This window comes from Prinia subflava, chromosome 2 (genome assembly GCF_021018805.1).
Source record: "Prinia subflava isolate CZ2003 ecotype Zambia chromosome 2, Cam_Psub_1.2, whole genome shotgun sequence".
Lineage (NCBI taxonomy): Eukaryota > Metazoa > Chordata > Aves > Passeriformes > Cisticolidae > Prinia > Prinia subflava.
Genome location: NC_086248.1, coordinates 9,561,204 through 9,849,561, shown reverse-complemented (window position 1 = coordinate 9,849,561; position 288,358 = coordinate 9,561,204). Strand labels below are relative to the sequence as shown.

The 288,358-nt window shown below is 43.2% G+C and overlaps 5 protein-coding genes across 15 annotated transcripts; 1 reads left to right on the top strand and 4 right to left on the bottom strand.

Moving 5' to 3' along the window:
- Window positions 1-232: 232 nt before the first annotated feature.
- Window positions 233-13,706, bottom strand: LAPTM4A (lysosomal protein transmembrane 4 alpha). Of its 2 annotated transcripts, none has more exons than XM_063424461.1 (7): window positions 13,521-13,706; window positions 6,660-6,780; window positions 4,454-4,530; window positions 4,231-4,353; window positions 3,006-3,101; window positions 1,528-1,626; window positions 233-1,005 (listed from the first exon to the last, which is right to left on the bottom strand). In XM_063424461.1, the coding sequence occupies exons 1-7, from the start codon at window positions 13,617-13,619 to the stop codon at window positions 931-933; spliced, it is 690 nt and encodes a 229-aa protein (XP_063280531.1). In that variant the 5' UTR covers window positions 13,620-13,706; the 3' UTR covers window positions 233-930. The 2 variants fall into 2 exon arrangements, with proteins under 2 accessions (XP_063280531.1, XP_063280532.1); XM_063424462.1 differs by lacking the exon at window positions 13,521-13,706 and adding an exon at window positions 11,550-11,680.
- Window positions 13,707-21,462: 7,756 nt separating this feature from the next.
- On the bottom strand, window positions 21,463-52,344 carry LOC134565077 (protein LYRIC-like). The gene is made up of 11 exons (XM_063424456.1): window positions 51,916-52,344; window positions 41,440-41,505; window positions 40,166-40,256; window positions 37,812-37,880; window positions 35,813-36,028; window positions 34,817-34,891; window positions 33,126-33,224; window positions 26,534-26,637; window positions 25,714-25,833; window positions 24,116-24,245; window positions 21,463-23,650 (listed from the first exon to the last, which is right to left on the bottom strand). The coding sequence occupies exons 1-11, from the start codon at window positions 52,222-52,224 to the stop codon at window positions 23,595-23,597; spliced, it is 1,335 nt and encodes a 444-aa protein (XP_063280526.1). The 5' UTR covers window positions 52,225-52,344; the 3' UTR covers window positions 21,463-23,594.
- A 92,970-nt stretch (window positions 52,345-145,314) lies between these two features.
- SDC1 (syndecan 1) lies at window positions 145,315-171,034 on the bottom strand. The gene is made up of 5 exons (XM_063424454.1): window positions 170,680-171,034; window positions 149,983-150,064; window positions 148,482-148,966; window positions 148,135-148,264; window positions 145,315-147,601 (listed from the first exon to the last, which is right to left on the bottom strand). The coding sequence occupies exons 1-5, from the start codon at window positions 170,734-170,736 to the stop codon at window positions 147,435-147,437; spliced, it is 921 nt and encodes a 306-aa protein (XP_063280524.1). The 5' UTR covers window positions 170,737-171,034; the 3' UTR covers window positions 145,315-147,434.
- An 11,674-nt stretch (window positions 171,035-182,708) lies between these two features.
- PUM2 (pumilio RNA binding family member 2) lies at window positions 182,709-248,652 on the bottom strand. 9 transcript variants are annotated; one of them, XM_063424415.1, is made up of 21 exons: window positions 248,473-248,652; window positions 227,156-227,224; window positions 221,254-221,359; window positions 220,784-220,971; window positions 219,975-220,147; window positions 216,723-216,993; window positions 216,342-216,435; window positions 214,337-214,462; window positions 213,031-213,170; window positions 211,207-211,345; window positions 205,777-205,920; window positions 204,467-204,748; window positions 199,547-199,783; window positions 193,090-193,357; window positions 192,408-192,537; window positions 190,696-190,830; window positions 190,304-190,441; window positions 188,474-188,599; window positions 187,809-187,930; window positions 186,326-186,518; window positions 182,709-185,635 (listed from the first exon to the last, which is right to left on the bottom strand). In XM_063424415.1, the coding sequence occupies exons 2-21, from the start codon at window positions 227,204-227,206 to the stop codon at window positions 185,504-185,506; spliced, it is 3,195 nt and encodes a 1,064-aa protein (XP_063280485.1). In that variant the 5' UTR covers window positions 227,207-227,224; window positions 248,473-248,652; the 3' UTR covers window positions 182,709-185,503. The 9 variants fall into 9 exon arrangements, with proteins under 9 accessions (XP_063280485.1, XP_063280460.1, XP_063280480.1 ...); XM_063424390.1 differs by lacking the exon at window positions 248,473-248,652 and adding an exon at window positions 248,234-248,316 and having other exon boundaries at window positions 214,337-214,459; XM_063424410.1 differs by lacking the exon at window positions 248,473-248,652 and adding an exon at window positions 248,234-248,316 and having other exon boundaries at window positions 214,337-214,444.
- Window positions 248,653-248,778: 126 nt separating this feature from the next.
- Window positions 248,779-274,699, top strand: LOC134565060 (b(0,+)-type amino acid transporter 1-like). 2 transcript variants are annotated; one of them, XM_063424438.1, is made up of 8 exons: window positions 248,779-248,989; window positions 260,062-260,157; window positions 262,847-263,625; window positions 265,252-265,385; window positions 268,125-268,254; window positions 270,463-270,587; window positions 271,005-271,092; window positions 272,149-274,699. In XM_063424438.1, the coding sequence occupies exons 2-8, from the start codon at window positions 260,130-260,132 to the stop codon at window positions 272,380-272,382; spliced, it is 1,518 nt and encodes a 505-aa protein (XP_063280508.1). In that variant the 5' UTR covers window positions 248,779-248,989; window positions 260,062-260,129; the 3' UTR covers window positions 272,383-274,699. The 2 variants fall into 2 exon arrangements, with proteins under 2 accessions (XP_063280508.1, XP_063280515.1); XM_063424445.1 differs by lacking the exon at window positions 270,463-270,587 and having other exon boundaries at window positions 272,149-272,362.
- The last annotated feature ends 13,659 nt before the right edge of the window (window positions 274,700-288,358 follow it).

The window sequence follows — 288,358 nt, the reverse complement described above, 5'->3', positions numbered from 1 at the left end:
CACGGGTAAGAACCAATGAGACAAGCAGGAGTCAACCACGTACTTGAATGGCAAAGGCTTTAACACAGGACTGTGTGTTTGAGAGAATCCATGTTCTCCAGCCACAGAAGGACTTCTGCTGAAGAATGGATCAATGACTAAACCTGTAACTAAGAGTATATTGGACTGTCTGCAGCACACTGAAGCACTTAAACAAAAAAGCCACCAAAAAGATCAACCAACACTCCTGGTAAACATTTTGTAAAAGATTTATTTAAGTATCATTTATCACAAAGAGGAAAATACACAGAAGATTAGAAGCATGCAACCATCTTCCACATTTCTATTTATTTTTCTTGCATTCCCAGCTTGTTGTAAGAGAACTCCTGTGCCACCCTCACTTGTTCCTCAAAAATACTGTTTCAAGACATAGGATAACCAAAAAAAACCACAATAAAAGGTAAGATAACATATGAGAAAAGTGCAAAGTAAAAAAGTCACATATATATACCACATTCAAACCCTTCCCCCTCCAAAAAATGGATAAAGGCAAACTGTCATTTTGCTGCACGATCAGATTGTCTTTATGAACTACTTTACAAAAAATTAATATAAATTAGGGGCATAATCCTGCAGACACTTATAATCACAGCTAACTTCAATCAGAGTGGCTCAATTGGTATTATTAAAAGCCACAAGTTAGTCACATGCATAAGTTCTTGCAGGTGTAAGGCCCTAAGGCAATAAAATGTTTAAGAGCATTAGGGAAAACAAAAAGCAAATGAAATCACTCTCAGATGTGTTTTGCTTAGTAAGTTTATATCAAACATTTTAAACAGAACAGTTTGCTCCTAAAGCCCTGAATATTTCTATTACTTAAGCAGTTTTGAAAGAGTAAAAGACAAAACCCCCAGGAAGCTGGTACAGATGTTAATGAACATAAAAATTGCTTCAGGCAGGTATGTAGGGAGGTGGAGGTTCCTTCTCAGGCATCTTCACTGCCATTTCATAGGTTGGCAGAACATACTACAGAGAAGACATTTGAAGTGATTAATTCAAAAGGCTTCAAACAAAAAAAACCACCACACACAAAAGCATACATGCCCCATTAACAACTTCATCCTCTGTTACAGGCAAAGTTATTTTAAAAATTTACTGCTGTTCCTAGTAAGTAAATGAGGAAGTGACACAAGGTACAGGAGCAGTTTACTGCTCTGCTGAGCCTAACCCTGGGTCATTCACTCCATACCCCACTGCATCTTGACTTTGCAAAGCAGCAAGGAAGGTTTAGACTGGTGTAATCAAACCTTCCTTCTACCACAAAAAAACCCAACACATTCAAAAACTTTTCTCCAAAGACCCTTTTTTTAGGCACTGTCAGAATTTAGCTAAGAAATAACTCACCACAAAATTAGCTGCTTTAAAATTTTTAATCTTTCCAGTCTTTTTTTTAGAAAGCTGGACAAGGTTTGGAAACACATGGACATGGTGATTTTCTACTCAAAAATTAATGATACTGCTTCCTTTTATCTCAAAAAGAGGTTTTACCTGTGGAGGGGCTTCAAAAGCAGGGTACACAGCAATCTCTGGCAAATTTCTGCTGCTGATGTATTTATAGCAGTTCCATACACAGTTAATTAGATATGCCTGAAAGAAGAAATATTTCTCTTTTTAAACACCTCATAAGCATTGGTTGATTCAGAAATTAGATGTTGGATTACATTCCTATGATAAAAAGGAGCATAAATCAACTCAGGCAATACATCTCTGAGGAATGGTTGCTATTTCACAGACCTGGCCACATACCTGTGCTGATCTCCATTTAGCTTTGCTGTCACCATGACTCAGAGAGGATGCACCACACAGGTTTTAGCAAAAGAATTCATAGATCCATTAAACTAATCTCTCTGTCTGCCTCAGCAGTGCTAATCAAATTAATCCCTGACTGGCTTATGCTTCTGTGGATCTCAGTCCAAACCTGCCAGGAGGAGGAGGAGAGGGCAGCAGTACAATCCCACTCATCCCCCAGTTGGCATTATTTCTCCAGCTAACTGCCAGGGGGAAGGAGAGGGCTCAAACACACAACCCAGGCCGCAGGGACAGGGTAGAGCAATGAACCTGGAACTTCCAGTCAACACTGACTGCTGCAGAAAGAAGCAATATCATGATATGATGAGAATTAGGGTTTTTTATTAATAATTTTTATAATAATAACCTCTCCAAATCTCTCACTGGCAAGTTAGCACTGTTGTAACAAAAGGTACCAAATTTCCCAATCAATACACAAGTGTTATCTACTGTATTAGGTTTCCATGCCCCCTAGTTAAACATTCCTCTTGGAAGAAGTACAGAAAATCAGTAAAATTATTTTTTATCGTTTCATTTTCTCTTAAATGCAACCTGAATGTAATAAAGGAATAATATCGTGGCCAATGTATATTACCAATTAATTTCTCTAATATGCTTTGTCTACACAAAAGTTTTTATAATTCACATGAATGCCTCATTATTTAGACCTCCAGAAAGAAAGTAACTGGTAATATCACCCTTCAGTAGGGAAGAAGATGCAGGTCTAGAATTAACTTATATATTTCCTCATTCCATCATCTTTCTTCCAAAACTTGTATCCTGGTTTCTCAGGCACAGTGAGAGATTTTAAACATTTTGTTTAGAAACTTGTATGCATTAACTCAATATTATTTCACTACAAGCTTAATTACAAATACGAAAATTATTTCCACATAGACAAAAAGTCTTTTTGCATTCCTCTTTCCTACTCAGGAAGGGCAGAGCTGCATAAGCACACCCCACTGCACACACACAGGTCAGCTGAAGACACCAGTACACAACATGTTAGACTTCAGTCATACCAGAACTGAACATCCTGACAATTGTGCTCAAAGAAGTTCTTACTTCTGCATTAAGAAAGCAGCTGGGTTCTAAATTCAGCATTGAGAATTAACTCATATTGACAGCATCTTAATAGTTAACTCTTACAACAGACATATGATTGTGTTTTAACTTACCTTTAAAATGATAACTAAAACGAAGAACACCAGAACAATAAACAAGAGACAGCTGGAGTCCAAAGAAAGGAGATCTTCTTTGTAAGGGAAATTCGGCTAGTGAAAAAAAAAAGGGGGGAGGGAGAGAAAGGGAAGAGATAAGAGTGAACACTGCACAATCAAATATGATAGAAAAACATCTGAGCTTCACACCAAATGAAACAAACCTTTGTGTAAACTACTCCTCTGAAACAAAAAGTTCCATTTCCAACAAGTTTCCTCTTTATCATCCCACAAAGCACAGTATTTATCCTGCCTCTGTCCCACAAGAACAGGTCACTACAGTACAGTCTGTGTCCCTAGTCATTTCATCAGTCTCATGCCAACACAGATTCTTCTTCACAGCTACAGGACAGTATTTGTACTTATGGTCCTCTACAACTCATTAATGACTTACTGTTAATTACATCCTGTCAGTCCAACCTGTAACACACACATGTGCAGCATAACAAGTCACCCTCAAACTTGGACGAGCCAAAACAGAGCTTCTGCAAACCTGTCTCTTTTCCTCCCCTGACCACAGTATCAAAGCCTCTCTCAAACACCAATCTAACATTTTATCTGTTTTAAAAAGCAATTGCTTTTAAACATCTACTTGAACAGATCAAAACAGCAGCCAGCAGAGCTTGTGGTCTCTGCTGACGGTACATTGTACACATTGACTCTTCTTGCAGTTCAAACACAGGCAGTGTTAGTGAGAACCCTACTGCAGTTTCCTTAGGAAGTGTTGTTGCAACTTGAGAACGCACAGAATGTAAAAAGGAAAGCTTGGAATCTCAGATTCCATGTGTAATGCCTATAGGAATCCTTACCTACACTTCTCTTCCCCTTCCCTACCAAACAAGGGTCAACATATTTTTAATCTGCAGCAGCAAAATTGCCACTGAGCCCCATTGCTCAAAGGGCTGCAAACACATTTCCAAGTCCAGTTGTAGTCCACAGTTGAAACCAGTAGTTCCCAGCACAATTCCTTCCTTACTCCCCCTGGCTTTCCTTTTAGGGAGCAATGACACCTCTAACTCTTCCACCTCTGGTAAGCTACCATTCCCATCATAACCACCTTTGCCTTCTGCAGGCTGAATTCCTTTTTCTTATGCAGAGGAAGGGAAGTGTAGCTCAATCACTGATCCAGTTAAAACAAACTTCAATTTCAAATATAAAATATCAACTTGAGCTGAATACTTACCAACTGATCCAGATAATCCTTGATTCTGGGCAAGTAGGTTAGAGAGCTGATGGCAACCAAACAACTGAGTACAAAGTCAAAGAGTTGGTAACAGAAAAATGGAATCAGCCAGCCTACACGATGCTAAGAAGAAACAGAAAAAAGGGGCAGCCTGTAAATCATTCAGCTAAAAAAAAAAAAATCAAGTAGCAACTTTAAAACCATGGATTGTAAATATACTTACAGCAATGGCACCATACACCATCATTGCACTGATTGTGAACATGAGGAGGGAGATAGCAAACAGAACACAGGCATTTTCTGCATTAAAAGAAAAACAGTAAGAATGGGTCATTTCCTGGAGTTGTCACACTGCAGCTGACAGGTACCCAAGCTTTGTCCATTACTATGATCTGTTCTCAATTCACTCATCTATGCCAACTACCAGCAGCAGAATAGAGTAGTTCAGATCCTTTCTAACAAAAAAGATCTGGTTCAAGAAAACCTACAACTACTTGGAAAAATCCCTCTGCCTTAATCAAAAGCCTGACTAAAGCCCAGGAACACCAATTAGAAGCTTGACATGGTTTGACAGTAATGCACCATAATGATGCTAATTTGCAATATGTGTCAGTGCTGAAAGTATGTGAGTGATTAACTTTACAACTGGACAGAATCTTAAGTGAACCTAACACAGTATCAACCTTTACACTTGGAAATGGTTTGGTTACGTAATTTGGTCATTGGCAGTGGGAGCAGCACTGCTCCTTCAGTAACACTAAGGAAAACAGGAAATCACTGGGTGGAAGGTATCCCACTATTTACAAGAAAAAGCAGTTGAACAGAAACCAATTTGTAGCAAAATCCAGGACACTCATGGAAGCTGCATGATAAAGATTCTCCTTGTGCATCAGTTATTGATGACAGAAGCACAGCTGCTTTCCACGAGTTAGATTATACTTGTTCTTTTTAAACACAAAGAAACCAGCTCGAGAGTCTATAGGTGTGGTAAACTAAAGGTTTTTAGCAATATTAAACCCAAAATTTTGTGGTTCCCCTGCTTGAAAAAGAGATTATCAGAGAACCCTTTATACTGTGCAATTAATTTGCAAAGATACACTGGGGAAGCACTTACACATCCAATTCAGTGCAAGGTAATAATATCTAGATACACAGATGGCCTCAAGAAAGAGGCCCCCCCATGTCTGAAATGCACTGTGTTGATCACACCTAATACTCAGCAATCACCAGTAAGTGTGGCCGTCTTCTGAGGAGTTATTACAATATACACAAGTACAATAATACCTGTAACATTCTTTCATGCACTCAAAACCCTCTACCCCAGATCTCAACATAAGGAGTGAGAATTTTTAAGTCAAAATCCTGTGATAGATTTTACACTAAAGACTGAAGAAAGCACCTTCAGCTTCAGCAGCATCTTTCACTCATATAAGCTTAAGGCTACTAAGTACACCAACAGCCTTTGCAGCTCACTAAGTTTTACAGACATCTGCTGTGATTTTATTTAATATCTTAGCCTCAAGTAATTGGTCCTTGCTCCCACTCTTATTTCTTTACTGGTAAATCTGAGTTACAGTTACAGGTCAGAACTAACAGATCCTCAACTGAGGTCATGAAAAATGAATCCAAAATGCTCAAAACCCGGTTTGGTACTGTACTTGTACTATTTGACTTCACTGAATTTGACCCTCCCTGTGTTTTCATGTAATACAACAGACTGAGGCAGATTAGAAGTGCCACACAACACATATTTCTGCACATTTAAAACCAAGAGAAGCAAAGCATATGTACAAGTTCACAGACAATAGTTAAAAAGCTTGACACCAATTATAGCTGTATACATCATACACTCAGTAAGAGAGTGAAAAGTAGGTTTAATTCTGCTCATGGTGCTTTCTCTTTCATTTATTTTGCATGTGAAACTTAGAGAAACACTTCAGTTTCACTCTTCAAGTACTTGGCATCCCAATTCTTCCACTTTTCTTCAAAAGAGATCATAGTTTTCTTCTTAGTAAATTCAGGAGCTCTAAGGTATTTCCCGATCTAGGAAGATGATCAAAAAATCTGAAGAAAAGTTTCTAAACTTGTTTTCTGCTGCTTGTTTTGCTGAGACAGCAAAGATAGGTAATGTTTATGGAGAAAGCGAATCAGAGATGTCCCACGCACACTTCAACACTTGAAGCATCAGAAGTCAAGAAATCTCATTACTAAAGATACTTGGGCATAAAATAAAGTTAAAATAAGAGTCCATAAAGTTTTCTTTTTATTCTTGTAGAAGAATTCAATCCCAGAATAATGGAAGAGAAATTCAGAAAACAGGATAACCATAGCTATTAAAAGGCATATGCATATATTACAATCTAGTGTAAGACAAATCCATGATACTGTATGCTTTATATTCCAGTCAGCCAGCAGAGCTCTAGACCTACCAGCCATTCTCTCAGAAGCATAGTAATTTCCAATGACTTCATACTGGATATCAACACTTGGCACCACATTTGGATGAGTCACTTCTACTGTCAACAAGATGCCCATCAGCAAGTTCACCACCTGAGAGAGATCACAGTTACCTCAAGGTTAATTACATTGCAACAGCTAAGTTCTTTTTAATGACCACTAATAACCCTTTATTTCAGTTAAAAATAAACTCTTCCCTTTGCCTGTATGAGGAAGAAAAAAAAAAGCCCAACTTACAGTTAAATTTCAAGCTGATTTAGTTAAACCACTACCAAAACAACCCAAAGAGCATGGAGCACTTGCTAGGTTCAATGAATCACAACGAAATAACTTTGCAAACTGAGGGGATGGTAAGGTTCCTAGGGATTCAAATAACATAATTAAACTGATGCTGCTTGATGAATGTATAGATTTGTGAACTGGAAAACTGGAAACAGTTAAAAAAAGCCAGGAAGGTAAAGGTACAGAATGAGGAGTATTTGGAAAGAATTTCTGCTTTCTACAACAAATTGAGTTAATTTAACACACAAATAAATTACTGGGTTTCTGCCTTGTTTCAGCTTTAATAAGCTAGAAAGAACATCTCCCTCGGCTTCCCAGATCACTTATTAAAACCTCACCAGTCCTTTTCAGAAAGGTCTACGTGACCACAGGGGAAGTTAAAAAGCTTCACACAAAGATCAATCCCCAAAACGTGTACACATTCAGCACAGGCTGCGTGCTCACCAGTCCTTCTCCTCCCTCACGCTGCCACTTAGGGCTCCTTCTGTTGCTCCATTTTGGTACACACCAGAAATGTCTTCAGTAAGACCTCAAAGAACAAAAAGTAGCTCAAGCCTCTGTAAAATTGCCTTGACAGCATTTGTAGTGTATTCAAGGCTTACAGGGACACAGTTTCTGTTACTAATATCTGGAGACACATGCCAAAAGTTGCGTAACACAAAAAACCTCACGATGGTATTTTCAAGCTGCAGACATTTTCCTATCAGTATTCAGTACTGTCACCACCACCAGCAGGATCCCTTCCAATTAGCCTCAAAAAAAAAACCCTGGTTTGCAGTTTTACCCAACTTAATATTTGCCAGGTATTTCTTCTTCTACTGGCATGGTTCCAGGAGTCACCAATGGTAGCAAGTCTGTGTATAATTACTGAAGATTTCACTAAGGAAAAAATAATTTTGAACCTTTTAAAATTTTTGAGACTCATAGTTCCTATAACATTTTCCCCCTCACCGTTTTTACTGGTTTTTCCTCAGGAGTTTAGGGATACATGTTGATAAGCTTGCTTGCACTTTCTTCTAAAAAGAACCAAAGTTGGTCACTTTGTAGAAATGCAATCATCTAATCACATATCGCACAAATTTACTAGAATTTCAAGCCACTTGTACTTTTATAAGGCACTTTATGCCTTGGAATATAAAACATAGTAGGCAAAACAGCTGGCACTGAAGAACTCTGTTTAATCACCAGTATCTTTAGCCTCAAAACGCATTTATTTTCACTCTCACAGGACTCGTCCTAAAGGGCAAACTGTTAAGTTGCTCACCTGCCTCTTATCTTTAAATCTTTTGCTTCACCACTGGTCACACACATAGAACTCTTTCATCTCCCACCTGGCTCATCCTTCTGTACTCTGGCTTCTGCTCTCAATGCATTTTCAGCCCTTCCAGTTCCTCCTCTCTCTGAGTGAACTGGGGGTATTGGAAAAGACCTTTCTGCACTGCACTTGTTTCAAAAAGCCCATGTCAAGGTTCAGGTCTCTGGCTGTTGAAACATTGATCTCTACTTTATAAAGCACAAAAGTACATGTTCAATTACAACTAAATCATTTATTCTTTATACACAGTCATGAGTCTGACTGCCATGATAGGCTATCTGCCTCAGGATAAAGAGCAAGCAGCACCTGAATTACTATAGAAGTACTGAAGAACTTGAATGCCTCAGAATTTTGAGATTGTAATTCCCCATCTATCACTTTCTTTCATTTTCATCCTATCCGTGGTCCTAATTCAGCATACGAAAGTCCTTAGTAATTTCAGTAGTTACTGAGTGCAGTTTCAAGTATTAAAGGTTTATTTTCTCAACCTGAAATAGTGTGCAAGTAAAACAGAAAATAGTCATTCAAAATCCAATCTATTGGAATCAATGAGACCAAATAAAAATAGTAACAAACCAAAACAAGTCTAAACAAACACAAAAAACAAACCCAAATCTCTGCCAATTAACACCTCAGGGTTTCCAGCCCTCCATTACTAATGTTTACAAGTCCATCACAACACTGAGCAATTCATCACATTTAACATATTGATTTCAGTTATGAGCTACAGAGACAGAGCTTCTATTTTAACTACTTCCATTCTTTCCCAGATGCTTGATAACAGCAAGACCACGAGGCTTGTTTCAAAATAATCAGTGTAACAGGCAGAAGTATGGTTTGGACCACAGAACATCAGAGCTTTTAACTATTTATGCACTGCAAATCAAGTGTACATTCACAAATGTCTACATAGAGAAGTCAGAAAAAAATGTAACTCACGCATGCCTCAGTGTAATATGAGATTTAAACCCATCACCATCTCCTCCTCAAAAAAAAGCAAACTCAAAAAAGAACCCCAAACCTGACAAGACAGCACTCAGTGGATACTGCAGCACCCTAAAATAACCTGTCAGAAATCTCAGCAGACTCCTTCTGGTCTTTCTTGCTAGGGAATCAAAAATAGTAACAAAAAAAAGTGCAAAATGCATGTTCAAGTCTTTATTCAAAAAACTATTCCATTAAGATGAAAATAACTTTAATTTAGTTTTGTAGTAGTTTCAGGAATGTATTTTATATTTTCATACCTGGGATATCTAAGTTTAACAGCCTGGTGTAGCTTGTAGCAAAATTCAAATGGCTGAAATTTCAAATTCTCAAGTAGAAAGTCAGCATTTACTACACACTGGTAACAGAAATATTAGCTCCCCATATGATTAGAACTCAAAAGACTGTGGAACTATTAACAATTGTTAGCTTTTTAATTAGTGAGTTTTATCTCCACTGTGTACACTTTATGCCTCATCATGTAAGTGCTTCATCTCTCTGGAGGCCTGAACATGAAGTCTATTTTTCCCCAAGCACTCTGAGTGACTTTGGGCAAAACCAAGAATTCCTACTTATACTTTGCTTATATCTTTTCATGAGGGGAAGGAGGGAAATTGCCTTGCACTACTACACTCATTTTCCTTTCACTTTTCCAGTATTTTTCCCATGGACATGTTCTCAAAGGAGAGGAGAACAAACAAACCAAACCACCTACAAAGCAAGATGGAAATTCTAATTTGGTCTGGTTTATTAATATATTGAAATAATAAAAACTGAAGAACAATAATTCTAAATAGGGTACTTCAGAGCCTTTAGCACTACCAGTATTAGACTGAGACCAGTTATACTGGCTCACTTCTGTCCATCTGGTTCAGGGAACAAACAATTGCAGCGATCCCCCCTGAGCTCCTGCTAACCAGCAGCAATTGCAGCACTGACTCCAGTCCTGAAGTTGGCTGCCAGAATGCAGCAGCCCCTCCCTCCAAGACAATGCTATTGGCTTTCAGGCTGTTTACTGAACCCTGATCCCGTTTTTGCCAGGGCAGTGTTCGGGCTTCCGGTGTCTGGAAAGCGCAGAGCCCAGTATGAAAGTTTACAGGAAGAAACAAACTTCAAAGGAACACGATTGCAGCTATGGAGAGAGGAACAGGAGGTTTCTTTTTCCTTCCTACATAGAACACCAGTGGGTGTTGCAGAGCTAACCAAGACTTATCAGCCCTGGAACTTAAGTACAGTTCTGCCAGGAATGTTCTTAACTTGTCTTTTGGTAAATACTTTTATTTATTGATCACAAATAGGAGCAGCACACCGACAGAACCATGCTTGAGACACACTCTGTTCACACAGCATCAGCAGCAGACATTTTAGAAGGTAGCCTTCGTTCTCTCTGGACTTGCAGAAGCACACAGCAAAGACAGTGATAAATAAAACTGTTCTAGTGAGGAGCAGAGTTAATTATATGCACGATTTAAGAGTATACAAATAAGCAAGGAATAGGAAAATGCCTAAAGAAACGGTTACATAAGAATAACACATGTATTAAGTAGACAGAAATCTTTATCTTACAAAAACATCTGGAGTAGATTTCTATGAGACTCCATTTTAAGTCTAATAGCAAATTCTTTCAGGACTGCACTGCACACAGTTTACATAGTAAATAGCAAGATTTTCAGTAACAATAAACTATTGTTGAAATAGATATTGTCCCTCTCCAAAAAACTATGTCCTTAAAAAAACCCAACAAAACCAAAACACACAAAATACAAACAAAAAATCCCACCAAACCCACAAACCAAAAAACACCACCCTACACAGAAAGTTATTACTATTTGTCCCACTGTAACTTAAAAGCAGAGATTATTTGATTTGGAAATACTTCTCATAAGAACTTGAAAGACTAAGAGCTATACTTCAATGGTGCATTAATTAACATGCTTAAAAAAACCTGACATATTCTGGACCATTTTTTTTTTAAGTTTGGTAGCAGGCAATTAAATTTAACTTTCACTATCCAAACTGTATTTTACCTTCAAAAAAGTATAATTTATAACTGAATTCTGATTTAAAGCACTAGGCAGGACCACCTAAAGCTTCATGTTATAACCTTATTTCAGCTCGAACAGCCAACTGTTGCCAGACTTAAAAGTTCTCATCCTTTCCCAGGTGACAGCTAAGAACTGGATAAAAAATATTCAACGCACGGTTTAACAAAGTGTTGAGTATATAGGGGTTTTTTAATAAAAACCTGCGCCTCTGAAGCACTTTGCATGCCCCCTGCTACCTTGAACTCGGCTCTGCTTTTCGCTCTGGCAGAGCGAGCGGCTGCGGTTCCCCGGGATCACCGCCGCGCTCCGCCCCGGGAGCCGCAGCCTCACGGGGACCCCGGCACCCATTCACAAAGCAGCGAGAGGTGTCCAGGCAACAAGAGGAAACATAAGCACTGCAGGAGAGGCACATACTGAAGTGCTAGCAGGTCCGTGGCCACGGAAACATCTCCCTGTCCCCCGCCCCCAGCAAGTTCCTGCGTTTACGGACACTCCCGCGAACAGGAATCGCAGCGCGGAAGGCAACGAGGCGCTTTTGTTCTGGAACAAGGATCCCTGGCCCCCTGACTGATAACCATTTGTGCTTTTACTTGAGGGACCAGAAGCACATTCTTGAACTCCATCCATCAGCACAGGGCGGTCTGCAGGTTTTCAAAAGAACTTTGATTCTCAGTACTACAATGGACCTTTTCCTTTGAAATGAACTAATAACAGAACTTAATCAGCATCAAGACTTTTGTCCAATTTCTTTCTGAAAAGAGATACCTTCTCCCTAAAAGTTCTGTTACATTTCCAACCCCCTACCTTGACTTTTCTTCAAGTCCTCTCTCTCCAGCGACTTTGCCTGTACTTTTTTTTTTTTTGCCAACTGAGAGACCAAGACGCATAGAAACAAGGATCTCTGCATACTCGTTGAAAATAAATCATGAACTCTCCAAAATCAAATCCCCAAGCCTCTAAAGGCAGTTTCTGTGCATAGTTGTTTCATGTCAGCACAAAACTTCAGCATTCTTTGTTTCCTACATTCCGAAGAAGGGCAAAGGAGAATACAGGCTTTGATTACAACTTCAGGAGAACAGAAAAGCTGTGATACAACTTTTGTAACCTATGCTCTCATTTTTACTGCGCACGAGGGGAAGGAAAGATGAGGACATTATTTCAACATGGGAGCTCAGGCCCCCTTTAAGGGAACCAAGGGAAGTTACGTCTCCAGGCCTTTAACTTGCTGGTACTGTTTTCACATTTCTATTTCACCCTAGTTCAGACCTTTACCTCTAATATTTCATCTTCACTACCATAGCTCTTTCTCAGAGAGAGCACTCACCAGTCAGAAAAAAGCAAGTGTTTTGGGAGACAAATTTGTTTCCACTGCTCTTCAACCACTGTGTCGAGAACGGACTATGGAATAACCAGGAACTTCCCTTGCCACAAAGCTCTTGCTCATTCACACTCATCTTCCTCTCAGAGGCTACACACCACTCACGGTGTTACACACCATTCATTATTATTATATACCACAAAGTCCAGTCTCCCCGAACTCTCCTCCCTTACCAAGGACACGTTCAGTATTGTATTGAAGGCTCAATCCCTCCAAACCAAAAAAGAGAAGAGTAACACAGTCTCTCTGAGACGCAGATTAAAACGCTACGAACTTTCTCTTCACTTTCTTTTTCCAGCCACAACAAGGGAGGCTGCCGAGGGACGGCAGGGCTTGGTTAGCCCGAAGGAGACCACGGGATAGAAGAGGGATCCGCTGGGTGACCCCAGGAAATGCCCTCGTGCAGCTTCCCCCGACCGCCTCAGGGAAAGGAGCAACTGCCCGGGCCAGGGGAGCGGGACCCCGCGGCCCCTCGGGAAAAGGGGACGGCCGCCCGGGCCAGGGGAGCGGGACCCCGCGGGAAAAGGGGAGAGCTGCCCGGGCCAGGGGAGCGGGACCCCTCGGGAAAAGGGGACGGCCGCCCGGGCCAGGGGAGCGGGACCCCGCGGCCCCTCGGGAAAAGGGGAGAGCCGCCCGGGCCAGGGGAGCAGGACCCCGCGGCCCCTCGGGAAAAGGGGAGAGCCGCCCGGGCCAGGGGAGCGGGACCCCGCGGCTCCTCAGAGCGGCCGCGCGGGCGCTGCTCCCCCGCCCCACCGAACACCCCGCGCACGCGCTCTGAGCACGGCCCCCACCGCCAACCCTTCAGCCGCCGGCCGCCCCCGCCTCTCACCATGTACCAGGTGCCCAGGATGATGGTGCCGGTGCGCACATGGCAGCAGCCGCAGCAGCGGGTGCTGTAGAAGCGGTCACGACTGCGCTTGAACGTCATGGCGGCAGCGCGCAGTTCCGACCGCCAGACCCACCACCCGCCTTCTCTAGGCAGTTCCCGACACCGAGGGCCGTAAAACCCCCGGCGCGCGCGTCACCGCCGCACTGACCAATCAACGGGCGGGAGAGTGTCTCGGGGCGGGTCCCTGTTGCCGCGGCGACGTGTGATTGACAGCATCACGGACTAATCACAAGAGCCCCGGGGCTGACGCCCCGCGTTCACCTGCGGCTGCGGGGGCCGCACCTGAGGTGGGGGTGGTGCTCTTTCCGCCATGTTGGGCTTTGCTCGCGTCTGTCGCCGGCCCTCAGGCGGCTCTGGCGGGGAAAGGTCCTGGCGTGCTCGCCTGTAGTAGCTCGCTGGAGGTTTGAGGAGCCGGAACTTGGCAGCCGGGGAGACAGCGAAAACCTATGGGGAAATCTGCGTCGTCTAGAGACGTTTCCCTGTACTTGGCGCGGGTGAGGGGCGGCTCCAGTTTCTGCGGCCAGTTCTGGGCCCCTCAGTTCAGGAAGGACATGGAAGTTCTAGAGAATGTCCAGGGAAGGGCAGCAGAGGTGGTGAAGCGTCTGGAGCAGAAGTCTGATGAGGAGCGGCTGAGGGTGTTTTGCCCGGAGAAAGGAAAGCTCAGAGAGAATCTTATCGCTCTCTACAGCTCCCTGAAAGGAGGTTGTAGCCATATGGGGATCGGCCTCTTCTCCCAGGCAGCTGGTAACAGCTTGAGAGGACATGGCCTCAGGCTGTGTCAGGGAGGTTTAGGCTGGACGTCAGGAGGAATTTCTTCATTGAAAGGGTGATTAGACATTGGAACAGAAGTCAATATCTCTGGAGGTGTTCAAAGAAAGACTGGACATGGCACTTAGTGCCGTGGTCTGGTTAACATGGTGTTAGGTCATGGTTTGGACTCGATGATCTCACAGGTCTTTTCCAACCTAATTGATTTTGTGATTAGGGACAGTCTTTAACTTCAAAACAGTAGTGAGTAAGTAATGTATCCTGATGTCCTGAGTCCAGCTGGGCAGTGTTAATTTTTGCAGGTGCCAGGAGGGAGCATGGCTCAGATGTGGAGGTTATTCTGTCCTACCTCACATCATTGGTCATTGCCTGGAGCAGGGGAAAAGGGGTTTCTTCCTATGGAGAAAAGATGGAGGAGGGAGCCGACTGCTATTGTGTATTGGGAGGGGGGGCAGGTTTCTTACCTCATTGATGTTTCCAGTGTATTGTTGTGCCTCCAATTCTCAACTCCATCCCAATGTAGCAGGAAAGATGAGGGGAAGGGGAAGTGAGAGAGAGCAGTCTGTGGTTTCAGAGTGTCTCAGTGAGGGCCCTGAACTGGGGAGTCCCATTCCTAAACCACGACACCTGGGCAGAGCCTGAAGAGATCTGCTTTGAGGTATTGCCAATGTGTCCCGGCTTTTGCTGAAGTTCACCAGAGCTGTAGAAGGTTTAGTTCATATGAAGCGTTTTGCTGTTCTTTTGAGTTAATTCCTTGGATTAAAGAATAATATTGAGATTGTGTTACATGCTAAGAGGATATGCCATCAGAGGGAAAACAGAGGAGGTGAAATTTAGTCCACAGAAGGGCTTTACTTTGTTGGTGAGTCCAAGCCCCACTCAAGCCCCTGTTGGTGAGTGCATAATGGAAATGCTTCATTAGCTGCACAGCAACCTTCGAGTGCTGCACTTTTAAATATGTTAATTAGAAATAACGTGTGTAAATCCAAGTGCTGTCTTCATTTGTGTATAAATTTCACCACCACTTAGACACACAGTCTCCTGCTCCCACATGGAGCAGGACCTGTAAACTTCCCCTGACCCGATGGTTTCTGGAGACCTGAGCTGCTGATGCAGAAATGCACACAGTTTATTTTAACCTTCTACTTTCAGCTGCAAGTATTTCCTTCTTGGCAGTGCACAATCAGAGACACAGAGCCATAAATATTTGCTGTGCATATATACACCAAGATATATGTCAGTATTGAGTTCTTTCACTTTGAACAATGAGAAGGTAATGAGGGTGACAGTGCTTGTCTTTTTGATACGTTCCAGGTTGTACACATTTTATCGTTTTAGCTGCTTAGTCTGTTTTTAATGTGAACTGTTGCTGAGTTGTTTGAAATTATTTACTTAAGGGCTTTAAAAGTGACCTTTTTATTTTAAATCCCCAGAGTTCCATAGTTGGTGTTTTTTCTTCCTTAGGGCATATTTCATTTTTGAATAAACATGTTGTAAGTGCTGCTAAGATGGCTGTAATGATCCTATTATAAACTATTGTTTGCTTCTTTAGTACTCCTAATGTTCTGAGCCCTCTGCACAGATGCCGGATTATCAACACTCTGATTTAATGTAGCAATGAGGGACTAATTTTAATCAATACACACGTGTCCACATTAAAAAAAAAAAAAGTAAGAAAAAAGAATGTGCAATTTATTGTAATCGGTCATTTAAAAAATCGGTTTTCTCACAGATGCCACTTTGGGAAGCCTAAGCCAACTATTCCTGCTTCATGCATGCCTGAATTGATTACATTGTTCTGCGGAGCTGAGAGATTCTCCTTCCTGTTGGTTTGTCCCTGCGTGAATTCGGGAATCCACAGGATTAGAATGAGGCAGAAATGAAAGCAGGAGTCCCTCTCTCAAAGTCTGGACATCCACTTGGAAACCTCGAGATCTCACTCCCAGTTCAAATGATTCGTGAGGGCAAATGTTCCAGCTAAGATCTTGCAGTTGGACACTGCCTTCGCTAAGATCAAGCTCTCATCAGGCTCAGATTTTCAGGGCTATTTCCATGAGATGAAAGAAATCTTAATTAAGTGTTCATATCTTTGTTAGCCAGACTCAGAATAAAAATTGATACGATTCCCTTGAGCTTCACTGCTTGTTGTACTCCTCAAACAACAAAGATACTGGGAAGAATAATGTGAATCTCATTTAACATCACAAAGAAGCTTTCAACAGCAGGATAGGCTGATGAGGTACTATTGAATTTGCATAAAAAAACCCTCTCCACTTTCTCCTCCCTTGAGAAAAAAAAAAAGGAAAAGGAAGATTTAAAGAGTATTTTGAGAATGATTGCATTGTTTCCTGTACTTAGGGGAAGAGGTAATAGGTTAATGATTTTAGTCCTACCCTCTGTGAAAAATTCCAGTTCTTCCATGCCACAAGCAGCCCAGATGACCTCAGGCAAGACACTTCCTTCTTGCTGAGCCTTAATTCTCTCCTTTTTGCTAGTTCAAAGAGGATTTGTGAGGCTAAAAGTATTAAAAACTCTGGGCTCAGCTTATAGTCATGACAGGCCGAGCAAAATCTCAGAGCCAGCGAGTACTAGTGATAAAACTTCCTTACAAATAGCAGAAACACCAAGGCATGCAGGCCCAAAGCATCCACAACAGTACAGCAGGAAGCTGCACACGGATCTGAGAGTCAGAAGCAGCTGCAAAGGAATGATTGGGATTCCTTTATCAGCATGACATTTTAACTCCTTCCCTCTCAGCAGGTAGAGAGGGTTTGATAGTGAGGTGTTCCTCATCAGCCATACTCGTCAGGGCTTTCAAAAGCCATGTCTAGACAGGAGATTTGCACTTTGTCTTGAGTGACCCTGCCAGTGTTTTACCAAACACAAATTAGTTTTGGATAATCATATTTTAAGGAGGTAACAGCAAAACAGCCAGGATCAGGTAAATGAGAGACCAGGCTTCAACATCTTTAAAAATTTAAAGTCCTACACTTGCAAGATGTCAAAACCATGCAGCATTAAAACTATTTTCTGCTAACTTTTGTAATACCATGGTTTTTTCCTTTTGTGTTGTTCTTCACTTGGCTAGAGGATGCTGGTTTAATGCTGTAACCACACACTGGAGCTACTGCCAGGATGGCAGTATTTGGAAGAATAAGGTGCAGTTCTGCATTTGCTGTGTTGTGTGCAGGGAAACCTACAGACTGAACTGATAACCACAGGTAACCTCAGGCAGAGTTCTTATCACTTTATAGTGAAAATATTTTCCTGATGGGGGTTGAGAGACAAAGGCACAGTGAGATGAACTGATCTGACCAACACTACTACAGGTCAGTCAGAGTTCTAGGAACATCGTGTCCATTGGTGTCTTTGCCAGGAAATAAAAGATACAGTGCAGGACAGGTTGAAACTCCTCCATCCCAAATGGAAGGCACTTGAGTATGAGAGCAGGAACAAGCTGCTGCTGGTTTTTTTCTCTATAACTTTATGCATGTGCCTGCTACTCTGCATTCCAAAATTAAAAACAACAACAAAAAAAAACCCACCCCAAAACAAAATCAAAAAAAGAGAAAAGGTTAGTTAGCTCTGCAGACTCAGTTTTTTTCCATGCTGAACAAACATTTTTAGATTAAAAAAACCAAACATTGCAGAGAAAGTAATATCTTTACATAGAAATTGCAGTATATGACACTGAATCCCCTTATCAGAATTTAGAAAAATCCACAGAACTGGTGCAGAAGGTGTGAAAAATACCCAGGCTGAAAGCATGGATTGACTTTTTGCTTCCTTAAAAAAGATAAGAATGTACTAGAGTAACAGCAAGGCATTAACATATCAATGAGGGGAAAAAAGCCCTCATATAAATTAGTCAGGGGGAAACTTTCCTGTTGGTGACTCATACAGCAAAATCATAGATATCCTGAAGTCAGCATTAACAAATTTTACCATCCTTTTTCTCCAAGATGAATTTTGTAGGAAAACAATCTAATTTAAAGAATCAGTGGGTTCTTGTAAAAAGGGTTAGAAAGTAGTAAGAATGTATCACAATGAATTTTGTGATTATTGAATTTTACTCTTGTTTATTGAATTAATCAACTTCATTTTGGGATTCCTAATGTAATGTTCCAAGCTTCTGTACAATTTGTTCTAGTTGGTTGCTGTTAACAATATGAATTATCTTTTTCCAGTATGAGTCAGTTTAAGTCAGTTCCAAAACTTATAAACTCATAACAAATGGGTCAGAAAGTCAGGGTTAGAAAATAAGCTAAAATATGACAGCATGATATAAAATTTCTCTAAGCCCAGGACTGTTTCTGGGTTACTGTTTGTATGCTCAGATTTTCTAAATCTCAAACACTGAATAAAAATTCTTTTCTTCATTTAAGAGAATCAAAATCTGCTAAACTAAAAGAGCTGTGGTTCATTTACAGCAGCCTCCACACAGCTGAGCAGCTATGAAAATGTCTAAAAATAACATGATCTAAAATGGTGCTTGCAATTTCAGATATCTCAGTGCTTTCACATGAACAACAGTGAGCACTGGAAATGGAAAAGCTCCTGTACTCATTGGCAGCCTCCTCCTTCCAGGCCTCAGCCTGGACTTGCCCCTCCATGAATCTTGGCAGGGTGAACAGGAGGAGCCTGAGAACCTGAGCACTGCCTCCTCAGGGAAGCAGGGACTCACCTTCTGCTGGTTATTTCCTTATTGGCTCATTGACTGGTTTGGAGTTCAGCACACCAGCGGGTTTCCATGAGCAGCACTGTGGCAAGCAGCTGTTGCTGCCAGAAGAGCTCGATAAAGCCATTTATGGTGAGTCCCTGTGATGTGCACTGCACAGAAACACCACCAAAGGAAAATTTTGCACCCAAAGGGAAATCAAAGTTTGATGGAAAATAACGTTTACCAATTTTCTGAAACTCTCTTGGTGGGATGACAGAATTACTCTTACAGTGGCCTTCTCCCCAGAAGACACGGGGAGTTTGTTTCTGAGATCAATGTATTACAGTGTCTGTTCAGTCAGTACAGGAGGACCTTTCCTTTGCAGGAACACCTGCAGGGCTGCATGTCAGAGATAGCACATACTGGAAAGTTCATTTGACCTTGAAAAGATCCCTGGGTCTGGTTCAGTACAATCAAAGGATGTTTCTATATTTGATTTGTGTGACCCATGACTTGAAAACCGTCTCTCACAACATCCAGCTACCCTTAGAAAGTACTCAGCATTACAGAGTAGACCCATGTTGTAAGCATAGTAAAGCAATTACTTCCTGCTAGGCAATTAGCATGTCTACCTGCTAGTCAGCTTGTGCCAATATTGGCTGTGCTGCCAATCTGCACATTGGGTGGGACCTTGATAATCATAGACAATTACAGAGATCAGTTATGGATATTTATGGAACAGCAGGCCAAATTCCTCTCTATGGTTGCCTGTCTTTACCCTTGTGGTGTTGCACTGTGGTTTGAATGTGAAGCAAAGCTTCAGCCTCTGCATCTGCATCCTGCTGTCTGCCTGCAAGTAAACACAGCTTTGTAGGTCAGGAGTTTGTCTGTTAGATAATCAGCCACATCTTAGTGCCTGTGATACTATGGATTCATCACATGTGGATATGGCCCTTTCATTAGGGATATAGCCTATCTTCCACCTTCAAGAGGCTGCCCACAAGAAAGAGCATCATTACAAAAATAGAGCAGATTGAGTTTAAGAGAAAGTGGGAACCTAAACCTGTGTATTTCATCATTTGCATCATTACAGCTGCTGCTGTAACGATGAATTGCTTGTCCCTAACCAGATCGTACATGTTTGCCAGCCACACTTTATCCCACCTCCCACACTGTGGCTGCACCAGAGGCTTGATTTGCAGCCACTGGGCCATTTGCAGGCATGTGGAGAGCTTTTGGCTGTCCTAAGGCAAGTGCCTCTCAAGCAGCTAATAAATTGCTTAGAGAAAAGGCAGGGGCTGCCAGCTGGACCTGGCCCATGAACTGGCACTTAGACTACACTGGGTTATTGAATGACCAGAGAGAACTACTCTCCATGTACTCTTCTAAGGGATAACACTCAGTTATAGCTCAAGCAATGCCTCAGCATGTTAGGGGGATGTTGAATCTTCTGTCTCAGGATTTACAGTAGCAAAGATCAGGGACTGAGACAATGCACACATCCAGCACACCCATTTAACCCCTCCACAGCCAGGAGCAGCAGAGCAGGCTGATGAGCTGCACAGCCTCAGTCCTAAAAGCACAGAAATCAGGGAATAACCTGAACATGTGGTGATGAAGGGGAGTTTCTTAAGGAACTCAAAGGTCTGATTTTCAAAGAATCTGCAGAGACCCTTTATTAAGCTGTGTGATGGCTTTTCAGCCTCTGACAGCTGGGAAGTGAAAGAATGTAAACTGACAGAGTTGCTTAGAGGTCTGTGTTCTGGTTTGGTGTGTTCTCTCACTGAAGAACACTTCTGCATCCCTGGGAGCCTGTGCAGCAGCACTGCTGGGGGACAGGGTACAGGAAGGCTCCAGGCACTGCCACAGCCATATCAAACAAGCAACAACCAACATACCCTTTCCTAACTGCTGGCAAAACAGTTGAATCACACAAGCTGTACATTGCCACCCCATTTACCCTGAAAAGTGCTTCTTAATTATTTAGGAAAGCCTATGATCAAGAATATTTAGTTGTAGAAGTATTTTTTTCCTACATTAGAATGTGGCATTCAGTAATATGCTGCTGCAAACTATTGAGCCCATCTGTATTACTGTGATGACTTCCTAGAGGTGAAACAGTGCAGCCAGAAGGAAAATGCAGGCCTCAGACACCACTGAAGTCAGGAAGAGGGGTACTGAAGAATTTGACAGAAAAACAGTAATATAATTTGTTGCTGCTTGTCATCAGCACCTCAGCTTGTCAGTGTTATAAGTCTGGATTGTTCTTTCATCACAACAACAAACAAAAGTCACAAGGATTTCCTAAATATAGAAGAATTCAGATGAAGGGAAACTCTTAAAAAATCTATAGTACCTCGAAAAAGCTTGGAAATGGAGTGGTTCTAGCAAAAAACACATGCTCTTACTCACACACATACAAATTAAATAAAACAGCTCATAAGTGTTGGGCTTTGGACAAAAGTTTTAATTTTTAATTATAAAAACAGTGACATTTGAAATACTGAGAAATATTGAAATGAAGCATAATTACAAAGACACCAAAACGTTTACAAGCAGATATAGAGAAAAAAGCAGACATCTGTAGTCCACCAATTTTGTGAGCTTCTCTTTATCTCTTTTTGTTTTCCTTCTTTCTTTTTTGGATGACAGAGGTTATCTCCAATGCTAAGCAAAGGCCATGGGCAACATCCTGGCCCCAATGAGGTCGATGAATGTTTTCCACTGGCTTCAGAGATAGCAGAACTTTGTTCATTACCCACATACTCATTAGCACATCTTCTAAATCCTTGAACTTGCTGTACCTGTTCCTCCAGTGAGGCCATGTATTTTCTTGTTCTGCATCTATTCCAAACCAGTTACTTTTCCCATAAAATCTCTTTGGTCTGTTCAGTCCATTCACAAACTGTCAGTATTTCTCCTACACTGAGACACAAACACCAAGATGTGCAGATCCTAACAGGGGGCTGCTAAGTGGTGTCAGGTAAGATTACCCCTCCCCTGCCTGTTTGAAACAAGCCTACTGTGCTAAATTTCAGGGCACACAGTACAGCTAACTACCCCAAAAATCACAGCACGAGAGAACTGCCCTTCAACATCTAGTAGCTAAACTCTAAACACAAATACACTGCTGCAGTTAATTGCTTCTCTGAAGGGTACAGCTGGTTTGACAGCTGTGCAACAGATGAAGGCCATCAGGGAAAAGTGTTGAGCTGCAGGTAAAGCTTAGACAAGCTGGGATCAGGGATGCAATGGCAGAAGCACAGAGCTCTCTCTGGCTCTGTGATGCAAACACGAGTACAGCTGTGGCAGTGTAAAGCCACGGACATCCCTGGTTATTCACTGCCCTAGTGAAGAGTTTCACAACATCAGCCCAAAGCCTACAGATGTGCACACATTTAACATGCATTGGTAACTGTCCCCACCATCTCCAAAGGCACAGAGTCGAATGCAGATGGAGACTGGAGAAACACTATCTCATCCTTCGAGGCAGCACTTCTGAGATTGGTCAGGCACAGTCTCGGGACCATCTGAAGACCCCTCCCCTCCCCAGCTACCACCAAAGCTGCAGCTCCTCTGGGACAAAGGGCTTCTGCTTCTAGTGGTGTCAGTTCAGCATTGTTTATAAACCACAGTATTATATTGTAACACATTCTCTCCTCCATACTATGAGCCCTCCGACAGGAGAAATACACACCCTTCAGTAAATACTAAATTGACTCATAAACTTCATTCACAAATTTAGTTTCTATTAGAATATTCAAGTGACAAAATGATAAAAAACTTCCAAACATCAGATTAAGAAAAATGATTTTTAAAAGTTACCTCAGTCTACTATAAGTACAAATGCAACATGCTTTGGACATACAGACTTTAAAATTTAGCCCACCATGAAATCCAAGGAGAAAAATGCGTTTAGACCATCTTTCCAAACAATTTTAAAACTTTTTAGAAATATTCCTTGAGGAGCAAACTAGTCTGATGCGAGATAAAAAGTATAAATATAGCAAGGTAAGAGTCAAAAGTCTGACAACAGCAGCCACCAAGGATTTAAAAGAGTTAGGAGGCTGGAGAATGATCCATGTTATTCTCCCTTTGTTTCTGAACAGTGCTTCCTTCTGTACATTACTAGCCTGTCAATGAGCACCTCTGCAAAAATGCCAGAAGAGACCAGACTAGCTGGTGGATCCTCCATGGACCAAAGCACAATCACAGTCAGGAACAGCCCGACTATTTCTACAATGGCATAGAACACTACAAGTTGACAAACAACATGACAGCAAAAAAACTGACAGGACTTAATGCAACCATTCAAACCCCATTCAACAGCTTTTGATCTAGGGCAGCAGCTTGCCATGAACAGCCACTCTGTTTCCAAGCCACCTCCTGTGCACAGCCTGCTCCCTCTCTCTGCTCTCACACACTCACGCTCTCTGGCTCACTGCTCCTCTCCTCTTCCCCTCGCTGGGAGGTCCCTGGAGCCTCTCTCTGCCTGGGGCTCAGCGGCATCGCAGAAAGCAGAATCCTTGCAGCTCACTGGCATGTCTGCCCCATCGGGTTGGCACTCTGGCAGCTACCCAGCTCCCTCAAGTCTCTTTCTTCATTTTCTTCCTCTTCCTCCTCTCCTTTTTTCCAGGTATGCCTGCCATACAAACAACAGGGATAGTGCACAAACCTTCCACAGGTAATTGCATCCCTGAGAACTGTTGGTTTTTTGCCCAATGAAGAGGATTTAAGGGTTCTTAGATGTGTTTTACAAGGCCACCTACTTTCAAGGGTAATTCAAAGTCATGGGGAGGACTCAATGTTTTTAGTGCACTCTGACTCACATTTGCTTCTGTTTCATGTTGAAAAGAGCTGTGCAGAAATTACTGTCACTAAATGCAACAGTAGCTTTATTTTTTTTTTTGCTCAGTAACTGGGAAAGGAACAGGAACAGCTATTTGTCACAGAAAAGTCTCTGAGTAATACAGAGCCTCTCAAAGAATTAAAATATACAGCTAAAGGAGAAGCATTTCACATATTCACTTATAAATGCATTTGTGAATACTTCTTAGATTACACATTACTCTGAAAATTCACCAGACGTGTAAAAACAATCACTTACCTTTATTGGGTGAATTATTAACGATGTCCAAGGATTTTTCGAAGGAAGCACCGACTGCATCACTGCTCTGTTTTGTAGATATCAAGTCCCTGGGGCCTTCTTCCATTCTTGTTTGCAAACCGTGCTGGGGCTTAATTGAAACAATATGCTTCACTAAGCATATGAGTTAAACGAAGCATATGCAAGTACAAAATACGAGAGAAAATGTCATTATTGTGGGGCATTTTAAGAAACTGCAGGACAAATTAATTTTTACATTATTAGAATATTTTGCCATGTTACCTACCTACCTCTTATTTATTTGTTTTAGAAGGGATTACAGTGTTGAAATTGTCTTTCAGTGTTATTTTTCCCCTTGCTTCCCTCAGTGAACAGAAGAGCAGCAAGAAGTACTGAGATGAAAGTACTGGTATTGTGTAGTGACATTGAAGAGTAAGATGTGTCCAGTGACTGCTAAATGACGTGAGTCCACAGAAACACTGGAGGTAGCACAAGGAGTGTGATGAGCAACTTTGTGGATCTGGCTTCATAAGTAATTTCAAGTTTTATGTCTCTCTGAAGGCTGAGCTTGCACAGCAGCATTTGAGGCACTAGACACTAGCATTTGGGGCTGACGTGCAACTTCTTCTGGCCCATCACAAACACGTCAGAAGAAGCAATGCTGTCCTGAGGAGTCTGACCAGCACTGCTAGGATTATACATTATGAATGAACTTACAAAGCTAAACCAACTAATTGGATGTGCAAGAGAGAGAATGGTATGGCAGCACTCTGGGAACTGATGGGATATCCTAATGATTATGTGGATTGTGGTCAGTGAGGTAGTTAAAACCTTTCCCTTAAAATGGGAGCATCAGGAGATCCGGGAGCAAAATCGTCTCAAGGATCATGAGAAACCACAGTGGGTGTGAGGGGAAGACAAATGATTAAAAAAAAATCAGCTGTACATGTCCAGAAAAACAAATTCAGTGAAAAGTGACTGAAATACAATTTGGACATTTTGGGCATTCCCCCCACAATTTCTCATTTCACTGAGCACCAATCATAGGCAAGGACTGGTGCAAAAGCCAGTCAACACTCTGTTCCTTTGCACTTCCTATCCCAAATGAACTGACATTCTCCACAGCCTTTCTCTGTTGCACTCTGAGACATTTTTCTCTCAATAAGCTTTTTAGTGGTATAACAGTGGCCTTGTTTTATCTTCACTGACTTTTGGGAACCACCTTTTCATTACTGTTGGTATCTCTGGTGACCCTCAGCTACAAATGGAACACAGGCCAATTGTACACTAAATTTAGAGTACATCTGGTTTTAATCATGGATGAAAAAATGTTTAGGCAGATGCATTCCAAGTTTAGTGTACAGTATTCTGTACTGCAAAATCAAAATGTTCTGAAAATATGTTAGGGATTACTGTGTTGCAAAACTCCTTTGTTCACTGTGCTCATAACTTCTTTTTATGGGAAGATAGGGAGAAAAGAGAAGAGAAAGCCAGAAGACAGAGAGGAAGAAAAGTGTCCCTTAGGTCATCCTGACAGAGAAGAATCCCCCTCTGCTTATAGAAAACCAAACACTACTCTTGGAATACAAAATACTCACATGCCTCAGTCCAGCTCCACCCCTTGCTTCTTTCACTTCCATTTTCTTTTTCTTCCGTTGTGTTTTGCTTTCGGGTCCAGAAAGGCAGAAACGAATGCCTGCTTTGCCTTTTGGCAAATCCTGAAAGCATCAGAAATTCTGTAAGAGGAGGCCTGGGACAGCTAATTTTGGTTTTTTTTTTCAGGAAAACTGATTATCTCCAGAAATGTGTGCTGACAGTGTACAAGCAAGGCTGTCTCTCTGGATAGGGTGCACACGTCAGCTTAACACATCTCTTTGCAAAAAGCTTAGCATGCTCTTCCCACTACTGCCCAAAGGGAACATTTCCCTGGGCTTCTAGAAATCATTTAAGCAGCAAGACTTCTGCGTGTACATCTCCACCCAAGATACCACTGTATCACTGTCACCAAACCCTCTTATCAGCAAACTTAAATAAATATGTCCTGGGTGCCCGAGATGCTGTGAAGGCTGTGTCAGCTCTGGACTCCACACCTCTTTTAAGGTCTGGGTATTTGAGAAGGTTAGCAGCAGTAGGGTGCCAACACCCAGGGGTTGCTGCTTAGGACAGCGATACCAGAGGCATGATGAACTCCCAGAACCAGCCAGCTCCCCCCAGCCCATCTCATGTCTCCTGCAAGTGTGTTTCCCAGCTCCAGGGGAACAGGTCAGGCAGGGACCATGCCAAACACTTCCTCTCAGTATGAGAAAAGCTCCCACAACCAAAGGAGCCTGGCTCCAGGACTGGACTGGAGACCCCGCTGTGGATGAGACTGAGCCCAGTGGACCAGGTCTCCCTTGGCCATCACCAGCACGGCCTCACCTTCTTCTCATCCCTCGGCTGATGCTCGTCCTCTCCAGTCCAGTTTCCCCACTCCTCCGTGGGAGCCTTCCAGTCAGAGTCCAGGTCAATCGCTGAAGGGTCACCTGTTAGGACAAGCAGACAAATGAGTCATGTTCATCCCCATCCTACTTCCCAGCCTCACATGAGCAGCACAAATGCTGCAAAAATACCTGACGTCTTCTTGCTTGCCCATGTGATATTTGGATGTGCATGTATGCATGTCTTAAATGTGTTAAAACGTCTATAAATGTATTTTAAAATTTATTAAGACATAGACATTGACTGCCAATTCACAATTAGTGACAGCACTCTTCAGAACAGGAGAAAAATGAGAGAAGGGAAGAGAAGCACATACAAAACCAAAAGCCCTTCCAGCCTGCACTTCAAGAAAACAAGCTTTACAAAACTAATAGTGTGGCTTGTCAAATATTTCCTTTTAATTTTATGAAGAAGGATTAAGGCATATCCAGAAACACTGGCAGACACAACAGGCACTTTCATTCACTTCAATACACCATCCTCTGGGCAATTACTCATATGGAAGAATAATATTAACAAAGGATTTGTGCATTCATTATTGCTCTCACTGGTGTTTTCTTTCTTACAAGAAATAGAACCAAGTACATTCTCAACTTCATCTTCCTCTTCTATTTTCTTTTCTTGAATGTAAAGGAGAAAAGCACCATCCCAACACTGATTTCCAAACCTGGTTAAGATACAACTCTAAATAGGCACAAAATAGATAACACCCGCCCTTGCATAAATTCTGATCATTTCATAGGAACTGGGCAAAAAACTTTTCAAAATCTTTTAGGTTTCTCTATCTTTCAGCATCTGGTACCTTTGAAAATCTGGCTGCAAGCCCTTGGCTGCCTCTCCACAAAGCACTGGCAAACTATCCTCAGTCAAGAAGGCAAAACAGACCAGTTTAATTCCTTCACCCAAACTGAATGAGGTGTAAAAAAGCAGATAAATCAGCATAAGGTGTTGAAAGGACTACTTGATTATTTTTTAACAATTTGAATGTAACAATCTTAAGTCTTATCCTAACAGGAAGAACAACTTAAAAACACAACATACAATGATAACTCTTAGCTCATTACTTCTCTTAAAAAAAAAAAAAATCCCAAGCTGGATGGAAAAACTTCTACTTGAAGCAGGGCCAAAACCAAAAGCATGCTGGAAATGATAAAAGAAAACTGTTTTCAAAAAGTTGCTCTGACCAGTTTGCTGCCAAATGTTATAAACATGATTATAAACATTGTACAAGTTTCTCAGTTTCAAATCCATGCCCTCTACGTAGACAATATGTCTTTCCTTCTTTAAAAGGGAAAGGAACAGTTAATTTTGAATGCATTCCCCAATAAAATTCCAGTCCAAAGTAGAATTCAGTCTCCTGACCTGCAAGGCAGGAACTCTGCTGATGGATGCTTTTGTGGGTGTGCAAGCAAAACATAACACATGGAAAGCCACAACTGTTGTTTTCACATTTTTAACTTCTGGTATCTCAAAAAGTGCATTTATTTCTCATTTAGAAGCATATACTTCTAAACATGAAAATAGTTTTGATGGCAAACTGCCTGCAATGGGTTTACATTAATGCTTCACCCTTGTCACATGTGGGCATGAAACTTGGCCAGACAGCGGTACCTCTGCCTCATCTCAGAATTACTCTTCCCAAATATTGTGTCCCAGGGGTGTTTAAAATCAACTCAGACTAAAATTAAGGGCAATATAAGATTCTTTACAATTTGCTGGATTTGATGGGGAAATCGGATTAAATGTACTTATCCCAAAGCTCTGATTAAATGTACTTATCCCAAAGCTCTGACTTAAAATCTCTTCTGTTGTGTAGCATATTTCCCTTCTACAGTGACATCTCCCACAGTGTCTTTAAACTTTGAATACTCTCTAGTATTTTTAAATCTGATTCTCCTTGGGTCATCAATTGCCTCACAGGCTAAAACTGATCAGTAATTCCTAGGAACATAAACACTAAGAGGAATGTGCTGTGCAGCAGGATGTCCTCCTGCTCGCCTTGTGGGTTTAGCCCTGACAGAGGTGATACCTCTCTCAGCACCAACAGAGACCAACATCTTGGCAATTCCTGCTGTTTGTTTTTACAAGAGCAATGCTGATAAACGTCATTTTCCAACTCAGTTCTTGCTTGCAACCCACCCCAGCCCTCCAGCAAACTCCACCAAGACAAAGCTGTACTTTTCTGTTTGCAGCAAACATTTGCAGAGTGCATTTCAAGGCCAAGGTGGTTTCCATGTACCCCATGCAATGAAAACACTTTTAGATCCTGAAAGGCACAACATTGAAAGTGTCTTCAGAAATCAGGGAAGCTGCCAGCACCTCTGCAGGCAGAAAGTCCATCCCAGCACCAACTGTGTGAACACCCTTGGTCTCCAATCTCTCTCCTGTGTACAAGGAGCAGACAGGAGCAGATGGCTGCGCCCTGGGGGGTGTTGGGGAGTCAAACAGCAGCAGGGTCTGGTCAAAGGGGACAGTCAGCAGGTTCTGTGCCTGCTGATAACTAGGGTGGAGTACAGGACTTTACAGGCTGAACCTCATTATCTGGCCTGGAAAATGAAACTGGAAAGTACTGCAGCAAAACTCAGCCCGTGTCACAAAGAAGGGGATTAAAATTTTTCTGATCTGGAGTTGTACATCTGGATTCTAATCTATCAGCATCTCTCTTGGCATGCTGTCCCAAAATATGGGCAGCAGAAACTTAAGGGGGGTTCATCTGGCAGGGCAAACCCCTCAGTAGGCTGCATGCTGTCCATGGCACTGAGCTTTACTGTGGCTGCTGTAGAAAACCCATCCCTTTGTAAAGGGCAGTTTACTGTGTTATGAACACAGGCCTAACCCAAATCCTTGCCAAGATATCACTTGTAGACTACATTTAATACATTCAGTTGAAATGGGTAAATAATTTCAGTCTAAAGCTTGAATTTCTGTGTTACAGGTCAGTAGCTGGGTGAAGAAATCCCTTATTTGGCACCTTCCTTCAGCATAACTCAGTAGAGGCAAAATATCAAATAAACCTCAGACTGAAGACTTCTTTTAGTAGGAAAAAGCTACTGATTCACATAAAACAAAGGAATTAAAGTTGACTTTAACTCTGGAACAGAAGGAAGGTCGGAAGTCAGGAGACATAGGGTCAGGAGATCTGGGAGTTTTCTTAAGGTTATGGAGAAAATTTTCTTTGGCAATCAAGAAGGATTCATTGGGAGGGTGCCAAGACAGATAAAAAGTGACTCTCATGGTCATGAGATGTTGCATTTGCAAAGCAGAATGTGGATTTTCTGAGATTGCACTGCACTGTTGCCAAAGCACAGGTCTGCTGCACTTGGAAGCAGATGCATGGGATAAAATTTGTATTCCCTTGCTTTGGAACCAGACACCAGTGCTCTAAAACAGCCCAGCAGGCTGCACTGTGTGGGTTACATGTTTTATACCAGCAAAACCAGCCACAGCTTGCAATGCATTCTGTGGGACAGCAAAGCCAAAGTACGTAAATGTCACCAAAGGGGCAGTGGCAGTTGTGTGGCATAGGTACACAAAGGGAGTATTAGGAAACACATGCAAGTAAAGCTTCCAAGGCAGAGGCAGGAGGATCAAGAACAACCCTGCAGAAGAAGCAAGAAAGGCACCTGGCTAAAGCAGAACACTTCCTGAGTTCAAAAATAAAGTGAATTATGTCAGGACCCAAAGTGGTTCTGCCCCATTTCTTTCTCTTTGTGACAGGAGTGAAAAGTATGCAAACACTAATGATGAGTAGGGGAAAATGATGGACAAAGCTTCCCACTTTGGGGCCCCTTTCCCTCATGGCAGAGTCCTGGCCACCTCAGCCTGCTGCTGGGACTGCTGGGACTGCAGCTATCAGTGCTGACTAGGTCACTTAGACTCCAAGACACTGAATGCCCCCAGATACAAAGGCTTAGATTGCTAAGGACTAATTGTTTGAATATGCAGAGACAATGACTGATGACAGAATGAGAATTTCAGAATCAATGAGGTTGGAAGTGGCCTCTGGAGATTGTCTAGTCCCGCCTCATGGCTCACAGAGGGCTCAGCTACAGCAGATTTCTCAGGAATGCAGCAGAGTTTTGAATATTTTGAAGGGTGGAGAGTCTGCAACCTCTCTGGGAAAACTGTTCTGTTGCCTGACCACTCTTACCATAAAAAAGAAGCTTTCACTTATGAATAAGAGGAAATTCACTTCTTCCCCACTCTCCAGGCCGGCCATAGGCAATGACCCTATCAGGTGCTCATACACAGGCATGGCTGGATCTTCTCCAGTATATCCCTTACTGTCTCGTACTGGGGAGCCCAGAAATGGACACAGGACTCCAGATATGACAATAATTAAGAACTAACCACCAGCTATGACAGTAATTAAGAATTAACCAACAGCAGCGTGTATCATTAATGAATGTCAACACAGGAGTGTGTTGTTTGGAAACCAGCCTGATTGAGAGTCTTAAATATTCCAGAACTGACTGCCCAGTTCCCTTTACCACTAACTCCCTCTCTCCCCCTATGTATATATGCTTTCAGTTGTGCCAACACTGAAACCTCAAGCCTTTTGTAAGTGAGGGTGTTATTATTGCTGGTACTTCACAAAAAGATAACCCCCTGTGGAGCAGGGAACAGGCCAAGGCAGCTCCACCAGCTGGGACAGAGGCAGGAGTCCAGAATCCAGCTCCTTCGGCTGTACCAGCCCAGCACAGAACAAAGAGACTCATTACATGTACTGCTCTGGATTTGATAAAGTGACCCCAGCTCATATTTAGGCTATGAACAGCATTTGTTTTTTTTTAGTTCCCAAGCCTGCAAGAGCTAACAGGCCGTGTTTAACTGTCTAAGAGCTCATTTTGCCTGCAGCGCCGACCTTAATGCCAACCATTACCTCATCTAAATTCAGGGAATACATGATGCACCCCTCCCCTGCATCAATATCAAGGCTGATGATTCAAAGGAAAAAAAACACCGGGACAAAAAAGCAAGCTGTAAGACAGACAGAATCCTCTAAACACTCCTGCTCTGATGTTTGCAGAAGCAAGCTGCTGAATTTGTTCCTATCGTTCTACTCTCAGACAGACGTGGAACTCCAAAAGCAGAGCTCTGCTCGGTTTTGCAAGTGCAGATCAAGCCCAGAGTGTGCCAAGTCTGACATGTGCTAAATGTGGTGCAAGGGAATGCTGCTGAAGAGCTGCCCACTCTGCCTCCCTCCATCCCATGTGGGCGTGACGGGCTCCAAAGATGGAAAGGGCCAGGCACCCATTGCAGCAACGCAGGGGTGAAGAAACACAGCACCAAGGGGAGGGAAGGCTCAGGGCTGGGGATTTTGTTTTTATTCTTTTTAAAGCAAACTGTGCTATTTATAAAGTCATGGCCAAAATGATGCGTCTGCTGCAGAGCTTCAGTTACCGCTGGGCAGAGAAGCAAGATAACCACAGTCTGTTCTCCGTAATGCATTCCACCCCTCTGGGTTCTCCTGCAGTTAAGCAATCAGGGCAGCTAGGACACAAAGAGGATTGCTCAGCTCATCAGCCATCATTCCTGCAAGAGCAGGGAAAGGCCTCCCAACAACCGGGGTGTATATAAATACTTCACTCGATCCTGACCAAAAGGTCAAGAGAAAAGGCCATCTAATACCCACACTGTTCATGCCAAATTATTCCAGCCACTCAGGACCCATGCTTGTCTTTCTTCTAAAACTAAAAAAAACACCCATTACCAGTCATAAAAGACTGAAATCCTGATTGCCACAGTGCACTGGATTTGTATTCTACATCTGGGTTCAGGGCATTTCCAAGGAAATTTAAAATTTTGGCAAAGACAGATGGAGCTTGAAAAGTACCCTGTCCTCCCAGGGCTCTCCCTCAGCCACCCCACTGAGCCCGGGCTGCAGCTGCCTGGAAAGGCTCACTCAGCTCCACCTTCCCACACAAGGATGGGAGGGAGGAAAACACAGTGCTGCAGTTATGAGAACCAAACACAGCTTGGAACTCGTTTCACAAATTCACTAATCTGAGTTGGCTTTCAGAAATACAGAGCCCATCCTGCTGCCCCTAGCTCAGGAAGTCCCTGCTGCTCTGGGCAGGGTGTGGGGAGGGATCGCCCTGTGCTTGCCCTGTTCCTGTGCTTATCTGCTGCAGCTGATAGCAGTGCAACTGCTGGGGTGAGACAGGGCAGCCTGCAGACAGCCCCCTCCAGCTGCTGCTGCTGCCCAGGAGCTCTAATTACACTTTGCACCAGCATGTACGCACCAAAACAGACTGTACCTACTGCATTGTTTGTTTTTCTTCTGAGGGAGAACAAATGAAATGCACTTTCTTGCCCTCCTCAAGGGTTCCACGTGGACAGCTGCTGGCCTGACCGAGCTCACGGCAGCTCTGGGCACCTGCTCAAACCAGACCACATGAGAGTTCTCCCTGACCAGCAAATGAGCCACATGGGAAGTAGACCCTCATGCCTGAGGCTTAGGGAATGGACTGAAGTGAGTTCCTGCATTGGTGCTCTTGTTTGTCTACAGAAAAAGGGCAGAGAGACGTACCCTGCCCCTGCCACGCATCATCTGCTGGGAGGAAAGTCGAGCTGCCATGCCAACAGCATCTGGAAGGACTGTCCTCAGATGATTTGCTCTTCACGTTATCTGCAGATAAGAAAGCATCTTCATTAAAAAATTAAACTAAAAAAAAGCCCAAATCGCAAGCCTAAAAGATAATGACATAGGTATATTCACATTATTAAAATCAATTAATCATGCCTCTGTCTGCTCACTATGTCATGATGCCTGGATGTTATGTAATTTAAGCCACATGTTAATCTATTCTTCTCATCACAGTGGATTTATTAACAAAGGCTGGACGAGGACACTACATGCATAAGTTATTAAAAACAACTCACTCATGAGTGGCTACACTAACAAGGTTCAGAGATGTAATCTTCTGGCACATCTCTGTTGGGGACCTAAGGAGGGAGCTGTAGTTCCTGGAGAACAAAAGCTGCATCCAGAGTATCCAGCTCCAACTCCCACCACCTTCAGTGGGAAGGCTTCTGCTCAAGCTAACAGAAATCCGTAATTACCAAATTGCTCCATAAAAGAGCACAGGTGAGAGAACTGCTGGAGGAAAAAGTTGTTTTGATGGTTACTTTCAGTAACTAAAGCAACCAGTAGGATTCACATGCCTCCCTGAATGACTCCCCTTAGCCCCTTGCTAAGGCCTGGACATAACAGACTAGGGTATTTTTCACATGTTTCATCTATCAGGGTTGGGGTTCTTTTCACATCTCTAGCTTTTCCTTTCTTCCTTTCACCTAATGAACTCTGAGGTTTATGCAGTTGTGTATGTTTGATTTTTTGCTGCATAAATGCAGATGTTAAAAAATATTTCTCCTTGTTGAGTACTTATACATTAGGAACTGCTTGAATCCACTGACAAAGTGCTGGAGAAGAGATGGTTAAATATGGCATCTGTTCTATTAATTGTCTTATCTGGCTTTAGAAGCTGATTTCAGCATTCTGGCTAACATCACACATACTGTTTTGTGCACAGATATCTATATGTATCTATGCTTGTCTTTGGTATCTCTGACAGATTCAGGACTAGACTTTGCATTCATCATCCAGCTAAACTTTCAGTCAAAGGTGAATTTCTGGTAGGGAGGGAATGTATGAACCAGGGGTGCTTGCCATCAATCAGTGAAGATTGACAGTTGCAAAGATGCAAAGTGAGAGCCAGAAATGAGGCTTAACTCAGTGCAGAACGAGGAGATGCTCCATCCTTCTCAAGGCCACGCATGGAGAGGCTCAAGCAGAAAATCCCTCACTGTGCTGGATGAGAAGCTGCTGGCTAGGCAGCCTCTGACACAGCCTTTCCAAGCTGCACATTCACTCCCTCCCTCGGCCTGAAATTCTCTGAATTTGTTAGCTATCAGAGCACAACAGAAACCTTCTGTGTGAGTCAACCTAACAGAAAGAATCTGCGAAGCAGGCAATATTTTAAATTTATTTATTCCAAGATGAGTACACGAGTTTGGAAAGCACTCAATAAAAGGTTCTGGTGTTGTTCCCTAAAACACTGGAGTGCTGGATTGCAGATGCAAGCAAGCTCTGCAAGGGAGAGTGACTAACGAGCTGTGGAGGGAGAAGACCTATGTGTGATCAGTGAGAGCCCTTTTCAGCCAAGCAGCTAAGAAAGTGATACAAGAATTCAGATAGAAGTACAATGAGAGGACACTCACCTAAATCCCTGGAGAGATCTGACAATGTCCCAAAGGTCACAGGACAGGATTTTACATCTGCAATATCCCAAGTTCCTGCATTTAAAATGCAAACAAACAATAACCCAAAATCTGATGTCATGTTCAGTTTCTACCTCGTGCTCCCAAGCTCATTACAGCCCTTTCATGTTCTCTTCATTCCAAGCCTGCATCCACTGCAGTTGCTGGACAAACATGAAGCAAGGAGAAATCACCTTTATGGACAGAGAATGTCCAGCCCCATCACCATGTACACCTTCTCAGATTTTCAACGTGCATGTCACACCAGCATGGCACTTCTCTGGACCTGGATTCCTCATTCATCTGAACTGGTGCCCCCTTTATGCACTGCTGGCAGAAGTTGTCATGTATTGGAATTTGGCCTTTTGAAAGCATTAGATTAAAAATGGTACTAATGTGCTTCCCCATCAACCCTGTACTTTGCAAGAAAAGGACTCTAGCAGAGAAAGCAACTCACATGAGGACAACCTAAAAGCATTTTCTGAATCATCAGAGTACTGGATTACTGCTGATGCTGAAGGTGAATCATTATGTGGCCTTATATACCATTCAATTCGGCCATCATGCTCAATTAATCACTGAGAATGAAGTCAAAATCAAATGCTTTTGATTTAGGAATACCCTGCCTTTTCCTGTTTTGAAATACACAGATATACCCTGCAGCCTAACTCTGACCAAGTGTGAGCATCCTCAGAAGGCAAGGCTTTGGTTGTAAAGGACACAAATAATACCTGTGGGTAGAAAACAACTTGCACGCAGCAGGTAGTCTACAACACAAGGAATTCCTGCCACAAGGACCCCTTTTTCACACTGCTGAGAAATGAATGACACCTAGCAGGGTCGAGGGAGGTGGACAACACTGTGTGTGCAGGATGAATGTCAGTGGGGCTACACTCTGATGAAGACACAGCAATTTGAGAAGCTTCCCCTCAGCGGTACTGGAAGGTCAACACTCACCTACATTGGAGAAAACATCATCTTCTGACCTGGAGGGTGCCGGTTCTTCCCGCAGGGCTCCTGAGCCCTTCAGCACACTCCCACACTCTGCCTTGGCAAAGAAAGAGCCTTTTCCACCACCACCAGTGTCCTCTGTCAGTGGCCACACCGCTCCCTTCTCATCCCAGTCAAAGGCTGGCTCAACCACCGAGCTACCCAGGGAGGCTCTGCTGGGGTCTGCTCGGGAATAAACATCACCACAGGATCATCATTAATTACAAGGAAGAGTTTGTACAGGAGAGACAACAGAACAAAGCCTGATCTAAACCCATCAGACTATTTCCAACTGAAATTATTTACAGATATGATTTCAGTGAAGCAGAGCTCCTGGGATGGGACACTGAAATGGAAAACAGGAAGGGCAATGTGAGGATGGTGCCATGGCGGCCTTGGGCATCTCTCCCTGGAGGGGAGGTTCAGGGCTTCCACTGCTGGGGGCCCAGAGCAGTGAAGGGAGAGAAAGACAACAGCTGGACCTCCAACAAAAAAGAAAGCAAACCACTCGGATGCTAGTAGTTCAAGGCTGCTAGAGAAACCAGTGCAGGCATACGAATATTTTAAAAAATGAGTGTTGTATGACTCCAGCCTTCAGAATAGCAAAGCATTTTCTGGAGCTCTGGTGAGGAGGAGACCACTGCTGACATCAACTCCACCTTCACACACCTTAATGGTGAGGCTGCTGTTTCTCCCTTGCCAGGGAACAGTGGCCAGCCCTTGCCAGGGTTAGGGCTCCTTCCTAGAAGATCACATCTCACTGCTCTGTAAATGCCCATGCTAACATGACCACAGGGCTCAGCACTGTGCACAGCCCAGGCTGCAGGATTGCACCAAAGACTTCTGGTGCTTCCAATGAGACTTGGTGAACTGAGCTCCCTTTCCTGAGTCAGCAAAGCCCTTAACACCTGCATGACCTTAGGGTTAAACCCTGTGGGGATCTGCACGTGGAGCTGGCACCTCTGATGACAACAGGTCAACTTACATGAAGAAAGAAATGTGGACGCATTCACTTTGCAGGAGAGAAAGTGGAGACCTCAGCACCTCAAGCACCTTGATAAACCAAGAGTTAAAAATCTAAACTCTTGATATTTAACTCTATGTAATCCAAATTATAAAGTGGTCCCACAGTGTCTGTATATTTTTCTATTGAAATTTCCTCTTCCCTTACCCTTTAATTTTAATAGAGCATCTGAGAGCACTTTAAGAGCATTATTGCAGGTAGTGCACTAACTCACACATATATCCAGCTACATCTCCCAATCCAGCTACATCTCTCCAATATCCAAACTCCTATCTTGGCTTCTAAATTACTCTGTTATAAACCTAAAGGTTATTTTGATCATTTTATCATAATGAAAAATAATGAAGATAATGAAAATACTTCCAAATGTCTTAATTCCATGACCTGCTTTCATATAGTGGTTATTACATATAACATGATTAACAGAAATGTATGTAGGCATAAGTGCACGGTAGACACCTTGAAATCCCCAGAAGAAAAATGTGGAGTGAGCACAAAGTGTTGCTTCATTTTATCTCATTAGGATAAGAGTATATTCCTGTTACAGTTCTTTAGTCTGGGCAATCCTGGACTAAAGAACCTGTTTGGAACTGAGCAAATTGTGTTTTTATACATCCATTATCAGAAAACTTGTCAAGCCACGCAAAAGGAGCAAGCCCACGTGACAACAAGCCTTTGGCAAATCTACAATTTAACAGACATCTGCTTTCAAAGTCCTAGGGGAAATGCTGTGTGCTCTGCTGTGTATTTTAATGACAGCATGGAATAAAAGGCAAGCTACCAAGTAAAAGTTCCCAGAGCTGTTTTTTAAGTAAATAGCCTCAGTAAGTGCATGGATTTTGCTGCTAAATGATAAACAGAGCAAACAGAAAGATGCTGGGGTGTGGGGAGGGGTAACAAACCCAGCCAGACCAGGTGTGTGAGTTGAGCCTGTACAATTACCTTTTTGTTTCAGCCTTTCCTTCCTTAAGTGTCTCTTTTCGCGGCTGCTGATCTTGGTCTGCCAAACTCCTACAACACAGAGCAAAGTTCATTTTTAAAGAACTTTATCAAAGAACTTTCTTCATTGACTTTATGGCTTAGCACCAAGGCAAACAGCATCTGAACATCTGAAAGTTTCTGATGCTGGCTGTAAAAGAGCACCAGACCTCGTGCAGCATGTCCCCTGTGTGCAGCCCTTGCTTGCTCTGCAGAGATGTGTTACATAAGAAATCCCCATCACAGCCCTGTCTGGTGTGTCCTGACCCAGTAACTGCACATATTCTTCTGTCCTCTGTGTCAGCCTGATGTGACACCCGTTCCCTGGGGGGAGATGTCACAGCAGAGCATCCTGACAGTGGGGAGAAGTTAATGAAAATCTTAACCATTAAATAAGGCTTTGGTTTACTGAGTTCCTCTAGGCCTGAACATACCCTAAGGCTTGTTCTGCCGTGGGGACAGCCTCTCCCACTCAGCTGGTTTACACCCACATTCATTCACACCCGTGGGGCCACATCCTGTCTCCATCCATGCTCTCCACGACCCAAGAATTCAGAGGAGGTGCTGGCAAAAATGGTCAATGAAGGAAAAAGCACAGCCCCTGGAGCTGACCAAGACGCTTCCCTTCTCTGAAGCATCCCTGAACACATGAAGTTCAGCTGGCTCATCCATTCAAAAAATTACAGATCCATTTGAAGAAAGCCTCCGCTGTGTCCCCTTCTCCCCCAGCAGCCCCAGGGGCCCCAGGAAGGACTCTGGTCCAGCAGCAGGGAGGGCTTCTCTTGCCCTCCCCACCACACTAATCACATTGTAATCTTTTAAGCCCAGAAAAGCTTAGAATTTGTTGTTTTCAGTGTAACCCTTGGTGGGGGGAGGCAGAGAGGTGCTCATGGGATGCAATCTATTTTCCAGTGACATTCTAGCTGCCTGAGATTTCTCTGCAGATCTGCTTGCAAACAAAGGTCTTGGCTCTGCTCACAGGCATGCTACAAGCTGGCTGTGAATTTCCCCAGCACTTTTACCAGCCTCAGTCATGGGCACAATAATGTGCTGCTTCATCCGTGTATGAGCATGGCAGAGGCCATAGGATTAGGGGAAGGGCATGGAGAAGGACCTCTGACCACTTCAGAGATCCAAAACCTGCAGATTTGCCCTCCCTGTGTGCACAGGCGGGGCCTGGGGAGCGTGGCAGGAAAGAACATGGCCCCTGTCAGAGACTGAAATGTTATGGTCTATGGCTTGAACATCTTTATGAAGGACTTTTGCCCGTTCTGGAAAAAGTCATAATGAAGCTGCACCACTGAAGCCCACCCTGGATGGGCCTCCTGACTGAAACCCTGAACTGAGAGGTAAACCACCCAAGGCAACTTGAGACAGCTACTGTTCAAAGCATCTGGAAGAGCACCCACAGCCCAGCCCAGCACCCTGTTCAGGTGGAGGCCACAGCCTCAGGTTTATCTGCTGCCAGGCTGGCACAGACCCTGCACCAAATGAGGAGGAGGAGAGCTCCTGGCTGCAGGCAGGGCTGCTGGCCAGAGGCAGTGAGTGCCCCTCCTCTGCTGTGCAGCCCAGCCCAGCCCTGGGGCCCCGTCACCCCGGGAGAGCCACACCTCAGGGACATCCCTGAGGGACAGCAGGGGTGTCATGGCCCATCAAAGATCCCTCCCAAAGGAGTCCCAGACCCTGCACCAGGGCACTGCACGTGATGCAAGAGATCCACTGTGTCAAACCTGCCCCCTCAGGGGAGGCACATGGGCATTCCCACCTGCCCAAATGTGTACTAATCCACAGGATTCTGCATTTTTAGGCAGGGGACCCTCACCACCAAGAAGACCAGATGGAGGGAAACAGCGAGGCCTCATTGGAACCCATGGAGGGGTGATACATTGCTAATCTTTGTCACTCTCCCTGTCCCCCCACATCTCTTTTTCTATTTTTCTTTCTTTCTTTTCTCTTTCTTTCTTTCTCATTGCTTCTTTTACTATTAAATAAAATATATCGATTTTTTGATATCAACATCTAAGCTCGTTTGGTTTGAACCACATTTTCTGGGTGCATTCAAATCTTTCAGAATTTGATCAGTTTTATTCACAGTTAGTTCTCTATGCTTCTGTAATTAAACCAGATCACAACAGCACCTGTCCATGTATTTACACATAGGAAGGAGCAGGTGATAGAAATAACTCTCAAACTGGCAGCTTTCCCCACTAACACAGAACTCTAGAACAGTAGAGAAGGTCTCCATGTTGACATATTTCATTCCATGTTATTATTTGGTAATATGCATCAGATAACAGAAGAATCAGATCTTTTGTTACCTTCTTCCTCTTGTAGTTTGTCTTTTTCCAGAGAAAGCAGATCTTTTGGCACTTCCTTGTCTGAGCACTGGGTTTTCCTCTTCTTCTTAGGCTGCAGTATAGAGGAGATAGAGAGCAGAAAGATAAAACAAGTATTTGTTATTTTTCACCCAGAAGAAAATAAAAGGGCAGTAGTTGCAAAATGGAGACAACCCATGATATTCAGAGAGAGTAGGGGGTTGCTGGAGTCTTTTAAGTGTGTGCAAAAGTCTTCCTGAGCAGATTTTATTGCAAATTCCAAACCAAGAAATGCTATTGCTTTGGACCTACAAATTTTATTTGCTAGATTAGAAGGTTCACATTTTAATTCAGCTGTAAAGTAAGATTTGCATTCACTGTTCCTAAGTTCTAATGTTCTTGTTCTGAAGGAAACAAGTCTTAAGTATTTACCTCCTTTAAAATCAGGAATTCTATAATCAAGAGTGAGGACCCTGCCAATGCTTAACAAAAAAACCCAGTCCCTCCTCCCCTTCTAACCATGGAACAGCCTATGTTTTATGAAGGTATCTGTAGTTTACACTGCTCTGAAAGGGCACAGGAGTAGCTGAGGCCATTTTCATACAGCTTGATGAAACAGTAGCACTAACCTTAAATTATAAATTTTGAATGTTCTAGATTAAACAGTGGTTCTTGGCTTTTCCAAGGTGGGAAACCCCTGCCAGAAATATAGTTCCCTGCTTAGGGCATCTCCTCACTTAGAATCACAAAATCACAGAATGGTTTGGAAGGGACCTTAAAGATCATCCAGTTCAAACCCCCCTGCCATGGGCAGGGACACCTTCCACTGGGCCAGGCTGCCCAAAGCTCCACCCAGCCTGGCCTAGAACACTTTCAGGGATGGGGCAGACACAAAGTTGCTTCTCTGAGCAACTTCTGTAAAGACTCGTAAGCTCTTTAAAGCGTCTATTAGCTTCTTTCTCCAGAACACCAGTACAAGCACTCAATACTCAAGGTAAAACCCTTAAACAGACCCAAGGAAATGTCCCTATCAGAGCTGGAATGGAAATACAGGAAATTCCAGCACCCACTTCTGGGCTTGAATGATGAGACCATCCCCCTTGTGGTGGCAGTGACAAACACTACAGCGTGGCTGTGCCAGAAAATTCCATGGTCTTATATTCCTGCATCATCTCTTAAGTGCAGCAAACCAAGGAAGAACAAACTACCTTAAAAAAAGGAACATTTTTAGAACAACTGTCTCTTGAAAGATAATAGGTAAACTCTAAAACACTCACTGGTACCTTGAGGAGCTTTTTCTCTCTGATGTTGACTGATGTGATAAGATGGCCATTCACTGGAACCTAGGAAATGGACAATAAAAATGCATTATAGTACATATACATGCATGTGGGTGTATGTGTAAATATATGTATTTATTTATATACCTTCCTATAATAAATATAATAGTCTGAAAGATACAGCTAAGTAACCCCCTGTACAAATCTGGGCTAGAATTTTTGGCCTTGTTCCAACTGGATTAATTTATTCCAAATTAATTAGTGTATGCTAAGCCTTTATGAATGTAAATCCAGAAACTCCACAAAGATTTATTCCAAAGCAGACATATTTGTGGTTTATCATAAGATTTGTCTAGGATCAAAGTTGTTTTTCAGATAGGGTAAGCCTGTCTTAAAAAAACAGCATAGACATGAGAAGGCTTATTTTAATTCTTGTTTACCAGTTGGGGTGGACCTTATGTTCCCTCTCAAGTCTATCTGACCAACTAAAAGAATAGATTTTATCCTATCTAGATCCGGTAAAGTAAACAATAAATGTTTAAGGACTTTCCAGGTTCTAGTTTAATTAATGTCTCAGCTGTCTCAAAATTCCCTGGCAATTGCCAGCCACCAGCTCCAGGGATGGGAGGGTGGAAATCTGCAGCTGAGCCTGCAAGGGCTGTGCCAGCAAGGGCCACTGCTGAGGCAGTGCCACTGCACACTGCAGAGGCAGCAGCACCCAAGGCAAGGCTGAAGCTCCCTCCACAGGTGCCTCAGCTTCCCCCTGGTGCACACAGCAGCTCCTTGCTGGATGTATGGCACTTCTCTGACTTATCCAGGCTGCTCTCCTTGGGCTATGCAGCTGCTGTTCAGCACTGTCCAAGTTTCCTTCAGCCCATCAGACCTGTTGGACTGCCCAGCTGAACCCACATGTCCCAGAAGGCAGCCTGACTCAGGCTGTGACCCTAATCCCTGATCCACCCTCCTCCTCTTCTGCCTGGGCAAGGGGATCCCTGGCAGGTGAACGAAGCCCTGCCTGGAGCAAAACCCATCTGATCCCTGTTGAATTCAGGTGCCCAGTCGTCCTGGGGAAGGGAAGCCAGCTGATGTTTCCTCCTGCCTCCTCCCTCTCCCCACTCTCACAGGTCACCTCTGTCCCTGGGACATTGTGGCAGGGATTAGTTACCAGCAGATAAAATCCTGTGGGTGACTGCCCACATCTCTTCCCAGCAGACACAATGGGGCTGCAGTCCTTACTCTTAATAGTCATCTCTCTGGTATTTTGGGGATTTTAGAGCTATCTTTCACAAGTCTCAGGAAGGTCTGAAGTGCTTGACAGGCACCTGTATGCTGGCAAACGCTTCGTCCCTGGAGGTGTTTGCTTGGAAGTCCAGACCAGTTACCAGCCCATGGTGGACATGGACCCACAGCAGGCTGGTGTTCATCCCAAGTTCCACAGTTATTAGGAGAGGAAGCCGAAAATTGTGGACTTGGCACACAGCAAATACTGATTCTGGGTGTTCCAGTAAAACACCACAGTAGCAGGAGGCAAAACTCTTGCCTGTTATATCAATAATTCCACCAGCTTCACATTATAAGCTTAAGCCAAAATCTCTGTCCCCCTCTGTTGTCAAATGCAAACAATATGATTGTTTACAATTATGTTATTCTGAACATTAGTAAAATAATTACTTCTCTGTTAAAACCCAGCACCATTTGTTAGTAGTTAGCAAGGTTGTCTTGTTTTTTCTCATGGGCACTCTCTTCCAAGACTCTCAAGGTTCATTTTCTAGAGGCACTGCACAAACCCCACCACAAAACAAACTATTTTCCATCTCTTCCTCTGCTCAAGAGAAAAATCCCACTCTGCCTGCAGCAGGGAGGGGAACAGCCTCTCACATCAAATGTGGGATATAAAATACAAAACCAGGGGCATTTTGGAGAAAAATTGAACCACATCAATATGGAAAATCTTGAGCTTATTCCTTCTTTCTCAGCATATGTTTCTGTCCATTTAAATGTGTGAAAATTCAGATAGATCTTGTCTTAGTGGACAACAATTCCTGTGCAACATAGAATCTTGGAGAGTGATTTTCCATTATATGACAGAGAACTTCAGGAAAACTGAATTTTATTGGATGAATGCAAGAAGAGATGATTGGGGGAAGCCAAACAACATATAAGTGGAATATTCCTTCCTGATGTCATCAAATCCTGGTGATTTCCCAGTTTTCATAATGAAATCTTCACTGTTTTCTAAAGGCTTTGCAAATGGACCTCCCAAGTGAAGGCACTTTGAGCAAGACTGCCACCATGGGCACAGAAACAGCAACACCAGCTTCGGAGGCAAAGAGGAGGATGCTTTTTTTGCCTTCTTTCAGACACACACAGATAGGAGGATAAGAGACATCCCACCTCCTGCTAGCCTCTCTTTATGTCAAGATGCTTCTGCAAGCATGAGGGACTACAGGCAGAGACAAGGAAATGTCAGGATTAAGGACACGAAGCTGCCTTCCTCCCCCAGGCTGGAGTAAGCGAGCACAGCCTGAGGCTGTACAGAGCCCTCACACAGGCAAGGAGAACTCCAGAAGGAAAATGTTGAGTGCAATAGAGGATTAGAGAAGATGCAAACTATATTGGCTCTGACAGACTTGTCTAAGCAGGGGCAGGATCACATTCCTGGACCTTCTCTCCCTATAAACGACAGTAAGCAAGGAGCTGGAAAAACTGCAGCACTTTGTTTTAATGCTTTGCCAACCTGACTGCTGCATGCTTTTACCAGACAAGCACAACATTTGCTACTTAAATGGTATTTCACCTGCCAGTCAAACATCCCCCTCTCTCTCCATCGCTGACTAGGAGGTTAAATATATCCTGTTGACAATCATTTACTATGTCCCAGGGGTCTTCATGATGACTGAGTGGCTATTCAACCCTAAGTGCCCACCTGGGACTCCTGAACTCAGTTCCATCCTTCCTAATGAGCTGCTGAGTGCAAAAAAATACCAGTCCTGACCACTGACTGATGCTCAGCAAATGTCCCACCACTGTGCTGATGCTCTTCTTTCAAACTTGAAATATCCCTTGCTTCTCTGCCATCCTCCAGCAACACCAGCAACTCCCTCCCTTTCATCACCAAGAATTTTCACTGAGTTCTACTTCCTTTCAGTGGAAATGCATTATCTTGGCCTGACCTTTTGTATTAAATGCTGCCCTTATCCAACCCTTTTTCAGGCAGTAAGCTGGCTGTGTGGCTGAGGGACCCCACCCTACCCTATTCTTCCCTTTTGAAGCCCTTGGGGTAGGGGATTAGTCATGCCTCTCTATCATGCCATTTGGCCACTATGAAAAGGAAAAAGGACTTTTCATTATTTTATTTCGTTTAACCTAATAGAATCATTAAAGAGAAATTAATATTGTCAGGGGATTTTTTTTTCCTAATAAAAAATGTAGTTTTGTACAGGAAAAACATATCTAAATCCACCACATTAAATGACTATATTAAGTCTTGAGTGCAATTTCAAATACATCAAATATATGCAGAGAAACAGAATCAGGACTTTTAGTGGAATCAGACTTAGCATATTAATTTCTACTCACATTCTGTGGAACAATAGAAAGATTATTTTTAGTTCATGGCCATTTGATTCGTGACCCAGTGGAACAGGATTTCCCCCCCACCCCCTCCCTTTTTTTCCCTTTTTTATGTAACTTAAGGTTATATTTCTGATGATTGTTCTGAAACTAGCAATTTCTGATTCTCTTGAGCTGGTATTTAATTTATTTTATGCTGTTAATATAGTTCTACATCAAGTGACAAAGAAAGGAAGCAAAGTGATACATCTCCAAGTGCTAAAAAATACTGGGTTTAGTATATAAACCTTATATTCAAAGCCATAAAGCTGTATGCCTAGACACTTACCTTTATGCAATTCAATAGTTTTGTTAGACTAGCCATTTTTATAAAACCCAACACCTTTGTATGTGTCTATCAGATCAGGCAGCCTGCTTTCACATCTCAGTGCCACCAACTGGTTAGAGGATTAATTAAAAATTATGTGACTATCAGCTTTAGGTTCACAAACTGCCCTTTGTCCCTCTTGGGGAAGGTGCTTAAAATTGCCTTCCTTAGGAAGGCACGGAAAGGTTTGCCCAGTAGAGGGATACTAGGACAAAATAAACTCAGCCTGTGAAACCCAAAGGGAATTATTATATGCTTCACACATTGGAAATCAGGGAATTCACTTAAGAACATGCATAAATATTCAGAAAATTGTTCTCAGCTACCACTTTCAGAAAACTCAAATTAAGTGGGTTGGACACTGGAAATGAAAGGAAGCAAAACTACCCTGTTCTGGCAGGGGGTCTGTGAACACAAAACTATTTCCAGATTTAAGAAATACTTCAATTAAATTGTTTCTTAGTGCTCATTTCCAGTGGAAAAAAAACCCGAAAAAAACAAAAAACTGGAGTTTTTTTCACTTTATGTTACAACACAAGAAAAATGTGGTGGATTTAGGCCAAAAGGCAATAGTGGTATGACAAAAGTAACACCAACATGCACTAAATTAAAATTGTAAGGGAAGGGGTGGGAGAAAAGAACAAAAAGAAAAGGACTTCCTAAGCAGGGCAGTAAATAACCTCCCTTAAACACGCTCTGTTTCAACTGAACAAGGTAGGACTGCATTTTTCAGCTTTCTCAGTAGATCTTCAACATGCTGAAAAGTGAGCAGGAGGTCGTCACCCCTCTCAGCATCCTCTGGAAGATCGGGTCCTTGCTCCCTACACTCCAAGCTCTGAGTCAGATTATTTGCAGCACCACTTGCAGTTCACTGGTGGCTCTCTGCAGATGTCTCTTGTCTCCCGTGCACAGGAGAAGCAGGGGCTGGGTGAGCAAACCCAAGTGCTGCTGCTGCAGCCACACTCACATTTCTCCAGCCACAGACAGTGAGCAATCAGCAAGACAAACGTGCTGGGAAATAAAGCAGTGCTGGGGGTCATTAATTCTGAGTCAGAGATAGCAGACATCCTGGCCAGTCTGGCTTTGCCACATGGTCTTGTCCTGGACTTTGCTCTGGGAGACCTATTCCCTAAACCAATGGGAACTAGGTGAATGGGAAAAGACAAGCCTGCATTTGTCAGAGGAGAAAGGATGGGCTTTAGGCAGAGGCCATCAGAGAAACAGGAAAGTACCAGCTTCAAAGAAAATTGCTCATTCAGTTCTAACAGCTAGAGAAAGGATAACATAATGGCAATTTTTGCTCAGGTGACAATGGAAAGCCAAAAAACAAATTGGGGTTGTTAGCAAAGGAAACTGAGTGGCTCTCTATGCATGGCAGAAGAACATAAAGGAACTGCTTTGGGACATGGCTGCTCACAACACTACAGAGACACAGCTGAAAATGGGAGGGAAAAGAGAGCAGAATCCTACTAGGATTGTGTACTACACACTAGAAATATGTGAAATCTCCCCCTTCCCTTAAGGCACCTAACATAGAAAAGAAAGGGGCAGTTCTCCCTTCAAATGGATGCTCCAAGAACCTTGTGGGAAAGGATCTGGGCCATCAGCACAGAAAACCTGTTTGTCTGCACATATTCCCAGGGATGAAGTTGCCCATAGGGAGCCCTTGAGCATAAACACAGGAGTGGGAGCCAGGTCTGCATATGTAGCCATTCATATCCAAAAGCAATTGCAGGAGAAAATTTAGGGAAACATCCTGAAGATGATGCTGCCTATACTAGGTGTCCTCCTGCTGGCCAGCCTTCCCTGGACACATGAGAAGCCACACAGCAGCCATAAACACGAGGACCTGGCACGTACCTGCCTCGGTTCAGCTGCTCTCATCATCAGGGGAAAAAACATTTCTGGGAAAAGAGTTTGCAGTGTGAGTAGATTAAAATTACTGTTGTCAGGAGGGACAAAGAAATCAGTTTCCTGGGATCTTCTATTCTGATTAATTAGAGCACCATCTATCTCAACAAGGGATAAAGGCTCCATTTTAAGGAGGCAATTACCAAACTCCAACACCTTCCAGGATACTTTAAAAATCAATTCTCATCCAAGATAGCTGTAAAAATGATTGTGCAACTGTGTTGCATTGGCATGAAAAATACTGTGTAATCTGAAAAGGTAAAAGAAAAAGTCTATTTGCAAAATTCTGGAGCTGAAGGGATGGATCTGTAGTTCTGGTACTGTTAAGCAATCCTGAAAGAAGCAAAAAGTATCTCCAGTTTATAAAGACACTTGAGAAAAACAGAAAGCTTTCTTTTGGAATGTTTCAGCACATATTTTTAGAAGCTGCTTAAGGAAGATGACATCACTGCACTTGTAAAAAATGCTCTTCTTTACAACTGACCAATTTGCAAAACAGCCAAAGAAATCTGAATAAACATAAACCCCCCAACTCAACAGCTGTCCCATTCAGATCAGTCAGCTTCCAGCAAGTCTCATTATCAATTTCCCAAAATTAGTGAAAAGGCAATTCTGAAAAAGACTAATCATTCCCAGCATAATTTCTGGAGGTATTTTTTGTGTGTGTGGCTGTGTAACAACAGCCAGAATGTAACTTGTTTTGTTCTATGCATAATGAGATCCCATTCAAAATGTGCTTGTATGATTGTGTGGAGGCCATGTACCCATTGGAACAAAGTGGTGGGGGAGAGGCTGGACATGACCCAGCTCACACAGCCCAGAAAGCCAAACGTGTCCAGGGCTGCATCAGGTGAGGAGGGATTCAGCCCCTCTGCTCTGCTCTGCCCTGGTGAGACCCCGCCTGCAGGGCTGCAGCCAGCCCTGGGCCCCCAGCACAGGAGGGACAGGGACCTGCTGGAGCCCAGAGAAGGCACCAAACTGATCAAAGGGATGGAGCACCACTGTGTTGTGGTGCAGATTAAAATGCAATTCCATATCACTGCTGTGAGGAAAGTCTGAGAGAATTGGGGTTGTTCAGCCTGCAAATGAGAAGACTTCAGGGTGACTGTCTTGGTTCTGGACAGGACAGGGTTAATTTTTAGCAAAAAAACTGTGAGGGGGCCTGGCCAGGACCTGGAGCTTATTCTATCCCACCCTACAGTCATTGCCAGGGGTGCCAGGGGAAGGGACTCTCTTCTGGGGAGAAGGGGTTCCTTGCAGTCTGGTACTGTCTATTCTCAAGGGGTTTCTGTGTGAATCATTTCTTGTACCCTCTGTCATTAGTGTTATTCCTGTTCCTGTTTGTTTTCTTATCTCGTTGCTGTTTCCAGTGAATTGATCTTATCTCAGTTTGATCTCAGGTTCTTTACCCTTTGTGCCTCCAAGTCCCAACTCCATCCCACTGCAGGTGGGAGGGGAGAAGCTGGGGGGCAGGAGGGAGGAGGAGCCTGGGGTTTTGGAGAATCTTGGTGGATGCACTAAACTGGGGACTACCATTCCTAAACCACGACAGTGATCCAGCTGAGGCCTTCCAGTACCTGAAGGGAACTTCAAGGAAAGATAGGGCAAAACTATTTACATAGCAAGAGGACAAGGGGGAAAGAGTTCAAATTGAAAGAGGGAGGTCTAGAGTAGATATTAGGAAGAAGCTCTTTACCACGAGGGTGGTGAGGCACTGGAACAGGTTGCCTAAGGAAGTGATGGGTGCCCCATCCCTGGAGGTATTCAAGGACAGACTGGATGGAGCTCTGAGCAGTCTGGTCTAGTGGAAAGTGCCTCTGCCCACAGCAAAGGGAGTTGGAACTGGATGATCTTCAAGGTCCCCTTCCAACCCAGACCATTCTATGATTCTATGAAAGTTTGTTCACCAGGCTTATCTCTCATGGGCTGTTGAAGCCACTCAGTCTGGGTCCAACAGGGCACTGTGGCTCCTGGACAGTTTCTGGCTGCCTACTGCTATGGGGAGTAGGGACACACAAAGGGAAGAAGATCAGTCCTACATCATCCTGCACCTAGGTAAGAGCAGATTTCATGGGAAGGCAACCTGACAGCCCACCCATGGTGCAGCAACTGGGAATCGCTGGCAAACATGCATTCCCAAACTGAAAAAATAATTAGCCACCTAGGTTCTTTTAATTAAGATCTTGACTTATCCCCCACTCCAGGATATGCAGATGTTTGGCTGCTGGGATGTATCAACACACCTGTGCACTGGAGGCAATTTGTGTCTTGTTTTTTCCATACCTCAGCAGGCAGCAGAGAGGGGTTCCCATCTGTAAGACCTGCACACCCCATCTTAAACACTGGCCATGTCTATGAATGGGAGACTGTTATTCATGATTCCTCTGCTGCTGCTTTGGTGGAGATTTTCATAAGCAAATTTCAGCATGTCAGAGGTGTTTGGCTGTTCTGGTCTCCTAGCATCAGCTAAGTGCCAAAGCAGTGCAGCATCTTACATTTAAGTAAGCAAATATAGTTTTTGCCTGTAGGATATGATGTTCCAAAGACAGAGAGAACCTGATGGGAAATGACAAGGAGCAGTGGAAAAGGCAGGGTGGGGAAAAGAAAACAAAAGAGACAAATAGAGAAGGGAAAGGGCACAGGACTGTCATGGGAAGACAAGCCTTTGTTTTTCATTTCGGAATGCAAGATGTTTTCTCTGGGCTATCTATCTTTAGGATCTTTTAAGTTATTTTTCTTTATCATCCTCTTCTCATCCTCCACCTCCTCAGGACCATGTTTTCTATACTCTGCATGATAATCAGTGGGTCTCATACAGAGGATGATGCTACTGTGTAAATGCAACTGCTAGAGACCAGCCCCTAAAGAGCAGGAATTGCTCAGCAATGGAAAAGATGAGATTAATGGCAGAAAATGCACATGACTGTAAACAAATTTATCCCTTCAGTTTATCCCTCCTCTTCTTTGGTTTCTGTTACTTAGGCCTGTGAGATGCAGCATCTCTGACTAGAAGACACCTATTCAATTCAATCATATCTTCAGCTTGAACTGATAACCCTGCCACCATCACAGCACCTGGACTGTCTCTGACACATTTCTCTTCACAAAGAACAAAACAACTTATTTTATGGCACACATTAAAAAAATCCCTGCAAATTCATTTTGTTTGTCTTTCTCAGATATGAGACCTAGGAGATAATAGTAACAGATTAAACAATAAAGTGGGTGTCTCCCCTTTCTGTCCCACGCTGCCTCTGGTATTGGTGGCTCTAGAAAAATTTCATTCGTTCTGCAGAAAACTCAAGTTATCTAGTATTGATGATTATAAAGGTATGGTAAAATTGTTACTGAAATTCCTCTTCATCCCTTGACACTGGCAGCTCTGTTCAGATTGCTTTTGGATTTAATTGTTCTTTACTAAATCAGGGGTGCTTGTGCTGCCAGGTCAAGATTCTACTCTGACTGATGAAAGAAAAAATGCCCTAAAATGGAATCGTTTATTAAAAGATAACTAAAATACAAATAAAAGCTAAAGCTTCCATGACAAAATAATAAATCCTTGAAAACTAGTGTTACAATGGAAAGCCTGACACATTTCTGTTCCTGAGAAACAAAACCATTTATTTTATAGCACACTTTAAAAAAAATCCTGCAAATTCATTTTGTTTGTCTTGCTCAGAAATGAGACCTAGGAGACAATGGTAACAGATTAAAATGTTTAAAAAAGCTCGATGTATTAATTTTAAGTACATACTTATATTTGGTGGGTTATTCTGAGAGCTTTACTTTCCATACTGCAGTGTCTGGGTGAAATTGTTTTCTGCAATTTACGCTGAGATTTTCTGCTACAGACAGCTTACAGTGTGTCAAAGCAACAGCCATGGCAATGCCACGCAGAAACTTCACCACTGTGCGTCAAATCAAACTCACAGCGTGGATTCAACAGGGTGGCCATGGTCACCAGCCCGCAGCCATGCATTAATGCAATAACAACAGAGCTTTGGAGGAAAGACAGATAATTAGCACATTGTATTAACACCGTAGTATGGATACTATTCTTGTATATTCCTTCTTAATATGATGGACATTAACTGGAGTTTTCTTAATTTCATGCAAAGAGGATCAATCTCATACGGAGTCATGCTGTCAGAGAAAACGGTGATGAAAGGCCAGTGCCAGCAAGCTCCAGCCAGGTGCTCGGGCACCCTGCTGCCCTGCACTGTCATCCTGATGTCCCCACAGGGTTCGGGGGCAATGCTGACACCCTCACGCCTAAATCACACCGAGGGCTTCGGGACGCTGTGGGCGGGACGGGATGAGATGGGATGAGACAGGGTGAGATGGGATGAGACAGGGTGAGATGGGATGAGATAGGGTGAGATGGGATGAGATAGGGTGAGATGGGATGAGACAGGGTGAGATGGGATGAGATAGGGTGAGATGGGATGAGACACGGTGAGATGGGATGAGACACGGTGAGATGGGATGGCAGCAGCCCGGCGGGGCCGGACGCAGAGGGTGCACGGCAGTTCTCTGCCCTGGAAAGGTGCCGGGGAGCAGGGAGGGAAGGATGCTCGTCCCGTCCCGGGAGCAGGACAGGCGCGGCCCCCCGCTAACCTTACCTGTGCCGTGCGCCTTTGTTCCTCCGGCTGCCGCGCCGGCAGCGCCCCGGCCGCCCGGCCGCCGGCCCCCGCGGGGCCACCTTCCTCCTCCTCATCCTCATCCTCCTCCTCCTCCTCCTCTTCCTCCCGCGCCTCCCCGGCGGCGCGGCGGCGGGGGGGTCCCGGGACGGCCCCTCGGTGCCGCAGCCCCCGCAGGACGAGCAGCGCGGCCGCGGCGGCCGCCAGCACCAGCGCGGGCCAGAGCAGCGCCAGCAGCCGCGCCGGCAGCTCCCCCGCGCCCAGCGCCAGCCGCGCCGCCGGCCCCAGCATGGCCGCGCCGGCCCCGCCGGGCTGCCCCGCTCGCCCCGCTCGCCCCGCGCCCGGAGCTGGTGCCGGAGCCGCGCTCGCCGCCGCCCCGGGCGGCACCAGCGCGGCTGCGGGCGGGGGACCGGCCGGCCGGGCGGGGGACGCGGGGGGGCCCGGGCGCGGACGCGGCGGTGCTTACGGGAGCCTCGTGGCGAAGGGCGGGGGCGCCGGCAGCGGGGGCGGGAGGGGACCCCGGGCGCGCCGATCGCGGGTGCGGGGGGAGGAAGGGGTTAATGCACGGAATGGGTCTTCCCTGTGGGAAGGATGAGAGTGGAACGCGATGAAAGGTGGAGGCGATGCCATTCGAAGCAGCGGAGCTGCGTTGGTTTGACAACAGATGTTTGGCCGTGGATTGGGGGATGCAGGGATGCTCACAAGTGACGCTCTTCTGCAAAATTCCCCTGTCTAGACAGAACAGTCTTTAGGGATGTACCTCTGTTGTCAGGCAGCGCTACGAACGTGTCGTTGTGGAGCACCATGGCTGTGATGATGACAAGCGCTGCCATGGAACGCAGACGCGCTCTCATCTCGGGCTGAGGCTCGGAGAGGCAGCGGCAGAACGCGGGGCAGGCAGAGCGCCGCGAACCGCGCACCTCTGCCGTGCAGGGCGGAAAATTTCTCCAGCCACCTGATGAATAAGCGCAGATGATGCTCTCAGAAAGTATTTTTTCAAAGTCTCCGAGTTTCTTTTAAAGCTGAGTTTTGCCTTGGTCGGTCTAGGGGGACAACCTCTGAGCAATAAATAAATATTGAATAGCAGTGAAGGGAAGGAGTGAGCTGCTCTTTCTCTCAGCATGGTTGTGTCTTCCACCTGGCAGAAACACAGCGCGACTTACCAGCAGCCATAACTTAAAAAAAAAAAAAAAAAAAAAAAAAAAAAAAAAAAAAAAAAAAAAAACACAAAAAACCCCCCACCAACCAAAAAAGCTTATTTAACTAAAACAGCATTAAAAGTCATGTTTGTAGTAAAACCAGCACAGAGAAAAGGCTGGTAAGGGAATGACTTTTATCTGTCATGGCTTTATTTCACACCCAGCAGGGACTGCTCTCCCTGTGGATGCAAGTGCTGGAGCTCAAACTCAAAGCCACTGAAAAAATAGCAATGGGGAAGGCTCATTATCCATCCTTCCATTGGATTACCAACTCTTCAGGGATGAAAGATTTATTATTCCCATGTCCTGGGCCTAATTACAATTAATCCTAAATAAGTCTAGGTTATGAAAGCACAATAAGGTGTTTATAGCACTCTGGAAATTTCCAGACAAAATACAGGAGAATTGTGGATAAAATTATGTGCTGAATGGCCTTATGGGGAGAAGAAGGTTTTGGGAGGGAGGGAGAAATCCTTCATACATGAGAGAGAGCTGTGGGGTTATGCTGGTGCTTCAAATACTGTTGTTGGGGTAGGAAGCTTCTGCTTAAACATGGGTCGCACAAGTTATCATTTTCTGTCTGTGTCTCATACAGGCCTGTCTTCTAAAATTCAGCACTGAATAATCTTGTGGTCTAAAACCTCAGGAATTGGAGTGTTTCTGTTCCTAGGCCTGATACTGATGTCTTGTGAGAACATGTCTATCTTGCCACCATCTGGAGCCCTGAGCTGATAACAGAGTAGGTCATGTGCAAATGTCAGAGACCAGGGGACTTTTTCCGTAGTTAAAAATGGCAGTTATGTGGTTAGTTTAGATACTTGTCTTTTATTTTTTTTCTTATCTTGATTTTTTTTACTCTTATTTATTTCTGTTTGTAAAACAAAGATGCATATCTTCAGGTCTGAGCTCTTGAAATGCATACAATCTATACCTCAGCTCACACATAAATTCACTACTTTCAGCTCATCTAAATGAGTTTGTTTTTCTTTTCCTGGAGAAACATAAGCTGAAAGACATTTCAGGAGTCAGCATTGCTTAATTGAGTATGAGATTACTGCTTTGCACCATTCCTTTCTATTTCTTTTTTCTTCATTAGAGGCAATTACTGAGGCTGGCCTCTAATGGCATTTATTTTAAAAGATAAGCATCATCATATTAGACCTTTTTTTTTCTAGTGTTATTACTGGCTCATTTGGCAGCATATCTCTTACACTATTGCTCTATGAAAATAGCACAAATTATTATCATGTCATGTTATATGGAAAGACTGAAATTTTATTGCAAACATGAGGAGATATTTTTCCATTTATGTGTGACATGAGCTAATTGCAAATGTCAGATGGGGAGTTGTTCTCCCTTCATACCTGGACAGAAAGTCCAATAATTAGGAGCTGGAACCACCTATCTGTTGTAGATCAAAATGTGGTGGATTTTCACTGACAAAATAGTGCAGACACTAATGCCTGATGGGTTCTGGTCAAACCTGTCTGCTTCTGTGCAGAGTTTGTCATTCAGGGTGCTGGAAATATGAAGGTAGGCTTTGGGAAGTTTTCTGGAGGAAAATCCAGTCTTACTAATGTTTAAATTAAGAAAGCTGTTTGATAGTAACAAAATAATATGGCAACTTAAAAAAAAAAAGGCAAAATCTTGATTTGGGCAGTTTTCATGGTAAAGGCAAAGCAGAGTTTTCTAGCTGAAATTAAAGCATTATTTTTATTTCCATTTTCTATTGAATCATTAAAAAACAAAATTTTCTAAAAAAGGAAGGAATGAAATTCTTGCTTTAATAACATTTCACAGAAATTATAAGCTTCTGGCCTGATGTATTAACAGTAGACTTAAGGATCCTCCCATAAAAGCGAAGAGAAATGCCCAACCCTGACACTGCTCCTGTTTAATCAACAGCAACAGACATGATAGAAAAATTAGTGATAAATTAGTGTTTTCAAACAAGTCAGAGATATAGAGAGGAAGCGTTTAAACTGCCCCAGCAAAACCATCTTTTGAGGTCCCGTCACAACCACATTTTGAGGGGCAGTGAGGAGACCTCTTTAATCAGACTCCCTTAAGGGGTTCAGAAAGCTTCATCTGAAGGAAGGCAGGCAAGTTTTGTTTCTAAGCAGCTGCTCAAAAATCCCTGAGTAGGGGCAGAGATTGAGCTGTGCATTCCTTGGAGGAGCCATTGGTGCTGACCAGGCTGTCCAGAACAGACCCTTCTAGGAGATCACAAGGCTTCGCCTTCCCCTCTCTGAGCCTCGGGGATTTGGGGTAACTGGAAGGAAAACTGGGGGTTTGCACCTGTTTAAGTAACATGGAGCAGTCTCTGTGTTTCTGAGGCCACAGCTGGGAAAGGTTTTGGGGGAGCACTGTGCAGACGTGGGCAGGAGGATGTTTGGACGTGGCTGAGATCAGAGCACAGGTCTCTGTTTCAGGCATTTGAGGGGGGTGAAATGCTGGGTGAGGATGTGTCCCCAGCAAGGCTCCTGCTGCAGGGCCCTGCCGTGGGCTGGGACCCTGCTGCTCTGCTTTAGTGAAGCTCCTTTACAGGCTGAGATGGTCTCACAACCTGCTTCTTTACAGGCTTGAGCAGGACATTTGCACCAAGTTCTGAGGTTCATCTGCTCATGTGCAGGACACGTATGCATCACATATTTGTGTAATTTGCAATATTCTCCCATTTCTCCTCCTGTCTGAAGCCCTGATGCAGCAGTGACTCTCCACAGAAATGCCTAAAGCTGGTGAAGTGCTGAGCTTGCTCAGCCTGTCCAGGAGGAAGCTGAGGAAGGTGGAAGCTGCACGCCTGGCAGCAGTGTGACAATAACCAATAATGAGAGAGGAGTGCTCCATCTGTTCAGACTATTCAGCTCTTTTGCACGGCTGCCCACGTGGCCAGGTATTGGCCATTAAATAAGATGATTAATTCCTTGACAAGTTGGTATCTGGCCTAGCAGTCCTGCATTTCCTTTTGGCATCTGTGGCTGCTTTGAGGAATGCAGCTTTATAGAATTTTACTAATTATCTAATAGCTTTTCAATCTCTTGTTTCAGTACAGGGAACTGCTGTTAATTAATTGCAGATCTTGGGCATACCATTCTTAACTGATTCCCCTAGTAAATATGTTTAACACTTGCCTTGGTTTCCTGTACATGATTCATTCAGTTGGTAAGTGATCCGTCTTTGTTTGCTGTCAAAGTCTTTGAGTTGGAAGAAGACTTTAATCATGTTACTTGGCTTTCTTGAATAGAGGGAAGAAAAGGAGTCAAAAAAGCACGCAATGGTAACACAGTCAAAGAAAGACCATGGCCTGGGTTCCTTTCACCAATAAAAAAGTTGTGTAAGCTTCAATTTCCCTTTCATTTTCATAAAGAACATACTGGAAACATCTATTCAGCCAAAGACATGAAAATAAAACAAAGAAACAAAAAACATCTTGAAAGGAGAAAAGAAGGCACTTTCCCAGCTTATGCATTAATTAAGACCAGTCAAAGAAAGCGGCTTCAAAGGAAGGAGGAAGCCAGTGGTAAGCACGGCTGCGACTGCTTTTAATGGGCTAGAGCAATGACATGCATGGCAGGCACAGCCAGAGCAGGCATCAATGCAGCAGTGGCAGTTCAAAGGCGACAGAGAAAAAGTTGGAGGCAGAACTGAGGTTGCTGAATAGTAAAATTGTTTCGCTAGCAGATTTGTCAGCCGTGCTGTGGGACAAAGGAACTTGTTTAGCAGAACACGATCGTCTTGAGAACCGTAAACACGGCTGGTTTAAAGATAAAATCAAAGGCCTTGAGAGCAAAGCAGAAGTAGACATAAAAGTATGCGTAACTGGCTTTCCTGGAGGTGAAGAGGTTTGCATCCCTGTCAAACAATTCAGAGAGAAGCTGTTAAGTGCCCCAGGTCACTCGCACCCTTAGCACCCTCTCTTCCCCTGGGTGGAAACCTGTGCAGAGCTGCATGAATATACAGCAGGATTGATAGGTTTTCTGCACATCTCCTCAGTGGTGATTTGGGAGTCTGACAGGAAAATTCATTCCCTTCCCCTCTACAAAAGAAAAACCAAAAAACCAAACCCACCAAAACAAACAAACAAAAACACAAAAAAAGCCAGAAAACCCCCCCACACACAAAAAACCCCACCCTGAATGCAATCTATAACAACTACTATAAATACTTTATACAAGTAATAAATGTATTTGTTTTGCAGCAAAAGACAGGGCTTTATTATGTTCTTTCCATGCACATTTATTCTCAGTGCTTTTCAGCCTGTGTCCCACATCCAGCTGTCTGGGAAACCAGCTGGTAATTTGCTGTTTCTTTTGACAAACACTTCAAGCTCATGCTTTAAAGACTTTCTAGGTCCCTTCATCAGCAACCAGCAGCACGTGTGCAATTTTGCAGGATCATGATGTCTACAGAGAAGTCTCCTAAAATTAAGATGTCTCTCCTTGCTTTGTTCCAAACCGGCACATGACACAGTGAGCATGGAATAAAAGCGTGATGACACACAGTTTATTGCTATCAAAACCAGCATTCAGAGAGATGCAGCTGACACACTGGAGGGAAAGCATCACCACCCTCAGGGATGCTTTAGTGTCAAAAGTGTCTGGATACACATCCACTGGTAAAAGTGTGGCTACAATGCAGTGTTCAGGCAGTGTCACAGTCTCATGCACTCCGGGTACCAAAGGCATGGCTGGCCCTAGATGTGCTCAGATAAGCTTCACATCTGAAGATCTTCCACTTTGATCTGGGGATGTGGAGGTTTGAAAAATGTACCACATCCGTCACATCCTCCATGGTTTCTTCTCATGTTTAGTCATCTTCCACGTGAAAAAACCCTACATCTTGTTGCTAATTTAATGTTATCTAGCTCTGGTTTTCCACCACTGATTTCTGTGACTTGCTCCGACAGCGATACCATTCTCGTGTTCCTCCTGAGAAAGTGCTTCAGTGTCACATGTATGTTACCTCTTAGACTCACTACTGATAAATAAAAGATATTTCTCACCAAAAGGCAGTTCCAACAGGTCTCATGCTGGTTTTGGAGTCTCTTATTTTGCACATTCCCTAGACATCCTTTTTCTGCATTGTCTTATGGAGAGGTAACATTCAGCCTTTGTAACGTATTAATGTGATCCTAGACACAGGGTGTGGGATCATTTTATCTCTCTTTTCCTCATCAATGTATGAGGGGCACCAGTGGAGCTGGCTGCTCATGTTTTTACTGCTCCCTAGCCAGTTTACTAATTTCAGTTAAATAGAATGTGACCCTGGTTCCTTCCAAGGAGGTGTCACAGCAAAGGGCTGTCTCCTCCATGGCTGCCTGGGGATTGACTGCACATAGGTTTGCTCTAATAAGGGCTCTGTCCCATGAGCAGCCAGGCCAAAGGACTACAGTAATCACAAAGAAGATTCTGGATCAGGCTTTTTAGCAAAAAACTCTTTTAGCAACTAAGTCCTAAGGTTTTTCAACCTACCATTTTGTCCGGATCCCAAGATTGTGTTCCTGAGTTGTGCCCCAAGGATACAGACAGTCAGGATTTGTTAGGGCTGTTGCTCTTCTGCTCAGGCTACACAAAACCCTCTCAGCTACCTGGGATAAACCCCACATTTATTGTCTCCTTCCAGAACCCAGGGCACCAAGATTTCACCATAAGGCATGTGACAATGAAATAAATTACACCAAAGCTTTCCCATTTTATAATTACCATGGCAACTATATTGTAACTTAGACTGATAACATTTCATTTCTGGGGCTGTATTTCTCAAAACATGGCATAATTTAGCACTCAGAGCCATCCCACCAGCCTGCCAGCCACACCATACAGCAACATGTTGTTGTAGCAGCACTGCTGGAGACTCCCATGCACAGGGTTACTTGTTCTTCTGCATTTCTTCCCAAATAATGCAGCATTTCAGAAGGAAAGACTGCATATTTGGTACCTGTTTTTCAGAAGGGAGTACCTTGCTATTTTCTGAGTGTCTGTAGGAGTGTGTGTTTAAGCCAAGTTCAAGTCCTTTAGCAGTTCCCTACGCTTCAGGTTCCTTTCATGTAAAGTTGTTCTAAATTTAGGGTATTGAGCTTAAATTCACTGTATGAGACATCTCCAGAGATGAGACATGTCTTTTCTCAGCCTCCAAAAAGTGTGCTGCCTGCAGCTTACCGTGGTCATTAGATCCCGTGCAACACATGCTATTCAAACATACAAACCAGGAAAATAAGATCTGTTTACCTGGCATGGATCAGAGGCAGTGCTATTTTTAAATCTACCTGGGGAATGTGGGAAGCAAAGCATCTCAGGAGGCAATTCAGGCTGGAAAACATCATACCAAGGTAGTCATATCAAGGCTCAGTTTCTTTATCTGAGTTGTGCTGCTGCTGGGCAGAGCTGTGCTGGCCTCGGGGCAGCCAGGAGCAGGTGGCTCCATGCCCAGCTCTCTCTGCCAGGTCTCTCCAGTGGTGCCTGGATCCCAAGGGCTCCCTCCAGGAGGAGCTCACGTCCCTTCATGTCTTGCTCTTACTGAAGCCCTCTTGGTCAAAAACTCACAGCTACTTTTGCCTCCTGCTTTCAGCCCTCCTGTTTCATTTGGAGTCCTGTAATCCCAAGGCTCACTCTGAAACCTCCTGAAGCCAGGAAAACTGGGAAAGGTCTTCAGCATCTTGACCTCTTTACAGTTCTCCTCTAATTAGCCTCAGGCTGCAGGCAGTATTGGGGGAAGGCAGCTCCCATTGAAAAAGGGCTTGGTGTGGATGGTATGTCCTGTGGGAAAAACTCAGATCCTGGAAGGAAATGCTGGCCATCATTATGTCAAGGGGCTCTGCTGACACTTCATCATGTTTCTATCTGAAATTTAATCATTTGTTGTTATAAACAAATTCTAAGATGATTAAATGAAGCAGAGGAGGAACACAAATATTAGCCACATTCTCAGCCTGCAAAAGGGATTTTTTTACTTGTGTTTTTGATATTTCCCATTTTATTTCTCAACTGGAAAACAAACCATGGCTTACATGACCTTTGAGGCCATGTTCACTTCCCAGATCTGCTGGTGACACTAGCCAAGTCATTTCAGCTCAGGAGCTAATGGCTTTGCTTTCACATCCTTTCACTGCTTGTATTCTCAGATCAGCATTCCCCAAACTCCACCAGCCCATGGTCTTCACAAGGCAACACCACCCCTTGCTCTCCCTCTGAGCCTCAGTTTTAACTTTGGAATGTCCTGCGCCTGTGAACAGCACTGGGGCAGGTTCCATGAGCCATGGGCTGGTGTGGCCAGTGGGGTCAGCTGGTGTGGCCAGCGGGATGGGCTGGTGTGGCCAGCGGGGTCAGCTGGTGTGGCCAGCGGGGTCAGCTGGTGTGGCCAGTGGGGTCAGCTGGTGTGGCCAGCGGGGTGGGCTGGTGTGGCCAGCGGGGTCAGCTGATGTGGCCAGTGGGGTGGGCTGGTGTGGCCAGCGGGGTCAGCTGATGTGGCCAGTGGGGTGGGCTGGTGTGGCCAGCGGGGTCAGCTGGTGTGGCCAGTGGGGTCAGCTGGTGTGGCCAGTGGGGTCAGCTGGTGTGGCCAGCGGGGTGGGCTGGTGTGGCCAGTGGGGTCAGCTGGTGTGGCCAGCGGGGTGGGCTGGTGTGGCCAGCGGGGTCAGCTGATGTGGCCAGTGGGGTGGGCTGGTGTGGCCAGCGGGGTCAGCTGGTGTGGCCAGTGGGGTCAGCTGGTGTGGCCAGTGGGGTCAGCTGGTGTGGCCAGCGGGGTCAGCTGGTGTGGCCAGTGGGGTCAGCTGGTGTGGCCAGTGGGGTCAGCTGGTGTGGCCAGTGGGGTCAGCTGGTGTGGCCAGCGGGGTCAGCTGGTGTGGCCAGTGGGGTCAGCTGGTGTGGCCAGCGGGGTGGGCTGGTGTGGCCAGCGGGGTGGGCTGGAACCAGGGGGTGATGTTTTGGTGCAGGAGCTGTCGATGGAAGGATGGACACCTAAAGCCTTGGGGACAGGTACTTGGAGAAGGAGCACTGGTGTCATGCCAGCTGCGAGTATTAATGATGCTTGTTGAGCTGGGAGTTCTTCATGCTGTTGAGAGAAAAACAAGCCTTAAAAACTGCCTAAATCCTGAAGCAGAACAGGGTTTAAGGTGTATGCCTCAGTATTTCTAATGAGCTTGTTTAAACAGCTTATTGTGTGGTGTGCTGGCCAATCTCAGTTTGATCCCCAGACATATACATCCCCCTCATTAGAAAGGTGCCAAAGGTGCCAGGTCCTATAGCTCTCAGTAACAAAATCCCATCAACTAACCACTCACATAATTCTGTGTCTAAAATGTAAGACATTTCCTTTTCTAATTGTGTCAGTAGATAGGCATATTGGTGATGTGAGACAGTCAGATGTAGTTATAACAGGAATCAGGAGTGGGATTAAGACGTTCCAGGTCAGTTGTGTCTCTCAAAATATGGCATTGTTCCCTTGGAGAGCTCATCCATATACCAGCTGCCTCATTTTTTGAGTTGCCATAGACAGGCATGGAGCACAGCATGCCTGTCTTGCAGTGGCTGCCAGGAAGATGCCCCGTGCTGAAATGTTAAAATTGAAAATACATTTGGGTGTATTTCCCTGCCAGTCTTTCCTGGTAGACCTTTGAGCTCAGAAATGCTTCTGCAGAGGATGTGGGTTACCCTTCTGAGGAATCTGAGTACCCAGTGCACAGTCATTTTCAGTTTTCCCAAAGCGGTACTGCTTTCATGTTGGCACACAGGAGATGCTTGTGGTTAAGAGTGTAATCCAGTTTCAGTAGCAGAATAATATCTCTATTTTTCACTCTAGTTTTTAATAGCTCTGTCATCCCACAAGTGTATAAACAATGGAACTAAAGTGTGAGCCTAGGAAGGTGAAATTGCCCATTCCTTAGTTGTCTGTGCACCTTCTCTGTTCATGGAACTGAAGAGCAGAAGGAGGTTCTATTTTCTGTTAAAATTTAATATTGCAGGATATGACTCTGCATCCCAGGTGTGTCATACCACCTTTGATACTTCTGAGCAGGAGGGGAAAATGGAAGCCCTTCCATGTCTGTGCCAAAGCAGAGCCCTTCAAAGCACAGAAATAAATGATCCTGGGAAGGCTGAATCCCCTGATGGGGATGGCAGTCACTCCACAACACATCCCTCACCTGGGACAAGTCACAGTCACGGCCAGGCCGTCGGAGCTGACTACTGCACTGTGCAGAGCCAGGGAAATCTGCAATTCCAACAGCAGATGGCACAGTCCTAAAACGAAAATCAGCCTGCAAGGGGAAATAGTGCCTGGGCTGCGAGTCTGAGCGCTCCTCCAAGGCGATCCTGTGCATTTGTGAGCATAGTGGTTTTGAAAATTATGTGTTTTCTCTTTAGGAGAAATAATTATAAAAGAAACTGCATATATGAGACAATCTGATAGCAGCGGAGTTTTGTTTAAGATTCTCAAGTACAGCTGACAGCTTAAGTGTAAGTATAAGCTTTTTGCATCCATGCCTGATAAATCACTCTTTTGATCATCCTTGTATGATCTAGAAACCATTTACAGTGGTCATGGATACAAATAAATCCTATTTACTGGAAAGAAACTGAAACCTCAGAATGATTTAATTGAACACTAATGTCTTAAATTTGCCTTTATGTGGACATAATCTTTTTTGTGTTTCTTGAACATCATCCAGAATCTTACTGAATTAGGCACAAAAAATACCTTCTGTTATGTTTGGAATTTCATGAACTGAGTGAGATATGGGTAAATCAACCCCTTAGTCCCCAACCCTCCACATATGAGGAAAGCAGTACAGCAGACGTGGCACTTTGGTTCCATCAGCAATTAGCCTTTGGACAGGCAAATACACTTAGTTTGGCACTTTTTCTACAAACTCACAGAATAAAACCTAGAGATCTTCCTCCAGTAGACAATTTGGTAAGCCTAGATGTATAATACTGGAAAACCATTTCATGATGTTTAAGGAATTAAGAAACTATTCCATCCTTTTGATGCACTAAGGAATTGCTAGAGGAATTGTCTAGTGGTTAGAGCAGGAAACTGAGTCAAGGCATCTGTTCCCCCCTTCGTCAGTGAATCATTTCCTCCTCTTTGGGTCCCACAAAACACCCAGACAGAATCTGCTCCCCAGTAAAATACACTCTTTACTAGATCTGGCCCCCATATAGCTCCCGGGCTTGTAGTAGAAGCTTTCACATTAGGATCAGAAAGTTCTAGATGTCAAAATAGAAAGATGTCTTGTACTCCTGTACATGAATTTTCCCTCTGTGGGCTTCACAGAGCCCAGAGCTCTGTTATCAGTTGCCCTGGGAGAGCACATGGAAGCAGCAATCTCAGCATGGTGTTCATTTTAGTAGATGTTAAAGTGCAGAAAAAAGGAATTTTCCAGGGGTAAGATTCTATATCAGCAGTGTTTGTATTAGCAATGTTTAAGGAGTGAACTATCCACCACTGTTAAGTATCTCATGACTTTTCTGCATTTAGAAAGAGAGACCGTTGTATTCAGAGAGAGATTCAATGCACAAATTTTAAATTATTTCCTCAGGATAGGATGAATGATTTTCTGGAGCTGCCTGTCCCCACTGTAGGAGGAAATGTCAAGCAATTTTACTCCTAACTTACTGCCTCAATTCAGTGCTTAAATGGGCATTCCAAACTCCTGTCATAGGAGTCAGACCACATTAATTAGATATTTTTCCTAATTAGACATTATGAAGAAATTATTTACTGTGGGGGTGGTGAGACAGTGGAACAGGTTGCCCAGAGAAGCTGTGGGTGTCCCATCCCTGGAAGTGTTCAAGGCCAGGTTGGATGGGGTGTTGAGCAACCTGTTCTAGTGGAAGGTGGCCCTGATCATGGCAGAGGGTTGGAACTCCAAGCCAAGCCATGCTGTGGTTCTGTGATTCTGTGATTCTGTGATTCTGTGGTTCTGAAGCACCAACTAAAGTCTAACAGTGCTGGTCACTGTGTTGTACTTCCAACAGCTGCAGTTGTTGCTGCTGTTTCTGTATTTGCCACACATTCCCTGCCTCCCACCACTTCACACCAAGCCCAGCTGCTGCTCTCTGCCCAGGGGTGTTTGCCCAGGAACCAGCATCTTTCCTGAGGCAGCAGCAGAGAAACAGCACAAGGCTTTACTGCCCAACCCACCAATCGCTCATCCTCTCCCACTGCTAATCAAGCAAACAAAAATATGTGCTCTCAGAGATAACAGGGATTAAAGGTTTTGCAGTTGTTTCCCAGAGGGATTCCAGGCATTCCCATGTTTTCAATGATTCCCAGAAGTTTACATCGCAGCTGCTTACGCAGGGAAAGTGCTGGTTTTCAGTGTTCAGAGAAACATGAGTTCTAAATCAAACAACTTGGCAAAAATGTCTCAAATATTTGAGATTCCTCCTTCAAAAATATCTGTCTGACACAAGAGGAGATTAACCACACCTAACTACAGCTTTCTGAAAGCTAAGCGGGTGAGCAGGGACCCCCAGTAACTGATGGAGGCAGGGAAGCAATCTCAGACAATGCAAGTAAGAAAGAAATAATGCCTTAAACAAGGGAATAACAATGGCCTATTCTGTTCTTCCTCTGTTTGTCTTAAAAACAATTCCAACTGTAACTTTCTCAGGGAGAAAATAATTTTCAGTTTCCGTTCTCTGTTAAAATTCAGTTTGCATTTTCCTGATTTCTCCCAATTGGTATGTTTTTTTCCTGCTCATCCGTCATCAGAGGCTGTTGTGGTTCAGGTGCGTGACTGTAGGTACACAGATTGTATTGTTTACATCTGATTTAGCTATTTTGAGCTCTGATTGCAGATACTTCTATAAGTGCTATTTCCTGTTCTAATGAACAGCACCCCAGAGATGCTGATTTTTCCTCATTCATAGTGGGTCGAGCCTGGGGACACTAGCTCTGGTGTAAATATCTGCACTGCAAACGTCTAAAATTAGGTGGGATAAATCTCATGCAAGGAGCTTGATACTTTAAGCCCCTGTTCAGCAAAGCACTTACTGACAGCCTAAAATGAAGCCTGAGCTTTAATGCTTTGCTGAGCTGAAGCCTCAATTACTTAAGGAATGAGAAGACAGTTGTGGAGATCACAGCAGTCAGGCTTGTGCAAGGTTTATGTTGGATTTCCACCGAGCAGACCTACATACCACTCTACTCCCCTACAGAAAACACTCTTCTTCCTTCAATTTCCTCCTCCAAACACATTTATTTCCAACCCCTCCCGGGCTCCCTCTCCCTGGCTGAGTCACCCAGACTGTGTAACCCAAAACAGGGGCGGGCGAGCCAGGGCACTGCGGGCTGCCGGCAGCTCTGTGCCGCTGCCTCTCACTGCTTCCTAGCCTTTGGGGGTTTTGGCTTCAGTGTTTAGCATCAAATTCTTCACCACCCGGCTGAAGAGTTTGCCTGAGAGTGGCAAGGCTAAATAAATATCTGTTGGTGGGCTGTGTGAGCTTCATGTAATTTGGGGCTTGTTTTGTAAGTACCCCAGGCAGGTGGCTGCAGTCTGACCCTGCCGGGTGTGTTGGCTCCAGCAAACTCCAGGCTTGCAGGGCACAGCTCCAGGCACAGCCACCAGTCCCTGTCAGGATGTTGGCCTGGGTCACTGGGCTGTCCTGTGCAGCACTTGGGCACATCCAGCCCCAAAACACTCTCCACGTCCTGCCATCTCCTTCTGGCTACCAGGAAAACCTGGCTGTGGGAATAAACCTTGAAATTATGCTAATTCACAGAATCATAGAATCCTTCAGGGTGGAAAAGACCCCTAAGGTCATAGAGTCCACCCATTAACCAGCACTGCTAAGTCATCCACTAAGCCACATCCCTGAGTGCCACATCTGCATGTCTTTCTTTTAAATACCTCCATGGGTGGTGACTCAATTAATTTATAGCCACCTTGAACCTTTAGGGCAAAAATCTAATCATCACTTTTGTGTATAAATAAGTTACATTCATCTTCTGAGCTTGGCCAGGGATTTTGGGTGCAAAAAATAAATAGTGGCAAAGATTTATTATTGTTGTGCTTATGCTGTAAAGATGGCAGAGGAGAAGTCAAAATACTCAAATCAAATTGACATGCTTTGTTTATATGTGCCATCACTCTGCTACATGAGAAACAAAAAAATTAAATTACTAAACAGATACCAGCCACCAGAATGAATTGCTGCTACCCTGAGGTTGTGCAGAGCACAGGATAAGTGGAAAGTGATAACTATAAAAATACAGGGACACCAATGTGATACTTTTCCCCCTCCATTACCACAATTTAGGCTTTGTACTTCCTGCTGGTTAATAAAATCAATGGAGACTCAATGCTGAATATTGAGCAATATTGATAATCACAGACACTTGAATTCACACAAGTCATTAACTACCTAATCAACCAAATAAGTAAGTTAAAGCCAGTAGTAGCAACAGAAATGTAACTGATAACTCAGTTAAGTCCAGTGACTGTCACTGCCACAGGCATGGGGACTATGCCAAGGGACAAGGGAGACCGAGGTCAGCATTATTTGAAATAATCATATTTTTCTGGCCTACTGTACACTATGTTTCTTTCTATAACTCTGCAGAACTGATGTCCATTTCCTTGTGTGGAGTGCTTATGCCATGTTTACAAGTGCAAGTATGAATCATTACCAAATGCATTTTTGCTTGTTTTTCTTCTGATATTTTCTGTAAGAATGATTGCAGATGTCCTTGCTAAAAAAATATAGTAATTCAAAACATTCTGTCTTTTACTCCATTAGCACTCAAAAACTTTGGAAGATAATCAGGCATACTTAAGTTTCTGGTTTTCCTTCCTGATGATGCTTTTACAATTTTTAAATGAGAAATAAATAGTTTTTTCTTCCAATTAATTGTGTCAAGTTTTTATTATTAGACTTTCATTTAGCAATAAATATTGTATTTTTTCCTTTTTTACACCTTTTGTTTGTAAGAAACTATGTCAATATTCCCAGTAAGCTGCAGGCCAGAAAATAGATGTGTTATAACTTCCAGAAATGTTTTTTGGTAACATAAATAAATGGTTTTGTAGTCTTTCCAGGTGGGAAAACCTTTCTAGTAGAAGTCAAAACACTCTTAATGAGAAATGTTTAATCTCTTTGACGAGTTCTTAGGGAGAAATAAGTGAATAAGATTTTTATTAGCTTTTCTTTTTCATTATATCATGCATGAATTAAAATATCTCTGTAAAATAATTTTTATGGATAGGTTTAACTTTCCATTACTCTAAAAGCAGTATCAAGAACAAATTTGCCTGCAGTTTTTATTTCTAATTGTCAAGTGCTCAAAATGTAATGAGTAATTAAAAGCTACTAGCAGTGCAAAAAATGTACAAATTCAATGATAGTTATTAAACTCCCTCCTTGCATAACTCACAAGATTTCACAATTCTGTAGCATTTCTCTTTTATATAAGACACCGACTGAGTCAGAGACTTCAACACATTTTTACAAGCTCAGTTGGTGCACCAACCATGGTCATGAGATGATCTACATCCAATTAAGGCTCACAGGCTGCAGGTTAGATATTCATTACACAACCCTGATGACTGTGTGCTGCAAAATTGCATAATGTCTTTGTAAATCTTATTTGAATGAATGAGCCATTGAATTAAAAAGTGATGTAAAACTCAGTCCTGCCCTTTCAGATGTTGCATTTCACTGCTCACTTTCGAGAATCAGCAGGTGGCAAGATGAGCCTTTGCTTTCCCCAGGACAGCCTGGAGGCAATGGCTGGCACTAAGGGCCATACCTGGACTTGGTGGTTCTTATAAAAGCAAGGTATCCACTGAGGAGTCAGAGTTTAGGCAGTTTATATTGCAGCCCTTACTCCCTTGGTATTTACTTTGGTTTAATTATATTAATCTGGGGGGCTCCAAGGTTTCTGCCCACAGGAGGACACTGTCATAAAATCTATGGATGTAATCATATGCATGGCAGCATCTTGGTCCTACAAATACAGGGGAAGCCGAAACTTTTTGGTGTTAATTTGTGGCATGTTTTTGGCTGTGAAACTGGAGTTTCCACGTGCATCAGTGCACCACACTGCCATTGAAAACCAGCATGCCTGAAGCTGAGGTCACGTAAAACCTTTTGTTTAGATGATACTGTAGAGGCAGGAGTGAGCATTTACTGAAGTAACCCTGCCTCTTCCTGCTGCTCTGGATCCCAAGGCCCCTAAATTGCCCGCAGAATGCCGGACCACACCACTGTATTACATAAAACTGCATCTCTGGCATTGCTCAGTACATTTCCAAGGGAAGAAAGAATAATGCTCGCTGACCTGCCTTTGGGTGTGAGCTGTGCTGAAAGCACTTACAGCTGTTGACAATGAGCCCTCAAAAACCTGTCCCACTTGAAAACCAGTCCCCAGCCTTTTAACAAGAGCAAACAGGCAGAGCAGATCAAGGCAGCGATTTCAGTTTGCCGTCCTCTGACTCTGCAGGAGTGGCAAAATCGCCGTAATCCTGCTGATATTACTCATAATAGTGTAACTGATAGCCAGCTCAAGAAATTAAACACGCTTTTACCTACATGTAGCTCACCGAAAGTAAGGCATTAGTGTTTTGTTCTCTTCCTTGGACTGGAAGAGCCTCAGAGCTCTTTTTCTTGCTTCCCTCAGGAATTAGTTGCCAAGAGACTGTGCCACCGCCTGAGATAATTCCTCTGCCATCTCTTTCTCTGTCTGCAGCATGGTGAAATGCCAGAGGAAAGTGCACAGGGGGTTTCTGACAGTCTTCCTGTTCAAAACTGCTCCTATGCCTTGGCCAGGCATTAAGTGAGAAAGGTTTGCAGTGGAGTTCATCCCCCTGGGAGACAGGTCACAGCCTGGCAAGAAATCCAACTAGAAAACTGATTACTTGTTTCACCACAGGAGGAAACCACTATTTTTAGGGATTGAAAAATAATAGGAGTGAGGGAGAAGCCTCTTACCTACTTCAGCATAACTAAATGGTCACAATCCTTATTCCAGATGTGGTGAAAGGACATGGAAGCTTTCTAAATTTAGTTTTACAAACAGTATGTTTTTTCCGAAAAAAAAAAAAGAAAACCCACCAAAACCCAAAAAAACCAAACAAGACCCCAACCAAAATCAAAACACCTTTAGAAAGAATAAATGTACTTATAAATCTGGGTTAAGTATGGCCAAAAATATTGACCCTCAAAATGTAGGTATATTTTTTAAAAAAATTACTTTGGTATCCCTTCCTGGCTTTTGCTAAACAAAAGCTTTTACTTTTCACTGCAAAAGGCATCTTGAATTTCAAAATTATCCTAAATTTACCAAAAAAAGCCTTTGAAGCTTTAAGTTCTATCTCCTCCAAAAGACAAGTTGGTTTAGATCAAAAATATCTTAGATGTTAACAAAAGTATTTCTCATCTCCAGAAACCCCAAACTTCTGTTCCTTGGTTCAACCTAAGGCAAAATTTCTCCTCTGTTTACTCAATCTCTGCCTAAGCAGGAAATGTTGTTTTCATACTCAGATATAGATTGTAGAGGAAAAGTCGAGTCCCTATTCTCATGTCCAGCTATTTGTAGAGAGAACATTTGAATTCTGGTCTAGGCAAAGATAATTTGTAATAATTTTCTCCTGTGTTAAACAAAAAATCACTCCCTTTTCGCCCCCACCCCCCTTCCAACACAGATACACATAGTCTAAAAATAATTTTGGTCCATATTAAGCAAAATTTTGAGATAGAGAAGGTTTCTGTGGGAAACATTTAACCCTGTCTACTTTGCTGGGGTATTTGTGGGGTGATTTCCTTTCCCATTTCAAGAATGGAAACAGCTGTTGCAGAGGTGATAAATGAAGAAATTGGTCCAAAAAAGCAGTGTTGCTAAAGGAGGCAGGGATTCAAACCACCTACACCCCATGGGAAGGGAGCAGAGGGGCAGCCTCAGCCCTGTCTGTCCTCAGCAATGCAATCAGGGCTGGCATGGAGAAGGATTGCTTAAAGCCCCTTTAATTTTTAAAAAGTTTGACTTAATAGGTATTCCTATGGGAGCATATTCCTGCACAATGTGGGAGTCAATGAGCCCATGAAGCAATAACACATTACATATTTTAAAGGTTTTGAGAAGTAGTGGGAGAAGCAGAAGACAACCTGGGTAGAAGCGAAACCACATTTATGGAAAAACACCCTCATAATTAAAAAGAGGAATTAATTGTCTCACAGGCAGAAAGGCTTTCACTTTTTTCTCCTATGTAGATAAGAAAGAGAACTCAGGAAATGAGAATCTGAGAAAGAAATGGTGAAAATGCTAATTTTATTTCTCTACATTGTTGCTAACTTTAAGCCATGCAGATCCAGCGCAGGCGAGTGAGATCATCACAGCCATTTACGGGAGGGAGAGAGGTGGGATTTATCCAGGGCGGTTCTTCTGGGGATGGAGAAGCAGATTTCAGTGAGATTTATTTCATGAAGACACTCCATTGAAACAGGAGCCCAAACCACCAGATTGATATTGCAAGGTCCCAAAATCTCCACCTGAGGGAGGAAGGGGGGGAGAACAGAGGCAGGGTGGGGGGGTTGTGGTTTTGTTGTTTGGGTTTTTTTAAAACGTACTCTTTAATGCAATACAAGTGAATTCTTGGGTGTTTTGCCCTTTCTTGTAAAGTAAAGATTTATAAAGATCAGCTGTGTGAGACACAGAGAGGACAGACGATGGGAAAACAAAGATAAGACATCCTTTAATTTGTACTTAAGCACAAAATGGCTGATGCCTGCCCCAGCCACGGGCAGGGCTGCTCAAAAATCGCATACGAATTATAACAGGGCCAAGCTAGGCATGTGGCAGCAGACTGCTTTTCTTCTTATTACTATTATTATTTTTTCAATGTGAACCAGGACCCTTCCACATGGAAAGTCTCCATTTCATCTCACAACTCTTCATTGTTGGCTGCGAGAAGCTTGGAGCTGCCATTCCATCGTGATGCCCCCGGGGCTGCCAGCGCAAGGAAGGCCTGGCCCAGCCCCGGGTGCTGAGGGCTCTCCTCCTCCTTCTCCTCTTTCTCCTCCTTCTCCTCCTTCTCCTCCTTCTCCTCCTTCTCCTCCTCCTCCTCCTCCTCCTCCTCCTCCTCGCCCACCGTCCTTGGCACGGCTCGGGCGTTTCCCTTTTGCCCTGGAACACCCCGGACATTCGGGAGCGGGGTGCTGCAGGGCATGAAACCCAGCGCATTTCTTGCTGTGACAGGGTGTGGGGAATGTCAAATATTTCACATTTCCCTTGATTACTGTATTTTTTTTTTTTCCGCTGTGAGGGGTGTGAGGAATGTCAAATATTTCACGTTTCCCTTGATTAGTGTATCTCCATGAGTCAGCTCCTGGGGAGCGCGGCAGCCCGGCTCGGGGCGCTGGGAGAGGATGCTCGCTCTGCTGGCTCGGTCCCACATCTCTGGCACGCCCTTGTCAAACCCAGCAGCAGCGTGTCCCCGCTCCCGGGACAGACCAGCAGCACTGCCCACAGCCCAGCTGCACTCCGGGGGAGCCAGAGCAGCCTGAGCTTCGCACCGTGTCCCTCACCTCGTGTCTGTCCCTCACCCCGTGTCTGTCGCTCACCCCATATCCCTCACCCCATCTGTCCCTCACCCCGTGTCACTCAGACCATGTCCCTCACCCCGTGTCCCTCACCCTGTGTCACTCATCCCGTGTCTGTCCCTCACCCCATGTACCTCACCCCATGTCTGTCGCTTACCCCGTGTTGCTCACCCTGTGTTCCTCACCCTGTGTCCCTCACCCCGTGTCTATCTCTCACCCCGTGTCTGTCCCTCTCCTCGTGTCCCTCGCCCCATGTCCCTCACCCCGTGTCTGTCCCTTACCCCGTGTCCCTCACCCCGTGTCCCTCTCCCCGTGTCCCTCACCCCGTGTCCCTCTCCCCGTGTCCCTCACCCCGTGTCCCTCTCCCCTGCCACCCTCGGCGCGCTCCGGCTCCGCACCCCACACGGGTGGGAGCACACTGAAAGGAACAATGCCCACGGCCTGTTTTCCAAAAACCTGAGAGCTGTGAAGAGCTCAGCCAACCCCGTACCGGGCTGTGTGTGCAGGGAGGGGAGACAACACAAAGGGACAGTTTCTGTAACACGTAATAAGAGGGAGAATATATCCTGGGACGCGGTAGGGAGGTTTTGGAGAAATACAAATATAGATTGTAATAGCACTTGGCAAACCTGAACCAAGTGGGCTTCATTCTTTATATAAGAATTTCAAGGCTAATATCAGTGCTAAACATGCTGAGGGTGGAAACAAGTATTTCCAGGCTCTTTTGGATGTCACTAGCACTGGGGCCATCGTGGCTGCCCAGGCAGGAGGAGTCCTGGCCTGCAGCCCCGTGGTCACACAGTGTGCCAGCAGTGAGGACTTGTAGGGGGAGAAGGAAAAGTGCTGTGGTATCCTTGGGAAAATGAAACACAAATAGGAAATAGCTGCACCATGCCTCAGATGGACTGTTTGTCTACCTCATCCTGCTCTGTTGACCTGTTTCATATCATGGGTTCTGCCACTCTTTTTTCCCCTTGTTCTCTGTGTTTTCTTTCCTCACCTCCTTTTGTGTCATTCGTCCTCCTGTATCTGAGCTCACATCCCTCTTCTGGGGCATCACGGGGCTGAGGAATATCATCCCTCCTGGCACTCCCATCACCTCTGGCCATTAGGTAGAGTTACAATCCCCTCACAGACCATGTACTGTTGTATCATGGAAACCATCGTTGTCACTTGCAATAGTAATTGCTAGAAACTTTACATTTTTTGGCCTTGGTACAGAGAAAACACATGGTAGGAAACAACCTTCAAGAAGGCTTATAAACATGGTCCTGGGTGTCTCAAAGTGTAGAGTTCACCAGCCCCGGTGGGGAGCCTGGAGAAGAGGCATCCCCACCTTCTCAGGGGAGCTGTGGTGGGTGGCCCAGAGGTGACCTAAGCAAGTGGTGACTGCAGAGGGGAGCAGGCCCTGGCTGTAAGCAAGAGCTGGTACTGCATGAGCTGCAGCACCCTGTGGCAAAACCTGTGGCTTGGAGGCTACTGGGCACCAGTCCTGGGCAACTGGGAGCACCTGCCTGGCATGATGATTCCATGGGGACACCAGCAGCAGGGCTGGGAACATTGTCCATGGGATCCTCAGAGCCCTGGCAATGGCCTGAGCAGTCACTCACCCCACTGAAACACCCTGAGCTTGCTCCAAGGCATGTTTCAAGGTGAATGGGACCAGGCAGGAGGACAGTGCTGTCCCTTTGGCAGTGTCACAGCTGCAAAGCAGAGAGTCCAGATTAATTCCTTTATAACTTTCTGAGGGGCAAGCCTGGGGCTGGGTGGATATTAATTCAGATTTTCCCAACTGCTGCTTCCTTCTGTTTCCTTCCCTCCCTTCCCTCCCTTCCCTGTAATGAAGTTCTGTTCATTTAAAACACTTTGTTAAAGCTTGTCTGCTGTGACTGGTGAAACACTGCCTAATCCAAGGTGCATGGAGTCATTTAGTGTCCCAATTTTCTGAATATATGGTTGAGACAGGGTTGCTCCAGTTTCCAAGGACATGTGGTTCAAAACTGGACCCAGCTTACCAGCAGGTGCTGGAAGTGTTACAGAAGTAAGAAGACAAAACCCAAAAAATGAGATTACAAGGATGAGGTGAGGGATGCTCCCAGGATCTCTCATCACCTCAAGACATTCTTTAACCCAGCTGTGGGTCCCTGCCAGCTTGGGATACTCTGTGATCCTGTCATACAGCAGACCATCAAGAGCAGAGTGGAGATCTCTGAGCCAGGCTCGCCCTGCCTGACCTGTCCCTCACCACACTGGACATGGGCACGAGCATGTCCTCACAGATGCCAGGTCATGTGTTCAGGCTCAGTTTGGCAACTCTGAATGTGCCCAGTAAAGTCTCTTACTCATTTATTTGCCAAACCACTCTGTTCTTGCTATTGTTCCTTTGTTCTGTTGGAAGTTCTCACACTGCAGAGCCTCAGGCTGAGAAACTCACTGTCACTGTCACAGAGGGGGCACCAGCAGCATAGATATGTCCTGGGAATTTATCCCCACATTTGCTTTCTATGCTGTATAAAAATACTAAAAAGCACTGGAGACCAGTGCTGCATCCAGAGACACGACCCACCCATGACCTTCTCTGAAAACACAATGCCATTGCACACAGCCAAAACTGCAGTACCTAGAACTGCAGAGTGAAGAGGTAATGTAAAGTATGGAAATCCACACTGGTAGCCCTTGATATCTATGAAACCTCTCTATGCTTTGAATAAAACAACTAAGAGTAGTATTCAATCTTTTAAATTACCTTAATTAAAATATCAACATATTATTTTATTTGTCTGTCTTTTTAAATTAATGACATTAATTTCAATTTACAAATTAATCCTTTAGAAGTTTGGGGTAGGTTTCAGCTCTGTTTTAAGAGGGGCTGTAGGCTCAGCTCTGTTGTCCAGACACATATCCTGGGATGCACAAGACTTATATGTGGTGCTGTGGGAGTTGACAGTCCCACAGCCCCAAAGATGTTTGCACCGTTGTCTGGAAGCCAGGGAGAGTGCCAAGAAGGTCTCAGGTGATAAAAACAACTCCTCCTTTATCTCATGTGTTGACACTTAGATGTAGACATCTAAACTTAATGTAATAAATTTTGCAATTACTTTTCCTGCTAAGTCCTGATGTCTGAATTGCTTCAGAGAATTTCATTTGCTCCTTTCCGATCATGTCCTGGCAAGACATATCCTAATATGGTCCCACTGTGAATCTTCCTGCCCCATGGCCTAGAGCTGTAGCATTCCTCATGGCCACACAGGTAAGCAACCTTCTCCCCAGAACTGAGTGGCCCCATCCTAAATGCCTAAATGTTGGCAGGGGTTCAGCTCCTGAACCGTGCCTGGGCTGTGACTGCAGGAGTGTAAGCTGGCCTGGGAGGAGTGATGGCCAAACCATGGGCCTCCCTACACCTCACTCATGTATTTGTATCATTTTTTCAGAGCTGCTTGTCACTGTTATATCCACCTTTTATGACAACATAATATTTTAAGGCCAGCATGAAATGTGAATGAAATTTTCTAAAATAAGTGTGTTCCATATAATGAAGTGAAAAACACAACCACAGTGTTGCTTCACTTAATCCAGAAGCTTTTCATGGATATCCTGCAAATGGCAACTTTACTCAGCTAAGGCAAACTTGCAAAGCCCAGGAATGCCAGATTTTCTGAGAATTGACTGGGTTTTGCCCTTTCATCCCACCTTGGCTTCACATTGTAAAAATGCAGATGCTTAGGAAATTGCCTCCAGGTGTTGAGTGATCTGAGTTTCACAAAAATAATAAACCTTGATCTGAAATAGATGACCTTGTTGTCAGCATAGGATCTTCAGGCTTGCAGAAGAGAACTGAAAAGGGTCTTTTTGCATTCCCTTGGTGCAGCTGTGGAGCTCTTTTGGAGAGTCTCAGAGAGATTCAGAATTGCCCTGTTTTCTCGGGCAAGAGTTTTTTGATGCACGCCATGCAAAAGGCTGATTTGGGGAGATATGGGAACTAGTGCTGAAGTCCCTCATTCAGGTACTATCTGCTAAGTTAGATGTGGCACTTCAGCACTCAGCATGGAGCAAGACATCTGTTTTGGAGGTATCCAGGACCCTGAAACCACGTGGTGTCTCTGCACAAGGCCTGCAGTGGAGACCTGCCCTTCAGTTCTCTTTGTACATCTCATGGACTGAAAGCACCCCGTCTTTCTGCCTTCATTTCTTACACTAGAAAGGAGTGGCAGTACTGTTTTGTTTTCTCTTAGGGGTTCTGTGTTGGTTAATTTATAAACAGGGATGAAATCTGGAAGTCTTTACATAGGAGCTTGCTATAACTCCAGTTCTTTGTCACACGTCTCCCAGTGGACAAACTAATGCATTAGGGGCCTCTGATGTGCACAGTGGTAGCCCAGCAACTACTGCCCAACTGTCTTTATGGCCCAGGCAGTATTTACTGTGCTGTCAGGTTCAACAGTGCTGGAAAAAAATTAATTATAGATACAATTTCACTGTAGAAATTGTTTAGAGCCTGCTAAAGCTTTAGCCAGAGTAGAGGGGATTTTTTTCTCCTATAAAAAGCTTCAGGGTTACTGTCTGTTTAATATTCAGGAGGCAAGAAATGCTTCTAGCACTCAGAAACAGTGAAGAGCATCCTTGTGGGATCCCTGAGACACTAAATCTTGAACTTGCACTCCTTGCTCTCCTATTACAGCAGATATTGAGGGGTAGCACTCGTGTCTCTGCACATCATCACCAGCAGCAGCAAACACATTAACTCAATGCTGCTAATGAGTGCCGGGTGAGCACTGGGATAGGAAGCTGTGGTGACATTTAAAAGATCCCAGTCACCAGGCTCCATGCTGCCTAATTGCCAGGGCTGTGTGGGAAGCACTGCTTCGATGTCTTCATCTAGTATGGACATGACGGGCAGGAATACACTACTCCTGTGGAATGTCAGTTACTTCAGGAAACAATTAGCCTTTCTGAATATTCAAAATATGTCAAAACATTCTTCCTTTTTCCCTTTTAGAGCTCTTCAAAGCTGGGAGTGTGTCAACATCAGTCCGCCTACTCGGAGGCGGCCCTGGAATATTTGATTCACAGATATTTCTCGTGGTTGGTGTTGAACCTGGAGCTGCTGTAGCCAAATCAAATCTTTGCAAGTAACACAGGTGAAAATGGATTTTGCCAAAGGGTGGTCTGGTCAGCATGTACCACTATTATATTCATTTTCTCTCCAAAATACGGTGCCCATGTCCAAATTTCCTGTAACCTTGGACTATGCTTGTTCCAAAACTGTGCTCAGTGTGTCTGGGAGAGGGCCAGTTGACCCTGGTCAACAACAGGTGAAGGATTGTGCTAACAATACAATAGCATAGGTGATCATCATCTGGAGTCTGGGCCTGGGTCCTGACACTTCAGTGTACTGGCAGAGACAGAGCCAGTGAGCAGTAGGAACAGGATCATCTTCTCAACCGGTCTGATGGTGTATCATGGACTAGTATGTCTCACCTTGCTTCCCTTCCATAAGGGTTTGCCTGGGGCATCTCCACTAGGAAGACATCCAATCTTGATCTGAAAACATCAAGAGACAGAGAATCCAGCCTTACTTTTCGTAAGTAGTTCCCAGGATTAATTGCTCTTACTATTAATAATGCATGCCTGGGTTTCTTTGTGTGAATTTGTTTGGCTTCAGCTTCCAGCCGTTGATTCCTGCTATGCTCTCTCCACTGGATGAAGAGGATCTTTTGCATATAGTATTATCTTGTTGTGGTGGTACGTGTATGCTTTAATCAAGTAATGTCTCCTTCTTTTTGATAAGGTAAGCAGAGCCCTTCCAGGCTTTCACTAGAGAGAGACATTTTTCTCTCATCCTCTCTCTGACCTGTCTCCAGCTTTTACAATTAAAATACAAGGCACCAGAACTTTATGCACTTCACCAGTATTAGTCTTACCAGAGCAGTGGGGAGAGATAAGATCAGCTCCCCACTCCTACTCACTACTTCCTTGTTCATATATCCATGAATCACATTATCCTCTCCTGCTCTACAGTAGGAACTCACTTAAATTCAGTCTGCGGTCCTTGATTTCCATGGCTGCCTGCTGTCTTCACAATAGGCTCATTCCCTGGTCTTACAGCAGTGTCTGTACTAAGAGATATCTTTAAAATCAGGTTTTCTGCACTGTCTGTGTTATAATGTCCCACGAGCATGTTATGAAATTAAATCCTTGTGCTGCTCAGTTAGCAGTCTTGTGTATGGAATAAAGAGAAATACCAAAAGTTGTTCCTTAGAATATGAATGAAAAAATTCCCCTTAATGTCAACAGGAGTGAGAAGAGCTCATGGCATTTGTTCTTCAATATGAATCTGTAACTAAATTTTCCACCCCATAAAATGTAAAAGCCATGCTGTTCTAATCCTTTTTCATATACAAGAGCTTATAACTGCTGTAACCAGTGAACACACGTTGACTCCTTCCCACTGCTACTGACAATATTTTCTCTTCTTAAGAAAAAAAAAAAAAAAATCAAGTCTAACCTGTCTTTCCAACAAAGATTTTCTGTTCATTAAAATCTGAGCACTGCTGCATGGATTTCAGCTCGATAGGCAGAACGTATCCCATTCATCCCAAAGGCAAGTGTAGTCTGTGTGGCAAAGCCAGCATTATGAAGCTTTTTTTAAGTCAAATCAGAGCTATTCTTTGAAGGACTGTGATTGTGCAATCATCAAGGCATTTTTCAAGTTGGCAAGAAAAGACACAAAGCTGATCTGATGCATTTTAACAGGTATTTTTTGGATATGTAGATTTAAAGAACAGCCCTGAAACTCTTACATGAGCAATTCTTACATCTTTGGCCCTACTGATTTTGATGAGGTTTCTGGTTGGGAAAGGATTTCAGGATTTGACTTGTGCCACTACTTTCAGCCACTGATTTTTCCATGTAAAAATGAGGTCACATTGATGTCATAACACCAAGAAATCAGGTCTTGTGGGCTCATTAACAGGGGTCAAGCATATAGAAGTCTAGAGAGTTTTGTGGCTAGCCAAGGAGGTTTTACGTTGTAAAACCAACATATTAATGCATGAAAGAAGAAAGTACATCTAAGTTCATGAACAGCTGCCAGTTCCTGTGTGCAATACAATTTATATTAAAGCTCAAGAGTTCACAAACTCTGCCATTAAAACAGGAGCTGGTAATTCTAAGGAACACTACAATTTGTGTCTGAAGCTACTGTCAGAGGCTACCTGTGATTAATGTTCATGGAACTGTCTTTGTCAGATGGTCACATGAAATTGAAGGGTTATTATTCCTGAAGAGCTGGGATGCTCCCTGCAGCACTCAGGAGGGGGACTCTTCCCCACCAGGCCATGGCTCTCTTTGAGGGCTGAGCACGAGTTTGGGATGTTTGTGGAGATTTGTACCTCTGCAGTAAGCATCTCACTGTTCTGCTTGTGCTCCCCCGGGTCCCTGTAGCACACCCGTGTGTGAATGCCTCCCAGTGATGTATTAAACTAATCACCTGCCCATCACATGCAATCCAGACTCAGCTTTGCAGTCAGAGGAGAGAACTCACCCAGCTTTGGGCCAGGCCAGTGTGTTCCATGTTCAGTCCAGCTTTGGGCAGTTCCAGTATAATGTGTTTGCTGGTGATGGTGATGATGTACAGGGGCACAAGTGCTACCCCTTGATGTCTGCTGTAATAGGAGAGCAAGGAGAGCAAGTTCAAGATTTAGTGATTCATCTCAGGGATCCCACAAGGATGCTCTTCACTGTTCCTGAGTGCTAGAAGCATTTCTTGCCTCCTGAATATTAAACAGACAGTAACCCTCAGGCTTTTTATAGGAGAAAAAAAATCCCCTCTACTCTGGCTAAAGCTTTAGCAGGCTCTAAACAATTTCTACAGTGAAATTGCATCTACAATTAATGTTCTCATGCAGTCACATTCTCTCTGCACTTCCTAAAAGTTTAAAACGAGCAAGGAAAGTCAATTACATTTTATATAAACACAGCAAGGTCTTGAGCATGGAAATCCTTGTTAATAGCAGTCTGACCACAAAGCATTCTTCGAGCAAGGGGTGGGATTTTAGTGCCATCAGAGTCGTAGCTGTCGCAGTGGCTGGGTGGCAGGGAAGGTGTGCTGGCCCGTGGGAAACCTGACCCGGGCAGTTCCCAGGCAGGCAGCGGAACGGGGATGTGGGGAGAGCAGCCACACGCCTCACCCCGCGGAATGCCATCTGCCCAGGCTGCTGCCTGCCCAGCCCTTGGGAACAGGCACAAACTGTGGCCCAAAAACTCTGCTGAGAGAAGAACCAAAATAGCCGTATGTAAAACATCGCCTCCCAGCCTCGGCCGCTCCCGGGAGTGGGACACGTGGTGTTCTGTAAAGGCACCATGGAGAAACCTGGCCAGCAGAGGTCAGATAGGGATTTGAACAGTTGGAGAGAGAAAACTCTGAGATATTAATTTGGCTTGATATTGTCTCTTGATATTTGAGGATGGCAAGGTGTTTGGTGCTAGGGTGCAGAGCTGGTGTGTCTTGATCCATTTTAGTTTATTTTTGTGGTTGTATTTCCATCCTTGTTACTCTCCTTAAGTATATTTTTAATGGTAAATTTCATTGACTCAGTAATGAAAATTAGACTATGAGTAAACTTATAATTTTTAAACAAGATGTATGACTTTCCCTCTCTTTCTTCCTTCCTTCCTTCCTTCCTTCCTTCCTTCCTTCCTTCCTTCCTTCCTTCCTTCCTTCCTTCCTTCCTTCCTTCCTTCCTTCCTTCCTTCCTTCCTTCCTTCCTTCCTTCCTTCCTTCCTTCCTTCCTTCCTTCCTTCCTTCCTTCCTTCCTTCCTTCCTTCCTTCCTTCCTTCCTTCCTTCCTTCCTTCCTTCCTTCCTTCCTTCCTTCCTTCCTTCCTTCCTTCCTTCCTTCCTTCCTTCCTTCCTTCCTTCCTTCCTTCCTTCCTTCCTTCCTTCCTTCCTTCCTTCCTTCCTTCCTTCCTTCCTTCCTTCCTTCCTTCCTTCCTTCCTTCCTTCCTTCCTTCCTTCCTTCCTTCCTTCCTTCCTTCCTTCCTTCCTTCCTTCCTTCCTTCCTTCCTTCCTTCCTTCCTTCCTTCCTTCCTTCCTTCCTTCCTTCCTTCCTTCCTTCCTTCCTTCCTTCCTTCCTTCCTTCCTCCCTCCCTCCCTCCCTCCCTCCCTCCCTTCCTCCCTTCCTCCCTTCCTCCCTTCCTCCCTTCCTCCCTTCCTCCCTCCCTTCCTCCCTTCCTTCCTCCCTTCCTTCCTCCCTTCCTTCCTCCCTTCCTCCCTCCCTTCCTCCCTTCCTCCCTTCCTTCCTCCCTTCCTTCCCTTCCTTCCCTTCCTTCCCTTCCTTCCTCCCTTCTCTCTCTTTCCCTCCTCACTCTCTTCCCTCTGTCTTCTATTCCCTTTTTTCTCTCTGTCTCTCTATTTCCATGCCCTTTTTTCTCAGGCTCACAGGCCTGTTTTGTGAACCTGAGTGCACTGGATGATAGAGTTACGCCCACAGATTCACCCTCCCTACAAACATTCACAGTCAGACTTGCCACTGCATGTTTCCCTCCTTTCTGAAGCTGAACAAATTGCACAGAAAGAGTTGAAACAACTTAGATTTCCTTTCTAGCTTCTTTAGATGCCACATTAACTGAGATTGAGTTACTCTTGATTTACATGCTCTGCAGATACAGAGAGCAGCACTCATTGCACAGAGGGGAAAACTGGGGTGGGTTAGTCACCAGTGATAAACACCCTGTGGCTGTTCCAGAGGGGCTGGACTCCAAACTGAGGGATGCTGGCATCCTGGCCAGGGCTGGACTCCAAACTGAGTGATTCTGGCATCCTGGCCAGGGCTGGGGCAGGGCCTGGACACCCACCAGCAGTGCCCACGGCTGCTCAGCCTCTGGGCTCGTGGTGCTGACAGTGCTCCTCAAAGGCTTGCTTGAAAGGAGCCTTGAAGAAAACAAAGACAATGTGCTAGGATAAACACCCACTTTTATACATGTAAGTGTCAGCTATTGGTAAGCATCATAGCTGGAAGCCAAAACCATTTACTACTTGTACCCTGATGACAGAAATGAAATGCTTCTGGTCCGCAGGTGGTTTCCTTTACATTAACTTTAATCAAATTTCCGGTTCTTTGTACAAATATCTACCAGCAATAGTTTTAAAAGTTACATTTCTACTGCAGCTATTTCCTTCTTTCTTCACACTTAGCATCTGTTGTAAGATGGCAGGTAAGCTCTTTTTTAGGGGAAAAGTACTCAGGCCAGGAAAGAAAGCACAGCCCTGGCTGAAGGGCAGCCCTTGACAGACATTTGCAGTTCTCATCATGAGCATCCTAACAGGAAAAATATTTGTTCAGTCTAATTTTGCCCTTTCCCCTTTAAACCATGTTTTGTTTCTATTATATAATTTCCTGATATAATTTCCTGAGGTCAAGAATGAGAAGAATTAAGAGGAATTATTCTGGAAGGGTAGACCTCCTGTGAGGTTTCTTTCCAGCTGTGAGTCACCTTCAGAGGGAGAGAACCCAGATTTTTGTCTCTCAGGAAGTGAGGTTCAACAATAGTAGGAATACTGTATCTTGGTATATTAGAGCTGTTCCAAGGTCGGGGTGAGAGGGGAAAAAGGGACGACACGAGCTGTTGGCTCCTGGTAGATTGGTAAGCATCTCCCATTATAAGGGAGCTCAAAAAGGAAAAGCAAGTAATTCCCACTTCCAAATGTCCTGTTATTCCTCTGAAAATGTTTTATAAGTGTATGTTAGAGAAATGCTCACAGACCTTGGTCTGCATTGGGACTACTTGATATGAGCAAGGGAGAGAACCCCCCTGGGGAGAGGTTGCAGTCCAGAGAGACAAGAGGGATGAAGGCTGGGGGAGGAAGGAAGTCTTCAGCAAAGCAATGTCTGCCAGGAGAGCCCTGCTCCTCTGCACTTCCAGGATGGATTTCTGTAGGCAATACCTGAAAATCATGTAAGGTGAAATGGACCTGGTTCGTAATAAACAGCTCCTGTTTCCATGCAAAGGTCTGAAAATGGATTTCTAATAAATGCTGGAATTTATGGATTTACTAACCCAGCATTAAAAGTAGGTTGAATGTTTCAATGGGACTTATGATGGTACCTTTTGTCTCTGCTAACAAAGGCTGTTAGCAAGTGTGAAGACAGGTAATACAATTTACACAAGAAACATCTCAGTAAATGCCTAATTACATCATTTAAACTGTGCTTGCTGAAGCCCTGGGCTATACTCTGCTGCTTGAATTTTTGTAAATCCTTGACATTACAGCTGCTTAAATCCATGCCAGGAGCAATATTGGATTTGTCAAGCAGAGATAGAGGCTTCATTGTCCAAAATTAAAGACGTGTGAAGCCTCGGATAGCTTTTCACCTTTAGCTGCTGTGCTCTGGTGCTGGAGAGGCTGTGACAGAGAGCCAAAGTCCAGCTGAAGGATCAAACCCTCACCTCTGTAACGTGGACTATGAGTATCACTAGCACAGTGTGTCTGGATCACGAAGATACAGCAGAGCTACCTTGTTTCTGATTTTCTTTGTGCTTTGAGGGCTCTGGAGCCACTCCTGCACCCCGAACAAAGCAGAGAAGCCCTGCCAGCCCAGCCCCGTGTCTGAGTTTTAACTAAATTAACTGCAATCCTTCCCAGTACAATGCTAGATGTGTTACCTGTGTGATCATGTACATCTCCTTTGTAGTGCACTTCTCAGCATAATTTGTTAACACAGTTAGAAAAACATGATTAGATAAATATGCCTACGGTATCATCAGGTTGGGATTATTTTCCTGAGAATAATCACATGGGAACAACTCTTCCACCTCCTTTTGGGAGATCAAAAAATATGTTGCAGAGAAGAGGATCAAGTGATGTGTTAACAGGAGAGTCAGAAATGGCCATAAGCAAAAGGAGTTTTGCTCAGATTTCTACATAAACCCTTTTGCATTCTCTGCATTTTCAGAGAGATTAGGAAAAATATGATTCAGAGCATGTGAATTTCAATACTCCCATTAAACAAAGCTTTCTCAGTCGTAACACTCACTTCTCCACTTATCAAAACTGAGGTGAAAATTAAATCTTGCTTCTTCCATTAGACTTTCAGCAGTGGGTCCTTCCTTTGGTGGGTACAAAATAAAGAAGTCAAATGTGCTGGCACACTGAAGATACCTTGGCATACTTTTGTCAGAAGAGACATGATATACTTGGGGTGAAAAGTAATTTCCACCATCTTCCAAGAATTCCTTGGAGATGAAGAGTAATGATAAATCTCTCCACTTCCTTGCATGGTTTAGGGTTGCTGCATGGTGTTTGAACAGCTGTTCTTGTCCCATCCCTGAAGGTGGGTGCGAGTCAGTGGAAGAGGAAGAAATCTGAGTATGTATCATTCTAAATGGCAGACAGGATGAGTTATTGGGGTTTTTACACAGATAAATCCCTTGTTTCTGTTAGTGATACTGAACATGCTGTGCTGTCATGACTGGGGAGTTTCAGCAACTAACACAGTGCTCAGTGTGCCTGTCATGTAACAGAAAGGTTTATCTCAGTGTCCTGGCTCAAATTTCCTAATATAAAAATCTCTCTAAACTCCCTTTAAAGCCCCCTAAAGATACATCTCACAGAGCAGACTCCACTGTCCTGTGGCTTGGGTGACTTAATAGTTACAGCTGTCCTGCAGTTTCCTAAGAACAGAGAATTTTACAGAGAATTCCTGTAAAATAATGCCATAAATATTCAATGTGTAGCCCCTTCTTAGAGGGTTTGCATCGAGTAGAGGCTGCATATATGTAATTTCCCCCATATTTAGTAGGCTTAAAGGCATAATGGTCAAAGCCATTATTTATTGCCAAATTCCCCAACTGATCCAAGAAAGCATGATTTCTTACAAAATGGGGAAATGTCTTCAGTCTACCAGTGTGTTGCTACAAGACTGAAGTCTGGATAATACCCACACAGTGAGCACACCTTCATGCTGGATACTCCAGCAGAGGAACCTCTAAAACACACTGCTTCTTTACTCCAGGGGACCTTAGTGAGTGGCATCTCTGTGGGGCTGCATTTGGTTCTGTCACTGGCATCTGACAGTGAATTTAAGCAACTTTTGTTGTGTCTGTGGTGCTGCCACTGATCTGGTCAACATCTCCATGGACGCTTCCCAGTCTGCTGTGCTCAGTCTCAGCTCACTGCTTGCCAGCTTTCAGCTTTGCTGTGTCTCCACAGGCTCCTCCTGGTACACACCAGGCACAGACTCCAGGTGGAATCAGCTTCACTTAAATTGTAAAAGTTGTTTTTAGCTTCCCTCTGCCTTCTGTGGCATCAAAGGAGATTGCTGAGGGGGTATTTGTCTCATTCAAAGGGACCTGTCAAAGTTAGATGAGAAGAAAATTTTCCTCCAACTTTTTATTTTTAATTACTTATTTATTTTCTAATTACTTAAAAGAAGCCTCAGAAGAGCCGAGACCTAAGTGACAAAATTTACATATCTGAATTGAAGTGTTATGAGACCCACTTCAATTCTGAGTCTCTCAGTCCACCCTGGAAGCAGGGCCCACAAGCTCACTGCTGCTGGCCCTTGGGACAGTCACAGTTCCTAGGCAGGACATCCTGATCACTTAAACAGCAAGAGCTGTCCAGGGAAGGGCTGGGTTTGTGGAGCCACAATACAGGAGCAGGTGGCAAGTTAGCACACACAGAAACAGGCTCTGTGTGAGTGTTGAGGGTTTTCTTCTGAAAGACTAAAAAAAGAGTTTGGATGGTTTAGGAGTGCATAAAGGTTATGAATTCTGTGCTATTTCCAGCAACTCATCTGCTGGAGGCCAGCAGACACAACAGTCCTCAATAAAAGCAGATCCTGTCATTCCCTATCTGCTTTTCCTTGCTCAGCTCCAAGAAGAAACCTCAGCCTCTTCCCTCCCAGTTTCCCCACAAAAGTTCACTGAAGAGCATTTTGCACCAGGCAATGAACACCTTTTCTCTTGTCCCTTTTATAACTGCAGAGGATCAGCAATTTCCTGTGGCTGGTCTCATGCCATCACATTTTCCCTCTTTGTGGAAAATAGCTCAAAACTGAGGTTAGCATATGGAAGAGCTCCACTGTCCCTTACATTTATAAAATAAAAACACTTATAAAGACATGGGTGATGCAGAGAGTTTGCAGACTCCAGAATCATTCCCACCAGCTGAGGGAACAGAGGGAGCTGCACAGACCCCGGGGGGAAGGGGAGCTGGAGGGATGGACATTGCATCCCAGATCTGCTGTCTTCTGAAGGCACTACAGACTGTGGAACCCTGGCTTTACTACAGTCACCTGAAAATCTGCAGAAGAGTATTTTTTCTGTAAAACCCCATTGGTCGGATAGAATTTGAATTTTCTGTATGTACAGTGATTATTTCTTCAGTTTTAGAGAAACAGTGAATGAATAGTTTGCGCAGGAAAATGTGCCCAGGCTTGCCCTAAAAATTGTCTGAGGGTCACCTGAAAAAAATAAAGAACAGAGTTATAGTTTTAAGAAAAGAGTTAAAATAAGATAACAACACAATTGTGCAGTCTGTTTTACAGCATATTTCACATATTTCCAAAGTCCATATCAACCTAATGAGTCACCAAAGACTTCAATACCATCTATGGAGCATCCTGTTAAGGACTGGCAGTATAAATATTACATTTATATGTAATACAAATGGCCCATTAATTTGAGTATTGGATCTTACATTAACGAAAATTCTAAATCTAAACCTTAATTCAGTTAGACTTGCATTTCAAAAGTGTTTAAAACTCTCAATCTGGATTTGAATCTGAAGTACACCACCACACCACCAGAGGGGACTTGCCTCAACTCCCAGCATAAATGCCCCATACACTTTGGAACACATTGTGATTTAAGCCAGCAACTAGAAAGCAAAGCAATGGGTATTTCTCAAATGACTACTGTAAAAAAAAATGATGCATTTTATATGTAAAGATAAATAATTTAAGTCTTTTTGGCAAGATTTTATTTATTTAACAAGTAAAAAGCTATTTTGCATCATAAAAGAAAGCCAAAAAGACAAAACTGACCAAAGCAGAAAAACAGGAAAGCCATGGGGGAAGGAGAAAAAAGGAATTCTAGTTATTTTACATAACAGATGGCAGCATAACAGAGAACAGCTGATGCTGGTAGCCTAAGGGAATTTTCCTGTGTCAGAAGAAAAATAAAATTTAGGATATACAGAACCCCCCTTTAAATGAGTTTCATAAAAAGTGTCATACTTAATGTACGACCTCTGGTGTCTGTATGTCTTGCCTGGGCAATAAATCCATTTTATGGCTCCCTCTCAGTGACCTTTCTTCCTCATGAATGGTGAATGAAACATTCCCAGCAGTGACATGCCTCTCCCACTCTGCATCTTCCCAACTGGCTTGTCCATTACCCCACACACCCCCATCACACCAGGCTTAAGTTTTATGACAGGGATAAACGAAACCACTAAGGCTTGGTTTGCCTTACCAGAGGGTTTTGTGGAGCTAAATACCATGGAAGCTGACTAAGATATCCAAATGTGAATACCTTATCTAAACAAGGTATACAGTGTGCAAAGGAAAAGAAGCTGCAGTGAGGAAGCCCTGAGAAAGGACAACACATGAGACAAAAAGAAAACATAAATTAACTCATGCAACAGATACAATCAAAATAATTTCATGCAGCCACATGGAGCAGTGCTACTGGTGAGTGATGGGCTCAAGTAATTTTGGGTTATTTGAATATGAATGTCTGTCTGTCCCTGTGTGCAAGGGGTGTGTGCACTGCCTTTTGGAGAGCAGAGGACAAATAGATCCAGTGCCACTTGAGCTAGCACTGAACATACCTGTTATAGCTGTTACTGTAACGAGCAGCAATCATTTAACCAGGGTACACCATTGCACCAAAAGAGAAAATTGATTATTGTTAATTAGAGTCATTATTCACTAAAAGCAGCATGGAATTTTCCATGTACCAACCTAACTCAGGTTCTTCTGAATTAATGTGTTAATTTTTTCCTGTGGATTCAACCAGAAGCAAGTCAAGGCCTGAGATTTTTGGAAACACCCATCCAAAGAAGGAACTTTGCTTTGTTGAGTATAATTTTTCTAAGACTTTGAAAAATGATGAAGTTTTACTACCCTTATACAATATCTTGAATAAAAGGAACCCTCAAGGATCATCAAAATCCAACTTCCTTAGAAGATAGTAGATGTGATCAGCATAAAATTCCTGATGGTAGCACTTTTGGAGGGGAACTACTTCCATCCATCCCAGTCCTAAGAAGTGGTCTGATGAATGGTGTGCTCAGCACCATTTTATTCCCAAGACAGGTTCAGCCATGTAACTCTCGTCCCAGATCTTACCCATTACTGAGCTAAGGAAGGGCACAGGTCACTTTGTAGCTGGCCCTTTCCAGGTAGAAATGCTCTGTTGTGATGAAGCCTGGCTGCAATTCTTTCCCTTTACAATTACAAGGCAACACTGGCTCAGAGCTGACTCAAAGGATCTGATCCTAACCCAGATTTCCCATGTTGTTTAAGGCTGTCTCACAGAATTATTGGTGATAGAAGGGATCTCTGGAGACCATCTGGTTCAACATCCCTGCTCAGAGCAGGGCCAGGTTTCCTCACTGGAGATGCACGTTCAACATTTATTCACTTCAGTTGTTCATGGATGTCTACAAAGGTCCCTGAGATCCTTGAGAGGGAAATGCTACAGAAGTAAAATTGATGTGACAATTATCTGTATATTTATCTATGCAACTTTGGTACCTGCAGGCTCAAGAGTGTGCTTGTGTTTGTGTGTGTATATATTTATGTATCCTGAGGATGCTGGCACGAATCAACACTTTTGTCCTGGTCACAGCTTTTATTGTGGTTGCTGTTATTATTTATTTTTGCTATAACAGTAGAGCTCTATGCTCTTGAGGTAAGCTCTCTTTAACTCCTGTCTGGATCCTCAGCACTTGTCACCCTATATTACCTTTGGGTTTCTCAAGGTCTCTAAGCAAAAGGAACTCCTACTCCACCAGCACTCCCTCACATTTACTGGAGAAGGATGCCATGAGTCCTCAGTGCAGCCTAAGTGAATTAGGTGTAGCCTGAGAACCCTGCTGGTTTGGGCAAACAATTAGCCACCGATGACAGACCTTAATGAAAACGAGCTTAGGCAACAGCACAGGTCCTGTCACCTCACAGCAGGGAGTGGCCCAGCAGATGGAGGACCCTTTGCTCAGGGAGCTCAGGGCTGTGGGGCTCTAGCACTTTGTTGGGCTTCCTGAGCAACTGAATTGCTCAATAATCCACAGGAACCATCCCTTGGAACAGAGATAACAAAAGGTGTCCTAAGCTTGGACCCAGCTTTTGTAGGTTTAGTACCTAGAGAGAATGAGGTCCAGATTTTTATACATGTCATTTTGTTCACCAGGCAGGCAGGGACAGGTCCTTAAGCTTGGCCATAGGGTGCTCTTATATGAGGCACAGTGATGTTGGGGTCACATTTTTATTTTCCTCCCACTTCTAAAAAGATCATGGGAACCAGACTTCTGTATAGGAAGGGATGAGATGCTGATCATTTCAACAGCAATCACACTTGGAAATGACACCCACAGGCAGATCTGCAGATTTGCACACTCTGGTCTGCCAAAACAAACCCTGGAGAAGAGCACAGGCCTTTGCAGAATGCAGCAATAAGATAGGATGTACTTTTCTTTTTCTATTTACTTTTTTTTTCCCCATGGAAAAAAGCTTGAAACATACAAACATGCCCTTATGCATATGTGACCAGAGTGAATTAGGCCAGCTGAACAAGTTTAGTACAGCAAACACCACTCGATGTGGATCCTAAAGAAAATCTGTAAAGTATCTCAGAGAGCTGCAGAAATAAATGTACAGGCGGCCATCTGGCCACAGTGTCCACACACATGTATTTGAATGGAATGGGAGGCAAATGAATATTATTTTCCTGGGTTAATGCAGAAGCTTTAAACAGAATTTGAGTTCTCACATTGTGTGCTCCAGCTGCCATCACAGCTCCAGTGCAACATCTGTAACACTATCAGTCACAAGAAATCACAAGTAATCCTCGAAACGAGGAGCACTGTAAATAAAACCAGCACCAGAAAGTGTTCAAAACATCCTACTCCTGCCTACTCTGCACAGATATTAGTGATCCCCTTGGGACAGCACTCTGTGCAACTGAGAGGAGCTGCTGCCTCTGACACCGATGGATATATGGGTGAAAACAGGGCAAGAATCCAAGGAAAAGGAAAACCTCACAGCCTGGAAGGTGAGGGTGATGGCTTGCAAATCCAGTCAGCACATTGCTGGCAGTTAACAGAGCTATCACAAATGGTTTTGATTTCGTTTCTAGTGGAAGACTTGATGAGAAGTAGTTGTGAAACAGAATGGCTGACTCTGCTAAGTCAATGCACTACAGCTGGAGTCTGTTCTAGGGGTAATGAGCTAAGAAATGGCAAAGACAGGAACCATGTCTGATTCTGAAGGAGCAACAGCTCATTCTCTTCTTCTGTGGTATCATCTTCCTGACTTCTCAGTTTCCTTTCTCTCTGCTCAGCTTTAATGGGTGGGGTTGAATTATTTCCACTATGTCACAACTGTCACAGGTGGTGTCTTCCAGTTTGCTTTGCATTTCTGTTATTACACCCCAAATTAACATGCATTAGAATGTCTGCTCCAATAAATCTCTTACAATCTTCTGTATAAATTGGATATGAAAATTCTTGCTTTATTATACATGTTTAGACATATCATAATTTAACACAGTTCCTTAAATATATTTTATCTGCTTCCTGATGAATCATGCTACAACATTTTAATTTCCTAATAAAAGATCTGTTCCATCAGATTAAGCAAATAACACTGAAAACATTGAAAATTTGAGGGAATTAATTTGTCCTGCATAGAAAGTGGAGAGGTGAGCTAACTGTCATTCCTAATTTCTGATTCTAATGTGAAATCTGAGTTCTCATTTCACATCTCATTTCCAGTGCTCCCCATCTGGGGACTGTTCTCAGAAACAGAAGCTGCACTGGCAGAAAAAGGGAGAAGAGAGAAACTTCTTGATTTCAAAATTTTATAAACAGCTAAAACATCACCCAGCACAGATGAGAAAAAATAGCCATTGTTCCCCCTGTGACCACAATTTCTCTGCTCTGATGTTGCCATAATAGAGCCTGGGCATCAACAGCCACTAGCGATGCCAAAATCCCTCGGGAACGGCCAACTCCATCTGGCAGCTTTTTCTGCTGTCATTTGGGGTTATCTACTTGGTCATCCCATGCTGGCCCTCCCTGTGGACAATGACTTATTGCCAAAATCCACAAACTGATAGTTTAAGTGTCTATTTCAGCCCCCACTTCAGTCACTTGAGACATCCTGTGAGGTTTAAGCCAGGATGAGTAACTTGCGTGTCTCTGCATCCTGCCTCTGCTCTGGCACAGGCTCTGTGAAAACATCCCTGCTCTCAGAAGATGTGGCCCGGGGCAGCACAGCCCGAGGGCAGCATGCTGGCAGGGTGGCTGGAGCTCCTCCTGCTGAGTCACGTTCCCCCTCTCCAAAGAGCAGGGCACTGCTCTGTTCCCAGCCAGGAGCACAGGGCAGGCACTTACAGCTCTGAACACATCCGCTCTGTACTGGGATGCAAACACATGCAGGCATTCTGCTACCAGGCAGGTAAACAGTGCTGCATTTTAGCTTTCCCCAGAGATTCCAGATTAGCAGAGCTCCTCTTGTCAAGCATCTCCATTCCTCTCCTCTGCTCCTCCTTGTTTCTCATTCAGTGCTCTGCTATTCCAAGGCCTCGTGTGCAGGTTTGCTTTTGGGCAGCTGTGCTTTGTTACTGGTTTTGTCGTGAGAGCACCCAAAGCCCTGGCCACAGACAAGGTCTGTGTGGTCACAGACTGCTTCACAGGGCTTTCATTTCCAGGACTCATCTGGGTAATGGGGGGCTGAGTGATCTGCAGGGTTTTGGAAAGAAACACAATCATAAACCCCAGGACAACCCCAGCCTTTTCTGTGTTTTACACAAGCTTCACAAAAGCTGTGTCAGATGAAACTGTTTATAGTCCTGGGCATTGCTCACTTCTGGTTTGGACCTGGTCCTTCCCATTTTCCTCTGCCCTGATGTTTGGTGGTTTGAGCACAGTTTAAGAGCCAGAGCTTCCTGATCCAACTGTGCCACTCACCCCTTGTGTGGCCCTGTGCAAAGCCACAGACCTCTCCTGTGTCAGCCTCCTCATCTGCACAAGGAGTGTAGCCCCTGCTCACCTCCGTCCTCTGAGAGTGAAAAATCAATAATTTACATTTGTGAGACACTTTTGATGCTTCACAGAGCACAGAGCATGGAGCCTCATAAGTGCTAAATGTGACTGGGATGATTAGGAGCATCTACAGAGCTTGTGCATGGGGCTGTTACTTAAAAGTCTTTGGGAAAGAGGAGAGGGTGATAAACACACAGGAAAAAGAAACCTCTTCTTGGAAGGAAAACAGTGGACTGAGTGAAGGACAGCTTCCCCAGGGCAGCAACTAAGCTGCAAGTGCTATTTTTGGGCCTTTTAGCCAAAAAACTCAGACTGTGGGCATAAGCAGGGAGCTTGCACGGGTACAAATTACTCCTGTGTTCGAAGGCCTGAGGAGGAACTGAAGAGGCTCTGGGGCTGACCCAGGAGATTCTGAGTGTACCTGGAATGGGGACAGGGTCACTCCTCACCCACGGCAGAGCAGCAGACACAGATTTTATGCAGGCTATAGTTGTGCCTGCTGCTGCTGCTGCTAGATCCTAACAACCAAACCAAGAAGGGAATTTTTACGCCATCTGAGGCACTCCCAATCCCCCTCTGCATCTAGTGAAAACTTAATAGCGTGAGAAAATGCCTTCCTGTAGTGTATTGTAAACCTCATGCAGAACAGGAGCAGATGGAGGGGCTCTGTCAGGATGCTCCCTGCCAAGGAATGGGAGCAGCAAGGAATGGCACCTTTGCAGGGTGCAGTATTCAATCAACGAGGGTGAAGCCAGCAGAAATTGCAGAGGCTGTGGGATAATAACTCTTGCTGCTTGGAGGAATGTAAGTAAAAGGAGAGAGAGAGAGCTGCTTTTCCGAAATCTTTCCCCCATACAGATGGAAGCAGTTAAGATTCCTGCAGGAGCCAGGAGCGGCAAAGTTAACACATCTGGAAGTTTCCTGATGCCTGAAGTCAGGCCATGGTGAACAATGCTCACTGGGCTGAGCAGGCTCTGCTCGGCTGCTTTTATTGCACTTGGACTCATTTCAACCTCTGCTCCGTGATTAATTGCACTTTTAAAAATAAAGTTCCAAACGCTTCCCAGGAAGTTTGGGGAAGGCAGAGCACTTCAGTGGCACCAGGAGCTCAGCACTCAGTGCAGTGTCAGTACAGCAGCCCCAGACACAGCTTGCATTAGCCATGGGAATGGCTTCATGTGACATGGGATCTTGTAACCCCATTCCATCATGGAGAGGGTGTCTGGCCTCCCAAGCCTCTCCAACACCTGCCAGACGTGGTAGGGTTGCAGCAGGTGTTGGCCAGGCCCTCCGCCCATCTTGTTTTAGCCCCTAGCCTGGGGCCAGTCTAGGACTGTAGATCTCCTCAGCCCCATGAAAATTATGGAAAGGAAGATCCTTGCCCCTTCCCAGGGTGTTTCTGCCTGTCTGTTCCAGGGTCTCACTCTTAACTCACAATTAAAAAAAAAAAAGTTTTGGGGATGGGGGGAAGGGCATAATTAGAAAAGCACATTCTTGGGATGCAAAAGACATTTCAGAGGACTGAGGTCCTTATTGCCATATAATGATGGTGGAGAGGCAAGACTAAGAGAAGAAGAGTGGGAACTTTTCATTTCATACTAGGATGAAAGTAGGCTCGACCTCTTTGCTATGAAAACAGGTGTATATTTGTGACAGAGAAGTGACCAGCTGCTCCAGTGAGTGTTAATGGTGGTGGAGGTGCAGAACTCACACTGCCTGAGAGGAACTGGTATGAATTGAATGGAGACCTGGAAGCCAGAGTCCTGGTAACTCATTAATACCTAACCAAAGGGTCTTGAAGGGCTGTCCTGCAGCCCCTCCTGGACACCTGTATGAGATAGTGTGAACTAAAACTCACACATCCACAAAAAGATTACCTTGGAGCCAGTCACTCACAGGCACAAGGGATGCTCAAGGCTGTTTAGCACTGTTAGCACCCAAAGCTGCTCCAGAAGCCAGTGAATACCTGCAAGCTCTTTGCAAAAGACAGAGGTTGTTTTTTGTACAAAGGTCAGCAGAACAAACAACAAAAGATGTGCTGAACTGCAGGAAAATTTTGCAGGCAGGCAGCAAGAAGGGGAGCAGGGAGCTGCAGGCACCATGGGCTTGCCTTGGCAGTCTCTGCCAGCAACACAGCTCTGCACACTTGGACTGTCAGGTTGGATTGTGCCCCAGAACACAAATGCCACAGAGCCCTGCAGCCATGAGGCACTGAGGGGAGCAGAGGCTGCAGAGGTTTGTGAAACACACAGGAGCTGGGTCATCCTGTGGTAGGTTCTGGCATTTACCTTCCATTATCAGCTGTGTCTGAAGAAGCACCAGTTTGGTGGCCATCACGGTGGGTGCGCTGTTGGTTTAAATTACAGCACGTCTGGAGTGCTCCTCCCTTTCTCCTCCGCCCCCTTCGTTTCCTCTATTAAACTGTCTTTGCATCTTGTCTCATGTTAGGACCTGATTTGGAAAATGATTTAACTGCTTGCTTAATTTTAATACACTGCAAGTCATTGTGTTGCAATCACAGCTGGCTGCATGGAGAGCTCACCCCTGTGCCAGTACTGGCAGAAGGATCTGGAATGATGGATCTGCCCTGGAATGATGGGCTGGGGGCTGAGCCTTCCCCGCAGGAGCTGGGCCAGGGTGGTCTCTCTTCTCCAGGCTGCTGCCCCCAGTGCTTTGTGGCTGCATCAACACTCAGAGAGTGGTTTGGCTGGGGAAGCTCTGGGCCACTGTTTGCCTTGCTGCTGCAGTGATTCGGGGTTCCTTTGCACCTCAGGTCTCCTTTGTGACCCCAGTGTGGCTCGTCCTGGAGCTCTGCTCATGGTTACAGGGCACGGAGCACCCGGGGCTGGTGTGGGGTCAGTGTCCAGCAGGTGCCTCCATGTCAGTGCAGCTGACTGAAATACCTGGGGAGCACATGGCAGGCTGTGAGGGCACTGCCTGGAACAGTACCTTCCTCATTACAGAGCAGGGTTTTTTCACCTATTTACCCATCAGGCACAGATGCCTTCTGCAGTGAGTTCTGGAGTGCATGGGCCCTTAGACAGCATCACTCCTTCAGAAATGCTCTTCTGCTGCAAAGGGGTCAGATGCAGGCACTCACAGGGGGACTTCTGGAATCACAGAACTGCAGAATATTTTGGGCTGTGAGGAACCTTAAAGATCATTCAGTTCCAGGTCCCCTACCATGGGCAGGGACACCTGCCACTGCAGCGGTTTGCTCAAAGCCCTCTTCAACCTGACCTTGCACATTTCCAGTTAAAAGACTTACCCAGTACAGCACCACCAAAGAGCTGGTCTCCCATTACCCCAAAAATCCCTAGGGTGGGTTATTTGTGTTTGTCCAGCATCAGGGCTGCACTGCTGAGGGATGCCCCCTGACAGGTACCTGCTGTGTGTATCTACAGCACCACACACTGCTCTGGGTGCTACCACAGTGCTGGTAATCATGACTAAAAGAACACCAGGGGCTGCCCTGAACCCAGGGAGATCAGCTGTTAGCTTAGTTCTCTCTCTGGTTTATCTCTTGTGTACTCTTTCCTTTGCCCACAGCCCTGAAGGCATGAGTCTCTGTGGACTGAGGCTATATTGTACACTGTTTTACATATATATCAAATAATAAATTAACAAGAAAGGGATTTTCCTGAGACAGATCAAGCTTCTTACCAGAGGCATGTATCAGAAATCACTGTACACATGTAAAATTGCAGGTGGAGCAAGCCCGCACATGGAAATACCGCTCTTCACAAGCAAGAAATTACCATGCTGCTTTGTTTTTCTGTTTCGTTTTCCTCCTAGGAATTTCTTTCTGCTTCCATGCCTTATCTTCTGACCGAATTTCATAGTGCACGGAGCAGAGGAATGTGCGTGGGAAACACTTGGCTGGCCGGGCTGTGCCTGCACCTCACACCCTCGGCTCGCTCACCCAAGTCATTGTCACACACTTCACCCGTGACTCACTAATGTGCCTGATGTTCGTGCTGCGGCTTGCAAGCCATTAGTGCTTGTTCACAGAACTTTTTTTCTTTTTTTTTTTTCTCCTCCTGCTCCTTCTGATTCAGCTGGTTTGGATGGCCGATGGCCCTGCCCTTAGCCACAGAGCGGCTGTGGGCTCACCAGCCTCCAGGGCTGGGGAAAGGACAGAGGATGGAGGCCGGTGTTTGGGAATGAGGGATGGGCAGGTGACTTCATGGCACCCCAAAAGAAAGCTTAAGCCTTGCTGGTACCATCTGCCGAAGCATTTCACGCAGGAGGTGCTAAAAAGGGATCCTGGAGCTTTAGGGCTAAGTGTGAGCTGGAAGTGAGCACCAATAAACCAGAGAAACAGGCTCTGCTGCCTGTGTTGGCAGGTGAGCAGCTACTGAGCAGATGTTCCTGCAACTCTTTGGGAAATAAAGTTCTGCTGCTTAGGCTGACTGGAGAGAGCTGCTACCTCTTCAGTTACACTGTGGCCATCAGATGTACGGGGCTGGCATGATTGGGTATCCATGGCATGGAAATACACCATTCCAGATCTGTGTTCTGTGGGCTGCCTGCTGCAGCGGAGAGAAGACAGGCAGCAGAGTTTGTTTGGTGTCTCACTGGGGCAGAAATGGTATTGTATGGCTGCATAGGGCAAGGTGGCATCCCCTTCTCCAGCAGGCCCCTAATGGCCCAGGGGAGAGTCCTGGAATGGATGGAGCAAACTGGCAGCAGTGCCCTTTGCAATGGTTTGTACCTCTGGGACTCACTGTTCCACGGGGGAGTTTGTCTGTATTTAACCAAGCTCAGGACATCTGGGAACCCTCAGTCAGCAGCAGGGACTGCCTGCATGCACACAAGGCCATGCTGGGAGGGCTCCATGTTGGCCACTGATGACCTTAAAATCCCTCCCTGACATCTGCTAAAGTTTTCTCTTGTTTTCAGGAAGGCCTGCAGCCTTCTTACCGACAGCAGTGAGAGCCCTTCCACCGCAGCACACAGAAACGAGATACCCTGACCACACGCTTGCTTTTTTTCTTTCCTCATGTTTACCTGGGATTGCAGCCAGATGGGCACTGGAAACTGGTTTCTGGGAGCAGAATTTTGGACAGTGATAATCTAATCTGACCTCCTGTGTAACCCAGGTCAGGGAGTTTAACATGGTAATTCCTGCATGGGAAGGAATTAGTCTTCCTGGCTGTGCCATGAACCCTGCTCAGCCCAACAATTTGTGGTTGAATTAGGTATATCCACTCTTGGGTCTGAGAAAACAATGAGTTTTCAAGTTTTCATCTCCCTTGGTGGATAAAGATCTGGTTTATTCCATTAGATTTTCTTCCCACACCCATTCAAGAGATGTTTGACAACTGAATGAGATTAGAGGAATGGGACCCCCCTCCATGACAGAAGTATAATTTGGGTATGTACTAATACATTCTGCCACCAATACTTTAACCTTGAAAATTCTGGAGTAAAAAGGGTGATGATTACAATTGTGGTGACCTCCTGCAGATGACTGTGATTTATTTGTGCACATAGTTGTGATTCAGAGGCTGTAGGATCTGGGTGCAAATAATACAGAAGGAAGTTTATGACTTCCTCCTCCGCTTTACCCCTCTGACCCTGCTTCTCTCCTGCCTCCACTTCTGATATTATTTTTGTTATATGAAGACTTGTGAGGGAAGGATGGCTATGTTTCATGGGGTATCCACTTGTGAAAACTGAGTCATGTTTCTCACAAGAGGAGTTTTTATCAGAGCGTCTCATCTCTTGCATAATACAAGAAAGAAAGACAAATAGGTTGGAGAAAGAAGGTTAAATGTTGAAAGCCTCAGAGATCTTAATCTGCCCCCACCACTCATTAAATGACCAAAGGGAGATCACTCTTAGTCAGTTTTTCCAGCAGAAAGCTGCTCCAGAAACTGCTCCTTGCCTGCCTCTTGAGATAAATGAGTTCCTATGGAAATACATCCCTTGAAGTATGCAGCCATATGTGCATTTTTTGTATATATCTACATACATACTTATTTGAGTAATAGATACAAACAGATCCCTACATATACCTGAGCTACTTCAGTTTGAGCTGTCAGTGCTCATGACTTCCAGAAGAAGTGAGATATATATACATATATATATATATGTTTACACACACACATGCATCAGCTTTCCCTGTTTTCCCTGCCAAAGACAGGAATCCCTGTGCCTTTGAGCAGCATGGAACAGGCATTTCCATCATGTTGGGGCTGGCTAGACCAGAGAGAGGTGCAGACATAAAACAAAGCAATCCTGGTTGGGAAGGAAGAAAAATATCATATTAACCAAATACACACCCAGGGCCCCATGCTGCCCTTAGTACAGCTGTGCTCCCTTTTTGTGCCATGGGCAGAATTTAATCCATAGAGTGATTTATTTTCTTCTGATCTTTTCTAGCAGCAAATTCAGTCACTTACCCGCATAAAACTACTTTTTTTCCATAAAACTCTGTCTTCATTTTACTTTGTGGATTAGCAATGCACAGTCTGTGGCCTTTTGCATCTGTGCAGCCACCTGAGAAAAACACCTTTTGCCAAATAGCTTAAATTAATAAAGCTGAAATTTTCCTTCCACCAAGGCCAGTAAGCTGAAAAGGCAGAAGCCCTCCAGAGTAGTTTTAAACATACAGGTCAAAGGGAGACAAAGACAGAGGAGAAAGAGCCTGTACAAAAGTCAGGTGAGGAACGAATGGCAAATGTGTTTGCATTCATTATCTTGTTCCTTCTTCTAATTCTTCATCCCATTTCCTTTTCCATGGGTGAACAGGGTAAGTGGGTCTCAGGTTGTCTGTGTTTAGTGGAGTACAAGGAAATCCTGTTGCCATGCACATCACTTATGGCACAGTTTGGTGGTGTAGGTTTTGCAACATTCAGGAAAGGAAGATCTTTTCATTGGCAGCTGAAACATCCTACATAAAACTAGGCTGTGCTTTCTACCTGCAGTCACTGCTTGTGGCTCACTGAATGAGTTCTTTTTAAAAAGATAAGCTCAGCCTGGAGAGCAGGGATCAGCTGGAATGGGTGGAAATCAAAACAAGGCTGTCAGGTTTTTCTTTTTCTCTTGGCACCTGATGAATTTTCCCCATGTAGAATAATTTGGAGCCAAGATTTTTTTCCAGAGCTCCAAGATTGTTACTTTGCCTGTTCACACGCTTTCTTTCTCTAACAGGGTTGTATTTTTCAAACCAATTTTTCATCAGACCAATAAGTGAGGAGCTTGTGGAGACCTGCTCACATGTGAACCTGGAGAGTGGAGGGGAAAACCCAAACCAGTATTGCTGCACCACTAATGGTGCAGAGGCTCAGATAACAATTATGGCTGCTGGATATTTAGGCTCTGCATTTAACCCACCTTTCCTGGCTACTTTTGCAGCTCACGTTTAAACAACAAGCACTTTCTCTTTCCCAAGGCTTTTCCTTAATTGGATTTTTGTTATGCTTTTTTTTCCTTCTCATCTGTGGCTTAAGAAACTGTAAAAAAATTAGCTTGGAGTAACCAAAAAGAACCAGCACTTTCATTTCAGGCAGGAATTACACAGCTTTCCTAAAAAGTCATTTTGCCTCTTGTTTACAGGATAGGAAGGGAAGGCATTTAGTTCTGCACAAGTTGGTGATGATCCTGAGATGCAAGTTTAAATCAGCAATTGCATTTAAATCAGCATTTATGGTAAAGGGAAGGGCTTTGGGAAAGTGATGACTTTTATTCTCTCTTTGCCCTGCACGTTGTCCTGTGGTCTCACTGGTCCCACAGGGTAGCAGAGTTGGGAATGGCACAGAGGCTGCTTAACTCCTGTTCCAGTTCCCAGTGGCTGAACCACCCCTGTCCACAATAACTCCACTGCTGCAGGTTAAACTGAGGTCTTCACACCAGTCTGTGTGTGCTTCATCTCCTGCAGCCGTGTCCCCTGGGGCAGAGGCCACAGCCCTGCCCAGGAGAGGAGGGGAACACACCAGTGACTGAAACCCCCTTACCCACAGCATCACTGAAAGCATCCCACTGGAAATAAAAACCTTCCCTTCTGCCCCAGCACACTGAGGGGGTGGTGAGCTGCAGCAGAAGGTGAGACAAACAGGGAAGGATGCCCACCAAGGGCCCTTCAAAAGCCAAACAAGCAGTGCAGAGGTGCTCACTGCTTTTTCAGTAGATCCCTGCAATAACCTTTCAGTCAGGAAATATATTTCCAATATTATGGTGGGCAACTGGATATTGGCAAAGAGGGAATAAGAAGATACTTTGCACCTCACTGCATAGCAAGATTTCTCAGTACAGAGCTATAAAATGCCCACGCTGTGCTCTGGAGTTATGAATCTCCACAGCAGTATTTCCTGCAGAGGAAATACTTTAATAAAGTTAAGGATTCAACCTTCTTCAAGAGAACTACTGACACCTTTATGCCTCTCCAAGATTTTCATGATCCTGTGTCCCATAGACTCACAAATGTGTACAAACATTGATCCTCAGAGCACAAATGCTTCTAAAAATTCAAAAGCAATGCTTGTTCTGCCATCATACAGTTTTGCCGGTTTTCAAAATGCACTGGACACCAATTACCAGCTTTTTTGAAGATGCATTCACTCACAGGCCTTGGGTCAGAAACCCTGCAGATTTGGTGATAAGGGGATGGTGAGATTTTCCTGAAGCCACACCAGTCACTCTGATGGCAGCTGAATTCAGGCCTGAACTCCTGATTTGGGGGATGCAGCAGTGCCCCTCTGAATAAATAACAGCACTCAGTGGGCATCCTGAAGTCACTGAGTGCTAGAGAGCTTTCTTCTTCTCTCCAGAAGATTGCAGCATCAGGTTGTGTCAGAGCTGCAGCTGCTGCCAGGGATAGGACTGCTGCCAGAGATCTGGAGACCTGCTGATTTCCATTCTACTTTTCTGGACTTTGTTGCCTTATAAAAAAAGCAATCAGCTGTCTTTCATAAGGACAGGGCTTTGCATTGTTGCAGTGTTTTTCACTTCCAAATCACTTTACAAGCATTCAGTGGTGCATCTCTCAACACACCTCCAGTGGGCTGTGGATATGTTTTATCTTAATTTTATAGTTGTATTTAATCAAGCAAACAGGAAACTAGTTTCTTGTCAAATCTTCATTTTGTGGCCCTCAGGCTAGACCCACAGCCACAGTCCTGTCCTCTGTCTGGCTTGGGGTTGGTCTATAATCAGCCTGGGATGACATTGCTACAGAAAAACAGCCCAGAGAACGATCTCAGGGCAAGGTGCCAATGCCAACACCAGGCCCAGAGTGACTGAGTGTCATTGTTTTACCTCCAAGTGTAAATGTTTAAGCTCTTGGGCATTTGCAATCTTCTCTTCTCAGCCTGTTCTAGACAGTGAATGGCATTTTGCAGCCACAGTTCATCCTCTCTGACCAAAGGGCTTATTTTAAAGTAATCTATTCCCTCCAGTTTATAGCCACACAGGCCAACAGAAAATGACCTAGCGATAAAATGTGGTTGTATAAATCTCTCCCAAAGCATATTTTCATTATCCATTAACTCTATGGAGTCAACAGTGAAGGACAGGTAATAGACATCAGGGAAGCAGCAGCAGGATGGTTGAACACTGATCCTGGAGGAGACCAAAACATCCCATGAGCTGCCAGGCTGCTGCTGGGAGCCTCATGCTCCTGTCCCTTCAGCCAGGACAGATTTTACACTCCCCAGAGGACCTAAATAGTTTTTAGTGATTACACTGTGTGTCCTTATTTTCCTGTCCTGCATCAGTGTATTCACCCATCCATACGATAAGCTTTTCAAATTTTAGTTCTTTTAATTTTAGTGAATAAAATATATACAAATATCTATACAATATATACAGGCTGCCCAGAGAAGTTGTGGATGCCCCATCCCTGGAAGTGTTCAAGGCTAGGTTGGATGGGTCTTTGAGCAACCTGGTCGAGTGGAAGTTGTTCCTGCCTCTGGCAGGGATGTTGGAACTGGAGGGTCTTTACAGCCCCTTTCAGCCCAAACCATTTCAGAATTCTGTGATTCTGTGACAACCATCAGACCACTGTCTGAAGCTTCCAAATAACTTTATTTTTGATCAAGTGCACTCTCTTTTTACATGATGATGCACTGAGATTTTAATTGTGGTTAGAAACCTAAATAAGTCACCAAGGATACAGCTTTGAGTCCCATCTCCGTTGCTCAGACCTCCCGGTCAGGATACAGTTCAGCAAACCATGCCAGGCTCATTTCCACACTTCATTTTCCAGAGGCTCACTGTAAATAAAAAGGCTGCAAACCCCCCCCGACTGTTCAATGAGGGCAGACTCCAGGAAGCTGGAGTACTTGGGCACTGTGCTTCACACGTTGATAGCCTTTTAACACCAGAGGCTGGCAAAGGCCAATGACTCACTTGAGAGGAAAATCCCACCAGGGGATGGTAGTTCCTCATCCCCAGAGACTTTAATCTGAGTATCAGGATGCATCTGCTGAGAGGTTAAATCCATGAATACACTCAGGTTTCTATTTAACATTTTGAGGCCAACCACCACATCTGAAAATGTGACACTGCTCTTGTCCTTGCCCCTGTACCAGACTCCACAATTAAACCATCCATATGTGTTTGTGAAGCACAGTAAGACAAATAAAGCCTGGATTTCCCAAATTTGTGGCCACAGCATATGAACTTATAGACATAAGCAGAAAACTTCTCCACATCAATGGATTTCTTGCTTGTCTGGATCACTTGCATGTCTTTATTTCCTGCTGCTATTAAGAATTATGGCTGTAATCCTACAGGAATGGTTGTTCAGTTTTTAAAGTGCAGCTAACCATCAGGCGGGCAAGATAGCACAAGCCACGCGGGCTGAGCTCGTCTGTGATCTCACCCCATTACACAATTCTGTGAGGAGCCCCAGTGGTGTAACATTGCACAGAACAAGCTCCCAGGGGTTTGGGGGTTATAACAGTTCTGAGGAATTATTTTATGTCATGGGAGAGAGGAATGGGAATGAACGGGATTTCAAAGTCCGGATTACCATTAGGACAGCAAAACACATTCCTATAGTCTGCAAGTATACAAAGACATCATAGTTGGCTCATTTCCTTTCCTCTTGCCTGTAGCAGCCACAGCTCCAGCCCTACTTTATTTGCACTACATCAACGTGTCAATAAAATGTGGCTGTGGGGCCTCATCCTCACCCAGTAGGTGTGAGGTAGCTCTGTGTGAATGCCAGCCAGGGCTCAGGCTGGCAGCTCTGTCCTGGGCAGGGAAACATTATTTCCATTACATTATCTCTTTTGTTTATTGGCTTTTCTTTTTCCCCTTAAAGGGATTTATATTTAAACTATAAAATATGATCAGATTCAAACTTGTTCTGGACTAGATCTCCTCAAAAGGGTTTGTATTTTAAGTTTCTTTTTAATTTTCCCATAACATTGATATGTCTGCTTGTAGGGAAGCTCAGTGATAGGCAGGCTGGGCTTAAATCAACCAAATTAAGTTTGGATTTATATTATCACTGAACTCCTGCCAGGGGCTGAGGCAATGGCAGGCTGAAGGCTGAGGGAAGAGCTGAGGACCATGGGGAGATGGGATCACTCTGGAAGAGCAAGAGAGAAAACAGAGATCTGCAAAATAAGGGTCCCACCCTAAAACTCAGAAAGTGCAGAAAGAAAAAAAACCTGTTAACCTACCCCTAATGCCAACCTACCCCTTGCAGAGATTGCTGCCAAAGGTCCACAGGAGATATTTTGCTCTCCAAGCCTTTGCTGGTCCATGTGTTTTATAGCATCTCTGCTTTTTCAGGGCTGAACTCTAGATCTCTCCCTGCTGCTGAGGGTGGAGCAAACTTGGATGCCCTGAATGTCTGCACACTTGCTTCTGCTGCCCCTGTGTATCATGGCAGGGGAGGGGGGTTATGCCATTTTGCTGGATTTTTGATGATACCTTATATGTTTATTGGGCTTTGCCCTCAGCTGTGGTGAACACAGTCTTTAAAATAAACCTCAGACCCATCTGTGTGCTCAGTGCTATTGCAGAGCTTTCACGTTTCCCAAAACGCATCCCAGTGTCCTTCTGTTCCTTCCTGGGAGCCTTCATGCAGCAACCTCTTGTGGTTGTTTTAGTTATCTGTATACTTTTCTCCTTGAATCAGATGACTTCTCCCTTCCTAGACAGATTACACAAAGTATTCCTCACCCAGACACTGTGACTTTTCCGCCCCCAGCAATTGCCAAACAGCTCCTTGCTGAGCCTCTCTTTCCATAAATAATACATGCCCAGATTTCTTAAATTCTTGGTCATCTTCCTTGATTCAGCTACATGTCAATGACCTCTCCTATGACAAACAAGTATATCTGCAGCTGGAATCCCATTTAATAACTTATTTCCCTTATTATATAAATAGAAATATATACTGTAGTCCTTAGTGTGTGGAGCAGCATGGAAATTACCATGATGGTTTCTGCATCCTGTTAGCAGCTCTGACCTGATTTAACATAGGCTGGCTCACATCACCTCTTACTCAATGTTTTCCATGGATGAGGTGCAGACAAGTCACATACGAGGAGCTCGTAGATCTGTGTCACGTGTGATGAAACAGGGGAGGATGGAAGGAACTCATGCCAGCTAACTGAGATGCTGTAGCTAAACTCTGAATTACCCAGTCTCTCTCTCTCTGTCCACTTGGTTTAATCCAATCCCCTTATCTCTGTCAGAGTGACATGTTTTTTACAGGAACAGCTTCACCATAAATGTGGTGAGTGGAGCAAAGGCATCATCTTCCCAGCATGGATCATCTTTATGGGTGTGGTAACAGAAGTGAGATTCCCACACTCAGCCCAAAGAAATCCAGTGGAAACAATGAGATCAGAAGCAGGAACATATGAGATTCATTCCAGTTTAACCAGTAAAGCATCCGTTATCAAGTTAACAGTTTGGTTTTCTCTACAGAACTTTTTCCTGCAGAAGAGGATCTCCTTTATGTTCATATTGACTTTATCTCCAAAACGTCTCTCTCCTCATGGAAAGGCGACCTGTCTCATGCTGCTTTTTATGGCCAGTAATACACACCATCCTTAAGAAGGAATGGATGCTCTCCACACCTTTTTTACCGTTACAGCATCTGAGGCCTGAGCTCCTCCCTGAGCTGTCACATTTGCCGTGCAGTACTGCTGTGTTGCTAAACAGAGGGGCTGCTTTCCCAAATTTCTCCATTCCAGAGTTCTGCTGGTGTCTCATGCCCTGACCTGCTCTGTTTCCACACACATGAGCATCCTCCTTCCCCCACCTCTCTGTGTGGATAACCCTGCCACACTCCTGTGTTTCTCCTCTGAGGAGACTCTCCACCTCTTTAAAGCCACCCCACAACTACTGCAACACTGCTGTGAGATTTCCCCTGGGCCTTCTCTTCTCCAAGGAGAAGGGACCTGACTCCTGCAGTCTTTCTGCCAAAGCCCTGAGCTGAGGCATGTCCTGCCAGCCATGTTCCTGCAGGATCTCCCTGCTCAGCCCGTGTTCACTGCTGTGACCCTGCCATTCTCCTGTGTTTATGTTCCCTGCCCGTATTTACACACGGTGACATCTGAGGCCCTGCTGCCTGTCCTTGTTTTAGTCTCCCAACATCTGTCGCTCACTGCACCTTTGCTCTTGGGTTCAAAGCTCAAAATGAAATCAGTCATAAGCAGAAGATTTAAAAAACACAAGTGAAACAAGACACCTAAATCCTTGTGTACTTCTGCTGATGTCCTTGATTGGAATTGATCCTTCCACCCCCCTTGATATGCAGCCAGTGGACCCTTTGTACTGTGTGGGATGCAGAGATCAAAACAGGCACATTTAATGAGCTCATTTCTAACAATATTTTGAAGTTGTCTTTTTCTAGTCTGTCTCCTAAATTCTCTCTGGCTATACTTTGCATTTCCCTCATTAGAAACATGCTCTTCCAGTCAGGCTGCTGACATTGCAGAGAAAGTTTCTGCTCTCCACTGGAAGCTGAAACATAATTTGAGATGCCTAAACTCACATTAACACACACACACACACACAGAGGAACATACAGAGAGAGTTAAAACTCTCAAACATCCATTGAACCTTTTAACCCAAGTAGCTCACTAAAATTCAGGATTTTGTAAAAGAAATCCAGTTACAAAGAGAAAGCTGAAGATGGGCTCAAACATTTTTATACAGCTGCTTTGTCAAAAAAATACAAAGTCCTACTTCCCTGCAGACAAGAGCAGCAAGTTATTATTCATGCAGAACTGGCTTTCTTTGAATCACAGTTCCCAAACTATGTGAGTTTTTCCCAGGTTTTCTCTCCTGCCCACTCTGCCCAGCAACACATGTCTTTGATTTCACAGGCTGTCTGCCTGGCCCTCTTGCAGCTTCAGAGCTGGCTGTCTCTGCTCCCAGCCACAGGCTCACCCACTGCTCTGTTTGCACATCCAGACTCCATATGATCCACAGAAAAATGTCCTCACTGGGATCTATCAAATTCCTACGTTATCAGTGCCTTTCTCTGTGCTTACTTAGGGCTTTTGAGACTTCTGGTTTCCTAAAAGCCAGTGAAGTTAAACAAAGGCTGGGGAAGACACACTGGCCAGGAGCTTTTGCTCAACTTCCATCACAGCTTTCTGGTTTTGCAGCCAGGCTGACATCCCTTCCCTGTGCTGGAGAGGCTTCAGCCAAGTGTCCTCTTGCATCCTGTCATGCTGTGGTCAGTGCCAACCCTTCCAGAGCTGCCAGAGCAGGCTCTCCCATACCTGCTTCAGCCTGACTATTCTGGGGCTACTCAGCCACTCACACAAGAGGCAGATCTGACACAAGCCTCCCATGAAAGGGCTGGACCAGGACGGCACCAAACAGTTTCTGTGCCAGTGTGGTGGCTGGGAGGATGCCCACAGCCCCAAGCACTCCAGGAGCACAAAATGTCAGATTTCAATCAGCACCAAGCTCTGGCTGTAATGAGGATGTTGGCCTGCACTTTAAAAAGCTTGAACTCATCAGCATTGGAGTCAATTATTATGGTTATGCATTGTCCTGCTATGGGACCCAACTCATAAAAGGTTTCTTTCCACCCCACAATGGATTGCAGACAGAAATAAGCCCAATTTCATGAGTGTATGAAGGACATGTGCCCAGTGGCTTCATGCACACCATGGGTCACACACATCCCATGCTGTCTATCAGCAGGCCAGTGAAAGCTCCTGTCCCATTATACACAGCAACAGCACTCTCCAAACTGCAGTAGGGATTAGAATTTAATGTAACTACACATTTCCCCTCCTCAGAGCCCTGCAGCTCACCTGTGGCTGCTGAGGTGTGCAGTGCTCCCTGGGTACACACAACAGGTTGTGGTTTCTGATACTGCAGCACATGTGCTGTTAGAAAGGTGCCTTATTTTCCTCAAAATTCACCTGGTTACAGAGTGCAGTCATGGCTTTTACTAACCCTTTATATTTTTGAGGTTTCAGTTTTGCAAAAGAAATGCATATACTGTAGTCAAACTCAGTTTAATTGTTTTTGTCAAACTTCCCTCTTGTTTTTGATAATTTGAGGAAGCTGAGTTTGTATTTCTCATTAGAATTGTTTTGCTCAACTAATTCCCATGACAGTTTTCTTGACTTCTCCTGTTCGCCAGAGTATTTTAAAAAGGGCACCAGAACTGCAAGAATTTTTTTTTTCAGGATCAGCTTTAGACAATTAGAGAGACAAAATATGTTCTCTGCTGCTACTAAACTTCCTTGCTTGTACAGACAGAAATTGCTTTATCCTCTTCTGTCACTGTGGGAGTTTGTATTGTGTTGCTTGACAGATAAGATCCCTCAATCCTTCCAGTGTAATGGCTTTTCAGAGGCAGCCTCACTCTGCAGATGGTCACCTGTCTTTGCTATGAAATCTGTCATTTTCCAGCTCTCTAATTTGAAATACAGGTTGTTCAAATCAGCTCAATTTAGCTCTCTCTCCAGGTGATTCTGGATGACAACCTTATCTTCATCATTATTTATCATCCTGTCAAACTTTGTGTCACCTACAGCAAGTTATCTCAGCAGTGTTCGTTCATTTGCTCCCAGAACAGTACAGAAAATGTTGAGCAGCATTGATTATACACTGATCCCTGCAGTTCATCACTAGATGATTCCCCATTGACAGTCACTGTTTGAGACCTATCAATTAGCATGTTCACAGTCCAATTAATGTGTGCTTTACTGGCAGTGTGTGCTGCTCTTTGTAATTGCAATGCTACAGGAGCACCAAGCTCTGAGAAGCCCTATTTACCACTCAGATGTTCAGTCCCCCCAATAATTAAATCAAACTAGTCTGAATAAGACAGTGAACCATGAATTATGTTCTTATTGGTGCCTTCTTTGTGCAATGAATCTTACCAATGGAATTATTCCCACTACCTTGTCTGAGAGCAGTGGGATACCTGGCCTGTAGTTATGCAAATAATCTTGATTTCCACGTGTGACTGCCTTAACATGAAACCATTTCTTCCCTCTCAAGCTTTCCAGCTTTTCCAATGTTCATTATCAGTGCACCAAGTCTCCCTCCCCCAAATCCTCTGTGGCTCTGGAGTTCAAGTTACCTGGACCTGCTGACTCTCCAACATACTCACCTTTGTGCTGTTAATGGACTGGGAAGCCATAGAAACCCACTGTTCTCTTTCTTGCCAGTACAGAAATACTTACTGAATGGTTTTGCTTTCTTCAGTGGATCTCCCAAAAGGAGGTTTCTGATTGCAGTTTTACAAGGAAGTTTTGCAGTCTGGTCCCTGTGCCAAGTTCCCTCATTCATGTTGTTTTTGTCTGGCTCAGCTCTATCTGGGTATGAGGATGTTGGCAAATAGGACTGGCAGAGACTTGCTGTGATATAATCTTGTGGCCTTATGATATAATCCCTTTCACAAACTGTTTAAGCTTAGATGTGACTTGATTGTTTTTTTCTCTGGGACAGGCTCAGAGAGTGACATTCTTCTGGAAGAAACTTTTTCCCAATTTCCAGCCTAACCTTATTCATGGCTAGCTTATAAGTAATTTGCTGGACCAGCATTTTCCTTTTCCTTAAGCATCTTTTCCATGTCTCACAGGTACCCTCATATTGTATAACAGCCATATTATCCCACACAGTCTTGGATGGGATTGGCTAAGGAGCCAAGGTGGTTTTGTTTCTCCATGTCTAATAGAATCCCAGTTCTTCCAGCCATTCAAGCTACCCTTCTCTGAGCTTGCTCCAGTTTGAATCCTTCTTTCCTTACCTTGGGATGACTAAATGAGGTCTTATTGAGGCTTTGCTCAATACTGATATTTCTGGGTTTTTTCTTTTTTTCTGGCGATACTTCACTTGATGTGTCCCTCTCTCTTGGATGCCTTATTTCATGCATTTTTGAGTTTTCTTATGAGATGGAGGCACTGAGGAAATGGAAAGAAAAGTGAAAGTAAAAATACCAATAAAATAAATCATAGACTGTGATTTCCAGATTCTCCACAGTATCTTAGGGTTGTAATGTGACTTTCATGGATATTTCAGCTCTAGTGCAGTTTTCTGTAGTGCTTAGGTGTGTGGTGTACATGTGGCCCTTACATTCAAATTCTGGTAAACCCCTGCCTGCACATTTAGGTCCTTAAAACATCTGACCTTAAGCACATGGAGTACTTCTTTAAAAGGATTCACTTAAATACATTTTAAACAGTTCTCTTAGAGGTCCCACAGTGGGCATGGTGTGCAGCTCTGAGGGCAGTATAGATGGGATGTGTCAGCAGTGACTAATCATGACTCTATGGAAAGTCTTCAAAGTATTTGTTTAATAAAAGGAACAGTAGAGTTTTCCTTAAATAGTCTTATACCAGGAAAAAGCTAATAGTAGTTTTTCCTAGAAGACTGAAGGGTAGCTCACCGAGAGACCTTGATACTGAAAAGGAACACGTATAGGATCCCTGGCCTTCTCACTTTTATCTCCTCTGGGAGCTGAGTGACCAATATTTTTATTATACTGGCTCTCCTCTTTTATATCCTGCTTGTCACCTTACACCTTCAGAATATTCTCCTTTGTCCCATCCATCAAGAATCCAGCTTCCCACACACGGAAAGGGAATACCCAAGAAGGCCAGCAGGGAGGAGAGGAGGCAGAGGATGGTCACTACATGAGGAAGATCCATGTGTGCCTTGATTCCTCTGCCACAGGAGGCAACTGAGGACTTTGAGATACATGTCTGTAAAATCATGAAGAGGGCCAGCTGAGAAGAACTGTCTGCTTTTACTGTCACTACAAGACAACAACAAAGAGATGCAAATTCAAAACCCACAGAATGAAATGCTTCTTTACACAGTGCCTGAGCCCATAAGCTATGGGCATTTGTAGGCTGACAGAGTACATGGGACAAGTGTCATGCTACATTTCCATTTTCTGTATATATTTCTGTAGGTGCCCATATTTGATTGCTCTTGGCAACACAATTATGGGCTGCCTAAGCCTTTGGTTGGAGCTGGCACGGATGTTTTCTGTCTCTTTGTGCAGAGTAGGTGCAGGCCTGCTCAGTTGTGTCAGCACTGCACCATCAGACACAGTCTGTCGACCCACTTTGTGTTACTGCATGGATGGGGAAGCAGCAGAGAGGTTTCTGTGGAACTGTTCTTGCTCCTGGCTCCCATCCTTGACAAATCCATGTTGCAGCAGGCCTGAGATCAGCTGCCTCTCTGATCACACTGTATTAATATTTTTCTCCTTGCTTGGCAGTAGTGTGCCAGGGTGGCTGCCCCTCATGCCAACAGCGTGGCTTTGTTGCAAATAAAAACATTCTGGAAGGAGCTGGTGTTTATAACAATGCTACTGCTTTGCTTTCTCCTCCATCCTTGGCTGCACAGTCTCCTGCCACCTCTCCTCTCCTCTGCCACTTGCCTTACTCTACAGTAAGCTGATTCAGGGATTCGATCCCCCAGAATTTGTTTTGTATATTGTGGGGTTATGGTTGCCAAGGGGTAGCACCACAACGTGGTTCCCAGTGGGGTCAGAGTGCTCTTACTGCTGCAAGGGCACAGTGGCAGGGGTGGGAAAGGGGAACAGGAGTTCCTTCATGAGCCACTGTTAGTTTGACTCTGTGTAATGAACTTTTTATCCCAGAAAACTCTGAATCTGCCTGGGTGGAGAGTTCAGCGAGTTCAGAGACACCTCTGTCCATAGCACTTCACTGTGGAGCTAGATTTGCATAAGATAGTCCTTCCAAACATGCTTTGGAAAAAAAAAAGAAATGATGGCTCTTTTCCTGTGTTTTCAGCTCAGGCATTAATTTCTTAGAAACAAAACCCATTGTTAGTCACATCTGCATGAAGACATAGAGAAGCCAACATTATTTTAACATATGACTATTGTTAATGGGGATAAAATAATTAACCAGACCGTAATTAAATTTATGGCAGTATTTTTCAAAACAGAAAATCAAAACTATGCTTGCATTACATTATTGTTATAAAGCCCCTGCTCTAATAATGTTAGGTATCTATTAGCAATTTCAAGCATTTAATTAGACTAATTCTTCACATTAATACATCATCTTGCACTTCAAATTATCTTTGTGCTCTTTACAAATAGGTACTAATTAGGCTTTATGCTACTCTTGCCAAGTCAGTTAATAGTATTATGCCAGGGATGTGAGGTCCAAAGGGGTTTGACTCTTTCCCCTCCTGTCATGCCTCCCAGAGGAGGCAGAGGTTTGCTCCAACCTTATGCTCCTCTGCCGGGTGCTGAAGTCAGATGACAGGGACCTGGGCCCTGGAGAAAAGTGACCAAATTATGCTAAAAGAGTCAATGGAGACAAGCTGGGAGTGCTTGGACTCAAGTGAGAAATAGTTTGGAGCAGTTTATATTGGGAATTCTGGTCACCTGGAGGTGGACACTGCTGGGACTCAATGCACTTCAGAAACACTTGGGTACTTACTTTTGGGTGGTGTAAGACAGAGAAAGGGAGAGGGAGGAAGAGCAAAGAGCACAGAGCAAGATCAGGACTGCTGGTGAGGGTGTCTGTGATGGACACAGACAGAACCAGGGTGTGATGTACTGGCAGGTGGCAGCCAATTCTGCCAGCTTGGCATAGACACCAGCTTGGTGACACGCTCCAGGACATACCTGTTCCCCGGCTAGCCAGGAAAAGCTTTACATGGGACTGTGAATATGGTTCCCTACACAGGTTGTTTCTTATCATCAACAGTTTCTCACATTTCTCCTGGTTTCCCTCTTCTTGCCCAGTAGCCTCCTCTCAAGCCCCTCTCTGCTTGAGGGGTGCTCATTTTCCTGCCCCTAACACAGGGCACAAGAGCCAGAGAGGCCCAGAGGAGCCACAGTGGCTTCCTCAACACCTGAGTGCATGCAGAAACACCACAGCTTTGGGAGCATTCCCAGCACGGGGTAACCAGTCCAGGTCTGACCTTGTCCTCACCACGGGCACATGGAAACTCATGTCTTCCCCTTGCCAGGAGCACTTTGTGTCATTGCAGCATTAGCAAAACATAAAGTTAGACCAGGAGAGAGGAGGGTTGAGCCCCAGTGTTTTGGCTTGCTGCAGCCAAACAAAATGCCTCTCACTCCTGTTTCACCAACACCCACATTTTAAGCAGCATTAACCCTTTTCTGCTACTCATGCCTGTCCAGGGAAGTGCCCTGCTCTGAAACCTGAATGCACAAAGGTTTTTGAACGCCAAAGCCCAATATCTTCCTCTCTCCCAGCTCTACATTGGTTTGGGATAGGGCTAAAGGAGTCTGAATTATGCAGTTTTGGGGCTCCCCAAAACAATCTTGATCTCTTCCAGCACCTGCAGGTGTTCAACTCTGCACTGCCAAATCAATTTGACTGTGGCACTGCTGCCATACCTTGCTGGACTGGCACGGGATATAATGAATGCTTACCAAAAGTACAAAGATTATTTGATGGAGGGCACTTGTGAAGTATAAAGTGATATGTAACCTGCAAAACAAGTTTAATGAAAATCTTTTAATTGCCGTAAGTTATGTAACCACATTAAAACAGTGGCATGAACACCAAAACACTGAAGATAAGCTTCCGGCTTTTCAAGCTGGGATAGTCAAAAAGTGCTAAGAATTCAACTTACATTACTGCATATGCAGACAATTAATCAATTGCTGATTTTTATGGTAAAACAGTCACTACAGTTTGATAATTACTCTGTGTGTTGTTATTTAGAACACAATTCTCCACTTTTTCTGCATCACAGAGAGGAAAAGGATGGAGTAAAGTACTGTCCTCAATTCTACCAACCTGTCTGAGCCAGAGCTTCCCCTCTTGCCATGAATGAGGGACTGAATGACCCCATATTGTATTGACTGACTCTAAACAGCAATCCCTGATGACCTACACTTAGAAATCCTCACATTTAGACAAGTATTTTTGCAAGCTGTTCATCTCAATGGTAAAATTTTTCCATATTTGGATTAGATTGATTTGCATTGATGAGATATGAGATGATGGGGGTGGGGGGTTAAAATTTCTTTTGGGGAAGTAACTTTATCAGACCAAATTTTGGTCTCATTGTCTAAGTCCACATTCTTTAGTCTGTTCAAAGCTTAACACTGTGTTGGTTACACGGACATCTTCTAATAGAAGGCTGCTGATCTTCATTATTACTACCAATGGCCACAAAAAATCACTTTGCCATCTAGTGAGATATGGAAGGAGTCCTCATGTGCTGAAGCTGTGGTTAGAGATGAGCCCTCTCTGCCCTGTGACAGTCTAATTTAAAAGCAGGAAATTCCTCAGAATAACCAGCTCCTAGTCCCAGCTAAGAGCTGGCTGATAAAACGACAGTGAAATATTTAACTGTGCATAGTAGCAGAAGATTAAGAACAGATGTGATCTAGAAAATCAGCTACACCTAGAGCAAACCCAAACCTCTGCCCAGCATCCCTGGCTCCAGCAACATCTGGCACACGGTGCCTGGCTGGCAAGGGCTCTGCCTGGCAGCTCTGCACCTTGTCCTGCTGCTGCTCTCTCCCTGCTGGCACATGGGAAGAGCTGATTTTTCCCTTTTCTCAGGAGCTGCCTTTATATCTGATTGACTCATGTAACCATGGAATGGTTTGTGTTGGAAGGGGCCTTAGAGATCACCCAGTTCCAGCCCCCTCCCCACGCCAGGGAGAGCTCCCACTGTGGTGGAAATAAATATATATAAATACCCCAGCCAAGTGCTGGTGCCTGAGGACACAGAGGTCACAGTGCTGCTGTTGTCACCCAGGGAGAGCTGATGGTGAAGGGAGTGGTAACACACCTTCTTAGGCAAACTGAGAGAGCTGGGGACAGCAGACAGACAGTGCAGTCCAAGACCCCCTTTGCTACACATCTCAAGGACATTCTGAGACCAAAATTTGCCTCTCTCCATGAGGAGTTGGACTCGATAACCCTTCCAACTCAGCATATTATGTGGTTCTATGATTAAAAGGGGTTATTTAAAAGGCAGTGACCACAGAATGGCTTAGCTGACAGGTACAGTGAGACATTTGCAAAGTGGCAAGGCATGTTTGGGCTCCAGACTTAGCTTGGGTATTTGCTGCCCACAGCTGAGCATTTGGATTATCCTTCTTTCCATGTGGCCTACAGCACTGCAAAGCAAAAATTTTTTTATTTGGCCCATTTTGGTGCTAACTGGAGCTGCTGGGGGACTTCCAGGAATGTATTTCATGTGTGCAAAGGTGACCTGGGCTGCTGCATCCCAGGCTGGGTGTGGGTTGGGGCAGGGTGGGGGACAGCCAGCCCTCTGGGTCAGACCGTGGCTGGCTGCAGGACAGAGGTGTGGGATCCACTGAAGAGCAGCCTCGGTCAGATGTGAATGTGAACTGCCTCAAAACAGGGAAGGGTTTGGAATTGAAACATCATTTTAGGATCATTACAGGAACTGGGCAGAATGTGGACGCACAAACTCACATTTCAGTTTCTCAAAAGACATGACTGTACTTTCCCAGTGGCCAATTACCAGAGTTCTCCAGGTACTAACAACTCAGAGCTTTCAATGACTCCAGCTGTAACATTTCTGACAGTAGAATTTTCTTCTACCTGGGTGCCTTGTAAAGGGGTTCAGGAGTGTGAATTTTGGTCCTAGGCTTTGAAGCTTCATCCAGTCACAATATTTCTCTGCTCCCTGGCTCTAATTCCATGGCCTTGTGCTTTGGATTTACATTACTTACCTTCTCTACGTTTTGTTATCTTTTTGGTGTTACCCAACAGATATTTTCATATTTACTTGTAAGTGTCAAGTGTTTTCACAATAAATTCAAGGGGAAAAAAGTGAGAGTAATTCCTTTGCACGGAGACTACAGTCACTCAGGCAATTCTTTCCCTCCTTAGGACCAAGTGAATGAGACTGGGATGTTTTTGGTTGCTGTCCAGAGGTGGCTGGCTGGCTCTGACTCACTGCATGCAGTTTTACCTGCAGCCACTGACACACTCTGAGTCACAAGGAGAGGCACAGCAGCTGACAGTGAAAGGCAATCACACAAAGGATATTACAGCCATGAAGGCACTTCAGGCACTGCTCCTGGTGGACAGCAGCAGCGGGGCACAAATACATCTATGTAGTTCTTAATTAACTACAAAAAGTGCCTGGGTCCCTTTTCCCCCCCTCTCTCTCTTATTTCCCAGACCATAAACCAAATCTTCAGCAGGTATAAACTGGCACAGGCTTTCTGACTTCAAAGGAACTGCTTCGGTTTGAACCAACAAAGATTCTGGTGCCATATGGCCCCAATTATGTTAATGTGAGGCCCAAAGGATGCAGTGCAATAATAAAAAGGAAATACTGTGTGATCCATCATCACTTTGGCACTCAAGGCAGGACTTTCAAAGGTATTTAGGCACCAAAAGAAGCAGACAGGTGCGTCGAAGATTTTCTGTGTTCCATTTCCCCATGATAAAAATTTATTTCCTTTCTATCCCAAGCCAGGCTTGAGAGCCCCTGAAAAGAGGGCAGGAACATTTTATTTTTATCACCACGGAAATAAGAGGGGTCTTTCCAAGGTGGACCTCTAACTACCTTGCTTCTAGAGCTCTCTGAGTGCCTGGCAGGGTCCCAGTGCTGGCAGTGCCTGCAGACACTCCAAGGTCCAGGTGAGGCGGCTGCCAGGGATTGCTGGAGCAAAACTTTGGCACCAGGTAGGGATCTCCAGAGGAGGACTGATTCCAACCAGGCCCACTCTCCCCCAGGGAGTGCCAGCCAAGCCCCACTGCCCCAGCAGCACAGCTCCTTGCAGTGCTACCCTGGCACATGGGGCTGCAGGAGGACATGGGGAGGACATGTGCAACTTAGCCCTGTCCTGGGCAGATGGAAGCCTACTGCACCCTGAGCTCCCCCAGGCCCATGGGTATGGAAACCTTCAACAGCACGGGAACTGCCTTTGATTTTAAATCCAAACAACTAACCGCTGCTATTCTTGGACATTTATATTACATTTTCCTCATATTTTCCATCTCACGGATGATTAAAAACAAATTATTGCATTAAGGTGTTTGAAGTTAGGATGCTCTGTGCAGCAGTTGTTTGTTTCTAAGCCCTTGACAAGAATTTCCTGTTGATCTGGTTTTACGTTGTCTTTACCTAAAACAAATTTTCTCCGGGGACTGAACTAGTCCTTAAATAGTTTTAAAAGGGTTCTCCCATCTCAGGCTCTTTTCTAAAAGCCTTGTAATCTTTCTTCTGCCAGGGAATGAAGCAAGATTGCTGAAAGCATATTCAGGTTGCCCTAAGGGAGTGGGAAACAGATTGCTTAATAAGGCAAGAGCTACATCCCACATAATAATTGTCCCAGTCATCTTTCATTGTTCTGATGCCTTTATGTTGGTGCTGTCTGTAGTGTACTTGGGAGTGAGGCAATGCTGATGCTGTAATGACCTGGTAAGTAGTTGGATACATTCCCTTCAGAAAACAAAAGGTCACCATTTCACAGAGTTCCCATATGAAAATGTGTTTATTGATGGCTTGCAGTTTGTATAATTTTGTTCTTTACCTATCTTACTGTTCAGCTTACTCCATCCCAGGGAATGGATGTACTCATGGTGTGGTGCTGCTGCCCTTCTAAAGAGCTTGCAGTAGTGGGTGCTTTTGCTGTAATTCCCAGGACTGGCCAGGAAACGTGGAAAGTGAAGAGTAAGGTAAACCAAACACCAGGCTGCCTAAGTGTGGGGACAAGGTAGAGGTTTCTACTCTGCCTGACCCAAACCAGTTAATTGATATAGGGCTCCTGAAAGCTTGTAGATGCTTCTCTGCTCTGTTAGTCTGCAATGGGCCTCTCTAAATTTAATCAGATTTTTTTTAAACTCTTAAAAGCAACTCTCAAAGTGGATTTGATCAAACCCAACGTATTTCTGGGAAAAAAAACCCCTGGATTTTGTGTTTTGACATTTCCTGGTGAAAAGACTTTTGCTGCTGAGATCCCAGATCAGTTCTGGGCAGCTGCAGTGAAACACGAGGGACACTGAGTCACAGGGGTAATCCTGTATTCCTGCATGTAGAAGGTGCAAACAGTCCCAGCACCTGGTTGCAGTAGAGCCATTCCACTAATAAACTAATAAATTATGGATGGTGCCCTATGAGATAAAATATCCAAGAGATATTGTCAAAATGTATGCTGCTTAAAATAAAATGACCCCTTTTGATTTTAATTTCAGCAAATGAAGGTTTACAAGATGAAACCCCAGTCTTGCACATTTTTGTGATTGTAACTAATGTCACACATGTAAGAAATGTTTCCCCTTTGACTCAAGTTATTTATTGGCATAAATATTTGCAAGATCAGAACATTAACACCTAACTAACGTGTTTTAGCATAAAATTGCAACAGCTTATATACAAGTCTTGATAGTTTCTGTATTTTTCTATAAAATACCTGGAGTTGCTATATACTGTGCAGCAGGGAGCAACAAAAATCTGCTGTTAAAAATTCACAGGGCTTGTTGATTCATACGCAACTGAGAAAAAATGTGGAAAAAAATATTTATTGCAAATTCCTCAAATATTTACCAGGTGAAACATCAATAACAAGACCTTAAATAGACTTAATTCTGCAGTGAGGTATTCAAACAGTGTTCTGAATTTCAAACATGCTGGGAAACAACACTGCTTATTGACACCTTTTCTGAAGAACAAACAACAGACTTTCACTCTGCTGTAGAAAAAACCCTATATTTAGGCATTCATTTGCAACATTTTCATTGCTACTTCTCTTATGTGACATTTCACCCTTGTGTTTGGGTAAAGGATGTTCATATAATTAGTGCAAATGCTTGCAGCGCCCAGGTATTGTATTCTCATTAACTCACAAGCCTTGTGTTTATAAAAGGCTCTGAATATTTACTGGGGACCTGGACAACCCTGGTTCATTGTTACAGAGCATAAGTGTATGCAAAAGTCTCTTTTGTGTTTCCCATATTTTGCAACCATTTTCCTCTTCTTAAGTCATAATCTCTGCAGAGAGCTCTGTGATGAAATCCTGAGTACAATTAGGATAAAGGATTTACTATGATTCATTCAGAATAGGGTAACTGTGTGAACTTAAACTCAAACATGAAGGTTTTCCCCCAGCATATACTTTTGTCAAAAATCTGACACTGCTTTCCCATTTCCCTCAGAGCTCCTGAGATTTTTAAACCATGTGGACCAAATTCCAGGTGTCTCTAATATCAGCAAGAAACGGGGGTTGAATCCAGACAAAATACAGGATTTTCACTTCTAGCCCTGCTCCTGGAAAAACAAGGGATTTGATCTTTCATTTGATATAACATGGATCAGGCCTTCAAATCAGACACTTGGAAATGGCTGTGACTGAAGTGAAGAGGAAAAGGCTGGAAGAGTTTAATAGATGAGGAGTCTTCACTATAGCCACCACATTGTGCAATTTCCCTTACAAATGTATTAATTATCGTGTAAAATCAGCTGAAATTTTTGCCTCTGCAGTCTTACTGCTCACTACAAGAGGGCACAGGGATGGTTGCACATAACCAGGTGGGATCAGACACCTACCCAGCCCCGGGTCCCATCCCTGGCCCTGTCCCATCTGGTCCTGGCAGGTCACAGGGATGGGGCAAACAGATGTCAGCCTGCCCACAGTGCTCTCCCCTCCTCTCTCACTCAAAGCACAGGGCTTTCTGCACCAGAGGGAGGGACTCTGCATTTCATACCTACATGGGCTTTTCTCTGGTATGAATTCATCCATTTGTTGGAAATCATGTGAAGTCTTACCATTCACACTGTCACATGGAAATGGTGGGGGTTTTTGGCTTAAAGGCACCTTGTTCTAGTACCTGCTGAATAGCCCCTTCCACTTCTACAGCATTCTTAAAAGAAATTGGCAATGCTCCTCTTTGTAGATACCAAATGTGAGCTTTTAAAGCATCAAGACATGATTTCTGCATTTACAAGCCCAAAGGAAAAAGTAAAAATAACCCAAGGAGTGTTGAAGGGACGCTGCAGAGCACTGAGAGGAGCCCACTTGATGCCACCACATGGAACTGCCAGGAGCCCATGGAAGGGCTGAGTTCACTTCTCCAGGTAAACCTGGTGTGGGCAGAGGTGCAGCCCCAGCCCCAGCAGCTGCACAGAGACAGAGGTGAGACCTGCCAGGGGGGACAGCAGCAGCAGAGCTCCTCCAACAGAGCAAATCAAAGGCCTGGAGAAGTCAGGAGGAGTTATTTATGTGGAGGGGTAATGTTAGCTGCACTGTAATTGCTTTCGGGCTGCTCTTAAACCGTTGCTTTCAGGTTGACCTCTCCTGGTTCATATGGAGCTGCTCTGCTGCTTTATTAGTTGCTATTAGTAATTGTAGCCTGCAGCTATGGGGCAAAGGAGCATGGGGGAGAAATAAAACCCGGGAAGAGGCAGGGATGGGAGGGCTCTGCTCGGGAGGGGCTGTTGCAGTGAGGCCTCTGCTGGAGCGTGGCTCGTCCCTCTGCAGAGCAGAGCCATTGCAGACTGACTGTGGTTGTGCCCAGAGCTGAGGTGGAGGGGATGCAGGCTCACCATAAGCCACCAAGTGTGAATGGGAGTGGTGGAGGTAGTTTAGGAGAGTAAATGGCAATTCTGGAGGGCTCAGAGGGCTCAGAGCTGTGAGAGCAGCAGCTGGGACCTTTCAGTGGTTGTTTCCTCTGTGGCAGAGGTAAAGCCCTGGTACCCCACTGGGGCCAGGCAGAGGGGTGAACACTCCTCAGCAAATTGCAGCTTGTTCAGGATCATGGATGATGGTGAGTGCCAGTTGCCACCAAGATGGAGATGTCATTTGGTTTCCCAGGTGTCTGAATGTTTGTGTGAAGAACCTCCAGCAGCTGAGTCTGGCCTGGCTGGATTGAGGAACAGCTCTTCCAGGAGGATTTCATCATTCTGAGTTACTCTGATGTGCTGATGTGCCACGTGGCTTTATGGAGAGGTTTGAAAGAGAGCTTTGCTGAACAGACTCAGAAAATCCCTGATTTTGGAGTAGCTGGAGGCTGGGAAAGTACTTGGAGACACAGTGTGTACACTCAGTGAGTTTTTGCTCTTCCCTGAGTGTCTGCTTAATACAACTATTGGAATTTTTAATTTAAGAGAACAGAGAAGGGAGGAGGGAGGAAGGATGGGCTGATATCCACCCCCGAAGTTCTCTGCCATGAACCACACAGTGATGTGTGATGGAACCAGCAGGCAGCCTTGGCCCCAGTGCCCTTGGGCAGGCTGAGGTGGGAGGGACAGGGTGACACCACCTCAGTGACAGCACAGGAGGTGTAAGAGCAGCAGCACTGGTGGTGGTGCCAAGGCAGTGGTGTCAAGTCCTAGATGGACATAGAAAGCCTCTGTGATCAATTGAAAGGTGATAAGGATGTCCCAGCATGCTCCTTCATTGCCAGCTGGAGGGGGAAGTGGATTCGCCTCTGGATGGGAAAAAGAAATGCATTGAAATTCCCAAGGAGGATTCTCTTCCCATTACTTCTGCAAGTTACCTAAAAAACCCAGAGTCTCTTTAATGCAAGCAGCAAGCACTGCCATTATAAATAAAGTGGCCTTAGCACTAGATTTCTCCAGCATGCAACTTAGATGTTCTTTAACACTTTCCCAAAGTGTTTCCCATATCTCTTAAGCAAAACAGACTCTCCAATTTCCAAATGCATTTCCCTATAGCTAAAGAAGTAGCAATTTAATTGGGAAATGTGAGCATGTGTGTGTTCCTGTGCATGTATATGTGACCCTCTAATATTTATTTTTAAATCTTCTTATATGACAAAAAAATATTTTGTGCCTGGAAAAGGGGGCAAAAAAGAAAGTGATTTATTTACTGAACTTGTAAAGCTGTAGTTCCCAGGGAGGGGAGCACATAGTCTTCAGAGGCTTCTGAAATCAAATTGTTAGGCTTTTTAAAATTTTCATGCCTGCTAATTGCTCTGTGCAGCTGGTTTTATTTTGAAAGTTAGTATTTTAAAGTTGAAATGAGGATATATTGCAAATTTCACCCCTGTGTTCACTATGCTATGTACTCTGCACAGCAGCTCAAACTGTTAATCATGAGTGAGGGTTAACAAAGCCAAACTGATGCAACTGCAGGGAGACATGGGGATACAGCCAGACAGAGAAGTTTAGAGCTGTAAACAAAGACACTGTCCCAGTGAAGGACATGCATATTGCAAAATGTTAGCTCAGGGCATCCCTTTGCACTGCAGTGTGAGGAACACATGCAGAGGTCCTGCTGCAGGTAAGGAAACCCTCCAGTGCCATCAGGAGCACTTGCCTGACTTACTTGCTCTGTCTGGGGGAAGATCTGGACAGGCTCTTCAGGCAGGGTCAGGGGTCTCCACTCACAGGTCTGGTTTGGTGCCACAGGAGCGTGAGTGGGGCAGACACTGAACACACAGCCCTCGACCTCTCGAGGCTGTTCCCAGGCACTGATCCTGCCCCCAGTCCATGTCCTGTGTGTGCAGGTGCTCCCTGCAGGACTGAGGTGTCTGAACAGCTTGGTGTCAGCCAGAGCTGCTCTGTGCTTCCCAGATGAGATGCTCAATAATCCAAATATTATTATCCAAACAACTCAAACATGTACACCACCTTGAGAGAAAACTAGGGAAGTGCCTTTTCACCTTCATCTCATGCATCAGGTGGCACCAAATGTCAGCTAGTTTGGCTTTTGTTTTCATATGACTCCTGTAATTTCTGGTAAATAGATTCAACAAACAACCCAGTCAGCAGCAGCAAAGTTCACACACAGCTTTCCCTTCATCCAGTCCCTCCTTCCCACCCTTTGCTTGAAGTTGTGCAAATACATAAACCGATTACAGGGTTAAAACAAAAATAAACGATTTGTCCTTCATCAAGACAGTTCATATTGCACATGACCTAGGTGTGGCATAATGAGGCTGCTGCAAGGCAACCCAAACCCAAAACCATTTCACCAGTCCAGCCAGTTGTGCTTGCTCAGGTTGACGGTGGCAGTGCCGCTACTGCTTCCAACAGGCTGCTTCTCCCTTGGGAAAATGTTAGAGCAGGAGGACCAAGGGTGTGGAGCAGCATTCCCAGCTCTGTTTAGCATTGTCCAAGGAATGGGTAATGTAAAAGGAATGAAAGGAATCGTGTCTTCTGATAGAATTAATCCCTTGAGGATTTGAGTCTGTAAGCAAGGTCTGGCTGGGCCATAGAGAAGGCAAAAGCAAGTATTTAGCTGGTAGCTGAAGCTTTCCATTTTAAAAAAAAGTTTCTTTCATTCTATTTGCTTGCAAACAGGGGAAAATAAAAGAAGAAAAAAAATAACCCCAAAACCAAAGGTTACCTTGGGAATATAGAAGAGGAAACAGCTATCAATTTTTTTCCAAGCCTCAAGGACCTGAAAGACTAAGTATTTTCAGTATCTAGACCCCCTTCACTGAATACGTCTCCCACTGTTTTCAGGGCAAATGTAATGTAATCAATTCTGGGTTTAAAAAAAAAAAAAACAACCGAGAAAAATTGTGTTAAAAATCCAAATTTCTACCTGAGGGGAAGTGTTTTCAAGGGTAGTTTGTTGCTCTTGAACTAGCTAGTAAATTACATTGTCCATTGTCTAAAAAGGTTGTTAGCAGCCACTGGGTAGGTGGATTACATATCTTTAGTATCTGGCCTGTAAAATAATTTTTTATTAAAAAGGCTGATATTTTTCTCTCCTGCCCAAAGCTGCACAGAGAAATGAATCATGGTTGCTGTTGCCCACAGCAGGGACATGGAAGAAGGGACCCTGGAAAGGCTCTTGCTGCCCTGTCAGCTGGGAAATGAACTTCCCAATTCTGAGACAGGTTAAGGGACAGCCAAGGAAGAGCTGTTGCCTCTTAACCTTTTCTTGTATTAAAAATATCTTTTTGACCTAACACCATTATCATCTTCCCCTGGGGGCCACTTGACACATGCCTCTGGAGAAAAAGCTGGCTTCTGCTGACAGCTTGTGCCCTGTGGAGAATACCAGGAAATGACTGAACCTTGCATCTAGACCTTCTTGGAGTTTTCCCACTGTGCTGCCCGCCTTGCTGACACCAACAATCCCAGCAGAGACAATCCTGCACCGCCTGTTGGGGTGGCAGTACCACCCCACCCTCACAAAGTGATGACGGGAGAAAAGCTCTGGTTTTTGATTGTACCAGTGTGACAGCTAGAGGTGATGTCTGAGAGGCTGGAGGGAGCTGACAGAGAGAGTTGGGGTCATGTTATTAGTAATTCCCCCCTGGGCCATGTGCAGAACTTGGAGCGATTTCGGCTCCACCCTTCGCTTACTTTCCTTGAACGCTCACTAATCTCTCATTAACCTGCCTCTGTACAGTGCCTTGCCGTGGGGATTTTCCCACTCTGGATATCCACAAAGACCATTAATAAATTGTCATATCTGGGAGGCTGGCTCCAGACTCCAGTACAGGCTCAATGTGATTTATGCTCATGACCAGTAAAAAGAAAAAAGCCATCATAGGCATTACATTTTCTTCAATATCAATTTCTTTCCAATATTTCAAAGTGTAATAAGTGTTAGATCATCTGCAGGATTGCTCTCTTCCTCCAGTGAAAACTCTTCTAGTAAAACATTAATTTGAGAAATCAAAAGCAAGGGTTCAAACAGAGCCCGCTTCCTGGTTCAAAGCCTGGTTCAGACCTTGACCTATAAACCTCCAGAATTTGTTACAAGGGAAGACCTAAATTTTTTAGTTATGCCTGGATGTTACAGTAAAGAAAATGTTAGTGGAACAATTTAAATAAATAGTGAGCATTTCCAGGAAGTGAAAGTGTTTGTTGCTAAACTGCAGTGATCTCTCTAACATACACCAGAAGATTATCTAATCAAAGTACAAACTTGAGCAAGGAAAATACTGCTTCTTTATAATATATAATTTATCTTGGTGAAGATTAAAAAAACCCAACAAATCTGCTACAGAATATGACTGGCAAGGGTTAATTTCTCTTCTCAGATATATCAGTGCAATTCTGATTAAAACACTACTGCTGGTAACATTGCTCCAAATTTGGACTGGTACAATTTGAGACTGATGTCTCAAAATAAACATGTCCCTGTGATTTTAAATACCCTTTACCACTCACTGAGGCATGCAAACTACCATCAGCAGAACACAGACATGCTTCTTTGGAATGAGAAAAGGCCTACTATATGAAAATAATAAAACCAAGATATATGTGAAAAGGAATTTAATTGGAGAGCAGGTAAAGATTCTTAGTGTCCCCCCCAATGAGCAGATACAAATCTCTTCCTGTACCTCAGACTTCATGTACTCCAAGCTTTCTTCTGAGAAGCAAGGAGAGTTTTCTATCATTATACTCATTAGTAGCTGTCGTAAAAAAATGTTTCCATTTTTTTAGATGAAAAACATAAGCCATGAGTTGTATTATGCAATTTCTATCATAAAATCTCCATTAATAACCTGTCTAATCAAGTAATCAGTTATTTAGTAAACAACTGTTTGAATGGTGATGACTTCATGGTTTATACAGATGTTTAGCAGAAAAAGGCATAATTACTATAAATATTAATATAATATAATAATGTAATGTAATGTAATATAATATAATGTAATATAATGTAATATATCATAATATGATATGATTAATATAATATAATATAATATAATATAATATAATATAATATAATATAATATAATATAATATAATATAATATAATATAATATAATATACATAAGAGAAAGGTCTGTCCACACCCTGGTGTCAGTAATGAAAACGAACGGGTTCTGCAGATGGGTCAGTGTTTCTGGGGTTTATGGGCAGAAGGCATTTTAAGCTGGCTGGGCAAGGGGATGATGTGTCAGATAAATGAACTAAGCGATTAGCTTTGTGAAAAAGCTAAGCAGAAAGAGCAAAGTCTCTGCCCTTACCCTGGTGTAAGTTGCAAACTTGGCCAGTCGCTACTTCAGAGCAACAGTAGAGCTCTTTGTCTGCCTCAGCTGAGTCACACAATTATCTCAATAACAGTAAGTACCTAGCAACAGCCTCAATAAACACCCATTTATTTGATTAATCAGCCATTTTGAAACAGGTTTGGTAAACATCACCCTTTCACTTTTGGCTTTATTAAAAAGCTGCCCACTGAAGCTGCGCCCCACGCTATGAATAACCACGCGAAACCACCACTGTCCTGCCCAGCTCGGGCAGGTGGGCTGAGCTCAACCTGACACTTCTCACCCGTGTCAAAGCACAGAAGGCAGTGGGGATCAGTGTTGGATTTATCGCGGGTTTTCTAGCCCTGGGCTCAAAATAAAACTGCTGATGTTAATGAAAGCTATCAAAAACTGCTCAAGAATTTGGTCCTTGTGAGACCAAGATAGGTAGAAAGAAAAAGCAGAAACTTAGGTTTCCTTAAATGCAAACATTTGCATGTGATATTTGAGGATAACTTACAGTGGCTGGAATGTACTTTAAGTACCAAAAAGGTTTTGAGTACTCAGAGATTGTGAGAAGTGTTTGCAGCGGATTGGCATCTGGTAACAAATGGAATTTTTTGTTATCATGGAAAATATCAAGATTATTTCCAACCCCTAGCAGACTCCTCTGAAAGGGAGGCTGTGAAGTCTGGGTACAGAGCACACAAATATTTATGTAAATATATACTTCTATTTATATATTTATATATATATATATGGATATATGGATTAGAGGTGCACTTTTCACAGGAATGCTGAGGTGGCAGCCCTTTATTGCATTTCCCAAGATCTCCAAACAGTGCTGTGCCTGCCTCTTGTGCAGATGAGGGAAGTTTTCCTCTTCAAGGAACAGGGAAGCTTATTTCACAGGTAAATGGCTTTGTTCAGCTGAACTCCTATTCTCTTCCCCTCAGGTAAATGCACCATCAGTCTGTACGGCTGGAATGACATTCCCTTAACCTTTCTGGCTAAAACTATTCTCTTGACCATGGAATAATTAAGTGTACATATCTGCTTGCATTGCTACAATAAATAATTATAAATCTGCATTCTCACCCAGCATTTCTTTTCATAATGCTGCCATAATGCCATTTACATTTCGATTGTTTTTCATCAATATACCAGCATTATCCCCAGTATTAAATGGTCATGTAGCAGCAGAGGTTACTCTCATTCCTGCTGACTTTTAATGCACAAAGAAATAAATCTTTTTGTAATTGTGCTGAGAACCCAGTGTCATTAAAACCATACAGAGCCTGCACTTAGGTAAGACCTAAGTCTAACCTTGCTCAGCAGAGAGGAAAGGAAGAAGAAACAGAGATCTCTCCTGCAAAACATCCCCCATCCTCCGGGTGGGGGTGAAGTTCACAGGTGCCCCTGTTCTCCCATCTTATCTCAACCACACATCACACCTCTTCAGGTTTTTTCATGCATTTACCATTATGAGCACCATCAGACTGTAATTCAACACATTTCTGTAAAAAACTAGACATTATGCCATAGATAATATGCAGTACACATGAGAGTTAATTAATTACATATTTTTCCAAATATTTCTCTGGGGTAATCTCAGGATTTTTTTGTCTCCAGAACTTTAAACCTGGCTAATGTGAAGGTTCTGTGTAGTCTGTATTCTTAGAGACTTTTGAAAACCTGTCTGGAAAAATCCTGTAGGCAATCTCATCTAGCTCTGAAGCTGGCCCTGCTTTTTGCAGGCTCCAGGCTGAAATCTCCAGTGCTTGTTACCAAGTGGTTTTTCCAATAATTCTCTGGAACTCTGATTCCAAAATCGACATCTGAAGACAACAATTGTGCCTCAATATAAAGTGTGTTATACCACAAAGGCCCTGGAATACCTTTGATTGGTTTATTTCTTCAAAAAGGGGGGGAAAGCCCCTTGGAATGTGAATTGTGGCCTTTGCATCCGTATTCTTGCCAAGCCCATTGTAATACATGAGGAAGGACAGACAGTAGCATTTTACCAGATGTGATTACACACAGAGTTTTATTATTTGCTTTTAAGTTTATGGGAAGCACAAATGTAATTATTTATCCCTTATGAGGTTTCTTTTGCTTTTTATATTTTCTTGCACATAATGTCTGGCAAGTTGTAAGTAGCACCAGTTTTCCAACCTCTTCCATGCCTCCAAGTTAAGGTCCTTCACCCCTCCATTCTCAGAGGATTCAAGGCATGTTACTCAAGATTGACTGCCACAGAAAGGGAGAAGAAATGCAACAGCTTTTACAGATGCACACAGATAATCCAAGTGCTGTTTTCCCCTGAAGAATGAAAAATTTCCCCTGGGAAGAGTGTTTCTGTGGATGACATACCACTACCTGAATAAACACACAGAGTACCACAGCACATGCAGGAAAAGAAATGTGGTGGACATACTCTGGATGGGAAAAACCTCTAACCAAAAGTGACCATGGTGCAGGAATCTACCTGTTTCTTTTCTTTCCTCCCTACAGATGTTTGTAAACAGGCAGTCATAGGGATGTATGGAAATAAAATGACAGGGATTGGGCATGTGAGCTGTTTTCCTAAAAGCAGCCAAAGTAATTTATTATATGAAATTAAAAAAAAAAAAAAAGACAGTAAGTCAAAGGAAGCCAGAGTTCTCCTAATGGCAATTGAAAATCTTTTCTTTCCTTGTCCACGTCTTGGTACAGAACAGAGCACATTTTAACAGCTCCCTCATTAAAGGTGGTGGTTGAATGCAGAGAGAAGGTTATGCAAGTCAGGGCAGATGTGAAGCACTGTGCAGCTCTGAGAAGTAATACTTTGGAGCTACACTTTCATTGTGTGATTTCTTCATGAAAAAATCCCAAAAGCAAAACTTCAGAACATACAAATAAAACATCTGATTTTGTTCTACCTGAAAAAAACGATAATAGAGAGTCAGATTTTAAATGAAATTCTCCCAGGGAGCTTGGAAACAAAACATCAAAATTGGAAGGTGAAAAGTTTCTAAACCACAGGAGCTAGCCAGAACTTGTTACGTTCCTGAGTGATAAACACAAAGTTCAGCTGATCTTTCATGGAAAAAAATACAGTAAATTTCCCTTCTGGGGGTTATATTTGCCCAGCCTTTTCAGGCTGCATTATCACCTACTGTAATCTATTTAACTTCCATTCCTGAGTCACCCTGACACTACACTGCTTTCAGCTCTACAAACAATACAAAAACTGAGCTCCTAGCTACAAATAAGGAAGGAATTTTGAACATAATGATTTTATCAATGAAACATATTGACACTTGACTATACTGTTGTCAGTCATGCTTTCACTGAAGTTAAAAGGAATAAGAGCAAGCCAATATTTGATAATCATTTCTCAAATGTACTGCATAATCTCTGAAGACTAAGTCCTGACAGATACTGAACACAAGTGATTCCACCAATTAGTGGCAACTATGGTTTTGCAGCACCTTTAATAATTTGCTATGATAAAATTTCCAATGAAAAAATGTGTATAGTAACATAAAAACACACTTTGAAGGTAAGCATAGTGTATATAATCTATGGGAATGTAATATATACTTTATTAAAAATGTTTCACCGTTATTTAAAGTTAGAAAGAAAACAGGCATGTAACACTCATTCATGTTGCAGATTCAGTATTATTATAAGCAATAAATGCGTTATTAAAGTGAGGCAACAAGGAAGCACAACACATTAAACTGAGAATTAAACGGAGCCACATTTATGTACTATAAAGTTGGAATGTGCATTTGAGAGTGGCAAGCTCCCATCATTGAGTTCCTACCCTAGAAGGCAGGCAGTGAAGTCTTTTTAAAAGATGTAGTTCAGATCCCCAGTCCTGGGGCGTGAGACTTCCAGAGATAAACTAAACTATCCAAAAGTAGATTTGGTCTGAATTCAGAGCCTGATCTCCAGGTCTGAGACATGGTGTGACCTGTGCTCCTGCAAGAGACCCCAGCCTCCCCTGCACTCCAAAAGGCAAGCAGGCACACACATCATGTGGCTCCTTCCTCACCTGGACTCTGCACAGCTCTTCTTGGTGCACAATTCCTGGGAAAATACCTGCTTGATTGGAAAATACCTGCTGGACTCCAGCAAAACTTACCCAAGTAACCCTGGCTTCACAGAATGCTTAGGGATAGATGAATGGGTGTGATTTGGCTTAGAATGCTTTGTCTCTATCAGTAACAAAGTGACAAATCATGAAAGTGTATTGTTTTGCCAAAAGGAAAGGTTTAGGAAAAAACCATGAAAATTTTGCCCCGTTGTTGTGTCCATAGGAGCACCTAAGCCTATTTTTTGCAACAGAACTCACCTGAGCTTCCTTCCTGGTGCCCAGATAGGTCCTTGCATGCAATTTGCTGGGTTCCTCCTGCAGTTCCAGGTTGGCAAGTTATTTATTACTTCCTCTCCTGAACTACTGGGAGCCTGATTATACACTGCTGATGTTTGCTTTCTCAGTTCAGGACTTGGCTGCATTTCCAAAAGAGGTGCTGTTTGTGAATGGTCAAAATGATCTCTGGTGTCAACCTCTATACACAGCTGGAAACAATGCAGCACTGGGATAGAGATTTCTTGATGTGAAAACGTGTCAGAGAGCTTGGAAGTCCAGCCTCAATCCTGCTCCACACATACCATAAAATGCAGTACCCTTCATATTCTGTTACACCATATATAAAGTAATGCAGTCTATACATTGTCAGAACACTATTAATGATAAAAACACCACTGTGCAAACCTGTGCTAAGTGAGTATCACAGACCAAGCCCATCAGCAGCTGATTATCCCACTAACCCAGACAAACAGCAGGTTAGCAATAAATAATAAATAATAGGCTGTTGTTTGCTGTTTTGACAGCAGATGTCATTTCTAGAGGAGTTCACCCTTGCCATGCTCAGTGTGTTAGATGAAATGAGGAGGAGAAGGTGGAGGACAAAGAGCTCCCAGCTCTGCTTCCAGTGCTGAGGCAAGGAGCCCTCCAGGGAACCAAGAGGCTCCTTCAGGCTGCAGGAACATCTGGGCCATATAATAACAGCTCATAGGCCATGAAATTTTACACACAGGGTGTGTGTGATCCACTCCTAGGTATTGCCATTCCCTCAGTGAAATCCCACCAGTGACTGCAAAAGGAGAAGGCTCAGGGATGAAGATGGGCACTTCATAAAATCCCATGTGTGACAACACATGGATCAGTTCCAGAAGCCTTTTAAGGAAGCACTGGGGCTGCCTGGAGTCTGATTACTTGCCTGTCTTCCCAGGCAGGTTTTGCAACTTCCTGGGAACAAAGTTCCGCCAAGGCTGGATGGTTACTGACATCCACTCTGGGAGCCCTTTGGGCTGTGTTTTTGCAAACTGGCCTGGCTGCAGCACAAGCACCCCAGGGGCCTGAACCCCACTGGGATTAGACAAAGATTCATGATTTGGCCCAGGAAATAGCATGAGATGTGATCTCAGGTCTGCCATCTCCCTCCTTTCCTCTGCATGGTGGTTTGGAACCCAGGCTGGACTGATGCTTATGTGTATTTATACCCTTCTGTCCCAAATCCCACAGCTTCACATGCAGCAACCCACAGGGCCCGTTGCCTGCCCAAGCCTTCCTGTTGCTCACTTCTTGGAGCACAGAAACTCTGCTGGGGAACCAGCTCCTGCCCTGGGGCTCTACCCGTCCTCATGGCTGAGATCCCAGCGGGAGGAGGGGTGGAGCACTGGTCCCAGTTAACTGTACCTCACTGACACATGCCTCAAGCTGGGAATTAGAGAGCAGAGAGGGAATTAGAATCATAGAATAATCTGAGTTGGAAAGCAGCCACGAGGGTTATGTAGTCCAACTCCTGGTCCTGCACAGGACCATCACAAGAGTCACACCATGTGCCTCTTGAGAGAGTTGAGAGAGTTGTCCAAACACTTCTTGAACTCTTGAAGTTCAGATCCCTCTGAATTGTGGAGGGATGGAAGTGTATAAAAGAGAATAAATTATTTTCTGTCCTCTTTGCTGCCTTACTAAAAGTGTCTGGGCAAACATTTTACCCCTCAGGCTTGTTGCCACTCTTTTCTGGAGTTCTGAGCCTTCTCACCTGCTTCCTACTCATCTATCTTCTGGCACATCACAGACTGAAGGAACATCTTTTTCTACTTGCACATATTGAGGGGAAAAACTCTGTTTGTTGAAAGTTGTTGAAAGACATTCAACTGAATTCTGTGAAAGAAAAACCTCTCCCAAATAATGCTGCTGGAAAGGTGAGGCTTGCATTTATTATGAAAGATACAAGAGCAGATAAGCAAGCCCAGCATGTGTTTTGCAGTGTGGCTGCTGGAGTAAAGTACAAATAAAAAGTCCCTCAACAGCCACCACAGAAGGCAGTGAACTGCCTTTTTAAGAAAGGAAAATCTATCTTTGCTTTAAAAATTCACTGAATTTTTGTTCGCTCTGGCTTCAGGTAGCTGGCAATGCTCCTGAACTCCTGGGCCAAGATGGATGTGTCCTGGCTCCTGGTGGAAGGAAGAGCAGTGGGGACTCCAGTGGGAAACTGAGCCACCACCCAGCTGCTGCCCCATCATCACAGCAAGGGACAGGACACTGCAGTGCTCCATGACCTGCTCTGCCATGGACTCAGCCTTCACGAGCCCAGGCACTCAATGAAAGGATGGCTCCAGAGCTTTGTGTTCTCAACATTTATCCCTGGTGTGCCTGTCCTCTGCCAAAACAGGGTACAAGTGTGCTCACCCCAGTTTCTTCATCGTGTCTATAGGCTGGAACTAATTTACACTGAATATTTTTTAGATTCCAAATTTCACATTGTTCCAGTTTTGGCCAAGGCTGTGAGGAAGGTGGAGCCTGGAGCTGTGTGGGCATGTCTGGGTTGTTATCCTACCCCACTCACATCACTGACTGGGGTAGAACTGTGGAATTCTCACTTCCAACGAGAAAGGGGGATGTCTTGCAGTCAGGAGGCACAAGGTGCACTCAGAGGGTCCGGGGGACTATTTTTGTTCTTGTTTCAGGAGCTGTGCAGCACCGGTTCAGATCTGTGAGACAGTGAGAATATTTTTTGTATGTAAATCGCCCTCTTTTTGTATACTCTTGTTATTAATATTATTGCTAATGCTGTCACTGTTTGTTTTCTAATCTTATTGCTGTTTCTAGTAAACTCACCTCATCTCAGCTCAGGATTTCTGCCTTTTGTCTCTCATGACACGGGATAGGGGGAAGGGAGTGGTTCTGCAGGGCTCAATTTCCAGCTTAAACCGTGACGTACATCTACAAGTTACTTCCATTTTAATATCACTTATCAGAGTGTATCCAGGTTTTGCTTCTCTCTTCGGTCTTTATTGATAAATAAAATGGGCCAGGGACCATTTGCTTGCTCTGGGGCAGCACAGTGCAGCTCCCCATCCACATGGCTGAGCTCTGTTCCTGCCCCTGTGCACTCTGGCTGAGGGAAAACCAACCTTAGGGATAAATCATCATCCTTTGGTGTTCCCTGGCTGGCTCAGGGTGCTGTTGGAGCAGTGCTAGGCACTTCAGGCCAGCAGTGATGAGGTCCATGTTAGCAGATGGACATGCTTGTCATGTGTGCCTGTGGCTGAACCACCACTCCAGCCTCATTTTATGGACCAGTATAGATGTACCTGGGGAGAATCAATTCATCCCAGTTTAGTTCTCTAAATCCTGATGCCTTCTAGATATATGCTCCTAAACAGCATGGAAGGAAAAAAATTGACAATTTTATTTCATTTATGTCATGATTTATCTCATTGATCTTCAGCTCAGGAACTTCATGGCTATGGCCAAGCAGGGCGTCAAGCTGTGCAAACGTGGCTGGTAAAAGCTTAAGAGCTGCATCTGCAAAGGTGAGAAAGTCAGAAGAAATACACAGGCAGATGTCTCAGGGTACAGAGCACACTCAGAGAACAAGGTCTAGGAAAACCTGACAAAACAAAATTCATTCTGAAATGTAACACCCACACAGACACTTATGCTTTCACCGAAGAGAATCGTAGACCTTTTTTTTTTTAATTTTCCTAAGTGATCCTATCAAAATCCTGGAGAAAAAGAAAGTTAATCTGCATCCTCCAATGGTCAAGGACCACAGAGGTTTCTTTAACATGACTAGATAAACTTGATACATTTTCAGGAAGAAATAAAGCCCACAAAGACCATTACTTTGCTATTCATTCTTCACTAAACACCTTCATGTCTTGGATAGCTTCAGCCACGGTGTGAATGGGAGTGTGGGTAGGTGGTTTTCCAGGCAACCCCTGCCCAGCCAAAGCCCAAGGGCAGGTTCCTATGGTGACTGAGCACTGTAAAGCTTTTTGCCGTGCTCTTAGGAAGCTTTGCAAAGCAGGGATGAAACAGAACTGCTTAAAACCTTTTCCACAGGATTTATTCACCTGTGGCCTGACAAGCAATTAACCAGCTGCATTGCTCCTGAGGCAAGTGATAGCACTTGGAGCCTTGAGTGTGTCTCTATTAGTTCTTAGGTGTAACCATTTTTAGGACTCAGGAATTGCTAGAGCTGAGAGCTTGGAATTGTATTATCTGCCATTACCTGCATAATTCTTTTTCACAGAAAAAATGGCCTTACTGAACTTACACAGTTCTGTTATGGATGGCATCTCACATGGCAAATACATTGTACACTGGTGGCAAAGAGGGTATTAATGCAGTTTATTTCATTTTCTAGTAAAAACAATGAAGAGTCAGATTACACTTCATGTAATTCATAGTGTATGCCATTGAATTCTGACATGTCAATTTTTTAGCCCCAGAATTCAACTTAAACGTTTTCATTTGTTATCTCAAATGAGGCCTACCACACCTGCCAGGGGAGGTGGGAGATGGCTGCCCCTGTTTCCCGTGTGGGTTCCCCAGGAATCCCATACCCCGTCAAACTCCTGCGCTCCAGGCAGACGGTCAGGAAATACCTGGAGACTCCTGGAGCTCCATGTGCTGCCATAACCTGCCAGAAGCACATCACTTGCTGGTGACATGTCACCATGTCACCATGTCACCTCTGGGCTGCGGAACAGGGCCAGGGCTCCCCTGGGGCCTGGGCATGGCCCTGCCCCTCAGGGCCTGCAGCAGGGCCGGGTCTGTGGCTGCAGCCCGCGGGTTCCATCTGACCTTTACAAATCGCTCCTGTCACTCCCTGTTAGGAGTCCCCCAGCACTGACAGGAAAAACAAGTCACCCTGAGAGCAGCGGGACTAATTGGTGGTTTCCTGTGCTCGAAGCATTCATTACAAAGCTCTTTCTCTCTTCATTCAGTTATCTAACATGGGCTGAACTCTGCAGTCTCTCCCTCAGTCAGGCACTAATGGAGTCTGCTTTCTCTTCCTATTTCTGTGAAACCCGTGGAAAATAAAGGCCTTTGCAAGGGCTTCCCACTATCCTGGCTGTCCTGTGAGTGCAGGGGTTTGTGTAGGTGTTGTACTTGACTCAGCTTATCAACACTGGGTTAGCACGAATGTCAGGGTCTCTTCCCTAGGAAGGGAGTATTGCTTAATCACGTTAATTTAATCCATTTTACCATACTTCTAATCTCGGTCAGTGTAGGAGGACCTCTCAAAGTGCTTCTGTACCTAACAAGCACACACAGTATTCATCTGATGTCAGCAGCCAGGAGTGCATAGAGGAGCTGCTAAATGTACTAGAATCCTGAAATGGGTACAGATGTTCTGTAAATTATTGATTATTGCTGCTGAAATTTGGTTGTATGTAAACCTGTTTTGCACACAGAATCACAGAATGGTTTGGGTTGGAGGGGGCCTTAAAGATATTTAGCTACATACAATGACTCCCCTGTCATGAGCAGGGACACCTTCCACTATCTCAGGTTGCTCAGAGCCCCATCCAGCCTGGCCTTGAGCACTTCCAGGGATGGGGCATCCACAGGTTCTCTGCACAGCCTGTTCCAGTGTTTCACCATCCTCACAGGAAAGAATTTCTTCTCAACATCTAACCTAAACCTACCTTCTCTCAGTTTAAAGCCATTTTCCCTTGTCCTATCACTCCACACCCTTGTAAAATGTCCCTCTTCAGATCTCTTGAAGCCCTTTTTGGTACCAGAAGGTGCCAAAGGATCCTTCCAGAATGATCACTCCAGGGCCTTCTCTTTCCCAGTTATTTTGACATGCTTCCAGTCCAGCTTGCTTTTCCCCCTGGACTGGCTTTCCATCAGGAAGGCAGGCACACATGAAGCTCCATGAGCTGGCTTTTGCCTCCTAAATTCTGTTCCCTGGGAGGAATACAAAGGCCCAGGTTTCCCCAGTTAAGACATTCAGAGCTGGTATTGTATTTCACCAGGATTCTTTCTCCTGAAGGACTTTGGGCAACCCTTTGGCCTTTCTCCTTGCATAAGCAGAACCATGCAAGAGCAACAGGAACATGAGAACCTGCACAGGACAGGCTCCTTCAGTCTGAGCTCTCTGGACTCAAAAGCCACACGGTGACATTGACCACAGGCCAGACAGACAGACAGGAAATGCCACCAGCCACAGTGGCTGCTGGCATGAGGCTGCACTCCTGCCTCCTCAGTGGATCCTTCCTGCCTGTTTCTGATTCTCTGCCACCAGCTGCTCACATCTTCATGCACTATCCTGCCTGGTGGCCCTGGTAAGCTATTCCAGAGGAGGAGCTCTATCCTGAACTTCAGTTATTGTTTTAAATTTTTCCTTTAGTCAGATACACTTTGTTTTGCAAAGATTATTGTAAAACTACTTCATTGTTTAGCAACAAAGTCAGCAAATACCGGCAGATCCTGGTGGTATGTGATGTTTCCCAACAAGTGAGCATTAGCTACCTCTGAATGGGGTCTGACCTCGCAGCACAAGTGATGCTCACTGGGCATGTGAAACAAGCACAAGGCTTCAACCAAAGAAGCCAAAGGAAAAGCACTGCAAGCAGAGTATGACTCATCTCAGGTGTTGTATTTCTGTCCTCTTGGTTATGGCCTATCACAACTGATATTTGGTAATTTCTCAACAAAGTTACATTTGGTTCCATGAAACTTTTGTCCTGGTGTGTACCCCCAAATCGGTGTGTTTATAAGATCTTCCTTGTTAACTGTGTGCCTCGTGTAAGCACCAGTTAGGGTTTAGCTGAACTTCTTTTTCAACATAAATATGATTTTCAAGCCCCTCACAAACTTTCACAGTCTGAGGTGACACAGACGGGGCACCTGAGAGATGCCTCATTCTGGTCATCCCTAGGGATGACCAAGCACCTCAGCAGTGCTGTAGGTAGGAGGCAGGGCAGGAAGATAACAAGATAAGTCCACCAAAACCCAGCTGTTGGCTTCACACTGACTACAGACATGGGACTGGTAACTGAGGAATAATCCCTGGAGAAACAGGCACTCATGCCCTACAGCTGCTGAGACTGTATTTAGGATTGAGCACAGATTCTTTCAAACAAATTTATTTTATCAATTATATGCATATATACAGACTTTTGCTGTAGGATCGTAAAAACTTCGGCCTTCTCTCTACTAACTTTTCAGTCAGTACTTTAAGGCAACATTTTTTTCTCTTAATAGAGAAAGCTATTAAAACACAGATGATGAACTTGGTGGAGAACAGCATTACCACATACAAGATCCAAAGTGGATTAGTTGTGTATCAGAGAATCAGGTTGGGAGGGACCTCAAGGTTCATCTGGTCCAACCTTTCTTGGCAAAAGCCTGGTCTAGGCAAGTTGGCCCTCTACCATGATGAGCCGAATCTCAGAAGTGTCCAGTGCTGAGGAATTCACCACTTCCCTGCAGAGATTATTCCAATGGCTTGTCTAGACTGTAACACATCAGCTTCTCTAGGAGGAGACTGTGGGAAGCTGTATGAAAAGCCTCTGTGAAATCTAGGTAAACAATGTCCACTGCTCGCCCTACATCAACCAAGCAGGTTACTTTATTGTAGAAGGCAATCAGGTTTGTCAAGCACAGTCTGCCTGTGGTGAGTCTGTGCTGGCTTTTCCCAATAGTATGTTTCATCTGACTTGTGAGAGCCCCCAGGAGGATTCACTCCATAACTTTCCCAGGGACTGAGGTAAGACTGATGGGCCTGTAATTTCCTAGGTCCTTCTTTAAGCCTTTCTTGAAGATGGGGGTGACCTTAAAATTTTTCCAGTCTTATGGGATGTCCTTCAATCTTCATGACTTCTCTAAAATTATGGACAGTGACCTCAACCATGACATCAGCCAGTCCTCTTGACACCCTTGGGTGGATGTTGTCAGAGCCCATCAATGTGCAGGGGCCAAGCTCCTGTAATAATTCACAGATCAACTCTTCCTTCACCGACTCTGGGTCTGTGTTTGCCTCAGCCTGGACTTTTGTTCCAAAGGCATGGAGGTCCAGCAGTGCTGGTAAAGACAGAAGTGAACAAAGTGTTGAGAACCTCTGCCTTTCCAGTGTTATTGGTGACTAATTCAGCTCTCCTGTTGGACAGCAGGCCAACATTTTCATTCTGTTTCCTCTTGTTGTTCAGATACCTGGAGAACCATTCCTTGCAGGTTTTGACAGCAGCTTCTCTTGCCCATGGTAGTCTGTCCCCATGCTGCTAGCTGGGAGTGCAAAGAGCAGCCCAGCCTCAGAACGTGACCATGCTCTTCCTCCCACAGAGGCAAGAGGGGCACGTGGTTTAGAGACCCCCAGCTCTGCCACCACCTCCACACTGCAGGGACCAGCCTTCAGATGCTTTCTTTACTATGCAGTGCAAGCAATTCTGAAAACATGTATTTGTTCTCTGTAATAAAAAAGAGAATATTTGGGTCCAATACTGTCATTAGCATTAAAGTGGGTGAGGGAAGGCAGGGGGACAGGAAAAAGTTTAAACACTTATTCCTGAAACTTCAGCATACTTTTCAGCCCCCCTTCAGTCCTTGTGTTCCTGAAGAAGAACCACAGCACAGAAGGCTGTGTAGCTGCCTCTGGAGGGGAAATGCCAGCAGTGCCCTGTGAAGATTGTACCATGGTGTTTCTCATTGCTCATACCTGTTTAACATGGATGAATGCAATGGAAAGGAGCTCGAGGATTGATGGGGAGACAAACAAACTTCCCAAGAAGCAGTGCTGAAATAACATCCAAAGTGCCCTGACTGGCCAGAGGATTGTGTTGTGCAGGATTTATTTTCCCATTTATGAAACTGGGGATCAGTGTAGGAATCTTCTGCATGGAGTAACTTCAGCTGGTTTTTTCTGTCCTGGATCAATAGTAATGCCTCCATGCTCAAGGCAAAACTGGAGTTTGTGCTGCCTCATTCAGAGAAAATGTGAGGAGCCCCAGGTAACCTTCTATTACTGCAGGTAGGGAAGGGGAGGCCTGGTCTGAAATGTGCTACTGGGGTAACAGCAAAACAAGCTGGAGAAGGCATTAAAGGCAGTGGTGCTTGGTAAGGAGGGAAATGAGCTCAATACATAGAAAACATGCACTTTCTCAGAACAATACAACTGCTCACATTATGGTATTATGTAAGTTCATACACCGGCCTAAATTCCCTTTCCAGGCAGGAGCCAGGGTAAGGACATGGCTTCAGAAATCCTGATGGAACCACAGAAACAGGCTGAGGAGTCTCAGCTTCAGTGCCCAAACACAGGGACATCACTTTCAGAAACAAGGAAGCTGGACTGCCTTGTTCCCAGTGCCCAGTTCTCCTTGATGTACTCAACAGGAATGTAAAGGAACCTCATTTATTTATGTGAAAGGGACTTTGTTGGTTGCTGACTTGCAATGGGACATGTGACACAGGCCTGAAGCAAATCAGTAAATACAGAAATTTTCTTTTGAGAAGGCAAGGGTGGGGCAGAGGACATGGTAATTACATGTTCTCCATGAGTGCTGCTTTTCTTTGTTTGCCTAAAGCACTTTGGAGAGAGCATTCCTAATTGTGTATTTCTCATTTGCACTGCCTTTTTTGTTCCCCTGAAAAATATTCCCATTAAGAAGGTTTGTCATTCTTTCCATGGAATCCAAGAGCAGTGTGGGGATAACAGAACCCATGGTTGCTGGATGATGATCTGGGATGCCCTTCTGGAAACCTTGACTTGTGTGCTGTGACACCAGCAGCATTCAGAGGCCAAAGCTCAACGCAGAGTGGAACACATCACATGTTCCTAGGGGGTATCCTGCTGTCCTCTTCCTCCTTTTTCTCTAAGCTCTCCAGCTTTACTACCTCTGAGAAGATGTGAAGAGGAGGACTTGGAAACTGAGTGCAGGATCTATACTTTGCTGAGAACTGTGCAGAATGGGATGTGTTGAGAGAAGGACAACAGTGATGAATGGGGATTTCCTGTTGAGCAAAAAGCAAGAGAACTTGCCACAGTGTTTAGTTGTCATCTTGGGCAACAAGCAACGGTGTCCTTGCTCCTCCAAGAACAAAAATTTCTAGCACTAAGTAATCTTTTGACATCATCTGCTTTGCCTCAGGTAACACTGGAATCATGTGGCTTAACCCTGGATGAGTGTGAGTACCCCTTCCCCTGCCAGGACCTGCTGGTTGAGAGACCCTGGCTGACTTGGCTCTGCCTGTAAGACCTCTGTCCACCATGGCCCATGGAAGTGGAGAAGGTTGAGGAGTGCCAGAGGAAAAGCTGCAATGCACCTCGACAGGGAAGTGAACATGCCAGTGAACATTCTGTTGCACAATGCTGGAGCGAAATGGAACAGAAACCCACCTCTTTGGAAAGGAGCAGCAGCCTCAAAGGCCTCAGTGTTTGGCTGTGATTTTCCCATGGATGTGTTTTTACAGCTGTGGTTAATGTGTGACTAATCCTCACTGTGCAGTAACCACACAACCACTCCTTAGAGCGGTGCGAGCGCACGGCGGGTTTGGGTTGGAAGCAGAGATGGTAACATCTGAAAAGAATACTTAAAACTGACAACACTTCTGAGCAGGGCTCTGATCATTTATGTCATGCCTGAGAAACTTGCAGCCAGGCTCCAGTGTATATATATATATGTATAACAAAAAAAAGACAAACCACCTCTGAGAACAATAAGCAGTTCAAAGGCTTGTGTTCTCAGACAGCTGCTATCAAACATTAACAGCACTGTTTGAGCAGGAAGAGCAGACTCAACCAGCACTTTTAAGAGCATTTGCAAACTCTCTTTTCCTCCAGTAGTACACTAATAGCAATAATAATAATAAAGCCACATTTTCAGTCTGAATAAAAGGCAGGTAATGTTGCTCCAAAACAGCCATATTTTTCTCTGTGCCATCCTGAGAACAATAAAACTCCGAGGAGTTCTTGAACTGTGTTATGAAGACTGAACAATCAACTCTTTCTTCAAGTTATTCATAAAGGCAACTTCAGGCCTGGATGTACTGAATGAGAAGTGACACCAGGGCTGTGTGCTGCATGTAGCTGAAGGTCCAGCCCTACTCTCAGTGGGACAGTCCCTGAAGGGCTGGCCAGGCCCTGATGTCCATTCAGAGGTGGGCTTTGAAGGCCTCTGACCATGACTGAGATGATTTTTGATTGCCAGAAAAGCCAGCTTTTCAGATCTTCTCCAGATAAACAATTAGATAGGCCATCTGCTCCCTTGTTTAGATACATGCCAACTCTTTCTTTTTTTGCTTTATTTTGAGGGGTTCTAGTATGGTTGGGGGTGCGGGTGTTAAAATACAACAATATTCTTTAATGACCTTTTGAAATTATTTCAGCCTCAGTTCCAATTGGTTTGATTTTGGTCTGCACAGACATCCTAGGCTTCAACACCTTGACACTTTCCTCAGCTAAGGTTTTGTGTCAGGCAGTTTGTGTGTGCCTGTTGGAATAACAAACTGTGTGATTGATTCCTTGTGGTCACACACTGGCACCCAGCACATCCCCCAAGCACAGCAGCAGGTTCATGAGCAGCCTGTGCTCATGTTTAGGGAGCATCCCCTTGCTGTCAGCATATACCACTTCCAAATCTGATGGGAGTCAGGTGCCAGAAAAGAGAGGTGTCTTGTGTAGAACCTGCATTCCTCAGCTCCTGCTGAGTTTCTCCTGCCACTCAAGCCCTCTCCTTTCAGAAGAGATGGAACCTGGTTTGCCACACGTAGGAAACAGCTGTCCAGTCTCCCAAGGCACAGGTTCTCAGGCTTTGTTTAGAGGGAGAAATGCACAGGTGGCATCAGCAAAAGTTTCTTCCAGGCTGCCCCACTCCTTTCCTCAATGTCCCTGCCCTCACCTCAATCACCTAGAGCAGCCCCAGCTCTGTGTACAAGAGGAATCCAGCTGGCTCCTGCCTGTGACATCCAGAGGTAAGGCAGGTGAGATAGGTTTTTGTGGTGGATTTTTTGAGGCTTGGGGGTTTGTGATTGTTTTGCTCTGCACACAATTTTCAAATGCATTGCATATCAGAGGGGTACCACAGTTTGGGGACCCCTGGCCTTGTGGCACATGTTAAGCATACCACTGTCTCCCACACAGGTTCTCAGGGGCCAGGAATGCTTTGATGGTTGGCTCAGACAAGTAGGGGTTCATGCTGAGGACATTTTTATACAACAGTGTCATGTGGCTTTGGTTAAACTGGAACAGCTGTGTGCTGGGGTCCAGGATCTATCCAAATCCTAATCTTTATTTTTAAATCACACCTATTTAGACCTTGTTCCATGCCATTTTGAAGTAGGACTTTCTACTTTTAAAAGCACTTAATATTTTCTGACTTTTTAAAAGTTTAGTGATTTAGTGATTGCCCTTCCCTTGTTCCTCTTTTAATTTCTCATTAGCACATAGTTGTGTGTCCATGCAGATGCATATACATAATCACATGTCCATGTATCCATGTGTGTCTGCACAAAGCAGAGTACATTGGTCCAAATCACCTTTTGTTATCACCTCAAAGAATGCTCCAGAAGGCTGCTCATCTGCTTTTCCATGCTAAAGAAAGAGAGTAATAAACTAGAGCAAATTAAAAAAAAACAACAAACAAATCAACCAGCCAACCAAAAACAGCAACTGGATAAGAAAGAGGAAGGGTTTTTAACTGGCCCCTGCATTCTTTGCCCAGACTATTGGCTGCAAGACATCCCTCTGGCTCAGGAACATTTTATACTGTAATCTTCCTTAGCATCCAGCTTTGTATTCAGTGCATTTGGATCTTTTCCCTTCACCATTAGTGGAATGACTCTCAAAGTTTTAATTTTTTAATGTTTATACTTGCCAATTTCTTTTTTCCTTGTTCCCATATTATTCTTTTGCCTAAATTGCTCATCTCCATCCTGTACCACAACAAGGATGCAGACAGCGACTGTAGGACCCATCAGTCTGTGTTTTCCTGAGCAGGACAAACAGAGTATCATTAGTTTACTGTGGGAAAAGACTCTGTTCTCCCATAATTTTAATCTTTTTCCTCTGTTCCTGCCCAACATGAGTTAACCCTAGACTATGTAGGTGATGGTAGGCAAAGAGCTCACTAGTTCTTTGTGTAATGACACCCATGATGCCAACATTTCCCTCTACTTGCTGGAAATATTTGCTGGCTACTACATCCTGTACTGACTTGTTTTTTCCTTTCTTACAGCTACATCAGACATAATTATTCTAAAATTGACTAATTCACCTAGCCTTTTCTTCCCCTTTTATTCCCAGATTAGAGCAGAAATTCCTTTTGTTACCCCCTTCAAGCCTGACTTTGTTGGGTTGAAGCTGACCCTAAATGTTAGTTGTCAGAATATTAATGTGTCCTTCACACTCTAAGATGTCTAAGATGCCCGAATTCTCAACAGCAAATGTAATTCTGTGTATTTCCTTCTATGTCAGACAGTATTTAGAAAAATGTCCCCAAAATGAGGTATTTTCTCCCTACTGCCTTGCAGAGCCTGCTGCTCCTTAGCTCACCCCTCACCACTATACAATTCTTCCACTAATCCCTAGCTTCCTCCTTTTGACTATTCATTTTCTGTGTGGCACTGATAACTTGTTTTAGTGAAGTTCAATAAGAAAAGATTGCCTTTGACTGAAAAAAACCCTGCTATTAAAAAGCAAGATATCTGATTAGCCAGGCACAGTCTAATTTTGGTGAATCTATTTTGTCCTGTATTATAATCATCCTACCTTTTTAATTTCTCTGTCCATCAGATCCTTTTGTAAGACCCTGGATACTGCTGAGGCTGCACCTTTTCTTTTCCCCCTTCCTTAGTGAAGACACTGCATTTCATTTTCTGCAGTAAAATTGCTGTCCTCTAACTTGACAAACTTATTAGAAATTCTGTCCATCAGGCCTGCAATTTTATGACCTAAACACTACCCCAGAATGCTAAGTAACTATTTGATTTTGAGCCTCTACCTCACCTCTTGCATTTTTGAAAGCTTGGGGTTTTTTTGTTTTGTTTGTTTGTTTTGTAGCTATCTCAAATGGAGCAAATTTCACCCTGCACCTTCATTCCACTACTCACTCATCAATATACATACTAGTCCTGATGAAGACTCAGATAAGGCATTTATGAAATGCCTGACATAGTTTTTCTTCTCAGCACCCCTGCAGAGTGGCCCTCTTTTTTTTTCCTGTTCTCTATTTCAATTACAAGATTATACAGCCTTTTAGATTTGCTTCAGCTTCCTTTATAAGCTCTAATACAACCTGACAAAGTGAGAATTGTGAAAAGTCTTCCTTCTCTCATAGTTTGCCTTCTGTGACATTCAGTGCATTTACACCCTCCAGCTCATTTTTCCAGAACAAAGAAGGGGTCAAATTTTTCTGCCAGCCACATTCTTTGCATCTCACTTGTGAACAAGAGCAAATGTGATAATTGCTCCAGCATGGATGAAGAAGAAAGTCAGGAAGCACAGTGAACAGACTCAGGAAAACCCAGGCCAACCTGTGCCAAAGTACAGAGGCAGAGCAGCCCTCCTGTAAATAATTCTCTCTTGGTAGAACAAAATTTCTCTCAAGTGCACACTGAGGATAAGACAAGTGTTGCACTTGCAAGGATTTTCACACAGGAATTTCCCACTTCCCTTAGCACTTCATTTTATTCCCTCTCTGCTGCCTTAACTTCACACATTATCACTGACTGGAAAAGGGGAAGCAAAAGTCTTGGTAGCCCCCAAGGAAGTGAATTCACAGGTGGTAAGGCCTTGCAATGCCAACTCTGATCTTACACAAGCCTTTACCCAGTTTAACGGACTGGCAAAGCTGGCATGGAGTTAAAAAGCACTTTTCAGCTCTATTTAGCTATGGAAACAAGTCTTCTGAATTCAATCCTTCAGTCCTTTTGCCTCATCTCAAAACTTTCTGATTACCAAGATCCCTCCAAATGTTTGTAGTTTTTTGTAAACACAGCCTCCCATGGTTCTGGTGTAAGTAAACTCAAAATACAGTGGCTAGTTCACAGAACAAAAAATAAATTCCTGCAGTTCAAAACCTTACAAAAGAAAATAATTGTAAAGCTGCAGCAAGACCCACCCAGACAGACGGCAGCTCCTGACTTCCCTGTTTTGTGAAGGGTATTTTCCTCTACTTCTGTATTGCTCCATCTCCTCCCACACAAGCCGTAGCACACAGAGTAATTGATGTTGCACAGCAGAATACTGAGGACAGGCCTGCTCTGTTCTCCTTCCTTGGAGGTACAATCTCCAATTCATCTTGGAAAGCAGGTTTTAATAGAAGGCTTGGGGCTGCCCTCCTACAGTCCTCTCTGCTCTCAAACTCCTGAGGGCAGAAGACGAGGAGCGAGAGGAAGCCCTGCAGGAGATTTGCAACTTTTATCACCATTTTGGGGATGGTGACACTCTGCACAAGGAGAGGTCTCAAAACCAGCATGAAATGTTGCAGGGCTCTAACAAAGCTGTTTCATTCAATCCTCCACCAGAGCCCATTTGTATCCCACACCAGTGCCTCCAGCAAGAGCAGCTCACTGCAACCAGCACACCCAAGGCAGGGTGGGAGGGAAGGCAGGCCACACTCTTACCCTTCAATGCTGAACTGAATCTCAGTGTCTTTAGCCCCAAAACTCACAGTTCTGTAACCAAATTCCTAGGCAGTATTAAAAACAACATCTACTTTTTGAAGTATTATATACATCAGTGTTCACAGACAGATTGTGTCGGACACATTCTTGCCAAAATGCCATTTATTGCAGTATACCTTTACATGGCATACAAATAACCCAATGTTGCATCTTCTGTCAGAATTCATATTTCATTTGTACCACTTAAATAACACAGAATGTCATGTTTGTTTCACAAACTGTCAGTTAAGACTACCAAAATATACAGTTTTTTTCCTTTCCCCTAACAAGGTTGTGAGGTACAACTGAATTTTACTACTTTATCTTCCTGTGCTTTACAAGAATCTTTTCATAGATAGACCTATCAAACATTTCTACATTCCTATACAAAGCAAAGAATTACAGCTGAAATTAACACCATCTGGTCATTGCATTAACCTATAAAAATTCATTCAGTTAAAAAAAACCCAAAACAAAAAAACAACTGAAAACAGAACAATCCTAACAAAAAAACATAATGGTTGTTGCAGCTTTACTTAAAAAAAAACCAGCCAGCTACACATATGCACAAGTTCTCCATGTGCATAAAGAAGAGTTTGGAATTGAGACATTTTGGGGGTTTTTTCTTGCGTTTGCAGAGAAGGCACCAATTTTAGCTGCATGGCAGCTCAGGAGTGTTTCATACTTCATTTAAATTACACAGGTTTTTAAGTTTGTCTGTTAACGTGCAACATTTGTACCAACTGTTGCAATATTGTCCAATATCCTCCGATCATTCCCTCTGGCTCGACAGTACAAATATTTACATCAGTTGTAAACACTCCTCCACCCACCCCATACCTTCTGCACTGAGTGACGAGGAACTGAAGTGGCAAGAAGCTACCCAAAGGCAGAGCAGAAGAAAGGCTCACACAGAGCACCACGCTTGTGTTCGCTCAGTTTGAGAGGGCCTGGAGAGCTCCAGACCCCCAGTGAGGCCCCAGTGCCTGACACCTGACAGCACAATGACCACACACAGCTCCAGGCATCCCCACTTTGCCCAGGAGTGCTTTTCTGCCCTTGCTACACTGACATCCCTGGAGTGGCTCCTCTCCAAAGTGCAGGAACAGCTTCCAAGGAGCCGCTCCAGAGCAGCGAGAGTCCAGCACACCAACTGTTGTATCTGATTAAGGCCACCTACACTCAGCCTTCCCCAGGCTCATTTCAGATGCTTCTCTACTCCTTAGCTGCAGTCATGCCGTGCTGCTTCCCACCTCCCACCCCTGTGTGCCCTGTGGCACAGAGGGCAGAGCGTGTTCCGAGGCGACCACGGTGACCGGAGGTGCCACAACACGGCCCCGGTCACCTGGCACTGCACCGGGCAAGATCATCACAGCAGGGCAGCCAACCTCCCCCTCAGCACCTAGGAAAGGGAATGTCTGAGATGAGACTGCTCGGAAAAACCTACTTCTTACCTAAGAGAGAGAGAAAGAGAGAGAGAGAGATGATAGTGGGACAGCCCAACGCTATTGGTAAAATTAATTCTGCTTAGCTCTGGGGTTCTTGGGGTTTGTTTTTTGCTAGTGTATGTACCAACTGCTTAGGAGCTGGTTCTGAGTATGGGATAATGCTTCCAAAATATAAGTTATTTTAAACCACAGGACAGTCATTTTTTAAACCTGCCTCTCACATCTCGCTTTGGCAGAGATCAAGTTCAGCTTGATGTTTCATAGGCATTAAGTGCTCCAAATACAGCTGTCAGAAAGAGCTAGAGGATAGCGGTGTACCAAATGTCTGCCCAGCACAGCCACTTGTTACACTCAAAACACATCTATGAGTTAAATAGGAAGGATCCCTGCTATACAGAATTTGAGCACTGAAAATTTGTTATTCTTGCTAGCCCTTTCCCTAAATATCAAGAGTTTTATACATACAGTGCTCCCTTATCTTCTCCCCACTGCCTGTCCCAGCAGTCTTTAGATAAACCAAAGTGAGTTTAGGAACTTGCAGTTCCAATTCTGTTAAAAAAAAAAAAAAACACAAAAAAAGTTGTGCAAGAAAGCAGGGAATGTTCAATGAATCCAGATCTACTTTGTAGTTATAAAATTTCCAATGGCAAAGTGGTAAGGGCAAATAACCCAATGATCATATGGCTTAAGTTTAATGCAAAGCACACTAGGAGGTCCACGTGCAGGGAGAGAAGAGTCCAAGAAAGATGGAATGAGAAGTGTCCTGAAAGTCAGTGTTTATGCATAGAATTCCTCTTGTTTGTGTGGTTTTTGGTATCCTCCGTTAGACTGTTTTGGTTCATCCAGTGAATAGCTGCCTTCATCTTTTTTCTTCATTCTGTACAGCATAAATGCAACTAGAAACACTGCAAACACCAAGCCTACGAGTCCTCCAGCAATAACACCTGGAAGGGGAGAAAAGAGACATAGATTACTCTAGATGCCATACCAGATAGTGCTACTATCATTATAAGTTCCAGATTGTTCCTTACCTGTCCCTGGCTTAATGCCTTAAATTAATTTCTCCTTCTGTCCCCTCCCAAACCAAGCACCATTACCAAGCACCTGCTCAAGGACAGCAGCCAGTCCCAGGGACATGGATCTCCCACTGGGCCATGCTGCAAAGCACACAAGGCTCTGGTGTTCAACTAATTTGACTGAGGCAGCAGCAAAGAAATTTTACTGCCATTTTTCAGAGTGAAGGAAGAGGTTTAAACAAAGTTGCAGATAAAACAGCCACTGCTAGCTGCTATTAGCAAACTAATATTTGCCCCGTTAGGGTTTTGACAACGCAGAATCATCACCCTCATTTCAGAGGTCTAACATAAAAGGTTAGCTTCCTTGCTCAGAGATGTACTGGCACAACTGCAGCTTCTGCTGCCTGGAGACTCCTACAGGAATCTGCTTTTACCAACTAGAAATCCAAAATATCAGGTACCTCCAAGAACTTCTTTTCTGTCCATAATTCCCGAGGCTCCTGCTGCTTTGGCATTCCTCTCAGAGTCAGGCAGTACTTCTGAGTTCTGGGTGGGGACCAAATCCTCGTCTTTAGTCAAGATGAAGTCTCCCTGTTGGGACATACAAGGCAGGTTATTCATGTTTCTCATCATGTCTGTTTCTGGAGACTTTCCAGCGCATTGTTTCTCTCATCTAAAACCCTCCACCAACATAACCTATTAAACCCATCACTGTCTTTGACAAATTAACACCGTTCTCACCAAACCAACTTACTACATGCTACTAAATCATCCCCCTGGAAAGGGTGTGATAACTGTCAGTCCTCACCGGGTCTCCAGAGCCATCTTCAGCCACCTCCTCGTGTGTGGGAACGACCTCCTTGGGAGCTGTGGCCGCAGGGGTGGCGGCGATGCCTCCCTCAGGAGGGACAGTGGAGCGGGGCTCGGTGCCCTCCGTGTCTGGCACCTCAGAGCTGGGCACGTGGGGCTCAACGTGGACCACAGCAGGGCCTTCTGAAGGAGTCACGTGAACCACGGAAGGCAAGTGAGCAGTGGGGCTTCTCACTGTCGTTGTGACCACGTGGCTTGTTGGCTTGCCATCAGATGAGCCCAGGACGGGCACTTCGTCCTTTACAGCTACAACTGATTCCTCTGTCACCACATTAGTGGTTGCAGAAGGAGATATTACTTCCTTTTCAGTTCTGCTCTCAACCCCAGGAAATGGCTGTTCACTGAAATCCACTGGTGCTGCCAGGACTGAGGAATTTGTTGATTCTGGCATTCTCCAGGTGCGAGACTGGTCAGTCAGGGGACCTGCAACACAAATAAACAAGTAAGCAAATATCCTTGGCCACTTTAGAAGCTTATTAATCATATCTTCAGGACACTGGTCTAAAGAGAATGCTTAACCTTCACAGTCAATTTTCATAATAACAGCAGTTCAGTTTGTAATTCCTCATCCTTTTCAGTGTAATAAGGAAGGGACAGACCAGTGTGCTATTCAGCAATATTTTGTTAGTCATCTGCTCCTCCCCAAGGCAAAAGTGCCTGTCTGACTGTGGTGAGGTTGACAAGAGAAATCTGCTTGCAGTACACTGGTTCCTCAGGGTGGTTATCTGAGTCTTTTTCCATAAACACTTTGATTTTGAGCAGTCACACCTTCAGACTCTCTGCATTTGGCACTGATTTCAGGGTCTAAATTTCTGCAGAGTTTAATCTAAAATACAAGGTTGTGGCCAGGAGGAAGCAGAAGGATAGCATGCCTCAGCTTTCAGTAGCTTGCTCTTTTCTACTAGCATCCACTCCAGTACTGAACACCAAGAGTCTCCTGCAGTTTAGCCAACATTTTTATAGACTTTTCCCCCTACTCTAAATCCCCTTTATCACTTACAAAAAACTATGGTCCATGGGAACATGGCACATCTGATGACAGATAAAGTTTGTACTTGATACATATTGGTAGGCTGGGGTTTACACACCCTCAAATATTACCTCCTACCCGCTCATAAAGGGCCTTGTTTTGATCTCCCCTCCCCATGAGTGAAGAATCAGAACATTCTGTACACATCTCACATTAGCAGCCACATGGTACCTCTGCCTCAGCTCCCTTTCAAGTCTCCTACAGCTCATTTTCTACTAATTGTTAGTCTCTCATGGAATACAAGATGAATAGATTAGGCCCCTTCTCTGCTCCCAGCTCTCATATTCTGGGGCAGGGGTGTGTGTGTGGATTCCTGCCTCTACCCCCCTTTACCTGGGTGCTTACTGAGATCTCAGTTGCCACATCCTAGAAGGATCAAGCACTGCCAGCACAAGTGCTGATAACTCACCTGCACCCGAACCTGAGAACGCATCCTCTTCATCACCAGATGAATCAAGGTCTTCAGGGGGAAGGTTCAGATTTGTAGTTTGCTTTAAAGAGAAGAGCAAAAAGATGTGTCAGTGATGAGATTGAAGTGATCAGGTTGCTTGCATGGACTCCTCTAGGGGTTCCTAGAGGTCATACAAACTTTTTTGTTCAGAGTGCATTTTTTCATCTTCCCTCATTCCAGCTCCCCCTGCCAAAAGAGTAACTCTGGTTAGTATGTTTGGTGTGGCAAAGGTCAGTCCTGCTGTCTCCCTTCTCTGCACTGCTTCCAGGGTGCAGCTGCTTTGGGAAAGAAGAAAGCAAGGAATCCATTCAGTGCTGCATCCTGGTAGCAGGCAATGCTCACTCTTTACCAGCCTGTTTCAGGTGCTGACTGTTTGTGTCTTCCCTATCTACCCAACCACTCCATCTGCAAATCACTGCATTAATTCTGAGGAGCAGAAGGGAAGGGGAGGCAAAGGAGTTTGTCATCTTTCCCTTTCTGACTCAAGTAATGTTCACATATGTGAAACCACTGCACCTAGCTGGAAGGAGATTCAAAGCCCCTCTTCATTAAGTGTGGGCTCTCAAAGTAACTCCAGAGATAGAAGCCAGCCTTCACTGTTGGAGAATAAGCCCTGAGCTTTCTCCATTCCCACCCCAAGGAGTGCACTAATCAGCACTGAAATTCAGTGGCTGAAACGAGAGGCTAAATCCCTGTTCCACAGCACTTGTTTGTCAGAGCATACACTCAAAATCAACACTCAGGATCTCCAAAGATGACAAGACTCTTTTAGTGTTTACTAATTTACTAATTACAGTATGATTACTTTGTGCATCTCATTGGCCCGTGCTGTATACACTTACTGCTCCTATCACTACAACATGACTCTCAGCTCATGACTAGCCTCAGGTTTATTTCTGCAGGGCTACCATTACCTAACCAATCATTTTCCCTTCTCAGATTTCAAACCAAAGCCCTGTAAGTCACTTCTTCCAAATTTCATCTTTTTGACATCCAACTACATTCCCGGTTTTCACAAATTTTGACTTCTGTCCCATCCTCAAGTCACCTTTGTCACCCCTTTTCAGCACTGCCACCTGCAAGTTTAGAGGTCGCATTGAATCATCCAAGCTGTGGGATCCCCATGATCCCAAGAAATGCAAAGTCTCATTTTATCATGTTAAAAAAAGGACATATATTCTTGCCAGCTTTGCAGCCAGGCCCACTGTATTTCTCTAGCTTGCATTAACATAGTGTCACTTAAAAATGAATATAACATTCATCCTCATCCCAGCAAGAAGTTAGCCAGCACCAGTATGTACTGTCAAAACAATCCAGCCCTGTAGTTATCACTTTATTACCTACAATGGATGTGTTTATTTGTCCTATCTCCTTCTTATTCTTAAGATACCAGGTTTATCTAGTTTCTCTTCTATCTTTAATACCTTATACATTCCTCACATTTCCACAGAACTAGTTTCCAAGGTGGTTAACTAGCCCAATAAATTCCCTCTCTCTGAAGACAAGCAACCAAGTTGCCACCAGCCTATTCAGCCCCAAGATCTTACCCCTTCTAGGCAATTATTGTAGTTATGATTTTTTTTTAAATAACAAGAAACTAGGATCAAAACCTCCTCATATAGACATAATTTTTTTAGCTCTTTTCTTCCCTACTGAAAATAAACCCCAAAGCACTATTGTTAAGCTTCTGCAAGCATGTTTCTATAGTGACTTGCCCTTCGATCTCTTGCTTAACTGCAAGTCATGAGGTAATTTTGATTTTTAGATTTGTCCCTGCTTGTTTGCACTGTGCTTTTGCACCCTTCCACGGAAAGTAGGTCAGATAAGTACTTCCCATGTGTTTTCCTTCTTGTGTGGAAGGGTGGTGACTCACACAGGCTGATCTCACTACACTTCAAATATTAAAGAGTATGAACTGTTGGTGCATAAAGAATAAAGAAAGAACTGTCAGGCTGCCCAAACTCTGCTCCCTCATGTGCCCTTTCCAGTACATTCAGAAGATAAGTGAGGCCTTAGAAATTGCACTGTTTTTGTTGATGGGGGGTTTGGGACCATTTTTCTCCCCCACTTCTCACACCAGCAGTGGCAAGCACAACCCTTTGTTCTTTCACTCATCCTGGCTGAGTGGAAAAGGGGAACGTGTTGTTAAAGGTGGGGGTTGCTTTCTCCCCCCAGTGGGAAGGCCTCCTTGAAGCAGCTAGAAAGCAAACTCTCCAGCTTTTTATTAAAGTAAGGGACTGTCAGTACAGCTTAAGATTGTATCACCATACACCTTCAGCTAGGATCCAGGCTACATTCCCCCTCTATCTGAATATTCATAGGTAGCTCATACACATTTCCAACAACACATGGACAGACTGGTCCTCTGCAGACCTCAACAATCCTCCTGGAAGGATCACAGACTGTCAAGAAATAAAATGGCAACTCTTGATCTTGACTGTTGAACCTGCACCCCTTCCCCTTGAGGGGTTAATAGGTGAGGCTTGTTCAATTGTACCACACTTCCTTTGCTCTTACAGAGTGTGTCCAGCCTCCCTGCCCTCCCACCTGAGCTCTGAGCCTCTTCCCAGGCTGCTGCAAGCTCTGCTTCTCCACAGCCTTTGTTATCTACCCCTTTGATTCCTAGTTTGATTTCTGTATCTGAGCAGGGACTGGGAGGTTCTCCTCAGAGGAGAGCAGCCCAGTGCAGCCCAGTCCAAACCCATGGACACCCACTGGCGTTCCAGTGCAGAGCTGTCCAGCAGCTGCTCAGAACCACCCTCCAAACACAGACCAGTCCCAGCCCCCTGAGGTTTGGCTGCTGCATTGAAGAGAATAGAAAACACGAATCAAGATCAGTAAAGCCTGCTTTCCACAGTTTTAGATGAGAACTTAGTGAAGTTATGTGTCCCAAAGGGTCCTGTCCCCAGCTGCTCCTCTGGGCATTGTGGCACCTCCCTTTGCCCAGGCTTGGGATCTGAGAGGGACTTTCTTTGGCCCCAATACTCAAGGGACATACAGGATTATGCACATGTGGATAGCAGTCAGAATAGCCACAAAGTGCTGTAATTTCATGACACCATACAATTTCATGACACAGGAGCATTAAGGAACATTTGCCCAATTTATGTAACTGCATGGTTATATAAAGACTACATTTTTTGCTCCATAAATTACAGCTTCAATGGGCATAAAAGATGGTAACCTCCTCACAAATACAAGTACTGCAGAAAGGCCATGCTTCTATAATGAACTGTTGCTGAGGGATTTCAGGCACAGCAAGGTTAGAAAACACTGACTCAGGACAGCATTGGAAGGGACTGAACTAATTTGGGTTTGCATCAGGAAAGACAGATCATGCTGTTCAAACAACAAACACCTCACGGTCAAGGTTTTTCCCTGACCTTTTACTGAAGCTGACTTACACCAATGGGAAAGGTTTTGATTAGCCAAGAGGATTAGGGGCACAAAACATTGGGTTATGTTATCATACAAAAGAGCTGAAAATAATTCCAGATTAAAACCAGCTTATTCTACCCTTCAGACAGTGGATCCTTTGAAGGATCTCTGGTGGTATCTCATGTACTCTAGTAAAAAAATCTTTACATTCTTATCAAGCCCCTACAACATGTTGCTTTTTTACCATTTAACAAGCTTGAATGGTTTTGTTGGGGTTTTTTTAGCAGTTCAGACAACTGTTTGGAAATCCTTGTCCAGTCCTTTTGATTTGCTGTCACTGAATTCAGTTGCATGGGAGGGGTAAAATTTTTAACTGTATTTTTGATATGCTTTAACCAACACTTATTAACCAGTGGAAGACCCTCTTCCGAAGGGATCAAAGCAGCCTGGTCAGGGGAAACCCTGGGGTGACTGTAAGCTTCTGCTCTTGCTGAGCACTGTATTGTTGCAGAACAATAGTTATTGAGTTCTGCTGGGACAACCAGAAAGCTGCTTAGCTGCATCTTCAATTTAATCAACAATGGGCCAGGCTTTCACAACTCATTAGCAATATTATTGGATGCAGAAGGCTGACATCCTCCAGACTTTTTTTCTTTTTTAAAGTATCATTTTTAACTATTCTTCAGTCTTCATCTTGGTCAGAGACTCAAAACATGAGTCTTTTCTGGGCTTATCCCCTCAGCTACTACAGAGCTCCCCCCTGCTACAGCAGAGATCTGAAGCACTCTCTCATGATGAGGGGGAGATTTGGAGTTGATTAGTTGATCTAACCCTGCCCCAACTGGGAACCACATTTATTTAATTTGATACATGCAAAAGGAAAGAGCTTTTTTCAAATTGCTCTTTGAGGTAAGCAAAACCACTGGCTTTGCCACAAGCTGCTACAAGCCCTTAACTAGATTAAGGATGATTTGTATCCAACTCTTATTAATCCAGTTAGTGATCTGCAGTGTCAAAAACACTTGAAATCCTCCATTATCTGAACAAAGCTGTTAAATTTGCACATTTATTTCTCCTAATAAATCCTTCTTACTCAGCTGAAAAATCATGAACTGTAATGAGCTCTTCCACCTCAAACACCTCCCAAACCATCCTGCGAGAGTGTTCCAACTGCATGGGAAGGAAAGCCAACAGTTTGCTCTTGTTTAAGATGTACACAAGAGCAAGACAAGCATTTCCCATGTAATTTGGCTACAATACAGCATCTAGAAGAATACTTTCACAAGGATTTGAACAATCAATTCTTAAACTCAAACAGAAAGGTTTGTCTTTTCATATACACTGAAGAGAAGAAATGCTATCTGAGGCAGAGCACCCTGAAGAGCTTCTAACCTCAATATTGGTATTAGTGTGGGGGGAAGACAAAACCACCTGCTGAAGGAAACTTTAGCTTTGTTAAGCCTTGATATTCTGAAGTTAATAGCCCATGCACAATTAACTCCAATCTCAGATGTTCATGGTTGGGAGACAGCTTAAATGGTTAAGGGAAAAAAATTAAAAAGAAAACCACCCCAAGAAAACCTGAAAAACACCACAAAAAACCCCACATCATATAAAAATCACCACCATCCTCACTTGTCCCCCTTCTTTTATGGGCATACAGACCCTGGAATTAAGTTGACCATGCAGACTTTCTCTTTTAACCATCAGCCATAAATTCTGGAATAGCAAAAAGAGAGCTGATGTTTTTACATGGCAAGTCAAGAATGAGGCTTGCATGCAAGCCTGTTACATCAGAACTCAGCAGCAGTGTGGCACCACCTCACCTAAATTCTCTTGCTGTTGTTTCTCCTGCTACTGGGTCAAAATAAATCCTGGTGCTCCCTAGTGATCATGTAGGTTAATGACATATTTCTCTTCCTAGAGGAGCCAAAGATGCAGACTTAACAGCACAGGCCAAAGACAGCCACAAACCACCCACAAACAGTCCAGGGGCTTGACAGTCTAGATTTAAGCAGTATTTTATCCCTGGCTAGAGTTCCAATCAAAGACTGCCTTGATGACAGGGGTGATGGAACTAGATGATCTTTATGGTCCCTTCCAACCTAAACCCTTCTATGATTCTACAGACTAAGTCACCAGCACCTCTTAATTCCTAGTGCTCTCCCTGTTTCAGATGCTGGTGTTCCCCCAACAACCTTTTGATGTGTATGAACAACTTTCAGCATCCCCACCCTTCCATCCATCAATCTGTGGCACCTAAGCAAGGCTGGTTAGTGGCTCAGAGGGTGCTCCTTCCAAAGAGAAGCAAGTAGAAACCAAGGGGAGCTCTTTTGCTCATCAAGGCAAGCACCATTTTAACAGAAAGGAGTAACCAAGCCAGTTAACCTGGCTGCTTGTCTATCAGATCGTTATTAGTGTAAAAAAATACGGAAAATCTTGGTTAACTGCGTTCTTACTGGCCTCCTATTTTTGCCTGGTGACTTGAGAGAGGAACTATCTTTGAAGGAGAAGTCCTGGTTGTGTTTGAACTCCCTGATCACCACACAGTAATTTCCCCTTGGCACCCAGCTCTCAAAGACAGCAAAACACCTTCCAGTAGCTGCTCAAAATAGGATGAGAGCTCTTAGGATCTATTCCACTATGGGCAGAACAAAACAGACTGTAGACTGCCCACTGTTCACTAGGCTCTGATCCTCCTTTTCTTCCAGCTGATCCTTTGCACAAGATGCAAGGAAGAGCACCTAGCTACTCCACAGGCAGAGCAGCCAGTGTCCCAATGATTCTAGAGGCTCCACACTATTGCCCAATCAGCTTTACATTTTCTCCTTAGAGTGACAGGGCAACTTTTTTAATTAAGCAGGGCAGAAATACAGCAATCAACATGCCAAGAGCAAAAATGAACCAGCCTGTCGCCATCAGGTTAAGTTTCACATTGTACAGCAGGGCTCTCAACTCCCACCTCCCACAAGAGCATGTCCCTTCATGCTTCCTGGACCATCCTCTGCACGTCTGTTTGTGCACTCTCATGGTGAACCCGATCAGGGAACTGGTCTTGTGAAACTAAACAAATAGGAAAAAAAGCAAAGACAAAACCCAAAACTTAACATCGCCCCCCACAAAAAAAAAAAAAAAAAAAAGCCAACAACAAAAGTAAAAAGAAGATAAAATATCATGCAAAGAATTTTCCAGTAGGACCAGTTTCCCAATCCTACTCAGTGCATGAATGCACAAGTGTTTGTGTTGGCACAGGGCAGAGCGTGGCAGCCAGGGCTGCTTAAGCATTCACAGACTCTCAGCCTGCGTTCTGGGTGCTGACACTCATTCCCCAGCCCGCCATGCATTATGGAAATGCACAGCACCAGACTGCAGGCAACACACAGCTCAGAGAATGACTCACAGGGCCACACAGGTTCATACAGAATCAGCAAGGACAGGGGCTGCAGGGAGAGTTCTCTCTGCAGTGTTTGCTCACCATGGATGCTTGTTCCAAGGTCTGACAGCAGTGCTGCTGAGCCCTCCCAGCCTTCCTGGGAGTAGGAATACACAGCAGCAAAGGCCAGACAGAAGTTAAAACAGGAGCAGTTCTACTTTCATCCTGGGCCACCTGAACTTCACAGGAGGCCCATTGCAATTGCCTTTTATTCCTGGACGAAGAGCACATGGAATCCTCCACCAGAGAGGGCTGAGCGAAGCTGGAGCCCCGAGGGCTGTGGTTCCTCAGCAGGGGAAGCTCAGGGCCATGGCCGCAGGGACAGCACAGCAGCTGTGCACAGAGCACCGTGCCACTTGTGATGCACAAGAGCTCAGCTGCCTCTCAGCCAGCCCCACCAGAAGCCTGCTCAGTCCCTCAGCAATACAGAGAAGCGAGTTACAGCCTGTGCTCCTGCTTTTTAACCTGGATAATATAGCAAACAAGTAAGTTACTCCACACTGCCTGCACTCACACCAACCTGCTCCTCCCAATCAAGCCATGCAGCCCAGGCCAAAGGCTGAATCTCACCACAGATCAACACATGCACAGACGTGGCACACAACAGGCACACAGCTCTGTATCACAGACAGGCTGTCACAGCACGGCCAAAAGTGGGGTCCCTTTTGTCTCCCACGTTCAAGGCAGCCCCTGCTTTGAAGATGCAGTCTAATGAGAAAGCTCATTTCCCTGCAGCTAATCTCATGAGAAGCAACCATTTCAATTTGATGTTATAAACCACTTTCCTTTAAAGATCCTTCCCTGCAGCTCTTTAACATACTTGATAGTTCAGGCATTTGTTTCTTGAGCTAGCACAAGAAAGCCAATGTATAAGCTCAAAGGGTTGTGCAAAGTAGGTGCAGCTCACTGAGGCCATTCATCCTGGGAAATTAATTTCCATCTACTTAAGCTGTCTTGAGAGATGAGCAGTGAGCTGCCTAAGTCAAGACTAGGTAAACCTAGCTTGTCTTAAAACCCTCTGACTGAAAGTCACCAGCATTTCTTACTACCTAGTGTAGCAAAACCAGCAGAGATTTGTTCTTACAGCAACAGCCACTTCACCTGCTTGTTTAGAAAGGAACAGACCAGGAATTGCTTGGTTTCAGCAGAGGCTAGAGGTGAGCCACCAGTCCCTGAAACCTGACAAAGCAAGGCTAAAGAAGGGAGTATGCTGGCAGGCAGAAAACCTTTATGAAATGGAAACCTATCCAGCAGAGGACTTCAGCAGCCCAAACCACATTACCATGCAGCAACAGCAGAGATAAATGTGGGCCTCTTGCCAGCAGAAGAAATTAGAAGTGACGGTATCTAAATACCTGCTGCCTCTTCCTCCTGCACACATTCAGCCCCTGCTGTGGAGTTGAGGTGAGAAGGAGCAACTCATCTCACACAAGGTATCAGCAACCACAGCCACTTTAAATAAGAGACTGGACTTTGCAGTGTTGCCTCCAGCACATGCAAACACAATGAGCTTATGTCTCCAGCATTCTATGCCAATTATTCCCAACCAGCAGACCTGTGGCAGACGCAAATCCCTTTCCTTGCCCCATCTCCTGACACCCCCTCACCCTGTCTAGTGATCAGCACTGAGGACTGTCATTGCAGTTAAACTTGCTACAGAACCAGAGCTTCTGACAGGGGCAACAGAGGGCTTCAGACTGCCTGACTGCTCCTTCCCAGCATGTGTGGGCTGCAGAAGCCAGTCTCCTCTCTCCACACACCTCAGAAACCAGGCAGCTCCCAGGGAAGCAGACCAGTCGGTGTTACAGCCCTGAGGCTGCTGAATGGAGTCCAAGGCTGGGTCTGAGGGAAGAGCTGCAGGCAGGCAGTGCCCCCATTTGCCCCCTTTGGGACTGGCTCCTGCCAGCGGCCCTGTGAGCCCCAGATGGCCACCGTGGGGCTGTGGCCACGTGCCAGGACACAGAGGCTCAGCCCTGCACGCTCCTCTTGCCCAGGCTGTGACTGCAGGGCACAGCACAGGCCTGCAGCTCACCAGGACACTGCAGAGGCAGCTCAGGGACCCTGGTCCCACAGGAGCACAACCTGCTCTTGTCATCTTCAGCTCAGGAAGTCCCAGCTCAGAAACCAGAGGTGGGGCTATAGGAGAGGAAGATGTGGTCTGCAGCATCTCAAGTCCTCCAATTAGGGTGGTGGCACTCTGTGCATCGCTGACGCCTCTCAGCAGCACCAGGACACGTGTGCCTCTGGCCCAGGGAAGCCTGTTTCCTGGGGACAAATGCTGGAGGAACTACTACCCGTTCCAAATGAGCTCCATGCCAGCTTTCATGCTATCAGCAAACTACCACAATCAGTGCTGCAGCTGCACAAGTGCTCTGACCTGAGCAGATGTGCTCCCAGAAGTCAAAAACCACCTCATCACTATGCTACACAGTATTCTGAGGGGGAAATAAGCTGTTCTGCTGCTTCACCTGAGGAAGAAAAGCCAATATGCAGCCAGGAACAACTGTCAGACGAGTAAATGCAACAGCCTTCAGTGTCCAGACACACGGACAGGAAAAGACTCAGGTTCTTATCTCCAGAGTTCCCCTCTTCTCCACCCTGAAGTCCAGCAATTACCCAATATGAGATACTGCAAGAGATTTCTTTAAGGATCACAGAAGCATTTTTCAGTCTATGACTGATACGTACACCTTTCTAATTTGAGCAAACTGTTTGCAGTGTTGTATTGAATTAGTGAAATCCAAGTTTTAGATAAAAATCCCTAGTGTACCAAACTAAGAGCTTGTACTTAGGGCAGGACTTGTGGCTTCTAGCAGCTAGGATGTTGTTTAAACCTCAGCAGAAAGATGAACTTGCAACCCTGGAGTACCAAAAGTCTCAGCTAAAGCCATTGGTAAACTTAATTGAGACTACTCAAATGTAGAAATACTTGGCCTTACAACAACAAATAAGCTGACCAGGTGTTCCAAATAGTTACACAGACTTACAGTGGAACTGCCCAGATAATGTTTTATAAGAGGATATATCCTACAGCAACCGGATATGCACAAGACAACAAAAGTTACCTTCTATTTGCTTACACTTGAGTGACAGAAACACCTGCCAGCTGCAAGGCCTGTTGCTATCAAACTCTGCTTTATCTTCCCAGCTGATCTGCTCCCAGTCTAACTTACAGAACTAACATCAGCTCCTTCCTATCATGACAACAGCTCAAGCCTCAACAACCCAAGACAAGGCCTTCTTGATTGCTTTTGTGACAATTCCACATTTTCTTCAGAGGAATGTATAGTGAAGTCTCCAATGCTTGTGAAATTATTTTTTGCTAACAATCTGTATTTTCCATACACACACGTGTTCCCTTGGAATGCTGTATTTCACTATAAATCTCACACTCAACTTCCCAGCTGCAGCATCACCACCAGCCCTTTCAACCACAACTCCCACGGAAGAGGATGGATCGGGGGACTGGAGGCACCCAGGAGCTGCCTGGCTTGAACAATGCAATGTCTCTCTCTCACATGTGCACAGCAGATGGCAGGACCAGGGACACCCCTTGGTGCTGTTACTTGTCAGTCTGGTACAGAGGACCTTGACTATTTGCAAGGGAGCTAGAGAAGCAAAACTTGGGCAGCAAAATGAGCCAAGAGCTGGCATTTCACAGCACCCTTCTGATTTGGTCATAGCTAAGCTCCAACCAGTTCTAAGGGACTCTGTTCTTGCACAGCAGGGCTCACAGCAGTCAGCACCAGTTTGTTAAGAATGAACTCATGAGTCTCCATCAACAGCCACTGGCTGAACTCACACAGACCATGCAGGCAGCTTTACATTTTGGGTTTGACCCAATGCAAGGCAGTTCCTGCATCTTGGCAAGACTTACACTAGCACACAGTGGACTCCATGATGCTTGTGGGGCTCCAACTCAGTATATTCCACAATTCTTGGTGTTCTTTTTGTTTCTATGGCTCACCATTGCCAGCTTAGATCTGATGAAATCAAGTCTCTCCCTACATTATGAGACATGCAATCACATTTGTTTTATCCACAGGATCTCAGTATTGACTAAGCCAAGGTTGTTTATAATGCAGAAGTCATCCCTGCTAACAGATGCAGTTATACCACCATGACTAAGCCATTCACTAAAGGACTGAGACATTTCCACCACATGCAGGAGGCACATCTCAGATAGGACTACCCTGCTCCCCTGTCCCAGGAGTCTTCTCAAAGAGGCACTATCACCTTATCCTCTCATTCCTCAACAGTCCTAGCAGCTCCTGAAGAAAAGCATCGTGCAAGTGTTTTGGGTGCTACTGGTCTTCTTGAATAAGCAGCAGTAGCTCAGATGGTCTTTGGGCACAGGCTGGACCACATTTCACTGAGTTATTCTAAGGTAGAGCACGGTTCAGACTACATGGATTCCCTCTGAGAAACACACAAGCTCACAACCACTGGAGCACAGGGCCAGGGATCTACCCCATGAAATGGCACAGATCAAGCTCACAGCTTGATCCTAGTTCCTCCTAGGACACGAATGGTCTCAGTGCTCAGGTTTACAGAGACATTGCTAATCCTGTACATACTACGAACTTCCAACAGCAGCTACTTACTGACAGCAGTTGCCCCATTCACAGTTAAATTAAGCAACACCTCAGTGAGACTATGGGAGCTGACTGGTGCACTTCCATGCTGAGTCATGAGGGTGTTAAAGGATCATTTCAGTGATGAAGCACCACATGAAATCCTCCCATCAGAAACAGTCTTAAAAAAACCTGCTGCTGCAATTGCGCTCCAGTCACCTATCGTTCCACTCATCTAATTAATGGACATTAGGCATTTCTTGACCAAACACCTACTGGGTTCAACCAACTCTGACCCAGTCCCAGTTACACTGTTTCGTACCACATCTGTACAGCAGAGCCTTGAATAAGGGACTGTTACCAAGGCAAGACAAACCAGAGCCTCCTTTTGATCTCAGCTGTTATGCAAGTCTCACCTCATGCTGTCATTTTGGGGTATACAGCTTGTTCACCTGTCTTCCCATGGCCTTCTTTCAGAGCAGCCATCAAATCAGGTGGGGAGGTTTGAGTTTAGTGGGAGATGCTACCACGTTTGTGCACTCTGGATGCTCCCCCGCCTTATGGGCAACTGTAAGATTTTAATCTGTGATTTGGACATCCCTGAGTTTTACACATCTATACCGTGAAGAGACAGCAGACACCACTAATGCCACCACTGACAGATTGACAGGCACCACGACAGGCAATTAAACAGTGCTACACTTGCAAGGCAAGGTGAATGCCTTACTATCAAGTTACTCCTAGCACAGCATGTCCCCTAGTTCAGACCAGTTTCTGTCAAGGAGCACCATCAGCACAGCCAAGATGTGACGTAAGAACAGATCAAACTTGTAAGACACTGTTCAAACATCACTAAGTTGAAGATATTTCATACATATGAATAAACTTCAGTGAGTCAGGGTCTACTCACTGCCTACCAACTCTACCCAGCACGTTATCCCTCTAAGTAAAGCAGAGCACAAAATGCTGAAGGACCACTTTATTGGCCAAGTCTAAAAGCACAGGCTGAACCACTGGCATGCACCAGCACCATCACAACAACACTGAAGGCTGTCTCAGGTGTGCAGTATTCACCTCACAATCCTCAGCTGATGGATTACACAGGACTTCTCACACAACTGTACTTGCTCATCTCTCCGAAGTATCCAAAACAGGTTCAGTTTCCAACAGAAGAGTTGTGATTCCTCTGTTGTGAACTTTCACTTTCTTTTACTGGATACTGCAGTTTTCTTAACTTCATAACATTCTGGGCCTGCAGCCAGAGACCCACTGGCTACATCATACTAGTAAATTAAATAATATCAGAGAACATCTCCAGGCACTAGAACACGACCAATACCATCATACTATTAGAATGATTTATGGCACAGTTTTGAGCCTTGCCAACCAGTATGCCCCCAAATAGGCACAGGAAGGTGCTCAGCAGGCAGTCTGGTGGGGTGGTGCATTACAGAATAGGCCAGAAAATTAGACTTCCTACACAATTGTGATTCTAGTATTTAAGCTGGTCACAAGACACCTTGTGTCTAATGTGCTTTACTGTCCTGGGTTTGTGTGGTAAGATTTTGGTAGTAGTGAGACTACAGGGTGGCTTCTCTAACAAGACAGAACTTCCCCCACACCCGACAGAGCCAGTGCCACCAGCCAGGACAGACCCACTGCTGGCCAAGGCTGAGACCATCCATGACAGCAGCAGTGCCCCTGGGATAACACAGTCAAGAGGGGAAAGAGGAGACTGCACAGGAGTGGCTGCAGCCAGAGAAGAGAGGAGTGAGAACCCAAGCTCAGTGAAGAAGGAAGGATAGGAGGGGCTCCAGGCCCCAGAGCAGACATTCCCCTGCAGCCCACGGAGATCCACTGTGGAGCAGAGATCCACCTGCAGCCCATGGAGGATCCCACAACAGAGCAGGGGGATGCCCAGAGGAGGCTGTGACCCCATGAGAAGCCCATGCTGGAAGAAGCTCCTGGCAGGACCTGTAGCCCCCTCGAGAGAGAAGCCCACAGCAGACCGAGTTTGCTGACAGGACCTGTGACCCTGTGGAGCAGCCTGTTCCTGAAGGACTGCACCCCATGGAAGGGATCCAGCCTGAGGCAGTTGGTTTAGATCTCCAGCCCATGGGAAGGACTCACATTGGAAAAGCTTGTGGAGGCTGTCTCTTGTGCAAGGGACTCCACACTGGAGCAGGGGAAGACTGTGAGGAGTCCTCCCCATGCGGAGGAAGGAGCCGCAGAGACATGTGATGAACTGACCACACCCCTATTCCCCATCCCCTTGAACTCCTGGGGAGAAAAGCTGGAGAATTTGAATTAAAGTTAAGCCAGAAAAGGAGGGGAAAATGGGGACAAGGTGTTTTTAAGATTTGGGTTTACTTCTCATTATCCTACTCTGTGTTGATTGGTAATAAATTCATTTCCCCAAGCCGAGTGCATTTTGCCTGTGATGGTCACTGCTGAGGGATCTCTCCCTGTCCTTACCTTGACCCACAAGTCTTTTGTTATATTTTCTCTCCCTCCCCAGCTGAGAAGGGTAGTAACAGAGCGACTTTGGTGGGCACTTGGTGCCCTGCCAGGGTCAACCCACCACAAGCACCAGTGTAGGAACATTTGGTGAATCTTTTTAACCCCTCTGGCTGCATGCTGGGTGGGGAGAGGGCACACTGAGCATGCAGCACTTTTGAGCTACTAGAGTAATAACTTTTAATTATTCATAATCGCATCTTCCAGCTTGTGTAGAAAGAAGCTCACCAGTGTTTCACAGCTCAGTGCAACTACAGATGCAGACTGGGGAACTTTTTGCAGGTTGAACACACTTCAGAGGGAGCCAGTGCTGCTGCAGGATTAAGCCAGCAGCCCTCTTCTGCAGGCCGTGAGTCAGTCGATGTGAGAGCACGATAGCACAGCACTCCTTGCCACTGCCCAGACATGCCAGAGTCAGCCTCTTTTGTTCCCTGCTTTGTTCACTGATGGGAAAGTAGTCATGATCTAGATGATTCCTCCATTAGGACAGAAAGAGATTTAGAAGTCAAAGCTGTCTAGCTGCAGGCTGTTAGGCAAGTTTCAATTGCAAGCCCCACCACCACTTTTCCACTGCTTGTGGGTGCCACTCACACACTGCTAGAGCCAGTGAAGTGGACAAATCTCATCTGTCCATCAAATCTGCTGGTGTGAGAGCCTCTATCACAGTTTCAGAAGCAACAGAGCACAGCAAGTGACTGAAGAATATCACATACATTAGCATCTGTGTTAGATACGAATTCAAGCAAGCTTTGTGGTTCCCCTAGTCTGGGCTTTTACCCATCAGCTTCCTGACTGAAGAAAGCCTGGACTCTGTCCCTAAAGAAGACCCCTATTAGCTGGTCAATGGGATAACAGGTTCTCTCCTCTGCAGATGCTTTACCAGAGACTGATGTTTTGGTAGATCAACAGGCTGCTCTGAGCTCCTGGGGTTGTGCAGAGCATCAGTATCAAATCTCCCAGATCACCATGCTGGAGCCAGGGCACACAGCCTCCAAACTCTGCACTCAGCTGGATAACAAGTAGCACATGACAGGTATAGCTGTCTCTCTCTATAAATATGTACATACCTATATTTGTATTTCTCCACTCTTCTGATCTCAAAGCACAGAAAAAGGCAGCATGGGATCTTGTTCTGGGACAGGAAAGAGCCATGTAGTCTCTTCCTACAGCACTGCAGCTGCCAGCTCTGATCCCCAGAGAATACTCAAAGGCTTCCTACCAGCACAGCCACAGCAGCACCACTGCTAGGACACGGAGCTTCACAAGAGCCCTCATCTGGAACTCGTTACATTAATCACCACTTCTAGAAAGCAGACTGGCTCCATTCACCCCTGCCCACCTCTGGCTTCAATCTACAGTCTGCTCCTCCACTAATCCCTGGATGCAAGGGGCTGGACTGGAGCTGCTGCCTGCCTCTGCCCAGGATGTGTACAGCCACCAGCATTAGAAACTAATTAGCAAGAGCTTTCCCGTGTACAGCACAGGACAATCACGGTCTGCAGTGCTGCCCAGAAAGCATTCAGCACGCTCCCCTTCCAAGTGGAATGGAGTTCAAGTTTCCTTCCATTTAAAAGAGGCAATAAGCTCCTCATCACGTGGCAGAGGCAGACAAAGAGCAGCCCCCAGTCTCCAGCTATGGTTTGTGCGTGCTCAGGTGACGGAGCCAGTGCACTCTGAGGAGTCCTTGTGTGAATTAGCTGTACTCTGCAGAAGGCTGGCTGGCTGACAGGAGTGTGTGCTGGGACTGTCCACAGTCAGAAATGAAGACTGTCAGTCTTTGCTTCTATGACTGCCAATCAAGACATTGACATTACTGCACAGGCAGTGTAGAAAAGCTACACAGTGGAGTATAACAACACAGAGCCCCCATGCAAGGCAGGATACCCATGGGTATTTTAAGCTGGTTGGCAGGCAGTTTCCTATATCGTATCAGCACCCTTGATTTAGTCAGGAGTCATTCTGCAAGAGCAACCCAGAAGACTTTCAGTCAGAAAAGCCTGAACACCGAGACACAAAATGAGTGGACAATAAAGAGAACCCTGTTGCAAAAACATGGGCTATGCAGAAGATAGTTCTGCCAGAGAGCAGAGCAGCAAGACACAGGGGTGAAGCAGCAAGAGTTCTTCAACTGATAATACCCCAAGGAGACTCTAACCAGGAGCCTAGCAGGGAAAGCCATGACTTACAACATCTCCATGACTCAGTTGTTACTGCAGCTCCAGTGACTCAACGGGAAGTTCTATTGCCAACTCCATCCAAATCCCACTAACACACTGGTTCCCATCCAGCAAAGCAAGCCTCACTGGTGGGACTGGTCTCAGCAGCAAGACAAACATTACAGTCGAGCATGGCAAGGAGCCCGAGCTAACAGACTCCATTGGAACCATGCCGGTTCCACAAGACCCAGAACGCCGACTGCAGCCAAGCTCTGCTTGAGAAACAGAGCTTGGGAAACCACCACATTAGCAGATGTTGCCCCACAAGAGTTGCTTGTAGGAGGTCCAAATGTTATCTCACGTCGAGGTGAGGCTTCAGAGAGCAGTAACTCTTCCATTAGCATCCCCCACAGCAGAAAGTGCTCTATCCCAGGTTTCCAGCCAGGCCAGATAGGGCTCGGTGCTGCGGTGCACCAGGAGCCAGCAGAGCAGTTCAAGTGAAGTACACTCATCAGCCTAACTTAGAGACCTGTTAACAAAGCTGCACTCCAAAGGAGGCACCACCTGCCTTCTGCACTGAAGAGTATCTTCTCAGCTCAGAAGTGAACCTATAAGAAAGATCAGATGTCCTTGCACTGTTGGTCCAAACAACTTCCCCACAGTAAGTTCACTGCCTATATCAAAGTCTAGAGAGTAACGAAAGCTCCTCATGTCTAATCCACAAAGAAAGTGTCTTTAAATATTACAACCATCTGATGCCTACTCAACAGCTCACAACCATCCCTCCAAATACAACCACTTATGTTTCTGCTCATCTCAGAATGCTGAGACAGGACCCAGCTATAATCCCTAATTTCTTCTACAACTTTTAGCAGAGCAAGACTACAGTTACACTAGAACAGGAAAGAGCTGCTGTTCTAGCTAGCTGCTGTTCTCCACTGCTTTGCTAGTTCTCTTGGCAGGAACAACACCTGTCCTATCTGTTTGTTTATGGAGAGAGTTACCATAAATTTCCACAGATAAGAAGTCCATCACTTTGAGCTAAATCGCTCTCAGATAAAGGCACCAGAGTAAAGGTGTCTGTGCTCCTCTTATAGGCAACTTGAGATCTAGCCAATAAAGCCCTGACAAAGCAACTCACCTTGGAGTAGACGTGCAGGGGCTGGTCAGATAATCGCTCTCTTTGGCTCCACTGATTACATTGCCTCGACTCTAATGAGGGCTCAAGCACCCAGCACACACAGACACCTACATTTAGGTGCCTCAGTTGAACGCTGTCCCGAGGGACTAGTGTCATTTGAACACAGCAAGCCCATCAATCTTCAGCTGTCGTGGAGTGCTGTATTAGGCATCTTCTACTCTTTATTATCTCAAAGCTATTAGGATGAAACACTAACGCTGCAATGCTGAAGCACTGCAATTTCATAATTGGCAGCACCTACTCAGAAAAAGCCCTATCTTCTCTCTCCCAAGAAGCTCCCTCCTCCCTGTATGGAGGGCCTAAATTTCCAACTCCTCAGAGTCCAGAAACAACTGTGGAATGTCCCTCTCAGAGGTATTAGTACAGTTCTTGGACACAGGAAGCACTTCAAACAAGGTCAGGACAAAGTGCTGGTGTACAGGCCACCTGGAGACATCTGAGTACAGCCCATGCAAAACACATACTTAAAATGGACTGATTTTGCTGCTAAAACAACAGCCTACATTTCAGGTTTGTGCACTAACTTAATTTTAGAAGGCTTACAGGTTTCTTGCACTTGCTGTAACTTGTCCAGGTTGTTAGAGACGATTGTTTGTTTCCAGAAATTTCAGAGTGCTGCCATTAAAAATGTTAGCTCTTCCCACCTCTTGGAACTGGGAGAAACCTGGAACAAAGACTACAAAACTGCACCAGAGCCCCCTTACACCATACAAACTCCAGCCCATTTGCCCCTTTGCAGCTCAGAGCTGACCAGATACAGCAATCACCATTCCACTGGGATGTGGCCACCATTAAGTCAGTGTTCAGATGGAGAAGCTCTGCTTCTTACAGTGCTAGATGAATATTGTGACACTGCTCTGTGCATGCTGTAGAAGAAAGTGTTTCCTCCTTATCCACTGCCTGCATACATAACAAGCAAGCTGGACTATCTAATTTCTTCTAATTAGTTTACGTTCAGATAGGAATGACATCACCCTTGGAAAAAGTTTCAGCCTGCTCTGTTAAGCTTGTGTCAGCCACCAGCATGCACCTACACCAGACAAAACAATCAGAACCCTCCTTCTCCCACCATATGGGCTGGATTGCCCACTGCCCTCCTGCAGCAGGATGTGCATCTTGGCTCAGCTGGCTTCCTGGCAGCGTTACACTGTGTTATACCATTTGAGAGAATTACAAGGTAAGATGTGTCAACCTTCTTACTTCAAGCAAGTCCATGCCCCCATCATAACAACAGAGGGCAATTACTCTCATAAAGAGTGTTTTAGGCAATAAAGTGTCACCTTGAAAGAGACGAGGAACCTCCCCAGTCATTCCTGCAGGTAAGAGTACTTAGCAAGAAAACAACTATTGTTTGGCTACTTTCTTGCCCCTGTTTATTATTCCAGTGACAATATGCACAGATGAGTCAAGTTACACAGCAAGAGCCAAGCCATGTGCCAGCAGCAGTGGCATCCATCCCAACAATCAGACCACAGAGAACCCAACACAACCATGGCAATGCCCACAGCACTGCAGTCTGGCAGATTCACAGGACCGTGCAAGGTCACTCTGCTTCTGTGTCCAACACAAGAGGTTTTAAGCCACTCAACTAAGCAAAATCATAATTATGAATATTAGATGGGTGGGAAAGGCAGATTGTCACTGACATTTTGACATGGGGAAAAAAGCCATGTGATCACCAGAAGGGAAGGAGCCTCAGTGCTGAGTCACCCTGGAGAGCCCCGAGGACCTCTGCTGCTCCATGTGCTCATCCTTGAAACCCCTCCATCTGCAGTGCCACCCAGGCCTGGGTGTCTCATAGGCTCAGGAGAACTCCAGACAGGCATTTACTTCATGCCCTTACGATTTCTAGTAAGGAATATATATCACAGGGGAATTTTATCCAAATACAGTACAGAGGCTGCAAATTAACTGCAGTTTTCCCACTTCATTAAGCAGAAGCTTACTCAGACCTCGCGAGCAGAGCCCTCCTCCCATGGAACAGTGCTGCCTACACTCACATGTTTGTGATTTTTAGCCTTCTCATAACGACCCACTGCCATGTGGGCTAGCAGGGTCCACGTCCAGAGCTACAGGCAAAGTTCACAGACAGAATGGTACAGCAAAACCAGAGGTATTTCCAGCAGCTCGGATCCAGCTGCGCACTTTGTTTTGCCACTCCTTATTCGACTGGTGCTGCAGTTCATCCCTAGGCAAGTTTTAAATCAATCATTTCAGAAAGAAAAAACCCGCCAGTTTTGCTTTGATGGCCCTGCCTGCTCGAACTGCCTCACGCTCCACTTTTTCCTCCTAACTCATCCGAAGGGGGAGACTCCACAATCGGTGCACACTGAGGTCTGCTGGGGGGCACATGGGAAGCAAAGAATCGCGTTCCTCATCTCAGAAGAAAGGGATGGGACCGGGGCTTTGTGCCCCTCGAGGAGCGGCCACAAGGCCTCCTGCCCCGCACCCTCCGACCGCACACGGGGCTGGCCGGCGCCCAGGCTGCCAGCACAGCCCTGAAGCAGCGAGCACAGCCCTTCGCGGAGCTGCGGAGCCAGGTTTCCGCGGAACGGCGCTGGCAGGCGGGGCGGGAGAGGAGCAGAGCCATGCCCTGGCCGCGGATGACACCTGGCGGCTGCTGCCCTGCGAGCCCAGCGCGGCTCCGGGCTGGCCCGGGAGCAGCTCCCGGCACACGGCGGCCGGGACGGGCCTCGCTGCCGGGGTCACCGCGCTCCGGGGAGCGCTCCGAGCACCGGCACCGGGCGGCCGTGCCCGCAGCCGGGCAGCACCGGGGCCTTCTGTGTCAGTGAGCAGAAGGCAGAGCGCGGGGTACCCCGCACTGGGCTGGGGCTCTCGGGCACAAAGGCGGCGGCAGCCGCCGACCCGCGCTCCCCGGGGCTGTGCGGGGCACGGCAGGAGCGGCCCCGCTTCAGGAGTCACCCGTGACTCCGGCCACAGCCGGACCACAAAGGGCCGCATGCCAGCGACCGCCCGGACCCGCCGCTCAGCACCGGAGGCAAGGCGGGAGTATCCGCTCCCCCCGGCGCTCCCGGGCGCTCCGAGGGGTCCCGCGGCCGGCGGGGGGTGCGGGGAGCGCCGCCCGCCCGCCCCGCGGCGCCCGGGGCGGAGCCGCCGGCAGGTCGGGAGCCGCCGCGGCGGGTCTGGTTTGAATTAAGGCTGCCGGGGCAGCCGGGCTGGAGCCCGCCGCCAGCACAAAGGCCACCGCAGCCCTCCACCCCGGGCAGGGCTGCGCTCCCCTGCGGGAGCCCGTGGAAGCGGGAGCCGGGCGGTGCCCCCAGCCCAGCCCGCCCGGCCCACCCAGCCCCGCCGCGCCGGCCCCGGCCCCGGCCCCGCTCCGCGCCCGGGCCCCGCCGCCCCACGTGCGCCGCGCCCGCCCCGCTCCGCTCGGCTCACCGGGACAGCAGCCTGGAAGCAAAGGGCCACCAGCCACACGGACACCACGTTTATCATCCTTCCTCCTCGCCGGGCCTCTGGAGCGCGCTGCCTGCCCCTGCTTCCCGCCGTCTCCAAAGCCGCTCTTGCTCCGCTCCTCTTAGAATTGTCTTAAGTAGCTGCGGGTTTGCTCCCTTTTCTGGTTTCCTTTATTCTGTGTTTGGTTGGGGTTTTTTTCTTAATTTCCCTCCTTTTCCCCGTTCGCACGCAGCCAACCCAGCCTCCCAGCAGCGCTCTGCGATGGCGAGGAGTTGAACTCTGTCTTTTAATGAACCCACTGCAACAACCTTCACCTTACGGCCACCCCCCGGCCGGCCCCGCCTCCGCTCCCCTCCCCTCGGCTGGGCTCAGCTCAGCCGGGCTCGCAGCCCCGGCCCGGCCGGCACGCCCTGCCCTGCCCCGCCGCCCGCCCCCGCTTCCTGCGCCGCGGTACCTGCGCCGGTGCCCCCTCCCCGGCCGCTCCCCCGACAGCCGCCGCTTCCCTTCCACCGCATTCTCAGATTTCCTCTCTGGCAGAGGCATTGCTCCCGCCGAGCTTCCTTCCCTCTCGCTAAAAATAATAATTCAAAATAATAACAATAATAATGATACTGTTAAAAGCCCTCCCTTCCCGTTTCACTGTGGGAAAAGCCCGGGGGCGCTGGGCCGTCTGCCCCCGGCGCCGTTCCGGAGAGAGGGGCGGGAGCGCTCCCCGCCGGCCCCGCACCCGGGACAGCCCTCCTGGCTCCCGGTCACCTCCAGCGGGGCCTTCTCCCCCAGGAAATACGTGTTTAGGGAAAGGAGGTATCTTCCCTCCTGCCCGCGGGTCCCTGGTGCCGGCCCCATAGCCTCTGCCCGTGCCTTCGTGCACACGTTTTTCTGCCTCTCGGAACAGGATTTCTGGCAGTGTAAAATGCTGCGAGAGGTTTGCGGCAAAACACGCCGCTTTGAAAGAAGCGCCCTCCTGCAACTCGCCTTTTTTTTTTTTTTTTTTTTTTTTTTTTTTTTTTTTTTTTTTTTGAGTTAAAAGCGACTTCAGTGCTGTTGTGGCTTGGGTTTTGCACGTCCCACCGAGGATGGCAAAAATGAGGCAACAGCCATCCAGCAAAAACACACCGCGGGACGAATTGTATCACCCTGCCACAGGGTCAGGGCTGGAGTTCCTGTTCCAGTCCATTCATTTGTCTTGTTTTATTTTCTCCGCTTGTGCCAGCACATGTTGAAATATTTGCTATAAACAATGCAGCTGAATGAGTGTGCAAATGTTATTAAAAAAAAAAAAAAGGCAGTTTTTAGGAATTTTTACAGCTGCTGGAAGTGGGCACAGCATGGCCATGGGGCAGCTGGATGAGGATGGATGAGGAATGTGGTTAAAGCTGTAGCTGTTGGGATCTACTGCCCTGGAGCTGCTTTGGGAGAGGGATCACCAAAAAAGAGCCTTGACTGGTGTTTCTTGGTTGCTCTGGAGGCTCTCAGTGGGTGTTGGTCAATCTGTCCCAGACCCAGGATCCCTTCCCACACCTGTGGCCCAAAGCCTTTATAGACCTAATTGGATACTCAGTGTGGCTAAAACTGTTAAGATTTTATCACATCTGTAATTAGCTTGCTTTCTTTCCCTCTCTCTTAAATTACTCATGCAGCTCCTACCACCCCGCCTTTCCCTCACATGGGCCGTGGCCACCATGTCCTTCTTCCTGTCTTGAACCTGGCACAACCAGAACATCTGACATGAGACTTTTGGGATGGGGCTTGGGTCAGAGGTGCTTGGTGCTGGGGCCTGCAGACCACGAAGCTGGAAACGTCACCCAGCCTTGGTGGGCGGGTGGTGACATCCATCTGCATGCTCATCACTGGGAATCGGGAAATGCACGCCGGGCACAGCCAGCTTCTCAGCAGAGTTTGGTGGAGCAGGGCTCAGTGGGGCCAAGGCTGCATCTGGTGGACCCTGGCAGCACGGAGGAGGGAGGGAGGGAACACTTCCACAGCACGCCTGGGAGCAGTGGCAGGGCACTGCTGGGGTTGAGTGGCACATGGGTTTCATGCCAGCCTGGGCCTGTGTGCATCTTCAGTCAAATAGAGCTGTGGTGCTGCTTGTTGGGTTGGCCAGAAAACATTGAGAGCCTGATCAGGATGTTCTGGTCGGGATCTGGGAATGGGGCGAGAGGAGAACAATACAGTGTTTGGAAGCCAAGTGTTTGCAGTGACATTCCCGTGCCCTCCGCTTGATCATTGAAGCATGTTAAGGATTGTGGTTTCAGTCAAAAGAGCTCCATGCTGAAAAGCCAGATGAGACTTGCATGGAGAGGAGATTCTTGGCAGCCTGGAGCTCAGGGGATCATAGGAGCTGGTTGCCTCTGCCCAGTACAGCGGAGCTGTGGGGATTTCCCAGAATTGGATCAAGGGCTTCCAGCAGTGTAGCCCAATTGAACTCAGTCTCCTTGGGGAAAAGGAGCTGTTCTGGACTGCGTGCTGCCATGGGAGGGGGGAAACACAGCTGTGGGAGGAGCCCAGCCCACTGCTCCCGCTGCCACCAGAGGCCAGCCGGGAGCAGGGATGGCAACTGTGGCTTTTGGGCAACAGCACCCTTCTGCTCTGGGTTCTGGAGCAGAAGCCATGGCCCTACCCCTGAGGAATGTATCACACAGCAGCAGGAGCTTTGGCTTTGCGGGTGTCAGACCCACCCACAGTACTGTGTGAGGACGTGCCACTGTCACTCGGTGTCCTCACCTCGCCGCTGCCCCTCAGCAGCAGTGCAGCCTGCAGAGCAGATGACTGAGCACTCCTGAAGCCTGGTGCCATGTGTCCTTAAATGGTTTATTAATGGACTGTGACCAAGTGGGGTAGGGTTAGAAAAAGGGTTAGATACTGCTTTGAGTTCCTTAACAAGGTCTGGATTGTACCTGTGGCATCAAGCTGGACAGACTCACACATCACATCTCAATGATTCAGCTGACAATGTCATCAATTCAATGTCATCAGCTGACAAACTTAAGTATGCCACAGCCTGACATCCTGAGATGGAGAAGAGAAATATATTGCCTAAAACACAGTGGGAGATTAGAGTGCAAATATTGAGAGTGGGAGGTTATGTGCAAATATTGAGGTTGCTCTAAGTGTCCAGGCTGCCCACCCACTGCGGCTGACAGCTCACTGCTCACGTGCTATTTCTGGCTGGCTTCAGGTAGCTGGCCTCTGAGGTGATGATTGCCATTTTCTCTGTTGTTGCTTTTGTGACAGAGAAAGAAATCTGTTTTCCCCCCTATGTAGTAGCTCAGTTGGCTAAAGGGGATTTGTAAGAACAGGAAACCCACAGCTCTTGTGTTTCACTTCTCAGGTATAGCATGTAGGCAAGGCTTTAGGTAAAACTGAATTTGTGTGGTGATTGCTTAACAGGACAGAAAGAGGGTGCCTCTGGACATGTGGGGCAGTAACAGGATGTTAAATAGATTTAGTTGAATCCATTCAGATACAGTCTGCCCTAGAAACTTTTTGGAGTGAGGTGGGAGATGCACCCAAAAAAGGGGATGTTGTCTGGGAAGGGTGAAGCACTGTCACTTGACAGACCCTTCGACATCAGGGTTTTTCCCATGGATGGTGCCTCAGAATGGTGAGTGGGCAAAAAGAAGCTTTGATCAGTGAGCTAAAACCTGCAGATGGAAGAGGAAGGATCGTCCTGACAGGAGCAGGTTAGGACAGTGTGGCTGGTAGCCTATTTGGAGACTGTGTAGACCAGGAAGGTTTGCAAAGTTTCATTTGCTGCTAGCCTGGAGCTTCTCTTCTTCTTCCCTTTTCAAGTTCCTCAGGCCTCTGCCTCTATTATCCATGGCCCACACCACATCCTTCTCTTTCTAACTCCATGCAAAGGAACAATCTGCCCAGTCATTAAACTAATACAAGCATTAAGAACCAATCTGAAGAGGAAGCAAGCTGGACCTTCAGCCTCAGATCACCAAGAGCTCATCTGCCAGTGTGCAGCATTTGGCATCCAGCCTTTGTGCTGCTCATCCTCTGGGTCCCCAGACACAGGCTCCCCTCTTCACCAGGCCATTTCTCTTCCTTCAGGCTGGTGGCACCAAGCACACTTAACTCTTCCTAACTCCCTGCATGCCTTGGCAAATCCCGTGCGGTTTGGTTTGGAGGTCCTTTTGCACTGATGTAGAAATGATTGATTCTGACCCTTTCCCGTGCAGCTGTGACTTGCAGCAGGATCACCTGTACGCACCCAGATTGCTTGCACAGTGATATCTGATTTTGCCTGTTCTGTCCGGCCGCTTTTGCAGTGAGTCACACATCTCTGAGCAACTCCATCTGCCTCCTGGCTTTCACTGCCAGGAAGTGAGACCCAGGGAGACTCCCCTGTGGCCCACCCTAAGGTGTGGAGTGTGAAGTTAGCCTGAGGCAATGTCTGCTCTGATCTCCTTCCTTCTCCCTGTAATGCTCCATGGAAAGGACGGCCTTGCCTACTTGGACAAGAAGAAGCCTTCTTGTAAAAAATCGGAGGTTGGGGTTTTTTTCCACTTAAACAATGCAAAGAGTAATGGTCCAAGTGTCAGAGTATCTGTAGTGTTGGCTTTAGAGTTGCTAACTGAATCCACTTGGCTGCCTCTCTCAAGAGTTTGGTGACCTTCTTTCTCCTCTATCCCCTTTCCCTGTGTTCTGCTAGTGAGAACTTCTGTGTGGACACTGAAAACTATATATAAATATGTCTGTGCCACTAACCAAATTATTCTTGACCTCATTAAGCAGAGCTTCCTTTGGCAAAAGCTCAGCTGGCAGTGGCATGCCACTTTTGTGATAGTTTTCATAAACAGCTGTAATAAAAGCAGCTGCATTGCTTTGATGCTGTGTGTGAGGCCTGGTAGGATCCTGCATGCTCATTACAGAGAGCCTCAGAGCTGGATTTTGGGGGCTGGTGCTTGAAAACCTACAGAGGGGTTTCCCATTAGCCTGAAGTTACCCGGGTGTTGCCCACAAGAAAAGACTGATTCGCTCTCTCTTAATGAGGCCTTTTCCTGTAGTACTGGATGCTGCTTTCACTGTTCAACAATTTTGACCCACCACTTTCAGAGCTTGTGCACTAGGCAGGTATTTCTGAAAGCACTCCCATGAATAACCACATTTTTTGTTGTTCTTTCCCTTGCCCAGGGAGATGCTCTGCTGCCTTGCTGTGGTCAGCTCAGGGCGGCTCACTCACGGTGACTCAGGCTGCCTTGCAGTACGTGATCCCTCAGCCTCTGTGACCCTAAATAATTTGAGCACAGAATGGGATTTGCCCTGGCATGAAAATGAGCATGGAGAGAAGGGTATCACGACTCCCAGGAACAGGCAGGCAGCTGCTGGGAGCTTTGGAGAAGAAGCAAGCAGCATAGGGAGGAGAGAGCTACCCTGTTTCCAGAGCACCTCCTGCTTGGTACCTGCTGCCTTGCCCTCTGGCAGCTGCCCTGCTCCTCCAGAGGAGGTTTCCATTGATCCTGTGGTGCCCCTGGGGACAGGAGCTTTCTTCAGTGCACTCAGTGGGGAAGTGCTGAGAAGAAGTTCTGCAGATTGCCTGAGCTGCAAACCCTCTGCATGAGAGAAGCTGGATTCTGCACGGCTGCCTGCTACCCTGCAAAATAGGAACTGTGATACTTGGTGCTTTTATAGTAGTACCTCAATAAGTGCTATGACAATAAAATAGGTGTATTTTTAATCCTACAGCTGGCTCTGGCAGTGTCACAGAGGTCCATTATTTGCCTGGGAGAGATGGGGATTACTCCAGATCAAATGAGGTATAATCTCGTGTCAAAGGCCTCCTGTATTTTCTCTGTATTCCTTTAATGTCCTGATTTGTGATAGAGGCTTATGCTCTATCTTATGATAGGTTATGCTTAAATAACTTGCACAAAACTTTAATAAAAGACCTTGTGGAATATGCTCCCTGTTTCTCTGTGACCTTACCCAATATACAACATAACCCTGAAGTTAACCATCAGTTTTTCCACAAACTAGAACTGTACTGCTGGTTAAAAAGTTCCAAATGAAGGAGAAAATGAAGTGTTTTAACCAAAATGCTGAAGTATTCAGTCCACATGAAACATGTTTACTATAAGTTTCAAGACTGTCACCTTTAAACAGCCAAATCTCTTGAGTTAGGTGTTTCTGCTACATGGAGAATTTGAGTAAGCACGTCTAACTCCAGGAGTTCTGCCAAAGCAGGTTTAATACTCCTACGTATGCAAAAAAGCTGGTCTTGGGAGAAGCAGATGCTGCAGCAGAGCAGTTGCAAGAGCAGGGTTAGGCTGCATGAGAGACTTTAGTTTCATTTCAGTAACAGCTGCTTAGAACAGATATTTGGAACATTGTAAAAAATATTGTTGGTTTTTTATGTATTCATGAAGTTGAGGTGATCTGGACCTTAGACTGGCTGAGGGTCTTTGAGGAATGATGGCTCTGGGGCCAGCCACAGGTTTTACCATTTCCTCTTGCTACCAGTTGTGGCTATGCCGTGGAATTGATACGATATAGCATACAGGTTTTCTTCCTGATTAACCAAACGGATGCATCTTGCTGCAATTATCATCCTTCATTTAGCATTTCAAGGCCACTTACCCCTTCTGCAGATGTTGGCTGGCTGAGGGCTGAGTGCAGTCACTCCTGGCTGAACCCTCCAGGCGGTGCAAGTGCCTCCCAGCCCTGGCTGTCAGAGCACTGACTCACCCAGGATCCCACCCATCCTGTCTCATCCCTCCAGCTCCTGGGAGTGGGGATGCCCCTGCCCCAGGCAGATTGATGCCTGTGTGCTGCAGGGATGGTGCAAGGCTGAAGCAGAGCCCAAGCTGTGCTCCAGTGCCTGCCTGTGAGCACCTTCCCGGTGGTGAACCACCTCCATGGGAGCATCCACTCACAGGGAGGAGGGCAGGGGCACAGCGGGGCACACCCATGGGTGAGGAGCTGCAGGGAAGGAGGGGAGCAAGGGCTGCAACCCTGCCCTGCTGACCTAAATGTCTGTGGGGAAGAGAAAGTTGTGAGGCTACCACGGGTTTAAGCTTAGTGTGGTATGCCTGCTCCAGTCTGACAGCACTGACTTTGGCAGGGTGAACACAGATATTTTAACTGCTTCATATTTTTATGATTTTGTTTCTTTTTTAAGTTTGATTTCTTTTTAGGTGACTGTGAAATTAGCTATACTTCACCGTGAGGCCTGAAATGAAGGTTCTGCAATGCATAAAGCATCTTTTTACTATTATTACTATGTTATGTACTTTTTAAAAACACTATTTGGTTTTCAAGGTGCTCCTTCTGCCTTCACCTCCCCTTCTCCCATTATTTGTAATCTAAAAAGTCCTTATATTTGTTTATTGCACTGTGGTTACAGTAGCTTTGTGTGTGTGGATGTAGATGCTTTATTTTGTCATCCTATTCCATTCTTCAGTATAAAGTTGTTCTCACTCCCACTCCCAACAAACTCTTTGGGCCTAGACTGGTGTTCTTTTCCCTCCTTCCCTTCCTCCCCCTTTTAACCATTGATTTATAAAATGTTGCTTACTATTTTCTGGTATGTGCTAGGTGAAGAGACCCACTGTGTATATTAAGGTGTTCAGTGTCATCTAAGACATTCTGCTGGAAAAGAAGGTTTGGCTGAGGCAAGCTTCTAGGGAATGTTTCCCTGCCCTGCCCAGATGTCTTGGATTCTCAAGGGTCCCTCCAATGGCACCAGATGCCTAAGTATGCAAGAGGATCTCTTCCCAGTATATGAGTCTGCCTGGAAGTGCCCACATTTGAACAGAAGTGGTTTTAAATTGGGATGGTATTTCCCCCATAGCCTCACTGGTGGGGTGCAGCTGAATAGCCTTTGTGGAGCTACCCCTTCTCCAAGTGGCCAGTGGGGGCCATGCAGCACTTCACAGAAATGTGGGATGGGTCACCTTGAACACCCTGATCAGACCTCTGGACTTTTGGTTCCCTGCATGTGGAGGGGATGGCACATGGGGAGGGCTGCATGCTAGACCCTTTCCCAGCAGGATGTGAACTTGGATGACTGCCAAACTGGGATGAATAATCAAAGAGTTTAGTTCTCATGAGACACATGATGTTTCAAGGAAACAGGAGACATCATGTGAATTTTGAAGTACTTAAGATGGTGAATTTTCATACAAAAAGGCTTTTTAAGAACCAAATGGCCCACTTGAAAGAGATCAGTATATAGCTTGGACGTCTGACAGGGTTGAACTCTGCTCCATTCATCCATCGCTCCATGCAAGGGGTTGGAATTCACTTTGTGATTTGCACTGAGTTTGCCCATCCTCAGCTCCTCAGCCCAGCGTCAGCCCTTTGAATCTTGCTTATTGAGTGATTGCTCTGATTGTTGTACCTGTTGTGGATCCAGTTCACACACAGGTGTGGAGCAAGGAACAGCCTCTAGGCAGGCCCACCAAAACTGAGCCCAGGCAACGGGGCTGAATCCTTCTCCAAGATCCAGCCTGTAGGAATAAACGGCCTCTCAAAACCTCTCCTCCTGAATTGATCCTGTGTTAGGAGGAATGAAAATACTTTCTGATGCTGTGTTTTAGCTCTCTTAGAGAAAGGGAGATAAAGATTATACAGGGGAGGAAAGAGAGGTCTTCATTCCCACCACAGAACCTCTGATTTTTGATCCTCCAGCTTAGACAAGGAATAGGGTGCCTATATTTGGGAGAAGAAAATATAGCTGTGAAATGTGCCATCATCATCTCCCTTGCTAGCCAGGCTGGCTAGTGCTTTCTGCCACCACCTGTGTGTGTTCCCTTGCCGTAACACTTCCCTTCTTAGTTTCCATTAGCCCTCAGCAAGCAGTTGTATGTCTTTGGGGATCTTTACTTTACAACCTGACACCTGCAACTGTTCTGCTTCCCCAAGGCTAAGGAAAGCCCTTTGACAGGAGCAGAGGGGGCCTTGCAGCCTGAGAAGGCACAGCCAACATCACCTGTGAGGAGAGAGAGCTCAGCAGGCTGGGCCAGTTCATGCCCAGTCCCCAGCAGTGGCGTTCCCCTGCGGCAGTCAGGTGCTGGGGCAGCTCTGCGCTGCTCTGGGTACAATCCACAGCTGGAATTCGGAGTGTGAGTGTGTGAGCCTGTGCTGTGACCAGCTCTGTGCTGCTCTGGGTACAATCCACAGCCAGAATTCGGAGTGTGAGTGTGTGAGCCTGTGCTGTGACCAGCTCTGTGCTGCTCTGGGTACAATCCACAGCCAGAATTCGGAGTGTGAGTGTGTGAGCCTGTGCTGTGACAAGCTCTGTGCTGCTGTGGGTACGATCCACAGCCGGAGTGTGAGTGTGTGAGCCTGTGCTGTGACAAGCTCTGTGCTGCTGTGGGTACGATCCACAGCCGGAGTCTGAGTGTGTGAGCCTGTGCTGTGACCAGCAGACAGGCAGGCAGGCTCCCCTGCCTCCCCCAGCTGAGCATGCAGTGCCAGGGAGGGGCTGCCTCGCTCCCCAGGCTGGGCTGGGAGCAGATCCAGCAGCCAGGCTGAGGAAGGGCTGTGGTGCTGCGTGGCTGCCAGGAAATCTGAACCCTGCAGGCAGGTTTGAAGCTCAAACGAAGCTCATTAGGGCTCAGCCATGTAAGGGGTTTCTCCCTGTCCAATGGTCTTGGACACCAGCTGTGTCACCTGCAATGTGCCCTGGCTCTTGTTGGCACATCTGGGGAGCCAGGGTTGGGTAGGCACTGTGCAAGCAGAAGAGCAAGAGACAGAAGGCCTCCTGTGCCCAGAGTACTGATGCTGGTGAGGTGAACGTTTTATTCCAGTATTTGTTCTTATTAATGAAAGGAAGAGGGTCTTTAGAATAGGTCTTCCTGCACTTCAGCTGCTTTTTATAAAGCCTCTGGAAAGTTTCCAGTCTGATAACGATGGAGGAATGCTGCTCCCAAGATATATTTTGCATTAAGTGAGTCTGGGAGAATCGAGGTGGAGACAAGGATCTCAGGTGCAGAACCTACTGACTCCCACCTGCGTGCTTTAGGAGTCATGCTCCATCTTGTGCTCTTTGTGATGCAAGGAATGGTTCAAGCTGTGCTAAAACCCAGCCCAAATTCAGGAGTAGAAAGTAAACCCGCCCAGCTCCTTGTGGTTAGGAAAATGCCTGTGAAGTGAGGGAGGTGGGTTCAAAACCCTGAGGCTGGTAATGGAAACTAATTCAAGCATCTCGTTTGCTGGGCAAGTTCCCTAACCACAGAGCGAGCCTGCAGAGGGAGCAGGCTCCGTCCAGCAGAGGAAATACTCGTGCAACACCTCACTGAGGAGCAGCAGCAGCTCAGTTAAACCCCTAAGCTTGGCCCTCCCTACCTCTCCCTGCCTCGATGCAGGGTGGTCACTCCCCCACCCCACAGCGTCTGTTCTGACACCAAATGTGTGATGTTGGGATCTGGTTCATTCCCTTGGCTAAAGCAGTTATCTCCTTTCCTGCACCAGCTCAGAAAAGCCCATGTCCTGTATTGGCTCCTGAGTACCATCAACGCTGGGTGGACAGAATCCTTCTGCCCTTTCCATGTGTGACTCTTTCTGTGACAACAGCGCTGGTTTGTATCCTCTTCTGATGATGGAGCTGGGGAGGCCTGGGCTGCCCTGCTGCACAGGAGAGCAAACACCCCAGGCTCGCTCTGCAGCACCTCTCATATTGTCTCTTCCTGGGTGGCAGGATCTAGCCTTGCCAAGTTCTCCCACACCTCCCTAGCCCGACATCAGGAACCAAGCAGAGCCCCAAGCAGAACCAAGAGGGATATATCCCTGACAGGAACCAAGCTTCCTCATTCCCAAGCCAAGAGGTGCTTCAATCAGCATCCTTTGGGCACAGATAGTGCCTGTGTATCTCAAACTGTTTGGGATGAGTAAAGCACTGCCTGTATTTCATCACAACATCAGTGCTGCCCACAGACTAATGAGACTTCAGCTTGGTACGATGTGAACTGCTGTCTGAACAAAGCACAGCCACTCCTGCCCTGCCGTGGGCTGCGACAGCTCAGGGCACACAGCTCACGGTGTTCCCCTTTCCCTCCTCAGGCAGCAGCAGAGAACTGTGTTGGCCCGAGAGCAGGATCTGCCCTCCCAGGACACGCGATGCTCAGGCAGCACTCCCCGCAGAATTCCTCACCGGAGCACTCTGCCCATCCTGAGTGCAGGGCAAAGTGCTGCTCTGTAGTTTGCCCCGAGTCTCCTCCCAGGTGTGACTTACATGCAACCTGCAGTCTCAATGAGCAGTTGCTAGATATTAAAATGCTTTTGCATTCTCTCAGCTTTACTTCCCCAAACGACATGGTGGGAGTTGTTGTCACCCCACTGTTAACTCAATTCCCGAGTTACTGGAATGCTGAGCATCAAACATTCTCATGGAGCCCAATCCCACTGCTGTGCTATGCTGTGGTGAGCCATAAAAATCTCTTGAAATGCATGTTCCTTACAGAACAGTGACCAAATTAGTTTCCAAATTTTTTTTAGCACTTTAAAACATCTATGACCCTAAACCCTCAATTTTCCCCATGCTCTGATGGAAAAGTCATGGATGGAGGGATGGGCATTCTGACTGCTCTGTCCACAGGGGCCCCTTAGGTGAGTTATTTCCCACCAGGCTCATTTCCTGTGCTGTCAGACCACTTCACACCTTCAGCTAAAAATGGTCTTTTGAAAAACCTCCTGGGCAGCAACAGAAATGAGTGTGGATCCAGGGATGCCACAGAGCTAACAGTTCCTTCTCTCATTTGAAACCTAACCCTCTCAAATGCCCCAGAACTCATCTGGGATCCAGGGATGTAGGAAGAAACTGTCAGGAGGCTGCAGCCTTAACTAGTCATCAGTAAAGACACTGTATAAACCAGGAAAGTTTAGCTGCTCAAAACTGCCCTCTGAAAATTTAATCAGCTAATCCAGAGTTCTTGAATAATTGCCCAATTCCCATGAGAACAAGTGAGCGAGCACCTTCCCAAAGCTGAGCTCCACAGACACAGGTAAGTCACATAAATGAGAATATGGCTGGTTTCCTACAGGAAAAACGCAAGACCAGATATATTTCACACAGTGTTATTCACACATTTTCATTTTGATTTTTACAGTATATACACGTGAACATTACATTATTCAATACGAGCCACCTGGAGTCAAACCTAATCAAACTGGTCCGTAAACAATCTATATCAAAAAGCAATACTTGAGCAAAAAGTCTAGTGGTTCTACCCAAACCCTAAAATAGTTGAAAGGAAATCCAGTGATTTTCACGTTCCTGGATAGAATTTGTGCACAAATGATCTCAGGAGAGCGAGTGGAAGGTTATACTCAAGATACTGAAAGCACCAAGGATGACAGTTACAGGACTGTTTCAATTCAACCATGGCATGAGTGCTGCAGGGACTAACACAGGGACATTATCAGTTTCTGCCTGGACATCCCTGAAAGCCTGACGTACTGTCTGAAGGAATGTCACTCTGTGGATTGTGACACACGGCACAGGTACACAGGGTAAAGCTAGTCACTGAGGAGAATTCATGTGTCCAAGGAAGTGGCTCACAAGTCATCCTTTGGGTGACTACGGGAAAGCTCTGGCTCCAGTGACAGGGCTGGTACCTCTGGGCAGGAATTTTGTGAACTGCCATGCAAAAACTACTTGGCAATTAGAATTGTGCTTACTCAAAATAACAAGGCCTACTACTTCACTTCATGCAGGCACTGGAAGTAGGCCAGAAGAGACTTTCCCATTTGCCTATTAAGGAGTTATCACTACCATTAGAAACGCAGCGCCTCAGATGTCTGCTTGAGTAACAGTTATACAACCCTGGTATCAACAGTAACATGACAGAATTCCTCATACAAGTTTATACCACTACTATTTTCTTTCTCATGAACACACCCCTACCAAAACAGCCTTTTATTTGATCAATGCTCAAGACGTTGTTTCCAAACTACCACGTTGATCAAAACTTTAGTTTAAGCCATCCAAATGAACATTTTACACAAAATACTTACTTCAACAACATACAAAGCACTTTCTTTATCTTTCAGAAACTGAATATACAAAGTAAGCTTTTTCCAAAATATTTCCATAGGCAAAGGATTAAAAAGGATTTTAATTATACACATATGGTCACAATTCTGCCTTAAAAAGATCATTGGGAAATGTACATAAGGCCGCTTGTATATGTACATCATCTTTATGTTACTGTTACAATGTCATATGTCCAGAGAAAAAAATCGACAGTATCATACATATTTGCTTTACGCTGCGAGAAGGCTATTCAAAAATACAGTACTCTTCTGTACAAAAAATTCATGCCACATTTATTAAGATGGAAGAAGCACTGGTTTCTGTGATAACCAAGTATTTCAGTCCACTTCTTACTATGCTTATTTATCCTGATTTAAAATTTGAACAGATTGATTTCCCAAAGTGTCCATATGAACAGATTGAACAGCTATGTTACAAACAAAACATAATGTTTCTCACAATAGATAAAAAGAAAGTCGGTTCATATTTTTGAAACCATATAAAGATAGAATTTTAAAAAAATCACTCTTGATTTGCTGAAATAAATTTACATTATACAACACTATATGCCAGGGGAAAGAAGGGAAAGGGGATATGAATATACACTAAAATGCAAATTTTTGTCCCAAAAAGGAGTAAAACAAATTACATTTACAGCATGAAGGTTTACAAATGTACATCTGTACAACCAAGGTAAGCATCACTACTAAATTAGCAAGGCTTTGTAATAAACATCGAAACGAGAGATTTGTTTTCAAACTGTAAACTTACACCTATTAACTACACGTATACAATGCATATATTTATAGGAAGCAAAAAGCTATCTGAATATTTAATCAATCATGCTTAAATGTTGAGCTATCAAGTTTACTTTTCAGTGGCCCCTTCTCTTTATCATTACCTATTTTTCGCATCTACAGTGAAAAAGCAGAATAAATGCTCAACACTTTCAAATCCTTACAATTCTATATGCAAAATAAAAAAATACATATCTCTACTCTTCCTGCATTGTAAAACTGACTGTAAAGTTAATACAGGGTTCACTCCTTCTCCAACAGAGTACTTTGCTGAATGGAAGTACCACCATCATTTAAATCCCTCTACCTTGTACAACAATTAAATATATAAGTATATACAGAACTTTACTTTTAATACATTGCTAGAGAAACCTTAGGGCATGATTTAAAAAAAAGCTGTATCCACAGCAAGTGCCAAAACTTAGTCTTTTGAAGTTTCCATCGTTTTGTTCTTCCCTACTTTAATTTGCTGTGTCCTGTTTGTTACTGGGATAGGATGTTGTGAACCACCAAAATACAACTTAACTTTTCAACATGTTAAATAATGTTTATGCAGCTGATCAATTTTAATCTGGTATAAAAGACTTCACACAAAAGGGAAAAATAAGGATTAATTCTATATACAACTCTATAAACCTGTTGTGCTATGATGCTGGGTAGACCTACCAGATTGCAAGCCAGTGTATTAAAAGAATACTGTACTTTTTCCCTTTAAAAACTATTTCAGTGACTTTACAAGGTAAAAATTTACAAAATATGTGACAGCTATTTTGATACAATTACATCATATACAGGCATTCTGTGCTTTGCCAGCCATCCAATCTGATAGGTCTCCGGATCAGGGCTGGAGATATTTTTTCTTTTTTTTTAACAATTCACTCCCCAAAAATATACACAAGAATAAAAATTTTACAAATGGATGAACAAAGTCAATAAATAGATTTAAAAAAATCAGAACATTTAGAGTTAAGTTGTAGGTTTTGATAATTCACAATTTAATTTGTCTTCCATTTCTCTTTGTCTTTTACAGCATTCCATTTGGTGGTCCACCGATTGGCCCCAGATCAGCACTGTTCTTCAGGTAATACTTCTCCAGCTTGGCCAGAATGTGTTTGCCATAGGTGTATTTACGCAGAGTCGTGATGTGGGGTCGAATCTGTAATGAAAAACACGTTTGGGTTTTTTTTAACATCCACACTTTTAAGTACAGGTGACTACACTTTGCAAAAATTACACAAAAAGATGCCCAAAGCCTGTATTTCAAAGTGCTGGAAGTTTCTGGAAAGATGTAAAACTGGTGATTTTGACTCATCAAATGAGCTGATGTTCCTGTTGCAGGAAAGGGAGGCAGTACTTTTGGGAGAGCCCTGTTGGTGAGCAGAGGAAGCAGAGCTCCTCCAGGAATATCCTGGGCCCTGTGTTCAATAGCCTTGGGCCATTATGGCAACAGCACATTATTCCATGTCTGGATGTTCTTAAGCAGAAATGTGCCTGTATGCTGGGAAGTGTGGGACTCTCTTTTGAGGGAACTGCAGAGCAAATAAAGAGAGAAACTCGTATTTCTTCTGTTATATTAATAGTTTTGACAGATAATACATTTTCCAGTTAAAAGTACTTTCACATAAAAGCTGGCACAAAGACAGGAGATGAAATCCAACCATTGAAACCTTCCTTTTTTAACTCAGAGAGCTGAGTGTTTTCTGCTATACCCAGCTCCACTGATGTCACGGCTATACATCAAGTTCTAGATTACAGAAATGTGGAGTTTCACATCTGCAGGGCAAGGTGCTCTGGCAGCAAAGCTGGCACAGACATTTTTGAATCCCTACAGGCATGCAGCACACACCTTGTGCATGATGATCTTCCTCTGGGCGGGCTCGGCCATGTCGATCATCTTCTGCACCACGTAGTTGGCGTACTGGTCCTTCATCATGGTGTATAAGGCACTGTGCGGGCCGTCGTTCTGGCAGCACACCTCGTCGATCAGCAGGGCCCGCTCCGCGCGCGACGCGTGCGTCACGCACTTCTCTACCACGTTGCTGAAAAAGAAGGCAAGTCCATCATGGCACTGCAGGTGTAACATTCTTTCAGGTAACAATTAGCAATTGATCGGGAAGTTTATCAGTTTAGCAGTTCTTCAGGGTTCTTCACGCCAGTAAAAAGCACACTGCAAATGCATCAATTCCTCATTTCCTAATCTCCAGTGTCATGACTGAGGAAGTTACAGGATTTATATATCCCTATTATTTCACCCATGTGAAAAGGTTGTTTTCTGATTAATTTGTAGCAGAGACTTTTCTACTGAAGCTACACAGGCATACTGGACTTCAGCCTGAGGATGTGTTCTAGCACATCTATTTTGGTTGTGAGCCCTTTGAAGACAACAGAGAAAGCCAGATAGGATTCTTGCTTTTTGAATAAATGCACTTTCCAGGAGCATGCCTACATCAAAGATTCCATCAAATAATCTTTTGTAGAGCAACTCTCTGACCTTCCAGTTTATTTCAGAAACTGGAAAGGCCATCAAAGCTTGTAACATAGCAAAATGATCCCGGACCTAAATTTGTGCTTTAGAAATTAAGCGAGTTAGAGGGTTATGAAGAGTTCTATTCAGGCAAAGAAAAATAAAATCCAAATAAACTAGTTTGCTAGCAATTCTTAAAACAAATGCCCCCATAATGTCACAGTGCATTTCTACTTCACTCTGATGACAAGGTTAGTCTCACTAAATCACCTAAAATGAATTCTGAGGTGTGTTTTTCCTTCACAAAAGGCACAAAAGGCACATAATCCATATTTCAGCAAAAAGCACAAAAGGAGTTTTAGGTTCCAATTTCAGAATAGTTCAGGCCTCCTACAGCACTCTTTCAGACTTTCTAAGGCAGAAAATCCTTGTCAGACTGAACTACCACTTTTTAAAGCTAGCCTTGTTATAATTGCAAATTGCTAGGCTGGGTTGAGAGCCAGCAAGTCCCAGCTTATCATCATCAGCACATCACCCAAGCTGCAGCAGAACTGTTCACCTGGCTCTGGGAATCCTTTTATGAAAACCTGGAACCTGTTCCCTGCACTTGCACAAAGTGAACAAAAGCCACCCCATAAACCCACGAAACCTCTTTTGTTTTGCTACAGAACATTTACCTCTTCCCTTCCCCAAACAGAGTATAAAAATATCACTACCATTCATCTCTGTAAAAATATGAAATTTCAGGAGGCAAGGTAAACAACAACAAAGAACTATCGTATCCCTTTTGTAACACAAGAAATAAATCCAGTACGAGAGTTTTACAAGGTTAATGAATCTTTAATATATAAAAGTTGTGCAATACCTGGCAAATTTGTGCTGACTCAGAGCTAGAACTTTTCCTCTTATTTCTGAAACAATTTTGCTTTTGTCTTCAGGACGACCATGCTCCAGTACGTGTTGAATAACGTAATTTCCATATTGATCCTGAAAATAAGAGGACTTCAATTTTCTTTGGTGATCATACCAAGCAATAAATACTGACAGCTTTTGTACATGAGCATAAAGTATGAAATTACTATTTGCATGGATATGAGGAAAATACAATAATGTCAACATTACAGGAGCAAAGCGATGCAAGAAATATTTCATTAAGAATTACTTAACAGATCACAAATTTTACATGAAAAATGTAAATAATCTCTAAAACCAGTGTTTTGCTAGAGCATCTTTTATCCTCTTAAAGAAAGAAGTCCTTAAATTAAAGATCATACTTTTTTAACAGCTGTAATATTCCCCTACCCAACACCAAGCTACAGTCAAAAGCATAAGAAAAACCCTTTTGTATCTTCTTTGCCTCCCAACTTCCAAATTCATTTTCATTACAACTATGGAAGGAAAGAAAAACAAAAAAATCAATGTCTACAAAACTAAAAAGAGGCAAATGCATTTAAACTAGGATACAGGAGTAAATGATGATAACAACAAAAACCTCTCAAGTGCATTAAAAATGAGTGTACAGTCACTAACCTGCACTAGCTGTTCTGTGTGTTGGTGCAGTTCTTCCAGGATTGGCAAAGTCTGCTCGGCAGTGCAGTGCTCCAGAATCCGCTGAATTACTCTACAGCCGTATGGATGAGTTGAAAGTACAAATACCTTGAAAAGAGGATTGCAAACTGAAGTTAAACCAACCGAAGCTCACGTCTCTTGCAATATTGCTGCACTCAAAATTGAACTGAACAAACTACTATTAAAAAAAACTTTTGCCTGCCAAGACTAGAATTCCATTTCCAGGAAAAGTCAGGAAAAGAAGAAAAGGCAAGTTTTTGTGTGTCAAGGACTCCAGAAAACATACAACTAAGAACCCAAGTGTTAGTTCATGCAAGTGAAACATTGTTCATTACAATGTTTCCAGCCTATTTAGCTGCAAAGGAAAGCCTAGAAGTATGACTGTTAGTTAAGTACTGTTTAACTTCCAAGCTTTCCTTTTTACTTTATTTTCAGATTTTAAGACTTTGACACTTATGAAAAGGAATTCAATAACAGTGGCTGATTTTCACCAATTTCATGTTCCAGCATACACAACAGGCTCCCAGTTAGAGAGACAAAGTTTGTAAATAACTCCTCAAAACATACAGCCAAATCTTGCTAATTCCTTCTGGTTGCTTCTCCAGAAGCTACGTTTGTGGTTTGGGGATTAATTCCCAAAATTTCAGTGTTGTTCAGGACTGAATACAGAATCTTGTAAGATTAGGCATCAACTCAAATGATGCAGGAAGGAGAAAATTATAAGTAATATCACATAAGTGTAATTTTTCATTTGCCATTTTATGTTTGCTATTATTTTCTATATATAATTACTTGGTGCTTAAGATGGATGTTCAGTAAATAACCAAACTCACACTTTAGTCAAGGGAGTCTACTTACAGTTTAAAAAATGCATCTCATGTACCTCATACACACTTTGTGGTGTAAAAAGACTGAACCCTAGAAACCTTGGTATGCAATTTAGTACTATGTACAACAATAATTCAAGTATTGCTGCTGTGCAAAATGAGAAAGATATTGTAGATTTTATTAGGAAATATATTTGGCCATTCATTAAAGTAAAATTTAGTTATATAGCCAAGTCAGTAAGATTTTTACAGTTCTTCTCACGACTATAAAAGTACATGCTTGTCTCAGAGGATTAAAATGTTATTTAGCTGCAGCACAGTCACTAGCCTGCAGCACAATATCAATCTTACACTAATAATGTTTTTTGGAAACAAAACAAAAACCCCAGTCTGAAGTAAACAAATATGACAGCCCCTTCACTCCACACTAGTCCATATGTAGGGAGCAGATTAGTGCATTTCATCACTGCAGTTCCTTAAGGACTGACATTCACTGGGAAACACTGAAAGACACACGTGCAACACAAGCAACAGGAGAGGAAAATGTAATTTTTAATGAAAAATATATACCAGAGAGCACATATGTTATTATTATATCAAAAATGGCTCTGCCAAGAGTTGTGAAGGAAATGTGGAATGGTGTTATCACAAAACACAAACACAAAGCCTGGGCATGTGAAGTCCCTAGTATCTATATATATTACATCAACATTTATTATTATTTATAATACAGCTAAATATGTCTTTCTAGACTCTACTCTCCAACAAAATCATCTTTTTACAGCATGTTAACTGTCTCTCCAACACCTTTTCCACGTCATCATCCCCTTTTTCATTCTAAATATAAGCCAAGTCCAAAGTGGCAAATGCTACCTTGTACATGCAAATGATGGACAAAGATCTGCAAATGTTTTTCTGTGAAATCTAAGCAATGTGCAAAGAGGAAATGAACCACTGACACTACCTGTCCTTTGAATGCATCAATGATGAACTGGAGCGACTGGGGCTGAACACACTCAATGCATTTTTGTACAACGTGGTTTCCATTTTGATCCTTCACACATTTCAGAACATGGCCATCCAGCTCTTTCACCATTTCATTCTGGAAAAACAAAGATTACCCAAGTCTTTATGATGGCATTCTCTGCCCCTCTTATGTGGGGAAAAATTTAATTTCATCCTGACTCCAACCTTCATATTCACTGGTATTAACTGTGTACCTCACTACTTTCATTTTAACTATTTTAGCACGTACGATATTTCACAATGAAGGGAATAATAAATAATTTAATCAAGTAAAAAGAGGGATACAATAAAATAAATAAAAAAAATAAAAAAAGCATTGCTCTAACTTACAATTACCTGCTGGTCAGGTGAGATTGACTCGAGTGCTTTCTGGATAACACGACAGCCATACATCTGGAGGGCCAGGGGCAGAACATGACCACGGATGCGTGTTGCTAGGGCTAACTTCTGATCCAGGCTTCCAAACTAAAAGAAAATAAATATGCTGTTAAAAAATGAAGACATATTGCAGACATATGCTGAAATTTACATATCAGATTAAGTATTTTCTAGATGGACATGACTATAATACTTGAATCATTTTTCACTTTGTATTTTGGTGGGGACATTTACCAGAAGCTTTTCTTTTCTAAATGCAACATTTTGTAATATTCCACATCCAGTTCTCATACCTACTATCAAATGCATGACCTTGAAAGACAACAGAAAAATCAATATAGCTTATATTTGTCTGTCTGTAGGAATATTTAAGTGCAATAAACCACTTTTTCATATAAATTATACTGGCAAAATGGTCACAGGTCACTATTACATACAAATCCAAATCAGATTTTCCATCTCAAGACTTGTACAGTGTGTCTCACTTCTTGTCAGTGAGGACACAGAAGTGACCAGCTGGACAATCAGCTGGGGCACAGCAATATACCTGCAGCATTGCTGAGAACTGTCAAACTCCACACCTGTAGTCAGCTCTGAAGAATGCCTGACCAATAACTTCACCTGCCAACCTATACAGTAAACTAAGGCCCCCTTTTACATGTCAGGCCATGTGGACCTTTTGCTTGAGAAGTGTTCTACAAAATTAAGATGAAAACACTCAACTAACAATGATTAACTGTGTATTCACCTAACTTAACGTTATAGTAAAAATAGCAAATGATGACTCAAGCAAAATCAAGATCTTATATATCATATGTCAATGACACTTTACAGAATATATTTTGATTGGTTAATAAAAAAGAAGTAAAAAAAGTGAGCAGATTGTTTTGTAGATTACTAAAAATTACATTCTTGTTTACAGCAAGTATCTTATTTCTTACTGGACATCTTCCAGCATCATTTTCTCTCCACCACTCTTTGACATTAATTTAAAGTACATTATACTGGATACCTTTCCTACATATGACTTTTCCCAGGACACAGGTATTACTTTTTTTCTTCTCTCTGCAAGCCAAATCTTGTAATTCTTTGATAAGGCCTTTTTTCTTCTTTTTACCACGTAGTTTATAAGAGAAAACAAATCTGGTTTAAATACTACTTGTAGTAATATTGGATGTATCTTATGATAGAGACCCGTTACTCAAAATTCTCCTGCCTCAATACATTTTATGGGCGTTTCCTCATACACAGCACCAGATGAAGTTCACAGAGCTGTTTGAGTGCAAGGGTTTTTTCCAGACCCATTCTGTACTATGATGGAGTAACCAATAAAAAGCATCTTTCACATATTTATGTTCCCTTTCATCTACTGAAAGTCTCTAAGTTCTTCTAAAATGTTTTTGAAGCCTCAGTGTGCAGCCTTTGCATTCGCTACTATTCACCAACACATGCACCACCAGTGTAAGGAGAAACTGTGTCCATTATATAAAGCAAAAAAACCTGGATACAGAACAGAAAACACCAACACAGAGTTACATATTTGGGTTCTGTGGAAGTCATGCTATGTGTTAAGTTCTGCTATGGTGTTAAGGAAAAGACCAGTTAAATTTAATCAGATTTCCAGCACTTCATTTGCATGTCCATCTATTTAGTGCTATGCTTACCTCAAAGAACTTCTGTATGACATAGTTTCCAAACACATCAGTCATCAATTGATAGGCTGCTTGCAGGATCTCATTAAATACCATCTGGCGCTCAGCTGGAGTAGCTCGCTCCAGCTTTTGCTGTATAAATCTAAGTGCAAAAAAAGGTACATTATGCTTTGCATCAACAACAGGAATACCTCTCAAACACTGTTTCAATGACACACCTCAACACTCTAAAGAAAGCAGTCAACACTTATAAAAGTTATTAAAATGAAAGCAGTGCCTTTGCATATACATAAAAGGATACATTTTAGTGAACTTAAGACTTGAAAACTTTCATTTGAAAAGCATTAAAGATGAAAATAATAACAGTATCTAAGTACCCGATAATGTACCGACAAAGAAGTTTTACATTCCAGATGCCATATAATTTGTTTTCTTAATCAACACCTTTTTGGTATCTAAATACTAGAGTTTACAAGTCTAGTTATGAGGCTACTTGTACACTGAGAACTTCTACAGGCAGTTAAATTAATACTACTTTCACACTGAAATTTCTTAGAGAAGGTCGGCCTAAGAGTACACGCTCCAATTAACTGCACGCTTTGAATTAAGATGAAAAGCACCTCATTCGAAATCTGACGTTAATAAAACAATATTAAAGCAGTAAAACATTATTACCTATGCTCATAATAATTACCTAGAACCATGCTGGTCTTGGGAAAACTCAACAATGTGTCCGACCAGGTCCCTTAGCTGGAGATTAGGGAAGCGATTGTTCCTGAAGTCCTCCAGCAGCCGGCTGCGTCCCGAAGGCATAATGTCCGACCTGCTGTAGCGGAGGCGCGAGGGAGGGAAGAGCTGGCTGCTGGAGCTAAAGAGGCTGGAGCTGCTCGCCGCACTGCGATACTTGGCCTCCGCGCCGGGGGCTGCAGAGATATAGCGACCACTACCATTTGTCAGTCCTCCTACAAGGAAGCAGCTCTGTCAGTAACAGCCAGCAGGAAAAGAAGCAACAGCAAAAAACAGCAAGTGAAACTAAAACTACTGATACACCCTGCAGCAAAGAAAACAACAGTGTCGTTTCGTTATTTGTATTTACCTCATTATGGTTGGAGGAGTTAGCTAGCTTTATCTTGCAATAAATAAAACCATTCTCCTCCTCATTTTTGTTTTATGTGAAGGGCACCAGGAAAAGAAATGTCATTAGAAGAATGTATCAAGGCAGGTAAAGTGAGCACCCACTTAGCCTTACAGAAACATTAGAACTGGGTGGGCCTTAAGCTTAGTGGGCAGATTTCCACTTCATGAATCATACTGGCTTATATCCTTGTTAGTAGTCTTGGAAGTTGGCCAATTGTGACAAAATGGACCATGAAATCTGAACTACCCTTCAGTCCCTACTGAGATAACCTTTCCAGTGTGTTAAGGGCATTTTTGGGGAGGCACATGTGGTGCCTCTACTCAAGCTGTACCTGTCCTGCAGGTTATTTGATGACTTCAGCATCCTGAGCTTTCAATCTGGTACCTCTTCTCAGCACTAAGTATGTCAAATTTCAAACCAGGTAACTAAGAATGCTCTACTTAATTATCAAACAACCACAAATACATCAAACTGAAGCTCTTTTTAGAAACATGAAATCCTTTCCTTGCTGCACAAACATCCATCACTCTCACTTCATCCTGTCTTACTTTCTAAGACCTGAATTGCCTTCCTGTGTCTAGGTCCTACTCCTTTTTGCCAGTGATTCCACCTACAGCTCTTGTCACTCTACAGTCCGTGCATTTCTCCTCACACCCTGCTCTCTGATCAGTTCGTGTCACTCTGAACTCCTCCAGCAGGCCTCACTTTACAACAGGCAGCAATTATCATAAAAAGCATCCAAAGCATCTTTCCCAACTGCTGTATGATATTTTAGAGGGATACTCTTACTATACTACAAGCAGAAATACTTAAAAGACAATTCCCACCTAGAAACCTCAATTCTACTACTAAAACCAAACTAAGGAAAGAAGAAACCAAGCACTCCCTAAAAGTATTGACTACAAATTGGAAAAGGAAAGCTTTTTGTCTTCCTGTCTAAAAGGTGATATTGTAATTAAAGCCCTTTCAAAGTCAACAGAATAAATATCTACATTTGAATTTACAACAAATTGCAGTATGTGCTGTTTGAATGGTGCTCTATTACAAACTTAATTAAAAAAAAACAAAACAAAAAACAAAACAGCAAAAAAAACCCACCAAAAAACCAAAACAAAACAAACCCACACAAAAAACCCCAGCTGACTGTGCCCCAGCCAAGCCTTCTTTTGGTTCCAAGTATTTTAAGGCCAAGCCACAGTGCTACAGTGGATTGGCAATGTATTAATGATAAAGTTATCTTTCTCAAAAGTTCAAATTCTAGTGCCAGAATCTGAGATGTCAGTGCTCTGGAAGACATATGAAGCATCACATTTATTGCAGTGTATAGTATTATGCCCTAAAATAGAAATAATTAGTATTTATTTTATAATTAGTCTTCAAAAATCTGTGATAAACATCAATAAATACTTTATGCCCCACAATACCCTTTTAAAAGCACTAGATTTTCTTTTAAATTAAAGTCTCTTAATCCTCTATGGCCAGGAAAATCAAAATTTTGTAACTATCATTTTTAGTTTCCACTGATAAACATTATGGTACTAACAAACCAAAGAAAAAAACCCAACATTCTGCAGGTGAAGCAGTGTGTAAAGTGATGCTCTGTCAGAATTTTTCCTCTAGGAATAATGTTCTAAAGAACAAAGTAAGTCGTGCAGCTGAAATGATGGCATTTCTCATCTGGACTATGTAAATACATCAGTGCTCTCCTGGCTTCCCTGTATAAGCTGTGCAGTGACAGTATTTATTATCACGAGAGGGCACCACAGCCCATCTGAAAGGAAATGATAGGCTACTTTCCTGCTGCAGCATCTCTATCACTCCACTGATCACATGCTCAATTCTGTGCCAGAAACTAAGAGGGCAGTTTTGGTCATATGCTCACAGTCAACATACAGTCATAGAATTGCACATGTGAATAAGCAATTGTTTCAGCTTTTTTTTTTTTAACTGAGCCTTCATCTCTATAAATTAAATACAACAATTTTTCTAGCAACTAAAATAGAAATTAAGAAACTTGGTAGCTTTTAAATATTCTATATGTGTGTAATATACATTTCCTGCTCAGAATTATTAAGCCTCTTTTCAGTCTAATTTTGGAACCATCATTTTTTTAGACTTGTAAGACAACTATGCTGCAACTGGGAGGCTCCTGTCTAGCCTGAGAGACTATTTCAGACAATCATGTTATGCAGGACAACAGTACAGGAAGGCTGTATTAAAAAAGCACATCCATTGTGCCTAGAAGAATCTGTGGCACTCAGAAAGCAGACCTTGTAAAACACTGGACACTATCATAAAAACGAGTAATTTAATTAGTAGTTAGCTTTTATTTTACAAATAACTTTTAATTATAGCAATGTTATGGCTCAGTAGCAGAATTGAAAAACAGTAAAACTCCCAAAATAAAGGCATATTGTCTTAGGTACGTGTTATATGCAGACATAATTGTGAGTACAATGGCCTATTTTCTTCATCAAACTAGAAAAGTAACAGCCTACATCTTGTAAGTTATTTGGGGAACATACCCTACTGAATAAAGCACTGAAAAATTAGAATACTTATTAGACATCAGTATAGCCACACAATTCCAAACTCTTGGGGAATGAAGTGTGCAGTTCATTCTTCAGATGATCAATTATCTATCACTTCTGATCTCATAAAACGAAGACATCCGTAGCACTGAGTGACATTAACTTGTTTTACAGTTTAATTGAACCTAAACCCCTGTGGCTGATCCATAGGGAGGAAAAGGCAGAGAGATATAAAGGGGATGTCTAAATCAGAGCGTAAGCTTCAAGGACACAAAGTATGTTAAACTATTGACTCCTTAACATATTTAATGTTAAGGAGAACATGAGAAAACATTAAAAACTAGATCCAGGCACATTTATTTTGACAGCATTAGTCTGTTAGTATTTATCAAAGTATTTTTTCAATTATTTCTAATAAAGACAGAAAACACATCTACTGCTAAGTAACTTATTTACATGTGTCAGCAGTATCTTCTAGTAACACACAAAATGTATATCAAGGCTTTAAACTTAATTTTTATGAAGTATTTGTTCATCTGTAAAAAAGTAGCTTCATCTCATCCTAAGCTAAAAGTTTCATCTTCAAATGGAAAACAGAATGACACATATCTACGTACATTTTAGGAATCAATGCACATGTTTATTAGGCCTGGTTCACTGCAGCCCTACAGAGGAGGGACACAGCTGGGACAATGCAAAGCTCCCCACAGAGCCTTGCCAAGGGGCCTTTACTCTTCCCCAGAATGACCACCTCTGAGGGTGAAACATCAATCCCAACTGCTAACAGCTTGGCTCACAACACACGGGAAATAATTACCTCCAAAAGCCCAGAGTTTAGAAATCCTACTCTACACCTAAACTCCACTCTTAAAATGCTGCAATGGACCATCAAACAGGGTAAGGACTACCAACCTAAAAGGATTTTTTATGACAATGGAAAAACACTTTCTCTTGCAGTTCTTGTAGTTGGGAGTGAAAGGGTAGTTCAAATTCATGACCTTACTGCTCCAACTGATTACAGTAAAGAAGCAGTTCCAGACAACTGACAAATCCCTTCAAATACAGGAAAACTGACACTAGCACAGAGTCATTAGCACATTCCTATTGTAGGATGTAGGATAAAAGTTGGTGAGAAGAGATAAAAACAGTAAATTATCACAAATGTCTTGTAAAAGGGAAATTGTTCTTTTAAGCTACAAATTGCAGCAATGTCTGACAAAGGGGTTATAAAACCATGCACCCATTCCCAGTGTTGTGCTCTAGATTCTGGTGGCTGAAACATCAACCAAGTTTGATGCCCGTTTTAAAACAAGAGTTAAACTTAGCTGAACCTGTTGATACAAGCAGGCAGGACAAGTTTGGAAGGGGGAGGGAGAGCTGCATTTGACAGGCATTATCAGAATACCAATGGAAACTGCATGCAGACATGAACTTACAGTGTTGTTCTACTCTGAAAAGTGACTACATCATAACCATACCCTTCATAAAATACACTCCCTGTTTGATTTCAAGTGTAACTTCTCACTTGGTGAGAAAGCTTTGATTTATTTTTTGCATATGAAAACAAAACATGCTTCCAAGAGTGGTAGATGAACACACCAGAATAAATATAACAAGACAGACAATTAATTGCAGAAATAGTCTTAAACTCTGAGATGGTGCACTTTGAATGCAACTGTGCAAAAATATGGCACAGGGCAAAATAGCTAAAAAAAAATTATTGCATTTTTCTGCATTTCTTTTTTGTGAAAGCAAATATCCAAAAGACTTCCATTTCCAAAGTTCAGACTGATTTTGTAATATAACAAAAAGTTTACTAGTAATCAAGGTCCACTTCACTTGGAGGACGAAGAGGACACATGGAAGCCAACAAGGTTGTGTCAATTTTCAGAGTACAACTGTATATTCTGGCAGTTACACACTGATCTAGTACATGTTTTTAACAAGCTATTAGGCTTAGCTCACACTGCCAAACAGTTCAAAATGGGTCAAAGTCAGTATTTAACAATTTCTGCTGATAGAGGCAATCCTCTATACTGATCGCAGCCTATTTTCTCAGAACTGAAAAAAAGTCTTTTAACATTTATCAAATGTGAAACAAACAAAACTTTGAATGTTCTAAATTTTAGATAATGCCTTCCAAAATTTGGTTTAAGTATAGTTTTCAGCAATATGAAAACTATGGTGAGAGTACTTTGAAAAGAAAGAAAGAAAAAGATTTCCATGATAACCCCATTGTCAGATGTTCAGAACTTTCTCAAAAGCCTCCATTTGGGCTGAAACTTTCCATGCTTGGTCTCAGCCCAAAGGTGCACTTTGTAGACCTGAAAAAGGAAAAAAGGTAAGTAAAAAAAAATAAAACGTGCTGAAACATCCCCTTGCCCAGTTTTATTTTGGGTATTCAGCACTTAACCTTGAAGGGGATATTGTACTGCAAATGTAATATATTTTAATTATTTAACCTTGTTATACAAATCACTCACACATTTCTCACTTAAGGTATCTTCTGGTAGGCATTTTAAAATTTTTATTATTTGCACTGAGAAGTACAGGGGATTATGCTGCCTATTGCAAGCATGGAACTGTGCCTTGAACACTTACTGGAGCAACTGGCAACTCAATCTGGAATTACATCTAGTTTCACTGAATGATTTTAGCATCCAAATTAAAAGACTGCAAATATTTGCAGCAGAAAAGAACAACTGTATTAGGTAACTTCAGGTTAGAGGCATTATCTTCTTAATATACTGTATACTGTGGTGGGGTTTCTTAAGATCTTTTATTTTATTTTTTTTTTAAAGAAAGTTTAAGCTCCCATGTCATCTTACTAGGCAAAAAAAAAATTGAGAAATTATTTTCAACATTCCTTAAAAAAAATTACGATAACAGAGAGCCACCACTAACAATGCCTTTGCTACTTTGACAAATGCCTTTTTTTTTGTCTCCTTCCATCAGCCTGGTGATAAACTATTGTCTTCCTGGCAAAGTATCTCAGCCATGAGGTGGACTGATTCAAAAATCACCTTTCAATATATTTTACATGGAGAGAGAGCACTGCTCACATATCATGGCAAGGGGCATTAATGAAGTCACTTCACTGTTAAACACATATCTAAAATGTCCTTGAAATGGTAACACAGCGGAGGAGAACCAAAAACAATGCTCCTCTGCTTGTCATACTGTGGAAACATAATAGAAAAAGGACCAATAATTCTTACTGGGCTCTCTACTGGGCTTCTGCAAGGGAAGAAAAATCAGTTGTTGGCCCGATATTGCCAAAAGCTGAGTGCCCTCCACTGTCAAATCAATGAGCATCTGAACATGCTCTTCACCTTTCAGGAATGGCCCCTCTTCATTACAAAACTGTTTAACAGCAAAGGTAATGTGACATCTCTTATGCAACATATATTTTACACATAGAAATACATACACACATACAAACAAAAAGTGTTTTTTTGGTTTTTTGTTTTTGTTTTTTTTACCTAAATGCAAACTGGATGAGGATCCATGTGATGAAAGTGATGGCGGTGGCGTAAGTGAATGTCCTGGCGTTTGGCTTGGCAGAGGCATGCCTATTGGACTTGGAGAGGAGGAAAATCCCAGACTATTGTAAAATGGCTGCCCTATGGGTGCTAGGCTGCTACTAGATCTTTTGTACAAGTCAGAGCTAGTAGATAGAGAATCTCTCCTTGTGGCACTACTACTTGCAGAACTGCCAACTGAAGAAGAAATAAAAAGACCCTAATTACACAGTGTCAACTGAATAAAACCTATCCCCAACTACAGCTGGGCAACAACAGATGCGATCACAATAATTACAGCAATCGTTATGACAAAGACAATTACTGTGAAAACCACACATGCTTTTAAGTAAATCTAAGTGGGTATAAACATACCACTGGCAAGTAATTTCACCAATGTCCATGTCTTTCAACATTTCACACTAGACTTCTCATAGTAATATTGCAGTATTCTGTTTTAAACGCCTGACTTCAGGCTTTGGGACAAATATGGAATTTGTAAGATTAGATTATACAGTCACTTTATAGGATAAATGATTCTAAAAATATTGCCACTAAATTATTTGATTAATTTTTTTCCACCATAAATTCTTAGTCAGACAGTGACACTCATTTCAGGAAAAAGTCTAGAGGAAATTAATTGTTGTTTAAGGGTTCACAAAATAATTTATATTGCTGTTCAGCGATTTCTGAACTTCATTGTTTGTGAACCCCTCACCTGTAGGGAAAAAAATGACTACTTTAAATTCCCTATGAGAATTATGGCTCTCAAAGAAGCGTTTTGAAAAGATATTATAAAGAGGGAATAGGCCAAGAAAGCAGATGAGAAGCACAGCAGAGATAGGAAAATTAGGTGAGAAAGTAAAAATGTGATTTTTCTCCTATCAGTGTTTCTGAAAGTCAAATTAGACTAGAGGCTTTGGATAACAGTGTATTAGTGAAGGACTGGTTATCCTGCACAGCATCATTCAGCAGGGCGATGAGCAGTCTAGGACAAATTAGGAGAACAACAAAAACATTTTAGAAATGTTAAATTCTAGTATCTGCTGCATACTAGTGAAGTATTAAACTAGAATGCTTGTTTTAAACACTCAACATTATTATACTCATGAACCAAACCAAGATTATGGATATTTTAATAACAAGGATCTTCCTTAAGCTGAATTTGGAAAACTGATTACTACTATTGACTATTTCAACTTAAAAAGGAAAGGTTAAAATTTTGACTTCCATAACCTTCAGCCTTTTCAAGTACCTTCCTATTAAAGCTGGCAGCATGGCACAACATGAAGGTCGCCTGAAACTTCCCGTTTTAAGACATTAATTTGTTTTCTCATAATATTAACAACTTGGCTAATATTTTTCATGGCAGGAACTTGCTTGGACAAAATTTTTAACAGAACTTCTGTCTGAACACTGCCATTTCAGAAATATTGGCAAAGAAAGGTGTTTTATCCGTACTAAAATAATCTAGCTACCTCTTTGAGAAGTTGATGCTTTCATGTATTCAAATATGCCAGCAGCAGGAGACCTTTGTTTTCACACTCTTAGACTGAACTAAAATCCTTTGCAAAATTACAGTTCATCCAAGTTCAGCAGAGATCTGCTACAGACTCATTGCTGAAAACTTGAACTCCTGACCATACACAGCACATCTGAGATGGCTGATTAAGGTTGTGCCTGCAATTGGACTTCAGTGTGCCATGTCAAAGACTTAGAAACTGCTGTCCAAGATTCCACCTTGTGTTGGAAAGGCCCATGAGGCAATGTGGAAAGGAAGTTTTCTGTTTCAAGTGCAGGGGGGACAAAAGCCAAACACACGAAGTAGACTACGGAGGGAGGAAAGAGAAAAAAGGAAACCAGAAGGAGGAAGAGAGAAAGGTAAGACAAAGGAGCCAACAAAGAGACTGCAAGAAAAATTGGCAAGCACTTTCAGTGGGACTGAGGATGAGAAGAAAGCAGATCTGAAGAAAAGTTAGGCTGTAGAAGGTGTATGTGACTGTGGGGCAAAAAGACTGGAATAGTAAGTTGATGATGGGAACAGCACACAGTACAAGTAGAAACAGAAACATACTTAGGAGGGGGAGGGAAGCAGGAGATAAATGTTGCCTGGAAACTGGGAAGGAAGACATACTAGAGGAGAAACCAGAAGGAAAAGATACTGGACTAACTAGGCAAGGAGATTGAGAATAAGAAACCACAAACGCAAATTAAGGCAACAGTTGAAAGAAATCTCAAGCTTTGAGACCAGCCCTACAGGCTCTGGCTCAGTGAACCATAGAAATGTTAATATAATGCTACACGATGCATTGTTGTTTTTCCACCTTTCAGGGTTTCTTACTCAGCTAAATTACTGCAGCTTAACAAGTTACCATGAACCAGCTGAGCTGCATTTTCACACACACTAGCAAAGCTCACAACACCCAGAAGATAATTTGCATTAGCTTACTCCTCTTCTCCCCCCTCTAAGCTAATCCAATTCCTTTACAGTTGTTACAGGCAGAAGGCAGCATCTGGAAAGCTGCCATAGTTGATCTAATTCTTGGCTACCTGTTAAGCTGCAGTAACTTATCATCAGGTACCTATGAATAACTTTATTATAAAAGAACAGACTGTAAGCACATACAGTCATTTATATGGTATGTTTGCCGCTTTCAGTTGTTACTTTGTTCAGTCATTCAAGCTAGAACATGCTCACCTTTGCATTTTTTGCAGCTATTTTTGCCCCCGCAAAAACTGAAAACATAAGGGCAAAATGTGTTCTGCCATTTATCAGTCTTCATGGCTATATTTTGACTGAAAATCAACCTTTTCAACACACTGATGGCAGTTACAAAGAAGCTGAAACCTTGGTACATAAAAATTAAACTTGTTTTTAATTTGCCTCAATATGTATGAATACCACTTGTTTAAGTGTTCATCTGTGTAATTCAATTCATATATACATACAGGTCAGAACTCTAAAAAAACATAAATAACCAGGAAGCATTTTTTTAAGTGGCTATTAGGGCAAGTACAATTTATACTTGGCAGAAGGGCACTCTCAATATACTTTTATTCTAATAATACTACTAAAAAATATTTCAGGTTTAGATTGCACCTTTCATCAGCACTTCTCAAACTGCAAAAGCATAGGGTTCCTGCTTCCCTGTGCAAGCTACCATGCTAATTAAATCACCCTGGATACTGCAAGATTTCAGCATGTGCTCTCTGTGCTGAGAGCTTTGGACAAAGCTCTGGAACTGACCTTTGCTACAAGAAAAAGGCTTAATCTCCTGTGCCAGAAAAAGCTATGCTGATTCTCTTAAATAGATACACAACTAAAATTGTGTTCTATGGAGGTTCTTCAGATAATGCAGGATAAAAATTGTTATGACTTAAATCTATTCTATCTAGAGGCCTTAAATAGTTGCACTGTATTAAATATATGTATTTATTATCACTATCTACCACTGTAATGAAACAGTACCTAGAGTGAAACACAGCTGCTAAGGATTCACTGAAGCCCTACTAATAGCTCAGGACAAGTTATATTACACAATATACACTTGGATAGCACAATTTTGTAAATAAAATTTACTTGCTGTGGCATTAAGGGAAACTAATAAAATCCACACTAAGTAGCCTCAATTTTTATTTTTTTAATTGAACATGGGATGTTTTAAGTCTCCTCTTTAAAATCAAATACTGAACAGGATCAGTGTAAAAACCTGATTTTGGATCTCCTAGCATCAGCTTTGTTCAAGTAAATAATTTTTCTGATTATCTTATGAAAAACAACACTGAGAAAAACTCTGTGTTGGTATGCAGTATATTTGATGTCACTAGTCACAGTTGCCAAATAACAAGTACCATGTCTCAACACTGAAGGGTGTGCTTTTCCTTCTGTTTTTTCTCCCCCATATTTTAAGCCATTTTGTAATATTTTTTTAAAACTTCTTTTCTTTAATTTTCCTTCATTTTGGAAAGAATATTGTTAGAGTACAATTCAATCAATTTCTACCCATCTGCAAGATATGTAAGATTAAATATGCTCCCCTGACCTCATTAGAATATTAGTAGTAAGAAGCAATTCAGTGCTATAAACTTAGAGATTAACAGCAAAAGGAAATATTCTTTAAAAAAATGTTTCTCGTGCCTTACTAAAACTGAATCTGAAATACAAGAAAACCCACCTTGCATGTTTAAAAACTGTGTGAATATGAAATTTCTGCTTTAGAGCAGAAATGTGATAGAATGATTTAATTTTTTTTTAAAGTACAAACAGGTTGATAACATTTAGGAGTATCTGTTGAAATAATTAACAGCTCCAAACATGCACAGAACTATTTAGGCTTAACTATATCTAGGATTAAACCTGCTAGAGTTAACAAGGACTATTCTTGGGTATTAAATATTTTTGTTTTATAAATCCTTTAAAAATATCATGGAAACAAGCACTTCAATATTAGATCAATTTAGAAAGCCATATGCTGTTTAATTTTTTCAAAAAAACCAAATTTTTTGATATGATAATTAAAACAAAAGAATGTGTATCTTCTCTATTGTTACTTTAACTACAGAATGAAGACTTCCTTGAAAACAAAAGCAGCTTACTGAAAAACAGTAACAAACTTCTGAGGCAGAGTACAGTGATCAGCATGGAAAAGTATTTTGGAGATAGCTGTGACTAATGATATTGTTCAAAAATGCATCTTGTATACAGAACCCAAGTGAATTTAAAAAACTTTTTTTATTCCATTGTAATCAGTTTTAAACTTGAATAACCTATTTTTGCATTCTTTTTAAGAATGTATGTATATATATGATGCCTGACACAGATACATTTTTTTGCTTAGCACAAAAGTCTCACAGAATGTCCTCACTATATTAACAACCTACCTGATGAGCCAAATCCACCAAGTGCAGAGCCGATAGCTGCTCCTAAAGAGCTGCTACTTCCAAAGCCAAGGGATGTGCTTCCTGGTTGGCCAGGACCATGTGAAAAAAGGGAACTGCTCTGGGAGTTATTGGTCAAAGAGTTACTGCCATAAAATGAATTGGATTGGAGGCTACTGTTAGTTTGCTGTTGCTGTTGTTGTGGCTGGGCACCAAGGGGCCGAAATAGACCATTCGTGGCTCCCGCGAGATTGTTTGCTGTTCCTCCAGCTGAAGCAGCTGCAGCTGTAAAACACATGTTTTCAATCGTAATTACTCTCTCGAACATTGCTGACTCAAAATGGATTATTCACTAACTTGTATTTTCTTGAAGCTCTCTTAAAACAAGCAGAAATTCACATATTAAAGGAGTAAGAGACTTAATAGTATTACACAATCTTAATTACTCAAGGAAAAAAGGTGAAGAAAGTACATGTTTTAGGCTAATCAGGGCTGCAGAATTGTTAATGAAACTGAGGAAATTTTCAGTGTAAACATATAAGACATTACTGTTCACTGATTTTTTATATCCAAAGTTGCAGTAGCAGAGTTGCAGCTGAGAGTCATTCAAAGACATCTTCAGCTACTGTCAGAAGCAAGCTCTGCATAGAGAAAGAAGCTTATAGATTAAGTTGAAATCTAATTTTCTGAACAGATTAAGTTAATTAATCCAGGGTTAATATTCTGGATTTTAATTTAACAAATGCAGTAAATGGTTCAGTAAAGTAATACTAGATCTTACAACTGGTAAAAAAGTAGGAAACTAGCTAATTTGATATAACTAATTCTCCTCTTTTGATTTCCATTCTCTACATAGCTTTCTCCTCGCCACATTTTTCAGGAGAAAATAAGTTTCATGAGAAAAGCAAAGCAAGGCTCCAAAGCAGTCCATCTTCTGCCAGGCCGAAGGAATGAAATGATGCTTCCTAGAGGACACCATTTAGGGGACTGATGAGAAGTGCATGTTATAATGCATGGGGAGAGGAAGGAGAAAATGCTCCTATCTGACAAGTAGCATTTGCAGAAACATGCCTGTATATGTATGGGAAGAGGACTGTAAATTCCAATTAAAAATGGAAAACCCCATCTGTGAGAGAGAACAGTCTCAGAGAACAGGAGGAGACAGAATAATAAAGCAAGCATGCACAGTATATCCTTCATAACTAGAAAACTTCACAGATGCATAGAAACAATGAGGTCAAATGCTAATCAACACTACTGTTAAGATTCAGTAGAGAAGTAAAAGAAACCTCTGTGCAGGATTAAATATTTACCTGCTTGTGCTGCTGCAGAACTGATTAGAACAGGAGTGGAGGCCACCAATCTGACTGGTGCGCCAAGCCCAGTTCTCGCTCCAGGGCCTACTACCAAGGCACCGGTCTGATCGTAATAGGCAGTGGGAGCCAGCACCTGGTAGCCTGCACAACACAGGAGACAAGGATTAATGGTACAGACAGGCTCATACAGCCAGCATTTCCTCTCTGCTTGAAATATTCTAACCACAAACTACAAACCAGCATTTCTGTCCTTGAACATCAACTAGACATCAAAGAAAAAGCAGTAAACATCATGGGACAAAATCAAATTTAGAAATGCTTCAAGTAATTTTAAACAAATAAAATAACTGCTAAAATTAGTTGTCTAAAGTTGAACTTACTGTCAAGGTTCAAGTTTCTAACAGCACAGTGAGAAGGTACAGGTGCAACACAACTGGCAGTACTTGGATCATTACCAATCAATTTCTTTCAGCAGTTTAAAATACTCTACATTTCTCTTGTAGCCCTTTGTACATGGAGAAGCCATTGAGACATGCACAATTAAAGGGCTGAGCTAAATGCAAGTCTGCCAATTCCACACATTACCTAGCCACACTTGAAAGTCCATCTGCAAAAACACATTAGGAAAGGAATGCTGTGTGTGCAGGAGTGCTTGGACCAGTGAGTTTCACAGGAATAAAAAGACTGCAATCCAAGCATAACGCTTCATTCAGCTGACAGCTAAGAACTGAATTGATGAAGGAGGAGGAGTTGAAATAAGAGAAAAGCGAGTAGTAGGAAGGAATATAGGATATATTATATGAATGAACAAAAGCAAAAAAGACAAAAGAAAGCCAAGCAAACCCCCCTTTATTTAGAACAAGAGCAAGAGAATTAATTTTAAAGCTCTTGACATTTATAGTAGATGAATTGGAATAAAAATCCCTGAAAAATGGAAGACAAGCTACGATAATCTAAGAAAGGGTGCTGATATCTAAACTATAACAATTTCTAATTGTTAGGTTGACTATTCTTATGAAGCAATAAAACAAAACCCAATGGAATTTCAATATTCCTCCCATGTTCAAATATATACTAACACTATCAAGAAAAAAGACAAGATTGCAAAAGTCACACATCTATTTTTGTACATGTAAGAAAAGATTTTGCATTCTATTTTAAGTCAGTTCCCGTCGGTTGCCTTCAATGTTCAGAACTAGGTCTAGCAGAGTTTTCTCTCAAATATATATGGACCTGAACATAACTGGAGCTCTGATTTAAGGTGAGTACCACAATCACCAGCCTTCCAAGTCATATTTTCTCCTCCTCAATTTCTAAAATACCTCTGTCATCATCATGTCTCCCTGTGGCTGTTCAATTTCTCCTCAAAATTAACAATTATCAAAGCTCATCTTAGTGCCTTCACTTTAAAGTTCACTGCATGTAGTGACTGCATGTGGTGTTCCCATGCAGTCAGAAAACTAAAACATACTGTTTCCTAATCATTTTTTTTATCCTAATTTTTAATCCTGACTTTTATTTTAGAGTTCAACTGCTCTATCTACACTTACTGTCTCCATATCAGCAGAGAAAGTAAACAATCTAGTTTATCAATATGGTGTTTTGCTGAAATGATTTTTAAATGTCTCCAGAAACCACAGACTCTGAAAAACTTTCTGATTCTTATCACATAAATCTTAGATATACCTAAAGAATGAGAGGAAATGAAATCTGTTCTCTTGGCTTATGCAGTTCATCCTTAGTACTGCACTTACCCATCCAGTAATGCAACCTCCCTCAGTGATGACACCCAAATGAATGCCGGTTTGCCACTTCTCTCTACACAATTTAACAGATGTGACACTCCTTACTGACAACTCAATTATCTGCCCCTTTAGAAAATGCCATCCTCTCTCCTCTCCAATCCTTTCTCCAAAACCTGAACCTCTATAACCTTTTGCTTGTTCTGACAAAGACATGCTCAGCCTTATCTCTGCACATTCTCTCACAAATCAAAGTCAGAACTTACTGTCCAGCCAGTAACCCATTTGTACTTTCTGTGATCACCGTAACTGCCTATACAGTCTATCTGCCACAATAAAATTTGACTTCTATTTCATACTACCCACTGCAATGTCACACTTCAAACTACTCTGGGTAATAAAACCAAAAAATGCTATGCCAATGGATAGAAATTTTTGCTTTTAATGTCTGTACCTGGGCATTTTTTTCCAGACCACTCACTTTACATGTCCACCTGCAAGCCAGATGCACCATGACAGCTTTACTGTGTGAGCTCCATAAAACTGAAGTTGTATCTTACCTAGGCAGTGCAGTCAATGGAGCTTCTGGTGGGATTTGGCTGACCTGCTGTTATACCCATCTATTTTAGGGTAAGCTGAGCACCTCTGCAGTCTCTTTACAGCAACTGTACAAAGGAGATCTCCACTGAGTGCAAGGACTCCTTAGACAGCTGAAGTCTCAAGCAGACTCCTGACTTTGGATGATTAAGACAAGCCCAGAAGTTGCCTGTGATGAGGATTGGTTTTATTCATAAGCAGAATGTGTGCTGGTTGTCCTATGAAATTGGGAATACCCACTGACACTCTCATTCAGGCACACATATTCAGGCAGAAACACTCTGGTTTTTTAAGAATCTTTGTTATTGAATGACTTGCTTAATTAGGATAGGAAGAATTTAAAATGGAATTGTGTAACTCCAATGTAAAATGGGTTTCACATTTAGTGGTTTTAAAAAAGAACCCAAAGTTTTAACTTTTATCAGCCTTCCAGTACCCACAGGGGCCTACAGGACTGCTGGAGACTTTCTACAAGACCACGAAGTGATAGAACAACAGGGAATAGCTCCCAATTGAAAGAGTGTAGCTTTGCATTCGATATTAGGAACAAATTCTTTACTGTGAGGGTGGTGAGGCACTGGAACAGGTTGCCCAGAGAGGCTGTTGCTACCTAACCCCTGGAGGTGTTCAAGACCAAGGTGGATGGGGCTCTGAAAAACCTGGTCTAGTGGAAGGTTCCTGTCCAGGCAAGGGGTTAGAACGAGATGATCTGTATATAAGGTCCCTTCCAACCCAAACCAATCTATCATTCTATGATTTCCTGGAAGGAGACTTAACAACTACATCATGTGAAAAGTAATCTGGACTTCAGGCACTTTCTCTCTGCATGCAGAATGAGATGGGTATCTTAAGCAACACAGGAATACACCTTCCTAAACAGTTAACAAAAAACACCTGAAATACCACATTTCAAAAGACAGCCATCAAATAGTTGGGATAACATGAACTTCATCCCACACAAAGGCCGTGACAAGGAAAAAAGCAACTCAAATAAATTTCAGGACAGCAGCATGGACAAGCTGAACAATATACTCTCACTTGCTAGCTCACAGTGAAGCCAAACTAAAAATACTCTCTGTAAAGAGTATTTAAAAGCTTGAAACTCGATTTGGACCTTCACTTTCTTGTAAAACCTCTTAGTCCATTGAAACATGAATTCCACACTCAATCTTGTTTATTACATTACATCTGCTGCTCAGTGGTTGCTGTCTGGGAGTCACAGTCACATTTTGGTATCTAGCTATTATTTAGTCATCTTGACTCAATTTTATAGTAAGGAATAGAAAAAGGCAATTTCGAAGTCAAACTTACTTTATCCTAAATTAGGAAACTAAAATAGAGGCAGACAAATCAAGAGTAAAAATTCCTGTTTCTCTTTAATTGCTATAAATGGAGCCCAAGCATCTCTCTCACACACAGACACCAAACCAAGTGCAACAAGATTCCCACGTATAAAGGCGTGTATTCATTTCCTCATCCTATATTCTTACCCTAAAAAGAGGAATCACCAGCAATCCCTAAAACTATGATGCCATCTGATAATGACTGAAAAAATAAATGTATTTATTTATATTTTGAGCCCTAATCCCTGTAACAGTGTGGTTGGTAAGGCTGAAGTCAGTTGCACACAATTCCTATTATAGAACAGTCTGAAATATATTCACAAGAATAAAGGTCTTCTCTGGCCATCCAGGCTTGCAGCATCAGATGGGATAAGGCAGGAACCTACAATGGAAACTGGACAAAAAGGCTCCTGCCCTCAAAGAAAGCCTTTTGGGGCCTGTGGAAGAGGAAAAAATGTCTTCAAGTACCTTCTTCAAAGGGCAGGCTCTTGCACTACTGAGGTTACGCATTTGACCACTCAGTGTTACTTTCAATCATTGACCTGGGGAGGGGGTGGAGTTTATGGGTTTTAAGAGCTAGTCTTGAGTTAAGACAGCCACTACTCCAGATCCAAAGAAATAATAAGTAACTCTAAACAAATATACACCACAGCCCCTCTAAAAAAAAAAAAGTTACAGCTAAGCCTTTGAGGCTTGTGCAAAGATGCTTATAACATCTCTCACACGCCTCATCGTTTGCAGGCCTTATCCACTGCTTTGCTGAGGTGCAGAAGTAGCACTTGGCAGATGCCAGGACAGCACTTTGCTGATTCTTCATTTTAGGAGAAAGACACCAAAAGCTTAAAACAACTACTGCAGGAGAAGAAATAAAAACTGCAGTTACAAAGGAAAACAGATAAGAAAAATACAACAGCCAGTCAGGTCTGCAGCTAGAATCAATAATGTGCTCCTGAGAGGCCAAGTGCACGGTGCAGCCTCAGAGCATGCAGCAAAAAACTCTGACTCCAGGCTGCACGGAATCTCACAGTGGTGTCAACCAAGGAGAGAACTTGTGCAGGTCAAAGGAATGCATCAACATTATCCAACTTAACTATGTAAAATCCTTAATTTTCACACTGCAGAATGGTCAAGTACACTGAAATTGCTCTTGCTCAGGTAACTGTACCAAACCCTCAGAAGTGATGTTGAACTTCAAGCTAACCACTTCCCAACAAATGAGCCATTCCTCAGGAAGACAGAAGCCATGCACACAAAAAGAATCTGAGGCTCCAACCTTTGGAATGCTTCCAAGCATTTTGTGATCTTCAGATCTGATCGAGCTGTAATTTTCTTTTAAATTTCTTAATTTTGGATTCTGAAGTTTAGATATTATGTCCCAAATAAAAGTTATTCTAGCAAAACTTAATACTTCCTGTTGCAGAGAAACCAGAACATGACTTTTTCAAGACTGCATGTAATTGCTTCATTATATATAAAATTATCTTGCAAAAATATGTGATATTCCTTGTGTATATATTTGTAACAGCAAATACAGAGAAAATGCTCCAAATAACAAATGCTGGAAGAGTTTCTTGTGCTCTACAAATACTGTGCCAGTATTTTAAACCAACTGAATAACATAAAACTATGCAACTCAATTCTAAGCAGCTTATCATAAACGTAACAGGACTCTGTTAATCTGTTACTCAATAACACCAATATTGTTACTTTCCATGAGTCTCTTAATCCACTGATAACATACATACCTGGCATGCCTGTAGCAAGACCCTGACCAAAAGCCAAAGCTGGATTTGCTGCTGCAGCTGCTGCGAGTGACTCTGCCTGCTGCCCTTGCTGCCCCTGGTTGGGAGTGAGCGGGCGCTGAGTTGCTCCAGCTCGCAGGACCTGGGAAAAGCCGACACAACACTCATTCCTTGAAAGGTAAGGAAGGCAATCTATTATGTGCTAACGAAGGTCTAGAACAGTTACTTTGAGTATTTGATGCCTCTCAGCCCTGATTTTCACTTTGGGAATACTGCACCTCGTTGGTTTCCAGAATATACACATACTAAGAATAAAAGGTAGATACTATTTTGCTGACAAATGTAACCAAAAAAAATGTGACCTGCTTTGGACAGCAGAACTCAGGTATGTTCCATCAATGGTAACGAATATACAGGAAGGAAGAAAATCTGTAAGAGTGATACATGTTATGACCTACATTATTTATTAACTGAACACCTGACCTTCCTTGATAAACACATTTGTTTACATTACTTCCAGGCAACTGAATGATGTAAATCTGAGAATTTCAGCACTTGTAGTAACTTGTCTAAATAATTAACACTCCACTGCCAACAGTGCTGTAAATAATGCACCCACTAAGTTTCAAATATTCACATAACACTCCATCACCATGCAACGCAGGCGTATTTTATTATGTTCTGACAGCGAATCTCCAGGAATCTGATTGAAAAGTGATTGAAATTCTTGCAACTACTCTATTTCTCTCGGTTAAAATCAACTTTTTAAGGTTTGAAATAAGGGAGAAATACAAGATATTCCCCACGAAGAACTGTATATGTTATTTGCATAAATTGGATATTAATTTTATAGAGAAAACAGGAAGACACTGCAGAGATGAAATACATTCAGTTATCAATGCAGGTCACTAATAAAAACACTTAATAGAAAGTAATAGCCACCTGAATATAAAAACAGTGATGAAATCACAGGAATTACACAGTAACTTAGACTTACATTATATTTCTAAGACTGGCATTGAAATTAACCATATTGCTGGTAAACTTGAAATACATACATTCATTCAAGTGTAAAGTTATTGTAAAATTTGGGGTTTTCCTTTGTCAATTGCCATGTATTTACACTGAAAGGTCATACAATAGTTTAAAAATATATCCAAACTAACAATAAAAAATCAGCATTTTTTAAAAAATTACTTAAAGAAATGGAATTTTCAACAAGTTCTTGTAACAATTGCTCACTCTTGCTTCATCCACGGCAAAAACACCATATGGCACATGGTGATGCTGCAATACAATTAATGCCACAGAAAAACAAGATGGGAAATCCTTCCTCCTTGTGAAGCAACAAAACTACTGGTAACACCTTTATTTCCCTACTTTTTCCCCTACTTATTGAAGGGACAGAAAAATGTGTAACATTTAATCTGCCAGCTATTTTATGAAAACACAAATCCATTTTTCCCAAGCTTAAAAGAAACAGTATCCTCCTAAAATGGCCAGAATGTGTTTTTTCCTCCCCTTATGTCAGTTTTCTAGATTAAACTTTACAGTAATCTACTACACAGGAAGAATTACCTACACACATAATAGCACAGCAACATGAAGAAAGGAACTATTTTTAATGCTTATTGTCTTAAGAAACAAGACTGCAAAGTAACTTTAACATGGTGTGAGACAGCGACAATCACAAAGAAAATGGAGCGGTTTTGACATTCATTTATTATACAATAAAATGAATATCTGAATAATGTAGAATTTTCTAGCAGCTGACCCTTACACACTGGAATGTTAAGTCAGGCACTCTGCCTTCCATGCTGAACGTACCGGTTGCTGTCCCTGCTGTGCCTGGGAAGCCGCTTGCTGATTTGCTGTGGTATTTGCTGCTGCAGCTTGCTGCTGGAATAAATTGGCTGGATACACCCCCCACGGAACACCGTAATACTGAGGTGGAACCACAGCAGGACCTAAAACCAGAAAGCATGATTATTCCATCTAGTGCAGCTGCTTAAAATACTGTTTGTAGCATCCCTCATTGATGCATCTTCTCTGTGTCAGAAGAGAAATCGGTATTAAAAAGAAGGAATTCTCATATTAGATAAAATGACACATGAATACAAATGGGTTAATTTAAAAGAATTCACACCAAGTCATATCTTCTCTATGAAAAAATGAATACCCTTGTGAGACTCAGATGACAAAGAAAAACCTTAAAGCATTCAGAGTCTGTGTACCAAGGAACATTTAAAATCAGTTTTCATGGTTGGAAGAAAAGATCATTTCAGAACATCATAGAATGAATGAAATTTATCCTCCTGATAGTGATGTACTGAGACTTTGATCATTTGTGATTCCTCCTTTCTGTATGATGCCCTTGCTTACAAACACAACCATTGCCTATGCCTCCTCTGCATATACACGATGCTCTTCAAAGTGGGCACACTTAACTCTTCCAATCTATTGATGAAGTAACTGTAGAATAACCTCTCTGTATCATGGCATCATACATATAAACCATTATGTATACATGCCTTTTAGTTTTTTCTACTGCCTTCCCTGTGAAACACCATGTGGAAATGGGTTGGTTTTTTTAAAATGTTACGCTCAAGTCTGAGCACTAGCTGGGACTTGAATACTCAGTCATGTTGTTTCACAGTGGTATCTAGTAACTTTTTGAGAGATTTTCCTGGGTTTCTCTGTTGTCTGGGCCTTTTAGCATGCTGGAGACCATCTTTGCTCTCATGCCCACTGAGAATGAGAAAAGCTGGAATTAGAAAATTAATGCATTGAGTAAAAAATAGAAGGAAAGGTTAGCTGTCTCATCTTTTGAAAATAATACATACTGTCAGTGTCAGATGCATCTTATTGAGGATAAATACTATTGGACCTGAAAAAAAAAACCCTAATTTTTGTATATGAAAGTCCAGTTGCAAGAGAAACTTGGAATCCATATATAACAAACTGAAATCCTTTCTATTTTAGTAAAAATCTTCAAAATGGCAGTACTCCTTTTCTTACAAGTCTCTCCTTCTGAGAACTACATTTGCAGAGAATAAACAGGACGAATTTCACTCTTTTTTCTCTTTTTGTTCAATGGAATTCTCAAGACAGACACTTTGCAGTGCTGAGTTACCTGCTAGGGTAGCTGCTGCAGCCAATCCAGCTGCGGTGTACGGGTCAGTCCCTGGAGGAGCAGCGCTGATAATGTACGGGTTTGGCACAAAGGCAGCCGGGGCCAAGCCTGCGGAGAAGACGCCTGCTGCAGTAACAAACACAGTTCCATTACAGCCAACATTCTCAGCGAGCATCATCATATTCACACCACCCAAATCACACAGCCTATCTGTTCAAATCAGAACTGCTTGTACTTTGGAAGCTCTTAAGAGCAGGTACATCATTACAGAAATCAACATTCTGTGTCTTCTCATCAGGCCTTTCTTACTAATCCCAAGGTCTAACAGCTTTGTTTTGTTGGATCTACAGACTCAAAGGAGATTTAACTCATATGTGTCTATCCATCCTTACACAGAAGGGATTATTCAAAGTGGAATTTATCTTGCCCACTTTAACTATCTGAAAGTTGAATTAGTCTTGCAAGGAAATCTGTAGCAGACAATCATCTACTGTCTGAAGTGAATCAGCCAGATGAAATGAACCACCTGCTAGAGACAAAAAATCTCTCTTCACTGACAATTAAGGAAAAATTTAACCAGATCTTTAAGTCAGATACCTAGTTTTCAAATACCCAGTTATGAGATGCTAATCTTACTTCCCAAGAATCCTGATTTGATATAGGAATTGTAATGGAAGGAGACAACTGTAGAAACTATGGCATACAAAGCATTGCTACCCAGTTTCCCCTGCCAGTCAGGCTCATGTACTTTATCCAACACTAAGTCAGCAACTGCTGCAGCAAGCAAGGCACATCAAACTATGTCCCTCCCTTCAAATATTTTTTGATAATTTTCTATTAACATGCACATGACAAGAGGCTCCATTTTAAAGAGGAAAATTTCAGCTGACTACTCAGTCAGCACCTCATCCACAGTAAAGGCTTCTCCAAAGTTCAGAAGTCAAAGACAGAGCCTGTGGATTCACACAAACATCTCAATCTGCCATGCTTCCAGCTCTCAGCCTGTATTTGTCAGCTACGTACCAGTAAAGAGCTGCCACTTTTCAATCCCAGCTATAGGCTGGGGATCCCTGTCTGAGCAGATCTCACAACCTACCTAGACAAGCTGGTGGGAAAACTTACTTGCAGGAGAGCATGGATACAACTCACTGGAGAAGATGCTTCCTACCTCTGTCTGCCCTTCTGATCCTGAGAATCCTTTTTTTCTCACAGAGGAAAGACATTTGTGCACACACCTCAACAGCCCAGTGGAACTGGAGAGAGTGGAAATCTTTAAACTCTATCTCCCTTCCTTAAAAAAGGAATTACTTCCACATGTGTTCCAACCTTCCTCCCCTAAACACCAACAGCATCCCCACAGTGGAAGATAAAATTGTTGTCACAGAAATAAAGGCTCCTTGTTGAGTTCAGCACATGAAGAACTTTACGTATTTAACTAACTCACTGAATTAAAGGCACTGAAAAAATGCATGCTAAAGAATTAGCTCTATCACAAGGGTACCTGCAAAAAGAAAGAGCTGTTTAAATGGTGCCATTAACAAGGAAAAATTAAAACTTAATCAAAACAACAATATGATTTCAAAATTCTACTCTACAATGGTTTTTAACCATGGATTATTAAAAACACTAAACTGCAATAGAAGCTTAGAATTGCGTATTGTTTTTTAGTATATAAAGCTAGTGTTTCTATTATTGCTTATAGCAGTAAGCATTTTTAACTTTTACTCCCATCAACATTTAACTACTATGCTATTTGCTAAAAGCAAATACAAGTTTTATTTCTTTGTATACAACCGTCCAAAGAGGAAAATTTACAACAGAAAACCTCCACTAAGGACAGTACAGTCACAGGCAGTCATTTTGAGCAGTTTTCATGAGAACCACTGCAACCAGCCAAGTGATTCATATCTATCTGAATGAGAAGACTGGCTAAATTAAAAGGATTCTATCAATAAACACACCCACTTTTGCCAGGGACACTTGCTGTAGTGTACAGAAACCTCACCTATGTGTGGCTGCTGAGCTGCAGCCAGTGCATATTGCTGCTGCTGGGCTGCTGTCAACTGCTGAACAGTCAGAGCATTAGTCCTCTGGAAAAGCTAATGGGAAAAAAAAAAAAAAAAGATGCATTTCAGTTTTCAAAAGTCAGGGCTATAATATACCTGGATTTGCTTACAAAAAAAAAAGTCAAACCAAGCTTCAATAATAGCAACTTACTGAACTAGAAAATTATGAAACAATATTTTTCTAGATTAATTATACAATTACTTGCCCTTGACTAAGTCACAGACAAAATAATATTCCATGTGTTGTATGTTGAAATGACTGCTTATCAAGAGAATAATCAACAACTTAAAGGATCAATTTGCCACAGTCCATTACTAACCTGCTGCTGAGAATTGTAGTCAAAAAGTCCTACAGTAGCTCCTGAAGAGTCCATTTGTACCTGATTGCCAGGATAGTCAAACTGTAGAGAATCAAGACCAACTTGTTCCATGGCATCTAGATTCTGATTTTCTGGATTTGAAAATTCTTCTACCAGAGGCTTGTGGGCTGTAGGATTGGGCAGTGGACCTAATCCTTCTGTGGTGCTGGGATTGGGGCCCAGGCGCTCAGCTACTTCTGTTGGGGAGGCTTGTCGACTTCCAGGGGTACGACTGTTCAGAAGAAATTTAAGACAGACTCTTCAGTCTTCAGTAAAGCTGTCCATGGACAGAGTACAGTATTTCTACTTTCAAAGCAGCTCTGAACTCAACAGACTTTACAAAGGGAAGTGACAGACTCATTTAAACATTTTCAACCAACATGCATTGATGGCTCAAGATAAAGGATGCATTTAACCCTAAGGCATAATTTTATTTGGGTTTTTTTTAAGTTTAAGAATGATTATAGAGCTCTTCAAATCACTTGTGAGAAAAACAAACTGATCTGTGAGGCTGTTTTGAGTCAAATGCAGTGAATTGTGGTCACCTGTGAATTCTGGGATAGCTCTTTATTGTATTTTGATAGTGACATGAAATGTACTGAAGAGAAATTAAAAAAAAAGAAATGGCAAAGGGCATTTCACGCCAAAGAACAGAAAGACACAGCAAAATTTCAGTTGGAAAATACAAACATACAATATAGTAACCATTTTTCACATGTGAAAAGCAAGCAATTTTCCCTTGAGTAAAATGAACTAATAACCACTTCATTTAGCATGTGACTTAAACATTTCATTTCCTACACATTTAATAGACTAAACTACACTGATGATTGGTTAAGTTATTACTATAACCCTGAACAGAATATACAATATCATAGATACCATATTATATATAAAAGCTGAATTGCTTTCTCATCTGACTGGCAGTATTAATCACATTCCCACTGACTACAGAGGACTTTTTGTACACTTATAAACACCTACAGGCAAACAGATGAAGTGAGGTGTCAATACAGTAACATCCTAAAGAGATTCCCTATGGTATTTGGTTAGACTTAGGATACCTTAATTTGGAGTGGTACCCCACCTTCTGTGGAAGGCCACATTGTTTAGACTATCATTTTTTACTGGCAAAAATCTAAGTTAACTATTAGCAAAGAGTTGTGTGAGAAAATCTCTGATTGTCTAAGATTATTGCATTGGCAGACCTTTATGATTACATATTGTTTCTCAGGAAATGTAAAACTTTTAGTTAAGTTTGCTTTACTTGTGAAAACTGCGTTCAAATACCAAATGCCACCTTGCAGGAAGAACCTGTGTTTACTGCAGGAGTACAGTGCCAGCCCAGTTTGCTGTACTGCTAATTCTGGGTTTTAGTTCAGAGACACTGCCTCAGCACTACCTGCTGTGCTTCCTCTTCAGGGCTCCAAAGCCAAAGTATCTGTTCCTCACAGAGGCACGTGACTAATGCAAAGAGATCTACCAGTACTCATGTAATGGCTGCTAACAACACTCAGGCCTGTACAGCAAGAAATCAGCCTTCCAGGGAGTTTGTTGCAGCAACACTATGATTTTTTACCCTGGACAAAGTATGACAAAGAAAGGAGGAGTTTTTTGACTAGAGGTTTTTTTTAATGTAACAAGTAACCTCACCATGATTGTATATAACATGCTGGCTTACCATCTAAGTATCCTAGCAAGCAACCATGTCTTGCTCGAAACCTGAGTTTAAAGCCATTTAATAGTCTCTATTTTTCCCCAAGTGAAATACAGCATCAACAAAGTGAAGAACAAAAGGAAAAAAGGCAGTTATTTCAGTACATACTTAGTTTAAAAACGCTACAAGAACAAGAAAAATACAAGGAGGAGGACAGGATGAAGTTTCTTTGTTAGTACTTATGGTTAGCTAATACAGGTTGCTCCTTATATTGGTGCTGTTCTGTTGCTATAGTTAAAGTTGTGTCAATACTTCAATTATAAACCTCTGTTTGGAGGGCTCTATACCACCACTTTATACAGCTCATTTCATTTAGGTGGCCTTTTTTTTTTGAGAGATTTACTGGCTTTGAATGCTTTTTTGCATTGGTGTACTTTTTAATAACTCCTCTCTTTAAATAATACAGAAGGTAGTTTACAAACACCTATTTCAAAATTGAAATAGATTCTGGTAAGGAAAAGCAGGACAAGTTATTCTGTATTTGTGACAGGTAACAACAAAGGTAACTTTGTTTACTGTGCATATTGTAGCATGCATCTGCAAGGTGCCAATGTGAACTCTGGTATGCTTGGTATTGTACTATCTTCAATGATACATCTTGAAAAATAGACTTGAAGAATCCCTCCTTAGCCTCAAGTAAATGCATTTTTAAAGGGTGGGAAATACTTACGTATGGGATTCAAACATGCATTTTAATATACTTAGTCAGTAATGAACTAATGAAACCACAACTATATGGTCATGTTCATCATATTAATACAAATTTATGAACAGCACTCTAGTTCTCTATCTTTTTAATTCTTCTGTATGACACAAATGCATCATAGTCATTCAAGAAAGAAGGATCAGCCCTTAAAAAACATCCAATTTAAAATGCAGTTTAGTAAAAACCCAGACTGGCTGTGCTGTCATATAGAGTTCACTGTTCAAAAGCTTGAGCTCCAATCTACTTTTCCCTACAAAAACAACCAAACCACACCGCCATTCCTTAGGTGATATTTAATTATATGAATAGGAAAATACACTGCTCCATCTTAGTCAAAGATATGGTTTCTATAAAGACTTATGGGGAAATGATCAGTTGTGTTAGGCTGTGGTATCTACTAGCAAAATCAGAAGGAAAGTTAAAATTATGTAGGACTTACTCTCTACAAGAACACTCAGATGCAAAAGAGCATTAAAAAGAAGCAGAGAGAGAAAGAAATTTAGTTTGACATTAAAAGGGTTAAAGTTTTCATCCCTCTTTAATTCACCACATTCAGAAGGTACCCATTAAGTTTTAATAGTTACTATGTTAAGATGAATTTGTCTCATGAGAAGTGACACACACATTAATGACATCCTAAGAAACATGTGGCACGGTGGGAAAGGGAAGACTTGAGAGGGGAAGAATCAGTCTGCAGCTGGGTAATGTTTAAAGCTGACACACAAACCAGAACTGTAATAATGCCCTTAAAAGACATGCTTGTCTTCTCAAGAAACAGTTAAAAGCTTACTTAAAATCTTTGCAATCGGCATCCATTCCATTTGGCAAACCTCTGCCATTTATTTTAGTAACATCCTCATCATCTCCTTGTTTAAGATCTCTGTTTTTGTCCTCCTCAAATGGAGAAGCCTTGCCTTTCTGATCTCCTTTCTCAGGTCCATCTGTTTCAGCATCTCTAGTGCCCTGAGGAAAAAGAATCTGTTTGATTCTGAATATTAAACAGAACACAATAGGAGCACCACAAGGTGACCTAATTCTACACTACAGTGCACGTAAACAATACAAACAGTTTGTTGTCAATGAAATTGCATTTGGTGGGTAACTTGGTCATCAAGTTTCAACCACATGCAATTAATAACTGCCAAAATGTGAAAAGGAATGCCAAGATTTATAATGGAAGAGCTAACTCAACCTTAACTATAGCGGTGCTGTTAAAGCAGTAACACTTTGATTTAGATAAAAGTTTATTTTATACAATTAAAACATCCAGTTACAAAACAAACCCGCATGAAAACATAGAACAGGAAGATCTAGAATAAAGCTCATCACACATTTTAAATTAAGCTATTTGCAGTCTTTTTCCTACCTTTAAATAAAGTTTTTAGGAAAGCACTTTAAGACAGCTATTTAGTTAAGATTCCCAAACCACTTCCCTCTTCTGCCCCCTCCAACCAAGGAAGACACATAGATAGCAACTAAACACTCACTTCTAAAGAAAAGAGCTAAAAAATAAAAAGAGATGAAGAGAGTAGAAAATATCACCATGTAACAAAGACCACAACAGGTAACCAGGCAAGCTTAACACACTGCATTACTTACAAAAGCTCCTTTCCTAAACCGGGAATCCAATTTATCAGCTGGAGAGGAACTTAACACATATTCTACCATGCTCACTCCAAGGCCACCACTTTCTGATCGTGGAGACAACACAGCATTTACTTCACTGTTTCCATGAAAACCCTGTCCAGGCTTTCTCTGTACCATAATAGGCTGGGACATAGAATGGTCTGTTAAAAACAAACAAACAAATAAAACTATAGTATTTTTTAAAATACAACTTATAATGTTTTTGTATTCCATTAAAACAGCAATATTAAGACAAAAATTAAATTAAATAAAAGATTCCAAATCACAGTTTTAAACAGTGTTATTGAAACACAATCATCATGCAGTACACATTTTCACTAAATGAAACCAAAATGAAATTTATATATAGTTACAAAATTTGTTTTGAAATAGCATTCAGTAATCATGACTTAATGTTCAGTACATATACAACAGTCACTTACGAGGAGTTCCCCATGCAGTCTCTCTCCACTCGTCACCAAGGAATATCCCTTTTTGTCCATCTTTTGCTGAATCATCAGGTTCCCAAAACTTTTTGGCAGGTAAAAGCTGTTAAAAAAGAAGATGGTTTTGTTTAAATATGCTTATAGATGGGCAAATATAGCAATACTATTAGGAGGACATGCAAGTAGTTTTAAATGGTTTGGGTTGGAAGGATCTTCAAGATCATTTAATTACAATTTCCCTGCCACAGGCAGGACTGCAGGTTACTCAGGGCCCTGCCCAACCTGGTCTTGAACACTTCCACGGATAGGGCAGCCACAGCTTCTCTGTACAACCTGTTCCAGGGCCTCACCACCTCACAGTAAAGAATTTCTTCCTTACATCTAGTCAAAAATCTCTCCTCTCTTAATTTAAAACCACTTCCCCTCTTTCTACCTCTATCTGTCCTTGTAAAAATTTCCTCTGCTTTTTTTTGTAAGCCCCCTTCAAGTACTGTGAGGCTGCAATGAATTCTCTCCTCCAGGCTGAACCACCCCAGCTCTCAGCCTGCCTCCACAGCAGCAGCTGAGGTGTTGCAGCCCTCTGATCATTGTGGCCTCCTCTGGATCCATTCTAGCAAGTCCCCATCTTTCCTGTGCTGAGGACTAATACAAAACTCAGCTTTCACTAGAGCAATGCACGTTCCTGGGGAGATCCTAACACTTGAAATCTACTTCCCATTACTGAAGCTAATGCTTTAAAAAGGAATTGCTAAAATAACTCCAACAGGATTGAGATTCTGAAGCTATGAGGAAGAAATACAGAATATAGAAGCAGCTGTGAAAAAAGCAAATCAAATTAATCCCTGTGTTAAATTAAGACAATCTTCTCAGAAGGTTTAACCAACAGTGCCTTCCTGCCAAAGACTCAAAAGCTTGGCTGTTAACTAATACTGTGATAACCAGAAAGAGCAGCAGTTCATTGTGAAGTTCTCTACACTTGGAAACGCATCATGTTCCAAATTTTAGAAAGTGACTAATACACATGGTAGCAAGTCAGCTCCTTTAGACCATAGGGCTGTTATGAATCTGTGGTATTCATATGTGAAGTTCCACATACCAACACTGTTATTTAGATGAATGGGTTTTTTCATTCCTACTTGTAAAACAGAAAGTGTCATGTTAGATAAGTATCACTTCTTGTACTGTCTTCAAGGACAGAAAGACTTAGTGTGACATGACAGAAGCACCACACAAACAAGAATTTCTCAAATACTAGCATCCTTGATTTTACTGCTTTATTCTTGTACCTTTTCCCATCAGTTACAGTACAATTGCCAAACTCTACATGTCATATTTTCTCTATATGTAGCTAAAGAACTGTATTCTCAGACAGAATAGGTACTTTACAAGGTACCTCAACAGAAACTAAATTGAAAACAACTTGCAAAATGTAGGGAAGAAGAAAGCTGCACAATCCATCAGATTCTGCATAATGTAATACTGTATGCAGAATTTTAGATTTAGTGAAATTAGAAAAAAACAAATGTAATCTAATGAAGCTGTTTGCAATAAATGAGTACACTCTGAAAATTTGCTTTTTCTGTAACTTAAGTGACTAAAAAAACCTTCCAAACTTCACAGCTGGTTAGTATGAGCCTGGATGAAACTACTAACAGGAGTCAGTATATAATACAGATATTTCTGAGTGTGACACTGAAAGTGCTTGTGAAAACAGCCTCAGGATGAGGTGGATGAGATTGTCATTTGCAGGCCCCAGTATCAACACCGCAAGAGAAGTGACAAGAGCTCCTCTGGACAAATTTAGGGATTACTGTTTTTCTGTGCTGCCCAGAGCTTCTACCAGAAATGAAGGGGTTTGACTGGTTAACTCCAAATCCCTGAGTTCCTTACAGAAATTCATTAACAGGGAAGGATTCAGGTGGGAGGATGATAAACAGCCAAAGCTCAGCAAAACTCCAGGAGAATGTTATGCTTGCAAGAGGTGCTGTACTGTTGTGATGTGCCCTGACAGAGATGCCCACTCTCAAATGCATTGTACAATCACCACCAGGTGTCAACCAAACATACTTTGTGAGCAGCAAGATATTAAGTTTATCCTAAATTTAAGGGATGAAATTAGCCATCCAAAGGCAGAGAAACAGATTAATAGAATCTTACAACTGCATTTCAACTAAAAGTAGAAGATTAAGAACCCCAGATCTGCCTATGCAATCTACACATAACATTTAGCTTTCTATTTGTAACAGGTTTGCAATACTATTTAATTTTCATTTTGTAGGAGAGTGGTAGAACAGAAAGCAAGCATTTAAAGTTATCTACAAAAGCTTAATTTTGGGAGTCACATTTTATTTTAAATGCTGTCTAAGCCAATTTCAAATATGTGTCCAGCTGAGAGCTTTGAAACATGTAAATGAAGATGTCACCACCTAACACAATCTTAATATCTTGGGTGCCATAAAATGAAGTATGCTTACCCTGAAATTAGTAATTCCACTATCAGACAGGTATGTTCACACAACTCAGTGTTAAGAACAATAAGCAAATTTAGAGCAGAACACATTGCAATACTAGTTTTGATATCAAAACTCATTCATATGACTTGTATGAGAGGGAAAACTGTCCCCTGGTAGAAAGAAGCAACAATCCTCACTGCAAAAATACATGTTGTTTGGGGGGCATTTTGCTGCTGTTGTTGCTGGTAAACATTTTTTAAGGTTTGTTTTGGTTTTTTTGAGGTTTGTCTTTTTTTTTTAACTACTTACTCTAAAATTCTTAACAGATAAATTCAGCTGCTTTCAGTCCTCATGTACTTTGTACATGTACTTCACATACACAAAGAATATAAAGTATCTTTAATACAAAGCATAATGCATCATCCATATTGAGAGGCTAAATTTAAACTACTGAAGATTAAACAGATTTACTGATTTTCATAAAATCTGAGGGACAACAAAGTCCCTCAAATACTTAAATGCAATTTTACAAAGTTAACAATATTGCAGTTCCCTGAGAGCCACTGATTTAGATTTATTATTTATTTTGACAGATGGATATGACATACACTATGCCCTTTTTAAATGAATGTATTAGCTCTTGGATTGTCAAATAAGCAGCCCTATCAGCTGTCAATTCTTTTAATTGTGGAATTAAAATAAAAGAAGTACTTTTCAGAAAACACTAAAGATGTATTCCTCTTTGACAGACAGGAAAAACAATGTGATTGATTAGTTTTGCTGAAAAAGACTTAGTCTAGAAGTCATCTCAAATCAATAAGGGTAGTTAAAGTCACTGTGCTTTACTCTTTGACAGCATGTGTTTTTCTCAAAATTTTCTGCATTTAGTACAGTAAAACACAAGTTTTACAAAGATACATCCAATTATAAGTAAAAATAATGGAGAAGGTTGTAGTATTTCTTACTACACTCTCCCAAAAGTACACTAAATGTGTCCTTTTCAGTATCAGCACTGATCCCTGTTAGGTGTCTGCCAGATGAACAAAGCCCTTTACTACAGACAAATAACAGCAACCAGTTATGCTACCACTGCCTCTTAACCAGCTCTGATTTGAAACTGCACAGTCTCCATCACTGTCTCTTGAATTAAGGATTTTTATTTTTTTCAATTTATTTTTAAGATCAGAAGTTATTCCTACAGAGTTCAATGGACATCTCAGCTGAATTTCTCTGAATGAAGTTTTGACACTAGAAATGAATATTTTGTTCCTAAAATGAACTCGCTGTGCTTGGACCCTGTAAGTTAAACCAACAGACATTGGAGTTTTCTGTTCTGTTTGGCAGTAAGTTTTGTGTAGCTGCAGTGGGTCACACTGAAGGTCCTGCAGCCCACTCTGCTTGCCCTGATATAGCAAGCAGATGCCTAGAGAGAAACAGTGTTCTTATTTCTTCAGAATAGTAACATGACCTTGCAGGTCACCATAGGTTTGGGGAGCTGGAGCCAGAAGCATCATCTGTGTATAACCAATGTAACAATTTAACCAAGCTAAAATTTTAAGAGACATTTAGAGAAAGATGTCTGCAACACAGACTTAACAGTCTCCTAATACCAAGTATTGATCCCAATTATGAAGAAAAGTATCAGTAAGGATTAAAATTATGAAAAAGAAATTAATTTCAGTTCAGAGGAAAATCTTGGCAGAAAATGAGGAACATGATCCAACAGCTAGAAACAGTTCACTTGACATGATCTCTCTCTCTCATACCTTTCAAAACATATGGAGGATAGCATATAGGAGCCTCTACCAAGTCTAGCTTACTTTATAAGGACATTTCCTTTAATATTCTAGAAGGCTATAATAAAGAAGAAGATTAAAACAGCCACGGAATGTATCCCAGAAGTACTTTACTGTTGTGCAATACATCAAGAAAATTACTGAGTAAGTCAACCTAGCTATGTGAACCTGTATTATCTCAAGATACTGCAAGACACCATTGGAACAAAAGACAAAATAATCCGGTGCATGCAGGGTCACAATATAGGATCGATTTCTGAAGCTGCAGTATTGTATCAAAACTCTTTGTGAGTGGTTTTTTTGAACATCTTTATAGATCCACTGAATGCCATGAAAACAAACAAACAGAATTGTAATCATGTAGAAATACATCCCTGCATCTGAGATAACCTAGAATGAAGACTGGTATGAACAGTCATATATACTGTATTTTAATTCCCAGCCATCTATGTCATCCTTCACCTTCACTGCTTTCATTTTTTTTAGAGTATCTGTGGGTGTCAAAAGACCAAATACCACCATGAATTTTACCCATCCACTTTACCACACTGCTGGTACCATCGCAGATACTTCACTAACACCTTCACTTCTCAAAAGGAGTTTTAAGAGCTGGGTGGGGAACAGTGTGGCTACTCAGGTCTGAACAGGGCTTCATCTAATATTGTTTTTTTCCAAATGGGAGATGGTTCAAAAAGAACCCTGGATGAAGCAAACATTGCTGAAAAGCCAAGTGATTGCTTGAATGCTTCATTAAAATAAAAAAAATCAAGTAGGAATGTCCATGTGTCAGCTCAGAAACATTCAGCAACTAGAACACAGCACTTATTTTTCATCAGTAAGTTATGGTTTCCATAAAGACTCCCACCATCATTTTGAAAAAGGCTGCAATATTGTCACTGGTTCAAACATAAACTGAATTAGGTAAATATCCAGCAAGACAAAAGGATCCACATTTGAAATCTTAGTTCAACATGAATTTCTTTACCAGGTCCTGTCAGGGCAAATAACCCTAACACTTGTCAATTACTTTCTAAATAGTTCAGGGAACTGCTTTTGAAGGAGCCAAGTCATCCTTCATGTTCTTAAATTCCTTCCCCCAACCTTAAAGTACAATGACTTAAAAAAACCCCAAACAAATCAAATCAGTCAAAAGAAATAGTCCTTCTTCCCTCCAGCTAAATTATGTAATGTCACCCTTCAGCCTAGTTAAAATCTTTTAAGGAGTAATTACCAGTGAAAAAAAAGTAAATTACCACACATGTCTGCTGGTTGTTCACTTTTTCTGGAGCCAAACCTTTTTTTTCAAATCCCAGTCTCCTTGGCTTCTCAGGAGTAGCAAGCAATTGTTCCACTAGCTTAGATAGAGTGAGACTGAAAACATGCCTTTCACAGAATTGTACACTTACAAAAAATTACCCCTTCACTTCCCTGGAACTATCACTCATTGAATAAGAATGGCACAGATACAGCAGAACCAGTCAATAACAATCCCAACGTTCTTTTAACATACTTAGTTTCTCTTCAGCTTAGACAGAAATAATCAACTTGCTTTTAGGAGATGCTTGTTGCTTTATGTTGTATTATTTAGACTTCTTAAACTGTATCAACATTTCCAAACCACCAACTGGATTTTCAGCCCTCAATAATTACCTCTCCCATTCCCCGAGATTCTAGGGCAAGAGCTTGAAACTCATGATTCATCTCATCCACAGATCGAACCTACAAAGGAAAAACCAAAAAAAATCCATTAGTCAAATATCTTTTCAAAAGTAAATGTTTTCAATACTCCAGATGATTTCTGAATATTTAAAGTACACAAAAACATGCTTTCCAATTTAGTCTGAACATGAGTCTGGATTTCATGAACAGATATAGCTAGTGACCAACGTAATGTACACTGCCAGTATAATAAAATGCAAGAAATTCCAAGAGAATTAAACAGTCTAATCTCCAAATATCTGTACCTATATTGCGCACTATAGAAACAGTAGCCAATATTATATTTGCAATGAATGTGAAAAAAAAAGAGGTGAAATTAAAGATTTGGGCCTATGAAATCCTTTAGAAAGGAGAGGAACTGTTGCACACTGTTACTGAGTACACCTTGCAGCAAATAAAGAAAAGCTCACAAGGCAGGTCACAAAACCTACTAGCCATGTGTTGCTTTTAAAATCTAGTAACTGACTGCATTGTCGCAATTTCTGACGTTTTCTACCAGGAAACAGCATTTTTCCTTCTCTGCAGGTTCTTTTGTTTGTTTGTTTGTTGCAAATATGAAAAATATTTTACTACGGTAAGAGTTGCTGCTGCAGCAAACCACCTCCTTTTCCATGGCACAGACATAATGCACTGGGCTTATTCTTTTCTGAGAAGATGGTTTCCACAAGGACTTTTCAAAGCCAGGATGAAATGAGAAAAAAAAATAAAAAAAGGAAATTCAGAGTTGTTTCTTTCCCTTCCCTTCTCTCCCAATAGTGATATGCAGCAGGTAAAGTTAAATTAAGTTTCCCTCCCAACACCAGTCTCTTGAGGAGTTACTTTCACCAGAAAATCCATCTGTTTACACCAGCCAATAAACCAAACTGAAGTTACTCCAAGCTGATAACATGTAACTAACACTTTTCAATAGATCCTCAAATACTAGGCAAAGAAACAATCTGGTGCTTTCAACATTCTGGCACAAACAACTCGTTCTTAGCATTGGAAAAGTGGCCAACAGATGCTTCATTCTCAAAATTCTACTCCCAAACTACTGTTATTGCCTCAATCATTCTAAGGCATTAACTTCTGAGATTCAGTGTCTCTGTGCTTTTAACAAATTTCACAGCTCAAAGAAGTATTCCCCCAAGAACAATTTTTTAGTTAAGATGGAGTCTGAAATCGCTCCCCAACAATGTCACTGAGATACTGAAGAGCAAATTTAGTTTCAGACTGAATTATGAGGTAGGCATATCAGTAAACTGACCTTATTCCAACAATGCTGACACTTCAGTCAATTAGGCTGATTTTATTCTTTTAAAAACTGAAAGTAGATTTTAACATATCCTTAAAAAAGCTCAAGACACTTTTCTTCAAATGAATATTTTAAAAAACAGATTCACATTTTTTGCAAAACTTTTCTTAGCTCCAAAGGATAATCAAGTATTTGTGCATGCACAAAGAAAATATAACAGTAGAAGAGCAATTAAAAAGAAAAATCAGAAACTCAAACCTTGAAGACTTCTGAATTTGAATATTACAGTTTCTGAAAACATAATTTCTTCAACAGATTGCTGAGCAAGATGATTACCTTACCTAGCCCACTGTTCATGCTCAGGTCATGTACTTTAGTTTCAATTACAAACCAATATTAATTTAGGTACTTCTGTCTCAATATGTAGTTTTGATCTAATGATCTCTAAACAAATTTGCAGGTAAAGCTTGCCAAACTATATTTACCATAAACACTACCCAAATCACTGTTAGGAAACAAACAACCAAGCTTGAAAGAGGCATAATTTTCTTGGTTGTGGTGGGTTTTGGGTTGGTTGTTTGGGGTTTGTTGTTTTTTTTTTTTTTGTTGGTCTTGTTTTAACTTTCAGTGGTGGTGGTTTTATTTGTTTGCCCTTTTTTTGGTGTTGCAAGACCTAATAAATGCCTATTTTTCACAATTCAGTGAAATCCAAAACCATGGCCACCCCTCCTTCCATGTCTCTAAGAAAAGACAATTCAAGAATCGGGGTAAGAGCACAGCTAACTCCTTTTTTCTTCTAAGCAGTTCAGACACCATTATAAGAAACTGAAATTTTATTAAGCTGTGAATACATTTTAGCACGATGAACATTGATTTTGCTCACTGGCTCTTTTTTAAAAACTTAAGTTAGCATTATCTATTGCTACCATAAGCAAGAGAAAAAATACAGTCTTTTTTCCCATCAAAAACAAGAGCCCACAAGATCCTGTCCCATATCATAAATATGTGTTTCACAGATTGTTTACAAACTGGAGAAAACACAGGCAGCACCAATATCTCCATATCTTTCTTCAACACTAATCCTGCTCCAGCACTACAACAACAGAAGAAAACATCCAAAATGACCTGACTGGATCTCCTATGGATAAAGACATGCCCTTTCACCAAAGGAGAAACTTTGGTTGAGACTATTTGCGTTACCAAGGAGTTTTATTTTCTCTAATTCAATACCAGCATTAACCTAATTCATAGGTTCCAGAAATAAACATTTAAATACCTTTTTAAACACAAATTCAGAATATTAAAAAAACACCCTTTTCCTATTTTTATTCCTACTCTGTCATATGGAATAATTCATAAATCAAAAAGAGAGGCCTGTGGAACACAGTGCTCAACATTTACAAGGTTTTTCTCTGGTTTTGATTACATCACTGCCTCATCACTGGAACTGCTCAAGACCAGGCTGGAAGGGGCTCTGAGCAACCTGGTCCAATGGAAGGCATCCCTGCCCATGGCAGGGGGTTGGACAATGGTTCCAAACATCTAATATACAGCAGATCATTCCACAAGGTCCCCAAAGTATGCACAAACAGATATTACACACTGAGCTGTCTTTAGGTGAAACAGTTCCTCACATACTGCTGGTTAAGTAGGCAGAATGTCTTAGGCATTCATGATTTCTTCCCCCTTAACACACCAACAGAAAATTCTCATCTTCTTCCTCTTCTCCAGGCTCTAGATATAACATACCAGACATGTTTTAGTCCATTTTTCATTGCAGCAGTATGAATGAGATTTTAACACAAAATTTCTGTATAAAAACAAAATTATGTTTTAGTAGACTCTTTCTTCCTAAAGTTTACACTTCCTCTCTCTCCCTGAAATTTAAAATATTTTTTTACAAATCTAGAAGCCTACACAAAACCCATTCCTTTACTCTGTTGAGGCTCCACAAAGGACAGTCCTGCCACTCTTTACCCAACAGCTTTTACCACTGCCCTTGAATGAACTTGGCAACCATCGAGGTAACTGCTTGATTCAGAAGGTTTTTTCGTTCCTTTTCCATGCATGAGAATTCACCAGACCACCCAGCTGAACTGGGTGAAGCACCACAGAGAGGAGAGTGCTACTTTTGACTTGGGGAGAGCAACGAGGAGAACGTGGAGCAGAGCGAGGTGGGCCAGGAGCACACTCAGGGCTGCTAACTCCGCTGGTAACACAAAACCGGGCAGAAGCAGGGAGGCAGAGCTGGACTGGAAATCATCTAGGACTGCCACAAGAAACACTGCTTACTGTAATACCCATCTCTGGAATCCTGATCTTGAGATGACAACTACTCTCTCAAATAACCCTGAATCGTGCCAGAAATAAGCTTGTAACCAGCTCCTTGCAAAAGCAGAGAACAGCCCTTTCTTTGAAAAAAGGTCTGTGGAAAATAATAACAAAAAATACAGTACCAAAGAGAAAGATATGACTTTATTTTATACACCAAAAGTGGTTAAACCAGATGACCAGAAAGTAGGAAATCCACTTTTTCTGCATTAAGAAATTCCAAATCCCATCCCTGCCCTCTCAGGTGAATACCCCAACCACTGACAAACAAGACATTTTTGCCACTGAAGTTGTGTCCTAGACCAGAAATTCAACACAAACCACCTGGTAATTACTGCACCCGGACTGGAAAGAAAGGGGAGCCTCTTTTTACACTGCAAATGCTTCTGCTTTTTTCTTAATTTTACTGAATGATTTCAATGCAAAATACCCTTCCAGCAGTTTTCTGGAGAGGTGGCTCTTCTGTAGCATTATCTTATGTAAGATACTTATGTCAGAGACTTAGCATTATGAGCAACTTCAACTATTTTGAAAATCCAATATATAGCAATTCTGTCAGTCCTTCCTTAAGTTCAACACTGTATTGTAAAGCCATGTCAGACCCTTGACAAGACGTTTAAAAAACTCCCAAAAAGCCCACCAAAAACATTTCAGATAGGGGCTCAACTTGAAATTACTAAATAAAAATAGTATTTTTAGTACAAATATTAGACAGAAATCTAGAACAGATTAATAAAAAAGGACAAGAAAAGAAAACTATATAACCAGCCTAAAACTACACAACCAGCCTAAACTGCACATCTCCAAACCTGTTACACCATACTGCAGTCAAGGGCTGCATACAGAAATTTCTACTGTAATATTTTTACCAAAATTACCTAAAACATCCTTACTTTGGTTTAGAGGCCAACCCACAGTGCATCCAGATAACAAAAGCTGTTGAGTAGCTGAACAGGCAACTACTAGAAGCAAAACTGAACTGTTTTGTACACTAAACACCAACTATTTTCTGAAATATTAAAAGAAAACAAGACATTTGTTTGATTAAAGCTGCTTTTGAGTAGATGCCTCTTCTCATACCTCTTTGAAGCACCACAGAACCAAAGGTTCACTTCCTACCAAACTGGTTAATGAAAGTTGCTGCTCCCAAGTAATTCAAAGTCAACAGGTGCTATGTTTGGGTAAGAGGCAAAATTTTCTGAGGCCACATAGAACAGTAACACAACTGAAAGTTTCACAAAATACTCCAAATGTCCAGGCTCCTTAAGCAGTCCAAACAAAGAAGGTGTTAGGCACTTCTGACAAAAGACTTAGGCAAGCAATTTTAAGTTCTAATAAATATTTCTATGGTTACAATCTCAAACATACATCTTCCTCCAGTAAGCACTTAACAATTTTCACTGTGTTACAAATAGTGTTGTAAAACCAACTACAACTTTTGCAGGGAAGTGAGTACTTCTTCATTTGCAGTATTTTTGGCTTCTTAACTCATTCCCAGACTGAGCAGTACTATACTTCTGCACTCTGTGACCCCTAGTACATCCAAATATTCTAACAAAACCAAATTTCTCAATTTAGTTGGTTAGCCTCAGCAATCAATCTGGATGTTAATGTTCTTGTGTTTTATTTCCTTGTGAGCTTTGCGTTGTAGTTGGAGCAATCTTAGCAGCACTGAGAACATTAACAATGACAGAAAAGAGCAGATTTTGAGGTGAGGTTTCTGCAGCACATTATAGGGCAAGGGAATACACTTAGCAAAAGCAGAGTCCAGTCTGCTGAAAAATCCAACTCACATTCTTTGTTTGCTTGTTTTCAATAGGAATATCAATAACCTCAAAGCCTGCACCAAGGAGAAATGAATTCTCCATGTTTTAATCAACAGCATGTATAAACATGCATGTGCTACATATATATATATATGTCTAAGTATGCTGGATAGTATCTCACAAGTCACCATCAAGTTTGGAAAATACTGATTTATTTGCACAGCCTTCTGCTAACAGATGATACAGAGAATTGATTATTATGTCATCACTATCCGCAAAGAAATGCAGAGCACATTTTGCCCCTTTTCAGAACTCCATGATGGCTCAGGGCCAGCTGTGGACTTCCAAGAAATTGCACTTGCTCCCCCTAAACATGAACTCTCCCACCACATAAGAAACTTCCCTCTTCATTGCACAGGCTTTCATGATTCTCCTTCCCATCCAAGCAGTCCAAGCTTTGCCCTAAGACTGGCAGAGCTGTTTGGACAAGTTTTCCTAAACTACTGTAAAATGTCCTCAAGCTCAGGATTTTAATCTGTACAGCCAAATACTGGCAGAGCTAACAGCTCACATATATTAATGTGTTTGTACTGAAACCAGATTTCGTGACTATTTATAACAGTTACACTCCTTGCACCATTTGAAAAGCTGCAGTGATATATTCCTACATAAATAGGGCATATAGTTTAGACTAAATAACCTTAGCAAGTTTCTCAGTTCTTTAATTATGTAAGAAGCTAGCCATGCAATGGAGTTTCTATGAAGTGTACAGCACACAGAAGTTTGCAAAACAAAAATCTAGAAACGTGATAAAAAGTATATAATATAATTTTACAAAATGGAAGAAAAAGCCCATAAAAACTTGTCTAGTGAGAGCTTCTGTAAATTGGAAATTATTTCAAAAATAATTAGAAAAATTGATTTCCCATACATTTTTAGCCTATTGCTTAAATAAGTTATAAGTAAAAGTAATTCTTAAAAAAGGGGCTGACTGGTCATTTACTACTCAGAAATCAAACTGAAGAACTATTTTTCATACAAGAAAATTTTTTCATACATGTTTAATTTTCAATATGAAATAGTTTAAGTACAAATCCCACATAGTATGGTGACACTCTTCACCTTCCTCTGCTGCATACATTATTCTGCAACTCTCACTCCAATGGTCCTTCATAAATATACCAGAAACAAAAAAGGAACACACTAAATATATTCAGAAATTTGAAAACAAGGCTGTGAAATGAAATAGGAGTTGCAGTTTCTGTCTAAACATGCTTATTTTAATTGGTGCTGATTACTTACATGCATATGGCTAAACTCTTTTTTTCCTGCTTTTAAATATCTACACTTCTTGTTAAGCTGGTTAGTCAGCATCACCTTTCTGGTAGCAGTAGCAAGTGCTACAAGTGGTGCAAAAGAAGTTTAGAAGAATTTAAGAGCCAATTTTCAAACCATTATTATCCTGTTCTACACAGAAAGGCTCAGACAGTGACTAATAACTATACAGCTACTTCTATACAGAAGCATAACTAATTTGATGTGCTGCTGTTTTGAGACATCAGCCTTCATTATTTCATCACTTGCTCTAATTCAGAAACTTTAGTGAATTAAAAAAACTAAAAAAATCTTTGAGTGCTTTCTAGGCAATACACTATAAAAAAGGGCTTGAAACTTGGCCTTTTCCGAAGATGAAAACTCTGTATAAACGCTAAAGATATCTACACACAAGCAGGAACTAGGGATAATTTATCTCAGTGTGTTCTGTAATGATTAATGAAACATAACTTTCATTCTAATAGTGTCAACAAGCTCTTCTTAAATGTGTTAACAAGAAACGGAACACTGGAATCCACAGGCTTTGAATCCAGTAAAAATTTCCATAAATTAATTTTCTACGTTGTAATCAATATTCTTTTTGCTTATGTGTTTTCTTTAGAAATCTCAACTATCTTCATTTTTCTGTCTACTATCGAAGAATCTGAAACAGAACATGTCCCCTACACAAATGTCTGAAAAGTACAAAAAACCCCCAAAAAACCCCCCAAAAAAACCAACCCAGACTTGAAATCTGTTTGACAAATGATGGGTTTTTAACACCATCTTAAAAAGAATGTGATCCTAAGGAATTCCATGGAATATAACTCATTTGGTAAATAATATGATTTATATGAAGAAAATTATTTCATATGTATGTATGTACATACACATGGACCCCATCCCTACTAAAGTAGGGCTGAGGAAATTCCAGAAGTCACTCTAACTTCTGGAATTCACTCTAACAGAATTTCGTTAGGAAACAGTTTTATTTTGTGTTATTGTAGAGCTGATATCACAAACACCCCTCCCACCCCCAGCAACTGATATGTAACAATCCCCTTCTTCAGAGCATTTACTTTCATTTTGTTTACTCCTGAATATGGCAGACACATTTACCATATAAAATACGAATTTCTCAAGGATACAGTTTTCAGTAACACTACATAGAAAAACTGTAGTTCTCCCAGTAATTCTCCTGTTCAGAAGTTTCTAGCATCAAGAATTCTTTACCTTCATGATCCAGTACTATTTGAACAAGCTGTTTGCCTTCTGTCCGGTTTTGCTTTCTTATTCCCCCTCCTCACCAGGCAAGAAGAAATTAGGGAATACCAACATAGCCTGATTTTTTCAAAGAGGGTGATACAACCAAACTACCTAGTTCTTACACAATGAATTTAACAGCTCATAGTACAAAAAAACCCCAAACAAACAAACAAATCAGAAGTTTTAGACTCCTCATGACTCCTCATTCCACTACAAATAACTACCTTTTGCAAAGAAAGATGCTGACACAGCACACAACTCCTCTGTATCCCCAGCATAAAATAACAGTGACAAACCCCAAGGTTTCAAGTATATGTCAGTCTGCTTCAAAATCCACCTTGTTTTTTTTTAAGCTTTTAAACTCTGCATAACCTCAAGGAGAGTCGGGGAATGGTAAAACACATTTCTTTTGGTGTATTTTTTTTAGTTTCTTCCCTTGCTACAGGGAAGCATATGTGTATTCTACTTATCTATCTGCAGCAGGTGAACGGACATTTAAAGGAATTGCTGTTATCAATTATTTCAGCAGTTTTCTAAGGATGTTTTCTTTGGACAACATGTACTTAAACTACCCATAGATTTCTACAACTGCCTAAAAGCTGAAAAAAAGCCAACTCTAAAAAAACTAGGGACTACTTCTAACTCAGAAGCCTCACTTCTAATCCTCTAAGCGTTGCAGTCTAGCTTTGGACATTAATATCTCAGTAGATGCTGGCTAGCATAGTCCTTTGAAGGAAGTAAATGATAGTTTAAAATAGCACCAAAGGCTTTATACCAATGACAATAAACAAAAAACAAATAAAATTAAGTAGGCTGTTTAGAATGCAATTTGAAGTGACAAAAGCTTTTGAACGAAAATTAGTTCTAAGCTTGATATTGATACATCTGTGCTTCAATGGATTTAAAGCTAAATACTTCAACTTTTCCTTTTAAGAAGTCAAACATTTAAGAGCAGTTATGTGTAAAAGTCACTACCAGTACATGAACAGGCACAGTATGCATGAACAGGCACAGTATGTAGGGTAGGCAAAAGCAGTAATTGTGGATAAAACCAAGCCACATTTGAATTATCATCTAAAAAAATATCAGATGGTGATTTGATAAGCAAAATCTCTGGTTAGATTTCTAAATTCCAGGTTATTCATCCTCACACAAAATAAAGTATTCCCTGAAGTAATTTACCCAGTTACAGGCTTCCCTTCACTATTTATCCACTTTGCTTTTCTCTTCGTCTTTACACTGAAGAGAGAAAAGCTTTCACACAACTCTTCATAAAGACACACAAGGGCCTTCTTCACCCTGACTTTAATGCAACTGGTACCAAATCAAGGTAGTTCAGAAAGCTAAATGCAGCTCCTCCGTGCAATACAGCAGTGTCATATTTTCAAAATCACCAGTTTTAAATCACATTTAGAAAAAGGCAAACAGCATTCTAAACCCACAGATAAGAACTTAAACTGAGCAAAAGAACTTACACTAACCCATTTTTTTTGATGACTTGAATAATGTAAGGAAATGAATAAGAAGGTATCAAGAAATTTGCTGCAAATGAAAAATACTTGAATGCCTATACGCAGTTACTTTTAGCCAAGTTTATTGTCATCCACCTGGATGTCATGTAAAACTCTCCTAGAATGCCTGAAACAACTTTCCACTTTAGGACAAAACTCCACAACCACACAATAACCGTGTTTAGAACATGGCCTGCCTCACAGTCTCACCTAGAACCTGGAGCACGGGAATGAATGCAGAAACACTCCAGCTCAGGTCCTGGTTCCCACTCTGGTGCTCCCAGGGTGCTCCCAGTCCACGCCCCCCCTGGAAGCAGCACTGCTGCTCAGGTTTGTGCTGCTGTCAGTGATTCCTCACACACCTGAAGGGATTCTGTCAGAGCCCCCGCTGCACAAGCACACACCACAGTTTATCCATATGTAAATCCACAAGAATGCACAGCTGACCACATGCTATTTGTCTGTACTATCAAACCAGGCTCTCCCTATGCTAATTACTGAATAAGCACTAAAGTATGAAGGACTCTGCTCCAAAGAACTCTAAGTGGAAGACATTACAATAACTGATACAGGAAGAAACCAAATTGCTAAAGTGAGAATAAAGCAGTCATTCTCATGAAAACATTCCATTATGCTTGCCAGCTATTTGGAGACATCAAGGCAGGTGGAAATATATTCGAGTCTTTTGGACAGCACAAGGACACTGGTGAAGATATTTAATAAAGACACAGCTAACACCAAGTCCACGTACAGGAGGCAGCAGTTCACCACTTGACACCACATGAGTGGGGGGAACAGGTCAAGTTCCTCCCTGGCCGAAACCATCACCTGCATTTTGAAATGCTGGTGAAAGGTCAAAAGCTGTGCAGATGCACAGAAACAGCAAATGTGATTGCAAGGAGTGATTAAGAAAAAGAGTCTCTAAAGAACTGAAGTCACACAGAACTTGCTTGCACAGTCAGGTGACTGCAATTATTCTCCTTTTCCCTGCCCTGATGACAGTTCACGTTAAGCTGTCTATTCCATGCACTACCTGCTGAAAAATACAGAGCATCTTCAAAATTCAACACTAATTTTCTTCTATCTAGGGAAGTGCTTTAAAGCATATCACTGAAAATTTCTCAATGCTTTTTTTTCAGTCCAATTACATGAAACCATGTTGCAATACATCACAAAATAGTCCTTTTTCAGCTATTTCAAATCCAAGAGGGGAAAGACATACATTTCCTCTTTCCAGCTATGTCTGCTATCAGAACTGAGTCACAAGCAGGCAATAAGGTGGTATCTCACTAAGCAGCAAGACATTTAAATTTTTTTTAACAGGAAAAAAGGACCAACCCTACAATTCACTTGAAAAACTCAGTGTTTGCCCCATCTCATGCAGAACTACTATGACAGAAAAATCTCATCAGGAACTTATTGAACAAGATGTTTTAACAGGGAACAGATTTTCCAAAACAGGAATCGAATGCCCTTTCTCTCAGCTCTGCTCTAGGCACAATGGAAAATGAAAAATGCCAGTCTAAGATTTCTTTTCCTAGTTTGTGAGGCTTGAAAAGTTTCAGTTATTTGCAAGTTTGAGAAGCTGCTTAAATCATATATTCAACAACCATAATCTGTGTTTCTAGTTTAGTGGAGCTAAATGCTACTGGAACTAATTGATGACAATGGCAAACTCAAAATTAAACCAGAGCAAACCCAAGCACAAAAAGATAATACAAAAAAAAAGTTGTTAGAGAACTTGTTGCTTGCAGAAATAGAAATAAGAACTTCAGAGGGGTGTTAACTTTACAGGAAGAACAACCCCATCAACCAACTAAGATAAAACTTAAGCTATTACAATGCAAAACTAGTAATTGAAGTGTTTATATGGTGTATAGGTGATGAACACTTGAAAAAGTCTTTAAAAAATCTGTTTATGAAAATTATTTTGAAATAATTTTAAAATACTTGTATTTCACAGCTACACTTCACTTTTAAACTAAAGTAAAATTGTAAACAAAGATAGGAAATGCAAAAATGGACTGCAACCATATTTAGATTTCCAGTTTTAAGTAAAATCTATAAAAAGAAGAACTAATGATTGAGGAAATGCAATTCCCACTGTAAGGTCAGGAAATAGATTTTGTTATTCTCAATTTGAATGAAGAGATTATGTTTATTGTTTCAAGGGATGGCTGCATGACCGTGAGGTCTCACATGGGAAAATGATTTCCCAATTTCTATTGCACAAACATATTAGTCTATCTTATTTGAACAACAAACAAAATAATCTTATTAAAACTAAGGCAGAGTTTCTGTTAGAAATTGTCTGTTTCATCCTATTAAGCATTTGCACATTTCGCTAGTTTAATAGCATCAATACATTTTCTCATGGCTATATTAGTTCTAATAGACCCTCATGGAAGTCAGGATAGATACTTGCAAAAAATGAAGCATACAGCTTCTCCCTCAGACCACAGAAGTGCCAAAAAGCTCTTGAACTCAGTAAGACTCTTCCCTTTGTTCTCTCCTCTTCCCCTCCGAGGGCTTTTCTTTGTTACAGCAGCTACTCACAAAACTTTCAGATGTTTGTCAATTCTAACACAATTGAGTTGCAGCAACTGCAGCTCAACTGAAACTTCGTGTAAAGGCACAATTTATGTTCTTTTGTTTATAGCACCACTACCCTTTGGATTTTTGGAAAAGGCTGCTACAGCCAAAGCTTTTCTCTGTCAGTCTTGCGTATCAACTCTTGCTTCTTCAAAAGCAAGAAGCAAAGACATCCAGGTCATGTTAAAATTCACAACCCGAAGTATTTAGATTAACCTAAGGAAGTGTTTAACTACCTTTGCCATGACAGAGGGAAGTAGATGGAGCTGAACTAGGAAAAGACAGGACAAGTAGCCTGGGCAGTATCACACTGCTGGAGCTGTTTGCTTCAGCATGTGGGAAGAACACCTGCAAGTAGTCCGACATCCTAGAAAATATATCCTGACTCTAAAAAAAACTTCTCTGTAACTCCAAATATTACATACTGATTGATGATCACTAAGCCTTTCTATCCTAGACAATTCTTCATTTCTGAAATGATGTGAATTAATGACAAACAGATCACTAACCTAGCTGCAACCCTACAGGGATGTGAACAAAAGGATGATGCCACAGTACACAGCAGTCTTCCTCAAATGCTCTGCTACCAGACTGACTGCATTTTTGGTCTTGATGGACAGAAAAAAATGTCAAAATCTCAACTGAAATAGTTTTTACACTTAGTTCATTTTCCTTTAACTCTTTTCACTATTAAATATTTTAAAGAAATACTATTGAGAATCAGGGATGATTAGATTAAGGAGTTTATATTTAACCTTATCAGTGACTGGATGGTCACTACTGTTTCATCATGGAAGGTGACAATGGTGGTGTCTTGACTCAAATTAACAGTGACATCTTGTATTGAGGAGTTGTGCATGGACTGCTATTCAGTTTAGTGTTCAAAGATTTTTGGCTATCACCTCTCATGCAAAGCATGCTCCTCTGTCCTCTTCTGTGCTGCAAATTATTGTTTTGAGCCTCAGTCTGCAAAGTAGCTCAAGTCTCTGAAGCAATGGCCATTAGTAACTGCTGTCCACCACTTAAATTTTTATTGCTACAGCTGAAGCAGCTATAGAAGAACACAACAGACTGAGAATATTAACAATTGGCGTGTTTCTGTGCCTCTTATGCTGAAATGCTCTGTAAGATGATGATTTTAGTTCTGAGCCAGTGGTTGGTTAATTTGGACACCAATGTGTCAAGTGTACACTTAGCAAAAGGAATTTTCCATTTCAATCAAGTGTTGAATCCAATTCCACGTGGTGTGTTTGTATTTCCTGCTCTTCTCTTAAGTGTGTGTGCCACCTGGAATTCTTCCATTAGTCTTGATAATTTTCAAATTAGGGTACACTGAGCCTCAATACTACCATGGATCTCCAGATAACCCACTTGATATTTCCCTGGGCTATCAAAGGCCTCCAATGCTACTGTGAATTAACACAGAATATTTCAGATGGAAGGAATCATCTAATCCAACTACTTGATCACTTCAGGACTGACCAAAAATTAAAGCATCTTATTAAAGGTATGAACTGTCTTCCAACTCTTGACACTTGAGTGATAATCCCCACAATTCATCCCTCAATAACCTCTTATCAGGGACACTGACAAGCAATTCCTCAGTCTTTAACCACAGTAAAAATTAAATATCCTACTAAACAATTATCTTTACTAAAGACATCATCTTGCTCTATGTTCAGTCCTTTTGAAGGTATTTCAGATGGCTTTCGGAAGAACAAGAAAATGGTTCACTAGTCTTCCCAGGAATTCATTTCTTGCAATTAATGAAGTGTATTTATCAACTTCTTACTCTCTTACTGAGATTCTTTAGCACTTTAATTAATTTGAAGATTCCTCACAATCCATTAGTGACTCCAGCCAAGCTGATCTGTTTGTGGTATAGCTCCCAAAAACTTCTTAGAACTCGTTTCTATGTATCACCCTGTGTCAGTCAAAAGGTAACAGGTATCTTCAGGTATAAAAGTGGATACAAGGTTCTTCCACATTCTGTTTTTACTTGAAATCACCAGTTAAGGCCCCAGGCTCATGTGACTTACTTGACTCAAGACTATCCCAGAAAAATTGGATGGAGCACATCGCTGAGGAGAAGTTCTTGGGGTTTTGATGGAGAGCTGGGGCTGCCCAGCCTGGAGTAGAGAAGGGTCTGAGGAAACCTTAGTGCACCTTCCAGTACCCGGAGGGGTTCCAGGAAAGCTGGACCAAGGCATGGACAGACAGGGAAACAATAAATGGCTTTACACTGACAGACGGCTTACAGCAGGTACTTAAAAGAAATTCTTCACTGTGAGGATGGTAAGGCACTGGCACAGGGTGCCCAGAGAAGCTGTGGATGCCCCATCCCGGGAAGTGTCCAAGGCCAGGTTGGGTGGGGCTTTGAGGAACCTCATCTAGTGGAAGGTGTCCCTGCCCATGGTGGGGTGGGGGGCTGGAACTGGATGATCCTTATGGCCCCTTCCAACCCAAACCATTCAGTGATTCTGTGAACATCACACATTACAAGATGTTTACTATATTTGCTTCTATTAGTTTTCTTTCCATTTTTTCTTTTAATGCATAAAAACCCCTCTATTTTTATATTTATACCTATTTATATTAAACTACACAGTCTGTGTAGTAGACACAGGCCATAATCCAGCCAAACTCCTTCTACTCTTTGCATATATGTAGATTTTAGAAAACCCATTTCTTTAGTACACCTAACTCTAGTTTTCTGTTCTTAAAAAAAAACAAAAACAAAAAAACAACAAAGAAATTCCCCCCCAAACCTCCCCCAAACTCAAAACACCTCCAACAAAACAGTAACCTCTAGCTTAACTAAATCCCACAGAACACTGGTACACACAACTCAAATCAAAGAACTGAAATGGAGAAGTACCCTGATCTGTCCTTGATTTTCGCTGGTTTATATTGCTACTGAAGAAAGAGACCAAATTAGTCAAAAAATGGTACAACAGTAAGATAATGATTACAGAAACTACTTATTCCCACATGGATAATGCACAGCAAAGAGCAGATTCCCCTTCACCAAATCTTCATAATGCAAAGAACCACTGAAGTACTTAAAAAATTAAGTGAAGTTCCTCAGCATCCCCCATTCAAGTTACCAGAAAACACAAATGAGGTTCAGACATTCACCTTCAAGAGGAATCCAGAAGTATTTGGATGGTCCCAACTGAACTGAACAAAGCTGCTGATAAAGCACAGCTCTGGTCATTGGGGATGGAAAGCAGGTGGCAGAAGGGAGATGCAATTGTTATTCAGCATTTGCTTAGCTGTGAATAATTTTACCTACACAACGTATCAGCCTTGAGAAATGTGAGTGAAAATCAGCACCGCTACCTGAGCAACTTCCACTAGCAAAGAAAAACTCATCATATTCATTCTCAGGAAGTGTACCCAAATGGACGAATAAAATATTGTAGAATTTTAGATTTACAAAAGTGCTTTATGGCTTGTGTACAAGTAATAAAGAATGTGATACAGCATGAAGCAGGACGTCCAGTAAAAGGTTTTCTATTTTGCTATGTAGGTCAATATAAGAGGAAATCTAGAAACAAAATACCAAAATAAATTAAAGAATGAGAAAGAACAGGTTAAGAAAAAGATCAAGACAACAGGTATTCCTGCTTGTAAGCTCAGCAAATTTTGTTTATTTACATTTGCTCCTATACTTACGACATTTTTCAAGTACAGTCCCTATGTCCTTGGGCTTGGGAAGGTGCAAAATGTTCCCTGTGGACCTAAAATGTGGCACACTACCAGAATCCTGCGGGAGAAAGCAATTCCTATCCTCAAATCCAAACAAAAGTTTTTAAAAGAAACTTGGGAAGCTGTATCAAACATTTGAGGGCAAAAGGCTTAAAACTGGATTTTTTTCTCTTCTAGGTTACCATATACAAAAGGAGAGTTGCATTTTAATCTACACTTAATTCTACTTCTATTTCACCTGAATAAAACATTCTTATCTCTAAGTGTAACAACTAAGACTCAGTACTAAATGCATATTACTTCTCATAAAGCCTACCAGGAGTGAGTGCCTTTTCAAACTGAACCCACTGCTCTGCATAAACTCAAAACTAATTATTTTATCATATTCTGATAAAAAACAGGCACTCAGAGAAATACAATATGCTTATGCAAGTTAAACAAATGCTTCCAACTGAATATTTCAAAATTATTTTATGCAGTTTCATGTATAACTGCTTTAACAGAATTAGCAGCAAGTTTTAGGTTGCACTATTACAGCCTTGAAAAATCAGCTTAGTTCACACATGTGGGGGAAGGAGAAAAAGTCCAAGCAATATAAGAACAATATTTATTGATAAATATATTTACTGATTTAAACTTTAAATCTTAAATGCCACTGCCAAATTATGACTCTAAAAGAAAAAAAAAGGCACCCAATGTATTAAAATGGTAGAGCTCCATACATTATAAATGCTTACCCACATATTTCCTTGTTAAAAAAATCAAAATACAGTTTTCAATCACAAAGGCAGCAGTTTCTTTTACATTATTACTCAGCACGATGTGTAAAACCACTAATTCTGTTATACTGCTATGTCTGATTCTATAATTAGTACACTATGTAACAAAGTGGCACAGAAAACTAACTTCTGTATCTGAACTACATCTCACTCTTACACCCCAGCCTCAGCTGTTCTTTCAGATCTGTTAAGCCACATAACATTCTAACACAGTAATTGACAGTAAACGTCTCTAACCCACACAACAGTACATGTGGGGGTCTTCACAAAATAAAGATTTCAGACTCATAAAAATTAAATTCATCAGCTCACTTGTGAAACATTTAAGACTTGGCTTAGAACAGTTACAAATGACAACAGCAAAACACTCTAGTATGGACAAAATCCTCTCAGGAAAAAACACCTGTCCCTGCCTGAACACCCACACTTAATGATCTCCACACATTCCTGATCTACCATAACTGATGTATTATCAGCCCTTTAGTACGTGAATGGACCAAAATACCACCTACAATCTAAAACAAGTACTTTTTAAGGGAGAAAAAACTATTCAAGTCCAAGAAGTGTCTTATTTTTCAGGCTAAAGGAAAGTGCTAAGTCTAATTAACATCTAACATATGTGGATAGATATTTAATCAGACTACAACACTTAGATGTCAAATACAGATAAAATAAACCAGTCCTTTAATCCCTCTACACAATTCTACCTTATTCACTGAGTCTTACAGACTACCAAATGCCACATAATTAAGGAAAAATATACTATATAGACAGTTATAGGGTAGGAGTATCTTTTTATAATCTTGACCAATCTTGGTTTTGTGAGTAATGCAAGACCTAATGCTACTTTGTCTTATCAGTACTGTTGCAGTAGGTATTTGTTTATTGTCAAAATACTGTAGTAACATGAGTTCTGCAACTTCTTCAGACTACATGATTAACTCATCACTGTACTATGCCAGAACTAAAATTTAAGCAATATATATCATACAGGAGACAAATAGAAGATACTTGAAAAATATGAGTCAAGCCAGACTCCTCATTTTTAGATCAACTACACAAAGACATTTCCAGCAAATCTAGCTTTGTATTTAACCAATGCACACACAGAGTTACAGAACTTAATGCAGCTTTTAAAAACTCACTTCCCTTTGAAGAAATTTATGATCTAATTCGACATGAAACTTCGTATCAGCCATGCAAAATGACTATATGACTAGTTCAATCCATCACTCAAAATTCTTCCTAAGAAAACATGGATGAAATCTAAGAGCAAAGTTATGAACATAGGCCTGACACAACTCCACTTATTTCCACTCAGATTTACATACTGGAAGCGTTATATGGAAAGACAGACAACCAACCTATTACCTCTAACTGAGACTTTTGCCAGTACCTTAATGAAGCAAAAAGTAATCTGTTCTGGCGTTGTATGAAAAATTAAATTAAAAATAATCCTAACTACAAAACATACAGCAGATTACTTAGTCCAAGGTACACAAATATTTGTTGTCAAAAAATAAGCCTGCCTAGAAAAGCTGCAGATGTGTTTTTAGCACAGCCCACAGAGGACAGCAGCTCATATCACCACTCAAGTTTAGTGCAAATAGACGCACATACAGAGAACTGGTGAAAAAGTCCAACGTGGATTCTTACTGAGACGCTTTTGCTATGGAGTTTTGCATTTCCTTCTTAACTCCTAAGATGGTCGTCATAACCTCCTCAGCTGTCATAACCTCCTCTACACACCTACAACTGCTCTTAAATAACCATGTTTAGAAAAAGTATCTGTTCAGCAATAATGAAATATAATCTTTAGAGATAAGTGGTCTTTATTTGTAAGCGAAACATTTCACATATCACCTCTTGCCTGCTATTCTAGAAGCCACAGCAGGTACTCTGAGAAAGATCCAAACTCAATCTTGCTGTAAAGTTTCAGCATGCAAGCTATTGTATACATTTTACACAACTTGTTTGAAATGACACTGAAGCAGCTAGAATTGAATTCTTTACACATTTTGATGTAATTTAAAATGCTTTTCCACTGTATGACTGTGAAATGCCTCCAACTTCCTTACTAGCAACATTACACAATTGGTGTTAGTTATTACAGGAGCTTTTAAAGGAAAGATTTCTTGCCTCATTCCCAAGACAAAGGCCTGGGCACTGGCTTATGTAGAATAGGCAAGACAACAGTTATGTTATGGGTGGGGAAATCCCAATTAAATGAGGCAAACTTTTTCAACTAAATTACTTGAAGAGAAAGAAGATTGAAAATTCTCTTACATACCTACACTTTTGATACACACAATGAGAAGCATTTATAGATCTTGTCTACTGTCTTATGATGTTTCCTCTCTAGAGTTTCTATCAAACTTTTACAAAAAATACAATGTATTAATGCTCATTTTACAAGAGATTCTCAACACAGAATTTAACATTCAAGAGAATTTAGGTTTCTTTTTAGTGTAATAGATAGTTATTTTCATATAATTCCACACTCAAAAAAAAAAAAAAAAAAGCAGGATGACATACAGGCAGGAATTCAAACCCTCTACTGGCTTACTTACCTCTGTGTATAAAACTTGGTCTAATAATTTTGCAATTTTGGAAATCACTGTACCACGAGAAAGATGAAATTATCAATAGGAATGCTTCTACACATGCTGATTATTCAGTGTACACTCAAATATCACTAAATCAAGGAGAGAGGGCAATATCTAAAAGTGAACTAGAAAGTGCTGTTTAAAAATCAGATGTAGTTCACAGCATTCAGCAAGATGATGTTCTGTTAACACACTTGCCCTAAACATCTGCAACATCTGGCCCACTGAGAACATTGCAGAGAAACACTCCAGGAAAACAGCTACATAAAGCCTTCAGTGTACTCCACAATCCAGTGTAAGATTTAATATAAACTGTCATAACAAGAGGCATCTTCTCATAAAAAGACAGGCAAGCCCAGCTCTTTCAGCCAAGAGCTTGCACTGTTAGCTCAATCACGACACCAGATAAAATTACAATTGCCTCAGCGCTGTGCCAACATCCCTAACACTGAAGGAAAAGATTCAGTACTACAGAGTAAAACTACAGAAAAAAAATAAAAACAAACCATTCTGATTACTGCAGAAAAAACAGTATTCAAATAACATGGACTCTCCTATGCACAACATCCACATAATAAACTGCAGAATGTGCATTATCAAGAAGTTTCTCACATGCATTTGCCTACTAACCATTCTGCTGGGCCAAATTCCAAATTTTCAACTCTGAACACTTCAGAAAACTGTCAGGTGATTTGGTGTCATTTCCACACATATAACCCAAACCACATCACCACTAAATTAGCATTTCCCTTTTTATTCGAGTTTCCTTCTCCCACTTCCCTAGCATATTTATACTACATTGACACAGAGCTGTTCGGCAAAGTAGGCAACATTTCCCTCACCTTCTCAACAAAACTGACTGTTGTTAACATCTGGTTTTAAACCTAGACGTGACTAAATATAACAAAAAACTATGTTTCATGTGTAAAAATGGTAACATGGCATAGTAATTATATTTCGAATGCATGCATATCCCACATACCTGAAGACCTACAACATCAGCTCATTGAAACTATGAAGGCCTGATCTCTCCGTGGAGATGCAACAAAGAGAAAGTAAAATAAACCTCAAAGTATCTTGTTAACATGCAGCATATCACTGATTATTAGGTGAATTAAAAATTTTACTGATTCGCATTGCTCATTCACATCTTATTGCTCAGAAAAAAGCATCCGAAATCAGGTGGTAAGAACCTCCTTATCACATCTCAAACACGCTGCACATTTTGGTATTAAGCCATCATGCTACAAACTGTAAACCAGAAGAATATAAACCGTCCCAAAAATACTCATTTTCTCTCACGGAAATAGGGGTCTAACCTCAGGAAATACACGAAAGAAAACAATGCCAAAACAAAACCCAAAAACCTCTGCACAATAACTGCCACGGAGATTAACCCCAAACTGTTCGCTGTACGCACGATCCACTCAGGACAGGAGGAATTTCCCTCAACTTTTTGTTATTGTGGTCTGCACAGGCAGGTTTGAAGCAGAATCAAACCCTCCGCTTCATTGTGTGCTACCAGATACCAAAGGCATTTGGCCTTCTCGCTGCACTCTCAGGAAGCGGTTATTATCTTTAAGAGCACTAAAAAAAAATAACACAAGTTTTTGTACGTTCGAACAAAGCCCGTGTGATTCCAGCCACGCAATGGCCCGTGGGGTCCGAGCGCCGCCCCCGTCCGCGCTCCCCCCGAGCCGGAGCCCATTGTAGCCCCAGCGCTGCGCCCGCCCCCGTCTGTCCCGGGCCCCCGACGCTCTCCCGGGCACCAACCCGGCCCCGCACACCCCGCCGGGCCGGGGTCGGCTCCCCCCGAGCCTCTCCGAGCGCACAATGCCGCCCCTCCCTCCCTCGCTCCCCCGGCGCCGCCGCCCCTCACGGCGCTCGCTCCGTCCCCACCTCGGCGCCGCTCCCGGGCGGACACAAAGGCGGCGAGGCCGCCGCGCAGGCCCCGCGCCGCCCGGTGACCTGCCACAACATGGCCCCCTCCCTCCTCCTCCTCCTCCCCTCCCTCTCCCCTCCCTCGGCGCGCAGCCGAGCCCGCAGACAAAAGAGGGCTGGAGGAAGGGAGCCCGCCCGCCCGCTCCGCCCGCCCGCGGCCTTCCCAGCGCGGCGCCGGCCCCCCCGGGGGTACTCACGGGCTGGCTGGCGGCGATGGAGCCGGAGCGGCCGCTGGGACACGCCTGCCCGCCCGCCGGCCCCTTCCTCCTCCTCCTCCTCCTGCCGCTCCCGCTGGGCGCCGCTCCTTCCTGCCTCCCCTCCCGCCCGCCCGGGGCTCACAACAACATGGCGCGGAGGGACAGGGACAGCGAGAGCGCGGCTCAACCTTCCCGGCCGCTCCCCCCGGCCGCCGCCGCTCGGCCCCGCCGCCCCTGCCCGCCCCGGCCCCGCCGCGCCTGCGCGCCCCGGCCCGGCCCGCGGGGAGGCGGAGGGAGGAGGCGGCGGCCCCCGGCCCCTTCCGCCGCGCATGCGCCGCGCGCCGCCCCTCAGCGCGGGCACCGCGGCAGGGGGATGGCCCCGTCGCTGTCCTTCCCGCCACAGGCACGGTTAGTGTGTTTAGTGCTCGCTTTCACTTACTGTCTCACGTCTGGGCTCCTCAGTGCAACAAAGACACGGAGCTACTGGAGAGGGTCCAGCGGAGGCCACCAAGATGATGTGAGTTGGGGAGCATCTCCTGTGTGAGAGGACACTGTGGAAGCTGGGCCTCTTCAGTAAAGAGAAAACAGAGAGGGGATCTCATTAGTGCATATAAGTATGTCAAAGGCAGGTGCCAAGAGGATGCCAGAATCACAGAATTTGTTGAGTTGGAAGGGGCACATCAGGATTAAGAAGTCCAACTCCTGACCCTGTACAGGACATCCCAAGTGTCACACCATGTGCCTTAAAACTTTGTCCAAGCGTTTCTTGAACTCTCTTTGGCTTGGTGGTGTGACCACTGCCCTGGGGACCCTGTTACAATGTCCAACCGACCTCTGAGTGAAAAGCCTTTTCCTGATATGTAACCTAAACATCCCCTGACTCAGCCCCAAGCCACTCCCTTGGATGCTGTCACTGGTCACCAGAGAGATGACATTGCTACTTTTGCCCCTCCACTTCCACTCTGGAGGGTGTTGAAGATTGAAATGAGGTCTCCCCTCAGTCTCCTCCAGCCTGAAGCACCTGGCTGGTGCTAGCCTTCTAAGGGGTGCCCAGAGACAGGAGCAGTGGCAATAAACCAAAACACAAGGAGTTCCACCTCAGCATGAGGAAGAACTTTAAATTAGGGTGGCAGAGCACTGGAAAAGGCTGCCCAGGGAGGTGGTGGAATCTTCATCTCTGGAGGCATTCAAAACCCACCTGGACACGTTCCTGTGACTCTGCCTTGACAGGGGCTGGACTAGATGATCTCCAGAGGGCTCTTCCAACCCTAACAATTCTGTGATTTTAGGCCTTTTAGGAAGTGTGGCAGTGGAGGTGGTGCCCGCCTGAGGGCCTGTGAGACAAAGGGGAGGCGAGGCCTGTTTGAGGGGTCCCCAGTGGTCCCTGGTGACTCTGAGGTCCCCACACCCAGCACCACCCGTGGGATGTACATTTGCACACGTGTTACACCAAACAAAAACGCATCTCAGCAGTTACTAATTTATCAGTTAACTAATAAATTTAGTACTAATTTATTAGTTAACTGCTGTGGTAATAGTTATTGTGTGGTGATTTTGGGCAAGGAGTCAATTATTCCCTTCTCCTGACAGAGTTAAAGATGGGATCACTGGTACAGCAGAGTTGTGCTGTTGGTAAATACAATTCTGGTGCTGGTAGGCATTGCCAGCGCTGCATCTTGATAACCTCACTTCTTATGAGCATAAATTATGCATATTCAGCAGCCCCTAAAAATTACAGAGATCTCTGCATGTCAGTGACATTTTAAAACACTCATTTCACAAGAAAATGCCCCATTTTGCCTTTTTACCCGTTTTTCAAACAACTAGTTAGCGAGCGCTCCATTGCAGGAGACAGTGACAGATGCCATGCACAGATCAGACCTTCAGCCAGAACGTGGCTCTCTGTCCTGTGGGCACTGCAGCGTCCTGCTGCCGACCCCCTGATGTGCAGGCAGGGAGGAGTCGGGCCCTGCCTGTCGCAGTGACTCCAGGCAGGCTGGGCTGCAGGAATAGCACCTGCACTGGTGCTACTGCTAGCGCAGCACTTGTGTGGATGAGATGTCTGTGACTACCAACTGTGTTCTTAAAAATAGAGATGTCTCAAAGGAGAAAATCCTGACTGTTTTCAGTATTTATAGACATGGCTAAGAACATAAAAGTTCCCTGACAAAGATAGAAACATTTCTGCAAGAAATGAAAATGATTTCTTGAGCCTAATACCAGTCAGCTAAATACTCGGGTGTCTGCAGCCTGCTGCCACTCACGTGGCTAATCTCTGTGATCCCCAGTGTCCTGCCTGTCCTACTGCCACCTGGGCTGTCTCCAGGGAGGCTGCAGGGCTGAAAAGCCAATTCCTGTGCTGACTGGGGAGAGAAGGCCTCTAAGTGAGCCTCCAATCCCTTCATACAGACCAGCTGGGACTGAAGGAAACCCTGTTATGCTCTTGGCATCTTGAACACTTACAGCAGCTGGTCTACATTACACCAGCTCTCCAGCTCTGACCCTTCTGGGGACTTTGTTTGTCCTTAATAATTCTAATCAGTGTTTGTATAAAGCATCAAATCTTCCCAAAGAGCTCAACAAGCATTTGATAAGCATAAACTTGAATGATTTCCAGATCAGTGTGCTTCTCAGTGGGCTTTTTCTCAGAAAAACCCAACCTGATCATGAAACAGAAAAATATTTAAGTACAATCAGTTTGAGATTTGAGCTGATAAATACAATTATTTGACTATTTTCTAAAGTGTTTTTCTAAAAAAAAAAAAAGCAATTCCACCACCACACATCTCACAATTCAATAATGGCACTAAAGTTTTTGACACATGGTAGAATAGTTCAAGAAACGCCTTTCTCTCTTAGCTTTGTTCTGAGTGGAATCTTTAAAAATACTTAATGCTTTAGATAGTTTTACTTGATATGAGTCCATTACAAAATGTTTCTCCTAGCTATTCCTCTTTTTAATGATGTGTTAACAGCTGACTGGGTTCTGCTTACACTCCAGACATTTCAGATAAACTCCTTTAACACAGTTATGCTTTGTTTTTTTCTGTGAAAAAAGTATCCTAAATGAAAAATACTAAACAAATATACAGTCTACAGTTTAAGACGGTAGCCAAGGATATGAAAAGCCTGGATGCCTTTGCCTTCCTCCACAGTTTCCCTCTGACACCCTGGGTAAGGCACTTGACTGAGGAGCACTCACAGAAACTGAAAGCTGCAGCCTTAACCACCTCTGCTCAGCTAAAGTCTAATCATCAAGAGGTCTACATTCTCTAAGGCCACAAACTTCAGGACCTAAAACTCTGGACATAAAGAGAATTTATCCTGCTGTGCCATGACATTCATGTCCCCCAGCAGTTTTGACAAACAGTGCTGTTGGATCTATCAGGGCAGCAAATAATTAACCTGTATTAATTAAAATGAAGGTATTCCTCCATGAAAATGAAACAACTAGTCATGGTAGACACTCTCAAACCATCTCCAAAAAAATGAATGTCCCTGCAAAAGCTTGCACTCTTTTAAAACAAAGTGTGTGACATCCTTCACTCCCAGGACGGGGGAACACCCAGATTTGATTCCTTTGCTCAAGATTTACAGGCATGATTTCCTTGGAGAGAGTCCCCAAAATCAGCAGCCTACTGTGGCTGCCCTCTGCTGCAGCTGGGCTGTTCTGCAGGGAAGAAGTCAATATCTTTGTCTCAGATCTTCTGTTAATGGCCTTGCAGTCAGAGAAGCATAGAGCTGTTTGGGTTGGAAGGGATTTAATGACCCTCTAGTCCAACCTCGGAGTCAAACTATCCCCAGTCTAATCCCCAGTCTAGCTGTCATCCCTGGCTTAAGAGGGGCAGTCATGGGTGTGTGAACCCGAGTTCTCTGAAACAGCCGGTGCACTTAACTGCCGACACCTCCACTGAGGGACAGCCCTGCAGCTCGGGAGCCACTGCAGCTATCTGTCCAAGTTCAGAGCAGGGCCTTGGAATGGGGGTTTATATCCTTAGCATGTCCCTCGTGAGCTGCAGCTTGGTAAAATATGCTGATCTGGATGTAAGTTTCATGCATTAGCAGGAGCAGATCCCATTCTGAAGGTAACTTTCCCACATCATGACTGCATATGGAATCTAGGCTGTTTGCATTAGGTTCTGCATTCCATTTTGTCAAAAGACTTAAAATTAGGTAATAAAATCAATGAGTCTGAAACGCTACAGTCACTAGACATGCTGCTAAGTGTGTTGCTGTAGGAATTCGTTTGTATTTCATGTTTTAGGCTGTCGGTGACCATAATACATAGGAGGGTTTACTGCAGTAAGAACTCTGTCCCAGTGAGCCAAGCCTGCTCCTTGGCTAATCTGTTCCCAGAGCCTCAGAGAAACAGCCTTAGGAGCTGCAGACTTTTCACAGCGGGACTTTCATGCATCCCTTTGCCCCACCATTGCTTCACAAGCACAGTCTTTCCCTGCCACAGCCATTCATGTGCTAAGTCAGGGCTGATCTGTTCTGTGGCTTTTGACCACTAGCCTGTTGATTAACTCAGTCTCTGCAGCTTCTCCTTGTACTGATACTGTTGTCTGAATCCCTCAATCTTCACAGCTTGTCTCAACCCTCTCTTCTGATATGGAAACATTTGACCCACGTTATCCATTGTCCAGTTTTAATGTTTAAAACTACATGTTTTAAGCTTTCTATCCCATATGTGGGAAGAACTCTTCTGAGTTACTTATCCTTTTAACACAAAAACTGGTACAAAAATGCCTTCCCCTAGTATTATTCCCATAAACCCATTTGACAGCACCCAGCCTCTCCATATGCTGAAAAGGCTAGTCTGCTCTATTCCTCAAAATTGTGGTATTATTTTGATTTTTTTCCCCCTACCTGTATGTGCACCTGGAAATTTCTTCAAGGAAGGCCACATATTCTGGTTTTTTTACAGACTAGATACCAACTGGCATAACATATTGAGCTAGTGCACATGAATTTAGCATCAACAGAAATTTCACAATTATATTATAGTAGATTTTGTCTCTAATCCCATTTTTGAATGACTCATTACTATACTACTGTTCTAAAATGCTGAATTGCCATTTAGTTGCACACATGGTCATTGCTCCTGCAGACATTATCAACAAGATAACAATTCTGCAAGAGCAAGAACAAAATGTTTAAAGGAAAAGCATGAGAGGAGGTGTCAGTGAGTGGAGTGCACAGGCCTGCAGCACAGATCATCATGAGCTTGTCCCAAGAATAAATGTTTCTCCTGGAAATGCTTTGCTGAGTAAGTCTATGCTCTAATGGTGGAGGAGGTGTCAGCTGAAGACTTGTTTCTCTTGCAGGATGGCTTTGGTCATTCATCCCCTCATAAGTGGCTGAGGTCTGAACAAACTTCATAAACATCTCAGAGTCACAGCCACCAGAGACTGCCACTGTAACCCAAGAGTCACTAATGGCATCACCTCACGTACATGAAGGAATGTGAATAGCTGTGAAGAGCAAAGCCAGACACAATGCCAGCTGGTTTTTATATTCACATTCACTTCGTTCACAACAGAGTGGCATCAATGCTTATCTTTAAAAAAAGAGCCTGTGTGTCTCAATAGGAGTATATTTTTCTTTCCAGTGGAGAATTGAGTTCCGAGAACTCTCCATGACAGAGGCAGGCTGTGGCTCTTAGAGCTGAAGATTGCATATCATAATCAGTACAAAGAAGGAAACCTCAGAGCTGGGCATCAAATTGTCACTCATTTCATATATTAAGCACTAATGAGTAAACATTCTGAGTTCTAAAAGGGGGGAAAAAGTTCAAAGAAATATCTGAAGCAATGGAAACAAGCACAAGAACTCTGAATAACAGGGCGTAATTTTTTTGCGCATTTAGGATGACATAATTCAGTCATATCAGAACAAGAAAGAGTGAGAAGAATGCATTTTTTTTTCTCTCCTAGAGAAATACATTATAAGAACCCAAAAAGCATATCCAGAAGTTTTGATTTTTTTGTATAAAGTTTCTTATGCAAAAGTTTCTTCAACTTAACTTGCATGAACTAGAACTTCTCTGTATCTTCAAAAATGAGAAGCTGTAATGCAAAGGATAAACTAGAAGCAAGATCTGCAACAGTACTTTTTTTGAGTTACATAGTTTCATGTCTTCGGTTCATTAACACCCTTCTACCTCTTGCCGTATCAAATACTGATCCTTCCAATTGCCAAAGGTTCTTCTGAACCAGCAGCCTTGACACAAAGTGGACTTTGCCTAGGGTAACATTTGGACATCTGCAGTAGTCTCTGCTCTTCTGGTGTAATCACTAGGCTATAATTTTTTCTTCTATCTTAACTGCACCTGAAGCTCCCCAGAATTTCCTGTTCGTGTACAGTGTCAAGGGGGCCCAACCACAAGCAGCAAGATGACTGGACACATCATTTAAATGCCAAAATGGAGCACAGCTGTATTAGCTCAGAGCTAGTTCAGACCTCTTTTCTGACTCATCATTATAGTATGAAGACATACCCACTGGGCCCCATTTCCACACAGAGAACCCAAACTTCCTTCTGTGCCAAACATGCCTTCAGAGCAGCAAGGCACAGCACAGTGAGTGGAGAATGCCAGACACAGACTGAGGAAGGGAAATTCCATCTTACTTCCTGAGCATAAACAAAGTGGTTGAGCACTGTAATACTGAAAAGTAGGTGCCAATGTTATGCACATATTACATAAATAATAACAGTGTATTCATACCTCTGTGGGCTTACCTTTAATTATATCTGCAGGTTTTACAGACGTCTGAAGTACTTCTCTTGTGTCTGATGCATCCTTCTTCCTAGGCAGTTAGTCAAACACAGAACAAAACAAGAAATCCATTGAGTTGAAACAATAAGTTTTTAAATATTGCAAAATTCAAGTTCTTTTTGTGAGTCAGCTCTCCCTCTCTTGCAGTACAGGACCCTTGTCTTCAGCTAATCTATTATCAGGGCCCAACAGCCGCTTGTGCATCCGCACCTCCAGTGCTGGGGTGGGGACCCAAGGGTGGTGAGCTGGCATCTGGAGCAGAAAATGCAAAAGGCAAGGCAAGAGGGAAGAGAATTGCTCTTTTTTCCTGTGGGAGCTGCTGGGGGAGGAACCTGCCACCCAGGCAGCTATACCTTTGTTGTCTCTGTGACACTGGGAGCAAAGAGCTTTTCAAGTGAGAAGCAGAGATTAGCTCTTCAAATGGGAATAATCAATTCCCATGTCCTTGGCACAGGAAAAGTAGGCACGAGACCACGCCCTGCAGCCTGTGGCTTGTTTTGCCTACTGGCTTGAGCTGGCTCCAGATGGAAATCCAGTCTGGCTAGAAAACTTCTTCCCTTGCAATACATCCTGTTAGTGGATTGCAAATCAGGAAGTTTATATGTGTAAATAAGAGTGCCTTTCCACTCATTTTGGCCAAGGACTAAGAATTAGAGACCAATACTACTTAAGAGTGATTCCTGTACATCCATGTTACGTCATGCTGACGGCCTCACTGACAGGGGTGATTAAGGAGCTATGATCTCTAGACCAGGAAGAGTCCTCCAAACCATTCAGCACAGTTCTTTCCTTCATACAATCTCAAAGGAAAATTACCAAATGGAATGAAAACCTGGTTCCCATCTCCCACGTCTACTTCCTCTGGAAGGCCAAGAAAAGATGCTTAATCCATTTCATCCTTCCTTTTATTTATATCTATTTTTAGATTTAACCAAAGCATAGAGATAGGAGGAATTAGTCTCAACCCATCACTATCTTCCCAAGATCATTAGTTTTTCTGTGAAATGCACAAGATTAAGCATTAGCTGGAAAATACGTGTTTGTTGCAAGTTCATAAAGCTCAGTCAGAGATGTTTAAGAATGTCATAACCTACATGACTTTTCCAGGCAAACATTGTTTTTTCCTTTATATTTGAAAGAGTCTAAGTGCTGTTATAGTTAAACAGCATTAAAATTACCCCCTTGTCCTAGCTGTTTGAGAAGCTAGGCAGTAACTGGTGTGGAGACTGGCTGAGTCCCCTTGACCCTGGCTAAGCTTATCCAGGAGACCAACTCCACAGGGCTAGAAGCATGGATGGCCGAGAGCCCATTGTACAGCTTATAACCACTCCACAAAGCAAATGTTTTGGGCATGCAGGGGCAAACCCTGCCCTCGTGCTGGCCCTGTGTGTGAGCTGAAGCACATCCCAGCCCTGCGTGGGGGGAGAGCAGAGGAAGGGTGATCTGCCTCACACACGTGTTGACAGCAGCGGTGCCAGGCAGGGATAAGACACCCAGCCCCGCCCTGCGCTCCTGACTGTGGCCCAGGGAAAGCAAACAGGCGGAGGCAACTCATAAAACTTTCACCAGCTGCTGTGAGCAACGTGATCCTCTCTTCCTTCCTGGCTGTTGTTCTCCATGTGCTTTTCCTAGTCCCCTAGTAGTAGGGCAGTCCTCTGCTGTGCCACGCTGCCAGAGCTGGTGCTTCCCTCCCTTTTGTGGTTAAGAAGAAGAAAGGAGGCACGTGGGCAAACAGCCTTTCAGTCCTTGGGGTTACTGGGAAGATGTTGTGGCAGAGTGGGGCAGGCTGAGGAAGGAAGCTTCCTCCTGTGGGCCCTAAATGTCACTTCTGGTTTAGGGTTTCATTCAAAAATAGGGAACAGTTTTCGTGAACTTTTTAAGGAATTCAGTTTAGTACCTGCAGTTACTATGTCCCCTTTTCACCTGAGAAAAATTGGAATTATTTAGGTCAATGTTATTATAATGTTTCTGACAGGAATTGTACAGAGGAAACTATTTTATTATAGAATAGTTACCTAATAGCTACCTAACAGAGTGAATATAGATTTACAGGTTAAACTCTAAGCATGTGTTGTAAAAGTTTATTTTTAAAATAATAAAATTATCTTGTGTTAGTGAGGGTATTATTATGCGTCTACTCAGAAATGTAAGAATGTATTTCAGTGATTAAATAGAATTTTGGCATGTTTAAGTTCTATTTTTAATCTTGTTTAGTAGAAAGTTTTCATGAAAATGTTTATTTGTATGCTGGTAATGGCAGCATTCATTTGATAATGATTCTGCAAAACAGACTTTGTATAGGACAAGATAATCTAATCTTGAATTAAAATTGATAAATAAATGAAAATTTAATTCCAACATTTAAAAGAAGTTCTTAAGAGTACAAACAAATGCAAATAAATTATTAAGGGTAATTTAAGGTATTGCTAGGAAAAGAAAACAGGACAGATTGTATGTGTATATGTATTGTATACATATATAGCTATAAACCCAGGAAATACAGAATGAAGAAAGAAATTTGTGTAATTTCCCTCAGTTGCTGAAAGAAAAACTACCAATAGCACTTGATAGATTACCTCGACCTGTGCAAGCAGCACTGGGATCAGTACTTTTCCCAAGCTGAAGTTGTTTTTTTTCCACTGTGGTTCTCTTTTCATCAGTGTTTCATCCTACCCCATCAGTATCTTCTAGAGCAGCTAGTGTCATAGAATCATTAAGGTTTGACCTCCAAGACCGCCAAGGCCAACCTCTGACCGAATAGCTCCATGCCAACTAAACCCCAGCACTGGGTGCCCCGGCCTGTTTTTTCTTAAACTCCACCAGAGGCAGTGACTCCACCACGTCCCTCTGCAGCCCATTCTAATGCTCAACCACCTTTTCAAAAAAAGGGTGAAAAAGTTCTTCCTGATATCCAACATGAACCTTCTCTGGTGCAGCTTGAGACCATTTCCTTTCATCCTCAACACTCTTTATTATTTTTCACAGTGGTGGCTAGATTGAGTTCTAGCTGAGCTTTCACCTTTCTAGTTTTCTCTCTACACAACCCAATGACATCCATGTATTCTTCCTGAGTCACCTGCCCTTCTTTCAAAGGTCATAAACTCTCTTTTTTTTCCCCCCGAGTTTCAGCAAAATCTCCCTATTCAGTCTGGCTGTTTTTCTTTCCCACTGACTCATCTTTTGGCACATAGGGACAGCCTGCTCCTGAGCCTTTGAGATTTCTTTCTACATGGATCCCATTGTTTCTAAGAGGTGCAGTATGGCACTAGCAGCTTCATCTTGAACACAGTAAGATAATTAAACAAAATACTCAGTGTCTAATTGGAAACATGGTATACCAAATACATTTCAATAAAGAATATCTATAAAACAAAAGCAAGTCTTCCAAAGTTTAATAGCTGCAGAAGCAGAATATGCTGAGCCCTTGCTGAGCAGGAACAGGGAGCCTCAAGCTCAGCTGCAGGCTGTCTGCAGACCCAGACAGGGAGCATTAACTCAGCTCGTGGTAAATTATTTGGTTTAAGATTCACTCTTAACCCCCCAATTTCAGATCTGCTCTTGTAACATGACAGGGAAAGGCAGTTACTCTGAATATAAACAAGCTCAGTTTGAGTGATGATTCTTGTTGTGAAGCCCAGGGCTGTCCTGTATCCTCAGAAATGTCATTTCCACCCCACCATCCTACTCCCAGTAGCCCAAGCTGTGTTTTTGTTTTGCTAGCTGCAGCTCACATTGGCATTTTTAAAATCCCAGCCAGAGCTCTGCTGTACAAGGAGCCCCGTTTTTCATGTCTTGGGGGCCATTTTTCATATTGCCTGGGGGCAACCATACACCTCTGGACACATCATGAAAGAAGCTGTTGGGTCCAGGCCATCTCCAGTGGGGTGGAGGCCCAAAGCTGCCCTCTTCCAAGGCTCAGATGTGAGAAGAGCCAGGGTGCACTAGAGGTGTAGAGCCTTAGAGTCAAACACATGGAGCAGCCATTCCCCAGGCAGATGCCTCTCAATGAGTTCTGTTTGTCTGTTTTCACACGGGACATCTGGGGTGTGTTGTCTCTCTGCCCCAATTTTTCTTCTGGGCTCAAGATATATTTCAGAGCTCCACTTTCCTGGCCTTCACTTCCTCTCTGTTTTCACTCAGGCATCTCTACTTACATAGCAAGCACAGGCACCAAGATCTGCCTGCAACTGCAGCTGAAATCTTGCATTTTGGAGGTGAGAGTATTCAAGCTGAATTTTTGGGTTTCCATGTTCTTAAGTAGAGAAGGCCATCAAACCCACATCTTATGTCCTGGTTATTATGTCCAGGTTCTAACCTAAAGGTTAGAATTCTCTAACCTTTAGTACCTCTCATCTGACTCGATGTTTGTTGTTTGGGCGTTTTTTTATTTAAAAAAACCTCTTGATCCTTGCACAAATTTATAAGTATAGTATTGGTGTCTACCTCCAAAGAAAATTATGTCCAATGTTTTTAGCCACTCTGCCCTCAGATTACAGGTCATTTTTAATCCCATCCAGAGATTTGTAACTCTTTTCGAAGCATGGGACAGGGAAACCAAGCCCATAACTGTGTTCCAAATATCCCTCCTGGGACCTAAAATTAAATATTACAAAATATTTGCCCACATGTTTTGCCTAGATTTACCACTGACGTTGACCTTTAAATTAGTTTTCTCTAGTCCTCATAGTTACTCCTGAGATAAAAGAGCCATAAGGACATTAAGGAGAGTTTTCACTCACAACTCGAACATAGTCTCTTTGTGCTATCTTAATGTTGAAGAAGTAATACTTACAGCAGGCTTTTCTTTTCAGCCAGGAATGCAAAATACCAAATCTAGATGCGGACTGAGCCATGTCGCACTATTGCTCGGGACCAGTAGATGGCAACCACCCCTTGCAGTGTCCAAGGTAAGTGAGAACAGTTCAGGTAGGGGAGTTATTAGGTGACAGCTTGAGCAGCAAAGCTCTGCTACTCACACGAGGAGAAAGTGGAACTTGTATTTTTTACTCCTTCTTATACCTCTCCCCCTTTGAAGGGAGCAGTGAGTTGCCCTTTTACATCCTCAGTTTTGACAAATTGTAATTGTGACAATTCATTTGACTAAAATATCTTTTGGCTGCTCCTTACTGCTAATATCAGTCAAAAAAGTGCGAGACAATGGAAAAAAAAATCCAAAGCAATCAGACTGCCTTAGCTTGCACAGGAATAGCCTCAAGTTCTTATCATTTATTAGATTCCTTATTACTTTTTAGGTGGGAGCAGTTAGAACTGAGTAACAATGAATCTGGGATCGGAAATAGAGTTCCCTCTAGGAACTGATTGAGGCTATTGACATACCAGTTAATTAATTCTGGTTATATGAGCGGCCTTACAGAAATTTTTTTGACATGATCAAGTTTGAAGAAATTCTAATTCTTTTTTCCTATAACATTAGATTAAAAGTTATTAATTTCTAGGAGTAAGAACAATTCAGGTTTGAAAAAGTCCCCTCCAAGAACCTTGCATTTACGCTTCAGACTAGAAATTCCTTCATTAAAACAGAAGACTTAGAGAAATATACCTATAGCCTTACTAGAAGGATATTTAACTACCTGTAGTCATGTGAGTTTTTCTTCTAGCGTAGATTTAACCATATTTTGTGCCTTTGTTTTCAATAAGGATTGGTGTACATAATACAGTGTCAGTAGTGCAGGAAAAAAAACAGACCTTTGGACCCTGAAGGATTCCAGTGTCGCCTTACAGTGTCATTTGCAATTTAAAGAAGAATACACTACAAATAGCTAAACCAGACAAGAGCACTGGCACTTAGGCAAAGCAAACCAAAATACTCTGCATTACTGGGATGCCTCCCTCCAAGTTCTCAGCCACTTTGCAAACCATTAACTTAAAATGCGTCAATTTGCACCCTTGCAGTACAAGGTGTATGTTTATTCTCAGAACTCACACCTTTGCTGGGAAAGCTTAAAAAACCTACTTGACTGATAAAGTATAAGCTTTGGATTTTGTTACAGCTACCCCTTGATCAGCTGTGAACAACATGCTATAAGGGACTTTGAAATTAGGAGTAAACCAGATGGCATTCATTTCCTAGTGAATACTAGAGAGGTGATAGGAATAGCTTCTGAAATCCTTTACGAAACCCATCAAACTTTTCTCATTATTTCCTTAATCTAATGATAACATTTATACTCTAAACCTCCCTGCTTATTTATGAGGTCTTGAGAGCTTTTTTTCTTCTTTCGAGAACTTAAAGTCCTTCAGCCTGATGATGAAATCTGAGCAACTTTATTTGCCTTAGCATGAGAAATTATGTGACTTGTATATGTTGTTTTTCTTGTGGACCCATGAGTTTTGTTAAGGGTCCCAGAGTTACCTTGGACTCTTGCAGAGCACTACAAAACTAGTTAGATGATGATGATGATGATGATGATGATTTTATGAAAAGGCAAAGAAAAGGAAGTCTAAATTATTTAGAAGGAATGTTTAGAGAAACAATAGAAATACTCCTCTGCTTATAGTCAAGCTTTTTTTAGCTCAAATGTTTGAGAAGGACAGAGAGTTTTAAAGATTCAAGGTCTCTGGTTGCCATGAAGGGCACAGAAAGGTCTCACTTCTGGTACTTATCACAACAGAAGTTTGCAAGAGACCTCCAAGGACAGTATCTCTCCAGTAAAGTTTAGTTCATGTTCAAAGGAATCCCTTTGGAAGTTCCCTTACACTGAATACTTCATACACATCACATATCACAAAATGCAGCCTCATGCACTGTAATAGTAATATTTATTGCAGAACCTGCCTCAGAGTCTGGAATTTTATGTGTTAGATATCTGAGTAAGGGTCAGGGGTATCTTCAAAAGCATGTGCTGTGTTTCTGTGTTTCTGTCATGTGTGTATGATGAGCTGTGACAAAGTGCTCTGAAGATTGTGGTCTAGTAGGAGTGAGCACACCTTATGTACGATGGTAAAAAGGCCCTGGAAAAATGTAATTGTAGCCTTTTCACCCTTCTCTTCCTGCACTTCCTAGAATTGGAAAAAGCCCATATTGCCCCCTACTACTGTGCAGAAAAAGTGTCTCTGGACTGGTTTCAGCAAAACATTTCTGTTTCTTTGATCAAGACACTGGAAATGTTCCTTGTTGAGCAAAGCCTTAGCATGTTGGCCGGCAGACTTGTTTGTTTGATCATGCTACAGTGAAGTTTGAAAATATGATTGAGCACTGAAGCAAGTGCTTGAACATTGACATTCAAGCAAAGAATAAAGTACAGATTTGCATGGGGACTTTGCTTACCCGATCCTTATTTCAGATACTGTTTGAAGCATGATTTAAAGGAGAGATAACCAGGATCACAGTCCAGTAATGTGCTGAGTGATTTTGAGGTGGTGCTGGATACTATCCATTACCATTGCTTGCAGTGAGATTCAGGGATAATCAAATTCAGTGTAATAAATTACCCAGATAAGATGGGTAATGGGAGAATGCGACGTGCAGAAGATAAGTTTGTGTTTCTGAACAGCGGTCAGTGTGACTTTTGTAATTATTAACTAAACCTTAAAGCCTGAGGTAGTCCTTATTCAAATGCCTTAATTCTTTTTCAGATTCTCTCCTTACAACCTCTCCTCACATTTCCACAATGAGGGAAAGGAAGACAACAGATCCACTTCATTCGTCCACAGATCTGAGTGAAGGGAAGGAGAAGTTAAGACTGAAACAAGAGGTTGGCCTGATTAGCAGTGTGTCATTAATTGCAGGCACCATGATAGGCTCGGGGATCTTTATGTCCCCTGAGTGGGTACTACATCACATGGGGAACCCTGCCAGCAGCCTGCTGATCTGGGCAGCATGTGGTCTCCTGGCCACGTTTGGAGCCTTGTCATACGCTGAGCTTGGAACAATAATTAAAGAGTCTGGAGGAGAATATATTTACATTTTGAGGATTTTTGGTTCTTTTCCTGCTTTCCTTTTCGCCTACACTTCTGTCATCCTGGTGAGACCAGCTGGCTTGGCAGCTGTTTGTCTGAGCTTTGCTGAGTACGCCATTGCGCCGTTCTACCCAGGATGCTCATCTCCGCAGGTTGCCATCAAATGCACAGCTGCTGCCTGCATCCTGATTTTAACTATCATCAACTGTCTCAACGTGAGGCTGGCGACATCTGTTATGAACATTTTCACAGCTGCCAAACTCTTGGCTTTGTTGGTGATCGTGGTGGGTGGATTGGTGCTGCTTGCCAATGGACAAACGCAGAGTTTTCAGAATGGTTTTCAAGGCACGAGTGCAGGTATTGGGGCAGTTGGAGTGGCATTTTACCAGGGACTCTGGTCCTATGATGGATGGAACAACCTAAATTATGTAACTGAGGAACTGAAGAAGCCTGAGGTGGGTGAGTGAGTGAGCAAGCAAGTTGGGTTTGACGTTATCTTGCTGTTAAAATTTTTGATTCTATCTGTGATTGTGTTAAGAGTGGTAATCAAGGGATTTACAGTGAGGGTGGTGAGACACTGACACGAGATGCTGTGGATGCCCTATCCCCAGAAGTATTCAAAGCCAGCTTGTGTGGGGCTTTCAGCAACCTGATGTAGTGGAAGGAACCCCTGCTCATTGCATGGGGGTTAGAACTAGATAATCTTTGAGGTCCCTTCCAATCCAAACCATCTTGTTGTCCTGTGCAAGTCCCAAAATAACGTATTGACTGAAAATAAATTATTAGGCAGCAGTTGGATGCTTTGGGGATGAAGTTTTGTCTTAGTGTTTAGAGGATCTCACTGTAGATTTATTAGATTTATTCAGAAAAGCACTCACTACTATAATCCATAAAGGATTCTTAACACCATGTATTTTCTTAAAGATGTGATCCATAAGCTATGCTTTACAACACTACTTTATCTCTCCCTGTTGCATTGAGGGGCAACTTCAGAGCAAGCCAAGCCTCACTGGAAAGGGAATCTAACTGTGAATGTTCCCTGTCTTTAAACATCTGTATTTTAGCATTGTGCAGTCCATTCTATAGGCACTGAAGTAGCTCACCCACATCTCACATCAGCCTTCTCTGTGCCATATTACCCATTTTCACAGATCAAACACTGCAGCAGTGAACAATTCTTATTTTGCAAGAGTTGTATGAGTGCAGAGGTTATACAGTATGCTTTCTCCCTGTGCAGCACACAAGATCCTACAGATTAAATGAAAATACGGAGCTAAATATTAACCTAAATGGCAGCACAGATCCCAGGGCCACTCTCTCCCACAGGATCATGCGCACTGGTACTCAGGCCCTTCCAGAGGGGAGACACCACCATTAAAAGTTGCTGTGTCTTGTCCTGTGTTGAGAGTGGGGAATGCAAAGATTGATGTTTCAGGTTCTTAGATGCATACAGTTACCATTTCCTTTTCAGTATTTTCAGTTGCATAAGACACTGTTGATTTTATTGAGTCTTAAAATAATTCTGTGGTGTTCTAAGACACAATTCTACCACTAAGAAAAAAGAAATACTTCCTTCCTAAACAAATCCCCCTTGAGATTCTGAGATCAACCCCTTGTTTTGATTTAAACTGTAGAGCGGTTAATGTCATACATTAACAGATAATGTGATACAACACACACTGGAACTTTGTCCATGGCAGTGAGGTGTGTATGGGAAGATGCAGCACACCAGGAGACATAACACACTAATAACAAATAAATCAATATTAAAATAATCAAGAAGTATGCAACAGGCATCTTGGGCACAAATCAAAATATTTTTAATAATATTTGGTGGGTTCTTTTTTGATTTATTTTGTTTGGTTGGTTGTGAGGTTTTTTTAGACTAACTTTGGAACTGTACAAGACTGGTGTGAAAACTGCTATGTGAATCTGGATCTATGTCTTGTTCTGAGGAAAAGCTTAGGGAGTGGAGGAATTTGAATGAGAGACGTGGGTGGTGACAAAAACAAAACAAACAAAAAAAGCACAGTGCGGGCATAAATGTGCTGCACCTAACACTGCTGTCATCCCTTTTCCAGGTGACCCTTCCCAGAGCTCTGATGATTGCCATTCCTCTGGTTACGTGCCTGTATTTGCTGGTAAATGTGAGCTACTTGGCAGCCATGACTCCCTCTGAGCTGCTGTCTTCAGGAGCTGTGGCTGTCACCTGGGGGTGAGCTCTGCGTGGGGCAACGCGGGCAATGCAGCCCTGAGAAACACTGGTCCCTCCTGAGTTTCAGGAGATTTGGATGTCATTCCCAGAGGGAATGGCAGCACGGGGTTGGTCAGGCCAGGAGGACCTGTCAGGCCATGTTACAGAGAAGAAGAGGGTGACAAAGATGCTCAAAGGGCTGAAGCACACTGTTGTCCAAGAGAGCTGGGACTGCTCAGGCTGGAGGAGAGAAAGGTCCAGGGAAACCCTACATCACTTTCCTGTGCTGAAAGGGGCTACAAAAGAGCCGGAAAGGAAGTTTTTACAAGGGCATTATAAGTAGGACAAGTAGGAATGGCTTCAGATTGAAAGAGTGTAGGTTTAGCTTAGACTTTCTTTACTGGGAAGGGTGTGAGGCACTGGCACAGGTTGCCCAGAGAAGCTGTGGATGCCCCATCCCTGGAAATATTCAAGGTCAGGTGGAGGGGGCTTTGAGCAACCTTGTGTAGTGGAAGGTGTCCCTGCCCATGGCAGGGTCTTGCAAGAGGAGGATCTTCAAGGTCTGTTCCAAACTGTTCTATGATTCTATAATTCTGTGGTTCTATGATGCCAAGGCTGACCAGCACCATCTGGCCATGGTCTCCAAGGTGCATCTAGTCTGCCAAGACAGCAGTTCCTTACTCCTCGTTCCCTTTGTTTACACTGGGAACCTGTAACTCCCCTCACTCATGTTTTACCTCGTGGGAAGTGTCTATAAAAGAGAGGTGAAGAGCATCTCCCCACAGGCACTGGGAATGCAGCGTGGGTACATATCCAAGCTTGGGGACTAAGAAATGACCCACATTTGAGATATCTCCAGGGAAGTGGAGACAGCAATGTGCTGCCCTGCTGATGCAGAAGCAGTGGTTTGGGAGTGAGAGAGGAGTCAACAGGGTGAATCCTGTCCACTTGGCACCTGGAATTTAGAGCAGGCCCAGTCTCTTTTGTCTCAGCTTCTCCATCTGTGCAGAAATGGAAAATAGCATTGATCTCAGCAACACCTTCGAGAGGTATTATACACAGGTTGGGTAGCCTTTGGTAACTGTATCTTCAATTGGCTTGTGTTTTTCCAGAGCTGCACAATTTCTACCTTTCATCAACCTGAATTACTTGGTGACAATAAACAGTTTCTGTACAAGACAAGGAATTTAGGAAGAGAAGTAAGGGACCATCATGAGAGGTATAGACACCATCAGTGATCTTCCACCAGAACATCCAGTCATAGTCTAAATATTTCCAAAAACACAGAATCCCTGATAGCCCTAAATGAGTTGTCTGGAAGAAATGATGACACAGTGTATCCACAGATTATGTACTACTCATCCTCTTCCTAAAAAGTCAGCAGCAGCTTTGCTTCCATGTGCGTTTTCCAAGATCTCCTGTTTGAAGATCTAACTGTGCTCTTGCTGCATGTGTTCTCTAACAGCCTTTCACATCATTATGAGTAGGAGCTTTTAAAGGTCTAGTGCTTTGTTTGAGCATCTCTCAAAGCCTCACTAAGCTGCAGTGTCATGAACTTTCCCTGCACTTCCTTTCCCATCATTCCTAATTAACAAGTTATTTGTGAGCTTCCTCCTTTGTAACATGTCTCCTTTTCCTGCCTGATTAACCTTTTCACCCAAGAGTGCAATTCAGGAAGAAATATTGAACTAGTGACAGGAAAGCTGGGCACTCAAAGGCTGGGGTACAGGTAGGGAGCCAGTCTGAGGAGAGGGTGAAAGTTGTGGCTCACAAGCAAGAGATGCAGCTATTCAGGCCGTTAAGAAAGAGTGGGAGGAGTATAAAGAAGCCAGAGGAGGAGTTGTCACATTTAAATGCATTTATTCCCTATATAAGTGGAATACTGCCAGAAAGAAACATTGTTCAGTGGTGAGAGGTGCAGCCACAAAAGGAGCTCGGGAAACTTCCAGAGTTTCTTTGATGACAGTGATTTAACAGCAACCACAGGTTTCAGTTTGCTTGCAAATAAAGTGGTCTAAAAAACATTTGAGTCTTGGATTTTTGCCGATTAGATAAACAGAGTGTTTGTGTATGTGATAATTACCCCAAACATCAGCATTTATTACTCAGTTAATACTCTGAATTCTCCTTCATTCCAGAAGGCAATCTTCACTTTTAGGTGAGAAAATTATAATTCCTTCCAAATGTTGAACTCTGTAACTCTGCTACTTCTTCTGCTAAAGAGAAAGAAAACCAGAAATGTCTGAACATGTTGTAGAACCAAATGTCTGGAATTCAAACCATTGCTTTGGCTTAAGTCTGATTCACAGAAGAGCAGTAGTAGGTGCATGTGGGATTAAAGGGTTAAAATCCTATGCATATTCAGGAAGAAGTAGTAATGCAGAATATTTATTCCAGTGTGGTGGGAACAGATTTTCTGTGATTTTCAAGCTAATATTATTGGTTGTGATAGCAGTATCTTCAAGTGTTTTGCCACAGCATCAGTACACAAAAAAGGTGGTTTTGCCGGTTGTGACTGCTTTGTACAGCATTGCAGTGTGAACAGAATATATATAGCAGGAAGAAGAGCTATCAGACAAACTTCCTAGTCTCTAAATATTATGGAAATTACATGAAGACTTCAAATCATTAGAAAGATTTCGGAAAAAAAAATCAATATAATATAGAAATAATGGAAGGATTAAACCTGTCTGCTTCTGCAGTGTGCATTCAGTACATCTACATACTTCATCTTTTGCTGTGAACTGTTTCCCACCTCAGGGACAAAGTGCTGGGCAGCTGGGCATGGCTCATCTCCGTGTCGGTGGCCCTGTCTACGTTTGGTTCGTCCAACGGCACATTCTTCAGCGGGGGCCGTGTGTGCTACATCGCTGCCAGGGAGGGCCATATGGTAAGCACAAAGAAAGGAGTCGGGCTTGCTTTGAGCAGCTTCACCTTCTTGTGGCACTAAAGCAGGGAGGAAAACACTGTGTATGTTCAACTGGCAGAGCGATATCTCTTCAAGCGGTTTGTTCCTTGCTCAAAGACTTTAATACCCATCTCTTTCAAATGTGAGGTATGTGTTGGCTCTGGGCTTTCTTCTTCAGTCAGATGCTTTCAAAAAGATACATATTCACATCTAGCCTGAATTTTAAGAACAGCTTTGGAATGAAGCACTCAAATGTTGCTACATTGGAGCACCAGGCTTGGCTCCAAGGCTGTGGGGTGACCTAGTGAATATACCTGCCAGGGAAGGAGAGCCTGGCCATGCTCATGTGTTGGAAGGCACCTTTGCTCGCACTGGAAGGGTAGCCCAGCACCAGCCAGTTGCCTTTGCATGTTGCACTGCCTACACTGCTTGGCCTCAGGGGCGATCCAGCTTTCTCATGGGTAGTCTGGCTTAGATGCAGCATAGGAATCTCTGCTCTTCAAGCTTCGTAGCAATTGTAAGGTGACACCAAGCCTTACATCTCTCCTAGCTTGAGTTTATCATTGGTTCTGTTAGGTGGGCCAAATCTAGTAACCCAGTGGAGGTCAGGCTGCTACAGCTCCCTCCTTCCTGGTCCATCCAGTAAGTCCAGCATATATTCCCCATAGCCATAGACGTGCAAACACAGGTGTGAAACATATTTATGTACACACATACATACATGTATATCTGTATATATACATACAGAGACAGCAGGGAACACAGAGGTGCACATACGTACATACCTGGGAGTCGTGCAAACACCAGCAATAACAACACCGAGGACCTTTGATTCCCTCTCTGGCTAATCAGGGGTCTGTTAGTGAGAAATACATATGGAAACATATGTACAGTGTGGGTCCCTCCAGCAGCTCCTGGATACTCAGCCCCTAGTTCCCAGTCTCCCCAGTTGCTGGTACATGTGCATACAAGCCCCCAAGGTTGCTGCCACATCCCAGCTGCTGATACAGACTCACAGGTACACCTCCACACACACCTAACCACACTGCTCCACAAAGAAGAGGAAAAGGGCTGAGCTGCATTTGTCCTCTCTGTTTTGAGCAGGCCTCTTGTGTTCCTCCTGAATCTCTCTGCTTATTTTGGTCCTTCCCACCCCCAGCATCTGGCATTTCTGTCCTCAGTTATGAAGGCACTGAAATACGTTGAACAGAGAGGTTGGATGCCCAATCTCTGGAAGTTCGAGACCAGGCTTGATGGGGTTCTGAGCAGCCTGGTCTAGTGAAAGGTGTCTCTGCCTGCAGCAGGGATGTTGAAACTAGATGATCTTTAAGTTTCCTTCCAATGTAAATCATCCTATGAATCTGTGAGTCAACACCATCTCCACTCCTGGTTCATGGCAGGGAATCTTTTATGCATATGAATGACCAGATTGGTGGAAATGACTGGACTGGTGATTGCTGGTTTTGATGCTTCCTGGCCTTGGTGTTACTCAACTTTTCTCTCTAAGGACAGTGCCTGGTCTATCATGGGAAGCTCTGTGCTGAGAAGTGCACAGATAGTCTGAATCTGACCATACCAGACTATGAGCTGAATGCTTATGCCATTTCTCAGACACTCATCTCTAGCAAAAGTCCTTGCATGACATTTTGGTTGGGAATATAAAATAAAATAAAATAAAATAAAATTAAAAAAAAAATTAAAAAACAGCCTTTCTCATTAAACTTTCCCAATAAAACAAACAATGAAGAGACCACTAATCCTGAAGCAAATCCTGGTTTAATTTGTATTTTCATAAAAGTTTCAGGAATAGTCCTTGGCTCATTTTCCAGTCATCCCAAGTGAAATCAACTCATAGAGAGACATGACAGAGGGTAGAAGTGTGGGCCCATGTCAAAAAATCCTGATGGTGGTCAGGAAGGCCCTAATTTGACTCATTCTGCCACATCAGTAGTTTGAAAACCTCATTTTGCCTGCATATTTGATAGGAAACTGGTGAGACACAAAAAAAAATACCCTTGAAGGAATTTTCTGTATTTACCCTCCTCGGAGTTGGTCTGGTTTTATATGATGCTTATTTGCTGATCACGAGTGGCTCTGGCTGCAGGCAAAGCTCCACCAGCGGCTGAGGGGGATGAGGAAGGGCCTGTGAGTCCATGAGATGATGATGCAGAGTTTTGCTTTGTTTCTCAGCCAGACATTCTGTCCATGGCTCACGTGCGATGCCTCACGCCCTCCCCTGCTCTGCTGTTTACATCTGCAATGTCTTTAATAATGATAATATCAGGAAGCTTTGCCAGTATCGTGAACTTTTTCAGGTATGTGTGTGTAGGATTCTGTTTGCATCCCCTGTGCTCATGGGTTTTACACTGTTTAAAAGTATTCTCTTGCATTATCTTTTTGAGCCTGGGCTATTGCTTTCTAACCAATACTAGGGAGAAGAGAAGGGAAGAAAGAAAATACAGGGATTGGGAACCAGCACCTTTGCCATGTATGAATGCTCCTGTCACTAGAGACTTAACTGAATGTGATTCATCCCTATTGAATCAGTAATGTTCAGATAATTCTAAAGTTCTCATTGTTTGTGTTAGGAAATTAATGGAAGAACTACTAAATTTATAACAATATTCACCTTTTTAATTAAAGATAAGAACATCTGGGATCTGCAAGGCAGGACTGACATTCCTGGATGATCTCACCCCAAATTTAATGCTATTTTTTTTCTTGTCTTCAAGTTTTATGGCATGGCTTTTCTATGGAATGACTATTTCTGGGCTCCTGTATTTAAAAATCAAGAAACCAGAACTGCCAAGATCTTACAAGGTAAAGTAATAACATAAAACTCTCAAATGTTTTCCTAAATTGTTCAAATGACTAAAAGAACATTTAGAGAAGAGAGTGAGCACTGGTGGCTTGCAGATTTAATGTGGTTGTCCTTCCATTTTTAATTTCAAGTTTTGTGTCAGCAAAGCCAACAAGGGGTGAGATAGTGTGAACATACAAGGCATAAGTCAAGGTTGAATTCTCTGTCTTGAAAAGCTAATAATGCCATGTTTCCTCACTATGAAAATATATCTACCATATCCCCTTTTTTCTAAAATATTTAAATGGTAAATGAAGGATGATTCTGATCAACATCAATCACCTGTTTATGCTTGCAGACTTTGGGCAACCTCCTTGGAGGGTAGCCCACATGTAATAATCGTGCAGAGAGAAAAAAAAACTTAGGTGGAGTGCCTCAAGTTTTTTGAGATGACATGGGGACAGGTGCACTCCCCACAAAACAGATCAAAGGAAGGAAATCAGGAGTCGTGTTCTTCCCCTGATGCCATGAGTGAGCTGATCTGCAGTGCTTCCTCAGTGACTGAGGATTATTAATGAATGCACAAGCCACTCTCCTTTGAGGAAGGGTGGCTTCAAATTAACTTAAAATGCTTTCTGACCAGGCTTACAGAAATTGCCTCTGAGATTACCTGTCCACCTGTCGGTGCACACATGGAAAAAACTTTTTGTGCAAGGGTACAGTTGATTTGAATTCAATTGCTCTGTGTTTTGTCTACAGCTTGGCTTTTAGATGCAAGGTAGTAGGGAGTGCAAGAACAGCCTAAACCTGGTAGTTTGCATCTTCAGGTCTAGGAGGGCAGCGAAGACCAGGGGGTTAAGGTGTGGTATGGTGGTGTAGCTCTTGTAGGGATGTTCAGCCTTGGAGTAGGGGTAGGCTGGGAAACAGGATGTCTGGATTAATTGGTATGTCTAGGTAGTACCTCAGGTTGCAGAAAGGTTTCATCTAAAAAGCCTTCTGCAGAAGTTCCAGGGTTGTCCAGACACACAGAGGTCCAGAACTACATGACTCCTTATGCTGATGTTTTGCTTTCACAGGTCCCAATTATCATCCCCATAATTGTGCTGATGGCAGCTGTGTACCTGGTGTTAGCTCCCATCATTGATCAACCCCAAATAGAGATCCTCTACATCATCCTGTTCATTTTCAGTGGCATCATTTTTTATTTCCCACTTGTTCGCTTTAAATACCACCCTCGCTTCTTACAGAGAGTCACTTTACACCTCCAGTTGTTGCTAGAAGTTGCTCCAACTACCAGGGATGCAAATTGAGATGACATCCTCCCTTCTCGTGGCTGCCTGCACCTCATGGTTTATCCCAGCACCTTGGCTTTCAAGGCTCAGAAAATATTCTTCTGTAAAGAGCAATGAGTAGAATGTGAGTGACACTAAGTGATGAGGTGAGAGGGACTACAGCTATGACTCCTCATGTTTCTCTAAAATTATGGTTTGTTTTTTTTTTTCTCCTTTTCAACTCTGCCTTGGCATTACATATAGATTCCAAAGGAATATGTGCTTTTGTATTTTTTATCCCAAAAAGGGCTGATTCTCAGGATCTTATATCATATTTCAAGATAAAAGGCAGCAAAAGATAGACAGTGAAATATTATTCCTGTAGCAGGCTGCGTCACATAGCCATTTCCAGCAATGCCTTTAATTATTTACACCTAGTTCTGCCCACTGTGACTGCAGAGCTTCTCAAATCAGTAAAGCCAGGGCTCACCATGGCCACAAGAAATAAACCCTTTTTCACTCAGGTATTCACTCTGGGAAGATTATGCTTCTTCCAGTTCTAGGTGCACAGTCACGACAGTCCTTTTTCTGTCTCAGAAATCTTCTCACATCTCCCACAGAAAACCCTCTGACATGAGACAAAAAGTGTTTTAAAGCTCTGTCAGTTTACTCTGTTGAGAATGCATTTGTCATCTGGGATTCATCCATTCATGATGAGGACACAAGCAGCATCACTCAAGTACCAACATCCACCCGTGTGCTTCCTGTGATCTCCCTGAAGACAAATAACTTACTTTGTGACAAAGTGAGGGGAAAAAAAAACCCACAAAAAACCCTAGAGCATATGTGCCAGCAAGATACTCTGACTAGGAATTAAAGAAACCACATACAGTAGGAGGAGTGTAACCACATACTGGGCTACATTAGGAGAGGTGTAGCCAGCAGAGCAAGGAAACAGTCTGTCTCTTTGGACTCAACACCTGAAATCATGCATCCAGTTTGGGCCCTGCTGTTGAAGGTGGAGTTGAGAAGACCACCTTCTTTGTGATGGCAACTCAGAGCAATGGTCACAAGCTGTGGCTTGAGATGTTCAGGCTGGACATAGAGGAAGTGTACCCCCATGAGGGCAGTGCAGCCTTGGAGCAGTGTGCAGAAAGGTGGTGAGATCTCAGTTCTCTCACATTTTCTACCACAGCCATTTCCACCAATTTCTGTGAGTCTAAGGGCACAGCACCTAAGTTACAGCCTGTGCTCTCACCCACACCTAAAACACTGAAGGCACTGTTGTTTCCCATTATCCAGAGGTGCAACAGGTTTTTTCCTGCTCTAGGGGAAGAAGTATTACAAGCTTTTTTCTTCACATTTTTCCAGATGGTTCCAGGATGATATCTGTCCTGTCATAGACAGGTCAGGTCTATGAGTAGGTCTAGGAGTTAGTCCCTTAAATGCCTTTTTTTTTTGTTTTAGTCCTTTTTAGGACTAAAAAAAGTACTGAAAGTTAAGTTTCTGTCAGCATTCTTCTACAGAACCTGCTACAATCCTGCTACCTTTTACCTAACCCACCATGATCCTGGAACACAGGTCACTTGATCCTCCGGGCCTCTTCCAGCCCCTCAGAGCTGTGTATCTGATTACAATCTCATTCTGCAATGTCACCCCGTCTGTTCCTCTGAGTGGTGGTATGAGCAGCCACAAGGATGCACCAATGGTCTGTTTTTCCAAGTGTTAGGTATGATAATGGGTAGGCCAGATGGCCCTTGTCCAAATCCTTAGCTTAGACAGTGCTTAGGAGGATTTTCTTCCACTGATTTTTACTGGAGTTGCCAACAAATGAGGGAACAATTTTTCCTCCTGAATCCTTTGACAACATAAAATTCTTGGGATGCCTCTCTTAAAGGAGAGGATATTCTTAAAAGGACTGATGAGGTTAGGACCTCTAGGATACATTCCCTCCACTGCTCCAGGCTCTTCATCTATGTCAGGGAGATTTCTTAAAGGAGCTGCATCTCAGCTACTTACGTAAAAATTAGAATAATACAATTTCTCGGATTATAATTTTTGGAAACAATATTTTTCCTACTTATTTATGAAGCCTATCACACAGGGTTGTGTTCTAATTAAGAACATGAAAAGATTTAGCACTTTGAATAAATAGCCTTTATATGTTATTGACTTGTGTATGGATATAGGGGAACTGGAAAGCTGCAATTATCATACTTTACACCAGTCTCATTTTCTATAGATATTATTGTAACAAGATATTCTTTTTTATTTATGTTGTCTAGGATTTGCAGGTATTTATATTGCCAAAACAAGATGCTGAAAGCTCAGAGAATTGTGAGATAATTACAATAAAATGGGCATTACAATGAAATGAGTTAATGTGTCTCTTTCTGTTTTTCATCCAAGAAAAACAATTCCATAGTAATTTTACTGCATGATCATAAATAATCAGCATCAGGCTTATCTCTCCTCGGTCAGAAGGTTTAACAACATGCATGGCTGTTTATCTGTGCATACACTCATTTTTCAAAATGATTGCTTATCTATAACCCCAGGATATGTAAATTGAAATATATTTTCCTTCATGAGATATTTACAATAGAAGTGCCAGGAAGAGGCAATACGTCCTTACCATTCATTCCTGTGGTGCAGTGACAATGTGACAGTGAACAGAGCTCTGTACAGGTTATACAACAAGATCTTATTGGTCCTGTCTGTTTCCAAAGCTCCAGATCCCTGCGACCTGTGCTTAGGCCCTTTCTTCAGGAGCTCAGAGAAAAAACGGACTATCAGCATTGACCTCAAGATAATTGTAAGATCTCTCCTTCACCTCAAGACCCTGAGTATAACTAAGTCCCATTCTTCAGCTGGCAACTGGCAACAACCGGTTGAGAGTTTTACCTTGGTGCACAAAGCAAAGTGTATTCTGGGCTTTTTCCTGACTTCCTCAGAAGCATCAGCTATGGACTACACCTGGGGACAGTAAAGGACAGTCCAGTGTGTGAAAGAGCACAGAAAATCCTCCTTTGGTGATTTTGTAGTCAGGCATGCTCATATGCCCAAGTTCAAGCGATTGCCATAATTTGTGATTGAGGACAAATTTCCCTTGGGTGGGACAGAGCAGAATTCATGATCACTTTAATTTTCCTCTGTTCAAGAAACACAGTGTGCCCAGTTAGACTGACTGGGTTTATCTGAACAGTTCTCAGCCAGTGCAGAGGGTTTGGTGTTTAGTCTCTCCTGCTCTTTGCTGGGACACAGGCAGTAAGAAAGGCCTCACTGGACTCTCTCAGCAGTGTTAACTTGCTCTCCAGCTCATCACACTTAGGGGATCTTCTCTCTTCAGAGATGAAATAAGTACAGTCAGCTCTAGGAATCACTGACCATTCCAATGTGGGTTGGAACTGACCTCTGGAGGTCTCTTGTCCAGCTTCCTTCTTGAAGCAGGTCTATTATCATGTTAAGTAGGTTATCTGTGCCTCTATCTCTTCATGTTTTGGAAAACACTGAGGATGGAGAGCCCACCATCTCTCTGGATAAAGAAATTTTGCTGAAGTTCAGTCTGAACATCTCAAGCTACAGCTTTTGGCTGATGCCCTTCCCTGTATCATCTTCTACTGCCAAAGTGGTTGGTTCCATCCTTTTCGTAACTCTCTTTTGTGGACCTGTAGGTTGCTGTTATGTTTCCTCTTTTTCTTTTTGCCAGACTCAACAAGCCCAACTCAAGGATCTTCTTCATGTAGACAAAGTGCTTTGGACCTCTGTCGTAGGAGGTCTTTGCTGAATTCTCCCCAGTTCCTTCGCTTTCCATTTGAACTGGGAAGGGGTCAGAAAATTGAATGCAACATTCCAAGTGTATCCTCACAAGTGTCAAGTCTACAGAGACACTGACATCCCTTGGTCTGCTTAGGTACCTTTCCTAATGCAGGCCACTGTGTGTAACTCTTTCAGTCTGTCACTTCTGAGAGCTTCAGCTGACTTCATTGAAGGCAATAGAAAACCCTTACTTTGTACAGTTGGTGCTCTTATTAGAAACTTTGTCTAGGGCTGTGATAAATGCAGCATCAGGATGACTCAGTCTAGCAGTGCAGGGGGATCTGCAGCTTTCACTTTACCATTTATTGATTAGTTAGTTGGATACTGCCAGGGTCTTTGTGTATGTGACTCATTCCTCATGAAGGAGTGCTTTTGCTAAAAAAAGGATGCACACCCACAGTCATACAATAAATGGGTGGTGTCAAGTTTGTGAACTAGCACGAAGATTAATTTAATGTCCTCAGAGACAGTGAACCCTATGGCTTGAGTGTCTGGTAGATAAATGATCATCTTTTCCTTCTAAAGTTTGGTCATCAGTTGTTATTGTTTAATTTCATGGACTATGCCCTGGTTTCCAAACAGGGACATGAAAGGCAACAGGGGAGCTGAGAACAAGGAAAATGAGAAGTAGCTTGAAAGAGAATTATTTGGTTTGTCTGTCTGAATTACCTATGTAAAAGCCAGAAAGGAAAACACCCAAACAGCAAAGACATGTGCCCAGAATTTTTGAAATGACAGAAACTTTTTTTTTGCTAAGCAGTAATTGATTTTGTTTCTGTTTGTACATTCTGGGCCTGTTCTTCTGTTCACAATCTGTTTTTCCCACAGCATAACTGTGTCATTAACAAAGTAGAGCAATGTGTCAGTCTTTTTTCATTGCTCAGTCTGTGGTTGCCAAACATCATTGACAGATCATGATTCCTTTGAAGAGATGGCGCTAAAATGCACACAGATATCCAGCAGAAGGTACAGGCCCTGGCACAAGGAGCACCACCAGTTCCTGAATTAGGAATCCAGAGCTGTCCCCAGATCTCTCAGGGTACTGGATCTGCTGTCCTCCTCTCTTTGCTGTGACCTTACTCCAGGGCTCTGAGTACTCAGTTTTCCACTCACATCCCACCCTTTTTAAATTTGGGTTAATGAGACTTCAGCCTGTCTGAGCTGTTGTGAATCTTAGTTCATTCATAATTGTAAATAAAAAGAAATAATCTCATCTCACTGAAGAGGAAGCAGGAGGATCAAATGATGCCAGTAGTCTTCCTTCTTCCTAGGTCAAGCAGTCCCTCTTACCTATACTTTTACAATCTATGTTAAGTGTGCAGAAGCTGTAGAAAATACGGATGGTTTCATTCTGGTTGAAAGGCCACTCTGGTAAGTTGTACCAGCTGAGCTACTCTTTTGGTGTCCCTGGATGGCTCCCAGTCCACTGGGGCCATGTGGGCCCTCTGCAGGCAGGAGCCATTCCTCATGCACAGCAAGAAAGTACAGAGGAGTGTGGATGTATTTGAGCACACCCAGGTGATGCTGTGAGCTATCCCAAGTATCAGGAACCCTGAGATCACCAAAACCTGCAGTGAGCTGTGCCCCTTGGAGCAAGAAAAAAGCTTGGACCAGATCCTGCTACAGGTTCCTACCAGGATTCTCATGTAGAAGGCACAAGAATGATCATGACAGAATCATTTAGGTAACAAAAGACCTCTAAGGTCATCGAGCAGAACCATTAACCCACCATGGCAAAACCAACATTAAACTATGTCCCCAAGAAACACATCTACACTTCTAAAACCTCCCTCCAAGGATGGTGATTATACCACATCCCTGGACAACCTGTTTCAATGCACGATTGCTTGAAAGGAATGCATGCAAAGAAATTAATCTGTTCAGAAAAGGGAATGAAATCTTGAAATCAGAGAACAAAGTCTAACAAATGCTCTGAAAAGGAGATATGATCAAAAACAGTGCAATGGGAAAAAAACGAGAAAATTATGAAATGGAGTGTTTGCAACCGAATGGCCTGAGATGAAGTGCAGGGCAGTGAACATGAGCAAGATTACTCCAATTCCAATCCCGAATTCAGAGAAGAAATGCAAATAAGGAGAGACAAAAAGAAGTTGAAGAAATGAAATGTGAAAATACAAAAGGGAAAATTTGAAAACCAAGAGAAATCAAAGAAAGTGAATGGGACGACAAGAAGTGCAGGGAAGTGGACCAAAGCTTGCCCAATTAATCCTCATTGAAATCACAAGATTTCATTCCCTTTTTAAAAAGGAAACTCTTCCTTTCAGGAAAGGGAATGAAATCTTGAAATCTGAGAAGCAAGTCTAACAAATGCTCTAGAAATATGATGAAAAATAGTGAAATCGAAAAAAACCAAGAAAATCTGGAAATGGAGTGATAACAACCAAATGGCCTGTGATGAAATGAGGGGCAGGGAAAAGGAGCAAAACTTGCCAAGATGACTCGAATTCCAATCCCGAATTCAGGGAAGAAATGCAAATAAGGAGAGACAAAAAGAAGTTGAAGAAATGAAATGTGAAAATATGAAAGGGAAAATTTAGAAACCAAGAGAAATCCAAGAAAGTGAATGGGATGACAAGAAGTGCAGGGAAGTGGACCAAAGCTTGCCCAGTTAATCCTCATTGAAATTGCAAGGTTTCATTCCCTTTCCTGAAAGGAAATTCTTCCATTCACCTTTTCAGTTGATAAACTTCCTGTTATCTGGTCTAAACCTTCACTGGAGCTACTGGAGGCCATTTCCTTTCATCCTGTGGCTTCCTACTGTAAAGATGAGATTCACACCTCATTACAACCCTTCTCAGGTATTTTTGGAGAGCAGTAAGGTCTCCCCTAAGCTCTGCCAAGTTCCCATGTCTGCTGTTCCTAAAGCAGATGCGAGTGTCCTGGGATCGGAGGGGCAGGAGGTGACATCGCAGCGGACTGCAGGGCTGGCAGGTGGCAGTGGCAGTCAGGGGATGAAAAGCTCGGCAGCATTCAGCCTCTCCCCACCCTGTGGCTCAGCAGGACAAAGAGCTGAGACCGAGGAGTGGGGTCGGCCATGCCCAGGGAGTTGTTTCACTGTGCTGCAATGGACAACTGCATGCAGCCCCTGCCCACCCAGAGCCAGCTTCCTCCTCTGAAGAAAAGCTCCTTTTGAGGCAGGAGAGTATGATCAAACAGCTCTGATCATAGTCAGACAGATGCCAGCTCTGGAGCAAGGGAGAGGGCAGTCCTGGGGTGGGAATGAAATTATAAAAGGGAACAAATCCTGCCCTCTGCAGTAGTGGCCTCCTGGTTCCTGTGTCCATCTGTGCCTATGTCTGTACCCCAGGACCCACAATACAGCACCCACAGAGCCACCGGCTGAACAGCATTGGGGATATTTCTCTTGGACTGCAGCAACTGGGAGAGTAGATTATCCCAAGGGCCATGGCTTTTTTTCTTGAAGCAGTAGTGGTTAGAAAGGAAGGCAGCTTTCAGGCTGAAATCAGGATGAGTCCTTGTGAAGTCAGGCAAATACACGAAAAATGAATTATTCATCACTGTATTCAAAACATATCCATCACCCTGCCATTTTGGAAATTCAGATGAAATGCTTTTGTGCTGGAGTTGGATACCCCCAGAGGTACTTTTGTAGTGCATTTTAAAAACCTGGCTCTTTGTCTTGTCTTGAGATCAAAGCTGGTTGGGAAGCGGGAGCCGCCTCCTGGAGCAGGCAGGACCTTGCCCTGCTGAGCTCAGGGCTTGCTGGAACCCCACAGAGTAAAACTCAAGGCTCAAGTTGTGTAACTGTGCACAAAGTGAATCTGACTTTTTCATTATCCAAGGTGAGTGCAAACAGATAAACACAGGGGACAATGGGGAACAGTAAATTACATATATTTTTTCTGCGGATGGAGTTTGGGAGGAAGAATGTTATCATTTATTTAAGATGTGTTGGGTCCTAACACAAAGAAACTGTAGCTGTGAGTTAGGACCCGCATTTTGCTGTACATATGCAGAAGCCCCCTCAAAAACTAAACCATTTGCCAGAGACCATCTCAGCATAACTCTGCTATACAACGCCTGAACTGTGCAGAAGAAACACATTTGTCTTTTCAGTAGATTCTGGAACCCCAACTACTGTGCAGTTCAATGGGCTTTGCAAAGTGTGACTCATGGAAATGCTTTGTGGGACAGTGCTCCCTCCAGGAATGTTTTCTCAGAAGAGGTGGGACTGGCAACCAAAGTCAGTTTTCCTTTTCCAGCATTCCCTCAGGTAGGACAGCAGGGGAGCACATTCCTCCTGGGGGAAAAGAAAAACAGCTTTCGGTCCACCATCTGGGCATGTCCACAAGGATGCATCTCCTTCCCCTGCATCCACTGTAGGGAATACTTGGATGCATGCTCACGATGTGTCAGCAGCCACAGAGATGTTTTCTATTGCTTTAAGTAGAAATGGAGATATCTAGCCTGTATCATAAATCTTACAAAGGAAAGAAAACATGTAAAGCACTATACCTGCTCTAGCCTGTAAGAGGTTATAGAAAATAAAGTTCAGAAGGGCAAAAACTTTGGTTCATGGCTCTGACAATGTCCCAGGCAGATGTAGTCAGTCACAAATGGCATCAGCAATAGCTCATTAATTTCTAAAAGCACTTTGAATATTAGCAGGTTGCTTCAACAATTGTCTCTTTCTTACTACACAGAGAAGCAATTTTTCCAGGGTTACTTTAGGTTCCATTATCTAGCTTTTCTCGAGCCAATGTCCTGGGACCCCTAATGCCCCTGAGATACTGAGCATCCTTTCCAAGGGAGGATCCACACTGTCTAGAACATTGTCTTAGCATTTTTTGGGGGTGGCTTTGGCTTAGGCTGACTGGGGGCTGTAAAGGAGGAACAAGCACAGCCACCAGTAAAGCAAGAAAATCAACCTTATGTAAAACCTGCATCATTAAGCACAAAGCCTTGAAATCACTCCCAACCCCTACTGTTGCAGGAGTGCCATATTTGGGGCACATGTGGCCAAATTGCCCCTCACTTCCTGCTGAGGTTCTCCCAAAGCCCAGTGCAAGACACACAGGTCTCTCTGAACTCCTTCCCCCAAGAGATGTGTCACATCCCAGACTTTAGTCTATGAAAACACAGCCAGATCCAGCTTTTGTCTCTCACAGGTTGGGTGGGTCACAGGGAGCTTTCAGTCTGACGCATCTCCAGAGACAACGGACAACAAATGAGATCCAGATGTGTCCTTCAGCACAATGTCTTGCTTTTAGAAGGAATTTCCCCAGATCTTTTCCCAGATTTTGCTCTTGGGTTTTCTTTCATGTAATATACAGCCACCTGGCTTCCCTCCAGCTGCCAAGTCATCAGCATTGGCTTCACAAGGGTGAAGGCATGGTGAAAATTTTGCCTGCTCCTTTCATTTGCCACAGTATGCTGCCTGTCCATCCCCTATAGCTTGGGAGTGGAGCACTCTGAGCTGTCCTGAATATCCCACTCCACTCCAGAAAGCCAGCCACATCCTGGGATGCATCCAAAGCTGAGTGGACAGCAGGCCCAGGGAGGGGATTCTGTCCCTTTGCTCTGCTCTGATAAGACCTCACCCACACTCCTGCATCCAGCTCTGGGATCTCCAGCACAGGAAAGCCATCAGCCTGTTGATGTGAGTGGAGTGAGGCCATAAGAGGCCACAAAAATAATCAGAGGGCTCAAACACCTCTCCAGGCTGAGAGAGTTGGGGTTGTCCTGCCTGGAGAAGAGAAGGTTCCAAGGAGACCTTATATCAACCTCCAGTACCATGGTACTGGAAGATGAGGACACGAGAAGCTTGTTACAATGGAACAAAGGACAATGGTTTTAAACTGAAAGAGGATCAATTCAGCTATAAGGAAGAAAGTTTTTACAGTAAGGTGTTGAGAACCTCTGGCACAGGTTGCCCAGAGAGGTGGTGGGTGCCCCATCCCTGGAAACATTCAAGGTCAAGCTGAACTGCAACAGGTGCTCTGAGCAACCTGATGTAGTTGAAGGTGTCCCTGCTCATGGCAGGTGGCTTCATGGCTTTTAAAGGTTCCCTCCAGTCCAAACTGCTCTGATTCTGATTCTGATTCTGATTCTGATTCTGATTCTGATTCTGATTCTGATTCTGATTCTTCCTTGGGAGTCCACAGCACAGAGCCTGCATTTCATGAAGAAAACAGGGCACCAAGTCCTGCTGTATTGACATGAAATGAAGCTTAAAGCTCACAGAGAGCAGACAGTAAAGCGAACAATGGAGCCTGGGCTCCTTAGAGCCTCCCTGCACCAGAAATGATGATGAAACATTTGTTGATTGCGATGAAGCATTGCTGCACTGAGAGAGCTAAGGCAGGAGTCCATATGGTTCAGTGTTTCAAATCCTTTTCCTCAATATTTTTCCAGCTACAAAAATGTATGTATTTTTTCTTGCAGGCAGACATTTGGCAGCAGAGTTAAGTGACCTCTAAGGGCTGTTATAACTTAGACCCATCTTTGGGAGCCCAGTGATGCATGAGAAAGAGCTCTGTCTTTACGAACTCCTAAAAGCACATATGACTCTACTGCATATTGCTTTTCCATTGAGACTTACAGACAACTTCCAGCAGGCTGTGGGCAGCCTAACATAAGTGCTGTGTCATCTTGTCTGTTTATTTGGTGAATTCTGATTTTCATAATTAATGAAGTAGAGAAATCAAACAGAGAATTCACTTGTGGGAAGAAAATACATCTGGGACTCCGAGGTTGAGGAATTTAAACTCTCTTTCAATAAAAGCAACCCATTAAGAGCCTCTTGATTATCTATTTGAATATTTCAATTTAAAATGCTAGTTTTAAAAAATAAGTAAATAAAATATGCTTCAGTTCTGCAAATTAAATTTATCCTCAGTTAAAGTCCATTGAGAGACACCCTCAGGGTGAATTTTCCCTACATCTCATTTCTGCCCTGGGGTGTTTTCATAGCAGTCTGAGTCATCCAAAGCTCCCAAGCTGAATTAATTTCTGAATCTCATAGTTGATGTCCCACAGCCAAACCACATCTATGATTCAGAAAGGTGCTGATTAATACAGAGCAGGAGGAAGTCGGGCACTGCTGTTTGCTCCTGCTCACTTCCCCAGCCTGCTGGACCCAGCCTGGCTTTCTGCAGCTCCCACACAATGCTGGCACTGGGGGAATGCAGAGACTGGGCAGACTGGATGTGAAACCACAGCAGAGATGTGAGGGTCCTGCCCCATCCCTTCCCCATCCCAGCAGCCAGGCAGCAGCCTTTGAGCACATCTCCAGAGGCAGCAGCCAGGATTTCTGCCGCAGCAATGCCCCTGTGAGCCTGGCCAGTGCTCCTTTGCTCATGCTACAGATTGTCATTAGCTTCATCCTTTCCTGGAGTTCAGCTCCAGCCTGTCCTGGCCCTGCACAGAGGGTTCTCCCACAGCCTGTTGCTCCTGTCTGCTGGAGCAGCACTGAGCTGGGTTAGAAGGATGAATAGGAGGAGACCCTTCCTCACAGAGCAGGTGGGGCACTCTCACCAGAGCCCCATATGGTGACAAGTGACAGTCCACAGCCAGCGAGCTCTGCCATGGGATTTCTCCATCCTCTGCATGTTGATGAGGTGCTGAGGAGTGGCACAAACCAGCAGTGATGCCTCAGGCATTTGGAATTTTCAGCATTTTTGACTCCTCTGTTCTTCCTGTGAACATTCAGCCAGTTTTGGGCACCCAGCAGAGGCACTGCCCTCAGACACAGAACAGAAATACAGAGGAGACATGACAGACTCCTCCATGAGCTCTGCTCTCCCAGTCTCCAGATCCTCCTTATACCTTCAGCTGGGCTTGTTTCAAATGCAGTGAGAGGTGCAAACCCAGCTGTGCCAGGGCTCTGCAGCCACTGAGAGGGTCCGTGGCTGGGCCCTCAGGCGGGGTGGTTCTCCTGCTGGGGTTTGGTAGATAGGCAGATGGTGCCGTCAGGATGATTAACAGCACTGAAGCCAGTTTGCCAAGAGCCTATTGATTTTCCAGAAGGGGGACAAATCTTCTCCTTATGTACCAACACTGAGACTGAAGTAATCTGCTTACAGCAGGAGGGAAGTCAGCTTTCAGCGTGATTTAGGGAGGGCTGGGTTTCATCCAGACACACACCAATATGATCTTTCCTGAGTGCTGTTACACACTGCCTTAAAAATTAATTAGAGATAAATAACATTTATGTTTAACACTAATTTGTAGCTGAGATAGGGCAGCAGACTAAGTGCCAAGACCAGATCCTGCACAGGGTGGATGGCTTCCCAATGAGTCAAAGTGAGTAAAGATTGTCCCAGGGCTCTTTCTTCCCCCAGGGCAGATGACCACACAGGGAAGCCACCGTGGTAATGGCAATGTGTTAATGTCTTTTCTTGACAGACTGAGAATCTGGGGAGAGCTCTGGTTAACAGAGTTTATCAGATGTGATGATTTGCCATGGTCTTAAAGCAACTGGGTTGTGGCCAGATGTAAGCAAGGGACAGGTCAAAACACTGTCACCATCAGGCGAACCTGCCTCTCCTCTGGGTTGGTACAGCCCCTTATGTTTGGCACTGTATGAACACAAAACAAAAAGGCAGTGCTGAGTTTGCAATCTTATTTCTTGATCCATATGGCAATCATCACAGAAGTGTGTCAAAAAAGACTGATAGGTGTTATCATGAGGCTTGTCCATATCTGCCTAATTATAATGGGAATCCAGCTCTCTGGGTTGTAGTGGAAGAAAATAACAAGCTTGTTTTTGGATATAGGATCCTGCCCATCCCAGTCCCTCACCCTTTCCTCTGTGGTCCCTGTGTGAGGCTCAAGTGTTGGTTTAGTGACCATAGTGATGCTCCGACAGCCATGGCAGAGGCTGACCATGTCCTATGGGTCTTGATCTCCAGTTATTGGGAGAGAAGCCAATGTGCTCTTTCCAATCAGACTGGGATGAGGAGAAGAAAAAGTCTGAGCTGCCTCCCTCATATTTTCAGAGCATCATCATCTGCTGGCAATTTACTACTTATGCAGCATGTACCAGGTTTACAGCAGGTCACTGGAAATGTACCTGGGCCCATTCATCGTTTTTAAAAGCAAAGCAATGCTTAAGTGCAACATTAATTTAAATTTACCTTCCTGCAGAAAACTGGTGGACAGGGAGCCTTCCAAAAGATGTATTTTTATTATCTCTCTCTTCTGCCTTTGGCCATTGATAAATATTTATTTAGGCTTTAACCTGCCAAAGGCTTTTAGCACAGCTACATTTCACTTCTCTCCAGGGTAAGTATTGGCAGGCAGCTATCCATGATGGGCAGAGCCTGTGACACACACAAAAGTGTCTTCCAGTGGTGGCTGGGGAGTGTGACTAAAGCCTGGCCACAGGAACATGTGGGTCAGAGGCACTGGGGAGAACCCCAGAAACCCCCAGGAGGGGACATGAGCCCCAGTGCAGCCCCTCTCAGGGCTGTCCTGGGGAGTCTCAGCCTGGGGAACAGCTGAGCTCAAGGGAAAAGCTGAGAGGGGTAAAGGGGTACAGGACACAGTGTGGGACACAGAGGAGGAGCATCTTGGAATTGCGTAAGACTTATTGTGGGATCTTTAGAGGAGGAAGAATGCAGGGGGAAAGGGAGTGATCTTGGCGGTTTGGAAAGGAATAAGGGGGGAAAAACACAACAATAAGGGGATAAAATGGGTCAATGGCATGTCAAGAGTTGGCTGGTTGCTTTGTCTGGCTGGCCATGCTCTGCACCTGGTCAGAAAGGCTTGTCTTCTCATTGAACTCCACTTCAGAGGCTTTTCATGGGTGAGAGACTCTGCTCTGTGTGCTTATGTGTGTTGGGTGTCTAGCTGAATCACTGGTAAATGTCAAGCTGCAGTAACAGGTGAGTAGGATAAAAGGCTTTAGGAGACAGATAACAAAGGAACCATAAGCCTGGTCTGTATGCTGGAGGCACCAGAGATCTGTGTATTGGCTACTGGAGGGACCAGGGGGTCCTGGCCAGCTCCTGGGGGTATTGTGGAGCCTGGAAGTCAACTGAGAGACCTGATTGTGTGTGTCTGTCCAAGAGCCAACTGGAGACAGGAGGATGCAGGGACCACCTATGGTATAGACTTCAAAGTCTCAGGATAGTGGCTGGAGGGATCCACATTGTATAGATGTCCATATAAACAAACAAACAAACAAATAAATAAACACACACATCTGTACATATATAATATATATTAAAAATGTGCATGTATATATATATAGGTATAGGTATATGTATATATATATATATTCTATTAATGGCCTTTCATCATGATCTGCCAGAGAGCAGAACAGGATGAGGCGCTTGGAGCTGGTTGTGTTTGTGTGTGTGTGTGTGTGTTAAGCATTTCTGGGGACTGATCACGTGTGTACCCAGATATGTGTTGAGTGTGTTTGTGCTCATGTGCCTACTGGGAACACACACTGAGCCCCACTGCCAGCTGGCCCTGGGGCCAGGGACCTGGAGCAGCCTTGCCTCTACAGGGCCACTGGATTTGTCCTGTGACCTGTTCACTTGGGCCTGCAGTTGGGTGGGAGCCAAAGATAGTCTCTGCCAAGACTGTCCTACTGCCTGAACAAAAGGGTTGAAAGAGAGAAAATGCTCCTTCTAATGTCTTTAAGCTTACAAACTCCCTCTCAGTCAAGGCTGCATGGTGACAGACAGCTGAATCCCCCACTCCCAGCACCCTGGCATATCCACCTTGCAACACTGCTTGGCTCAGCCACACCTGAGCTGGCAAAGTTGCTCCCAATGGCATCAAACTGTTCAGAAACCAGTCATGGGTGTGATTCATGAACTGAATGTTTGTCTATCAATCTGTCCCCTCAACAGGCACAGCCTGAGGGATGTGCTGAGAGAAGTCCCCTCCAAAAGCTGTGTCACTGACACAGGAGGCAGCTGGCATAAAGCATGTGTTGGGCAGCTGGGCAGATTGAAATGTGAACACATCAACAATGCAGAGGTAGTTTCAGTGATGGACAAGTCTACTAGCAGAGATGAAGCTTTCAAGGCCTTAAGGACACAAAGAATTTAGTTTTGGCAAACACTTACAGTCTTTCTTCCTTTTCATATGCTACTCCGAGTTGCTGTGGAGGAATACCATGATGCAGCCCTGTATCTTCATCAAAATATAATAACAAATTATAGGCTCTTGTATCACTTTGACATTCTCTGAGTGATTGCAGAGATACAAGATGATGAATTATTTAAAACAGATGCAGTGCATTTCACAAAATGAATTTGATTAAATGGCAAGACATTATGAAGAAAACTGAGACAAAAGACTAAGAGAATCTATTTTCATAAACTAGAACAGGCTTCCTGTCTGAAGATAATTTTGAGTAAACAGATGAATTAGCAGGTAAACTGATAGACTGTTCACTAGGAAGACCTATGTACAAAAGAAACTGATACAAAATGGAGCATGGTCTTGCTAAGCAAGACGTATTACCCTCTCTCCACTGCATCTGCAAAACAGGCAATGAAGAGGAAAGAACACACAGGGCTTTTTTAGTTCCAAACTGCTCCTCTTTCCAAAGCCCAGTACTGGGTGCTGTGCAGGGAGGTTTTTGCTAAAGCACTGCTGATACATCACTTTGTAGATGTCTCTGAAGCCTACAGGTTCTTCCTACATCTCTGTACAAAACACATTCTAGATTGTTATGTCTTTTGTGGCCTATCATGGTTTGTAGAGCTCTATGGGAGGAAGTCAGGTCAAATGGGGTTTGGAGGGAGTGTTTGAAGACATGAGTATCCAAGAGCTTGCCTGGTTTTTCCCAACAAAGTCAGCTTGTCTACAAACCTTGCTTTGATGACATTCTTAAGCATGCAGGCTACTACAACACTATTTCATGGAATGCATAAACCATCTTTGCAATGAAAGTGGAAAATTGCTCTCACATACTGCTTTCTTATTGTTATGTACTGACTTTATTTATATCTTTATTTATTATTATTTATTATTATTTCTACTGAATACATCAGTATCATTTATTTGCATATTTTCTTTGCTGAAATCCTAAATTGTACTATATAACATTATATTCATGTAACATAGTATGAATTCCCCTGCTGTTTCTATTGGACAACTGTGGTGATGGGAAGAAAATAATGTATTTCATCATAGAAATGGCCCTGTCAAATGATATATGCACTTCATTTAATTTCCATCTTTTGTTCCA

What these genes read in the sequence shown, in the direction of transcription:
- LOC134565060 (XM_063424438.1), top strand. Translation starts at nt 260,130, where the DNA reads ATGGCAACCACCCCTTGCAGTGTCCAAG. An exon ending in GCTGTGGCTGTCACCTGGGG is followed by an intron (nt 265,386 to 268,124) that starts GTGAGCTCTGCG and finishes TTCCCACCTCAG; the next exon opens with GGACAAAGTGCTGGGCAGCT. An exon ending in CTGCCAGGGAGGGCCATATG is followed by an intron (nt 268,255 to 270,462) that starts GTAAGCACAAAG and finishes TTTGTTTCTCAG; the next exon opens with CCAGACATTCTGTCCATGGC.
- SDC1 (XM_063424454.1), bottom strand. Translation starts at nt 170,736, where the DNA reads ATGATAAACGTGGTGTCCGTGTGGCTGGTGGCCCTTTGCTTCCAGGCT. An exon ending in GCTTCCAGGCTGCTGTCCCG is followed by an intron (nt 150,065 to 170,679) that starts GTGAGCCGAGCG and finishes TTCTCTTTAAAG; the next exon opens with CAAACTACAAATCTGAACCT. An exon ending in AAGATGGCTCTGGAGACCCG is followed by an intron (nt 148,265 to 148,481) that starts GTGAGGACTGAC and finishes ATGTCCCAACAG; the next exon opens with GGAGACTTCATCTTGACTAA.
- LAPTM4A (XM_063424461.1), bottom strand. Translation starts at nt 13,619, where the DNA reads ATGACGTTCAAGCGCAGTCGTGACCGCTTCTACAGCACCCGCTGCTGC. An exon ending in TGGTGTATGGTGCCATTGCT is followed by an intron (nt 4,354 to 4,453) that starts GTAAGTATATTT and finishes GTTTCTTCTTAG; the next exon opens with CATCGTGTAGGCTGGCTGAT. An exon ending in CTTTTGAAGCCCCTCCACAG is followed by an intron (nt 1,006 to 1,527) that starts GTAAAACCTCTT and finishes TCTTCTCTGTAG; the next exon opens with TATGTTCTGCCAACCTATGA.
- PUM2 (XM_063424386.1), bottom strand. Translation starts at nt 248,314, where the DNA reads ATGTTGTGGCAGGTCACCGGGCGGCGCGGGGCCTGCGCGGCGGCCTCG. An exon ending in CGCCCGGGAGCGGCGCCGAG is followed by an intron (nt 227,225 to 248,233) that starts GTGGGGACGGAG and finishes TTTCCTTTGTAG; the next exon opens with GTTCGATCTGTGGATGAGAT. An exon ending in ACTACAATTCTCAGCAGCAG is followed by an intron (nt 216,436 to 216,722) that starts GTTAGTAATGGA and finishes TTTTCCCATTAG; the next exon opens with CTTTTCCAGAGGACTAATGC.
- LOC134565077 (XM_063424456.1), bottom strand. Translation starts at nt 52,224, where the DNA reads ATGCTGGGGCCGGCGGCGCGGCTGGCGCTGGGCGCGGGGGAGCTGCCG. An exon ending in CAAACTACAAGAGGAAGAAG is followed by an intron (nt 37,881 to 40,165) that starts GTAACAAAAGAT and finishes TCTGTGTTGTAG; the next exon opens with GAGTTTGGCAGACCAAGATC. An exon ending in GGAAAGGCTGAAACAAAAAG is followed by an intron (nt 36,029 to 37,811) that starts GTAATTGTACAG and finishes ATTCCCGAGCAG; the next exon opens with ACCCCAGCAGAGCCTCCCTG.